Source organism: Eretmochelys imbricata, chromosome 11 (assembly GCF_965152235.1).
Source record: "Eretmochelys imbricata isolate rEreImb1 chromosome 11, rEreImb1.hap1, whole genome shotgun sequence".
Classification (NCBI taxonomy): domain Eukaryota; kingdom Metazoa; phylum Chordata; order Testudines; family Cheloniidae; genus Eretmochelys; species Eretmochelys imbricata.
Window position 1 is genome coordinate 69,417,826 of NC_135582.1, and position 286,916 is coordinate 69,704,741.

General features: G+C 43.0%; 2 protein-coding genes across 2 annotated transcripts; one reads left to right on the plus strand and one right to left on the minus strand.

Moving 5' to 3' along the window:
* Positions 1–9,992: 9,992 nt before the first annotated feature.
* Positions 9,993–197,994, minus strand: LRRFIP1 (LRR binding FLII interacting protein 1). Its single transcript, XM_077829480.1, has 23 exons — positions 197,832–197,994; positions 102,626–102,712; positions 89,546–89,563; positions 85,443–85,490; positions 82,706–82,750; positions 82,145–82,195; positions 71,766–71,822; positions 65,211–65,255; positions 64,055–64,120; positions 58,535–58,612; positions 41,753–41,785; positions 38,121–38,246; positions 36,550–36,621; positions 33,643–33,813; positions 32,475–32,567; positions 31,798–31,890; positions 30,532–30,624; positions 29,644–29,785; positions 19,027–19,073; positions 17,031–17,148; positions 16,394–16,473; positions 14,404–14,508; positions 9,993–11,569 (listed from the first exon to the last, which is right to left on the minus strand). Exons 1-23 carry the CDS (start codon positions 197,919–197,921, stop codon positions 11,459–11,461), a joined length of 1,869 nt encoding a protein of 622 aa, XP_077685606.1. The 5' UTR covers positions 197,922–197,994; the 3' UTR covers positions 9,993–11,458.
* A 29,343-nt stretch (positions 197,995–227,337) lies between these two features.
* Positions 227,338–252,484, plus strand: RAB17 (RAB17, member RAS oncogene family). The gene is made up of 6 exons (XM_077830222.1): positions 227,338–227,376; positions 239,573–239,735; positions 243,801–243,952; positions 245,184–245,309; positions 249,558–249,651; positions 252,321–252,484. Exons 1-6 carry the CDS (start codon positions 227,365–227,367, stop codon positions 252,440–252,442), a joined length of 669 nt encoding a protein of 222 aa, XP_077686348.1. The 5' UTR covers positions 227,338–227,364; the 3' UTR covers positions 252,443–252,484.
* The last annotated feature ends 34,432 nt before the right edge of the window (positions 252,485–286,916 follow it).

A 286,916-nucleotide genomic window follows, 5' to 3' on the forward strand; every position in this document is an offset into this window, starting at 1 on the left:
CTTTCCAACGAGTAAATACTTATTTTTCAGTGTAATAGCCAATGCACATGGGCACCTAGTTTGTATAATTTTTGGTGGTGCCCAGAACGGGTCCAGGCAGAGCCGTCTGTCCATAGGACGGACTGGGGCAACCGCCCCAAGCCCCGCGCTTTGAGGGGTTCCTTGCTTCAGGGGGATACAGGGTCCAGGGTGGCCTGGGGGTTAGCAGCGAGCAAACCTGGCCCCAGCCCTCCCCGCTCCTCTCTGCTCCATCCCGCCAGCGCCCGGTGTTGCTCGGGGGAGGAAGCCAGAAAGAAGCGTGTTGGGGCGGGGCAGAGAAGGGGCAGGAAGAGGTGGGGCAGAGCGGTGTAGGCTGGGGATGGGTCTCTGGCTGCTGCCGGTGCCAGGCCCCCGCTTACCCTCCAGGGCTCCCTGAACCCCAAATCCCCCTGAAGTGCAGGGCTCCCCAAAGCATGGGCCTGCAGCGGTTGCCCCAGTCCATCCTATGGACGGGACGGCTCTGAGAATATAAGCCCAAACACTGGTGGAGCTGGGTCCATGTTCCTGAATATTGGTGGAGCACGGGCACATATAACTTGCTGCCTATGACAGTGCCGTCCCTTAGGTATTTACAATTTACACCATTGTATATTTAGAATGTTAAAATATTTCAGGTTGATTTCATATGGATTGATATTACAATTGTACCTTCTAGGCCTGTCAATAGCATAGTTCCAGTATGCCAGATGCTGTACAAACACACATTCCCGATACCAAATAGCTTACACACACTAGATATTTTAGAATACACCATTTTTATTTGGACTTTTATAAAATAATCTGTCTTTAAAAATGAAATTAGTGCATCCACAACATAAGTGGCATTGACCGGGCTGTGAACTGAAACACACCCTTTCTCCATAGAATAGGCACCAACCACACAAGCTTCCTCACACTGCCATCAATGTATCTCAGTCCCAAACACTGCTGCAGATCAGATGGTCTCCATTAACCCATCAGCCAAGGCCTGAGTGAGGTGTCCTGGTTAGGCCCTTCACCAAAGAAACAGACTGAGATCACCAGCTCATTTCACTTTGGTTTTGATTCATGAAACAGCTTACACATGGTAATATTTGGCATCCAGGGGCTTGGGCCATATTTGAAACTGGTTTTAAAACTTTTGTTCGTAGAGTCGACCACATTAATAGAGATCACTGAATGGAAAATTCTCTGTACAAATGACAGGGATTTCTAATATGTAAAGATAATGTTACAAAAATAATGAATTTATTTTAAGCTTCTTTTAGAAGGAATAGCATCGAGAAATGAGGAAAGCAACACCACATGAGCAGTCTGTGGGCTACTGTTTAGGAACAGTTAGTCTAGAGAAAAAGAAAGACGCTTCCCTACCAAACTTCAGAACAGAGTAGCAGCAGCAGCTTTGTAGTAAAGTTCTGATTGCATGGACTTGTTAAACATCTTTGTGAAATTTCTGCTGAAATATGGGGCCCTGTGCACTAAAACCTCTTTATCTGACTATAGCTGATCAATTAAAAAATAAAAATGTTCCATCCTGTGTGTCTTTCTGAAATAAAATGTGTATTAGGGTAAGCTGGGATATCAGTACTGGGTATTTCCTACCAAATGCAAACGTCTACGAACACATTACACTTAAACACATGATTATTAAGGCAAAGGCTAGTCAATGTCTAAAGGCATAATTTAGAGCTAATTATTAATGCAACACATTAGGACAAACTCACAGACAAGTTTGTATTGGCACCTTAATTACTATCTTGATACATGGCTATTAGATTGTCTGCTTACCAATGAATAGAAAGCACCAGCATTTGCTTTATTTCGGGGGGTCGGGGGTGGGTGTTAGCTTTTCTTATGGCCCAATTCATTTTAGAACTGCTGATATAGTGAGAACTAAGGTATTGCTCGTTGGGAGTCCAAGGGGTCCGTCAAATACACATTGGGAGTGCAGGGCTCAGTTCTGCAGTCTTCATTAATAATTTTATTAGAATGGGAGTTTTTTCTGAATAAGACCCTCAGGATCAGCACAGTAGCCATTACTATTAACGTTTTTCCATATCTGTGTGGGGTGGTCGTGCCTACAGTATATGTTTTCCCCCCTACTATATGTAATACGGAAAGCCACATGTATACAGCAATTGGCACACATACTGTAGGGTCCTTATGGACTGCATTTTTTGCACTGTATGTAAAGCTATTAAAATGGAGATAGAAGTATTTGACCTGAATTACCTTCCTGTACATTATATATAGCAACATTATAGATATGAATTACAAAATATACGTTTCCTCAATTGTATAGGCTTAAGGGGTAAGAACCTACATTGCTCTGACAACATCAAGACTTGTTTCCCCTGTTTAGTAGGAAGAAGAAAGAATCACTGACTTGTCAAAGCAAGATACTGACCTAAGAAGTCAAAAGAATAAGAAAAGTGGAGTAGGAAAGGAGGATTTCAATCAGCTAACACAACTGTGTTATGTCTGGGGAGCTAGACACTAAAAATATGAAGAATTTTACTCAAAGCAATGACTATCAAGACAAGATGTTATGATGGTAATTTGTATACATTCTTATACTATAAATTATCTAAGTGCAAATTTAAAGCCACTCTACTTTTGGCCCTGCCCTTTACATTACTCTTGAAGCAAGTGTGTGTCCAATAAAACTGTGCCTTACACATATATCCCTAATCTCATGTGAAAGACATCAAGCTAAAATAGGAAGAGACTTACTGGCATTAGGACCTCATACTGGTTTAATGCCATTAGTTGGCGATAATGGAGAAAAAAAATATACCAATTGAGAAATATTGTAAGAGGAAGGAAAAAAGGCAAATACTGCATTTTCCAGTTAGTACATTTTAAAACTGTATATAGGTAAATTGGGATACCTGTATGGCCAGAGCGAGATGAAAATATGAAGTTTACAAGATTTTGGTGAATAAAAATTACCTCGATGTCTATACAGGACCCTTTTGGATGAAAAGGAAAAATGAGTGGTGACTTATATATGGAATGTGATAAATAAGTGATTATACCAGACACTGCACCATACTACCATCCGATGAAGTGAGCCGTAGCTCACGAAAGCTTATGCTCAAATAAATTGGTTAGTCTCTAAGGTGCCACAAGTCTTCCTTTTCTTTTTACTACCAGTTTAGTTCATCCAGCAGAATCAATGTTGTTCTAATTCTGGGTATTTCCCAAGCTCAAGATTGCCAAATGTGCCTCACTGTACAGTGGTGAACAAGCATCTACAAAGGACTGGACTGACACCTTCAAACCTATTTATGGCAAGTTTGAACCTTGGTTATCTCCATAGTTCGATCTACTTAAAATAAAAACTACAGTTCTCATTGCAGTGGTCTGTAGGAGAGCTGGCATTTTACCTGTTTTATATTTACATCCAGAGATTGAAACCCTTATAAATGTACATTTTAATTTAAATTGAAATAAACTCTTATGTCCAGTTAAAGAAAAGCCTACACTTTTCAATGCAGACATTTATCATAATAAACCCCTCCATAAAAATGCCCAAGTAACATCAGTTTCTGCTTATGGCTCTCCAGATCAGTTCAGGTCTATATGTGCTTGTTTTTCCTTAATAGAAGAACTGATTTTAAAAACCATTTAAGTTAACACATGCCATAGTTTTTTAATACAATGAAATTAAACATTTCAAAACAAATCAAAGGACAGCAAATTTAAATATAATTATTGGAACATTCATTCTGATTCTGCAATGAACTCCCACGTGGAGTCCCAGGGAAGTCAGCAGGTCTGTGTCCACACTGCAGCTGAGAGCTCATCTGCCAGTCCGGGTAGACAGATTCACACTAGCTCGGCTGGAACTAGCATGCTAAAAATAAGTGTGGATGTTGCAGCTGTGGTAGAGACTCAAGCTAGCCACCCAAGCTCAGACGAAGAGGGTCAGGTTAAGAGCCCGAGCTACGGCCGAAGCCACATGTTCATACGGCTATTTTTAGCATGCTAGCTCAGCAGGTGTTTCTGTCTGGGTTAGGAGGCTCACTTCCCGCTGCAGTGTAGACATACCCTTGAACTCCAACCGGAGGCACTGGCTTGGAGCGGTTGGAGCCAATGTTGTTACCACCATTTAAAGCCCTGTTAGTGTGCATGCTTCATAGGAAAACAAATATTAATGTGCTACAACCAACTGATATTTTCCCCTTACAATTAAACCTAGGTCATACTGAGATTCAAAGGGAACAAAAATTATGGTTTGGGTATAAAGCTACTTTATCACACACTGAAAGATTTCTTAGAGGCATAAGCATCCAGGTTATGAAATTTGGATTTGACTTCTGTCTGTGATAAGAGATTAATGCATATGGATTCAAGATGAAAGTTCCTTTAAAAAAAAAATCGCAGCACTTCCTGATGAACAAAGTATTCGTTTTAATTTTTTGGCCCAACCCTTATTGTTACTGATTTTTCTCCTGATTTTTGCCACAAGACAGTATTTTCACCGCTACCACAAGAAGAGATGCCAAGCAGCAATCAATCACACAACTTAATCCTTTAATAAAATACTATGGTAAGTTTATTTTAATAAAAAACTTCATTGTATTTTGTAGACACTAGAGGCTCTATACACCAGAAATGATAAAAGTCACAGAAAGTTGCAAATCTGGTTTCTACATCTAGTTTGACGTATTCAGCAAGAAACCTGGCTCTGCATCTGAAGAGTCTTGCCTAAAAGTTCAGTTGGAGGTGGAGATTTCATTTAAAGGAGTCCTTTTACCCACTATACAGCTCTATATACAATTGACTAGGGCAAGAAATTATGGTCTAGGTATACTTAAATCCTGCCTCAGTGCAGGGGTATGGCCTCTTGAGGGCCCTTCCAGCCCTACATTTCTCTGCCCTGGTCTACACTAGGACTTTAGGTCGAATTTAGCAGCATTAAATCCATGGAAACCTGCACCCGTCCACACGATGAAGCCCTTTATTTCGACTTAAAGGGCTCTTAAAATTGATTTCCTTACTCCACCCCTGACAAGTGGATTAGCGCTTAAATCGGCCTTGCCGGCTCGAATTTGGGGTACTGTGGACACAATTCGACAGTATTGGCCTCTGGGAGCTATCCCAGAGTGCTCCATTGTGACCGCTCTGGACAGCACTCTCAACTCAGATGCACTGGCCAGGTAGACAGGAAAAGAATCGCGAACTTTTGAATCTCATTTCCTGTTTGGCCAGCGTGGCAAGCTGCAGGTGACCATGCAGGGCTCATCAGCAGAGGTGACCATGATGGAGTCCCAGAATCGCAAAAGAGCTCCAGCATGGACCGAACGGGAGGTATGAGATCTGATCGCTGTATGGGGAGAGGAATCCGTGCTATCAGAACTCCGTTCCAGTTTTCGAAATGCCAAAACCTTTGTCAAAATCTCCCAGGGCATGAAGGGCAGAGGCCATAACAGGGACCCGAAGCAGTGCCGCATGAAACTGAAGGAGCTGAGGCAAGCCTACCAGAAAACCAGAGAGGCGAACGGCCGCTCCGGGTCAGAGCCTCAAACATGCCGCTTCTATGATGAGCTGCATGCCATTTTAGGGGGTTCAGCCACCACTACCCCAGCCGTGTTGTTTGACTCCTTCAATGGAGATGGAGGCAATATGGAAGCAGGTTTTGGGGACGAAGAAGATGATGATGAGGTTGTAGATAGCTCACAGCAAGCAAGCGGAGAAACCGGTTTTCCCGACAGCCAGGAACGGTTTCTCACCCTGGACCTGGAGCCAGTACCCCCCGAACCCACCCAAGGCTGCCTCCTGGACCCAGCAGGCGGAGAAGGGACCTCCGGTGAGTGTACCTTTTAAAATACTATACATGGTTTAAAAGCAAGCATGTGAAAGGATTACTTTGCCCTGGCATTCGCGGCTCTCCTGGATGTACTCCCAAAGCCTTTGCAAAAGGTTTCCGGGGACGGCAGCCTTACCTCATGGTAGGACTTCATGGTAGGACACTTTACCACTCCAGGCCAGTAACACATACTCGGGAATCATTGTACAACAAAGCATTGCAGTGTATGTTTGCTGGCGTTCAAACAACATCCGTTCTTTATCTCTCTGTGTTATCCTCAGGAGAGTGAGATATCATTCATGGTCACCTGGTTGAAATAGAGTGCTTTTCTTCAGGGGACACTCACAGGAGCCCGTTCCTGCTGGGCTGTTTGCCTGTGGCTAAACAGAAATGTTCCCCGCTGTTAGCCACAGGGAGGAGGGAGGGTTGAGGGGGTAGCCACGCGGTGGGGGGAGGCAAAATGCGACCTTGCAACGAAAGCACATGTGCTATGTATGTAATGTTAACAGCAAGGTTTACCCTGAAAGAGTATAGCCACTGTTTTATAAAATGTGTCTTTTTAAATACCGCTGTCCCTTTTTTTTTTCTCCACCAGCTGCATGTGTTTAACTGATCACAGGATCTTCTCCTTCCCAGAGGCTAGTGAAGCTTAGAAAGAAAAAAAAACGCACTCGAGATGAAATGTTCTCCGAGCTCATGCTGTCCTCCCACACTGACAGAGCACAGACGAATGCGCGGAGGCAAATAATGTCAGAGTGCAGGAAAGCACAAAATGACCAGGAGGAGAGGTGGCGGGCTGAAGAGAGTAAGAGGTGGGCTGAAGAGAGGGCTGAAGCTCAAATGTGGCGGCAGCGTGATGAGAGGAGGCAGGATTCAATGCTGAGGCTGCTGGAGGACCAAACCAGTATGCTCCAGTGTATGGTTGAGCTGCAGCAAAGGCAGCTGGAGCACAGACTGCCACTACAGCCCCTGTGTAACCAACCACCCTCCTCCCCAAGTTCCATAGCCTCCACACCCAGACGCCCAAGAACGCGGTGGGGGGGCCTCCGGCCAACCAGCCACTCCACCACAGAGGATTGCCCAAAAAAAAGAAGGCTGGCATTCAATAAATTTTAAAGTTGTAAACTTTTAAAGTGCTGTGTGGCATTTTCCTTCCCTCCTCCACCACCCCTCCTGGGCTACCTTGGTAGTCATCCCCCTATTTGTGTGATGAATGAATAAAGAATGCATGAATGTGAAGCAACAATGACTTTATTGCCTCTGCAAGCGGTGATCGAAGGGAGGAGGGGAGGGTGGTTAGCTTACAGGGAAGTAGAGTGAACCAAGGGGCGGGGGGTTTCATCAAGGAGAAACAAACAGAACTTTCACACCGTAGCCTGGCCAGTCATGAAACTGGTTTTCAAAGCTTCTCTGATGTGTACTGCGCCCTCCTGTGCTCTTCTAACCGCCCTGGTGTCTAGCTGTGCGTAACCAGCAGCCAGGCGATTTGCCTCAACCTCCCACCCCGCCATAAACGTCTCCCCCTTACTCTCACAGATATTGTGGAGCACACAGCAAGCAGTAATAACAGTGGGAATATTGGTTTCGCTGAGGTCTAAGCGAGTCAGTAAACTGCGCCAGCGCGCCTTTAAATGTCCAAATGCACATTCTACCATCATTCTGCACTTGCTCAGCCTGTAGTTGAACAGCTCCTGACTACTGTCCAGGCTGCCTGTGTACGGCTTCATGAGCCATGGCATTAAGGGGTAGGCTGGGTCCCCAAGGATACATATAGGCATTTCAACGTCCCCAACAGTTATTTTCTGGTCTGGGAATAAAGTCCCTTCCTGCAGCTTTTGAAACAGACCAGAGTTCCTGAAGATGCGAGCGTCATGTACCTTTCCCGGCCATCCCATGTTGATGTTGGTGAAACGTCCCTTGTGATCCACCAGAGCTTGCAGCACTATTGAAAAGTACCCCTTGCGGTTTATGTACTCGCTGGCTTGGTGCTCCGGTGCCAAGATAGGGATATGGGTTCCGTCTATGGCCCCACCACAGTTAGGGGAATCCCATTGCAGCAAAGCCATCCACTATGACCTGCACATTTCCCAGGGTCACTACCCTTGATATCAGCAGATCTTTGATTGCGTGGGCTACGTGCATCACAGCAGCCCCCACAGTAGATTTGCCCACTCCAAATTGATTCCCAACTGACCGGTAGCTGTCTGGCGTTGCAAGCTTCCACAGGGCTATCGCCACTCGCTTCTCAACTGTGAGGGCTGCTCTCATCTTGGTATTCATGCGCCTCAGGCCAGGGGAAAGCAAGTCATAAAGTTCCATGAAAGTGCCCTTACGCATGCGAAAGTTTCACAGCCATTGGGAATCGTCCCAGACCTGCAACACTATGCGGTCCCACCAGTCTGTGCTTGTTTCCCGAGCCCAGAATCGACGTTCCACAGCATGAACTGCCCCATTAGCACCATGATGCATGCATTGGTAGGGCCCATGCTTTCAGAGAAATCTGTGTCCATGTCCTGATCACTCACGTCACCGTGCTGACATCGCCTCCTCGCCCGGTATCGCTCTGCCAGGTTCTGGTGCTGCATATACTGCTGGATAATGCATGTGGTGTTTAACGTGCTCCTAATTGCCAAAGTGAGCTGAGCGGCCTCCATGCTTGCCTTGGTATGGCGTCCGCACAGAAAAAAGGCGCGGAACGATTGTCTGCCATTGCTCTGACGGAGGGAGGGGCGACTGACGACACAGCTTACAGGGTTGGCTTCAGGGAGCTAAAATCAACAAAGGGGGTGGCTTTACATCAAGGAGTATTTCAGGCAGGACTTCACGGAGGGTTCCAATAGGAACAATAACTTAGGTGCACCATTTCTTATTGGAACAAGGAGGTTCGCCTGGCCTCTGATTGATACATGGCTAGATTTACCTCGCTGCACCTTCTCTGTGAGTGACTGCAGTGTGACCTAGAGGAATGAGTCCCCTAGACAGGGGAGGGGGGGAAGCAAATGAGTACAAAACAAATCTGGTCTATTTCTTGTTTTGATCCACTCCATCTATCTTTTACATCTTTGGCTGGCAGCAGACAGTGCAGAAGGACTGCATGCCATCCACATCTCATGGCTGCTCGGTAGAAGATGGTACAGTACGACTGCTAGCCATCCTCCTCTCTTGCCTGCCCGGCAGAAGATAGTACAGTACGACTGCTAGCAATCCGTATCGCCTGCCTGCTCACCATAAGACGGTTCAATAGGACTGACTGCAGGACTAAAGAGAATGACCTGGTCAAGTCACTCCAAATTTAATCCCTGCGCCCATGTCTGCCCAGGCGCTCCCAGCCGACGTGGCCAGGAGCACCTCGGACACGACGAGGACGGCTATCAGTCATACTGCACCATCTGCTGCCAGAAGGCAAGGGGTTGCTGCTACTGTGTAGCAAAGCCGTACCGCGTCTGCCAGCACCCAGGAGACATAGGATGACGGTTACCTGAGCGGGCTCCATGCTTGCCGTGGTATGGCGTCTGCACAGGTAACTCAGGAAAAAAGGCGCGAAACGATTGCCTGCCCTTGCTTTCACAGAGGGAGGGAGGGAAGGGGGGCCTGACGATATGTACCCAGAACCACCCGCGACAATGTTTTAGCCCCATCAGGCATTGGGATCTCAACCCAGAATTCCAATTGGCAGCGGAGACTGCGGGAACTGTGGGATAGCTACCCACAGTGCAACGCTCCGGAAGTCGACTCTAGCCTCGGTACTGTGGAAGCACTCCGCTGAATTAATGCACTTAGAGCATTTTCTGTGGGGACACACACACTTGAATATAAAAACCGATTTCTAAAAAACCAACTTCTATAAATTCGACCTTATTCCGTAGTGTAGACATACCCTCTGATTTCTTTAGGACCACAGAAGTCTCCTCATCCCAACTCCCTCTTCCAAAACACTGACCTACTCCTTCCCCACTGATAAGCCAGATGCCTGAATTCATTTAGATGGAATGAGGAGTTTTCCTTCTCTAGCCAGGGAAACACATCCAATTAACATTTTTATCTGACCTTTGGTGGTAATTAAGCATAGAAATAAGCAATACTTCCTTTAGTGGACAACAGCAGCGTCCTGTATTCTAACTTCTAAATATGGAGGGAGAAGCAAGAATAGTATGTGGACCAGAAACCTAAAACTGAGGTTAAGGAGAAATTTGGCCTCTTGACCCTGAATTTGGCTTAGTAGGTGGCAAGCAACAGAAGTGAAGGGAGTCTGCAACAGTCAGCATTCATGCAAAATTATTTCTGTTGAAGAGATATCTAATCTTATATCTGGAACAGAGTCTTTGGGAGTTTTGAACAATAATCATCTGCATTCCTTACGTACTACAAAATTTCTCTGGATGGGGGACAAATTGCTGGACTTTATTTCTCAGGTAACTGCTTTGAATTCAACATTATAAATCTGTTCTAATGAAGCAGAGCTGTAATGCTAACTGTGAGTCACTAGATTTGTGAAAACTGCCTGGGATATTTTAATTGGTTATGTTTTCTTTTTCAAGTTGAAAATTGTTTCATAAAAGACCCACGGAACAGTTTTGCAATTACAGAACTTGTAGAAAAAATGTATGTAGCAATGTATTCTAAAGTGCTTTTTACTTCTCAGCTACTTATCAAAAATTAGACTGGTAGATCTTTTGTAGAAGCACAGAGATTCCTAACAGCTCAGGTACTGGTAGGTGATTCCTGATATAGAAGAACCCTTCACACATTTTTTTTAAATCAATTATATTTGCTTCAACAACGGTAGTGAAATGACTTAAGTGCAATCCACCTTTTTTAAAACATGGCCTTACTCTGGTTTATTTATGCAACATTATTACATCCTTTAAAAGAAGTAGTTTACTTCAATTCCAAATATAGGGATTAAATAATACACATAAAAAGCTGTAATTCAGTGAAGCTATTGCCTATTCACCCTGAAATAAAACAGTCTTACGATTGAACTGGTGCAAAAATCCTTCCAATCACCTTCGTTTTATTGGCAAAGTCATTTAAGGTCACTTTTGCTTCCAAGACCATCGTCTTCCATGGTTTCCACTGAAGGAGTTTTGCTTTGTAATGGCTCGTGGTTCCACAGTGTTTTGTTAATGAACAGGCTACTATGAATATACTACTGTAGTCACTAAATTGCAGATACTGCCATGAGAAGTCCAAAAAATTACAGCTTCCTCCCCCCCCGGCCCTAAATTTCAGCAAGACAAAAGTCAAGTCCCAGTTTACTCTTTATTTTTAACACCATTTTAAATGGCAAAAAATGGCTACTGTGCCTTTCAGGATGAAGAACTAACAGGATGCCCAGTGTGCTTGTTAAATGGTGTCCAGGCTCTGTACTGCAAACATACCGAGCGGAAAGGCATCTACAGGCACAGCCATTTGGATCAGCTACTCCTATTTATATAGTGCAGCAGGATTGAATCTGCGTAGAGAGAACCACAGTTTGGTGGCATATAGCAAATGAGTGCACATGTTTGGGGATATTTTTGTTCTCAGAAGGTAGGATGATAAAGCATCCCAAACAGCCAAAGACAAGCTTCTCCAATGTTGTTCTCATTCCATCAAGTAGTAGTTTTCAGTAAAGGCTGGCTATTATTGCTGAGATAGTAAAGCACTTCGATTGGCCTTCATCTTCTCCAGCCGTTTCACTAGATGGCCATTGCTAACTTCAAGCTCTTCAGTTTTATCCAATGCTGAGCGAAGCTGAAAGGAAGAAGCAAAGGAAAAGCCATCACTAGCTTTTGAAATGTTTTTGCTTTCCTAAAGAATGTGGCTTGGGTGTCTTAACACTAATTCTATTCTGAATTCCATATTGCTGCAACCTCACTACAAGAACAAGCAGAAGGTCCTGACAGATTTTCAACAAGTTCTGACAAATTAAGCAACTGCCTGCACCATTACTTTGAAAGCCACACAGTGTATTTTATTCATAAGACATTTTTCCAAACTAACATACCTCAGATTCTGAATCCAAGTGTGATGGTCTATAATATTATGGTCACCCCTTTTACAAGACTATGATAACTTTTGTACAAAGTATACCTTGTGAGGTATCATTTGAAAAGTCATAATCTGCTGAACATTATTATTCCATTGAAATATGTGTAGCAACACTATGTGTAAAGTTATGAGATTCTACTGTATGATAGTTACTGAAATATATTGTAATTCTGGGTAACACCCACAAACCAGTTTTTCAGAGACAAAGAGACACTGGCCCCAGCCAGGTGTTAAAAACAAGCAGATACTTATGCGACCTTTCTCCCACCGGGGTGGGAGTGGGACGGGGGGGTGGGGGGGGCGGGGAGAGGGAAGGCATGAATAAGCAATTTACATTGCATCACAGGAACATTTCAAACTTCACCTCCACAACAGACTGTGTGTCACCACGACTCAGCAAGGCTATTTCTAGCACAAGAAATTAAGTTATAAAGGGGGAAGAAAATGCTTGACTTCACCTCTCCTTTTCCCATTTCTCTGCTCATAACATAATGAATCTCAAAGAACTGAGCTAAGGAGGGAGTGGTCCTAGGCTGCAAGGAGACCTAGCCTGTGAAATTTACAACAGTGTATGGTAAGACAAAACCTTTGCTTTTAAGTTCAGTTAGCTTTTTAAGTTAGGTATTAGCTTGCTTATTATTCTTTTATTCTCTTTTGTAATTAAATTCCAACTTTTATGCATTATCACTTGTAATCACTTAAATTCTATCTTTCTGTAGTTAAACTTTGCTTATTGTTGTATCTTAACCAGTGTGTTTGGATTGAAGTGCATGGGAAACTCTTTTTGGGATAAGCCCTTATCCTTTTCCTTTGATGCAACGATGGACTTTCTATGAGCTTGAATTGTTCAGAAGTGTGGTGGACAGCACAAGATGCTCATTTTTGGTGGAAAATCTGGGACTAAATTTGCAGGTGTCGCCCTATATGTAATTCCTGAGTGACTGGTCAGCGTGCTCATGTATTTAGCGGGGAGTGAATTTGCATGCTGAGGGCTGTGTGAGCAGGCCAAGAATGGATGTTCTGACAGCACAACAGCGTAAAAGGCACCCCAGGCTAGAGTTAAGGGGACTCTGCTGTTCAACTCTCCACATTCTACCCTGGGGAATGTCACACCAACTAAATAGCGCTAATTTCAGAGATGCTGAGCAAACCTCATTCTCTCTCAAGTCAGTGCAAACTCCAAGAGGAATAGTATGTGTTCAGCACCTCTGAAATTCAGGCCATTTACTTAGGTGCCTGAATATTACTACTTTTGCTTACTATACAGTAAGCTTACGGTAGCACCAACTTCCCAAACACTCATGAAGGACAGTTTCTGGTCCAGTGGTCTCACACTATAAAAACAAAAGTAGAGAGTGCGTTGGGGAAAAGGAACAGGAACATCAATAAGCAAGTAATAAAGTCACTGATTCATTATAGGCAGCATGGAGGAAATGGGTCTTTTAAGAAGGCCTTATGTTGATAGAGTAGGGACACTGTGGATGAGATCAGTGAGGCTGCACCATGCAGAAAGGGCCACAATGAAGGCGACACAGAGGTTATTGTGTAAAACTGACAAATGAGCAGACAAGGGCTGGAGGAGCGGTGGATGGGCTGGAGGGGTGGACAATATGAAGCTTGACAAAAGATAAGTAGAAGGGGCAGAATTATACAGAACTTTGAAGGTGATGACAAGATGTTTAAATCTGAGGTGATCATGTATGGGGAGCCCATTGAGGGACATGTTCAAAAGAACAAGCAAGGAAGACTAGTTCAGTAGCTGCAATGTCAATCCATTTAAGTGCTTGACTTTAAGCACTGAAATTTGAAAATGTTGATATAAAATTTAGACTTCTGCCAAACATGTGAAGTTGCTTGTGTGGCCTATCTTCTATGTCCTTTATTGTTGATTCTGTGTCACTGTGGTTAAATAATGGAACATGACCTCTGATACCCCCTTGCCAGCATTCCCAGCTTCCCACTCATTTCTCATTTACACATCTCAATACGGTCAAAGATCTGAAAGTACAAAAACAGAAGCTGTAACTGAGAACTGATTCTTAATGAAGTTAGTTAAAGGACATGTATGCCAACACTTGTAACTTTTTATAGTACAAACACCAATTACTCAAGTCTCATGTATGCTGACTGAAATGACCATTTGGATTTGACACTTGTAAATGACACTTTGTCACTGAAGTAGAGCTGTACTGAAGGATACGACCCTGGGATATGTAGCACCAAGTAGCACCAAGCCAGAGAGAGATGCTAGGCATTAAAGATGACGTTTCCTGAGAGTCAGTTACAGTGATCAGTTCAGGGGAAATGTGCTATTGTGAGTTGTCACAGTTGTGTTTGCACTAACCAGATCTAAGAGTCTGAAGATTCTGGACACATCCTTCAGCACGATTAACAGGACCAACACAAAAGTAGCCATTTACCTTGCAGTAACCCAAGAACAATGGCAACTATTGGAGAAAATAGCTTTCAGAGATGTGTCTGCTTCTCCTCTGTAGAAACGGAATTTGCTTGTCTATAATGTTGTAACAGTAAATTACCTCTCTTTGGAGTTTGCGTTTCTCAGCTTTCAGTTCATCTTCTATTTTTTCAGCATTTTCAGCAGCACATTTGTATCGAGCTACTTGACCCTCCAACCGTATTACCTAAGGTTAAAAAGCAAGTATACCATTAAGAACTCTGTACAGGTAAAATAACTTCAAATCCTGTCTTTCCTTTGGCAACCCAGTGAAGTTGGGAGTCTACACTGTGTTCTTATTAGAATGAAGGGCATGTTCTGAGAAATAAACTATGACACAGAGATGTCAGTTACTGGTAACGCCAGGTTGCTTGTCCATATTTTTCTCTAATACTCTACTAACGATATGGGGAAATGCTTTAATGTATTACAAAAAATGTAATTTACCTACACTGAAAGTTAAACAGAGCAAACTTCTCTACAACCAGTGACTAAGTAGGGCCGTTCTTTCCTCCTGAAGAATAACTGTGTGGCTGACTTATGCAGGACAAAAGGCATAAGGAGCAGTGATATCCAACTGTGTTATGCAGACTTGTACTCCACACCATTTGCCTCCAGCCAGTCAAGTACTGCAGGTATCTGGATATAACCACGTTCTAAAGAGTTCTTGTATTTTCAAAATGCTGTTAATACAGATCCTTGAAGTTGATCGTTGTTTTGAACTCTACATTTATAGAATAATATTTCTGATACGTAAATGAAAGTATTTCCAGTCTGTGTGAACACAATTAGATCGCTCTGACTCCCTAACAATCATTTCTTCAAAGCTTCTTACAGCAAACAAGACTAAAGGCTTGCCTGCGCTGCCTCAGAGTTTGGACTACAGGGTGTGAATAGCAGTGCACACCAAATTGTTGCACTGTAACTCCCCCATGTAGATGCTGCGGGTACTAACTGAAAGGTTCATAGTTCACGTTAATGTAGTCCTTTTCAAACAAGACTACTTTACTCCTGGGGGAATGCTGCACCACTGTGCAATGCAGAATTTGCACAGAATTTCATTTTTCCCCTTAGAATTTGCACTGCAGAGCTGCTGGCCGCCCATAGAGGCTGCTGTACCCCACAAAGCCTGGCTCCCAAGCTCGCAAATAGAGAACACTGTCAAGAGAAGGGGGAGCTGGAGAGTTCCCAGCAGCTGAAGTTCCCAGCACGCCCCAAAGGAAGGAGGCAGTGTGCAGGAAACTCCATATGTGCCCAGGACTCAGCAACATGCTCTTTCTCCCTCTACATCTTTGGGCTCTGGGAGTGCGGGTGTCTGGCCCCATGACTGGGTTCTGTGGGGAGGGGGTGGGCTGTCTGGGCTGGGAGGCCCCATGCAGCTCTCTCTAACACCCCCCAAATATCCTCTCCTAGTATGGACCTCTCCAGCATCCCCAAATACCACCTCCAGCACTCCCCAACTATACCCCCTCCAACTCCACCTCCCACTCCCCCCCCAGCAGTATCCTCTATTTGGAAACCTCTTTATGGTAATCCTACGGGGACAGGGCGAAAAAATGAGAATCAACTAAAAGACCTCAGGGGCAGAGTTTTCTCCCAAAATGTGCCCAGCTGGCACGTGACACACCCAACAAAAGCACAAACAGAAAAACAGCAACTGGGTTGTTGAAGGGATTTCTTTAACTCTCTACTCCTGGGGGAATCTTTTTTTGTTGTCTGTATTGCAGACACGCTTGCTGACAGGTAGGCATTTTGAAATAAATTACCAAAATAACTGAAACTGGCATGATTATATTGTGTTATTTTGACAAATAAAATATACAGAATTTTAAAATATCATGTGCAGAATTTTTAATTTTCTGGTGCAGAATTCCCCCAGGAGTATACCTCAGTGCGAATGAGAACCTTTTAGTTTGTGCCTGTAGTGTCCAGACAGGGGAGTTACAGCACTTTGGTCCGCACTGTTATTCACACCCCTGTAGTCTGACCTGTCAGGCAGTGTAGACATAACCTTAGTTTATCATGGAACTGTATTTCTTAGCTTATCACTCACTCTCCATGTGCAAACTTACATTCTGCTCCAGAGTTGTTATCTCTTGTTCAGACTTTGCAAGTTTAAATTTGAGGTCACTGATTTGTCTGTTGGCATCTCCTAAAAAAAATTACAAATCTGTTATCAGAAATGTAGGAACCATCTGGACAGGGCTCCAGTACATAAAATGCTGGAGCTTTAAAATGTTGCCTTATTACTATGTGGGGCTGGCTGGTGGGCAGGTGGTTCATGCTCTGTGCTTTGGCATGAAATACTCTGTAAAGTTCCCTTATACATGCAAGTTGGTACGCATAGACACTCCAGTCCCTGTTAGCAGGGAGCGACTCAGATCACATTACTTGACAGTTCTAAGAGCAGAATTGGTAGTGTGAAGGGAGCCCCTGCCCAGCCCTACTTGATAATACAAGGGAGGTTTCTGTGCAGCATAGTCTTGAAAGCGGAAACTAAAACGCTACCGACACCCCCCTCCTGCACCTACTGTAGAATCTTATCTAACTGCCCGTTGCACTGAAAATTCTATCAACGTAACAAGAATGAATTGAACAAGTGGACAGACAAGATAGCCTGTAAGTAACAGAGACTCAGAATTCAAGACTCAAGTGTAAACCAATATACCGCACATAGCAGTTTACTCTTAAAATGGAAATTAAGTTTACTTTGGAGATCAATCATGTGCATATCTGTCCCATTCTCAAGAACTTCATCTTCAGACTGCATATTCTCCATCTTGTCATTCTTCTGCTTCTCTTCCAGTTGTCCTTTTAGTGTTTTAATCTGAAAGTCCCAAAATAATTCATTAATTTCAGTGTCTCTACAGAGTGTGGTCCAAATCATTGTACAGACTGCCCCCCACGAAAGTTCAGTTGGCCAGAAGGAATGGTCATACTTAAATCATCTGTCTCAAAATATCCGTTTGTCATAAAGTAGTCTCCTACAAATTCCTTTGCAGCACTGTTTATCATGAGAAGTTATTTGCGTAACAGGGTGTAGATTCTAGAGTAGAACTAGTACGTAACATTGAGGGGACAGAGTTATTGGTAATGAAGTTTATACTCTACATGCAAATTAAAGAAAGTCAGATTTTTTACAACATGAGTTAATGCAGATGAACAATCATAATAGTCCCAAAGGTCTCAAGAGAATAACTGACAGGAATCTTTATCCTACCTTGGAATTTTATGATTTATAGTTTCACCATCAATAATTTGGCGATCATTTACCCAGCTATTGTATTCCTATTGCATTTTTCCTTCTAAACTGTATGTTGTGAAACAAAGATTGTCAGCAGCTGTCCAAGGACACAGAGGGAATCTGAAGTAGGGCTTCCCACACATTCACGGAAAGCTAAGATTATGTCATGGAGGTCCTGGAAGTCACGGAATCCGTGACCTCCAAAGGCCTCCGTGACATTGGGGGCCCCACAGCTGACCAGCCTCTGCCGGCAGCAGGAGGCCCCCACAGCTGACCAGTCTCTGTGGGCAGTGGGGGACCCTCCCGCAGCTGACCAGGGTGGCAGGACCCCCTGCAACTGACCAGCTGCAACCCGAGCTGCCACCCACCACAAGCAGCTGGGGCCCCACCACAGCTCCCAGTCGCCAGCGGCAGATGGACTCTGAAGCTGGTCAGTGGCCACAGGGGGGGGGCCTCCTGCAGCTCCCAAGTGCCGGTGCTGCTCAGCAGCTGGGGGAGGCCCCCCACAGCTCCCCAGCCTCCATCACTAGCAGGTCCCCTTTCCCCCCATAGCTCCCCTGCTGCCGGGGTAGCAAGGGGGACTCCCCATCAGCTCTCAGCCCTTAAAGGTAGTGTGGGGACAGACCTGCAGGGGGACCACTCCCAGCCACTGGGATCCCTGCAGCTCCCAGCCACGACAGGTCACTGCTTCCATGATTTTTTGTTTTTTGCCCGTGACTTTTACTAAAAAAATCCATGACAAAATGGTAGCCTTAATGATAAGCCTTATGCAAAGACAGGCCAGCATGCAGACTGTTTACTGTTTAAAGGGCTGTTTTCTCTGGGATGTTTTTGTTTTAAGCACTTTGCTTTAAGAAGGCTGTCTGGTCACTGTTTATCACCATCATTGCTTCCCGAGAAAGCAGAACTGCCTGTTGAGATAATCATGGTTAATTTTGGGGACTGTAGTGCAAGGCCGAGTCTGAGTAGGAGTAGGAGAAAAGCATGATTCCATCCCAAGAAAGGTGGCTGTGTGAGGCCAGAGACCTGAATGAGGCACCCTTGAAGAGACCAGGAGGGGTCTACAGTGCAGTTAGCCCTGTAACACATGCAACTAGTCCATTTGGGGTGGAGGAGTGGGGGTGGGGGGAGAGAAGAGAGAATCCCCTGTTCAAAATCCTGATAAAGTTTTTTATGAAGATTGTTTTTGAGTGTGTCCTTTCCCGTCTATGACTGTTTTTTGGCAGAAATCTGCCTTACGCCCATCCCCATAAATATATCTCCAGTGTACAAAGCTGAACCCAGCTCCTGTGGAATAAAAACACTGAACACAGGAAGGGAAGCAAAGCAGCAGCTGCTATGCTTTGTTGGGCATTATCGCCTATGCTCTTTATGTTATAGGAGTATTTTGTTCTCTTGTAAATCTCCGCCTCACCATGTTGCTTTACCAGGCATCCAGCAATACTGAAATATGTTAATTACCTGTTCTAGCAAGGATTCTCGTTCACCAATGAGCTTTTTCAGTCTGTCTGAAAGAGAAGAGAGAGAACTCAGTACTGACTTAGTTAAGTTACATCTTTCAGGGTATATATTTAATCAAAGAAAGAATTGTGAAGGTTAGTGAAACTAATGATGAAGGTAGTTATGCACGTACCACAGGAAATGAGGTCACAGACAGGACTGGGAAGGGGTTTCAGCCAAAGGAAGTTATGTCATTCTCACTGAGCATGCTTGTCACTTCAGTAGCAGCACCCAGCTGCATGCAAACAGGCTAATCTTCTATTTTAGGTTAGCATGCAAGAACTCTAGGGTCAAACACAACTGCAACACAAAAATCTCACAAATCTTTAAAATTTAATATCATTAACAAGAGATTATATACACCTGCAATCATTGCTAATCATATGTTAACATTTTAAAATCTTTACTAAAATCTTTGTAACTAAGTAGCTTGGCTACAACATTTTCTTTCGTTATCTCTAGTAAAACATTTGCCTGTGTGATTTTTTTTTTTTTTTAAAGAAATAAAGTTTGGTGAAGTGGTTCTCTCCATTTTAGTCCTTCAGGTCGAATATAAATAGGAGATTGTTAGCTTAGACAATTTGCTGTGTTAGAACTGAATTTTGAAGCAATAGGGATCAGTATACAAATACGAGCTAGCACACAGAATTAAAAAGATAATTTTGAGAAAAGAAAACTGAAGTAAACAAACACTCATCTCTTTCCTTTGAGGCAAAGGGAAACGTTTCAGCAGGTGCCATATGTTTTATGCAACAAGTGATTTTATGAACTGTGGAGCTACATTACCACCAAGTTGATTTTACCTTTATACTGAACAAAATACATTGAAAAATGTATTCCTTTAGAGCAGCTGAATTTGACCAACAGGATTTTCCTTTCTACAAGCTGCTCAATGTTTTGTTTTATACTGATTCTGTAGAGCATATATATTACTTTGTCCTCCCTACAGATAGAGAGACAGAGTGGACAGAAGTTGGTCCAGTAAAATATATTACCTCTGCCACCTTGTCTCTCTAGTATCCTGCGACCAACACAGCTACACCACCACAGCACTCCTTACAGATAGGCAGTCAGCTACATAGAGCCAAACATAGGTGCGGAACACTCAACATTCTTAGAGTTTGCAATTGACAACTCACAATCTGTTATAGTTTTTACTGAATATATTCCTAAGGATATAATTTGTGTAAAGAGACCTACACTGTATGTTTTGAATTCTTTAAAATATGAAGATAGTAGGCCTTTTTAGATCTTATATATGGAAAAGGTCATCCCTAAATTATTACCCTTTTCTTTGTTGACATACTATTCTTAACACAGGAAATAACTGTGGAATTGGAGATACCAGTATATGGTAAATGAGAAAACGTTGACTTTTTAAATGGAAGCCTCTATATATGGCAAATCTACAACGAACAATGGTGATTCGAGATAATGCAGTGACTCATCACGGTGGTGTGCCTACAGTCAGAGAGGTCATTCTAAGATTATGAAAATGCACCTTTTTATCTGTGGTGTCTGATACAACAAACACACATATCATAAGACAGACAGTTCAGCACCATTGTACATCTACTGTACGAAAGCATTCAGCATTCAGAACTGCCCAAGAAATGGACAGGACACAGGGAATTTCAAGAACACCCATCTTTGTGGTAGCCAGGCATCTATGTGAAACCACATTTTGTATACTTTCTTGGGAAAGCAAAACTTTCCTGATATGAAACTGAAAGTGGGGGTGGAGAAGAAGGGAGGGACGGACGACTACCCATATATGACACGTTGTGGTAAGTCCTGCAAAATAAATAACTTGGTTTGAAACACATGTGCATATACAGTGGCTGAAAAGCAAAGGGAGGTGGAGAGCAGAATACCCTGCTTAAAGAAGGAAAATAGAGGAAAAATGGAAACAAAGCCAAAGAACAGAAGAGCAAGGAAAAATATTTCAAGGCTGGAGACAGGGTTGGAAGTCAAACATCAGAAGAAGACCCAGAAAGCAAACTGCTAAAGAACGAGGTTTAATATAGGACAGAATGTCCCATTTTAAAGTTAGCCCCACCTGCCAAATGGTCCATTTAATTCTGGAAGCTAAATTTAACCATGCACACATATATACACAATTATTACACAACTACCACAGTATTTACAGTATGGTACACATATGCCTTTTGTGTTTGAAATATATCTGCAGTGTCCAGAATGGAAGCACTTAATTGTCATAGTTATTTTTAGAGCTACCCATTGCATTTTTTGGGGGCACTTGCAAAGCAGTTTTTCACATCACTCCTCGCAACATAATGGACTCCTGTCTACTTCAATCACATGAGTCTTGTGCAGGTGTGAGGATTTGTGGAAGGGCAAGCGAAATGGTTCTTCTAGGTACAAACAAAACGTGTGTGTGTCTGTGTGTGTGTAAAAAGTTCTTTATGTTCTCCCCTCTCCACCCCTCCTCACACGCATAGAAGAGGAGCCTGTACTGGGGTTTGTGAAGAAAAATCCACTATATTTTTATTTTGAAATGCTGCAGTTTTCTAACAAGCCAAGTGTCTGAGGGGCAGTAGGAGTATTACTCCATTCTACTGAATTCTATGGTGCCTTTTATATGTGGTAGCTAATTATCTACTTTACGGGGTACAGTGTATCCCCATTTTGCTGATGGTGAAAACCAAAACAGAGTTTGGGACTTGACTAAGGCATCTGTATGGCGTGCCAGAGCTGAGACCTGGAGACAAGATACCTTTGCCCTCCATCCCAGGTTTAACCTATGTGGTGTCTCAAGCTATTCAACTATCTCAGTTGTGGCCAGAAGTTGCTGTGGCTGCCCAGCAATGTAGCTGGTCAGTTGCAAGAAACCAAGGGGGAGAACTTGCAGGAGTCCTACTGCCATCAGCAGCAGCATGGGCAGTATTGCTCCCCCTGACCTGTGAACTCATTTGGGTTTGGGACCATCCCCAAACCATGGGTTATGTGTACCCGAAAGGCCAGCGTGGCAGCTGAAAGGTGGTGGTGGGAGGACTGCAAGTAAACCATGAATCTTTAGGAAAAATTCAGAGTCTAATTTTCAAGGCTAGTTTTAGGAAGAAGAGTACTAGGAACTTGGTTTTTTATATGAAAGCTGAGACTAGCGCTGCCATTGCTAGATACCCAGATAAACTGGAGCCATTGGCCACTGGCTTTGGAGGGCCCCAAAGGCTGGCTCTGATCACTTAATAGCCCCACATACAAAAGAAACTATAGAATTTCGTTGAAGAGTCAATGAGTTTACTCCATGAATTTGTACTTTTGTTGACTGAAGGATGACTGTAGCTCACGAAAGCTTATGCTCAAATAAATTTCTTAGTCTCTAAGATGCCACAAGTACTCCTTTTCTTTTTTCTAATCTTTGGCATTATTACATAAACACATACTGGGAAGTCACGTTTCCTATATAACAGTGCACATTTTGCTGGGTGCCATCTGTGTAATCTTGGAGGACTGGTAAGTAACCATTTTTGCCCTATTATCTGTGGTTCTTTTCAAGATGATTTGCCTGCATGGAACCACACTCATGCAGTGCACATAACCCAAAGCATGCATACAAAATGAGTGGAGATTCACATCGGAAAATGACCTAAGAACTCAGAGGCCTTGTCTACACTGGGTATTTGCCCTGATTTCAGCAATTGGTGGCCAGTCACGGATGTAGCTGCACCAGTAAAAACTCTGCTACATTGATGGCTGGCCACCGAATGCTGAAATCATGGCCAATATCCAGTGTAGAGAGTGCCCAAATTTGGAAAAACAGAAGACAATATGACCAAGTTATTAAATGAGTCATAATTGTATCTGTTTCCCTGGCCCTGTACTAATGTTCTAAAAAGTTCTTACAGATGTGCACACGCTTCAGAGGAAAATAAACTGAAATATTAATGAAAAACTAGCATTAACTTTCCCATAATTATGTCAGAAGTATTTAAATAACATTTCTCCTTATGAACAAGTTGTCTCCAGACATACCAAGTGCTGGTATATGCTTCAGTGGATTAGGCATCATTAACACATAACTATAAATGACTTCCTAATTACTGACAAAGTCTAGTGAGCACATTTATTTATATTCCATTTGAGATTCAAGCAATGAAAAAATCTTCATACTAGTTAACTGTACTATACAGTAAGAGGTGCTTTGAAGACTTGTTGCAGTTCATCAGATTAATAGTGTAATGATTATATTCCAATATTAACATTTATTGTCCTCAATCTTAAGGATTGCACATTTTCATAGAAACTGCACCAAAGCTGCCATCACAGTGTCAGAAAGGAAGCCATGTAAAAGGCACTGTAGGTTTAAAATTACTGACTCCTGTAATGTCATATTAAGTTCCTGGGATGTGGAGGTCAAGGTTTCTTAGCAGAATTAAATAACATCAATTCTACTACCTATAATGAGCATGGAGGAAAATGGTCAATAAGAAGTTAGACGTTTAGAGAAATTACAATACATAAAGCGTTTGAGAGGCCACTCTGCAATGCCTTTTTACAAAAAAAAAGCTTTTAGAATCTCTTATCAGTTTAGACTGAATTTTATGCAGGTTTGCAAGCAGTGCTCTGGACAGGTATTTTAAAGTATAAAATATGTTTATTTCAATTATATACAGCTCAGTACATTTGTGATATACATCTTGAATCTTTTCAATCTATTTGCACTCTACTAATTTTGTAACAGCAATACAAGCAATATCTTGCTATAGACCGCCCAAAACCTTGAGTTTGCATTCCCTTTTGATTTTCATTGCTTAAAACAAGTTTAAAAGAATGTTTCCTTTTGCAAAAAACACATTTCTTCCCAGCTGGTTTAAAATTTGCAAATAAGACAATTCTCTACAGTTTATATTCAGGCTATCACAAGCAATCTAGCTTTTGAGAGGTATTTTCAAAAAGGCAGGTTTGGCTACATGGGCACTAGTACATAAAGAGCAATACCAATTATCTGATTAAGACATTCAAAAAGATTAAGACATTCAAAATTGACTTCATCCTGGCAGGGAGGAAGGAAAAAGTATATTCAGAGATAAGAAAACATTCTTTCATAACCATATTTTTGCAAAAAAGACAATGTAATAAGGAAATGCAATTTAAACAAACTTTCCTCTAAGAAAAATAGATATTTTATAATACTATTAACTTTGCAAGAAAATGTACTTGACAGAAAATCTACACACACATTAGCATGTGTACCAAAACAATCCTAAAATAATGAAAAAGTACATGTGAGACACGATGTAGAAGGCTTATTCTGGTGCAAAGTGCCTAGATTAAGTAAACATGTATACACTTATTCCTTTCAGAAGTCTAACAGGTCAAAACATTTATGTTTTACTTTCTTAAACTCTATACTGTTCTTTCAAAGTGTGCAGACTAAGCAGATTCACAGCGACCTTACTAATATTTTGGCATTTTGTGTGTTTATCCTATATACCATGCTTTGGAATGTGTTCATACTAAAATCATACACAAAGTGGGTTTATATGTTGTTTTTATTTTTAGCTGTTATAGTTGGTTCCTGAACCTGTAGGTATTCACAAAGAAGTTTGGACATTATTACAAGTTCTGCAATGCTTGAGAGTTGCTTTATCATAGTTACCATAAAGTGGTGATGTACCTAACAGACCTCTGGCAGGTATTTAAGTACATTCAAAACATCTAATTTGCTTAAAACTAGTCTAGAAAATAAGAGCAATATTTAAGGTCCCTTGGCAGGAGATATCTGCCTTAAAGGCATTTTAACTCGATGTGAATCTGAACAGTACATTTGTGCTGCTTCTTCTTTTGGTGATAAAATATGAAACCTGAGAGATTAAAAACAAACCTACATGTTTAATCTCTGGTGGACATGTATCGCAGTAAGCAACTTGGATGGATGTCCACATATATAGATTGACACTGTACTATGAGACTTGCATACAGAGGAATTTAAAGAATATTTCTAAAGTCGGATTTATTGTGCAAAATGCATTTTTGTATTGAAACTGATCAAATGGTATGTAACTTATTTGGGTCCTCGATTTTGAACTCATGATATCACACAGTCTTCTTTAGATCTACCCTTGCCCCTTCTACTAGCTTGCATATCCTCTTTGCTTTCATCCCTAGTGTTGCCTAAGTTTCCTAACTCCTGTTCTGATGAATATTCAGCAGCTATTTTTTCCATATTATTGCTGTCTAACACTGCTTCATTCTCAGTTTCGTCCTCCACCAGATCACAGGCTTTTTCTGGAGCCGCAGACCGAGATGTATCAGTTTGCAAATGACCAGCTTCTTCAGCTTCCTTTTCTTTTTCCTGCTGGGTACTAGCATTGTCTTCAGTAACCAAGCCCTCATTCTCTACACTCTGTGTTCTGCTTTGATGAGTTTCCTCCTTTTCACCTTTTCCTGTTTTGGCAGTTTCTGTGACTATTTCCTTTTCCCTAACTTCCTCCAACGTTTGTGTATTAACTTTCTCAGCATCATGCTTTCCGGGAGTTTTTAATATCAGCCCTAATTCATCATCAAAATCAAATTTTTCACCATCATCTTCCACTATTTCCTCCTCTTGACCCCCCACCTCAACTTGTTCATTAGACTTCTCATCCAGCTCTGCTTTCTGTGTCTTGAGGTAATCAGCATCTTCCTCAACATCTGGAACAACTTCCAGTTTCTTAACTTCTTGTAATTCATTCTGCTCGTCTATTCCTTTATTCTCATCTTCCTCATTCCCATTTCCCATTTGTTTTGTATCCCCTTCTTTTCTGCTAAGTTGACATGCATCATCTAACACAGTTTTCTGAATTTCCATTTCCTTTGTGTTGCCTTCAAGGGATTCACTAAGTTGCTGTGATAGTTCTGTGATTTTCTGCAATGAACTATCATCAGAAACAAACCTATCATGCTGCTGGTCTGGAAGATCCAGCTTCTCGCTACTTTCCACTGATGCCTCTTTATCATCAACTTTCTCTTCAATAATTACACTGACATCTTGAGTCAATTCCTGTCTAGATTCATCTTCCACTTCTTTAACTACTTTCTGCATTTCATTTTCTACAGTCTTATCTTTTTCTTGTATTGGATTATTCTTTACTTCTTCACTGCACTTAATTGTTTGGGTTTCTACCTGTGTTCTCTCATCTTCCATCAACTCACTTCTACTTCCTTTTCCTTTCCTAGATTCATCCCACATTTCTGTGTTTGATTCCTCAATTTCATGATCGCTGGGACTAGTAACTAAAACAGTTTCTTGGGATTGAATTTCTTTCACAACATCTTGGTCCTGCTCTGTCTGATGCGATACACCCTCTTTTACCTCTGTAAATTCACCTAGGGATACCACAGTTTCCTCCTCTTCCACCCTTTTGTTTTCAGAATCTGGTTGAACGTCCAACATGCCCGTTAATTCCTCCATCTTTCCTGTGTCTTTTGTTTGTCCCCTCTCAGCAATATCCTTCTCATTCTCTGCCTCATCTTGCATATTTCCTTCCTCTTCTGCAAATATCAGATCATTTTTTGAAAAAGTGGATAGAGTATGTGTTTCATCTGTTTTTTGTTCTTTTACAATTGTATCTGGTGTGACCTCACTTGCACATGCTGCTTCTCCCTCCTCTTCCACAGGATCTACTTCTTTCCTTCCCTGACTCTGAACTGTATTTCCAGTCTTATTTTCTTCTTCAGCTGTATCACTGTCATTTTTACCATCCTCTCCTTTACCAATTGTTCTGTCTATGTACGCTTCGTCTTCATCAAGCTGCTTCTCCAAGCTACTCATAACCTCATTTTCAGTGCTTTCTTCTCCTTGACAGAGACTCTCAGTGCGAGCCTCCACATGTGATTCTTCAATACCTGTACCTGCTCTTGTATCTTCTGGTGATCCTGACTGATCAGAAGCTGATGCATGGCTGCTAACCACAAAATCAAGAGCTTCCTGAAATATTTCACTACTGCCTTCTCGCTGGCAAATTGTAAAATCCTCTTGTGTTATTTTCTGCTCTTGTGCAAGTCTTTCAGATTCCTGCTCTATGTCTAAGTCAGTAGGTCTTCCCTGAGGAGTCTCAATACCCTGACTTTTCAGTGTACCCGTTTCCCAATTCTCATTAGTCAAGTGATTTAAATCACTACTATGTTCAGATTCCTTACTACCAGACTGTTGGGCTTCTAAGCTATCATCTCCTGATTCTGTTTCCTTTCTCAACTCAATTACATCACTATTTTCAGTGGAAGAAACATTTCCTGAAACATGTTCTGTATGGCTTTGAATTTGTTCCTCACGTCCACTACTTAACATCACTGTTGATGTGACATCATTGTCTTCCATGGTTTTCTCTGCCTCTGTATTTTCATCAGCATGCAATGTCTTTATCTCCGTACACTCCTTTACAATTTCCCGCTCCTCAGACTCCTCTTTGTGTTCCTCATGCTCAGTATTCTGCAAGATTTCTCTTTTCCCCATATCCTCCAAAATCTCATCTTTCATCTCCACTTCATTGGCTCTGCCTAAAAGACCATTGAGAAAGTTGAAGGGACTACACCAAGGGGTGGCTACTTAAATTTGTTAAACATGTAACACTTACCTCCCCACTTAAAACCCAAAAGAGAAAATGAATTGAAAGAATCGGTTAATAAAAGATCAGCTTTTGCCAATTACGTGAGGCAAAGCAGCAATTGAATTAGTAAATTCTCTGATCAGTGAACCCCCCGCTTTCCCAAAAGCAAGAATTGTATCTGATTCTGGCATCAGATAAGTTAAAGATTTCTCTAGTTGAAGCTGTATGAAGTACAGCTTTCATAAATGAGATGAACATTTTTCAAGCAGTGCAGTTTATTAATAGTAATGTAACAAAACTCGCAGATTTAAGATTATGAGACAAAGGTAGAGGGTTTTTTGCTGCTAACAAGTACAAGCTATCACCATATTTTTAACCCTCACATTGCTCTATACTGTATTATTATTGCCAAGCTGTGTTTGTTTGATGGCATTACAACCAAATAACTTACCTAATACTCAGCAATATTTTATAGCTACTGACTTAAAAAACAGACACTATTTTATAAATAAGTGTGTATAATGAGTGTTATAGAATATGGGATCTGATTGGCAGGCAAATGTTTTGAATGCATGGATATCAGACATAACCCACAAGGTTGAAGCTCAGTTATTTAGCGCTTCTTTCAGGCACTACATCCATCCAAAAGGGACAATATTTCTTCCCAAGTATTGTTTAAAAATATAACTTTTCTTCCAATTTGCAGCACTTTAGGAGCAAAAAAGCAGGTGTTAACCAGCACTTAATGTCAGGTATTAGCTTTTGTTCCAATGACGTACCTGTTTCCATAGAATCAGAATACGTTAGAACAGACTAAAGTTTTAGATACAACTTTTAAATATTCTCATATCCTGTTTTTGTTGTTTCAAATTGTTTTCACCCAATGGAATGAGAAAAAGCTGCCAACAGCTAAATCTGAGAAAACTCTCACTTCCAGTTAAATGGTTGGCTGCCTGTTGAGATTTGCTAGTATTTCAATTTAGAAGTAAACATCCAGTATTTTCTCCTCTTCCATGAACATAATGAGACAGTGGAAAGTTCAACAGCTAATGAGTTCAGATTCTGACTATACAACATAATTGCACCAAAGTCAGAATCTTTGCCAACCAATTAGACTCCTCCTGGTCTGAGGACACACATACATAATGTATACTTCCTGTACACACTGCTGAGCATATCATTGTTATAAAATTTCCAGCAATATAAATTGCTTTATACTTAACAGTATTAGATATTAAGAATTCAAATGTTAAAATGTCTTGCAACAGCACACTGAACTATTGTTCAGCAGACATTTATGGTTCTCAAATAATACATTAGTTACAGAATTTATACACTAAATTTACATATATGAATTCAAATTCTCTTATTCTGGTTCTCTCTCAGCTTAATTCTCTGTGTTAGAAAAAATAACCAAAGCAACAGTAGGATGGTTGAGGACATTCCTAAATTCAGGTTTTAATATTAAGCTAAATAAGCTGCTACTCATCTTGTATTTATACTTGTGTCATGACCATTTATTTTCTCAGGGTGCAGAATAAAGGGAATGTACAATAAAAGCTCCTTTTGCAGGTACAGAAAAATGTCATGATATGCTTGAAGTGAAGCAACTATAATCAATAAGCAGAAAAAGGCATAGGAGGTGATTCAAGAAGCTGCGTGATTGGTTAATTGTCTAAATAATGAATGCTCAATCTCCAAGCAACAAAAGTGAATGAATTATGATTAGACAGATGGAAAAGTCTAGTGCAGTGATACTCAGACCTCAGGGGTTCAGGAGCCAAATTAGCAATCAACATTACCCACAAGAACCACAGTAGTGTGAATTCATTGTTTAATTTACTATAGTACTATTCATATTTAAACAGTGCGAGCTGATAACTTAATAGATTAATAACATAGTAAAAGCATCCAGCGTTTTAATATCACGTGCTGCAAAGAGCCGCAGGAGACGCATTGAAGGGCCATTTGCGACTCACAAGCCAGAGTCTGAGTATCACTGCTCTAGTGGAGCCTGAGCACTTACCTAGTGTCCCATCCCCAGCTGTCTGTAAGATCTGAGTCGCCCCTGGAGTAATCTTGGTAGAATCTGAATATCCTTCATTATCGAGACCATCTAAAGCTTCTCCATTGGTGGCTACTTCCAAATTTGGGATTATTCCATGTTTCTGTGGATAAGGAAGAAACATTTTAAAGTCTGGTTTCAGAGTAACAGCCGTGTTAGTCTGTATTCGCAAAAAGAAAAGGAGGACTTGTGGCACCTTAGAGACTAACCAATTTATTTGAGCATAAGCTTTCGTGAGCTACAGCTCACTTCATCGGATGCGTACTGTGGAAAGTGTAGAAGATCTTTTTATACACACAAAGAGGTATTTTTTCATGCTTTGTGTGTATAAAAAGATCTTCTACACTTTCCACAGCATGCATCCGATGAAGTGAGCTGTAGCTCACGAAAGCTTATGCTCAAATAAATTGGTTAGTCTCTAAGGTGCCACAAGTCCTCCTTTTCATTTTGAAGTCTGGTGTTCAAACACTACAATTAGCTGAACATTCTTGCCCCTTTATATTTTGAGCAGTGGTTGCTTCATAACAAAAGCAATGAGAATGTGCCTTGTTCAAAGTTTTGACAGAACCGATCTGATCACCTTTTTAAAGTAGCTCTGTTGCTCAATATCTGACATGTTCCTTGGACAACAGCCCCTCGCCTATATTCACTATATTAGGAGTGCCAACAACCACAGAAGAGATAGGTAAGAAGCAAATTCTTGAAATGAATGAGAGCAACATGTACATACGGCTTATCAGTGCTGGATAGCTGGAACCAGCTTTTCTGTCCAGTGCACCAGAAGAGAAACCAGCAACTGATTACTTAATTGCTTTAGCAACAAGAGTTTCTTCTGTTCTTATGGCATACCTTCAGTTGTTCCTTCAGCACAACCACCTCATCTCTGAGGTCATCCCGCTCACTCCTTATGGAATCAAAGAACTCTTTCTGCCTCTCTAACGCCTGAGCGTTCACAGAGCAAACAGACAGAAGGCAGGGAGACAACAAGAAAGGAGAAGAGACTATGTAAGGCAAGTTAGAAAAAAGAATAAGCAGGTTTCAGTTATTCAGAAATTAACGGAAATGACATGCACGAAAAGGAGAAAATTAAAAGATTAAAGGCTAAATTTACAAATTCATAAAAAATTTAAATCCAGTAAATATATAATTTAATCCAAAGATTCAGTTTGGGGAGTTCATAATAAATACTCAATCCCTGATAGCCTGTACTGTGTTGGGATTAGATTTTTCAGTAACTAGATACAATGAGGCAGCTAAGAACAGATTTTTATACTCTTGACTTTGAATTTCCTATAGTACTTTTGTGTGGGTGTGTTTTTTAAAATCAAAATACATTAAAGAAAGTGTATGAAAGCTGGTCTGACAGATCTCAGTGGCGTCCATGGAACTTTTGCAGTCTGTCATGGAAATAGTGTATATACCTCAAGTATGCAGCATGCAATACAAACTTTTATAAAATTCTCAGCTGTAGTGAAATTTTGACCATTCTAAATTGTGGGTTTCAAATTGCCATAAATCATTGGACAACATCATGGACAAACGACTTGCCAGGTTTCTTTTGTCCACCCAAGAAATGAGTCTCTCACATCTCATCTGTCACTGACTACCATATTTCTCTCTAGAAGTGCCACTGAGAGTTAACATTTCATTTACACTGGTGGGGGGAAATATGAAGATTTTCATCCCAAGAGTCCAAGGAGCTATAAACAAGCCCACTTTCTCCTTTCCCACAGTGCAGTTATGGTTTAAAAGAGTAAAGGTAATAAATTTGAATAGAAAACCAATTCCATTCAGCATTGAAACCACATCATGAATAGCCAGTATTTTACTAAAGGGCACTCCTTTCTTAGTTCTACATATCCATGATGGGCGTGCACACATTTCACCATGTTATATGAACTCCAGTGAATTTTCAAATCTGGCCAGAAGATAAGCATTTTCTTGGACCTTATCTTTTAAGTTAAAGCCACAATTCAATGTAAAGAGTATATTTGACAGATTATGGGTCACATTGTATAGGGTAATATTTCATTCATGAAGTTTTGCAGGGGCGGAGTCTGCTAAAGAAGCTCAGTGTGAAACTGAGCAAATTTCAGAAGTTGTGTGCGTTCCTACCCCTATTTTTTTGTCTTTCCACTCTATCGTCTCCTGAAGATCAGAAATTTCCCTGATATAGCTCTCCTGTTTCTGTTGCAGCTGTCGGATTTCCTGAGGGGCAGGGACACACAAGGAGACAGAAAGCAGGTAAAGGGTTAATCAGAAGAAAAAGTCAAGATTGTAGTGATGCAAAGAACAATGAAATCAGGTGTTAAAATACAACAATCTACCTACATGCATCGCTCCCATACCCAACTGTTTTCATTCAAAGAGATGAATGCAACTCCTGAAACCTACCCTGCTAGGGACAGCCAACCTCTCATCTTTAGTATGACGACAAACACCTGTCTACTGGAACTATCTTGCTCTGAATCCTTACTTGAGTTTTATGCCATTGTCCTCTTTCTTCCAGCCTCTCCACAAGAAGGAGCCCAGAGCATAACAACTTATTCTGAGAAATTAAAGACAGCGTAACATACAAATCCAACTACGAACAGTACTTCTGAAATATTTTTGTTTTATCAGCCCTAACCATTTCAGGTCTAACAGAATGAACCTACAGTACTGCATCAGATGAGAAATCTGGGGCAGGGACTAAGATTCCCCATTCCTGTCTGAGCCTTCTATCTTCTAACTGTTAGTTTGGAACACATGGATCAAACAACCACATTAAACACAATGGAGTAATTACATACCTCGAGCATTTCTTCTCTTTGCTTCAGGGTCTCCTTGATTTCTGTGAACTGAAACTGCAATATGCTATGAGCATGCTTTTCCCGCTCAAATTCCTGGAGAGGCAAGGAAATATTTATTTGTCATGCATAATAATAATACCACCTAGAGCTTTTCATACACAGATCTCAAAGTGCTTTACAGATGAGGCAGTATCAGTATCTCAATTTTAAGCTTGTTTGTCTGAGATTGGGACTGGGTTATTTCAAACCAAATGCTCAATTTAGACACTGATCCACAATAAACTGGGTGGTGTGTCTCTTATGAAGGAAATCAGATTGTGACTGGGTTATTTCGAGCCAAATGTTCAATATAGACACTGATCCATAATAAACTGGGTGGTGTGGGTTTTGGGGCAGGGGGAGTGCACATCATTTACAGCACTCAAGCCCTGCTGACTTCAGAGATAATGACTAGGAATGGAACCTACCTTTTTCAAAAGGTAGAGTACTCCAATGTGGCCAGTCCTTATTGTGAAATTTCAAAAGCAAACCATTTACCAAGAGCTATGCATGATGGAGGACACACTAACCAATATCTCATGAGTCAGAGATTTAGCTCCTGAGAAGTTACCACATAATCCCTAAGGAAATACTAGTTTGCACGAAAGTTAACTCAGTGAGGCTCATTCCATCACCTCAGTGAGGTGACAGTGATTCAAGTCAATAGTATATTTTCAATAGTTAAGCCCATGAATGCCTTAATTTGTTTAAGAAGTACTTCTCACACAACCTTCCTATGGCCTTTTGAATTAAGCTTTGTATGTAACCGTGTCCCAGAGGAAACAGGAAAGCCTTCAAACGTTGCTAGGGATAACATTTCCTGGAGTCAGAAAGGCTTTTTGGATATTCTCTAAGTCAAAATGCAAATGAAATACATAAAGCTATACTGATGAGCTTGTATGCGAAAAAGTCACCATATCCTGGATATTGACTTATAAAATGTAAATCTCATATTCATGTGCCGGCAGATAAAGGCAAAAAAGGCAGCCAAGTTGCTAATGAGCGCTATTCAACGGGTAGATTTCTACATACTTGATTCATCCCCCTCTCCTTAAAAAAAAGTATTGTCTCTTCCCTGAAGATATTTTTTGAAACAACTTTCAGCTTCTCAAGAAGTGTTCATACTTACTTTGCTTTTCTCTTCATATTGTCTCCTGGATTCTGCCAGCTGTTCTTCTAACTCTAACAATGCATCCTTCAAGGTATCTACTTGGTACATGAAGTTTGTTTTTTCATTGTCTAGCTGTGCATTGGACACCATAGCCTTTTTATATTTCTCTTCAACTTCTGCTAGGGAGTCCTGAAGGCAAGAAATATGTAAGTACAGTGAGAAGTTACTTCAAAGAAAGCACTTTTATACGTTGCGAAGTATGCAAGCACATGCTTAAGTGTAGACACGCAAGCAGTCCAGCTGAATCAGCTGTTAACCATGGCTTAAGAAACTTTGCGGACTGGGACCCCAAACCTGGGAGAAGAGGTGGCAATATCTGTGCTTTTTGCAGTCTTAAATTAGGACTCTAGTATGTTTAATTAAAAATTGCAGTGACTGTACACTACCTTTTGGCTATGTGCACACTTAAAATGCTACAGAGGCACAGCTGCAGCACTTCAGCTTAGACACTCACTACAGCAGTCAGTCCACCTCCCCAAGAGGCAGCCGCTAGGTCCCCAGAATGTAGTGCTGTCTGCTTTAGGGGTTAGTTAGGTCAGCATAGCCACGTCCCTCAGGGGAGTGGATTTTTCAAACGCCTGAGAGAGACAGCTCTGTAATGTCAGTTTTCAGTGCACACCAGCCCTTTATACTGCATTTTTGGTTAGATTTTTGCTTCAGATGAAGTGTGAAACAAATTTTTTTCCATGCTTACCCCTTATTTTATTAGATCATCTTTCTCAACCTGTTCCTACTGTCTAGGCAATTCAGATTTATTAACTCAGGCTGAGCATGAGAACAGTTCAGATATAATAATAGCTGAAATGTTGGCAAGATACAATGGTACCATTTTCCATGTTACACCGCAGGTCTAAAACCTCTCCAGGTATACAATTTGAATTAAGACCAACCTAACAGCAACTTTCAAACGCATTGCAGTGTAAGTATGCAGGCAAGAAACAAAAGAGGTGCCTAGACAGATGTCTTAATTTAAAGCTAGGCTCAACAATCCACCAGTTCATTAAGTCACATTGCTAGCATTATATGGACATCCATGATAAATTTTGGATATTATAATATTCTACTTCTACTAGATCCATAAACATTAAAGGGGGAAATACGCAGATTTTTAAATATGAAAAGATGACAAAATACGTAAGTTTCAAATTAAGAATCTATTTTGGAATACTATTAAAGTATAAGGCATTCTGACATTTTAAAGGTACAAGAACTTGTGTCTCATCATTAAATATGAATCATGTTACTGGTGCGTGTTGCAGGTGTACTGTATAAGACAAGAAATATCAGTTTCTGAAGGGCAATCAGGAATCAAAGCAGCTACATGATTAATTAAATCCTTAAAATTAGTTGGCACGAACTTACACACTGTTAAGGGTTAAATGCAGAACCATAGAAGAACATGCCCAATTTTGTTTTATTAGTATTATCAAATTCTATCCCAACCCTGGACTATCTGTCATTTAATAATTCTAAATCTGAATACAGAGAATAAAACCACTAAAGACATAGCCTAAAATCAGATGGAGGTTTCAATCTATTCACTATTTAACACTTTTATTCTGTGAGGGGATGAATTTAGCTTGCTTAAAATGTCCCAGTCTCTTCCTGGCAAATTCTGAGGAAAGTTACTATAGCTGGAAATTAATTTTTAATTACGTATATGTTCCACATTCTATGCCAAAAGCAAGATCAGAGGTGACTAAGCAAAACCGAAGTTGTTGGTCTTCAAAGACACAAGCAGACCTGGATAAAAATGCTACAAATGCACTTGAAGGGAACAATATTACAAAAGTCTAGTTCACTTATTCTCCAAAAGAGTAAGGTAGATTGGTTTGCAGAATCTAATATCTATTTTGTGATCTAGAAGAGAAAAAAGTTTAGGCTTCATATATCTAAAAGATGCAAAAAATGCACAAACTATTTTTTCCATTTGCAGGTCACATAAGATGCCAGTAACCGAATATCTTGTACTACTGAACAAATGAGGAAAAAGTATGAGAGAAAGTTTTAATTTTAATTAACAATTATGCTAATATGTACCATATTAGCATATTTGGTATGCCAAGTCCCCAGTACACTCATCTTTACATGCTTTCTGTTTTTCAAAACGTGAGCCAATGCAGCTGAATACGTAGTACAAAGTGTCAAACTGATACATTTATTTAGCTGCTACACCAAAATCCTTTTGTGCATTAATGGAATTTGTAGGCATTCCTCCCCTGCAGCTGCTGTGACAGTTCACCCCACACAATACGGAGGTTTTACCAGGGCTGCTTGTATAGCATGAGATATGATTGCCTCTCCTTCAGGTATGCATAACTTACCAATTGTTTTACTGGGACTCTCTACCAAGTATCTTTTAAAATACATTTACAGTATTTAACTTTGATTTCCCATGTCACTGAACTCCACAGGTTAGTTACATGCTTAATAATCAGCATTTACTTTTATTTTAAATGTACCCTCAAATTTTGAGTGATTTCCTGTTCTTGTATTATGGACATATTTTAAAAGGAGTAACTGATTGGTATTCTATATGCTCTAATCTTTATATTACAGTTGTTGATGGAGAATTAAATACATTCTCAAGACACCAAAATATAAGACATGCAGTAGTAAGAGTTCTCATTAATCACCTTTTCTACAGAGGCTAATAGAATATTTACATGTGCTGATTACCAAGAATTATCCAAAGAAATGATTACTGGTCATCAGCATGTTTTCCTCACTGATTAAATGCTTTTAGTTAATTCAAACCTCAGCATAAAAGCATGCAGGTTAAATTCTAGTTCTGTCTCTTGCTGTGCTTCTCTGAAAGTTTAGCTCATGTTAATATCACATGTTCAGTCTGCAATAAACCAGTACCTTCATTTCTTTCAGTCCCTGCATGTATTTGCCTTCTACATCCTGAATCTGGTTCTTTAACTCATTGATATCCTGAGGGAAATGGCAAGAAAAGTGAATGATATCAAGAAAACTAATGGGCAGTTATGACAGCTGAATGAGAAGCCGGTGTTCAAAATTCCCATTTACAGACACGTTTCTACTCTAGTTTGAGTTTTCTAAACTTCATTGTAAAAAGATTTACAGGCTTTTCAGCCAATCATCCTTCTTGAATAGATGTATATTCCTGTCCTAATAATTTTGATTGGGAAAATAGGATGTTTCTACAACAATAAGGATGGTCTTGTGGTTAACGAACTAGATTGTGACTCAGGGGATCTGAATTCTGTTTTCAGCTCTATCACAGGCTGTATGATATTGGGCAAGTCCCTTTCTATCTCTCGTTCTGCCTCAGCTCCCTATATGTAAAATCGGAATGCATCCGATGAAGTAAGCTGTAGCTCACGAAAGCTTATGCTCAAATAAATGTGGTTAGTCTCTAAGGTGCCACAAGACTTCCTTTTCTTTTATATTTCTCTACTAGCACCCAACAGCGGTGCTGTGAAGATAAATTTATTAGTGCATGTGAGGTGCTCATAGCTACATCACTCTATGATAAGTCTCAGAGAATAGGAACATGAGCACTAACAGGACACCCTAGGAAGTGTGGGAAATACCACTGGGAAATGGAATGAAGACATGCATTTTAATTATGAGCCCAATTAAAGCTTTACACAATCTCTCTCTCTCCTTGGTCACCTCCTGATGCCAGAACTGCAAAAGAAGTAAAATATTATAATTTGGAGGTGACCAAGGAAAGAGAAAGGGACTGGGTTTGTTTCCCACTTCCATAGTTTTTAATACCAGATGGAACTATTACGATCATCTAGTCTGATCTCCTGCATAACACAAGCCATAGTGTTTCGCCCAACCATTCCTACAGCAAGCCCATAACGTCCAGTAGTGCTACAGCATCTCGTTTTAGAACAGCTATGCATCATTTTTCCAAAAAATAAGATTTCTTTTAACCAACCAATAAAATGAAAATACAAAATATACCATAAGGTGGGTGAGGTAATACCTTTTATTGGACCAACTTCTGTTGGTGAGAGAGAGAGAGAGAGAAGCTTTCAAACTTACACGGAGTTCTTCTTCAGATCACCCAAAGAAAACCTCCATGAAGGCTCGTCTCTCTCACCAACAGAAGCTGGTCCAATAAAAGATAGTACCTCACCCCACCTTGTCTCTCTCATATCCTGGGGCCAAAATAGCTACACAACTCTGCATAAAACAGACCACAGTTACTGCCCACTTTTAGACTTCAAGAGGGCTAAATCTTTAGATGAATTAGGTGTTTCTGGTAACTCCTGCCAATATTGATTTGCATGTGTAATTTCCCACACATACTGAGGAGAAATATAAAACTATGCTTTTAAATAATTCCACTGCTTACTAAGTCAAACTTAGTGGGAAACTTCAAGACATGAAGAAATACATTCTGCCTGGCAAGAGACAGCTCCTACCAATACATGTCACTTACAAAGACTTCTTACCTTTATTTCTCTAATGGATGCCTCAGTATCAACGGAGATGGAGGTGTCCCCACTGCCTCTCCGGGAGGAAGTTCCACCCAGAGAGGCTAGCGTAGCTGCTGATAAGCTTGACACAGTACGAGCTCCCTAGAACCAGTTTAAATAAAATGGGTATAAAACAATCCTTTTTAAACACAAAAATGAATGTATGTGAATATTTGGAGAATGTGATCTGCCTCTTTATATGCATACCAAGTCAGAATGATCAAAATGATCTCTTTGGAACAAAGAAAGTTGTTTTCATTTATAGCAGATGGATCATCAGTAGACATGCTGTGCATCAGTGGGTCACAAAAGAACTTCCGTTGAACAAATTTTATGTCCTGAGATTTTTCAGATCATTTATAGTATGACTACTGATGGAGACAGAAGCCTTCATCTTGAGGGCATCAGTTCAAGTTTGGAACAGGATGAAATTGACTGACAGAAGTTACCATCGGATAGCTAATTGGTGAGCTATGAGAAGCAAGTCTGTGCCTTTAATTCAGTCCAATTCACAGTAGAGAAGTGTCCAACACCACCAAAATTATATAATTGGCACTCACGTTGGCAGTCCCAGCAGCGGCCAGTGTTTAAGTACAGAGCCTCAGGTGAGAGTTTTACTTCATTACAATGAGGCAAGGTGAAGCTCACTGAATTTATTCTGTAATATTCAGATATTTTTAAGGCCAGAAAGGACAATCTTGTGTGGCCTCCTGTAATATCACAGAAATTTCACATCAAATTTCACCCAGTTACCTCTGCGTTGAGTCCAATAGCTTGCATTTGACTATAACATTTCTTCCAGAAAGGCACTCAGTTTTGATTTGAAGATCTCAAGAGATGTAGAATACACCACTTCCGTTGGTAGTATATATCAAAGGTTAATCATCCTTAAGGCTGCGAGTCTGTCACAGATTCTGCAACTTTCCATGACCTCCATGACATCTGCAGTGGCTGGCTCAGGGGCTGCCTGAGCTCGGCAGCCCTTGGGCCAGCAGCAGCAGTTTCAGTGTGTGGGAGAGGGCTCAGGGCTAGGGACAGGGGGTTATGGCGTGTGGGGGATGCTTACCTCAGGGTGGCGGGCTCCCTGGCTCCCACTGGCATGGCCCTGCAGTTCCTAGGCAGAGGGAACAGGGGGGTCCTGGGCTGTATGCTGCTACCGCACCCCCACCCTGCCATCACCAGCAGGTTCCCAGGCCACCTCCTTGGCACTCCTGGACTGCCCCCCACAGCCCCATGCCCAAGTTTTAGTTTGGGGTATATAGTAAAAATCATGGACAGGTCACGGGCTGTGAATTTTTGTTTACTGTCGTGACCTGTCCATGACTTTTACTAAAAATACCCGTGACTAAAATGTAGCCTTAATCATACTCCACTGCTAAAAAATTGTGCCTGCAATAGGCTATACCTCTCTGACACCCCCCTGGAGAGAGAGTGGGCTCTGCTCTTGCCTCAGAGTTGGGGGCACTGCTCTCTGGCTGTGCTTTTTAAGATGTTGGCCCCCTTGCAAGAGGAAGTTAAAGCAGTTTAAACAAGAAGTTAGTATTCTTCCACAGCAAGCAGAGTTGTAGTCCTTTGGGAATCTGAAGAAGAAATGAGAAAAGTACCTCTTTTCTGAGAGGGCCTGGGCAGCCATGGTCTCAAGCTGGTTCCCTAGTCAGCACTTTTAGGGGATGGGGACCTCGGAGTTGCAGTCCTGTTCCTTCAGAATATCACTCTGCACTGAGCAGGGATCCGGATCCTCCCTTTTCATGGCCTGCCCCACTCTAGGTTTGACAAGCCTCACTGATGTACTGGGTTGAGGCTGATTGCACCCAGAAGGGCTCTTTAACCCCTCTCCTGACTGGGTGGGGGTCTACTCCACCACAGCACCTTATTTCTAATTTGAATTTGTCTGGCTTTAACTTCCAGCCATTAATTCTCGATCTCTGCTAAATTAAAAAGGCCTTTTAGTGCCGAGTATTTTCTCTGCATCAAGGTACTTACACACCATAATCAAGTTAACTCTGTCACCTTTTTGATAAGCTAAACAGATTGATCTCTTTAAGTCTCATTTTAACACTTTTCCCCCCTGCCCTTGAATCATTTTTATGGCTCTTTTCTGTACCCTCTGATTTTTCAACATATTTTTAAAACGTGACCACCAGAACTGGACACAGTATTGCAGTATTGGTCTCACCAATGCTATATACAGAAGTAAAATCATGGAATCATAGAATATCAGGGTTGGAAGGGACCTCAGGAGGTCATCTAGTCCAACCCCCTGCTCAAAGCAGGACCAATCCTCATTTTTTGCCCCAGATTCCTCATTGAACTGGGTTTAGCAGGCCAATGCTCAAACCACTGAGCTATCCCTCCCCCCCCCAGCCCCATTTTGTTCTGCATCTGTGTGGAACCGAGCACTAGGGAGTCTTTGGCACGACTGGGGTTCCTCGACCCTGCGGTAATCCAGCAGCATCAAGGGCCAGGTTCAGTATCTAGGGGTTTCCTTTCAACAATACAACACAGAACTGGCTCGAGCCCCCACCCAGTGACCTATTGCTTAAATCGACTTCTGTACCAGATGACTGGTAAACGTGTTGATAAATGTGAAGTAACACGCATTGGAAAACATAATCCCAACTATTCCTACAAAATGATGGGATCTAAAGTAGCTGTTACCACTCAAGAAAGATCTTAGGAGTCATCATGGATAGTTTTCTGAAAACATCCACTCAGTGTGCAGTGGCAATCCAAAAAGCTAACAGAATGTTAGGAACCATTAGGAAAAGGATAGATAAGACAGAAAATATCATTATGCCACTATATAAATCCATGGTATGCCCACACAAATACTGGGTGTAGTTCTGGTCACCCCCATCTCAAAAAAGATACATAAGAATTGGAAAAGGTACAGAGAAGGGCAACAAATATGATTAAAGGCATAGAACACCTTCCATATAAAAGATTTAAGAGACTGGGACTTGTCAGCTTGGTAAAGAGACAGCTGAGGAGGGGGATATGATAGAGGACTATAAAATCATGAATGGAGTGGAGAAAGTGAATAAGGAGGAAGTGAATAATTTACTGTTTCACATAATACAAGAACTAATGGTCACCCAATGAAATTAACAGACAACACGTTTAAAACAAACATAAGGAAATACTTCTTCACAAAACATATAGTCAACTTATGGAACTCATTGCCAGAGGATGTTGTGAAGGCCAAAACCATAACAGGGCTCAAAAAGAATTAGATAAGTTCATGGAGGATAGGTCCATCAATGGTGATTAGCCAAGATGGTCAAGGTCACAACCCCATGCTTTGGGTGTTGCTAAGCCTCTGATTGCCAGAAGCTGGGTGTACATAACAGGGCACAGATCACTTGATAATTGGCCCAGTTCTATTAATTCCCTCCGAAGCATCTGGTATTGGCCACTGCCAGAAGACAAGCTCTTGGCTAAACGGACCACTGGTCTGATCCAGTATGACCATTCTTATGTTCTTACTATATGAAGCTATATCCTGTCATGGATTTTATTCAAAATTAGTGCAAATTCAATGCAAGTTTAACATGGAAAAGTGGTAAGATATGTGTTATGATCAATATAATTAATGTCAACTCTCTTACCTTCTCAAAGTCTTTTTCTGGCCTTTCTTCAACCTGCAAACAAGAGAGATTATTTAGAAGCAATAATTGGATAATATTGGACAAAGGGAAGACAAAATAAGCCAGGCTGTTTGCTTTTAAACCTAGCTCTGAGGAAGAAGGTTCACTGGCAAGATATTCTGCTCAAAGAACAACCACAACACGTAGCACTGTAATAGCATTTGTGGGAGGAAGCAGTCTGGATCACACCTCTCAAGCCTTCCTTGGTGTACAGTACATTTTAAGATGGGGTATTCTTCTAACTGATAAAGTGAAGCTTGTGAACTTTTCTGTTAGGACTGCTCATATGTTATATAAATGCTCTTTACCTTAATCAAGAAAGCCATATTTCAAATAATTTCAAATCATTCAGAAATTAGACAGGTGTATAGGCCACATATAAATCACTTGGAATAGAAATCCATATCCAAATCTCAGCCACCCAAGAGCATACTCCAGATTAGAAACTAATCTATAATAAGATGCTGAAAAGGGGGGTAGAAAAAGAAAAGATGAATGAGATTAACCAGAAGGTGGTCTTGGGGTGGGCATAACTTTGTTATAGCTCTGTTCTTTAAATTAAAAATAAAATATGAAGAGTGTGTCTCACACATGGAGGAGACAGGAGAAAATAGACAGGCACAAGGAGGGGCCCTTGGCATCTATATAAATCCTCCCAATGTAGTGCACATGATCAGATGGTAATCTATCCTGAAGAGCAAGGGTTGAGGTCCCATTGGCAGAGAATGTACCTCCTTTGGATTGCAAAGAGAAGTAGTCCAAGTGTTCAAGGGGAGAGTACAGTGGTTTAGGGAACGAGATGGGCAGCAAAAATCCGCAAATTTGAAATTTCAGTTCCAAACACAACAACAAAAAATTCCCATGAAACTACATTCAAGAAGTTTTATTTTGGATAAAAATATTTCAGTCTGATAAAACATCTTGTTCCAATTTCACCTTTTAAAATGTTATATAATATAAAATGGAACTAAAAAATAACTTTAAAAAAATCAAAATGTTCTTTTCCGAATAGGCTGAAATGGAACATTGACCTTATTTGAAAAAATGGAACAGAGCATTCCAAGTAAAATTTTGTCCATCTCTGTTTAGGGCTCAGCAATTCAGTCATTTGAGGACTGATGCAGATGCTATTTTGGTATTTTATTTTTGGATTTAAAGGAAGGCGAACGCAGAGGGAGGGGCTGCAAAGGTAGTGAAAAGAATTAATAAAGGAATTAACTATGGAAGTACACAAGCAGAAATCAAGCCCACTCAAACACACAATTATGAATACAATATAATTAGAAATGAAACATTTGCCATACAATGGTTCATGCCTTCAAATAGCCAAAGAAACATACAACTTTCAAGTTTTGGATAAGCTAACGAGTTATCAGTGTCTTTCCCTTTAAGGTATCATTTTTGAACGTCAAAGGGCAACGTAATGTCATTAAAAGGAAAAAAGGTCTGGTAGAACTAAAAAAATCACTCAGATTATTTCACTTCAAGAAACTCATTTTCAGGAGGACCAGATTGTGGCAGGAAAGAATTGGTTTCAAGATTACTTTTTTATTTCTTTCAAAGGCATATTTGCTAAACACGGGCATTTTCAGATTAATGATCATTTTAAGAACAAAGGATGGTTTATTTTATTAAACAGCACAACTGCTGAGTTATTAACAATAGTGGGCTCAGTCTAGGATCCAAGTCAAAAGCAAAGAACATTTTAAAAACATTTCTTTCAAATACTGCAACACTTTGGGAAGGGTAAATCCTACTTGGAAAAACCTTCAAGTGTAGACCAATTTCTTACTGGGACAAATCTGATAGGTAAGAAAAAATAGATAAAGAAATAGGTGTAGCATTAACCTTTTTTGTACCAACCACTCCAACTCAGGTTACCAGAGATCTGGATGATGGGATGGACTGCACCCTCAGAAAGTTTGCGGATTACACTAAACTGGGGGGAGGAGTAGATACGCTGGAGGGTAACGATAGGGTCCAGAGTGACATAGACAAATTGGAGGACTGGGCCAAAAGAAATCTGAGGAGGTTCAATAAGGACAAGTGCAGAGTCCTGCACTTAAGACAGAAGAATCCTATGCACTACTATAGGCTGGCGATCGACTAGCTAATCAGCAGTTCTGCAGAAAAGGACCTGGGGATTACAATGGACGAGAAACTGGATATCAACAGTGTGTCCTTGTTGCCAAGAAAGCTAACAGCATATTGAGCTGCATTAGTAGGAGCATTACCAGCAGATCAAGGGAAGTGATTATTCCCCTCTATTCGGCTCTGCTAAGGCCACATCTGGAGTATTGCATCCAGTTTGGCGCCCCCGGAAAGGATGTGCACGAATTGGAGAGAGTCCAGCAGATGACAATGAAAATAAGTACAGGGCTGGAGAACATGATTTATGAGGAGAGGCTGAGGGAACTGGGCTTATTTAGTCTGCAGAAGAGAAGAGTGAGGGGGGATTTGCTAGCAGCCTTCAACTACCTGAAGGGGGGTTCCAAAGAGGATTGAGGTAGACTGTTCTCAGTGGTGGCAGGTGACTGAACAAGGAGCAATCGTCTCAAGTTGCAGTGGGGGAGGTGTAGGTTGGATATTAGGAAAAACTATTTCACTAGGAGGTGGTGAAGCACTGGAATGGGTTACCTAGGGAGGTGGTGGAATCTCCATCTTTTAAGGGTCGGCTTGTCAAAGCCATGGCTGGGATTATTTAGTTGGTGTTGGTCCTGCTTTGAGCAGGGGGTTGGACTAGATGACCTCCTAAGGTCTCTTCCAACCCTAATCTTCTATGATTCTATGAAATGCTGGTTTCTAAATCTTTAATGAAGCAGACAAGATCTGTAGAAACTGGCATGGCCAAATAATCCCATTACAAGTTATACTGCATGGTTGAGGTGGGTCTCAAAGATGATGTATGGAAAATGAGTTTGATTCTCCAGGACAAAAACTGGACGACAACAATTAATGAGGACATTGTTCAATATTTTCAAATGATATAAATGTAAAGAGTTATCTTCTATGGGATGCATTTGGAGAAGTTTTTAGGGGTCAGCTGATAAGCAGAACCTCTCAATTGAAAAAGGAGATTAAGAAAAATTAAAATCAGAAGAGATTCATAAAACTCCAGGTTCAAAAAAGTATATAAATAGTTAACTAATATTAGTGGGAAACTAAATATGTTGATGACACATGCCACTGAAAAAGCCCTTAGATATATAAAGCCGATATTTTATGGAACAGGAAATAAATGTGGTAAATTACTTTCTTAAACTTATAGGGATTCAAAAGCAACCACTATGCCACCAATTAACAGCCAGCAACAGATACACACCCTAGTGATGCGTGCTACTTTTGCTGCTTATTATAAACCCACTCTACTTCAGATACACCAAGCTCTGAAGTGATTCAAAAATATCTGGAAGTAGCAAGCTTGCCAAAGATACATGAAATTGATAAAGAAGCTGTAGATAATAGAAGAAGAAATCTTAGAGGCAACACCAAGCATGGAAAGTATGCAAATTCCAATATCTGATGGCTCTTCAGGTGAGTTTTATATGGTAATTTAAGGAGAATAGTAGGTCCCTTGAGAGATCCCTTTAGGGACATTTTAAGCTCCAAGCTAAGGCCTTGTCTACACCATAATGTTAGAGTGACACAGGCCACCTTGTGTCAACCTAATTGTGCATAAGTCTACACTTAAATTTGCCTCCCACCAATGTAAGTGCTCCATTATGCCAACAGAGTAACAGCACCTCCCCAAGTGGCACTGAGCCATGGTCCATGTATTGAAGTCGACACAGCAAGAATGTAGATATTGCATTACCTTTGTCAACCCTAACAGTCCTCCAGTCCACAATGCCCAATACTGACTGCTCTGGTCACAGTTGTCAACTCACTGTCCAGGGTCACAGAGACCAGAAGTCCCCCACCCCCATTAAAACCCCACAAATTTTTGAAATGCCTTTTCCTGATTGTCTATCTTGGCAAGTACACCTAGCAGCTCTCCATTGTTGTGTGCAACTGCCCAACCAGCCATGGTGGCTACACACGCCAGACATGCTCCTGCCTGGAGCAGACAGGAGGTATTTTATCTGCAGGGCCTGTGGAGAGAACAGGCTGTGCAAGCACAGCTATGGACCAGCCACAGAAACACGGACATCTATGAGCATATTGTACAGGAGATGCAGGAGAAGGGTTGTAACAATGATCAGCAGCCGTGCTGTGTGAAAGTAAAGGAACTGCAGCAGGCATATCAGAAGGCCAGAGAGGCCAACAATCAATCTGGTGCTGAGCAGCAGACCTTCTGCTTTTACAAAGAGTTGCATGTCATATTTGGCAAACACCCCACTGCTACCCTACACACCACTGTGGATACTCCAAGGCCCCTAGTGTGAACAGTGAGGAGAGTGGGGGTCCTGTGACTGCGGGGTCCAGCTATTCCACGAGTCAGGAGCTGTTTGAGATTCCACTGCAGTCCAGTCAGTGCCAGCAGTTGAGCACAGGGAATCCTGATGCAGGGGAAGGAACCTCAGGTACATGTGTAATTGTATTTCCCACTACAATGATGTACTGATCCCTCCCCCCAGCTTAGCAGGACACAGGTACTGACTTTTCATTAATTTACTTGTACTAGAAGAGGCAGTGGTACAATAAAGAGGTAGAGTTGCTATCGGTTTTTCATTGCCCTGCAGAATTAGTAGGGGGGCCATATGGAGCAGTTTATGTACACAGGGGTTTCCCTTGAATCCTCTTCAGAGATCTTAGTGAAACTTCCATGGAGGTATATTGTAAATCCTCTCCCAAAAGTTTCTAGGGATGGCAGCCTTATTTCTTCCTCCACAGTAGGACACCTTCCTATGCCAGCTAGCAATAACTTCAGCAGGCACCATTGCAGTCAACAGGCTAGCAGCACAAAGGTCTGGGTGGCTTTGAGACGCCAGCAACAGCTGTGCTCTCTGTGCCTTTGTTACCCTCAGAAGTGAGATTTCAGCTAAATTCACCATCTCTTGCAGAAAATGGAGCCATGATGGGAACCTGACCCTGGAGTCCCAGTCACTCCTGCACGACTCGTTTCTGCCCCATCATGTCTTGCCAAAACTTCCCAAAAGACAGTGAACTGAATGGTGGTGAGGTGCATACTGGGATACCTACCCATGGTGCACCACACTCCTGGTGAGTTCTTGCACTGCGGACACAAGGAGCCAAGTATGCACATGCACAAGCAATATATTAACTGCAGCAGCTTTTATGCTGATGTAACTTGCATTAGCAAAAGTCTGTAGTGTAGAAACGCCCTCAGCTCCAGTCATCCAGAAGAGGGGATTCTTGGTATCCCCTGTTAGTTAAGAACTGACATCAGCATGGTAGAAGGCCCTTAACATTTGAACCAAGTAGAAACTGTAAACAGTGAAAGTTCATGAAAGAAAGTTTGTTTTTCTTTGAGGTTACACAAAGTTGTTGCCAAACAATGCTGAACTTCCAAGTTACTGTGCAACAAAGAATGCTATCACACAAGCAAACCGATGGAGAACAACCTAACTGTCTCTGAACTGCTCACCATACTTTTTACTGTAAAAATAGCTAATAAATACATGCTACAGAAAAAATGAAAGAAGTACCTGCCAAGAAAGTAATATAAATAGGAATACATCTAATAAAAATGTAAAAGCTTTTTATTGTAGGACTCTATTAAGATAAATCAAAATCTATGTGTGTTAATAATGTATAATATTAATCTCTATTAACAGATCCCCATCATTTCATGGGGGGTTATGCAAGAGAAGGAAGGCATACGTAGAGTAGTTTTCAGTAAAATTCCTATGTGCAGCATTGTAACTTGGCAAGGGGTACAAGCTGTTCTTTGTAAAATAAGCACACCACAGAGATCAGAGTTCAGCCTCTTTTGAAGGTTATTTTTCAGAATAAAACCAGAGCCATGTTACAAAAGCGCCAGCACTATCAGAGGGGTAAATGCAGCTGGAAGCCAAGCAGGAGCAGAATAATTCTACAAGTCCATATATGGAAGTATTGCCTATTTTTCAGAAACAGTAATGAACTACTGCAGTTTTAATACATTTGAAACTTATTTTCCTTTTTCTTTCCACTTAACTAGCAAATATTTGATATTAACCCTTCAAATGCCTTGCCTTTACACATACCCAGTGCCAGCATCACCACTGTGCACTAATATAGTGCCTTTCATCTGAAGCTCTTAAAGTGTTTTACAAACATTTACTAAATAGACTTCAATACTCCCATGAAGTAGGTTCATATTATCCCCAGTCTGTGACAAATAAACAGAAACAACAAAGTTAAGTGACTTCAAGGTCAAATTAAATCAGTGGAAGAGTCAGGCCTTTAATCCAGAACTCCCAGACACCAGCCTCTTAAACTAGACCACATATGCTTACAAATTTTGACAAAGCAGCTGCTAGAGGACCTTACGTTGTACAGTATCAGGTACTAAAAAGTCCACAGCCAGTGTGTGAATGTATCACTGAATTGCTCCTCAGCTCCGTTTCAGTGACATGGGATAAGATCATTTTCCCCATGAAAAGAAAGGTCTTTTTTTCCTGTTTGTTGTGACATGAATGAAATCTGAGATCACATTTTCTATTCTAAAACTATTAGAGTATTTCAAAATCATTTAGGCTCTTAGGGGAGTGAGCTCACCGTTGGTACAATTTCACAGTTGTGTTGACCTTTTATGCTCTATAAATCCAGCACCAGAGGGCAGTCTCAAACTCAATCAAGAAAGAATGAAACAGCACCACCTCTGAGATGGACAGGACACACTATCTAATGCTGAATGAGAGATGGACAGTCATTAGATACAAGGAATTATAAACCTACCTTAACACTGAGGAAATAAATTTTTTACTAATTTTAATAATCAGAATGTAGCGTTCCTTCCTGCCTCATTGGGAAAGTGACTGATGTAATCAAACACCACTCATTAAAAGTACAGTCTAAAAGCGGTAAATTCTGTGGGCATACACAGGGCCATCTTAAGGCCTTGTGCATTTAAATAATAGTCTACCCTGCTGTAGGAATCAGCACAGAACTTTTAAAGTTTACTAGTGAGAAAACCTCTGAACTTTGTCAGGTTAGGATTAGGTGTTTCTTCAGGATTCTTTGTAACTAACCTAGATAAGGAATGACTATTAAATCAATCCTTCTTACTTAAACAAACCTATCAGGAATTTCTGGAATGCAAGTCAGCACTGCAATAGATCTCCACTCCAGACAAGCTGAAGCACAAACAGATCCGCCACTCTTCACTGGCTTTAGCTGTCAGCTTTGGTATACCAGTAAAATTTTAAAATTGAAAGGGGAGACTGTATTGGATGAAAGCTGTGAAAAATGAGGGCAAGGTATCAAACAACTAACACATTTGCTTAGAGTTAAATCTACTTCTGTTATCACTTGTGTGCTGTTCGTCATTAAAGGTGTACCCTCCTACAACATAAGAAGCTAGTTGCAGCTCTGCCAAAGGATTAGTATGTTGGTTTGTTACAGCTAGGCCTGCACATTCTCCTAACCACACTTTCATTTTCAAGATCTGGCTTATAATGAAAATATTGTGATGCCAATCAGCTAGTACAGCCCCTCATAGGCTACAAAAAAAACTGACTGTTGGTCCCCACCCTTCTGAGTGTCTCCAAGAAATGGGAAAAGGAACGTAGCACAGATTACCTGTTGTGTCCGGCTAACAAAATATGCCTTTGAATTCCAAACATGTTTTCCTCTTTTTAGCTCTGAGAAATCTTTTAACACAGATTCAGAGAATAATGGAATTGGTTTCATAGGCGTATCTTTCAAACTACTAGCTCCTCTTAGTGATTAAAAAGTCTGAACATTTTTAAATTTCCAGACTTAATAGCATACAGTGACACTTTCCTCTTTTCTCAGCATTTGAAAGACTAATCTACATGATCAGGATTTACCTCCAATTTTTTCTTAATTACTGAGGATTTATGGAAAGTGAAATCTACCAGCATTATCCTGAAGATCTGTATTTATACAGAAAACTATGCAGTTTCCTGTTATATTAGCATGTAGTTATTGTACATATGCACAGACACAGGAGTGGGCAATAAAGAGGCAGTCACATGATGAAAGGGATTAGTGAGCACCAGATCAACTTGCAATCAGCAAACTTGACTAAGTACCATCATCTTATCACTTCAGTTTAACTACACACACATGCAAATATAGGAATTAATTATAATTTTATGTATATCATTTTTAATATTACCAACTATATTCCCAACACATGCATGCATATTAAAACCTTCACACCACTAAGACTTGTGCAGGGCTAAATCTGCATTCTCAATTGCTTGCAGGTGCAGCTACTGCAGTTTTTTGCAAAAAGGAGCTGAAAGCAGTGCTGGGGGGATAAATGGAGTAGTGAGAAAAGGTTATGAGTTTGAGGGACATTTTCCAATATTTAATTTGAGAAATCAGTATCTTTCAATGGCACTCCACTCCTTCAAAACATACTCTGTGAAAACTTAATACCATTTAGTTGTGTTTTGTTTCTCAGCACAATTAGCAAGGGTAGGAAATAGGTACGGTTGTGTGCTGACTTGAGAATACCTGCATCTGTAAGGGTGTTAAGCCAAGCCCATTTCAATGCTGCCAACTCACATGGTTTTTATTAATTATTTTTCTCATATACCCGGACTTCTCCTTAAGTGTTTAAATACCTTAGTGTCCCTGTTCATTCTAATTTTCCCTATTTTTTTGGAGGGTTGAAATCCAGCTTTCAATGGGACTTAAAAATGTTATTGATATATTACATGCATTGTAAAAACTCCACAGTTCCTTCAGAACCATTACATACTATTATGCCATTAAGTAATTGTTTAAAAATGCCAATTTTTACTTACAGGTAATGGCTGCAGTATGTTAGCTGTGCACTGAAAATCCTCACTATATCATTTAAAAAATCAGAAATACCCTGACCTTTTTGATGCAAGGTTTGTTTTTAAAGCATTAGCAAATTACTTCCAAAGATCTTTTTTTCAAAACAGAGATCCATTTCTCAGTAAGTCGTCAAGATTTAAAAAAAAAAAAAAGACCTGAAAGACTGGATTTTTCAATAATACATTTTCAAACTAAAAATGTTTTTATTTTTAATAGTACAACTTTAAAATAGTCATTATTGGGCTGAGATCATACAAACCCACATTTAGTCCTGTTTCATGCTGATACATATATCAGAAAGTCATAATCACCTTGTGTCAAATACATAGCTATTTATGGGAAAATTTTCTGTACAGAGTTTTGTACATACACATTCTTTGTACAACGTTACCAAACTTCATACCAGGACAGCTCTACTCCTGTTCGAACCAATCACGAGAACCAAAAAACAAACTACTGAAGAACACCACTACCTAATGAAAGTCTTTCAAAGCCAGGTTTACACGTTAATAAGTAACCCCTGTGGCAAGCTAACAACAAACAGAGCACCTTTACAGAAAAATACCGTATCATAGTTACATCAACTGAATTCTATGGACTTTAGTGAGTGGAACTTCTTAAGGAAGGGATCTTAAACATCAAAGTCTTGTGTGGAGCCAGGGCAGGCAGGCAGGGAGGCTCCACTGATCCCTTCTGTAAAATAAAGTGGGGTAGGTGTCCATCAAAAGTTTACCTTCTAGGCCAGGGTGGGCAAACTTTTTGGCCTGAAGACCACATTTGGGTGGGGAAACTGCTTGCAGGGCCACGAATGTAGGGCTGGGGCAGGGGGTTAGGAGGCAGGGGGTTGGGGTATGGGAGGGAGTCCAAGGTGTAGGAGGGGGTGCAGAGTGAAGGAAGGGGCTCAGGACAAGGGGTTGGGGCGCAGGAGGGGGTGCATAGTGCAGGAGGGGACTCAGAGCAGAGGGGTTGGGGTGCAGGGGGTGCACAGTGCGGGGGGGTTGGGGTGCAGGCAGGGGGCTTAGGGCAGGGAGTTGAGGTGCAGGGTGCAGGAGGGGTTCGGGTTCTGGCCGGACGCCACTTATCTCGAGCGGCTCCGGTGTGGCAGTGGTGCGCACCGGGGCCAAGGCAGTCTCCCTGCCTGCCTGCCCTGGCCCCAGCCCCGCACCACTCCGGGAAGTGGCTAGCACGACATCCCTGCGGCCCTTGGGGAAGAGGGGGCAGAGCTCCGCACGCTGCCCTTGCCTGTGGGTACCTCCCCCAAAGTTCCCATTGGCCGTGGTTCCCCGTTCCCGGCCAATGGGAGCTTCAGGGGAGGTACCCATAGGCAAGGGCAGTGCACAGAGAGCTCTTCCCCCTCCCAACCCCCACCCCAGGGATGTGGTGCTGGCTGCTTCTGGGAGCCGTGTGGGGCCCGCAGAGCAACAGGGGTGTCAATCCCGCAGGCCGGATCCAAAGCCCTGAGGGGCCAGATCTAGCCCATGGGCCGTAGTTTGCCCACCCCTATTCTAGGCACTTTTGTGTCATGTGCTATACACCTTCACTCAGACACATGCATCCGATGAAGTGAGCAGTAGCTCACGAAAGCTTATGCTCAAATAAAGTTGTTAGTCTCTAAGGTGCCAAAATGACTCCTTTTCTTTTTACGGATACAGACTAACACGGCTGCTACTCTGAAATCAGACTCTGTTGCTTTTCAATAGTGTTCTATGTTTACTGTTGTTTCTAAATTGTTTTGGCATCCTTCTGGGATGGAAGCCATTGTGTGTAAGAAACAGGAATGAACAATATTCCTGAAGTCAAGCTGCTGCTAACTATATTTTGGGGAAACCTTTGCTTAACTTAATCTAGGGTATATGCAGGATGTCAGAAAGCCATGTAAAAGACAATATAGACTGTTCCTCAAACTCCAGCTCACTGACAGGTTTCAGAGTGGTAGCTGTGTTAGTCTGTATCAGCAAAAAAACCCCAAACCAAAAAAAGACCACCACACAAATACAATGAGGAGTACTTGTGGCACCTTAGAGACTAACAAATTTATTTGGGTATAAGCTTTCGTGGGCTAAAACCCACTTCATCGGATGCATGCAGTGGAAAATACAGTAGGAAGATATATATACACAGAGAACATGAAAAAATGGGTGTTACCATACCAGCTGTAATGAGACCAATTAATTAAGGTGGGCTATTATAACCAGGAGAAAAAAAACCTTTTGTAGTGACAATCAGGATGGCCCATTTCAAACAGGTTTCAGAGTAGCAGCCATGTTAGTCTGTATCCGCAAAAAGAAAAGGAGTACTTGTGGCACCTTAGAGACTAACAAAGTTATTTGAGCATAAGCTTTCGTGAGCTACAGCTCACTTCATCGGATGCATTCAGTGGAAAATACAGTGGGGAGAGTTATAATACATAGAGAACATGAAACAATGGGTGTTACCATACACACTGTAACAACAGTGATCAGGTAAGGTGAGCTATTACCGGGGTGAGGGGGGGAGTAGGGGGACACGACCTTTTGTAGTGATAATCAAGGTGGGCCATTTCCAGCAGTTGACAAGAACATCTGAGGAACAGTGGGGGGGGGGGGGGGGGATAAACATGGGAAAATAGTTTTACTTTGTGTAATGACTCATTCACTCCCAGTCTTTATTCAAGCCTAATTTAACGGTGTCCAGTTTGCAAATTAATTCCAATTCTGCAGTTTCTCATTGGAGTCTGTTTTTGAAGTTTTTTTGTTGGAGAATTGCAACTTTTAGGTTTGAAATTTAGTGACCAGGGAGGCTGAAGTGTTCTCCAACTGGTTTTTGGATGTTCTAATTCTTGATGTCTGATTTGTGTCCATTTATTCTCTTGCGTAGAGATTGTCCAGTTTGGCCACTGTACATGGCAGAGGGGCATTGTTGGCACATATCACATTGGTAGATGTGCAGGTGAATGAGCCTCTTATGGTGTGGCTGATATGATTAATGTCCCTTGACTAGATGGTGTCCCTTGAATAGATATGTGGACAGAATTGGCAACAGGCTTTGTTGCAGACAGCCCCCCAACCTGAAGCAAATACTCAACAGCAACCACACCCTACACAACAAAAACACTAACCCAGGAACCTAGCCTTGCAACAAAGCCTGAATAAAGACTGGGAGTGGATGGGTCATTACACAAAGTAAAAACTATTTCCCCATGCTAATTTTTTCTCCCTACTGTTACTCACACCTTCTTGTCAACTGTTTGAAATGGGCCATCCTGCTGATAATAGCCCACCTTAATTAATTGTTCTCATTACAGTTGGTATGGCAACACCCATTTTTTCATGTTCTCTGAGTATATACATCTTCCTACTGTATTTTCCACTGCATGCATCCGATGAAGTGGGTTTTAGCCCAAGAAAGCTTATGCCAAAATAAATGTGTTAGTCTCTAAAGTGCCACAAGTACTCCTCAGGTTTTTTTTAAGCTCACTTTGAAATATCCTTAGATTGCATATTTAAGAACAGCAGATTGAGTGGCACAGTGGTTTATGTACCAGCCGTCTTCACACCGACACCTCAAATTTGGCTCATTTATTGTGCAGTATATTGGCTCACATGACTTGAGTACACTATTGCACCCAAAGTCAGCTGTTTCTGTTGAATTCCAGTTCAATGATGCAGAAAATGAAGTAACTCAAACCGCTCTCAATTTATACATACAAAGGGATCTGTCTCTTCCTCCTGGATAGAGAAAGCCCCTGAAGTTTTGGGTTCAGACATCTATTGGTGCAAAGTGGGACTGCTTCATTACACCCCCCATCCCTGCCTTCTTCCCCTTTTCCCACATAGCTGGGGCTGCATCACCACATCAGTCTTTTCCAGGCTTGCTGGTCCAATGCTTGCTTTGTATCCACTCCATCCTACCACATACAGTCCATCCACCATTTTCTTGGCCATCCTCTTGTTCTTCACACATGTACTCTAATCTCAAGCATCTCCCTAACAAGATTCCCTTCATCCATTCTTTGTACACACCGATACCATTTCAGCCTCTTCTCTTACAGCTTCTTTTTGATATCACAGACCTTGGTTTCACTCCTGATGACATCGTTCTGTTGTCCCTCTTCTTTTTCTAAAAGCAAATTGCTCCTTTCCTAAAATGGGCTCCACTGTTGGACAAACCTTGACTATGATTCTCTCTAACATCTTCATACAATGGGACAGCAATGTAATTCCTCATTACTTTGAATGTATATGTCACCATTTTGTTTGTATATTGGCACCAATATAGACTTTTTTCCTTCTCTTGGGAGTGTCTTCTCTTTCCAAACTGCACACAGGACTCACTTGAGCCAGCATACACGAAACTCTCTCAAGGCTTTGATAATTTCCACCATGACTTCATCTGGACCTGCTGCTTTTCCAGGTGCTATCTTCAGCAGTGCAGTCTTGATGTCTGCCTCTGACAGGTCAGAGACATCTGTGATTATCGGTTCCCACAATGGTAGTGTAGCATATAAAGTAGACCCTCATTAAGTTGACCCTTAAAGTATTCTTATTGGTTATTCATATTCTCACTCACTCTCATATCTATATCTCATCAATACATAAGCTTCCAAACTGGGAACCACATTCACTGGTGACCTTTACAATAATTAATTGGTACCAGATTTTGTTTGTTTTATTTTCAAAAGAAATAATCAAAGTTACCAAGCCCCAAACTTATCCTGTTATCTGGATATTTTCCCAAAAAAACCAAGAGGTGTAAGTATTTTCTAAAATTATCTCCCAAGAGAAGGCCTAAAACGACATTCAAGTTTTAGCTCCTCAGCTAGGAGGTGCATAAACTCATGGTGGAGTTTATGACGACTGGGGATGTCTACTAAAAGTGGGTGTTCATTCATGTCATCCTCCTAAAAGTCCATATCTTTGCTCCCTAAGGGGAAGTGCTGCAGCATGTATCTGGCAGATAATAATGATTGAGTCTAAGGGAATTAGCATAATTTTACTGGTGTTAAACTTTACTAGAAGTGAAGTGATGCTTCATTCAAGCAGACTCATAGCCCTTTGAAATTCACTGGAAAAATTTAAGACTTACTCCACTATAAACTGAATTTTGCTATAATCTAGTTCACTATGCAGCATGTGGGTGTGGGTCACTTGCCAGAATTATCTGAATGTCTCTCACTTACTCGTTTCCCTGCCATTGTGGGGGCCTCAGGCACTGGTCTACTCGTATTCTCTGCCGGTGGATGTTTTTTTTTGTTTGGTTAGGTGCAAGGAAAATGCTAGACTGATGTCTCTGGAAACTGAAGTTCTATCTTTATCCACATAACGTACACAGAGCTGGCAGTAGAGCTTGCTGAAAATGCTCTACCAACATGCCTCACACTTAACCCTGTGGTGGCATTTCTAGAAATTAAATGGTGTTCAGTGCCTAGCCTTTCTGCTGACAACACCACTGGGTGCCAACTGTAGCAACAGCTTTTGCAACATAGTCAGCTGTTCAGCAGCAATTAGACTCAACTCATCTCATTTAAACCACAACACAGCTATCAGATATTAACTCCGGTCACTACAACGTCGGTTAGATTTAAAATGCCTGTGAGGTGAAAATCTCTAATTGTCCATTCTATAAGTCAGTTTCCCTGATCTCGTATGGTATATCAGGTTTAAAAAAGGATTTCTAAAAATGTAATTTTACATCTTAACTAACAGATCAAGAGATGACTTAGTAAGTTATGCACTTATTCTTTAAGAAAGGCTACATACTTCCAATTTGTCTTTTCTTTACTGAGTAGGTTTATGCATATTTAATGTAAGTACTGTAGACTGAAAACACAATTCTCTTCCATCTCAATAATTAAGAACAGAATTTATAAATAGCAGCATGATCAACAATGGGAAAGCACAGGATACCCACAGGAAGCATATACCAAACATTTTCCAAATGGAGATAAAAGACAAACAACAAGCAGGGAGAATGTGAGGCATGACTACAGTACACATCAAGGGAAAGCGAAACCCAAATCAATATAGCCACTCCAAATTCACAGTCCACATAATGCTAACAACTCACAGTAAATATCGGTTTTTAACTATACGGAGACACCCATCTCTTATATTTTATACTAACTTTATGAAGACAAAAAGAAAAGGAGTACTTGTGGCACCTTAGAGACTAACCAATTTATTTGAGCATGAGCTCACGAAAGCTCATGCTCAAATAAATCGGTTAGTCTCTAAGGTGCCACAAGTACTCCTTTTCTTTTCGCGAATACAGACTAACACGGCTGTTACTCTGAAACCTGTCTTTATGAAGACACAGGATTTTGTGGCATGGTTATTTTGTTGATACAGTTTTTTCAGCATTACATGATTATAAAAGAGTCACAAAAGGTACAAGTGAAATTTATTGAAATGGTCCTGTCATTTTCTGAGGAAGCCCAAATAGCTCTCTTTAAATTCCCCATTCTAGGCATGTTAAATAGGTAGCCTGGTCCTAAGGACCATGGAATTCTGCAGTTAGATAAGGAGATAACATTGCTTAAAAGGAGAGGTTTTTTCTGGTATACAAGTTGTCTGAAATAATTACATGTCTCTTCAAGTAAGGTCCAAAGCCTCTATATGATCATTTTGTCTAGTAAAATGACATTTACTGCCCAGACTGCTAATAAGAATTATGGACTCACCAAGCAAGGCTCAAGGACAGCATTTTGGCAGTAATCCCAGCATCCTCTATTCCAAGCAAGAGTGGAGTCGTTACTGTACAAGGATATTGCTATTTTACAGTGCATTCCCTCCCCCTCACCTTAATAGCAGTGTCTGCTAGTAGGGCTAATCTTCCAGCTCTTGGGTGTCTGGGAACATACAAGAGATTAGGTGGGCAGAAAATGGGTGGGGGAGACAGATTGGACAAGTTAAAAAAGTATGGTATTAAAAGATCTTGAGAGAAGAAAGAGCCAAATATTTGGAAAGAGGTAGAGAACAACACAGGGAAAGATAAATATACAAGGAGGTAGGAGAGAAAAGGAGGAAATAGGAAAGATTAAAACCACCACCGGGGAAAAAATGCACCACGAGCAGGTCAGAAAAAAGTCTAAAAGATGCAGGAAAGGGAGAGAAGTTATGTTTCAGGTAGTTAGATTGAAAGATGTTTGCTTAACTTACAAAAATGATTACACTATTTATTTATTCCTTTAAACTGCAGGGCTGTGGCAGCAGCCGGGTATTTATTACCCTGCTAGTGGAGGCAGGGTAAATTTTGAGCCAGCCCCAACATCTTCAGTAACCAACAAGTATCAATACCCTTTTGACATAATTGTTGCAGTCTCCAAGTCTAGTAAACTCTGCTGAACTCAGGCTGTTGCAGTTTTGAGTTCTGTGCTATCTGGAGCTTCACCTGTTAAGAGGCCTGTCAGAGTGTACTGTTCACCTCTGACTCCGAAGAAAACTTCAAAACTGCAAGATGTGAAGATGGAACCTGCTCGGCACAGACCCTCATCATAGAATTTGCAGGATATTGAGAAAGGAATGAATGTGTGCATGTGGGGATGGCTAACTGATGGAAGAGCACATCTTAGATTGGGTATGGTTGTGTCTGGTGATGCTTCTCCAAAACTTAATATTTATTTGGTTAGAGGATTTAGCTACGGTTCACACTGTTTCTTTGTATTTTCTGATCCTGCTCACTGATCCTTAGTCATGATCAATATTGTATTATATGTTAAATTAAACTTGCAATTGACTAGTTGTCTGACACCACACTTTCTGCACAAGTATCAAGCAGCCTTGGGAAACACAGGAATGAAGCAGCTGAAAAGGAGGAAGAGATAAAGAGAAGATATGTGCTCACCACTGGACTTGCCCGAGCAGAGCTGGCTCTAGAAGATGCCCGAGATCCGGAGCCGAGGTAGCAGCTGTACTCCGACGGCTGCCCACAAATACCCCAAGAACACAGTAAGCAGAGATAAGAACAGGATTAGCACTGGAGCAATCAGAGCAATAGAAGAGTCAGAACACTACCATTTCAGGTTAGTTTAAAAAGGGGTGCATGCAGCTGTGAAAGAAAAAAAAGAGGAGGCTGAAGTTGAGAGCAGAAACCTACATTAGACAAAAGGTCTGCATAAGCAATTGGTACACAAATGGACTCAGTAAAAAGGTTTTGGTTTAACTCTTTTACACCATGTGGAGCAGAGAGACGTTTGTCCTTAATATTTTATTTAAAAGTTTAAGGTATCAGCCATTCCTTCAATCTCTGTATGTACGGAGCGATTCCATCCCATTCCTTCATTAGGAGATCTTACCTCCTAGCTCTGTTCAGTCCTGTGATGCTTTGGGAGTTCACCCAGACCAGTAAGGGGGTTCTGTCAGCCCCTGCCCTGTAACCTTGGCTGCCTTTAGGCTGTGCAGCTTTGGCTGAGAGCCCTGACACCAGCAGTATGCCCGCAGCACAATGGTCTCACCCTCAACTCTGACCAGCCCACTTACTCCTTGCAGGATGACTCCAATAATCTTCCAGACATGAGTCTCCCCAAACCCATCTCCCCTGTAGTGTCAAGTTGTTTTTTGTACTGGCTCTTGGGAGGCAGCGAACACAGTGGTACCTCTGGGAGTGTCTAGTAAGAGAATAGTTTGCTGCAAGTTAGAATGTTTTGGGGAGCCTTGGGTCCAGAAGGGTTGCTGGGAATGCCCTGCAAGGAGTAACTGGGCTGATGGAAGCTCAGGGTGAGACCACTGTGCTGTGAGTATGCTGCTGGTGTCAGGGCTCTCAGCCAAAGCTGCATAGCCTAAAAGGTGCCCAAGGGTACAGGGCATGTGGCAAGAGAACACCTTTTTGGTCTGGGTGAAAGTTTCACAAGACCCTCACCTCTTCTGCAATACTGTGAAGTTACAAAATGAACACTTGCTCCATACCCAAAGCAAGAAACCTCCGTGGTTGATAAGTGTTCCTTCTTGACTGGTACAGATACTATGGTAAGAACTGTACCTTCCCACAGAGACTGAGAGCATCACCCCTTCAGCCTCCATCTCCTGCAGACGTAGGGATTCTAGTCTTTCCTAAGAGCAGGTTTCTACAGAGCAAGATATAATTGACAGTGTTGACTTGTGGCTGACAGGTTTAGGCCAAAATAGAGACTTTATCGTGTTAGTCACCACATTGACAGGCTGGAATCTGGTGAAAGTGGAGAATGCAACAGTATAAAATAAAGAATGAGTTTTACCCATTAGAAAATCAGAATCGAAATCCCTTAGATTTGAATTTCTGAATTCTTTCCCCCCCACATTTGACACACACTTCCACAGCACCCATGAGACACCCTATTGCACTGCTCAGTATTTTTACACACATGAATTATCAGGTGTATATAAAGATTTCAGCATATTCATACCACACTTGAGCCAAAAAAACATGTGCTCTTTACGCTCATTTCCTGTGACACTGTTTCTGCCACTGCTGCCTCAAAGACAACTGTGAATGTAATTTTTCAGAAATGCAATTTTGATTGTTAAAAAAGCAGGAACTGAAATACACAGAGCATGTCCTGTTTAGTGTGTCCTTCAATGATCAAAAAAACCTCTGTATTTCGAATGCTGTTGGAGACAAGACTGACGTTTTGTTGACTGCCTTGCCAATGAATTCCTATAATCAAAGATGTCATCAGAGATGCAGATTTCTGAATAGTATTTGTTAGTTATGAGCCAGTGTTGAGTAGTAGTGGAAACTTACACATCCTGGTTTTGGATGGCAATTCACAGCAGTGTGTGTGACACACTACGAATTTGTAGTAATATTGGTGGATTTATTTTGTAAATAAGACTCATTTTGGAACAAAGTGCTAGCAATTGAAGCTTTAAATTTGACCTTCTAAACAACTACTGGAATCTGAAGAGGAATGACCTTGATGCTAAATGTAGTTTCTATCCATGAAAATAATTTCTGAAGACAGACAACACTAAAATATACCAACTTCCGTAACTCAATTGGGCCAGTAGAGAAGCCATCCTCAACTCCTCAGCTACTGAGAGAACTGACAAGATTGCGTATCCTCAAGATGAACAGGTCACTGGAAGCTTGCCTACATTGTTTTACAGGTGGATAGCAATGCAATTTCTAGTGGGTGGTGGTGGTTTTTTTCCCTTGAGTGGATGTTTGGTTTTTGGGGGAGGTTGTGTATGCGGTTTTTGCTTTGTTTTTTTAAACAAGATAAGAATTGAAGCTTATGTAGGGAAAAAACTTTCAAGTTTGGGACAGAAATGGTCCTTTCTGCAATAGAGCCATAAGCTTAACAATTGTGACTTCAAGACAGTATCTTGGCAGCAGATAACAGTCAAAAAGCTATGGAAAAAGGAGATAGGAGCACCCTCAAACCATGCTTTTCTTGATATTCTGCAGATAGTGACAAAGCTTCACGCATGTTGACTATTGAACTTTGTCTCAGAAAAATCAGAGCAAATACTTAAGGATTCCATTCCCTTAAGAAACCTGTTAGACGAGTCTTGCTCCATCATTGCTATTAAAAATATACATTAGTAAAACAAAAACGTAAGAAATTATTCTTGAAACATATTACGGGGAAAATGTAACTGCTCATACCAGCCTAATAGTGAAGTATTGTTTCTCAGCTACCTCATTTCCACTTGTTCCTCTCCTTGTTTTAGCATTTATAACCGGGCATAAAGCTGCTCTTTAAATTTAAGGATCTTGTGGGAAAGCAATTTGTAAATTGTCATTAGCAAAAGAAAAAGATGGATTGCTGAGTTAAGTGCCCTCTGGTCAGTAATTTGCGGGTGAGCAAGGAAAGAAGAACTACATACCACTTTGTCCTACACATTCTCTCAGTGTCTTTGGCAAGCAAGGAAGAGGACTCCAACATCCTTCAGAAAATGCTTCTTGGCAACAATTGCCCAAATGTCTCTTCCAAATATGAGCAAAGCTATAAACTTCACGGCCACGAGCATAACTGTGTCAGTGCAATGCTGTAATCAAGATATTCCTCTGGAGGCAGGGGTGAAAGTAACTTAAAGGACTTACCCGTACGCAGGGCTGGGGTCCTGAGCAGAAGAGGCGGGGGCTTTAAATCCCCAGGCCCTTTAAATAGCTATTTAAATCAGTGGTGCTTTAAAGGGCTCCGGCTGCAGTAGCGGTGGCTGGGAGCCCTGCGCCCCTGGGCCCTTTAAATCGCTGCCAGAGCCCTGGGGCTCCCAGCCACTAACGCTACCCCGGGGCTCCTACAGCAGGGCTCTGGTGGTGATTTAAAGGGCCCGGGGCTCCTGCTGCTGCCAGGGACTCCGGGCCCTTTTAAATTGCCAGCCTGGGGAAGCTGCCCCCTGCCGGTATGGTCGGCTGCGTACCGGCTCTTGCCAGTATGCCATACCAGATCGTACTGGCTTACTTTCACCTCTGTCTGAAGGCAAAGACCTCATATTTCAACTGTCTTGTGATTACAAAGCACCATGCTACACTAGAACTGGAGAGATGGCATTATTCACCAGCATGCAGAATCTGTGGCACAGCAGAGAGGAGAAGAGAATGATATTATGGACATTAGTGTCTTTGGACAACATCCTTAGGATTGGCAAAAAATTTTTTTTATGATTTCCATGGATAATATCGACGTTTATTTTTATCTATTTAAATGTTCACACTTGAAGGAAATTATGGGGGTCCAGACAATTATTTAATGACTGTAGACATTGAGATATAAAAAGTTAAAAAGCTTTATAACCATTAAAACACAAATTGTCAATACCATGGGTCAAAATAAACTCTAGTAAGTGCTCATGCAGCATTTTTCTTATTTTGTCTATCTATAAACTTCAGTCATCAATGGAAATATTTTTGCACCTGTGTGGTCAGTGAAATTGAATTTACTGACATTTACTGATAAAAATCTAATCCTTCCAAGCCTAAACATTATCCATTCAAAACGCTGTGCTCCATGTCTCAGCAAGATGGAGAAATAGCTCTCAGGCTCAGAACCCACAGTAAATGAGTGTTTTGCCCAAATTAGGACTGCAGGTATGATCCTTTGAGATATCTGTCTAAATGACACATACCTCTACCCACAAAACACGACTGCACTGTCCAGATGGCAAATCCACTGGATTACACGCTGCTGGGCAACCCAAACTGATTATCAATGGATGTTGCAACAGAGCAAAATGAAAACAAGATAAGACCCGTGAAGCAAATTAATTTGAGGACAGGATAACATTGATAAAATGTACAATTCTATTAGCAAGTCATATTTTGATTGCAACAGAATGTCATGTATTGGTAGAGGATAAAGTGAAAATATCAGCTGAGTTAGCTTTACAGAGACAATTTCAATTTATTTTTCTAAGTTAAAAACAGGACTACACTTCTAATGCATAAGAGAACATTAGAATATCTATTTTTCATTAATTACTGGCAAAAAATAATGCAAAAGGTTTAAGACTTTCACAAGGGAAGCACTGAACAATGAAGGTCTCTATTTACATTTTCAGAACAGGTACAATGGCAGTACAAGTTTCCTCACACTGCCCCACCAAAATGGCTCCAAACCTGACATGGGGACACAGAGGAGAAGGGGTGTCTTCATCTTTAGCCTGCGTTTTGCAAGTGACATTACGGGTGTTAATAGTAATGGTGATATTTGTAACCTGTCCACTAGTTAAGCCCTATCCATCCTCTAGCTCATTAAATAAGCTAGTGAACAACCATTAAATGCTAATAAATTGTCATTTTTGACCAGAGTCAGATTTAAATGGGTAGAAGGATCTCCCATAAATGATTCCTTGAGCTCTCCAATCTCACCCTAGCAACTATTACAGACTATCCTCCTCCTAAGTCACCTGGTATAAATACCATGTTACAAGAGAATGAACCCCAAACCCTGACTAAGTCACAAGTGAAAACATAGTAGCATGGGGGAACTGAATTTTTAAGCTCTCTGAAGCCAGTTTATTTAAAAATGAAATGGAGCCCTAGGGAAGAAGGGGGGGTCTTACATAAATGTGGTTTTCCAGTTGATGTTTTGAATTTTCTTAACAGCAAATAAATTCAAAGGCAGAGCTAAGATTCCTTTCACCAGAAAGAGGAACCACTTATACTATCATACTGAAACTATAAGGTGATACCCCTGCACAGTGTAGCATGACAATTGCAGGCAGGACACTTAGTATTTGACTCCAGTGAATCTACACGGAGGGAACTTTGTAGAGGTGATGCTCCCAGTCTTGTTTACATAAAATTCTCCATCATCAGCTATCTGGCCAGTAATCTTATACTGCCCATTGATACAGATAAAACTACGCTCTAGTAAAACAGGTTATCGTAGGACATAACACTGAAGACAGGCCCAGCAGAAAAATGCAGAAAACATCTTACAGCACGAGAACTAGAGGCACTATATCGACGATTCCCACTGTAAATGCTCTCATCATACAGAGACGCCTACAATTAAAAAACAGAGTCAGCACAAAACTGGTAGACTTTGGTTTTGTTTCTAATCTGGAGCATTACAAGATAGCAAGGTGCAGCACAAACGAGGAGTGCAAGGGGGAGGAGAAAGAACAAAGGTGCAGAAACAACAGGGGCATTTCCTGTAAAACCCCATATATGGCATGCAAGCGAAGAATGAACCCACCAATTCTTAGCTCCAGTGAGCTGTGAAACACTACAGAACACGTGCAGAATTAAAATGAGATCCAAAAGTCATCAGAAATTTCACACACTCATGCAGTCTTAACAGTTCTTTTTCAAACTATCAACTTTAACACTTAAAATTACCTGCTATAAAGTGACAACATCAATTCTTATAATTTTAGTAGTGCTAAACCAAATATTTTGGGGTTGGGACAGGGTAAGGAAAAGAGAAAAATTGATTCCTGGTAAATTTAATTGAAAAAGAGATATTAGTTACTGAATTAATAGGAAGCTGTTGGTGGGAACGCATGTTATAAACCGTTACCATCTAGTTCGATTTTAGAATACCAATCTCTGGCTTAGTTATGTGGCTCAGAAAATGCAGGGTAGGGTTTCCTATCACCATTGCCAAGACTTGAGAATGAAGTTAGCTACACTCAGTTTAACACAGGAAAACAGTGGGAATGTATTCTGCAAGAACATTACACTGTATATTTTGTTTTTAAACAAGACAAATTTTTGCCAATTTGTATAGGTCAGGATTGATGTTGCCTCTTTCTAGTCCATATTTCAGTGTCCTACATCATACACCAAAATGAAGACAGAAATGTCTTACTCCAATTAGAAAGCTGCAGAAGTGTTACAGATCCATAAGCAACTGTTGCAGAATTCCAATGGGAGTAAAATGTAGGACCAGCAAAACAGAACTGACAGATGCACCATGGGCATATGTGCATTCCATTCAAATGGATCATATACTAAAATGACAATATAGTACAATATAAATAAACTGGACCAACAAGATAGTCTCGACAAACTGCAAGGGCAAAAGACAACATGTGCATGGGTGAGTGCACAGCTTCTGCATTTGTGGTTAAAATGACAAAGCACAACAAACCCTGTAACTTCTGGCAGGCAGAACATCACTGTACAGCAAGGAAGGCTGGGGAAGACAAGCACAAACCTTTTTTATATAAAAATGGATAACAGCAAAAAGCGTTCACATTGGGATTAATCATCCCAGTCAGACGTATTCATGCTATTAAAATTCTTATGCTATAATGCAGGGAAGCCGTGTACAGATATCGTACACAGTATTACAAAACTGTATTAACCATCTGTGCTTAAAAACCTGAAAGCTCAAGTCCAAACAAAGAATAAGTATAAAGCAGATATATATGCATGTTTCCTACAGGAAGGGAGGATATCAGAGAGAGTGCAGAAGGAAAACCGAGTAACTTATTTTAGTCACTAATCCTCTCCTACTGTCTAAGAGAAAGACCTAGATGTAAGGCTATGATTTTGTCATGGAGGCCATGGAAGTCAGAGAATCCATGCTTTCCAAAGACTTCCGTGACTTCAGCCCACAGGTGGCTGGGAGCTGCAGGGTCCCACTGCCGCCAGCGGAGGCCGGGAGCTGTGGGGTACCCCTGCCGCTCCTGGCCATCTCAGGCGGCAAGGGGGACCCCGCTGTACCTGGCCATCATGTGGGACCCCACAGCTCCAAGCCGAGGGGGAAGGGGGACCCTGGAGCTCCGAGCCCCCATGGGTGGTGGGGGCTCCCAGAACTCCCAGCCAGCCCCACAGCTACCGAGCAGCTCCCCATTTTGTCAGATATTTTTAGTAAAAGTCAGGGACAGGTCATAGGCTTCTGTGAATTTTTCTTTATTGCCCGTGACCTGTCCGTGACTTTTACTAAAAATATCTGTGGAAAAAATCTTAGCCTTGCCTATATGTACAGCAGTCAGAAGGAGAGCTTATGACCATTCTGGTTTCAGTCAAAGCCAGCAATTCAAAAACAGAAGTAACTTCGGTACAATACCCACAGAGACAGGAAAATTAAGAGGGTAGATTTTTAAAATACTCCAGACAGTTTTGAACCATCTGTGACCTATTTTATTATTGAACAGAAAGCGACAAAATCAAATTATTCAGAATCAGGATGGACAATTCTGCTTACATTATAAGACAGGATACCATAAAATAAAAGAAACAGGGAGGTGCATTCACAAAAGACATTACTGTTAGTAATACACATTCCCAGGAGGTGAGTGTGAAGTTCAGAGTGCACATTCAGCAAAGGCTACACAAGGCACAATACGGTGCTGTATATACTGTATATACATTAACAGCACCCTCACCCAGCCAGATACAGTGTACTTTGCCTGTATGCAGAGAGGACAATTCAACCACCAAGAGGATTTTAAGGCCTTATGCTTTGTGATTTTCTTGCCCTAGTACAGGAATCATTTGCCTTGTAAATTACACAGAGTGGGAAGGGCAAGGGTTATAGCTTCATCTCACATGTGCCAACAGGAAATAGACTGGCAAGGTGAGCAGAGGAGTGGTCTCAGCTAAGATGAACTACGAATATTTAATGGAGATTTTGCAATCTTTTCCAAGACAAAATTTATGACAACTGTCAAAAGCAAAATAAAACAATTGCAGGAAAAGGAGAGGCACATATCAACATCATGACCTGTCTTAAACAGATCTCTGTTTCCCATTCCAGACATAAATTTGTAACAAAACACAAGACCTAGACACGCCTGGCAACCAGACCGAGAACAGTGTCATTGCTTCGCTCCAATGTCCTATCATTATTTGTGTGAATACAGGAGGTTGTGTTGTCCAGGTGAACTCAAAACAAAAAAGTCAAGGTTAGAGGGAAACAGACAGTGACAGACCCTATTTCCATTTTGGGAAGAAGGTTGGGATTTGGAAGTAAAGCCACTGTTGTGAAGACCAAGGTCACAGTAGTAGGAACCCTGTATCAACAGGAAGAAAAACCTGAGAACTCTGCTTAATGTGAAGGAATTGTCAAATTCTGTATTAATTCATTTAAATTAGGACAGTGGTTCTCAAACTTCATTGCATTGTGACCCCCTTCTGACAACAAAAATTACTACACTACCCCAGGAGGGGGGAACAAAGCCTGAGCCCGCCCAAGCCCTGCTGCCCTGGGCAGGGGGCCAACGCTGAAAGGCTTTAGTCCTGGACCGGGGGTGGGAGGGAAAGGGCTGTAACCTAAGCCCTGCCACCCAGGGCTGAAGCCCTCAGCTTTCAGCTTCAGACTTGGGTGATGGGTTCGGCCTTTAGCTTCAGCCCTGGGAATTAATCTGACTGAATCCCCAGAGTAGACCGCACTAGATGAACAGAAAAATTCTTCAATTGACCTAGCTACCATCTCTCATGGAGGTGGAGTACCTACACCAATAGGTGAACCCCTCCCATTGGCACAGGTAGCGTCTACACTGAAGCACTACAGCAGCGCAGCTGCAGCATTTCAAGTATAGACAATCCCTCAGGCACATTAGCACTTAGACACTTGAAAATCTGACCTCACGTGAAAGAACATATTACTCTCATTCACTACATCCTCCAGTTTAATGCTTAAAAGCTCTGAAGCCTAGTAAAAAAAAAAAATCTATGAATTCCATTTATCACATTGTCTTGTCCTTGTGCAGAGGAATTACCAATGTATACAAAACAGCAGAGACACCTCTCATTTAGCTATCATAAATAGATTGTATTTCAGATTTTTAGAACAAATTTCAGTAACAAACAAGCTGCAGTATTTTGTGCATCATTGATCGAAATCTGCCAGCAACAGCTTTTCCTAGAATTTTTTTTCCATCGCTTCAGACTGGGGGAGTCAGACTGAAGTGAAGCAGAAATGGGGGAGATGAAGGAGAAAAGAGAAAAGATTACATTCTTTGGCTTGGAATTCTTATTAAGATGAAGGTGAGGTTTTATAAAGACAAAATTATTTGCTTTTTCTGGATTTAGGCCGATTATCAGCACCTCTAACCTTCCCTGCTGAATAGGAGAGACTCTGACAGCTGCAGAATGTGGCACAGAGAACCAAGACAGGCTGCAGCAAACCAGGTTTAACGAAAGGTCTGTTCCCACTCAGTTAAACAAGAAACCCAGTAAAACTAGGAAGTAAAAACCTGCCCAACTCTAACCCCAGAGAGTTATTTGGAAGGCTGGGTGCTCTACAATATAGAGCAAAAAATACAGGGTGTCAAAAGACCACCTGATTGGTCTGAGGAGCATCCAGAGTGTGTGAGGCCAAGCCTTTTTCCTGATATGCCATAGCTAACAGAAGCAGGGAACAACCCACGGTCAGAAAAGGTGCGACAATGTGAAGCACACAACAGAAGTGCAGGAGTAGGCCTCTCAAATGAAATATCTTCCATTTGTAACCTCGGTGTCATTCCAGCAACTTCAACTCCAGTAGCGAGCTTTCATCTGTTTAGTTCTGAATCTGGCTGGCCCAACTAGTTAGATGGGGAAATTTTAATGTAATTTCTAGGCAGACATGCGGAAAGATAACAAACAGCCAACTTTAAAGTCGGCTGTGGACGACGGATCTCTGTGTTACTGACAGAAGCTGCAGGAAACTCTAGTAAAGACTTGCAAGAGATGAAGTGAGTCTCACTCCAAACACTCAAATTTTGTTTTATATCTTTTAGGCAGCTGTTGAGGTGGGGTGACCCTCTTCTACAGCACAAGGGTTTATCTGCAGCAGTTTGTGGTGTCTCTATTTGGGGATAGGGCAGGCAAATAAGACATGCCAGGTCCAGGCCTTCAAGTAGTAGAAAGGCAGTTTACAACACTTAATAGGACTATTAGTTTCCCAAAAGCTTTAGGAAAAATGAGGTATTATATACTTATACTGTAGCATACAGTAACATACAATATTATGGTTAAGGCATGTTAAGAATGAAATGGCTTGGTGCTTTGCATGCACAAACAACACATTTGCAAATTAAAACCTGTTCTCTGTTTTAAACATACGGGTAGGATGTAAATCTGTATTGTTCTAAGGGAGTAATACTGGAGGTGGAGTTTATTATGCCCTATGAAGACAGCTCAACTATGTTACCGTTCCCCTAAACCTTACTCTCCCTTCAAACAGTGATCAGAATTACTGTTAGTAATGAAGACACCAAGGAGTGAATAACGTGATTGTAATCATGCGCTACATAAAAAACTCCATGCTACAAACCCTGCAGTGTCCACAGAAATCATGTTAATATTTAAACAGAAACCAACCAACTTCTCCTCCCTGGATGACTTCTTTGTAGATTTTCTGCTCTCTCCGCTGTAGTTGGAGCTCTAGAGTATGTCATTAAAGAACAAGAACATCATTTATCAGAGACGCTGGCACAAATCAAAAGAGCAACAAGTCCTCTGAAAAGACTGTACAGTGTTTCCTTTTGTCAAAAAGTTCAGCAAGATTGGCAATACTTAAACTGTTTAGACAACAAAAAATGTCCCTGTATGTGTTGTCTTTTCATAAGAGTCCTTGTTGCAATTTCAGCTAATTACTGCAAATTTAAGGCAAGCATAATGTACAAAACTACAATTTATTGCAATTATAACTTCTATTCTACGTTTTTTCCACTGAGACTTGCTGTATATCTCCACATAGCTAGCTGTCTGGAGTTTTGATCACTGTACACCTCCTTATGCATGTAAGGGTGTTGCTACATGAAGTTTACTGCACTTAATTCATTCTCTAGGTTCCACATGTAACAGCTAAATACAGAAAAAGTGTAAAGGCTACAGGAAAAAGAGTTTACAACAGGGAATTAAAACAAATGCTGGCTTCTGGAAAATGCTTAAGTATATGCTCAACTTTAAGTATGTAAGTAGCCCCATTGAATGCTACAGGGTTACTCACATGCTTGGAGTTAAGCAACTACTTAAATGCTTTGAATTGACTGTACAGATTCAATTGGATATTTCATGCCCATATTCCAATGGCAATCAAATCTCTATAAAGGATGCATGAAAGAGCTCCAGAGACTCCAGTCCAAGCTATATTTCCACTGCCAAAGTATTTTTCTCCATAACTTGTTTTGGTTTTTTTTACCCAATTAGTTTCGACAGAACTATATTCTGGCCCCAAATCCTACTTGAATTTTCTCAGGCCAAGTCTTTTTCCTTCCCACTCACGGCCTCTTAGAATCATAAAATCATAGAACATTAGGGTTGGAAGAGACCTCAGGAGGTCCAACTCCCTGCTCAAAGCAGGACCAATCCCCAACTAAATCATCCCAGCCAAGGCTTTGTCAAGCCGGGCCTTAAAAACCTCTGAGGATGGAGATTCCCCCACCTCCCTAGATAACACATTCCAGTGCTTCACCATTCTCCTACTGAAATAGTTTTTCCCTAATATGCAACCTAGACCTCCCCCATAGGAACTTGTGACCATTGTTCCTTGTTCTGTCATCTGCCACCATGGAGAACAGCCTAGCTCCATCCTCTTTGGAACCCCCCTTCCACTAGTTAAAGGCTGCTATCAAATCTCCCCTCACTCTTCTCTTCTTCAGACTAAATAAGTCCAGTTCCCTCAGCCTCTCCTCATAAGTCATGTGCCCCAGCCCCCTAATCATTTTTGTTGCCCTCCGCTGGACTCTCTCCAATTTGTCCAAATCCCTTCTGTAGCGGGGGGGCCCAAAACAGGATGCAGTACTCCAGATGTGGCCTCACCAGTGCCGATTAGAGGGGAATAATCACTTCCCTCGATCTGCTAGCAAAGCTCCTACCAATGCAGCCCAATATGCCGTTGGCCTTCTTGGCAACAAGGGCACACTGTTGACTCTTATCCAGAATCTTGTCCACTGTAATCCCCAGGTCCTTTTCTGCAGAACTCCATTTAGCCAGTTGGTCCCCAGCCTGCAGCAGTACATGGGATTCTTCCATCCTAAGTGCAGGACTGTACACTTGTCCCTGTTGAACCTCATCAGATTTCTTTTGGCCCCATCCTCCAATTTGTCTAGGTCACTCTGGACCCTATCCCTATCCTCCAGAGTATCTACCCTTCCCCGCAGCTTAGTGTCATCTGTGATCTTGCTGAGGGTGCAATTCATCTCATCATCCAGATCTTTAATGAAGATGCTGAACAAAACAAGCCCAAGGACTGACCCTTGGGGCACTCTGATATTGGCTGCCAACCAGACAGCGAGCCGTTGATCACTACCTGTTGAGCCCGACGATCTAGCCAGCTTTCTATCCACCTTATAGTCCATTCATCCAATCCATATTTCTTTAACTTGCTGGCAAGAATACTGTGGGAGACGATATCAAAACCTTTGCTAAAGTCCACCGCTTTCCCCATATCCACAGAGCCAGTTATCTCATTATAGAAAGCGATCAGGTTGGTCAGGCAAGACTTGGCCTTGGTGAATCTTGTGGTTTACTTTTTGTTTTGTTTTTTATGGACTTGGTTGTGCCTCTACAGAGGAGCAGATGCCTAGTGATCTGCACAAGTTGTAATATGGAAGTCAGGGGGAAAACGCCTTCCAAAGCAGGGACAAAAAAAGAGCATCTATTTTGCTTTAGAAAAAGCCCTCAGCAAAGGAGACGGTTAATTTCTGGAAAAGCTTCCTGTTAATTCCATGAACTTGAGTGACATGTTTTTTAGAAATTCTTTACTAACCCTGCTAGATTTTCTACTCTGGGATGATCCATACATGTCTTCATCATAACCATTGGTCTGTCATGAGAGAAAAATGAGAGAGAAAAAACTTAAATGAAACCAAAAGAGGTCTCAGGGAAAGTCATCATTTATTCAGAGCTAAGACACAGATGGTGCTTTTTCCACAAGTACAACAGGGACATTGGTTCCCCAGGGATCATTATGACTTCAGACAGCTCATAGAACACTTGAAAGTTTTATCTGCCAGCAATACTTGTAACCTATTGAAAAATGTCCCTGTTTTCACCTCAAATTTTTGTAAAAACAGATCAGCAGAATGTATTTAAAGTATCAGTCTTTTCTGACTCCTTGGGAAGTGAAAAGGGATGGTTTCACTTCAGTCTACTGAAGGGAAAGGGAAAGTTGGTCCAATAAAAGAAATTACCTCACCCATCTTGTTTCTCTCAATCCCTAAAATTGTTATTGATAGGTTTTACTTTTATTACAAATATTCTCTACGTATTTTTAATACATCACTAAAAGGAACATCAGACAAACCAATCTGAATCTGTTTTCAAGCAAAATGCAACTGCATACTCACTGAAGAGTTGTATGCCAAATTACAGACTGAAGCAAATTAAAATGATAAATCCCCTCAAAAACGGAATTGGTAATAAAAGCCTGTAATAAAGCGATGTCAAAATGCACCAGTGCATTAATATTTGCATTCATCTAGCAGGATTACGAATGATTGAATTTCTAATCACAAACTACACATTTCAAACAGTCCCCTGGCAACATATATGTTGCATATTCTCTCCAATAAATGTATGTGAAAAAACTGAAAATGCTTCTTTCAAAGAATGAAATTTAACAAAAATCAATAAGAAACTAATTTTTAATCAGACTATCTTCTATATCAGCACAGAAATAAAAATCCATTAGCTAGCACACTAGTGCAGTTAACAGTTAATTAAATTTATACAGTACAGTGGACTAAGATATTACTGTAGCAATTGGTGAGACACTTATTTCTGGAGTCGTCACAGATTTCCTAGAAAATCTGAGCATTTGCTGTGAACAAAATATTTGACATATTCTAGCTTTCTGTTGGCCTTTCTACTTGCGTATGCACAGAGAAAACCCTGATTAATGTGGATGTGATTAGGGTCTTCATACTACAGAGACTCATGCACATGCTTAACTTTAGACTGCATTATGAGAGACTAACATTTGTGAACAAGCCTTACGGAATTACAATAAACTGTTGAATTAAACTGAACCTTACTGAATTAGGGTTAATACCTTTGGGGTACGCTGTATTAAAAATGCCATTGTGTACATGTGGCACTGTATGTACTCTCTCTAGTAGGGACAGGGATGCTATTAATTTCTTCCTTTATCAGCCTTAGAAGCTATCCCCTTGGGCAGGTGCGCATGTACTAGTTCAAACTGGATTTGCCAGGGATCAACAGAGCAAGAAACAATTTTTGGATAAACAGCCTAGTTTTAAAGTGATCTAGGGCCTTGTTTCTGATGCAGCAAACGGCCAGGACCTCTGGTCCATGGAGGGTCACAAGCCTTTGGGAAGGCCTGGAAGGACTTGGCCTACTGAGGCCTCATAAGACCACGTGCCTGATCTGATCTGAAGCTGTAATTAACTTGTAACCACAATGACGCCCCTAGAAAGGAGGCTTGAAGGACTGCTCCTGCCAGAATCCATGTTAGGGTTGGGACTCTGGTAAGCTTATAAACATTTGTGTAAGGTTCTTTTGTTTTTAAAATATTTTCTCTGTAGTGCTTTTACCTTAAGACTAAAGTAGGCTTGCTTAGAAAGAACTCTGTGGTTATTTATATCTGTATCAGTCACTCTTACCTGTCTCTGAAGAGAAAGCAAACAGGTCTGTTTAGGCAGAGTGTCTTTGTTGGGAAATACACAGTGAAAGCAGGGAACTGAGCAGCCTGTGAATACCCTTATCAGAAAGGAGAGAGACAGCTCTCCACCCAGAAAGGCAAGAGCTCGGGAGCTGAAACATGGGTCGATGCTCTTGCTGAACCACTGTGGGGAAATGCAGGGATAGTTGCTCTGAACTGTCACATTCATCATAAGAGTTACTATGAACAAAGTTGTGGCAGACACACAAAATGAGTAAATATTTGTCACATTTCCACCTCCAGGGTATTTATTGCATTATCTGGCAATATATTTTGGACTAAATGCAATATTCCAATTGACGACAAAAGAAAGCCTACATGTAGGTGCCCTGTGGAAGTCACATAAAGATTGATTTTACAATAACCTTCTCTAGAAAAAAAACAAGTGATTGAAATGTCTTTGGCATGAAATCAATGCTGCAAGAAAATTAGTCCCTAGTTTGGTGGAGGCATTTACATCTGATGACCTCCCCTCCCACCACCCCGGTTCTGCAAAATGAAGTCTGCATTCCTACCTGGAAGCAATCAAACTCTATTTTCCTTTAAAAAAGGTTTCGAAAGTCATTTCTGTGGACGTTTGAGGGGGAGTCTGTTTTTTAAACACGGCTATTCTTTGAGTTTTGAAAATTTTCCAGTGTAAAGCTCCTTAACAAGTAGTCTATAAAAACTGTTTTATTTAATGAAGCACTCCTAGAATCTTAAAGCATTGTTCAGTTATTAGCTACTTACGTGTGCTTGTTAGATTCAATGTTGACCCATTACATTTACTGGTTTGCTACTTTAAATGACATTCTCCCTCCTCCTGCCTCATGGAAAAAATACAACCTTAGTTACCAGTCACACTAGCTGCTACCATCTTTTCCCTACATCTTTCTACTCACTAATGTAATATATGAAGATACAGAGTATCTTGAAAAAAATCCTCTTAGCAGTACTGCTGTATAATCATTTGGGCTGAACTGCATTTTGTAATAAGCAACTGATACTTAGTGCTTTTTATGCACCCAAGACTACAAAGAGCTACAATATATTCTTGGCATTAGGCTGATTTATCAGTATAAACAAAAACTGTTTGGCCCAATCTGGCCATAACCCTATGGCCAACAATTTTTGCAAGTTCTCTCCAGCCCCAGCATAACCCTCTCAGAGGAAAACACTCTCTAAATACATACTGCTTTGGAGTTCTTCTTTTTGGGCCTCTCATTCTCTAATCCAACCTGCAGTGAGAGTAAGAATACCCGGTGAAAAGATCAATGAATTCTTGTATTTCTATTTTCCCCATGTCCTACATGCAGATCTACATGCAAAAACCAGGTCCTGTATTCCTACAAATCAACAGAGCATGATTCAATATACACACTCAGTGAGGATATAGAAAACAGAATCACACCAGATTCAGATTGCTAGTTTATGATTTAAAATTATTAAAGAATAACCATGCAGTTAACATTAATAGCTGCAGTTAAAACTATTCATGCCTGCTGGGTTAAATCAATTGATAGAGCCCTCTGCCATATATACGTACTACATCAATATATCCATGCAAAAACTAAGCACAGTAAGTGTTAGACTCATAGAATATCAGGGTTAGAAAGGACCTCAGGAGGTCATCTAGTCCAACCCCCTGCCCAAAGCAGGACCAATCCCCAATTTTTACCCCAGATCCCTAAATGGCCCCCTCAAGGATTGAACTCACAACCCTGGGTTTAGCAGGCCAGTGTTCAAACCACTGAGTTATCCCTCCCCACAGATAGAACTGTATCTGAATATAGGCCACTGATCAAGGAAATAGAATATACTGGGTGAATAAATTCTTAATTTGAAATAGGGGTAGGGAATGCAGAAAAAGAGAGAAACACACAGCCTTCAATGAAATTGGCTGCAAGAGCTTGTTTTCAAGTTCTGATGTGGAGGCCTGAAGCACTGATTCACAACAGCCAGCTAGTGGGAGGTAGAAATGATGCTTAGTTCAAATAAAGTGGAACTGCTCTTCATTCAGCAGCTTTTAAAAAAAGATCTTCTTGTACTTTGCCTTTTGTGGAGGCACAGCAAGACCCTATGCTCTGTCACAATAGACTTACAAGGGAGCAGTATTAATGTTGTCATGTAATCTAAACCCAGATTTAAGGATCCCAATCTTAAAATCCGTTTTTTCTTTTTTGCAAATAAAAATACTGTAACTATGAATGTTGATTTTATCTTCACAAGCAAAGATAAGGCTATTCAGACATGGTATATACTGTACTGCAGATTTATTCATTTTCTGTTTCCAGGAACAGATCTACTTGAAATACATGGGAAATTAAAGTTGTATATAATATTCAGCTCTAACAGGTAATAGCTTTTCTACCTAGATTTTAATGATCTCCAAGACAGCTCTTTGTACAATGGGGAAAATGTCCAAGAGATACTCCTGTGGGAATTCTGCACCACTGAGCATGTGCAGAATTCATGTCCCCCGCAGGCTGCTTTGCATCCCTGCAGAAAAATGACTGAAAGGTAAGCAAAGGGAAGCTGCAAGAGCAGTCATGCACCACTCCCTAGCTGCGCAGGTACATTGTTTCAGGCATCTGGAGCAGTCGGCAGAGAGGTAAATCACTGCAGGGCTGGGGACACCCCAGGCAGTGGCTCCTACCCTGAGCCAAGATCAGATGCTAGTCCCAGCTGGGCTGGAGGCAGGAGACGATGGGACTTCCTCTTCCCCTATAAGGAGTAGCTAGGGCTGTGTCAGACCCATTCCCAGAAATCTCCCCCAGCTGCAGGAAGCTCAGCATCCTTCCCTGCTTCCTGCCCCCATTGCTCCTCAGCTGTGGGGGAGGGATCACTGTACAGGAAGCTGGTCCCCCATCCGCCCAAACCCCATGAATCCTGAACTCCCATACCCAGACACCCCCGCCAAGCCTCACCTCGTACTCCCAGAACCCTCCTAGCCCTCCATACACCACCTTCTTGAACCCCCTGCATCTGAAGCCCTCTGCACCCAGACCCCTGCATCAGGACCCCCACCCCTGCAACCAGACCACTCCCATTCAGCTCCCTGCACTCAAGCCCCGACATCCAGACCCCTACGCCACTGACCCCCCAACTAGCTGCACCCAGACCCCCAAGCCCCACTCCCCCAGCACCCAGACCTCCCTCCTGAGACCCCCACACCCAGACCCCTCCACTGAGCCCCAACCACTTTCACCTGGAAGCTCCTGCAGAGTCCCATTGTCCCTGTACCTGGAATCCCTCCAACGAGCCTCTGTGAATCCAGATCCACCCCCATACCTAGACCCTCCCACTGAGCTGCCTGCACCCCAGACTGTCCCACGCAGAATCCTCTCACCCCACACCTGGATTCCCCCCCATACTGAGTCCCTCCGCACTTGGATCCTGCCTGGTTGAGCCTGCCCACCCATAGCTGACGCAGAGGGGCAGGGCCCCGGAGTGTTTCTGGGGTAGGCCCAGGCCTTGTGCGGTGTCAGGGTCAGGTGCAGCCTTGCCACTGACTCCATGTCCTGGGGGGTGGGGAGGCTGCAGCGTGATCTCCCACCTTCGTGCAGTCAGTGGCCTGTGATCTGCACTGCCATGCTGGAGCCTCTGCATTTACTTATTGACAAATAAAATGTGCAGAATTTCAACATATTGCACGCAGAATTTTTAGGCGCAGAATGCCCTCAGGAGTAAAGAGGAAAAAAGTTCACTGTTCATGTCTCAATTAAACGCACATTTTGAAAATAGTGAGCTTTGTATTTGTGAAGATTACCACACAGAGCACTGGAGAATGAAGCCATCTCTCCTCTGAGCAGGTACAATGTAAGTAGTGGTAATGCAAGTTTCTCCACGCAGCCCTGAAGGGACGACACCTTTAGGTGGGAGTTAGTTCATTCTCCATGATTGTTGTTTAATCCTTTGCCTTGCTGAGTCTGACAAATGTCATAATGCTAAGTGAAACAGTGGGATGTGTCTCATTCCTTGAGTCAGGTATCCACATCAGAGACCACAACACTGCTATCATGATCATTTGCCTTTTTGGGTCTCCTTCTCTACTATTGACCAGATATAGCAAGAGGCGTTAGAAATTGTGGAAAAAAAGTACTATTACACACTGCAACTTCAGACCATTCTCACCACTGGATAGGCACTGGCATACTCCAAGTCAGACTGTCAAGAGCATGAGAGGAAATAAAAACTATCAGACTACAAAAAACCCAAAGATGGCAATCAGGAAGACATAGGCACTGAGTTGTAAAAGTTTAAAATTCCTTGGTTTTGAGCAACGAGAGCACAAATGCTAGCACCGGTTCAGAAGTCAGGAATTTCAGCAACCATCAACCAGATTAACGAGAGAAATAGAGACAAGTCTTTGTATGCTGCATCACTATTGGGCGATAACTCAACAATATTTCATCTTGTGGGATCTTGGATGTGGGAGTTGGCCCATTATGAAATTAGGGAAAACTGAAGAGAATTGGCAGTGGAAGAAGACTGAAACCAGGGTCATATGTCTTAAAAAAACAGAAAATGATATTCTAAGTTTTTCTGCAACAAAAATCACTTAAGAGTAAAGCAAGCCTATGTGGCTTCCAGAATGATACGGTAGGATACTTGGGCACTTTTCATCGGTCTCAGAACAAATCACAGTAAAACATTCTTAGAGGAGAATAGTCCAGGAGAAAAAACTCTGAGAAAGAAATTGCTGATTTTGGAGAACTGGGAGGTTTCACATGGTAATACCTTTTCTGACATTGCTCCACTGTTTGGAAACTTCCTGTCCAAAAGAGAAAGAACCAACCCTTCAAGAGAAAATTTGTAAATTCTACCCATCTTGTATGGTATTCCATGAGTGACCATACAGATATTTCAAGGAACTTTCACAGGAAGCAAAACAGCTTCTTTTTGTAAGAAATTAAAAAAATCTGTTTAACACCAAATCCAAATATGAAGTTTTCTATAACAAATAAACTTTGAAACAAAAGGTTTTCAAACAAATTCCACCTTTACTTACTGTCAAAGACCACAGTTCAGATTTCTCTGTGAATCTAATCTAGTTTCACACAAACTTAAATAGAGACAAGATATAGTTTCCTTGTTTCTAAAGTATCAGGGGGTAGCCGTGTTAGTCTGGATCTGTAAAAGCAGCAAAAAGTCCTGTGGCACCTTATCGACTAACAGACGTATTGGAGCATGAGCTTTCGTGGGGGAATACTCACTTCATCGGATATATTCACCCATGAAAGCTTATGCTCCAATACGTCTGTTAGTCTATAAGGTGCCACAGGACGCCTTGTTTCTAAAGAGTTCTTTATGTTAACAAGGCTTAGCAAAAGAAGCAGAGAACTCTGAACTCAGATCCTAGGAGGCCAGGTTTTCATTTCACTTTTATACATACATAAAAAAGCAAAACCAAAGATGCCTGAAAGAAGTTAACAGAAGCATAACTAAATGTCTACACAAACCACTTAAAGCATATTCACAATTTTGTCTTGTCAAGCAATTGTGAGCCAGGTATCAATCCTAAGAATATAATTAGTTGTATTTTGTTTCAGTGTGAATAAAATCATGTGCCTTAAACCAAGGCTATTAAGGGACAGACTTTGGCTCAGACTTATGAGCTAATATATCTACCTCCTGCTTTCCTTGGCCTGAAGTCACAATTGCCCCTGGGTCAGGGCAGGAAATCGCAGGGGTTTCTCATTCTTCAAGTGTTAAAATTTAGGGGTCAAACCTCCCTCAGTGTGTGTGCAAAACTCAAATATTTGGATTTAAGATCATTCATTGAGGAATGCCCCCCTTTTAACAGTCATACAGGAAATTGGGTGCAATACGTTAGGGATATTATGGCATAAAGTTTCTTCCACAAGACTCCATTAGACAAAGTTTTCTACCAAACAAGGACATTGCTCACAAACTTAACTAGTAAATATTTATGAGCTAGATCTTCAGCTGCTGCTAGTCACTGACTTCAGTGGCTACACCAGTTTGCACCAGATAAAGATCTGGCTCTTAAAACTGAAAGACTGTATGGTTAGTAGCATGGGAATACTGTTGGATATTAGGGACGCTTATTTGCACTCCAGAGAGATTAGAAATCAGACATTTCTTTTGGGTGAGGAAATGCAGCCCGTTTAGTGAAATGCAAATTTTAATTACCAATGGCCATCAGAATAAAGTATATTAAGGTCTAATAGGGACCCTTATTCATGAGGATTTTGGAAATGATATTTCAGTCATTAATTTCCTTGCAGGCCATGAAAATACACTTATAGTCAGGACTGGATAAGCAGTTTAATTGAAAATTGCCCAGAACAAACTAAACTGAAACCTCAAGTGCTCTAGGAATGAAAGCATTTTTCCCTAATCAATTCCATGCACAATTTTATTAAAGTTTAATTCAACTAAAATCTAAAAAAAACCCATTTTAGTGTTCATATTTCTTAACCTTTTCCTCATCATTGAGGAAAACTCATCCATTATTGCTTTCTTGTTAATGAAATAAAGAATGCAAAGTCATAAAGGTATCAAGCATATTCTAGTTATACTGTTTGGGAAAATTAAATTAATCCCCAATTCCAGGAGGTGGGAATGTTTCAGTAAAACCAATGTCATATCATGACTAGTATATAGATGTCACACAAAAAGGGAATGAGACACTCATAGTACAAGATATACTGTATGTCCATTAAAAGATGGGAATTTAATTAGCAATCACTCATTCAATTTGTTTCCCCAGTGGTAGAATTTTAGGCCTTTTACACATAAATATAAAACTATTTAGAGGAAAATAAGACCATTCCATTCAACAGTTCCTCGGGATACTCCTCCAGAAAGAGAAAAAACATCAACTCTTAGTTGAGTAAATAATTACAGGATCTTCCAAGAGCTGCATGACACCTCTCTGCAAATGGTAAAAGCTAGGATTAAGGATGTGGATCATTCTTTAAAATATATACTCTTAATTTGTCTGAGTTGAATAATCTATATCAGGGATTCTCAACCCTTTTTTCCCCCCGAGGCTCCCTACAACATGCTATAAAAACTCCACAGCCCCCCTGTACCATAACAATTTTTTTTTCTCCAACATCAAGCGGTAGGAAGCAGGGCAATTGCCTGGGGCCCCACATCACAAAGGGCACCATGAAGCTAAGTTGCTCAGGCTTTGGCTTCAGCCCCAGGTGGTGGGGCTCAGCGCACCAGGCTGCAGTCCTGCGTGACAGGGCTTCAGCTTTCTGCCCTGGGCCCAAGCGAGTCTAAAGCCAGTCATGCTCGGCAGACCCCCTGAAACCTGCTGATGGGCCCCCAGGTCCCTGGTTGAGAACCACTGATCAATAGCAATCTTAAAGAGGTAAACTAATGCTATTGTTAACTGCCTTAAGATTCTGTCTGCATTAGAACAACAGAAATGGCTTAGGCACAAACGATTCTATGTGCCCACTCTTAATTCATGTTCCAAACTGTTGCACTATTGCCCTATGTCAGTACTAGTACTGCTCTAGACCATTTCAGTTGCAATGGCCTCTGAGTACCCACCCCATAAGCTACAGAATTGTAAGAGTTTTCAAAAGACAATCAGTGCACCATGGGACAGTAGCAGGAGAGACTCTCTCAACCATGTGCACTATCATGAGAGCTAATTTGGTCCACGCTGGAATTAAAATGGTGCACACTGGAATGGTACAGAGTGAAGCAGTTTGATGTACCTACATGTATACTGGTTGGAGCTATTTTGTATGTGACAAAGTGTTTTTCAGATATACTAGGAAGATATTACCTTTCTTAAATGGTAAATGTATCTCATATAGATTGGACCTAAGTGACTGTGAGCTCCTGTGCCCAGTGATCCTTCCTTAGTGCCCAGTCTCATTTCTGGGAGGAGACAGGCTCCAAACATCTCAATAATGCCAGCTTTGAGGAAGAAGTCACCTGGATCCCCAAGCTATTTAAAAAGACCAGCTAAGAACGGTATTAATACTGGTTCACAGGAACACTGAACTGACGTGCTTTCCATCAGCTGATTTACATTTAGTTTCTAAACTGTGACCCCTAACACCCAAGGGAGTGAATGCTGCATCATTTCTCAGATTGCTCCATATGGTCACTAATGCTGGAACAGCTTAAAAAGATCCATGCAAGAGGAAATTCTGTAGACCCACATCTTGACTAAATACCTCCCCCAGTGATTAGTGAAGAGAGCATTCAGCAGAAAAAAAATCTCTACGCAATTTTATACTTTACTTATATTCATATTTACAATTTAATGTCTATGAAACTGACACACCTATCCAGTTCTCCTTGGATGAAGGAACTGTTGGCTTCAATGTAGGCCTCAATTATAAGGCTATAATATAGAAAACTGGGAGGTTTGGGAGACAAGAAATTATCAGAGCTCTCTCTGGAAAGGGTACAGAGAAACTTTTGTAAGGTGTGGGAGAACAGCAACATCAATAAAAAAAATCATGCACGTAATTGTACAAGTTACTAACCCTCAGGCTTCCACGGCTACCCACTGACATGCGCTCATCTTCATCTGAAGCCTATTGAAGAGAAAGTGTAGGAGACAAGAAACAATTAAAAGAATACAGATAACAAGCAATGAAACAAGTACTGATAGAATCAATTAACAGAAGCCAAAGGGAGGAAAAGATTTTGTGCTAAACTCCTTAAAGGCTTGCCCAGTACACGTTTCATTTATATTAGACAACAAACATAAGAGTAAATATAACAGAGCCACGTCAAACATTGGACCATTTTCAGGCAATACAAAGGAAGTTCTAAAGCATTCCCCTACAGGCTGAACAGGTTAGGAGCTTGTACAACTCCTCTTTGTGCCATGTCTGGCTCATGCAAAACAAACAGGTTCATTGTTCACTTGTGCAAAAGAGTTGGATTTTAATTTGCAAAAACTCACCAGAATTCTTTGCAGAGAGGCATGAAGTGTTGCACAAAATTAACAGTAAATACATTTGTTTTTAAAAGACACTGCCAGCGTGCTGCAAGTGACGTACGTAAATATGTATGAAGAATGCACAAAAGAAAATACTAACCGAGGCATTTCTTCTGGATCTACGAGAATAACGCTCACTGTCTTCCTATCAAAGCAGCAGAGAAAATAAGAGTGAAATGTTGAAAGGACAGAAATAGTAAAACAAAGCCTTCAGTTAGAAAAAATGAAACCTCAGTGTTAAGAAGGAAGCTGGATTTAGCAAGGTTTAATCTGATAATGATAGATGATGCACTATGGCAACTGAGGAAAAAAAATTAGAACTTGCTATTTCCCTATACCTGTCCTCCTTCCTTCATCCCAGCCCATTCTTCACTACTATACATTTCTAAAATACAATGGCAAGTTATATGCATTGTTTTCTTTAGCCATGTCGGTCCCAGGATATGAGAGTGACAAGGTAGGTGAGGTAATATCTTTTAGTTGGACCAACTTCTGTTGGTGAAAGATACAAGCATACATGTCGACTTTCTAACGTGCCCGGGGTTGCTCCCCTCCGGCTCTGCCCCAGGCCCCACCTCTACTCCACCCCTTCCCAAAGGCCCCACCCCTGCCCTGCCTCTTCCTGCCCCCGCTTCCCCTAGCACCCTGCCTGCCTCCCAATGCCTCCTGCCCACCACAGGAGGGGGAGGTGCTGATCAGCGGGGCCACCAGCCAGTGGGAGGCACTGGGGGGAGGGAAAGAGCTGATAGGGTGGTTGCTTGTGGGTGCTCTGCACCCACCTTTTTTTTTTCTCCCCGTGCGTGTTCCAGCCCTGGAGCACCCATGTAGTCAGTGCCTATGGAGACAACCTTTAGAGCTCCCCAGGGTCCCTAAGAAGAGCTTGAAAGCTTGTCTCATTCAAAGAAGTTTCTGCTTGTCTCTCTTATTAATACCTAGACATTCACAGTGCAAACACACTGATTAAGACAGTTAAATGCACTACCCTAGTGGGTCTAAGAGCCTGTAGCTAAAAGAAAGCTTTCTAGTCTATAGTTCCCTCAGAAAGAAGTCTTCAATTTGAATGGCATTCTCTACCCTGTAAAAATGAGAATGCAATCCACCTTTTAATGTGGATTTGACTGAAAGACATGGCCTTTGCTAACAAGCTAAAAGAATCTATATCCTACTTCCAGTAACTGGGCTGTATTATACATTGCTTTGTATGGGAACTTGGAACACTGACAATGTAGTAGGATGCACTAAATTTCAACAAAATGGTTTTAACACTATTTAGCAATGGCTAAAAAGTAGAATGAAAAATAAACGTACGTGTTATACAACTATATTTGCCACAGGTGAGTTGTTTAAATTTGTTGGTTTTCAAGCAAGCTTCAATATTCTGTGGTTAGCGTTCTGCCCATTAAAACTAAGCTCTGGATTTGGGAAGCACTAGAGATAGTGAGCTCTTGCTCTCTCTGTGGAGCATGCAAGGTTTTGAAGTGACAAAAGGCTGACTTGTGAGCTCTCAAGGGAGTATTATCAGGTTTGGCAGGTGGGTCTTGCTCACATGCTCAGACTGATCTCCATTTTCAGGGTGATGAAGGAACTTCCTCCATGTCAGAGAGACAGGGACCTTGGTTTTGTTTTTGCCTCTGCCTCTCTGCAACATGGGGTACGGGTCACCAGCTAGGATCCTCTGGGTATAACTAAGGCTACATCTACATCTAGAAACTTCAAAGCGCTGCTGCAAAGTGTGAGTGTGTGAGCGCTTTGAAGTGTGAGTGTGGTCATGCACGAGCGCTAGGAGAGTCTCCCAGCGCTCCTGGTAATCCACGTCCACGAGGGGAATAGCTCCAAGCACTGGGAGCACAGCTCCCAGAGCTCGGAGCCTGTCCACACTAGTGCTTTAAAGCACTCAAACTTGCTAAGCTCAGGGGATGATTTTTCACACCCCTGAGCCAGCAAGTTAGAGCGTTATAAAATTAAAGTGTAGACAAGCCCACACTAAATCAATTCCCTGCATTTGCCAAGGCCTTGGGCACTGGTGTACCTCAGACCCTTCTATTCTCTGCCTGTGGCACACAATAGTTTAGTCTCCTGAGGGCTGTAATATTTGAATCTAATCCGGGTCAGTAGGTTCAACACAGGGGTAATGGGGTGGGGTTTAGTGGCCTGTAATGAGCAGGAGACCAGACTAAGTGATCTGGGGGTCCCTTTTGTCCTCAAACACAATGAGGAACCTCACCTAGTCTGGATGGCACGTCACCCTGACAATGGTGGGAGTATAATCCAAGAAAGCGTGTGGCTGGGGGGACAGGGGAAATGGATCAGGATTTCAAGAATCAAGCCAACAATTTCCAGACACTAACTCATGTTACCAGGTCGGGATACCCAAAAAGACCAACCTGGGAACAACAGCCCTGCCTCCAGTCCCTAACTAGTGAATGGCTTTATAAACTAAGGATCAAAGAATAATTTCTTTTTAAAAACTGAAATAAATACATTTGAAACCAAATCTGGCCTGTTTTAGCAATTGTTTTAGTTACCAGAAGAAAAAAACAACTTTTTTCCAGGTCTAAAGCGAATTTTTGTGTGTGCTTTTAAATCAAGAAATCCATTTTTAGCAACTATTTCAATCTTATGTTATGACCATCCTATATATTAGACCCTTCAAACTGACTACAAACAAAAATACAAGTAAGCAATACTCTAGATGAAAAGTTCAAAACAGTCTTCATAAGACTGGAAACTGATTCTTCAAATATAGCAATATACCTGTCCCATGGAATCTCAAAAATTGTAAGCTGTACAAGATATCAATGGTAAAATTATTTTTAGCTTTGTTGATCAAGGCCTACCATCCACTGCTCGATGTCACCCCACTTTGTATCCAGACCATAATATTTCTATAGACAGAAAAGGGAAAAACAGAATTCAGATGAGACAGATAAGCACTGAACTTTGAGACGTGCATTGCCATGGTTCTGCCGAGCTCCACAGTCAGTCTCTCACACTGAAACACGCATGCTCAAGGATTAGACAAACACGCCAGTGCAAAGCTGAAAATTGCAGAGTGTGACTCAGCTCCTTGATGCCACTGTGAAAAGCAGCGCATGCCTGAAACAAGTTTCCTTATAAAGAAGAAAAGTGTTTTGCTTTGTTTTTAAATCAGACAATCATAAGCAAAGCTGTGGGCAAAGGAGTGAGAAAGGGTGTAATGAGCCTTGGGTTCCTGACCCAGGTCAGTCAAGACTTGTTACAAGGGGACCGTACATAACACTTCCAGGATGAAAAGTTCCATCAAACCATGGATTTGTACACTTGGAAGGAGGACAAAGTGATTAAAATAGAGTTAATCTCCATGTACTCTTATGAAAATGAACAATTCTTAAAAGATCCTTTTCAAAATGTGAATAGGCTTTTTCACAACTTCCATCATCATGAAAGTGATACAAAATCATGAATGGCAAGAGGTTACACATTATAAGGAACCTGCAGTACAGTTTAGGATGTGCAGAACCACAAAAGGTGGAGGGTAAGGTCTGGAAAGCCCACACCCACTCAGTACCAAATAACACATATACATTCCAGGAAGAAAGCCTTCAGTTTCTTGGTTCATATTTTCTTTGCATAACAACTCTGGAGTAACCCTACTGATTTTGTGATTGGATTAGACAAGAAGTGCTTTAGAGTTCAGTAAACTAACATTTCAGGTTTTTTCTTCCCATATAAACACTGTATTAAAAACTCTATTTTGGGGGGTTACTGAAAGTCTACTTAACACAAAATAGTATGACAAACTTTGTGAAAGTTATGACAATTAAAAAATTACTGCTATAAAGAAGAATCACTGGAAACAAGGAGTAATTAATTCGTATTTCGGAGGAAGATGTACATCAGAACAATTTATTTGACTAATATTCTCCTCAAAAGGATTCATATTATTGTAAATAAGCCCACATCTAATCTTTGCCTGTACCTGCATTGTTGGTAGTGCCTTTGAGAGGGAGACAGGGAATTGTTTTTAAAAGCATGGCTTCCTATTTTGTTTAGATCCCATAACATTTAAGTTAAACATTCAAGAACTGGAAGTCTTTATGGTATAACTCAGTGTTTAGCATCAACTCAATTGCAACAGTTTCATTCACCTTACTTCCTAAAGCAATCTGCATATGAGAAAACTTGGGAAAGAGACATTTGTTGGCTTTCCTTGTCTAATTCTGTCAGATTACAAACATCTCGCCTAATTGGGCCTTCAAACCAAAGGGGGTGATCTGGCGAGCCCCCTGGAAGGAGAAAAGCAGTGCTTTACAAAGGAGATCATAAACATGACTACTCAGTTTGGAGAATCCGGGCAGACAAAAACCACATGATTAACTTGATAGATACCACTGGCTTGGAGGAACAATTGAGAATAGGTGGATGGATGCTTACTGCAGTCTTATACAAGTATGAAAAATATTAGAATATAAGCTTCCAAAAGCAGTCACTGTCATTTAAATAAAACATTTTTAAAATAATTAAAAATAAGAGCATTTATTTAGTGCTTTATATGTTTAAAGCACTATGCAATAGTGTTTCTACAACAAAGAAAAAGACTCTTATTCAGCAAGGTAATTTACTTGCATGTTTAAAATTCAGCAAGTAAGTTATTGCTTCTCTTTTCCACAAAGCATTTAAGCATGGGCTCAGAAACCTCTTGCAATGTTCAGACACTGCTTAGCCATAAAGAAATAAGAATCCAAAGTGTACTTCAAGGTAGGGCTTAATTCATTTCATTTGTACTATTTCTTGTTCTTTCTTCAGCAACTGACCATAGTTCCATGCTTTAAGCATCTCATCACAAGTGCTGAGATAGAACTGGAATATGACAACCTACCCAAAAATTAAATATAATGGAAGGTCCCAATCCTGTAAATAAATGCACTGATTTAGACAACTGCAGAGTCCTGTTTGGTAAAACTTACAAATTTTGCTTTGTAATATTCAGGACAGGTAAACTGATTAAAATACACATTTCCTCCAAAACAATTTGCTTGCAATTTTGTCTGGTAACCAGATTGATTTAAATTATGTAATTCAAACCTAAAAATTCCATGAAAATAAAATACAAGCCATTGCGTTTACATAGGAAGCTTCTATAAATAAAATTAACAATATGCTCAATGTTTTGTGAACCATGCTTTCTGCACACTTCTGAATTCAGTCTTGTGAACAAGGCCAAGGAGATATCCATACAAGATTTCAGTGTTTCTCAAATTTACCTCCTGGCAGTTTACAGTTCTCCTTTGTGCCTTCCCTTCCTCCACCCACCTAAAGCTACAAGGTTTAATACCACTGATGAAAGAAAGGCTATTGAGTGCCTTAGAGGTTCTAGTCTAATTTATAAAATGCTCTGACATAAACAGGATCACCTCATATTGACTGAAAATATTTAGTAGTCTTTTAAATATGTAAAAGTATTAGACATTTGCCAAACCAACTACATCAAGTCTCTTTCTTCAAGTATTCAAAGTTGACTATTATCTAGTTTCCCTGCAGATTTCTCTTACAAATGGTAAGTAATTCTAGGACACTTTCAGGAAGAAAAATTATGTTTACTCATTCATTTGATCTTTTTAGTTAGTATGCTATTGCAAGCTTCAAGTGCTGTTCTAGTCAGAAAAGTGACATTAAATAGCATTGCAAGGTTCCAGTTTTAACATCTGCCAGTGATTCCAGATCAAATTTACTCCGTTTATAAGAGTTCGGAAAAACTAACTGGCACATTTTTAAACACTAAAGATGGGATTTGAAAGTTAAACCAGGTAGTTCCTGGTTCATGTAGTAATGATTCTGAAGGTCAAATTTTATCTTGTCCTAGCTGCACAATCAGAATGCCTCTAATAGGGATGTACATATATAGTGTAACTAAGTGTTAATATTATCCCATAATTGGGACTTACTTAACAAATCTGTTGACATGCAGGCAGAAACCAAATTCAACTTGCTCTCCCAAAACAGAGTTGGTTCGGCAAGGATAACGGAGATTAAAATTTATTTTTTGTCACTGAAGTAATCAAGCTATTACTCTGAACAGATAGCAGAACATTTCAATAAAAAAGTGTCTGTTTTACATACTCACTTTTCAGAGTATAACAGCACTTTCAAAACTCTACACTATATGGTCAGCCAGTGAAACATGCAACAAAGGATAGGTCAAAAGCACACCAGAGAGTGACAGGTCAAAGCAAACCAGAGTTTGATTTTCAGAAGACACTTATGGTTCAATGAAAGGTAAGAGGCTCAGAAGGATCATTTATTAAATAAGGTGGATGACAGCAGGTTTATATAGTCTTGGATTTCCTTCTTCTCCCAGATACTATGATAACAAAGTATTTTTTTAAAACAATTTTTCCGTTAAGGTTCTACATGGTTCATGCACAGCAAGTATTGTACAGCTTGAGATTGACATAACATGAAGACTTGCTGATGATCCGTTACTACCATTATAAACATTAAAAATTGTAATTTTTGCATTCATTCCACAAACTGCTGTACAGTTTATGACACATGAAGCCACCACACAGTTTCACATTATGCCTGATTTGCCAGATTAATCTTTCGCTGACTACACTGATCATTTACATGAAAATCAGTGGGAGGGAATAACCTGAAATTATGAGATGAGCTAGAAAGATACTGCAGTTACAAAGAGCGTGTTTGACAGGGGAGAGGGTTGTTTTAAAATGTTTGACTAAGCACATTTTCTTAACTACCAGCAGAACTCTCAGAGCTGGGGTGAAGGAGGGACAGTTAGGGTATGGAGACCACCTAATAGTTAGGGATAGTTGCACACACAAAAAAACCTGCTGTATACCATGCGTTCTTGAAGGGTTTTATTTCTGAAATGGTATCAAGGCCCCTGATGTGACAAAGAAATGCATGCAAATCATAATGCAAGAGATCAGACAAACCCTACCTTTTGGACCTGATAGATCTACAGGAAAAAGGGGAAGAGGAAAGAAATTGGGAAAGAAAAAATGCTTGTATGAATAAATTAATAAATAGCCATACAATTTTAGAACCTATTGTAAAAGGAAAAGGTTGTTTATACAGTACATACAGTAAAGTGTAAATACAGAAATAAGCCATAATTGAAATCCAGGAAACCTTTGTAAAATTAAACTTCCCTGCTTTCTCTCTCCAACTCCCCCACCCCCATATTGAGCTTAGTCAAATTATGCTATTCCTGATTTTAGACCCACTTGATACTATACTACAGAAACAGATGTAGCTGCATGTTAACATGTAAAAACATTTCTCAAGCTTTACATTGAGTCTGTGGCATCGAGGCAGGTTTGCAGTCTTTCTGAACAGTGATTGTAGAACAAACGTCCAAAAAAGTCTGCTGCAGTTTCCACGGTATGTATCTGATGAAGTGAGCTGTAGCTCACGAAAGCTCATGCTCAAATAAATTGGTTAGTCTCTAAGGTGCCACAAGTACTCCTTTTCTTTTTGCAAATACAGACTAACACGGCTGTTACTCTGAAACCTGTCAAAAAACTAGCATTGTTCCTGGACTGATGGGAAATGGCATAATGAGCAGCAAAAGCGTGTACCCTAATGACCATAATTCTGTTTTGCAAATGTCTCCAATAAGTACTTGTGCTAGGAACGCTGCTGAAGCCACTTGCACTGTGGTCGAATGAGCTGATACTGTAGGGGTAGTGTGACATTAGCAAACTAGCAGCACAAACAAATGCAAGAGAAAATCCAGAAGGAAGTCCAGCGTGGAAACCAGTTTGCTTTTCACGCTGTCCACAACAAATAACTGTGTAAAGCGTCTGGTGCAGTCCAAGTAGAAGGCCAAAGCTCTTCTCACATCCAACGAATGAAACTTCTGCTCATCTGTATGCACATGAGGCTTCTGGAAAAATGTTGGCAAATAAATTGCCTGATGAATGTGGAAATTGAAAACTATCTTTGTCAAGAATTTTGGGCGATGGTGGAGGTAAACCTTATTCTTATGAAAAACCATGTAAAGAGGTTCTGAAATCAAGGCTCCCAATTTACCCACTCTCTTGGCTGAGGTTATTGCACCAAAAACACCATTTTTATAGAGAAGTGGAGTAGGGGGCAAGTCATAAGAAGTTCAAAGGAAAGCCCCATTAATTTTGTTAGCATGAGATTGAGATCCCATGGGGTTCTTGCACTGGAAGAAATAACCTATCCAACCATTTTAGAAATCAGAGCGTAAATCTTTTTTTCAGCTCCGTAACTACTCACTGCAGAGTGGAACGTTACAATCACAAATGTACTTTAATGAGAACTGTCAAGGCATTACTGTTGTAGGTGCCAAAATGTGCTTAATGGAAGCCTGCCCTGGAGAGAGACTTCTCTGCTGAGACCTGATAAAACAGCATTTCCATTTGGCCAGGTAAGTATGCCTTGTTCAAGGTTTTCTGCTGTTCAGAAGCACTTCCTGAACGTTTTTCAAGTACGTCATTTCTAGTGGGGCTAGCCATGAAGCATCCACACTGTCAAGCTGATGGCCTGCAGATCGGAATGGAGCAGACGGTCATGGTCCTGAGAAATCATGTCTGAATCTAATGGGAGCAGTAGAAGAGGCCTCACTAACAATGCTAACAGGGTTCAGAACCAGTGTTGTTGAGGCCACACTGGTGCTATTGGTATGAGGCAAGCATGATCTTGCTTGGCCTTGAATAGGACTCTGGGTAGTAATGTTATCAGAGTAAAGGCATACGCAGGGTTCATGAGAGCAGGACAGTGTCCGTCAAAGACCCAAGGCTGTGACCCCTCTGGGAGTAGAACAGATGGCATTTTCTGTTGACCTTTGTTGTGAACAGGCGCACCTGCAGAGTTTCCCACAGCTAGAAGGTAGACCTGCTCAGTTCTGCGGAAAAGGACCTAGGGGTGACAGTGGACGAGAAGCTGGATATGAGTCAGCAGTGTGCCCTTGTTGCCAAGAAGGCCAATGGCATTTTGGGATGTATAAGTAGGGGCATAGCGAGCAGATCGAGGGACGTGATCGTTCCCCTCTATTCAACATTGGTGAGGCCTCATCTGGAGTACTGTGTCCAGTTTTGGGCCCCACACTACAAGAAGGATGTGGATAAATTGGAGAGAGTCCAGCGAAGGGCAACAAAAATTATTAGGGGTCTAGAACACATGACTTATGAGGAGAGGCTGAGGGAGCTGGGATTGTTTAGCCTGTAGAAGAGAAGAATGAGGGGGGATTTGATAGCTGCTTTCAACTACCTGAAAGGGGGTTCCAAAGAGGATGGCTCTAGACTGTTCTCAATGGTAGCAGATGACAGAACGAGGAGTAATGGTCTCAAGTTGCAGTGGGGGAGGTTTAGATTGGATATTAGGAAAAACTTTTTCACTAAGAGGGTGGTGAAACACTGGAATGCGTTACCTAGGGAGGTGGTAGAATCTCCTTCCTTAGAGGTTTTTAAGGTCAGGCTTGACAAAGCCCTGGCTGGGATGATTTAACTGGGAATTGGTCCTGCTTCGAGCAGGGGGTTGGACTAGATGACCTTCAGGGGTCCCTTCCAACCCTGATATTCTATGATTCTATGTCTAGATGTAGTGATCATTCATAGGGAGGAAAGAAGGACCCGCTCAAGGACCTGCCAATGTGTTCTGCTCTCCTGGGAGGTAAGCAGGTTTGAGGTAAATGGAGTTGGGTATGCAGAGTTCCAAAGCAGAATTGCCTTCTGGCACTGTTGGGAGGAATATGCCCCTCCCTGTCTGTTTATATAAAACATTTTCTATATTGGCTGTTAACACTAACAGATTTTTTCCTGGAATACATGCACAGAAGGCTAAGCAGGCCAGACAAATAGCATGTAGTTCCCTGATGTTTATGAGTACTCAGATCATGCAACGACCACAACCCTTGAGTTTGCAGGATTTCAGTTTGTGGCCTCCAAGCCAGGGATGATGTCTCCATGACCAAAATGAGTGTTGGTTACAGAGAAACGAAGGGAACTCCTGCACAAATGTTCGAGGTCCACCAATCTAGACAGGACAAAATTACCTTTGAAATGCAAATGACTGTCTAGACAATGACGAAAGGAAGCATACACTGACGCTAACCATCCTTGAAACCTTCTGATATGTAGTCTGGCTTGTTGCACCATAGAAGTATATGCTGCCATGTGCCACAGACGTCTGAGGCAAACATGCACTGTGTTCCATTTGCCTCAAACCTGAGGAAGTTGCACTGGTCTATATGGATCGCTATATGGAACATCCTTTAAGTTGAGGACAGAATACCAGTCGCCCTGTTCCAGGGAAGGAATGATGGAAACTAGGGTAACTATGCAGAACATTTTTTTTCAGGTACTTGTTTAACTCTCTTAGATCTCAAATAGTTGTCAGACCACATTTTGCTTTGCGAATAAAGAAATAGCAGGAATAAAAACCTTTCCTCTTGAAGAATACAACAACTTTCTCTATTGCTCCTGCTATAAGGAGATTCTGGACTGCCTGCTGAAGAATGGTCGTGTGAGAATGGCCCCTAAAGAGGGAGGGGAAGAGGACATAGAAGTAAATTGAAAGGAATATCCCAGCTCCATCATGCTTAGGACCCACTGATCCAATGTGATGGGAGTCCAAGCATGGAGGAAGCAGGATAAATGACTGACAAAAGGAACAGGTAGGAATATATTTACCTGTACACTGCTCTCTAAAAAGGCCATCAAAATGCATGTTCTGCTGGTCAAGAGGAATCTGATGTTGCAGATAAAGGGGGCAGTGGTCACCGCCTGTAATTCCTGTCCCCTTTTCTCAGGGAATATTGAGGCAGAGGTATAAAGCTCTGATATCTGTAAGCCTACTGTGGCTGGAATTGCTTCCTCTTCGTTGCCAGTGTTTACATTCCAAGGGACTTCATTGTTGCCCTGGAATCTTGTTAGCTATGCAGTCTATCATCTGTCTTTTCTAAAAAGAGGGATGGACCCTCAAACGGTAAAACCTGGATGGTCTGATGTACTTCAGGAAAGAGACCAGAAGACTGCAGCCACAAACACCACCTCACAGAAATAGCGGATGCCATGGAATGAGCTGCTGAGTCTGCTGCATCCAAACTGCACTGAAGAGCAATCCTTGCCACCACCTTACTCTCTAGCACGAGAGTGAACTCCTGCCTGGAGTACTCTGGTAGCCTGTCTTTAAAATGTATGATCTCTTCCCACAGGGCAAAGTCATAGCAACTCAGGAAAACTCGCTGGTTAGAAAATTGTAGCTGTAGACCTCCTGTCAAATAAAAGTTTACAACCAACCAGGTCCAGCCTCTTTGATTCCTTACTATTCGACACCGACATTTGGTAACCCTGCCTCTCCTGCTCACTAGCTGCTGCCACAACCAAAGAGCCTGGGGGTGGGTGAGAGTAAATATAGTCAAAGCCCTTAAGAGGGACATAGTATCTCAACTCTGCCCATTGTGCCATAGGCAGGACAGAAGGCGGGGTCTGCCAAAGCATTTTAACTGGCTTCAGAATTGCTTCATTAACCGTAAGTGCCACTCTGGAGGTTCCCACAGAAGCTAAAATGTCCACTAGCCTGTGAGATTTCTCACAAACCTCTTCCACTTGCGCATCTAAAACCAAGAGCACCCTTTTAAGCAGTTTTTGGTGAGCTCTGTAATCCTCTGGTGGAAAGTCGCTCACTATCTTTACTGCCTCATCTCATGATGAGACAGAGGACGCACCAGGACACTGAGGCAATAGAGAAAGTTGTTGTATTCTTCAAGAGGAAAGGTTTTTATTCTCTTTCCAATAGAGACTGCTTTGTAAATTAAGATTAATCCTCCCGCGTCCAATTTAGCCTTAAAACAGAGAGTAGGTTTATCACAATTTAGAACCTTTTGGGTGCTCTGCAGTAAGCCCAAACATTAATTTATATAGTAAGAAAATGACTTCTTCCTGGGAAAGATTAAACAAAAGGAATAAATGTCGACCATAATGAGTAGCATAATCAATAACTATCCATTACTTTTACTTTTAAACAAAGAGGGATATCCAATTGCAGCTATATAATCAAAGATTTTTCTTCTTCTATCAATAGATCTGTAAGCAGTCAGGACTCTAGTATTTACAATATTTCAATACAGAAAAAAATCTACTTTATTATTTCCCACAGTGCTAATAGTGGCTTAGTTACTGCAACATCTAAAATAAATGTACCATTTAACATGAACGGTACATGTTTGCTACTACACAAAAATGATCAAATTAATAAATCCTGGGGCAGAAAAAAGGTAAGCACTATTGTCAAGATGGAAGGTCTATGAGTGATGCAGTATTAATGCACATATAACCTTCATGTCTTCCCCTTTCAATCCTTCCGTGAATCACAGTACCTGTTTTTAGCTGCTGTGCAGTCTCAAAACTGGATACAGGCCAATCTTCATACAGGAACAGCAATTTCTCTCCCATAGATAAGTGGAAAACAAATTCCAGCCAAAACTTCCCTGCCCTCCAGGACAAGCCAGCAGGAGTTTTGTTTCCTTGTCGGTCTCTCACTGCCTGTTAGCCATCTAAGGCTGGGAAGGTATCACACAGAATCCTAGTTACCCGGTGTCAGATCTGGGTCAGCAGGTCACATGACCTACAGACATTAAATCCAAGCAAGGAAAGAAAGTGTCCTAATTCTCACTCAGTAGGGGATTAATGGAAATGAATTACAATTGCAAGTCTTTCACCTTTATTAACTTAATTTATTTACAAAAATACATCTTGAAGGAACAGTTACGAAAGGACACTATAGAAACTTTTATATCAGTATTTTGTTGTAGCTAGTAACTATATTTTCCTCCTCCTTTGGCTTTGTCTGTGCAAGTGAGAAAACAAAGTCCTGCAGCCAAAGATAGCAATGACGGTATTTTTTGTAACACTACCCCCTCACTTGGACTGTAATGGGAGCAGTAGAGTTAGTCAAAGGCAAGCGGATTGTTGATGTGTACAGCTCTCTGCTATGTCAGACGACACGCAGGGATTTTCTGCTGAGGATTAGAAAGAGTGGGATGAGATTACCATTTTCTTTTCACTTCAGACAATACTATCAATTTAAACAGTGGTATCTAGGTGTATGCCCTAGAAAAAAAGCAACACATTTACAGTCTTGTCAGCGGAGAAACCAGACTGTACCTCTAAGTAAAACACATCTCAGCATTCTACAGTAACTATTCACAAAACTGCACAGTTTACATTATGTTAATGTCTTGTATCATTGCTGCAGAATACTGTATTTCTTAAATAAGAGATAAGAATTTAATTTATTCTACAGCCCCAGAAAAATTTTAGAAAAAGATTCTGCTCTCAGTTACATCCTGCTAATCGCTCTGATTTAGGCACTTCCCTGTTCAGAAAAACTGAGCTGTATATTCAGGAATTCCTTCTGCTTTACACAAATTGTTATTGTTGTACTGATTAAAAACAGGAGCCTGAACATATGCAGTCATTTCTCCCAGTAAGGAACATAAGAATACAGTGCCTGAGCCTTGGTCTACACTACCAACTTATATGAGTATAACTACCTTGCTCTAGAGGTATAGACAGTGCTATGTCGACTGGAGGGCTTCTCCCATTGACATACCTACCGCCTCTCAGGGAGGTGCAGTATCTACACCGACAGGAGAAGCTTTCCCGTTGGTGTAGGTAGTGTCTTCACTGAGCACTACAGCCACACAGCTGCAGCACTATAAGTGTAGACAAGCCCTTAGGGTCTACCACTGCTTCAGCTCCTGCTGAGTAAAGCAGTTTAGAAAGGGTTTAGGAAGGGTGAAGAACAATGGTTGCCTGTTATGAATACTTAATATAACCAACTATGTTGGCATCTGCCACAGATGAGGGCTCTTTATCTACCTCCCATGGCCCCAAGGATGAAATTATATTGGTCCCTAGACTAAGAACTGGGGATCCTTCACCTCTCCTCTGAACCAAAAAGAAACAACTAAATGTGGGAAATATTACAAAAAGCAAAAGAAATTCATATAAATCTACTACTCCCCACAAGACTGTTACTGCCCAATGCCTAACCCCTCCAACTTCAAAAGCCTTATATAGCCCATGCTGCTGAAGGACAATCATTTTTCTTCTGTTTCTGGGGCAATAATTCTGCCTCGGCTGAGAAGAGTGGCCACAAATAAATTCATTACTTCATCAAGATTAGGTGGCTGGATCAAAATGCAAGTTGGAGTCAAAATGAATCATGAAACACTGATGCAATGAAGTGTTGTAGCGATGACTTCTTTGATAAGAGCAGCTTTACACTCAGTCCTTTCCAAAGGTGTCTCCTTTGAACCATAAACCTACAGCAGAGAACTATGGGCATAGTTTGGGTGGAAGTAGGGTGGGTTCTGCTCCCCCCTCAAATGGCAAGCCTCGGGCAGCCGCGGAATTAGGCCCCCACTATCATGGGCAGCCCCATCAGCCCGACTGGTATTTCCCCCCAAATACAGAAGTCAAACTATGCTTATGCAGAGAACTAGTATGCTGCAATAGAAAGAAACCACTTCCAGGACATGTTTTAATGAACATAATCAAAATTTGTTTTACCCTTAATTAAGAACAGAAAGAAGATTTTACTGTGTAGGAATAGGAATTTGAAAAGTATGTTTACACTGTAGAACATGATAGGTTGGAACTTCACAGGATTATACTGCTCTCCTTTTCTAAGTGACAAAGATTTACAAGAGTGTTATGTTTCTACATTAAACATAATCTTGTGAGTATAACCTCTAGATCCTTATTTTATTTTTGCCCTCTTCATCACTCACAGGTTTGCCACATACCCCTCACAAAGGCTAGCACCTGTGTTACTTGGACCATTCACTCCAGGATAGGTCCATTTTTTCCTAAACCATAACTCAATATCAGAAGGTTGTTTTTTCTTTTAAAAGATATTCTCCAGGGGCTCTCTCAATCACCAAGGACTCAAAATGGTTTATACAAAGATTCTAGCCAAGGGATGGCAAAAGTGTTACCTTAGGAACCTTTAAGCCTAGGCTTCGCCCTCTTGACATCTACTTGAGTTCTTTTAAAAACAAACACAAAAAACAAAGGTATATGCCAGGCCCATTCCCAAATCATGCCATCCCCAAAACATTTTTCAGTTATCTGTACCTCCCTTTTCCACTAGGATGTAAAAGCGTCCATGAGGTTACAAGCAAGACATACCTAAAAGTGTGTGTGCAATGAATTTAGTACCATAAGCATTGTATATTACACACAATGCACAACCAACCTGTAGAGCTCACTGCCATGGGACGCTGTGGTGGCAAAAAGTACAACTGGATTCAAAAAAGAATTGGCTTAAGTTATTTGCGGATAGGTCCATCAATGGCTATTAGCCAAGATGATCAGGGTCACAACAGTATGCTCATAGCAGTCTGACACCTCTGACCACCAGAAGCTGGGAATGGAAGACAGGAGCGGATCATTCCATAACTGCCCGGTTCTGTACACTCTCCCTGAAGCTCTGATACAGAGCACTCCAGGAGACAGAATACTGGGGAAGATGGACCATGGTCTGACCTAGGCAGCTCTTATGTTCTTACATACTGTACGAATGGGTTCAGTTTCTGATTTCCTCACCCCAAATGAGAGGAAGTTTATTTTATACATCAGAGAAGCAGAGTGCTCCAAATGGATTTGATCCTAACCTTTCGGGATTATAGAACTATCATACTTTAAACTCATGATACATGTAATTTCACACACACACACACACTCTTCCCTTGTTAAAATATTGCTGCTCTCTGGTACATCAAAAATCTGCAGTTTGGCTGGATCATGCCCTGCTCCATCACTTTGTCCATTCTCTCTGCCTCTGGTTGGTGGCTTACCCAGTGCTCAGCTAATTAGACATCCTGGCCTCGTATTTTTGGGTTGGTGATGGTCAGAGTTCATGTCTAAGATGCACCATTTATAGAACTGTTTTATTCCCATTAGCCATCCTTTCATGTGTGCATTCCCTTTCAAAAGTTTATCAAGCAAATGTCTAAATTGTCCTTATATTTAAGGAACAATTTGTGGTCTGTGTTCCATATGGCACGGATGTGTGGTTTATCGAGCTGTTCAGACACTGACTATGCAATCTCTACATTTCCAGTTCATATTGGTTCTGTTTTACGTTGTGCTGGCATTTCTCTCAGAGTTCCAGTCAACTTCTTGTTTCTTCAGTCCTTGTGGACACCCCATTCTTAATGTTCTAGACATGTTCTCCTCCAATTGCCTGGCTTTCTTTCTTTATCCCCCTCTTCTCTCCCTAAACCTGGATTACTAGCTGGCACCAGCTGTAATTGGTAAATTCCTTCTAGGGTATCTCCATTCTCTGCTGCTAAGAATCCATACAACTCTTCTGGTGCCACTGTGCTCCCAGCTTCCCGGACAGAGCTTTGTTCAATTGCTCATTATCACAATAGAGATTTCTCTTTGATTAACTTTACTAATTGCTTCTCCAAAGGCTAAAAGCAACTTGTATTTTTCCCCAAAAACAACAGAAAAACTCATTTGCTATTTTTTTTTGGACTCAGTCTTCTTGACATATCAGCATACCACAGACCCTGGTTCTTGTGTCCAGCCTGACCCAGCTTGAAGCCCTGTTACATTTTCCAGGGATTTTTTTTTAAAAAAAGATGCCTGACTTCCTGTCATATGAGACAACCACCTTGCTCCTCCCCCCAAACATGCTGGTCCATTCCCCTTGTCTCATGCCATGCCATGCCATGCCATGCCCACTCACTTTACTCCCAAAATTAGCCAAACCCTGTTCTAGCCTCATCACTCCAAGTGGAGAGATTCTGCCCTTTTTTCTTTTCTGTCTGACACAGTTGTGAATGTTAAATTGCCCCACTGGAGGGGTCAATGGGAGCTGAACTCAGGTCTGCTTTTAAAAGACAGTTTACATAATTCTTAACATTAATTCTACTCTACTGCAAACAATCATTGGCACATTAATCAGTAGGCTGTTGTGCAGTTACAATGGTTTCTAGCAGAATTATTTTGTAATTCTCACTAAAGTAACTTGGTAAATAATTTATCATTACTGCACACAGAAAATTCTGGAATCATCAGGAGAAGCTACAAAATAAAACAGTGTTGTATACGGAGCCAAATGATCTTAACCCACACAAGCAACAATGAGCATGCCCCAAGTAAGGTGCAATATATATATATATTTATTATGGTTCACACATTCCTTTAAAAGGAAAAGAAACTGCGGATGGAATAATGTACTAAAAAAGGATATTTTTAACCTCTAGGTAAAGAGAAGGAATTTGTAACTATACACCAATTTTTGCCCTCAATTGTATCCATGGAATGCAAGTAAATTCTGCCAAAAGAGAGGTTCGAATTTGGCCCTCCACCATTTATTTCTCCCAATCAGCTTTGGCTCCAGGCTCTACATATGGGTAGGCTGAAGAACATGGTTACACAATATGTTTTAATAGTCAGCTCTTGTAATAAAAATGCATAGCTCCTTCTGCATGTAATAAAATTCAAACTAAGGATTAAGACAGATATTTATACTAAGCTTTTATACAGCAAATTTCCTACACTGATATTAAAGTATGTTACACAGAGATCTCAGTTTTATCTCTGTGAAGCAAATATCCCCACTTAACAATGAAGCAAAGGTTGAGAGACTTCACTAATGTTATGCGCTAGTTGGAAGAATTAGGAATAAAAGCTAGGGGGACCAATTTCCAGTCCAATTCAAACCACACTGCCTCCCTGTGACTGAAAGTGATGCAGTCATTTTTGTAAGGCTAAAAAAAGTTACTTAGCTTGCAGTGAGAACATCTGGAAGGTTTTAACTTAAGGACTCAAACAATGTACATATTTTCTTAGCTGATCCATGCTGCTTAAGCAGATCTCTCAGGACATGTGCACTGCTTTAAGCATGAGAAAGTGCATACACATTCACTAATTGATTGGTTCTTAACTGTTATAAATGCCTCTATCAAAACTTTCTACAGTAAATAAAATGAGTGGTTTTGAGTCAGAGTTATTCAGCATGGCAGCGGTGTGAATTTTACTGCTTTACTGCAGGTAGCTCAGGGACAGATTAGGTTTTTTCCTTTCTCTTCATAAAAGAGGTCAAATGCCCTTCTGACTACTGATGTTACGAAGTGTTCTCATCCAAGGTTTAAAGCTAAGAAATCTCCTGGCTGGTGGTTTCTTAATATATGCTACAGCAATGTCTTCTGACCTTCTAACATCTGTAAGACACTCTTGTCAATGAAAAACTGCATCTGTAGCCACTCCCTCCAGCTCTGCCCTCTCATGAGGCTGGGAATGAGATATCTGAAAGGTTTTTCTGAATACTGAGCGTGCAAGATATAAAATAAACATGCAGAACATACATATTACTATGCATTTTATCCCACTGAGAATTACAAAGGATATAGTAGGTGTATGTTTAGTTACACTTGTGGCAATTTTGGAAGATTTTTAGAGGACTTTTATATACCGTACAAAGTTTTTCCAAAAAGTTTCATTTCAGTAGGTTTTCATTTATTAGCTAGAAGGAAATGGAGCAAAGTCTCTTGAGAGATAGCTATCTGAAGTCTGCTAAGTTGCAATTTACCAGATTGCTGTTGGTAGTATCCGTTTTTAGTCTAACAGAGAAAAGAGGTCATCAACTGCCTTGTAATTACTATGAAATTGGAAGGTAATATCATTATCAGCTGCTTTAAATGTCTATGTGCATTTGCTATCTGACCAGTGTCATCATAATTGTTTACCATGGATTCTTCTAATGCTGTTTAGGAAATCCTATTACTCATGACTTAGGCACTGCAGGGGGCTCTACAATATAAATACAGTGCCAGCCACGAAAACCTTTCAGCTTTGGCTGAGGCTGCAAAAGAACATTCCATTCAATCATAAGAAGCAACTGTAGTCGTAAAAGACTCTTCTTCAAGCAACATCCTGCTCAGCTAGTGATCTCTCTCCAGCAGCTGTTTCCCAATCTTCCTTTGTTATATCCCTAACATCCCTATCCTCTTGTATTTGTTAGAAGAATCAATTCTTATAACAGCACCCATAGGAACATCTGCCTAGTTCATTACATGTGTGTGCCTACTGCAAACACAGGGTGCATAAGCTTATCTGGACAGCGCTACCTTGAAAATTCTAGTAACTGATCCAGATGTTTGTTCCGGATAGTGCCCTGTCAGTCCTCTTCTAGCTTTTGTTCCCCCAAGATGAAAATATTGATTTCAATTACTCAATATGGGAGGGAGAGTTTGATATTTAGTACAGCTCTTGACCTGTCAGATTCAACAGGAGCAGAACAAGTCTCTCTAGGCCTGTAAAACTGTTAACATATTGGAGACTAGAGATTTTATTTTAACATACCCCCATGTACAACTTCATTTGGCTGGCAGTAGAGAAAAGGCCAATCTTGTAAGGTGTAGGAGAGACCTGGCTGGTAGTAAAGAGGAACAATTTATCATGGGGGGAGAGTGACATTTTCATGAGCTCAGTTTTCTACAGTCAGCAGTTGTGCCAATGGTGACCTTACTCTGAGATTATCATCATTCTTAAAAAGACAGGTGTAATCCACACAAGGTCAATGTCACAGTCATACAGCTTGGTTTACTTTACTGCAAGGATGATTAACTAATGACCCATCAGTACTAATTTTGCAAGAGCTACAAACTACAGAGACACGAGTCTCCTCTATACTTACAAGATGGTTTTCTAACCAATTGCTAAAAAAAGCAACAAAGTTTATATTATAAACAAAAAATATCCAACACTAGTTACAAATCAGTCACATATTCTCCAGTTATAATTACACTGGCTGATGAGGAACAAATACACTGCTGCTGCACAGTCCCTGCATTTTCAGACCATTTTTATCCACAATCTTAGTACCAGTACCATTTACCCTTCAGAGGCCCAACTAGGGCTATTAGTATTTCAGCTAACAGAAGATTAACTAGTAATTCCAGGACCTTGGAGCCTATTCTGAGGGAGGTAGAGAGGATCAAAACACCCACTGAAAACTTCAAACGTACCTCCTTCTGCTGCCTCTCAAGTTCTTTCATTCGGATCTCCCGTGCCTCAGCTCGTGCGGCTCGCTTTGCTGCAAGCCTTGCTTCAGCCTGTGAAGAGAAGTATAATAAAACAATGTAACAGACGCCAGAGAATTTAACTTGAAGCACTTCTGCTAACTAGCACATGCAACGAAGACTAGATTCAGTAAGACTTTACTTGTAGTGACAAATGAGTTCTTACAGATGTATGTAATGGCCCTACCTTCCATAACAGCTTGTTATGCTTCACAAGTAAATAACATCTTCATGCAGGCATCTATCTATCGTTATCACTTGTATTTAAAAGCTTTTCTGTGCTCTCATTTAAAGAAAAGACTACCATATTTGTATGAATATGTATAGAGGAAACATTTATATTAACAAAAGGTGGTAACTGGGCTCGGTCAAAATGCGTATGTTTAAAAATAAACACTTAAGTAACAGAAGCTCTGAAGAAAGAGAGGCATGATAGTATACACTTACTATTTTAGGCTGGTCATACTTATCTTTATCCCCATAATTAGATAACATGCTCACTGTCAAAAAGCATCAAAAATCTGTTTTCTCTTAATCTGATGTATGCACCTGCATACATGAGCACTGCAGTGAACTATGCATGATCTGCATGTATGCATGCTGCACAATGGAGACTAAAATTATTGAAGGGCATTGGTAAACCTACGAAAATCCACTTCAGCTTGGTTAGATTAAAATATCCAAATGTTCTGCCTCATATTCAAAACCTCCGGTCTGGAAATCTGTCAATAACAGGCCTTGAGAGATTTCTAACACTTCATTTCAGCAGATTTGGAAATGACAAAATACCCTCTAGAGTGACATTTTGTTGTTCTTATAATCCCAGACAAAAGCTGGAAGGAGAAAGTAAAGTGAAGAAAGTCTACAATTAGCTTAATTAGCTTTTCAAACCTCAGAATGGGCAAAAGCTCCACTCAATTTTCCCCTGAAGATTTAAGTGGTTCATTCAGCTTTAGTTAGAATATGGCCCAGAGCAGAGAAAGTAAAAGTGATGCTCTAAATCATGGTCACTACACATTTACACACAACTGCCCTCAATTTTTCACCCCACTGGAATCTCCAGCTAGATGCTGTGAGGACAAGTGAAGTGCACTGATAGTGAGAATTCCAGCTTTCACCAGAATTCCTATACTATAGGGAAGCATCAATCCTCCTTAGGAAGTATACTCACCATTCAAAATAGAAGAGAAAGAGGCCCCCAACAAGATAAGAAGAAGAAAGGTTCACCCAACATTAAGGTATTACCTGAGAATTAAGCAAATCTTACCTCTAACTGAAATTATTTTGGCAAGAGTAGCCACTGAACTGATCCATGCCAGCTAATGAGTTCAAGCAATTGCTTCTAACAGGTTTCAGAGTAACAGCCGTGTTAGTCTGTATTCGCAAAAGGAAAAGGAGTACTTGTGGCACCTTAGAGACTAACCAATTTATTTGAGCATGAGCTTTCGTGAGCTACTCACGAAAGCTCATGCTCAAATAAATTGGTTAGTCTCTAAGGTGCCACAAGTACTCCTTTTCTTTTTGCTTCTAACAGTCAGTCAAATCTAGAATAGACTGCATAGACGGCACAGAAATACACAGAAAAAAGTTCAGTCAAGGGTAAGGACTTTTATTATGTGTCTTATTAGCAAACTCCTTTCCTCCATTTCTGAGGAAGTAAACCATCTCAATTTCACAGCATTACATCCATGATAACCCACACAGTCAGAACTGAAACATGAGTTTAGTACATTTAACTGAATAGAGTTGGTATCTTTATGTCTTCACAACACAGCCACCTCTGAACTGTAAATAATCAATACTGTAAATAAGAACAATTGCTGCTCCTAAGAAAAGTAAATGAAGTCCCTCTTTCCCCCAACCCCTTGCTACACACACACACACACACAGCAGGAAAGGCAAATTAGAGATTCCTCTCAGGGAAGATTGGTGTCTTTTTTTAAATTAAGGTGTTTGAGTTCTAAGATAATGTTGAGCTTTGCCATGGAAGAATAAAGTGCAAATATACCTGTTGAAAAACTGTAGGTACAGTAAGTCACTTAAGCTGTCTGCAAAAGTGTCTGAGACCTTTGTAGTCCCAGAATATTAAGGTTATGTATGGCACACTAAGTGTGCTCAGCACTGGACATACGTAATATGCATGCCTGAAGAACCTGCAGTCTAACAGCATGTGACTGGTACTGTTCAAACAGGAGTCATAGTCCCTGTTCTAAACAGTTCAGATCTATTAACTTCAGTGGTTGAGCAGAGGCCTCTAAGACATCCATTGTATACATTTCAAGGGCATAGATGCTTTGGAACAGGTAATATGCATAATCCATATGCTCTTTGGAGATGCCTTTTTTACCCTTCAGCCCGTGAAGCGGTATTAAAATATATTTGACCACAAATACACTGTACTGCCCCTACATTAGTCAATTTTATTTCACTGACTATAAATTTTCAAATGTTAAAATGCTTAAAGGTGTTGCAGGAACATCTGTTATTTTATGTCCCACACAGGCGGAGATTGTAATGCAAGGTTAAATTTAGAAAATTAGACCATTCTACAATACTCAGCACTAGTGGCTATTAAATGACTCATTGGTATCAAGCACTTTGACAATTACCTTTCTCAATTACCTGCCCAGTCAACATAGCAAGGTTTCATTGTATATACAGAACTCTGGAAAGAGTGGAAAAGCACGTCCCTAAAACTCTGACTTTCAAGGGCACTGTATTTAGAATAAAAAGAAAAGGAGTACTTGTGGCACCTTAGAGACTAACCAATTTATTTGAGCATGAGCTTTCGTGAGCTACAGCTCACTTCATCGGATGCATACCGTGGAAACTGCAGCAGACTTTATATACACACAGAGATCATGAAGAATGTTTGTGTCTCTTGTTAACTTTCTAGCATTGCTTCTGGTTTGATCTATGTAGAGGAGAGGGAGAATTCACACTGAGATGCAAACGGTAAAGGCTTCTTATAGGCAAAACTGAACCACAGGAAAAAAACTGGCAATTCTAGTTTCACAACTCTGCTGCAGTTGCCAAAGTTTATCAAGTACAGCACCCATTTGGTGAATGTCTGATTAGCAGCAATGCAATTCGTTAAGTTACAGTATTATACTGTAGCTACTGGTGCTTTGCTCCATCCAATATGCATGAATTTAATTAAAATGTATTGCCTAAATTGATTAGAGTGACCTTGGGACTCTGAAACAGAGGAAAGAGATAATTCAGTCTCCAGGGGAACTGGTCATAACCTGCATCACTCAGAATAATTGGTTAGGGGACTTTCTTTAAAGGGAATGTCTTCCCCACCCCCTCAGCCATTGGGATAAGTATGGATTCAGTACAGAGTATATGTAGCTGCTTTACCTGGCAGCCAGAGGCTAAAATGTCAAGTGATAAAAATATTGATTTTAAAATCTTTCCAGGAAAGCATTGGCTTCAATCAATAATTTTAACGACTATTTATATAATATTAGAGAGACATGGTTGGTGAGGTAATATCTTTTATTGGACCATCTTGTCTCTCTCACCAACTGATATCGGTGCAATAAAAGATATTACCTCACCCACCTTCTCTCTCCCGCCAGGTCTACACTATAAACTTACATTGGTATAATTATGTCTCTCAGAGGTGTGAAAAGTCCACACCTCTGAGCAATACAGTTATACTGACCTAACCTCTGCTGTACACAGCATTATTTATAACGGTCTATGTCTATCTACAGCACTATGTTATTTGGAGGTTAATATGAGGGGGAAAGGACTCCAGGAGAGCTGTATTTTAAAGAAGCCTTATTGAGGTCGCAGGAACAAACCATCCTGATGTGCAGAAAGAATAGCAAATATGACAGGGGCCAGCTTGGCTTACCAGTAAAATCTTCAGTGAGCTTAAACACAAAAAGGAAACTTACAAGAAGTGGAAACTTGGACAGATGACTAGGGAGGAGTATAAAGATATTGCTCCAGCATGCAGGGGTGTAATCAGGAAGGCCAAAGCACAACTGAAGTTGCAGCTAGCAAGGGATGTGAAGGGTAACAAGAAGGGTTTCTACAGCTATGTTAGCAACAAGAATCATAGAATCTCAGGGTTAGAAGGGACCTCAGGAGGTCATCTAGTCCAAGAATAAGGGTCCCACACTTTCCCTGATCTTCCTGAATGGGGGAGGCAACCTAGTGAGAGATCTGGAAAAAGCTGAAGTACTCAATGCTTTTTTTTTGCCTCGGTCTTCACAGACAAAGTCAGCTCCCAGACTGCTGCACTGGACAGAATGGTATGGGGAGGAGGTGAGTGGTGAAAGAACAGGTTAAGGACTATTAGGAAAAGCTGGATATGCACTAGTCCATGGGGCCAGATGCAATGCATCTAACGGTGATGAGGGAGTTGGGTGATATTGCAGAGCCACTGGCCATTATCCTTAAAAACTCGTGGCAATCAGGGGAGGTCTCAGATGATTGGAAAAATGCAAATATAGTGCCCATCTTTAAAAAAGGGAAGAAGGAGAATCCGGGGAACTACAGCCCCACCTCAGTTCCCGGAAAAATCATGGAGCAGGTCCTCAAGGAATCCATTTTGAAGCACTTGGAGGAGAGGAAGGGGATCAGGAATAGCCGATATGGATTCACCAAGGGCAAATCATGCCTGACCAACCTGATTGCCTTCTGTAAGATAAGATAACTGGATTTCTGGATATGGAAAAAGCAGTGGCCATGATATATCTTGACTTGAGCAAAGCTTTTGATACAGTTTCCCACAGTATTCTTGCCAGCAAGCTGAAGTATGGACTGGATGAGTGGATGAGGTATAAGGTATAAAAATATTTAGAGATTAATACAATCCCTAGGGATCTACCAGTTTATTCTGCTTAAATCAATATATCCTCAGCATATTCAGGCAGCAAATCAATACATTTTCACTCCATCCAATACATGTAAATTCAAATCATACACAGAATTAGATGGAAGAGAACAGATTTTCATGTAGAAGCTTCAATTAACTAATGGCTGGTTTCCCAAGATGGTGTATTTTAATGCAGAAGTATATTCTTGCTCATGATCACATAGCTCTTTAGAATTAAACACTTGTTAATGAAACCAGCACTTAGAATCAAAGACAAACATGTTAGTGTTCCTGCTGACTGACTGTTGAATATTATAAAATAAAAATTGCTAACTACAACCAATACTGCACATTGTGAAGTTGCAAGCAGCAACACTGGAAAAATCAATGCAGCATAATTCCAAACAAGGCACTAGTACTTCATAGAATCATAGAATATCAGGGTTGGAAGGGACCTCAGGAGGTCATCTAGCCAGCTTTCTATCCACCTTATAGTCCATTCATCCAGCCCATACTACTTTAACTTGCTGGCAAGAATACTGTGGGAGACCATATCAAAAACTATGCTCAAGTCAAAGAACAACATGTCCACTGTTTTCCCCTCATCCACAGAGCCGGTTATCTCCTCATAGAAGGCAATTAGATTAGTCAGGCATGACTTGCTCTTGGTGAATCCATGCTGACTGTTCCTGATCAATTTCCTCCCCTCTAAGTGCTTCAGAATTGATTCCTTGAGGACCTGCTCCATGATTTTTCCAGGGACTGAGGTGAGGCTGACTGGCCTGTAGTTCCCCAGATCCTCCTCCTTCCCTTTTTTAAAGGTGGGCACTACATTAGCCTTTTCCCAGTCATCCAGGACCTCCCCCGATCGCCATGAGTTTTCAAAGATAATAGCCAATGGCTCTGCAATCACATCCGCCAACTCCTTTAGCACTCTCGGATGCAGCGCATCCAGCCCCATGGACTTGTGCTCGTCCAGCTTTTCTAAATAGTCCCGAACCACTTTTTTCCACAGAGGGCTAGTCACCTCCTCCCCATGCTGTGCTGCCCAGTGCAGTAGTCTGGGAGCTGACCTTGTTCGTGAAGACAGAGGCAAAGAAAGCACTGAGTAGATTAGCTTTTTCCACATCCTCTGTCACTAGGTTGCCTCCCTCATTCAGTAAGGGGCCCACACTTTCCTTGACTTTCTTCTTGTTGCTAACATACTTGAAGAAACCCTTCCTGTTACTCTTAACATCTCTTGCTAGCTGCAACTCCAGGTGTTATGTGGCCTTCCTGATTTCACTCCTGCATGCCCGAGCAATATTTTTATACTCTTCCCTGGTCATTTGTCCAATCTTCCACTTCTTGTAAGCTTCTTTTTTGTGTTTAAAACCAGAAAGGATTTCACTGTTAAGCCAACCTGGTCGCCTGCCATATTTACTATTCTTTCTACACATCGGGATGGTTTGTCCCTGTAACCTCAATAAGGATTCTTTAAAATACAGCCAGCTCTCCTGGACTCCTTTCCCCCTCATGTTATTCTCCCAGGGGATCCTACCCATCAATTCCCTGAGGGAGTCAAAGTCTGCTTTTCTGAAGTCCAGGGTCCGTATTCTGCTGCTTTCCTTTCTTTCTTGTGTCAGGATCCTGAACTCAACCATCTCATGGTCACTGCCTCTCAGGTTCCCATCCACTTTTGCTTCCCCTACTAATTCTTCCCGGTTTGTGAGCAGCAGGTCAAGAAGAGCTCTGTCCCTAGTTGGTTCCTCCAGCACTTACACCAGGAAATTGTCCCCTACACTTTCCAAAAACTTCCTGGATTGTTTGTGTACTGCTATATTGCTCTCCCAACAGATATCCGGGTGATTGAAGTCTCCTATGAGAACCAGGGCCTGCGCTCTAGTAACTTCCATTAGTTGCCGGAAGAAAGCCTCGTCCACCTCATCCCCTGGTCTGGTGGTCTATAGCAGACTCCCACCACGACTTCTCCCGTGTTGCTCACGCTTCTAAACTTAATCGAGAGACTCTCAGGTTTTTTGCAGTTTCATACAGGAGCTCTGAGCAGTCATACTGCTCTCTTCCATACAATGCAACTCTCACACCTTCTGCCCTGCCTGTCCTTCCTGAACAGTTTATATCCATCCATGACAGTCCTCCAGTCATGTGAGTTATCCCACCAAGTCTCTGTTATTCCAATCACATCATAATTCCTTGACTGTGCCAGGACTTCCAGTTCTCCCTGCTTGTTTCCCAAGCTTCTTGCATTTGTGTATAGGCACTTAAGATAACTCGCTGATCGTCCCGCTTTCTCAGTATGAGAAAGTACTTACTTTAAAACAATCCACTTTGATGAGATCAATATGTATGTTACAACCAATTTGTTTTTGCATTTAGAACTGTTTTAGCATTATATTTTTAATTAAGTGCTCACCCAGTACACACTGGGTACTTTTATGCTGCCCCTCTCCAGCATTTTATCAGACTGCCTATTTATATTGTGGTAGCACAGAGGCCCCAACCCTATTGTGCTAAACACCGTACAATCATGCAAAAAATGAAGTGGACCCCGCCCATAAAAACTGACAATCTAAGTAAGATGGGAGACAACAGGTGAATACAACAAATACGTTAGGAGCACAGGGTAACAAGAGGATACTGGTCAGCATGATAAGCAGCAATGACTATTTATACATTGTTAATACCTGTTGTTTCCATGTTGTTTAAGCTGCAACCCAGTATTTCAAAACAAGATTTTAAATTTTCATTTTTTTAGAGTAGATTGATTTGTAAAGGAAAAACCTCAACTGGCAGTCCTATATCATCCACACTGTTGTTTTGACTGCTTATTTGTTCTCTGTCATCCTAGCTCCCTTCCTCATGAAGCAAGTACACCTATGCATGTAGTTCAAAGCACTGTCCAAGGTTCAGGTGGGACGCTGATCAACTGCCCCAGAAAATTCAGTGGTGTTCAGGAAAGCAGCTACCTGGGAAAGTAACAGCAATACAGACCACACCCTTTTAGAGAGACTAATCATGATGCTCTCCAGTCTCTACTTGTCCAAGGTCACTCAAAAATCAGGTGAGGTTTCCAGTGTTGTATGTAGGGATTCCTGTGCACTGCACGGAAAAAGTTACTCCTAAATGTCAGATGATTAGCCTACAATAGAGACTTTACACACAATGAAATGTCATGAAAATCTGAGCATTAAGATCTATAAGTGGTTCAATCATACACTGAACTCTGCAGGAAAGGTTTGTGTTGTTAACTTGTGAGATTATCAGCAGAGACTCATTTTAAATCTAAAAATTTTAGTCAAGCTGGTAAAGTTGTGACAAATGAGAACTATTGTGCACGATTATATTACTGCACACAGAGCACTTAAAATCTGTTAACATATGAACAGGCATCACATGTGACTATTCATTCAAGCTGAACTTTACAGAAACATTAAAAACCAGATTACAATGAAGGGTGCAGTATAAGAACTGAAGTAGAGCAGAATGCTGTAGTGTGAGAACTCATGAAAATTAAACACTTCCTCCACAAAGAGGTGTTTTTTGCATTCAAGATGGACTAGATCTCTGTTCGGAAGTGTCTGGCTTAGCTTGCTCGTGTTCAGTTTTCTGCTATAAATATCCTGATTTCCTGTGCATCATGCAAGTAGCAATTTTAATTGCATATTTCTCTCCTGCTGTTTCCTAACTAAGCCAGAACAGGCTTTGCCTGGGTGAATTTGGCACTCCTCCAGTCTAAGCAGATAAGCATGTAAAAGACTAACTTGGGTCTAACTTGAGGGGGCGATGATGGGGGAAAGTCCCCCAAGTGTGAGGAGGCTGCTGAACTTCACATTAGTGAAATCACTAAAGTGTTCCCAACCTTCATGACTCTGTCATGAGCCTCATCATAATTGTTTTTCCTAAAGCCCCAGCTCCTGGAGTCAAGTGGATATGTGATGATTTCAGCCTTCATTATTAAAGACAACAGCAAGCAGCAAGCAAGTAACAAGAACATCAAAGTTATTATTTTTATATAATCTCATGATTTTTGGTGAGCCTGACTCCTGATTTTTGAATATTTAGAGTTGGCAATACTTACCATGACTTTAAAAATATATTTTTTGAAAAGCTACAAAATGTTACAGTAATAAAAAGTGTGAGTGAAGATTAACATGAGAATCTCAAAGTTTGATGGGAAGAACTTCTTTTGGTATTCAAGGTTAAAAGTAACCATTTGCCTCAGGTTAGTCAGCTATTTTGTAGATTACTTCATCCTTCAAACACTGCCAACACGGGGGGGGGGGGGGGGAGAAATACAGGCCTCTAATACAAGAAATTTATCCAAAACAGATAGGGACACATACAAATGTAACTACCAGAGAAAGAAGCAGAACATTAATTAAAATTTGAAGTCCAGGTACACTTTAAAAAGTTTTTGTATGCTCCTTGTCTGACAGGTGAAAAAGATGAAGTTACCATTTCTGTCAGGCAAATCGTGCAAAAGAATAGAGAAGAGTTCCAAAGACTGCCTTGGGTAGGGCAGAGGAAACAGGAGACAATTACTGTGGCAAGGAGGGCACAGAAGCCAGCATTATTACAAAAACTACAGCTTTCTACTGAAGTTGTCCAAAATACTGCAGTAAATGCATACTGTGACATTTTAAAGCCACTACAGGCCCTAAAATAGACACACTGCTACAATAGAAAAGTTTGATCTTCTTCTCTACCTTACTCTACTCAAAATAAAAAACTCAAGTGACATTTTTTTCCGATGGAAAATCCATCCCATTTAATAGCAGATATTTATCCTACCTATTGCGTTCAACCTCTCCAGCATCACCCAGGTAAAAAAAGAATACTGCAGCCTGTAAATCTAGTCAGTTTCTCTAGCTCCAATACAGTATCTTGAACATGCCAATTACTTTTGATTTTACCTGCAGACAAAGGTCACCAGGGAACCGAAATTAGGGTTAGTTATCCAGAATTATGGAGTCTCATCTTCTAAATACCAATACCAACCTAAACCAGAAGCCCAGTTGGAATGATCACCTACAATATTGTATTTACACCCATTTCTAACACTGCCCCAGCACAGCCAGTATGTAATAGAACAATGACTAAGGAAGTTCTCACTTCCTGCCTAAAGGGCACATTGTCCCCTGCAAGCACAGGGAAGTACATTCAGAAATGTATTTACATCAAGATAAAATTGATGGATTTGATTATGAACATGTTTCTGTGACGCAAGCATACCCTGAAGATGTACATGCATAAAGAAATAGCTCTCTGAAACATGCGGACTTCACTGTTAAATTGGAACTCCTGACAAACAGCCAACAGAGATAGGAAACTCTGGATAGCAACAAGAAAAGGAGTACTTGTGGCACCTTAGAGACTAACAAATTTATTTGAGCATAAGCTTTTGTGAGCTACAGCTCAATCTGATGAAGTGAGCTGTAGCTCACAAAAGCTTATGCTCAAATAAATTGGTTAGTCTCTAAGGTGCCACAAGTCCTCCTTTTCTTTTTGTGAATACAGACTAACACGGCTGCTACTCTGAAACCTGTGGATAGCAAGAAATCCAGCCACAGTGACCTTTGTAATCCCCATGAACGATTCCAGATATAGAAATCTTCAAACAACTCTCGAGATAAATCATTAAAGCAGTACAATTATTCAAAGAGACTTGATTTTACCAAGGGTCTAATATTCAAAGCCAACAGCATGTGCTTTCTGTGAAGGGAAAGGGTTAAAGAAACAGCTTGTGAGCAGAAACAAGTTGCCTGTAGGAGTTCATTCTCATGCAGATCACGTTATTAAAGCACTAATTAAACGAAAAGAATCTCACTGAAAGTTCAGTAACTTACCAAAGTGGCAATCTGTATGCAACAGCCACAATATTTTTTCCATCTCGAGAATCAATTTATTCTCACTTTCTGCTTTAAAGTTATTACCATTATGCTAAAAAATACATCCAACAGTTTATGTTTTGAATGTTTTTCCTGATTAACAGGAAAAATTAATCCGTTCTGCCCCACTGTTTCACAGTTAAAGGCTTGTTTTCTCCATACTTTATACTGGCCTTCATTCCACTTGTCTATGATATACATTCAATCAGTAAACTGGAAAAATAAAGCAATGTAACCAAGGCTTTGCTGTAGATTAGCCATTTAAAATTTCTCTATCCAAGTGGTACATTGCTTGTGATAACCCGTTTGGTTAAACACTGCTATCCTCAGCCACAAGTACTAGCAACAAGACCAGATATTTTTGTACATTTATTCCCCTTCACCATTGTTTAATAAGGTGCAAATGTAATGAATGGGTTACTCAGTTACCGAAATGAAATTGTCATCACTCCTTCCTTCTCACTAGTGAAGCAATCATGACCTAAATTAAAGAGACAGAACCAAACTCCAGCTAGTACCAGACAATGTTGTTTTACATCTGAGTGTCACTGAATGAACAAGATTGATGAGACCAGACGGCTCAGGAAGCAGACCAGCAGTGCCAACTCAACCACACAAATGGTATTTAAAAAATAAAAACAAAAGACTGTTCATGTATTTAAAGCAAAGTTTTACAATTTTCCAATAAAATAATTAAAATCTACATCAAAGCTGTCCCACTGTTTATTAATATTGCCAAATTCTGCAGTGGTTTTCTTTAGCGTTTTTTAGAAATACTGAAATTGTTCACCCACAAGAACAGTTTGATTTGTGGAATAATTCCTTAATTCTTTACTTTCAACAACAAAAATCTAGGGAAGTACCCAGGTGACCAGACTAATAGGCCTCACTCCTCCAATTCCTTAGGGAATGGCTACACTGGAAACTTCAAAGCGCTGTCGCGGGAACGCTCCCATGGCAGCGCTTTGAAGAGCTCCCCCAGCACTCCTGGTAATCCACCTCCACCGCTCGGAGCCTGTCTACACTAGTACTTCAAAGTGTTCAGACTTGCTGCGCTCAGGGGGGTGATTTTTCACACCCCTGAGCCAGCAAGTTAGAGCACTATAAAATGTAAGTGTGCACAAGCCCTTAGTAAATGTTTATCTCAGCTCATAATGCTTCACAAACATCAGCCCCATTTCTAAGGAATGAGCTTCAAGGTTCTTGGCATAGCTTATTCACACTATCTGACCCGTGGACCACTGTAGAGTCTGTTTAGCTCTTCACCTTTCACCTGTATAGACTGCACCAGGACAAAAATTAAACCAAGTTCCTCCTTTAGCAACCTAATCATTTATAAATGCATTAATTACACTCACTTAACCATGTGCCAAAAATCCACACCTTAGATATAAGCCCATGAATGCCTGTTTCCATTGTAAATCTTTTGTGTATTGCATGTACATACACGGAACTGTTTTGGAACTTCGAACATTAAGCTAAAACTCTGTTGGCATGTCTGCTCACAGGCTAAATCAAGCTCTAAATGGTTTAGATATTTTTCTCTTCCCCCTCCCCCCATTCAATAGGCCAAACAAGGAATAGATAGTAACTGGCTCTAGGTACTTTCAACCTTTTTTAAACTAGGCCTGAGAAAAACAACTTATTAAAAATACGTAATATTTGAAGTGTTGATATAAAATTTAATTATTGCATTTGGTCAGTAGCAATCTTCTAAAGGTAACACTTAGAAGTAACAATAGGGACTGACAGCTAGCCCTAAGGCCCCTCACGTTCCTGCTTTATTTTATGTTGTATGATGCCCAGCACAGAAGTATTTAGCCATTCTGATGCTGTGAATTAGTGACTAAGCTACAGTTTAAGCAGGTGGGAGCTCAATCCCCATCTGTTTTAAAATACATTAATTTTTTTCTAAAAAAGCCCCACACGGCCAGCTCAAGGAGTGTGAGCTGCCTCAGTGGGGGAGAGGCCCACCTTCATGTATTGCAAGTGGAAGTCAACTTGAGGATAGACGTTTGGGCTCGGCTGGCACCTGGGCTCTAGGACCCTGCAAGGTGGAAGGGTCCCAGAGCTTGGGCTGCAGTCCAAGCCTGAATGTCTACACTGCAATTAAGTCCAAACCCCCCGGCATAGTGGGGAATAATGCTAGTAATTCAGAGACAAATTAAGGGTTTTACTTTGCAGAGAGATGTTAACTTTTTAAGCAGTAACTTAAGTTTAGAGTTACCTCTTACAATCCCCCCTCCCCCCCCCCCTCGCTCTTGCAAGATTGAATGCAATACACAGGAACACCCATTCTGCTGGCAGCAAGCCGAATATATGCCAGACGTTTCTGTGTATGAGGAGAATCTCTATTTCTTTTCCTTAAACAAGCTACCTGAACACTTTCCTTGTCTGTCTCATTGAAAGAACTCTCCCAAATGACGCATTTCACATTCAGAAGCACGTCCTTATTGTTTCTCCAAATGTTTGTATTTATACATGTAAAATGTTAAGAAGTAGGAGGCTGACACCAACTACAGTGACAAAAAAAATTTATGGAGTAGATCAATGGCACCAACGGGCTCAAAAAGATTCAAGTTCAAATGGAAAAAAAATTAAAGAAAAAAAAGTCAAAGAAAAACAATAATGAACATCAACTCTCCTCCCCATTTTACACTCCCTTTGAGGCTGAAAATCTGAGATGACACACCAACCATCTTTCTATTATACCAGCAAAATGCAAGACATACAGTTCTATTATCTGAAATGCATTTGATCCGTACAGAGTTTTTTGTTGACGTTTCCAGGGTAATGTTACACTGGCACTTTGCAGAGCTTGGGGAAAAGAATTTGAATTCCCATAGTTCATGGGAAGATCTTTTACCTTATGATGATTATCACACTTCTCACAAATTTCTGCAATTAATTTATTTATTGTACATTTTGTACATAGAAACATTCTTTAAAAGTTTCTTTGCTGTATAAAACAGTAACAAGTAATATTCAAGAACATTTATGTAGTTAATAGAAACATCACAACACAAGCAGATAAACTGAATTTAAACTGAATTGTTCTTTGTACAAGTATAGCTGCAGACTCATGGAATGTATATTCTGGTGCATAAAGCATAACATTTATAATGTATTTATGCACATTCACTTCCTACTTTACACTACAGTAAACCACAGCTTCTTAAATGTAATCGGAGACTAACATGTCAAAGGCACACCACACAGTGGAGCTTTCCACAAATACCAATACACCCATTAACTAGTACCTCATTTTTAAACTTTTAAAGACAGCACAAACAACAGGAGATTTGGACTAGCAAATTATTTCCCCCCACCTTCCTTACCAGTTTCTGAGCTTCTGGACTGAAGCAGTCTGCTTCCGTTTGCATGGCTGCTAAGTTTGTTATTCACCGTCAGAGTCTTTGAAGTTGGTACACGAAAAGGGAAACAAAATATCCACTTTACTACTTGCTAGGCTTCTGCTTTATTTACTTAACATCCCAGGAAAGTATTTCTGATCCAGTTTGTCCAGTGTTTATCCAAACAAACAGAATGACTCTGTCCACCTCTCCAAAATCCTCACATTTCTGTCAGCCTGCTCTGCTGACACAGAATTCACCTAGGGGAGTAGTCAAGACACAGGGCGAGTCACACAGGTGCTCTAGGGACCACACAAAGAGTCAGTGTGCTTCATAAAGGAATCCTTCCTTCGCCGCTTCAGAAAACACAAGCACAAGCAGAGATTTCCTCCCACAAAACTTTCAGTTCTTTCAGTTCACATTTGTATTGAAGTTTCCACCTACTCTCCCCACCCTACTTCAAGGGAATGGCAGGACAGTAATAGCTTACGGCTCCACGCCTGTCAGTAACTACAGTTCTTGAGTCAGCAAGTGAGCAGCTGGCTCCAAAGGTGCAGGAAGGCAGACAAGCTGATTTTTCCTCTTCCCTCGGCACAGGATCTTTGACTAAGCAACTGTCGTAATCTGCAAGTCTGCAGCAAAATCATTCAATGTTCCTTAGTCTTACCCCAACCAGCACCACGACACCAAGAACAGGATGTGTTTATTACTGTAGTGTTTTCTACAACCATCACTTTACAGGCTGTCAAATACAAATAGTTTGTGCTGCTTTATGAACCCCCTTGTGCTACTACATGACATTTTTATGGTAGTGCATAAACTTATTTTTAAAATCAGAAAAAAATTCTGAGATCCACTTGTAAACAGAATTCCTTTTTGCCTCTTGCCCAACTTTTCACCCTGCGTGCTGATGTGGTCGTCCCATCTCAAAAAAGAATATATTGGAATTGGAAAAGGTTCAGAAAAGGGCAACAAAAATGATTAGGGGTATGGAACGGCTTCCACATGAGGAGCGATTAATAAGACTGGGACTTTTCAACTTCGAAAAGACAACTGAGGGGGGATACAATAGAGGTCTATAAAATCATGACAGGTGTGGAGAAAGTGTTATTTATTCCTTCTCATAACACAAGAGCTAGGGGTCACTAAATGAAATTAATAGGCAGCAGATTTAAAACAAACAAAAGGAAGTATTTTTTCACACAACGCACAGTCAAACTGTGGAACTCTTTGCCAGAGGATGTTGTGAAGGCCAAAACTATACCAGGGTTCAAAAAAGAACTAGATAAGTTCATGGAGAATAGGTCCATCAATGGCCATTAGCCAGGATGGGCAGGCATGGAGTCCCTAGCCCAGAGATGGGCAAACTAAGGTCCGCAGGACCGTTCTGCCTGGCCCCTGAGCTCCTGGCCCGGGAGGCTGTCCCCCGGCCCCTCCCCTGATGTCCCTCCTCCCCTGCAGGATCAGCTCACTGCGCCGCCGGCGCAATGCTCTGGGCAGCGGGGCTGCAAGCTCCTGGGGCAGCACAGCTGCAGAGCCCAGCCTGACCTGGTGCTCTGTGCTGCGCAGCACAGCTGCCTGTCCTGGTGTAGCCGCACAACCAGCCACCGGTGCTCCAAGCAGCGCGGTAAGGGGGCAGGGAGCGAGGGAGTTCGGGGTGGTGGTCAGGGGGTGTGGATAGGGGTCAGAGCAATCAGAGGGTGGGGAACAAGGGGGTTGAATGGGGGCAGGAGTTCCAGGGACGGTCAGGGAGAAGGGGTGGTTGGATGGGGCAGGGGTCCCCAGGGGAGGGGGCAGTCAGGAAGGAGAGGAGGGGTTGGATGGGGCGGGGGTTCCGGGGGCGGTGGATGGGGCAGAGGTCGGGGGGGGCCAGTCAGGAAGGAGAGGGGGCGGTCAGGGGACAGAGAGGGAGGGAGGATGGGGCAGGGGTCCCGGGGCAGGGCAGGGCGGGGGAGGCTGTCAAGGGGTGAGAAGCAGGGGGAGTCGGATAGGGGGCAGGGGCCAGACCACAGCTGGCTGTTCGGGGAGGCACAGCCTCTCCTAACCGGCCCTCCACACAATTTCTGAAAACCAATGTGGCCCTCAGGCCAAAAAGTTTCCCCACCCCTGCCCTACCCTATCTTTGCTAGAAACTGGGAATGGATCACTTGATGATTACCTATTCTGTTCATTCCCTCAGTGGCACCTGGCATTGACCACTGTCAGAAGTCAGGATCCTGGGCTAGATGGCCCTTTGATCTGACCCAGTATGGTCATGCTTATGTTGATAATGTGAAGCAAAAACCCCATCATCAGCAATAACTACACTAAAATAGTGGCCTGTGTTTACATCTCTGCCATCTAGGATATGGACATTACCCAAGCTGCTACTCTGGGTGCATTGAAAGTTTACATTTAATAATGCTTGAGTGGATTCTCACACGTGACCAATGTTCACACCTTGGAAAAATCCAACTGAAGTGCCTGCCACTTTGGCACAATCACATCAGTATGCTGGCTTCATTTACATAGATTTTATTTAAAAAAAACAGGGTCATCAATGTTGAGTGTGACACAAGGAAAACTTCTCTTCTGTAATCAATGGGAACTTAATTCTGACTGACCAAAAAAGGGAACAAAAAGCAAGGAACAAGGGTGGAGAGGTTGACAGCGATTAGTTTAGAGTTCACCGAAATCTGTACACTACCGGTTAAGGATGAGAGACAATAGCAGAACAATTAAGAGAATCCTAAACTGTCACTACCTGTACTCTACCCATTTCGGATAGATCATTTTGGATGGATCACTTGATGATGAACTGTTCTGTTCATTCCCTCTGAAGCACTAGGCATCGGCCACTGTCAGAAGACAGGATACTGGGCTAGATGGACCTCGATCTGATCCACTATGGACGTTCTTATGTTGTCAATCAGGAGATGGAGTTGGACACCAGTACATTTCATAGTGTTCTAAAATTCCTTAAACACTAAACCAAAACGGATTGTAACGTTTCGTTTCCCTAAACTCAAACCAAATACTAACACAGATTATCACACACTTTTAAGTCACTTCCTTTCATATACTCACTGCATTTCTCCAGGCTATCAGGCTGGAATTAAACTGCACATTTCTCTTCTCTCTATCCCATCTGAAATGCCACCCTGGGCTTATTTTGGTTTGGCATATTTTTAATTTCTTTATTTTCCTCATCACTCAGAAATGATCAGGTGAAAGCATATAAATAAGTATTAAAATGATTATGGGCACATTCCCCAGAAGATTTCACCTTTAGCGTAATACTACGTGATATTTATAGGTACAGAAGGACAGACCTATGCACAATAAGCAAAATCCTGGCCATGGTCAAGTCAATAGCAAAACTCCCATTAACTTTAATGGGGTGAGGATTTCACCTAATGTATGCATGCACACCATCTCCCACAAAGAAAACAGGCAGGAATAGACACAACCCTGAGAAGATAATCTAAATTTCAATGGTTATTTTTCAGCTGTTGACATTTTGGAAGACTAGAGGAGGTTTGTTGTCAATAGAGTCCTCTCTTCTTGGCTCCATCCCTTACATTGCATGGACAAGCAAAATAGGTTGTTACCCAGCAACGAAGCCATTATGTTCCTTCCTGGTCAGCCAGCTAAGGACGGAGAAGCCTGTAGAGGCTCCACCTAGCAACAGAGTTCAATTTTTCCATAAACTCCCAACCTACTGCCAGTCCCAGCCAAAGAACTCAGTAGTTCATGCTGTTCCCATAGTATCATCCATATAACAGGCAGATTGTTTTCTTAATTCATTTTTAAGTGCATAGAATAATTTTTTATTCACAGGCTAGTATTTCACAGTAATTTTATTCAGTGAGTTCCTGAATACCAACCATGTCCCATTGTTCCAGAAAGGCCAAGCATATTCCACAAGGCTTCCTCTGCAGAAGTGCTCCACGTATGCATAATTTACAAGCTGTCCTTCAAAACTGTCATTTGAAAAGACAACTTATTTTAAAAAAAAAAAATAGCAACTTTGCTTTTTCATAATAGGCCTGCACTGTTCTATGGGGAAATATCCACCACTTTCTTCAGCCTGTGAAACTGTGAGGTTAGGGATAGGAGTAGCAGAATGCTAGAGTATACAGAATCGTACTCCTGCTCCCCTGGGTCTACCAGAACGCTCATTCATCCAGTGACATTTGGATCAGCAGATTTGCTGACTCTTCCTTTCACTTTACATTAACTGGCAAGTCTCCTCAAGAGGGTTACTAAATTACAGAAGGGGGAATATAAACATTATAGAGTCACAAATCAGAGAATTTTCGAAGTACTACTTAGATGTCAAATTCAGGGAAAAAACATAGGGTATGACCGAAGGATAGATTGGAGACCAAAACAACCACATGTGGTGAGCCACCAATGCTGTTTGTACTTCAAATGTTTCTTCCAGTTTAAGATATTTCTTGCCTATTTTTCAGGAAATGCAAGAATATTCCACTAAAATTTTCAAACCAAGAGAAACTCTTGAAATGTACCCTTCAAGGGAGAGAATTTTTGGAAATCACTTCCAGTTGCTCTTATAACTGTAAATATTAAATCAGAAATTGTTTAATTCTGCTAATGAGAATGCTGTTACTAGTAATAACTTTCTCTTCAACAGGCATCGTCCTCAATACGGATGAAGAAAGGAATTTCAGGTGCCAGGTAGCTCAGTATATTAGTATACTTTTTTCCATATTCAAGTCCTCTTTTGGCCATACATTTAATTTGATGGTCTCCATATTGCAAGATGGCAATTTCTACTCTCAGCAGGCCCAAGGTCAGATCAGCAGAGGTATTACACATCAGAAACAAATGCAGTGGAGTTTTCATAGTACCTACCTGAATTATGCCTGGCTCTAGCCAGTTCTTTTCTTAAATACTAATTTTAAGTTATGGGGAAACAAAAATTCTTAACGGAGAAATTCTGTTGACAAGACAACTAACTCCAAATCAGACCTGCTTCTCCAAGACAGCTACCCTTTTGAATTGTTCTATGCCTCTGTCATCTACAAGTTGGATTACAGTAATATACTTTATTTAGGATTGCTCTGGGAGACCACCAAGCAGCTTCAGCTGCAGAAACATTCCAGTCTGTCACCCAGCTGTGGTGGGCAGCGGACTGTATGCAGTACCTTTGCCTAAGATTCAAAGCTCATGCTCAAATAAATTGGTTAGTCTCTAAGGTGCCACAAGGACTCCTTTTCTTTTTACACTGGATATGTTTGCTTCCATATGTAAATCACTGTGCTACCTGGTTACTTAAGAAAATCCCTCTTTCCCTATGATCAGTCATGAATGTTAAGGCCCGCTGTGGACTCATGGGATATAATTCAAGTTCCAATAGCAGTGTGTTTTCAACAGAGACCCATTCCCAATGGCACTTGCAGTTTAACAGCCCTGGCAGCTTTCAGAACACACAACTTTTTTTAAAACAGGGTTGGGTTGAGATTTTACACACAGGTTGCAAGACTCATACTGTTTAAAGTTGCAAATGGGTCAACATATTGGATTTGTCTAGCCTATGTTGATCATACAATTTAATTATTAAAATGTGAAGCACTCAGATGTTGTGACAAAAGGTGTTGCATATCAATGTCCATGTAAGTAATCAAATAGAAGGACTAGATGCTAGGAATATAAAGGTACCTTTAAACCCCAGAGCTTTTTAAATCTACGAAAACTAATCCCCACCTCTCAACCACACCTAAAAAAACTGAAGTGTTGTGAAAAGAAAGAAATGGCTTATAAGATTCTGTAAGTAAACAAGCTAAAACATAATTTGGAATGCTTGAGTGGCTTGTCCCCAGGGTTTGCAAATTCCAAGCGGGTTCATGTTGCTTGGCTGAGAGTCAAACTGCTCAACTGCCTCAGGTTGATGGTGGTTGTAGTGTTAGTAAACTGGAGACAAATTGTTTGCTAGAGACTTGGAAAAAATCCACTGACCAGTGGCTCGGTCACATTCACTGGAAAGTGGGGGTTGGCTAAACTATTAATTTTTCCAGAAATTTCATTTGTTTTAAAAAATGTTTGTAGCCCTTATGATTGCAAAAACAGCCATCTAAAGTAACTGATGCAGTGTGGTCTTCTTTCTGAAGCAGTCTCCAGACTCCAGATGAGGCAGTAGCATATTCCTTCTAATTAACAAATTATGCAAAAAAGACTCTCCAAGAAATGATCTGGCTAAGACACCTGGGTAGGAATCCAATAAACTGTTATTTCCCAGCAACTGGAGATGGTACGGGGAGAAGTTACTGAACTATTACACTGGGGAATTTCTTCAGGACTCCCATTTTCAAATTTTTAACCGGCTAGTCAGGGTCCATTTTCTCAACACATTCATTTGCTACACCTGTAAGAACCCAGCTTGCAAAAGGGACAAATTAAATAAATGAGAGTGAAATGTATTAAATATAGGAAGACAGTTACGGAAAAAGCCTAATGCTCACACCAGAAGTGTGCTTGCCTAAAATCCCAATCCAATGGAGCCCAAAGAGAAAGCTAACAGTGCAGACCCTTCAGTACAAATGAAACATTATATGTAGACAAACAAAAACAGAAACAAAAAGGTAGCTGTCACTTTTCTTCATAAGCCTACAAGAGCAGCAGCATTAGTAATAATTAACCAGAAAAGCAGCAGTAAAGTTATAAGGATCAGGAAGCTAGTACAGGTATTAATCAAAGGATACTGAATACATCTTTTCCCCCTCCCCTGAGGAATATATCAGGGTATTGCACATGCATATGATTTGCAGTTACACAGAAACATACCGCATGCTTTATATGCACATGTTAATATGGAGCCTAAACCCTAAACATCAAACTCCATGGGAATGAAACCGGAAGGGACTTGAAACTCCCAAGCGATAATCATGAAAGAGCTCCTGTGTAAACTGGAAACGGGAGTATGGTAGAAGGCCCATAATGTTTGCTACAAAGAATGTCAGAATAATTGCTAGCACAAACAAATGCCAATAAAGTTTGGCCTTTAAGTTAGGGCACACCCAGGCATTTTGTCTCCATGGTACATTGTGTCTCACCAGACCAGGGAATCAGTTTTTCAAATCAGCAGGAAAGTTGGGCTTCGAGCAGGAGCAGATAAAGGCAAATCCTGCATAAAAAAACCCCTGAGAATATCAAAAACTTTGGGTGCTCTATTATACAATAAACTCCGCCCAGCCCAGCCAAAACAATACGATTAAGAACTTCTTTGCTGTGGTAATCAGTGAAGTAACATTACCACAAACCACCTTGCAGCATTTCATTTCAATTCAGTAGAACTTATCATTCTGGATGGGAATGTTTGCAATCTTATACATTCCTTTGACAAAGCATACTACTTGGAGACAAGGATATAGTCCCATCTATTACCTATTAGAGCCTTACCACAAAGCCAACAGAAACCGGTTATACCCGAGTCACAGCGTAACTCCTTCTCAGAAAGACAAAACACTCTAGCTCAAGGTACATTATTGCAGCATCAGTACAGCATACAACCTGGGGTCTTAATGGGACATGTGAATTTGTATTCTTTTTTGCAGAATACTATCTGAGACACCTGGCTCATCACTTAAAAAGAAAATGAAGTTATTTCAAAGTAAGTTATTTTAAAAGACACACACACACACACTTACACTTATTTTCAAAGTTTGAGGAAAAGACATCTAATTAAAAACTCACCTTTTTGCTTTGACCCTTTTAACACAAATAAATATTTTTTTTTTAACACTGGGCCAAACAGCATACACGTTTTTTTACACAGATTTTCCTGCCATATTTACCTGTGAAATTTGTACAGAATGTTAGAACAGAGGTGACATTCTAATTTCATTATTTAAGGAGCAATACAAGTTCTCATAACGTCAGTAAAATTCCAATATGATGTTACATTTCTACTGCGGTTCCAAAGCATAACTGTGATTTGTAGTTCTGATGTTCTTTAAAATACAAGTCTCATTTTCTGATGGACAGAATAGATAGAAAATACTTCATACTGAAAGAGTTGGACAGAGTTTAACTGAAACGATACTATCTGTGGCTCAAGCAGTGCCTTTATTTAACATTTTTTATCCTGTTCTCATGGCATTTAAGAGTGTGTCTATATTAGTGCTTTGAGAAATATCCTTTTTTGAGGCACAGTTATGCAGAAAGATCTTTTTTTTTCTATGCCATGACCCCACTTCATCATTACTCTTCAATGGGCACAACCTGGCATCTTTACAGTTTAGCTGGCAAGGATTACAAGAGCTCCTTGTAAATGGTAACCAAGGAAATGAACTCAAGTATATACAGCTAAATGCTTCTTTGGAAAACAATGTTAAATTTTCATCATCAAAATGTACCACCACAATCAACAGATTATTTTCTATGGAGGCTAACATGAGACATAGCAAGAAAGAGGAAGGAAACCATGAAAGGCACTAAGTACTTCTCAATTGCACTGAAATTAGACTAGTTGACATCATGCTAACTCGGGAAATTTAAGGGTACGCCTACATTAACCAAAAAAACCCAAACCAAACCAACCCACAGCAGAAAGTCTCAGAGCCTGGGTCAACTGACTCAGGCTCACGCTACAGGACTAAAAATAGTAGTCTAGACATTCCTGCTCAGGCCGGAGCTTGGGCTCGGAGACCTGGTGAGAGGGGTGGGCCTCAGAGCCTGCGCAGGAACACTGCTATTCTTAGCCACGTACAGTGAGTCCTATGAGCCCAAGTCAGTTGACCTGGACTCAGACTTGCTGCCATGGGTTCTTTGTTTTAGGATTTTAATATTTGTGTCTATGGAAAGTTATGCTTTTTATTTTTAAAAAGGAGCAGTTTACTGAATGCATCAGATGAAGTGAGCTGTAGCTCACGAAAGCTTATGCTCAAATAAATTTGCTAGTCTCTAAGGTGCCACAAGTACTCCTTTTCAGTTTAAGAAGGGCTTGTCTAGCCAAATGACTAGATGTACTCACTCCTACAGTTCTTGGCTCCTTTGCTTGATAAAAATATACAAGCTGCGAAAGGTAAAATCTCTTGAAAACAATAAATGAAAAGAGGTGGTTTTCATACATGGCTTCAATTGCAGATAACCTTCATTAATATGCATTATTCACTGTAAGATGTCATCCCACAAATGACCAAACTACACAAGAATCAAAGTTTATATAGAAGTGGGATTCCAATTCAAACAAAAAGATGGAAGCTACCTTTGCTTGTAGTGGATTGCTCTTCTTTGCAGGATAGCCCAGTTCAGCATCTGAGTTCTCCTTGGCCTTACTTCAAACCCTGCTTGTTTTGCACTACAAACTATATTGATAACCTCCCCAATGGCAGTTTGAAAATTAGAATGTAGAGAGGTTTCAGAGTAACAGCCGTGTTAGTCTGTATTCGCAAAAAGAAAAGGAGTACTTGTGGCACCTTAGCGACTAACCAATTTATTTGAGCATGAGCTTTCGTGAGCTACAGCTCACTTCATCGGATGCATACTGTGGAAACTGCAGCAGACATTATATACACACAGAGATCATGAAACAATACCTCCTCCCACCCCACTGTCCTGCTGGTAATAGCTTACCTAAAGTGATTATCAAGTTGGGCCATTTCCAGCACAAATCCAGGTTTTCTCACCCTCCACCCCCCCCACACACAAACTCACTCTCCTGCTGGCAATAGCTCATCCAAACTGACCACTCTCCAAGTTTAAATCCAAGTTTAACCAGAACGTCTGGGGGGGAGGAGGGGAAGGAAAAAACAAGGGGAAAATAGCCACTCCCAGTCTCTATTTAAGCCTAAATTAATAGTATCCAATTTGCAAATGAATTCCAATTCACCAGTTTGTCGCTGGAGTCTGGATTTGAAGTTTTTTTGTTTTAAGATAGCGACCTTCATGTCTGTGATTGAGTGACCAGAGAGCTCTGGTCACACAATCACAGACATGAAGGTCGCTATCCAGCGACAAACTGGTGAATTGGAATTCATTTGCAAATTGGATACTATTAATTTAGGCTTAAATAGAGACTGGGAGTGGCTAAGTCATTATGCAAGGTAGCTTATTTCCCCTTGTTTTTTCCTACCCCTCCTCCCCCCCCAGACGTTCTGGTTAAACTTGGATTTAAACTTGGAGAGTGGTCAGTTTGGATGAGCTATTGCCAGCAGGAGAGTGAGTTTGTGTGTGGGGGGGGGTTGGGGGTGAGAAAACTTGGATTTGTGCTGGAAATGGCCCACCTTGATTATCATGCACATTGTAGGGAGAGTGGTCACTTTGGATGAGCTATTACCAGCAGGAGAGTGAGTTTGTGTGTGTGGTTTTTGGAGGGGGGTGAGAGAACCTGGATTTGTGCAGGAAATGGCCCACCTTGATTATCATGCACTTTGTGAAGAGAGTTGTCACTTTGGATGGGCTATTACCAGCAGGAGAGTGAGTTTGTGTGTGGGGGGGTGGAGGGTGAGAAAACCTGGATTTGTGCTGGAAATGGCCCAACTTGATAATCACTTTAGATAAGCTATTACCAGCAGGACAGTGGGGTGGGAGGAGGTATTGTTTCATGATCTCTGTGTGTATATAATGTCTGCTGCAGTTTCCACGGTATGCATCTGATGAAGTGAGCTGTAGCTCACAAAAGCTCATGCTCAAATAAATTGGTTAGTCTTTAAGGTGCCACAAGTACTCCTTTTCTTTTTAGAATGTACAGTGTCTGCTCAGAAGAGACCCATAAGTGGAACAGCAGAGATGTTCACTTCAGTCCTAACAATTATTTGCAAAGATACGTGAGAAAGTATGACAAAAGTCCACTAGGAATATCCCTGGCTCTAGAAAGTACAGTACTACTACTAATCCTTCACTTTCATAAGCACTTCACTGATTCTCATATTCAATAAAACAAAAGGCCAACCAAAGCAGCAAGAACAACAAGAATCAATTTTGAGTAGCTCACGATCTTGTCTCACGTCCCTATATAATGGTAGTTTCAGCAGAAATAATTTTGGCCTTGTTTATCACACAATCATTTTATAATTTCAGTGAAGAAATTGACAAAACTCTACAGAAAGCTCATTTGCCAAACTGACAAATCTTGAAACGTGTCACAATGAATTGAAGTCAAGAAAAACTATTTGATTCTTACCAGGTTTGGGAAAATTAAAAAAATCAAGTAACTCAATTCTCAAGACTCAAACCTCTAGAATAGATATTAAGATGAATGCGTGCCTCTTAGCAAAAAGGTTTTGCTGAACACTGCAGTGGGAAAAATACACCTTTCACAAAACGTTTCCTTATTATTACTCAATCACACAGCGTGAAAGTGTGGTGAGGGTCTGGATGGTGTGCTTCTTTGTACATGAAAGAATTATCCTCACATTCTCTTCATGCAAGAGTTCAGAAATTAATCCCCTCCCCTTGCCTTTTTTTTTAAACCTCTTAAGATGCCAAAAGTTTATTTTTTTAAACCTGGGCAGCCAAGGGTACAGAACTAGCTGTTCTGGGATGTCTATGGAGCAGCTATAAGTCATCTACATTTAAAGCCTGAATGTTTTTGGTCTTATAGCTCAACATTTTGAATATTCAAGGCCATGGATTGTGGGCAGGAGGAAACATACTAATGATACACAATTCTCACCTGAACATCGTTTGCTTCAGAGGAAAAAAAATTCCCTAGGCTATTGCCAGAAGATACAAGTTTTAAAGAAAGAGAATTTAAGAACAGGACTGGGAGCCAGAAACTCCTGATTCTGACAGACTCTCTCAGTCTTCAGCAAGTCACTTAACCATAGGTGAAAAGTACTATTGATGTAAACTGATCAATTATTTTTTGAGCAATTTGACAATTCCCCCCCACCCCCCCACTATTCTCTTCAAACGTCCCAACTGCATGGGCTCAAGCAGTTGCAATGTGGTCTAGGTGGCCTGCCTCAGAACCTCTTCCCTCCCCTATATGTCAGAGAAATGAGGCATTTGTAACTTTCTTCAGTGGCTTGTCTCAGCTTCCTGGACCTCCACTGCTGTGTTAGTCTCCAGGCAGCCCAGACTGACAGTTTATGCACCTGGCCTGCGCGCCACACCCCAGCCATGGACGGGGCTTCTTCTCTAACTCCCCACTCCCACTCTACCGTGGCTCCATGGAATAGCACAGAGAGTACGCACTGCAATACAAATAACTATCTGCTGTAGAGGAAGTTGGAGAGAGAAGTAAGGTCCAGCAGGTCAAGGAGACAAACGGTTAAAGCACCCAGTGCACCAAAATGACCATGGCAAAAATGCTCAATTTTGTGGAATCTTGGGAAAAGGCCAAATCTCACAGGCACCGAATCACAGAGTCACAAGTATAAATAGGGGCACACTGCCTGCCTCCAACTGGAAGGACATCAACTGGTTGGGATTGCCTCCACTTGGTCAAATATGATAAGTTGGGGAAAACCCATGCACACTGAGTTTTCCCTTCACCTACATATGACTGATATTTAAATCTATAACAATTATTCAGGGCTTATAGTCTGAAACAGGTATTTTCTCCTCATTAAGTGCTGCACAACTCCATCATAGGGAATTTCCAACCAGCAATGCAGAAACAGACTTCAGCTTTAAGTGCTGTCTGCATTTCATCTGGCAGAGGGCCAACGCTGTATCAACTAACCACATTTAGGTCACTTCTTCCAATGACTTTTTCTCAAAATAGCTCTAGGTCAGTAACATGCTACTCCTGCTAGAGAAGAATTTGAATGCTATTTAGAGAAGCACAGAAATCTGTGTACATCTCTCCCAGTAAGGGTTCATATAAATTAAATCTCAAATTTTCTTTCAGAGCATGATTAATACAAATAAAATTCATACATTTAAATTTTTCCCAAATCTTGACACAGCTGAATCATTTTAGTTGAAAAATTCAGGCTTCAGAAGACACCCAGGAGGGAAAATTTCATCCCAAACAGTTAAACTTAGACAAAGTTTTAAGTAACTCACATCACGTTCTTATAACGAACAGTATTGGGCAACATTAATCTTAACTTTTACTCTTAACATTGCTAACTGCGCTGCCTATAGTACAAAGCATACTGGTTTGTAGTAGACTGTACACATAATGGTTTCCTAGATGTTCTCTTTTCAACCCACTTTTTAAAAAGATACAAATATTTTCTTTATAAAATATTGGAGAAGCTGATCACAAAAACTCCTATCGGCATTCTTCTGGGTTCTCCCTCAACGTAAGCTGCTACAAAATGTAGCTAGGTTAACTTATTTTAGCTAAAGAGTTAGACATCATTTTAGAAAGAAAAAAACCAAAAATATTCCAAAAGCAAACAACAAGGTAAGGTGTATGTTGTGGGGTGTATTTTTTTGTTTAAATTATGGCTATAACTACTGCATTTGTACTCCATGACAGTGTTCATACAATGCAATATGGAATTTGTCCCAAACTTTGCACTGCTCAACAGACAACCTTCTAGCTGATAAACAGTCAGTTCTGCTGAGTTCCAAAGATAATCACAGCTAGCTCGGTCCTCCTTAGCTGAAAACATGGTGGTTGTGATGGAAAATTGAAAAATTTTGGGGACTTTGGGGAGGACAGAGGGTGAGGATTAAGTGGAGAGAAGAAGTGGTGTCAAGGCTCAAGACCAAGGACAGGGGTTAGTATAAAGATGGAAAGAAGAGTATCTAGTAAGTGACATGTTATCTATTTTCTGATAGGTGGAAAGTATGCATACACAATAGAAAGGACATGAATGTTCTAAAGTTAAATCTATAAAGTTTGCATTTAAGGAGAAACTATTTCTTTTTGCAAATTATTATTTTGGGGATTTTGAATATTAGTGTTTTCTCCAGAGAACAAAATACACAGCATTCACAATAGGTCTGAAAGCTAATCACAGCTGCATGATCCACAATCAGTGCAAACCAACAGTTAATATACAGGACCTACATTATGTTCAATTTTTGCTCCAAGAAAAATATTAGGATAATATGTAACATATAATGCAAGTTAATACATTAAGGAGTCTGCAGTCTCATTAATTTTTTAGCACTTCATTAAATCATATTGAACAAAGAAAAAGCTGGACTGTATTTGGATTCCTTGCTCTTGTGTTGTGTGCTGAATCTCCAGCTATTTGTTTGTGGATTTACTTGTGTTAAAGGCTCTATTGCATGTGCTCTTGTCAATTTACTCTTGAACAGCTTCAACTGAGACTTGCAACAAAAACTCTGTTTAAGAGAAGAAATGTTATTGGCTACCTATGAACCCAGATGTTGCTATTATTGTTGCTACCAAACAAACTGGTTATTTTCTACCACACATTCACCCACAGGCATGCAACTTATACAGCACAAGCATCAGCAAAACTCCCTCAACTGTGCAGCATATATACAAAAATAAAGCCAGTTATTGGTACATATTACTAGAAACCAAAGACAATTTATCTTGACTGTGCTCCGGGTGAAGTAATCACAATGACCAAATTTGGGCCTTATTATAAACAGTGGTATTTCATCTGTCCTCTGTACAATATAAACACAAGTTGGGACAGGCTTGTGTGTGTTCCAGAACTGGGCTAACACAAGCATTTCTCTACATGGACAAAGAATTCTACATTTGTCTCCCCCTTCCTGACCTGCATAAACAGATTAAACATTTTCAGAGGAACGATACAAGCAGGGTCTGGCCCTTCACTCAGGTCATTACAAGACAATTTATCAGTAGAGTCCAGAGACAGTGAGGGTCTAAATATTAGTTACAATTCCAACATCACGTCAACCCTTCCAGGAGAACTTGTCTTTTTAAAATAAATCCCTACTGCTGTGATTTTACACTCATGAGGTGAATTTGGGTCTTTACTGCATGCAAGTAGTTATTTCTTCACATAATAGCTGCTACTATTTTCTCCCTTGAGAAACGTCCTGCAATCTCATGATTCAAGCTAAGCTTATAGATTATTAAATACCTGTTAAAATACCGCTAGGCAATTTTTTTATGGTAAATATTGAGTACCCTCCCTTAAAGTCATATCAGAGGCCAAATATTTATTTCAATATTTATCTGTGGTCATAGTGATTGTTATGTCAAGAGAAATCAGGGTATATTTACACCATAAATAGAAGACAGCTAAAGGGGGCATATGGAAAATTTTAATTCCTACAGCACTTTTTCCAATATTTTTGTACCAATCATTCCCCAATGTCCACTATACCAACCACCAGTCCCAGGAATAAGATGATTATTCTAATTTACTATAGGAAGCTGCCCAGAAAGGAGTGCAAAAAGCATGTAACCATCTCAAACTTCCGCAAGGATCCAAGCTGTGAAGCAGATCAGGAGGACGCACTGCTCTGAGCAGAGCCTCTAAAAGCAGACCCATTCTTTCTCTCCATCTCTATGCACTTACCACTTCATTCAATTTTAAATCTAATTGTTTAGTCTTTATATCCCAAATTATTAAATTAAGTAATTTTTAGAAAAAAGAATCCAACATGTAGCATCCCAACTTCTGAGAGTTCTTCAGTTAGAGACAAAAGCTTATAGGAGCTGAACAGCTTACTGTTATCATATTGTAGTGCTGACATAGCAAGAATCAGTTTCACAAATCCACAGTTGTAGAAATACATACAAACTATGAACTACACCAATTCTAGAGGGGACCCTCACGGACAGATGTAGGAGTCTATTAGTTTAGTAGAGCTGTAGCACTTAATATTTTGACTCATTGCTCACACACTGATGGTAGAAATTATACTAGTATCACTCCTTTGCATGCTAACCCTATTAAATCTTCATTGGTTATAACGCCATGAGTACACACACAAAACAGTGAATCTTCAAAGATAACTGCTGGTGTCAACATTTAACACTCTTAGAAAAGTTTCATTCTATTTCTACATAATAGGAAGAAAGTACTTTCTAGACCACTCCCGACCCCTAGCAACCTCCAACAGCTTGGTTCTCCAAATATTTAATTCTGCAAGGGGGCCACCATTGGTGGTCTACAAACCAATATTATAATTATAATTATAATAAAAGTATTATAATAAATGTAAGTTTGGATGGGGCTAAAACAGGTACTATGCCAAAGTGTAAAATTACTGATCTTAAGGACTTCCAGGTACCAATACCTAAAGTGAGAGAACCGAGACAGACAAGAGAAAGATGACAACTGTGAGGTGGCTCCTACTTGGAGGTTAAAAACTCATAGCAGGAAGGACATGCTCCTGATAAACCGTAACACTACAAAACCACCGAATCAGCTTGGGAAGAGCTTGGTTCCTTGTTTGGCAAGCCCTGTTTTTTTTCTTTAGAGATAAAAAGTGAAGTGCATGTGCAACACAAGACCATACAGCCATGTCAACAAGGGAACAAATACCAGTAACAAAATTAAAGAGAGGCACAGATAACAAAACAGAGTCCTTTAAAACACATTTTGCACTACACTTACACTTAATGATCTGCAGCGTCTATCGTGAATGGTATGAAAGCCTTCAGAAAGGAGTGAGCAGTTAGCAACAGCTATGTTACATTCCTATTTAGCAATACACCTTTTCCATGCCAGAGTGCTCTAGGTTGTTCTGGACACAGGAAAAAAGAAGATGTACAGTATGTAATCAAACACTTCTTCCCAATTCTTGTAAGAGCTTGGGCATATTTTCAATATTTTCCACAAAGGACACAAACGTCAATACAGTCTACAGAATCACTTTTCTATCTATGAAACTATGTGTGTTCCTGATGACATCACAATCAGAATGTGTGAAAATGCAAACCTGGTGCACCAGAAATACTGGTTCTGGAAAGTGCTGTACGCATTTGGACTAAGTTGGAAGTATTCTTTGGAAACTGCTGAAGATTAATTCTTTTAGTATACTGTGTGTCTGTTTTCATCTTCACTTTTATCAGAGCCAGTGATAAGAGTCAGGTTATCCTTTTGAATACAATCTCACCTAAGTTTTACACTTCATTCATTTCTGAGCAACTGCCAACCCACATTTATATATTTTCTTTTTACAAAGCTACCAATTAAGGTAGTTTCCTCCCTTCTAATTTGACGGGTTTGAGTTTTTGAAAAAACCTGCCCCTCTCCTCCCCTCGGTAGTTAAGAACAGACGATACTTTAAATATCTGGATTCTACATGGACCACGTTTGAGAGTTCCAGTGTAATGTTTATCTTCTCTTTCTAGCATATTCACGGGAGTGACAGGGAGCATAACTCTCTTTAGGACATATCCAATATGATCCTGAACACCTAATACAATACTTTGCACAGAAAATATAAAGGCAAGTGTTAACTGAGCTTGATCCTTTCCCCATCCGAAAGATGGGGTTAAAATTGTGGTACCAGTAGTTAATTTTGTCTCAAGATTCTGTCCAGTCTACAACACTGACCAGAACAAAAAAGTTGATTATGCAGGGAGGAAGAAGCAGCCAAGAACAGGAACCAAAATGTTTTGTAGTTACTCACTGTAGTTACTAGTTTCAGTCCAACACTGCTTTGTTTTTCTTTTCTGTGTAGTTACTCCCTGTTAACTTTTTGATAAGGAAGGTCAAAAATCTAAAAGCCTGTAGAATGTGTTGCAATGCATATTCTAAAGATCATCAACACAGAATACTTATGACTCAGAGAAGTTGCCAAATAAACTACAGTCTTCAAACACATACTCCCTTTTCCAGAGTTTGTCTTTGCAATTACAGAATAGCATTATATTGAAATGAATGTTAACTGCATTTTTTGCTGTTTGTCACAAAATAAAAATGTATGTATATTTGGTTGCCTTCAGTACATGCTTATAAACATGGAGAAAATTAGCTCCCTGAATTATACAAAAAGGTGTTGAGTATAATTTGCAGGACAAGTGTCACCAACTTCTATAGATCAGGTTTTCATTTAAAAAAAAATAAGTGTCCTGTCATTTTGGTTGTAAACATCACATTCCAAATATGAATTGAGCATAAAATGATGCAGTGCTATTTTCTAAATCCACTGACAAACTGTGCCAGCATCTACACTGCTGCTTGTAGTTTTGCTAAACAGAAGCATCATGAAATCACAACAAGTTGGTTTCACATCTTCTATTCAGAGCCTTGTTGACAAACTAGGAAACTGATCCAAAACATGCTTTCTGGAATTATATGCTAGTTCTAGGCAAAGTAATGAGCACTGGAAGAGAAAGGTACATTTGTGATCATGGTGTCTTCAAAAGTTATTTTATATCCCTAACTGCTGGAAGTTACAAAAGCTGAAGCTCCTAAACAGGGCCCTGGCATAGTACCTTGATCAGAATCAAGCTTGCTCCCATTTCCCTTCTCTATTTTTTACATAAATATCTATCTGAATTGGAGCAGGGTATGTGGGCTGATATAAAAGACAGATAAGATAGTCAAATGATGCAGAGTACAAAGGAAGATGGGTTTGGAGAGTGGGACTAGACAAAAAATATTGGAGAGAATATACTGTAAGGAAAGAATAAAAAAGATAAGAAGGACTCAAGGAGCAGAGAGTGAGTGGGGAAGGTAAGATACTGACATCAATGAATGAAATTGTAGGTCAGAAAGGGAAGGAAAAGTGAAGACAGGCCAAAAAGGGAAAGAAGGCTTAATTAAAGCATGGGAGACAAGTTACTTTTTAAAAAACTACATTCAATACAAATGTTGATTGGTATGTTACACTTACTGTATACAATTGGTTATGCCTTTAAATTGCAGGGGGTGAGGGTTGGTGGCACAAGTATTTCCCCCAAGCCCTAGACTGTTTATTAAGTGTTAGGTAAATTTCTCAACTACTTATAATTCTGCATATAAAAATACTTCTGAAAAGACGACACCCAATTGTGTGATGACTGTTTAGACTTGTAGCTATACAATATAAGCAAGTACATCAAGACCCAAGTAAGCTGTTATAGAAATATAACAATTTTATAAGAAATCCAAATAAAAAATTGCAGTTTTTAATTATCTGAAGTGTGGCTATCCAAAAAGGTATTTGGCATCTATATTTATATCTGGACATTAGCTGAGTTGTGCAGTCCCAACTGAGGTTAAAGGAATATTAGTGTCATATACTATTTGCATGAGATACTGGATTGGCTCAGAAAGGAATACACTTAGGTAATTAGGAAATTTTTTTAAATCATGTCAAATATTCAGTTGTCCCTCAGAGCCATTCCAGACAAGTAAGTTATATATTACTTATATTTAAAGCCCACATTAACAACCATAAGTGACTGAAAATAATAAAGTTAAGGACCATTTTTAATTTGTCTATTTTACAGTTTTTAAAAGAAATATCTGACCACAATCTAGAATAATCACCTCCCGACTACACTTTTCAGTTACCAACAGCCTCAAATCAGTAAACTGTTAGAAATAAATTGCAATCACTTTCACACTTGATACAAAATGCTTATTATCTGGATTCAGAGTAGCAGCTTGTTAGTCTGTATCCGCAAAAAGAAAAGGAGTACTTGTGGCACCTTAGAAGCTAACAAATTTATTTGAGCATAAGCTTTGGTGAGCTACTGCTCACTTTATCTGGAAACATTCAAGAAATCCTGTAAAAACTATTAATCGAGGTGGCTTGTGTATACACTCTAGGAATTTTACTGAGCTTTTAACTATGCTATATCATCTCACCTCATCTAAACAGATTTTACTACATGAAAATGATTTTGGGATGATCAGTATAACCCACTCTAAATTCTGGGTAGAAGCAGGAGGAAAACTAAAAGACAGCATTTAGAAACTAACTTTAATTAAATAATACAGCCTTTCTAGAAAGAAAAAAAGAAACCAGCCTCAAACCATCTTGTTATTTAAACAAGATCTATGATTTTAGCTATTTGGTTCATGCACTATTTTCTGGCTATAAATATAAGAGAACCTGCTCTTTGTCAGATGACCAGCAGCCTTCTCCTCCTGATTTGATTACAATCAGAACAGGTTCCCTGACATAAAAAAAGAACAGGTCACTGGGCAGAAATGGGAGGGAGTCTTTCACAGAATGACTATAGTACTTATTCATCTTGTAATGAAAGCCTGCTGTCTACCCCGTGAGGAGAATGAACAGACTACACATTCATGCTGAATACTCAGCGGAAGATCAGGAAACTCCCATTTCCTTGTGGAATTCAATAGGTTGTATTATATTTGAATGGCTTGGTCTGACACCAAGTGGATGAACCATTTCATTTTTTTTCCTTTAGTTGTTAATATCTGACCAAAAAACACTTTCACAAGCTTCAGCATCCTCTAGAGGGAAGCTGCCATTTTTTTGCTGCTCTGTATTTTGTTGGATAGAGAGAGGTAGCAGAAGAAAGAAGGGAAGGTTTAGCTCTGTAATGACCTTGGAATACCTTCCCTTCAATGTTGTACCTGGCCATCCAGTCTCCCAGGATGCCTTCAAAAATGGAGTTGAGAGATGGAGATTTTGGTGCAAACTAAAAAGGGTTTGTTTCTCCCATGAGCAAAACTGATTTTCCACCAGGAGGCTGCAGTCCTTTATAAAGAAAGTATAAATGTACATTTTTACGCTCACAGAAAGGAGGCATTTATAAAGTGGAAACAAATTAGCAGTGGGTTGCAGAGAGCCTCCCTCTTGCTCCTGTTAGCCTTACTGCTTCCGATGGGTTTACCCAATAACATCCCCCTTCAAGTCCTCCCTAGTCTATGAAAAGGGAGCCATTTTGATACTAGTCTCCATTCCCTTTTCCCACCATACCTTGCTATATGAAAGCATCCATTGTTGAAATTCATTATATTTTCCAGTAACTGACAGACGCAGATCAACACGAACAAGGAGAATATGCAGCTAACCAACACACCCCAACTGTAAAGGTTGGGTTGGGTTTGGGGTTTTTTTTGGTCATATTCAAGAGTAGTTCATGAAGAGAGTACAAAAGTACCAGAGAATATTTTATACCAAGTACTATGACTCAGCCAGCCTGAAGTGAGAACAGGCTTATTCTTCTGCAAGGACAATACTCAAAGTGATCTTTGATGCTGTTTCAGTCAACTGGAAAGAACAGCATGAGATCTCTTTTCCCACACAGGAATTGCCTTCAGGCACAGCCAGAATGCTGTATTCAGTACTCAGGCTAAAAGGTAAAAAAGGTTAGATTTGATTCAGAGGTATACATTCCTATAAAGAACAAACAGTCCTCTAACCAGCACAACTGGCTCACTGTTAGCTCCAGCAGGACAATTAAGAGGCACCTTATTAACCTGAGGCAAATGATAAGAAGCTAAATTGTACCATTATTTCAACATAATGTGATGAAATAGACATTTCACCACACGTACCAGTTATTTGCAAGTCATGTTGACAAGTGACCATTTGAAATGTTGTAATAAGTCAGAACTGAATTGGTCTCTGAATATTAGCTCACAGTTTAGGAGGAAGCTGAGAACTGGTGGTCAGAAAAATCTAGGTTCCACCACGGGGTCTGCCACTGACACACTGCATGACCATGAGCAATTCACAACCTCACTGTGCTTCAGTTTATCAGTCTACAGAACAGACATAACACTTCTCTACCTCAAAGGGAAATATAAATTATAATTTAGTTTGAGATTCTCATATACAAAGAATTGTATAAATTCAAAGTATTGTTATTTTGACTAAAGCAAGGATTATGAAACTTTCCCAGTGCAGACTACGGTTTCAGGCTTGTTTTCATCGCAACCCTAGGCAGAGGGTGGCTATGGCAAGAGGTGGCTCAGTTCCCCCCTAACTGTATTTTGTGAGCCACCCGTGTGCCTGCCCCCTGCAGCAGGTGAAGCTCCATGTCTGGCGGCACAAGGAAGGGCACAGAGGGTCATGGATGAGGTGCTGGATTCCTGCCAGGTGGAGCTAGAGTCCTGATCTCAGCAGGGTATATTGGCTCCTTAGTGGCACTTCCTGAGAAGGTTTGTTGGGATGGGAACGCTCCTGAGGAGATTGTGGTGAGGAGAAGGGGAGTCCCAAGGGAAGGAGAGAGATCCTGAGGCCACATGTCTAGCAGCACCAGATCCAGGAAGGGGGCGAGGTGGGTTGTCATGAGTGGAGGGCCCCAACTGCATATGGATGTACGCATCAAGCAACACTGTGGCAGGCTCCTCCAAGTCAGCTTGTAGTGAGAACCAATAGGCTGGAACCCAGCCCTGTGGGACAGGAGTCATTGCTGCAGGGTGAGTGCTAGTTTTAATCCAGCCACCACAGCGGAAAATATCAGTGAAGATCCAGCAGCAGAGATTTCAGAGTAGGCCTGCAACACACAAGTATGAAGCCTGTGTCCCCAGGCAGGCTTGTACAGCTTGCGCTGAAGAATGTGTCACCATGTCTACACTGCTATTTTTGGCCATGACAGTTAGATTAAAGCTAGCACATGTATTCCTACCTGAGCTGAAATCACACCTTTGATTGTAGTTCGACTGCAATGGAGACATTCTCAAACACAGCTGCAGGAACTATAGTAATTGCTTACATGGAACAATGACATTAAGGAAGCAACTATTTTTAGCTGTTTTAATGGGACTTTTAGCTTCTGGAAGTAAACATTAGAAGTACTGACAGGCAAGCTCTGGAGACTATCAGCAAGTTCTCTAAGACCACCACTGGTCCATGGACCACAGCTTGAGTGTTTGCAGACTAAAGATGGGAAAAGACATGAGAAGTAATTTAACCAAATCAGTGTAGGTTGTACTTGCCACGTGTAACAGGAATGCAGTGACATACATAAATCATACTTTTTTTGACTAGGACAGAAATGAAGCAACATCCCTTGAAAGGGCTGATTTTCTAATTTCCTATTAGTACTACAACAACAGGAATTTGGATGAGAAAGCAGGAAGATACCTCTGCTTTAATAGCTTTACTCCTCCTGAAATAATGGAGCACTCTCGTCTTATTTCCAAGGACTGGAGTGTCTAGGAAGGTCTTCCTTTGGGTAACCCACATGTACTTACGATCACTCAGATATTGAATGCATCTCTTGGGGGAATCACAATGACATCCAGAACACACTTGGCATACCACAGATGTTATAAAGCCAGCCCTGCATTGCACCTTTATATGAGAAAACATACACAAAAATAGAAGAAATTAAATCTGAGAAAACAGATGATTCAGCTAATTGTTATAGTTTTAATTAAGGAACTTTAAGAGGACACATTCTTCATCATAACCCTTCACCAGTGATTTATATTCTGTATCCTGTTGTCCAATTTATTCCGAAAAGTTGAACTGACAAAAATTACAGCCATTCTAGTCCTGGGTGTTTGATCATTCAAGAGAATCAATTTCAGCATCCAGAACACAAATTAGAGCTGAGACAGGAAAATTCATGATGTGACTTGACAAGGTGTATAACTGTCCCTGACAGGTGGTGTATATACTGGCACCCAGAAGCAAACTATGACCTTCTCTTTAACTGCAAGAAGTTAGTCTGGGAGCATGTGTAATTCCATAGGCAAGTTAATGACAAAAAGGTAAGAGATGTCTTTTGATTTCTAAAAATCCACAGAATCAATTTCAAAGGTGTGACCCTCTGTGGTCTGACAGGGGAGCTCAACTCCTCACCCCAACTCCCTGGCTGCCAGCTCCTGGTCCTGTGGAAATTTTAATAATACAGTGTCATTGGAAATGGGTCAGTTTGGTTATTGTTCAAAAGTCCTTTCTTCCACAAACACAATGGTACCAAACATGACAAACCTAGAACAATTATGTAGTTATATAGTCAAGAAAATGTTTAAACATCTTTTTTTAAAATTATACTTCAACAGAAGGCATGTCAAAAATGCAGCCCTCACAAAGTTAAGTTGTGGCCCTCGACTGAAAGTACTATGTTATTAGTTAATGCTCAGAACATACCTGATTATATTTTTTAAATGTTAGATTACTTTAAATGACTGGAGTGCTTCAAGTTGATTTGCCATCATCAGTAAAAAAAATGTTCAGTGATACTGATTATAAGCTTGGTTTATTATGCCAAAGGAGTTGTCATGAGGCACTGATGAAGATGGCAGTTCCCAGCTGGAAATTACTGGAATCCATCCGCAAACGGTATGCACATGATTACATAACATATCACATAACAACTATTTACAATCCCAAAGTAATTTTATTACAAAATCTTTATTTTTTACTTTGGGCTTGATCATTTTTAGGCTTCAATGGGGAGGAAAAGAGTACTGACTAATAACTGAATCTTTGGAGAATACCACCGTGGAGCATTTAATTAAAAACACAACACTATAAGCAGTACACCGATAAACCAAATGTGGCAAGGAGAGGGAGTACATCCAGCTTCAGGAAAGAGTTGAAGATGCCACGACAAGTGCCAGCAATGGGCAAGATTTCCCTTATACTTGGTCCCATTACATGCATTTCAAGAAGAACATCAGCTTGTTCTGTAGTAAGCTGGAAAAGTGAACGCCTTCATTAAGCCCAGTTTCAACACGAGACAGGCGAGAAATGGAAGTAATCACTTATAGCAAGAACATGGCATGGAAAGTACAATTCAGTAGGTTCACTGACCCAAAACATGCCCACACACACAATGCTGCAAACCAAGTGCTACACCAAGAATGTAGGTAATATGTTGTGTCAAAAGGTAAAAGCAACAGAAACAAATATTTATTTTACTATTGTGAACTGTGCGACAGCTGGAGTTCATACACTGGCTTGCAGAGATTAATGGATCAGAAAGTGGTGGTGATGGCAGATGCAGAGGCTAAGCACAACAAAATATGTGCTTTGAATGGGATTTAAGAGGGAGAGATGCTTAGCAGAAAGGCTGTTAAAGCCCTTATTGAAGCTAAACTGTTATATGGATGTAATTTTTAGCAATCCTCTCTGCAGAAATGAATTACAGTGCATATCCTTAAAAGCCACAAAAAAGACACGGTGCTAGCAAAAGCAGAGAAAAAAAGCTGATGTCAACAGTAATACAAAGACTGTTTGCAGCTGCTAAATTTTTATGGAAACTCATGTAGTGCTGCAGTATGTGGGAGTTTAAGGGATACATAGCTGATGCCAAACCTGGGGGAAAAAAGTGTAGATCACGTGGATTTTTAAGTGGTATATCAGTGGTCACAGTAACTTCAGCACCAGCAAGCATGACAGTAAGCAAGTAGAGCACAAATCTGCCATTTTATTGAAAAGCCTCATCTGAGTGCTTGGATGAAAGGCAGGTTTCCAACACTACGCATATGCCTCACAGTTGACGAGTATATCTACCACTACAAGTGACTGTCGATTTAACAATTCATTCTGAACCCATAGCAAATGCCTCATGCAGCTTATGCACGGCATTGGTTCCTCCACTGAGTACAACAAAGTACTCTGCCTGGCAAATGCAATTGCAAACAAGGTTCTTCCCCACACAGAACTGAATAAAGGATTGTACATTCTCCCAGATCTTGTCAAGCATAGGTTTATATTTTGTGCTGCTGCTAACTTACCTTTCCTTGAAGATACAGCAAATGGCAATGGTACCCTTCATACTATCATTATCATCTGCTATCCAGAGTGTATTAATGAGAACCGGTCTCAGCCTCAAGTGCTTTCTGGTCCAGCAAAGAACTGTTCCTTGAAGGAGCATCCTGAATTCACAACTCACTTTCCTATAAAGGTCCAAAAATTCTGAAGCCAAGAAGTCCAGTTTTCCATGAAGCAGAAGTTGTGTGCGTTCACTAACCTTGACCTCACTTGGTTATTGTGCAAAAGTAGGACGAACTCCAGAAGTGAAAAATCTTGAGTACAGCTTCAGCTGAAGAGATAGAAGACATAACCTCCTATGACCCAGACACCCAGGATGTACCACATTACACCATTTCAAGAAAAAGGTACATTCCAACACAGTCAGCCTTTAACTGACCTTTTCATCAGCTGCTAATGTCCCTTGATAATGAGCTGCAATATCACAAAACAAATCAAGCATTTCAATGAGGCTGAATTGGTGATAAAGACAACTTTCAGGATGGTGCAGCAATATGAAGACAGTTGAGTCTTTGCTTCTTTTTATTTGATCTCTCAGAACTGCTAATTGGAATTTGCACCTTACAGCAGTGGTTCTCAAAGCCAGTCCACTGCTTGTTCAGGGAAAGCCCCTGGCGGGCCGGACCAGTTGGTTTACCTGCCGTGTCCGCAGGTTCGGCCTATCACGGCTACCACTGGCTGCGGTTCACCACTCCAGGCAAATGGGGGCTGCGGGAAGCGGCGCGGGCCAAGGGACGTATTCCTTTTGTTTTTGCGAATACAGACTAACACGGCTGTTACTCTGAAACAGTTCACTTTGTGAACTTGGTTCAGATGAGGACCTAGAAAACAGAGCAATCGAAGTCGTTGTGGGCTTGTTGGGCATAACATCCAAATGCTCCCTCCTGGTTTTTCCTGGCAACCCAAGAACGCCATCAAATTTCAAACAAAACATCAAACATGATTGGGATAACTTCTCCAGAAGTAACCAAGCACCATCTAGACTCCTTAGGTGCTGTCAAAAGCCAAGAAGGAGCAATTCCAAAGCTACAGGATGAACTTTCATTGGCAACCCATTTGCATATGATGGCCCAGAGTCATTAACATCTTGATGAAAGTAGTCTTCAGTGATGAGATAGCTGAAGATGTCAACCCAAAGTAGCCATTTGATTATGACTTGTATGAAGCCTTCAAAACCTTTGTCAATCTATGGGCTCCCAATCAAAAATAGACTACAGCTATGCTTGAATGCAAAGAAGAAAATCAGAGTAAAGATGGTAGGGACTATTACAGAGCTAACTGCAGACAGGCCACTGCACTACCAGTTTTCCATGCTCTTTCAGGATGCGGCACTACCAGAAGGCTGGCTGGAAAGACCAAATTATCTTACTGGAAGGCATTTGATTCAGCCTCCGAAGACTCTCTCCTCACTCTGAAGGAGCTCGGAACGGCTGAAAGAGTCACTGGTGAGGTCATAATTGGAGGTATTAACATGCCAAGTTCACCATCTGATGACAAACATTATGATCCTGGCAGGGTTACGCTTGTGGACACTTTCCAAGAAGACAACAAATGGAGAAAAATTACCACCACCAAGGGATGCATTTATACCTGCTATCAACAGAGCAAGTTATCAAGCAATGCAATGATGCTGGGATGATCAAGTGCATCCAAAACTACTCTATAGCGCATGGATGGGTCTTGGAGGATGGACTGATCACACCAGTTGTGTGTGAAATATCATGCACTCCTTCAGCTAATCAAAAGCTCGAGTGCAAAGACCAGATGCTTACCACCCTGCAAATGTTTGGCCAGCAGCCTGCCTTGTACTGAGATATGCAAGTGTAGCACGGACAAGGATCAATGTGACAATGTGTCTATCGGTGGTGCCATAGACTGAGATGATGCTTATGACAACTTTGATAAATGAATGTTTTCAGTCCTACATGTCAAGGACAACTTCCCTAGGATTACCAAAGATCAATGTCTTTTTTATGCATCCCTGTGTTAAAGTATAATTTAAAAAACATTGATTTTTAAACATTTGCTCCAATATATAGCTACATAGCTGTTCTAGATTTGTCATTTTGGTACCATTGTGTTCACGCGAGAAAGGGCTTTTGAATGATACGTCATTGGAAATGGGTCAAGGTAGGTATTACCAACATTTCCATGAACTGAAGGACCTGGAGCTGGGGGTCGGGGGTGAGTCCCTCCCTCACCCCTGCCATGCTACAGAGCGTGATGGGTGATGCCACTGAAGTTAATACATTTTTACAAATAAAATGAAACCTCCCTTACCTTTCTATTAGGAACTTGCCCACAAAATGAGATTTTACTACATAATGCTTCCAGACTATTAACAGAAGTACTGAGTCTTTAAAATCCTCTCTACTTCACTGACTACATGGGCACCTTTCAGGTGTGACACCAACCCTTGCACATAAAATCAACTGCATAGGAGAATACACAGGATCAACTGGACTCTTACCTGGAGCTAGGACCACCTGTACCAGACTGGCTTTTACTGCCTTCTACCCCACCCCAGAAACTGAATTTCAGATGCTTGTTAAGCTATAATAGCTGTTAACAGCAAACACTGCAAGACTGAAAATTCTGCATGCAGCACATGAGATTTTAAAAGCTTAACAGCTCCCCACATTTTATTTTCTTTCATTACAATTTAGGTATTTTCTTTATAATTCCCTAAGGTCTGTCAGAGGCGGTGCTACGCAGAGAAGAAAGGAGGTTTATTATTTTTCAAATGACAGAGAGAGAATTAAAGTGGCAGGAAACTATGCATAGGAGAAGGCTTCAGATTACTAAACCTTGGAGATGGTAGATGCCAGCTACAACCACACCCCCTGCTGGATAATTCCAGGAACTCACTGATGTATGCTTCAGATGCAGATCAAAGAAACATGGAGGCTTTACACTGTGGCATTCAGCCAAGAAGTGAGAGTGTAGAAGCCTTAAGTCTATGTTTAAGCCCTCAGACCACCTGATCATTAATCTCTTAGCAGTTCTTTTAAAATGGATGTCTGGGCTCGCACCTCTCTCTCTCTCTCTCACACACACACACACACACACACACACACACACACACAGTCACTATCCTTCCCTAATCTATTATTTCCCTCACTTCCTAAAGCTTCTTTATGTGATACCCTAACACTAAGCTTAAACTTTTTCTTTGTGGGCACAAAACAAGTTTAAAAATCAAGAAGCAACTAGTGAGTTTGGTTCATCCAAGCCGGTCTCCATTAAACTAGTCAGATTTAACATTCAGATATCTCTAAACTCTATTTCTGATCTCTTGAAAGCCAGAGAGACTGATGCATAGAAGTATTTTATATGCAGTAATACTTCTATGCACTTGAACATATTTCTTCCAATTCCCCTGAGAACAAATGTCCCCTCCCCACATACACATACTAGTTGATTTTAACATTTGCATTAAAGAATAAAATTCCCTCATTGTACTGCATACTGCAGAACTAAATTTTTTAAGTGGTTTTGCTATAGATGAAGCACTACTGGAAGCCAAGCCAGTAAAAAGGAACCAGCAGCTTTTAAAAGGTAAACAGTTTGAGGCTACATTTTTCATGAGCCTACAGATGCTCCACCTTCTAAAAACAATAAAGACAATTAAACAATACCTTCCCCTCACATCAGTAGTTACCAAAGTCACAAGGAAAGCTGTGGCTGAACCCAGAGCAGAGCTTCCAGGGCATAAATAAAGAGATCCGTGAGACACAACTGTTATATTAATTTATTATTTTACATTTAAGTATAGTTAGTAATGTCTCTTAATGATCATAAAATATTTCAAGATTACTTTTTTTGAAGCTCTAGTTATGCTTACAGCCATATCCCCCTCTGCAGTCAGGTCTCATAAATGAAGCAGAGTTGAGTTAACTGAGAATTTGAATGAGACACTCTCAAAGGACATTATGTGTTGTCAGAAGCAATGACCATGTAGTGGATGGCATGCCTCCCTCTGATAAAGAAAAAGAACCAGTGAGCTGGCATGGTATTTGAATATACCATGCTACCAAAGGTGCTGTGTCTCAGATGAGAAAAAGATTGTTTGAGGTCACTGAAGATTTCCAAGCACTTTCTGCAAGGGTTCTATTCGTGTACAGTATCTTCACCAAACTCCAGATGAGAGAATTACATTCTGCCTAATCTTCCCCTGCAGTTTCATTAGACTATCCTGTTTTGAACTGCTGTGAAGTGTTGCTGTGTGCTGTCAAATGGCAGCTTATCACACCATACACAGGACAGAGGTCTGATAAAACCTACATTTGCCAAACCAATGTCAAATTTGATTCCAAAATAAAATGGATCTAGAGGGTATGAATGATAACCCTACTCAGCAAATTATGGCACTACATTCACAGGAGAAACAGTGTTCTTCTACCCTTTAATGAAGTCACTATCCTTCCCTAATCTTTTCAAAATGTAAGAACTACTGCTAAACATATTTTGTAAAAAAAACCTATCCAAATACACATTTACTTGTGACATAAGAGTTGACATGAGTAAGATTTTAAAAGCTTGAATGAAAGTCTGTATCATAATACACACACACACACGATGAAATAGTTGCCAAATGGTAAGCAAAGCCTTCGGCTTCCAAGTCTCAATCTTATATCCAGGAAATGTAGTGTCCTGCATGGCAATAATGTCATTTCTCCCTCCTCCCTCCACCCCCCAACCGAGCTGAGGGCTCATCGAGACAGCTGCTGGACAGGATCAGGCAGACAATAAATCAGGTGAACCAGAAAAGTGAAACCATCTAGGACCCTGATGCTGTGAAGAGTTTATTAACAGTAGTTAAGTTACATAGGTAAAGAGAAACTAAAGTAGTGCTGAATGTTTGGTCAATATATTAAATGCACTCAGCTTGGTATATGCTCTATATTGCATTATAGGGGATGTATGGTTATAAAAGAAAAAAATAAAAAGTTTTAAAGTAGTTATTTATATTGTGTCTAAATCAAATAGCACATGCAAATCCACTTCAGAGTTTACACTGCTGCAGCAAAAGCAAGTGCTAATGAAAAAGATATAAACTTGTCACTTCGCTAAGGTGTGTGGAGATATTGCAAATAAACTGTTTATACCTCACACTACTCTTTTTATAATAGCTGAAAATAATTCTGCATAATCGTAGTCATAAACGCATTGTCACTGATTATATTAACTGTCTTTTGGAAAGCCAACTTAAGACCACAACCTGTAGCCAACCCTAAAGTTCTCTGGGTAGTTTGCAAAAAAGAACCTTGAAAGTCTTGTCCAAGTTAACCATACACATTAAGGAAAAATACAGAATTTTCCCAATTACGAGATTTTAATCAATCACTCTACAATATTCATAAAGCAAACAAGAACTGTAAGGTCACCTGCACTAGAAACTTATGTTGGCTGAAAACTAGAAAGCTGATGAGCATAAAACAATTTAAGAAAAGCCATGGTTTAATCACAGTTGCAGGCCTGTGGAGGACAGTGCTAACTTTTCCCCTTTAAAAAAGGCAAACAGTTACAAATCAAGCCCCAGAGGGTTTCCAGAAGCAATAATGTAATTTGTGCTGAACAGTTTAAGCTGACAAAAATTACTGCATCCATTTCTCCAAACATAATCAGCATGTTCATAGAGGCAGTCTATTAGAACCTCAAGTCAATACACGAACTGGGACGGACATGCATGTTGTTGCTGAAGTATGTTATGTTCACACTGAGCCATGACAACATTTAAAAAATACTATACACTATATCTGAAAAATAACTATGCAGGAAACTAGCTAATCAGGTAAAAGCAATGCTATGCATGGGAATACAGGAGTCATTTAACACGTCATTACCATTAGATGTAACCCAAGAAGCCACAGTTTGGGGGGCTACAACTACCACTTGACTCTTCTGTGTGAATGACAAACATCAGTGTTTCTAAAACCTGCTAAATTCTTGTCTTGTTACCCGTTCTCCATGCAGTTCACAAAAAAATTCTTAGTGGGTTATTTTTAAAAAAAAATACAGTTAACATTCCAGGGAAACACTTTACAAACATCTACACCAATGAAAATAGCTGTTCTGTACCTATGTGAACAACAGGCAAGTCTCTCTCCATTCATAAACCTCACCTGAACATGCTGGTACAATAATCAGGAGTCTCACTGTGAAAGATAGCCGGCCACTCCTGAACTATACTGATCACATACAGAGAACAAGAACATAGACCAGAAAAGGAGGAGGAAAAATGTTTTCTGCAGCATGAGACTTGTAGATGCCAGCAGACAATCTGACAATGTTAGCCCATTCACAATAGTATCCTCATGCAAACAAGAAAAATATTCCAATGACTGTCAAGTACCTATTTAGTTGTCAGAGAAAAAGATCCCTCTTTTCAAAGCCAGTCAGTATTAAAAACCCTCAAAGCCTAGTGAATTATGTTGAACGTATGTTGTTCGATATACCTGCTTCAGTGACAAGCTGATTTGACCTACACTTAACAATCCTATGTACACTGACAGACGTGATCCAAAACTAAGGGAAAGCTGGCCTCAGTTTCCTTGAGCAACCCCAAGATTTTTCCAGTGTACAACAGGTGGCCCAATTTGCTGAGTGGAGCTATGATATTTACTTAAAAACTAGGGCAAGAGGCCAATTTTTATTTTCAACCTCTTCAACAGGATAGCCATTATTATTTAACAAGCAATGCCACTGTATAACAAGACAAAATTCTACTTTATAGCACTTTTCACCGTAGATGGAAAGAAATCTTGGGTTACAGATCTCCAAGTACTTCATAAAGGAGGTCAGTATCATTATCCATATTTTACAGATGGGGAAACAGAGGCACAAGGAGGAGCAATAACCGGCCAGTGGCAGAGCGAGGAACAGAATCCATGTCTCCCAAATCCCAGTCCAGTGCTCTATGCACTAGGCCAAACTGCCTCTCTAAATAAAGAACCAGTTTTTCTACTGGTGTTCAATAAGAAGTCCTGTTAGCACTGAATATTAGGGCATTTTGATGGATTTTGAAGTGCAAAACAACAGCTTGTCACGTGATAAGTAAATGCTGCTTGCCCTGACCCGAGTTTGGCTGTCCCAGCTGAACAACAGAATTCTCCCTCCTAGTTGTCCATGAACTAGCTAGTAGGTTTCCTCACTGCCTCTGAAAGCTCTGAATTTTTCAGGATGTTACTTGGAAACCTCACAGGCCCCAAAACAGCTGACAATACTTGCTGTTTCCAACAGTGTTCACAACACATTGGTCACTGAGAAATTGACTTCAGCCTCCACTACTTTCCATTCACCATACAACAGCTTCTTTACAATAGAGCATTTGGCACCCAGTCTAGCAACAAACCATTGTATTGTCCTACATCTATTCATAGATTAAAACCATGCACACTGTGTGTGTATATATGTATTATATATACGGAGCGAGGAGACAGAGAAATATGCCAGGTAGAGTAACGCTTGCCTATAATGATTAACAAACCCAACAAAGTCTGTATCTTCCAGGACATAATGTTTCCACCACTTTATTACTTCCGTTGTGAATGCAGGGAATGTGTTGATAAACCCTTGGTGGTTCCTACTACAGTTTACCATGGATGGTAGCATGTAAAAACCCCCACAACAAAATACAGGAGAACCTCAAAGATAAGAACACCAGAGTTATGGACTGACCAGTCAACTGGACACCACGTGGAACCGGAAGTAAGCTATCAGGCAGCAGCAAAGACCGGGGGGGGAGGGGGGGAAAGCAAATACTATACTGTGCCTGTATTGCAACTTAAAGACAGGCACATCTGGGTTGCCTGTCCCCACCACCACGCTCATGCGTGGGGCAGCCACTTACAGCTAGGAGGTGAAGACGCTGATGTTCGCAGGCACAATTGTAAGCCCCAACTGCCAGCCTAAGCAGGCAGAGCAGGAGCAGCGCTGGGGTCTGTGCCACTTTCCTGTAAGCCGTGGGCACTGTTTTCACCCCCTGCCCTCCCTCACTCATCTTTGCAGCCAGGGAACCAGAACTAGCTGCCTGCCCCTATGCGTAGGACAGCTACTTACAGGTAGGAGGTGAAGATACTGTTCAGAGTTACGAACAACCTCCATTCCCAAGGTGTCCGTAACTCTGAGGTTCTACTGTATGCCAGCAGGAACAAATCCAGGAAGCGTTGTCATGGTGTGCAACAGGGCAAAGAAAGATGCCTCTGAACTAAGAAATAATCTGCAGAAAATTCACCAAACCTTTCACCAGTTATCTTTAGCAAGAGAGGAAAATAAATCCAATTTAGGTTCCTTGGAAAATGGAGAGTTGGGCTCTGACTGAAGGCCAATGGGATTCAGGAACTTAATTTCTCTGAAAAGTCCCGGCTTTAGACACTTATTGCCAAAGTAGTGTACTAAAGTATTAAAGTTATATTTCTCAAACAAGAACCTTCATACTTTCTCCCAGGATGCCTCGTAAGCTTGGGATGTGCTCCCCGTAAACATGCACAAAACTAACTAAGGGCTTGTCTACACTGGCAATTTACAGCACTGCAACTTTCTCGCTCAGGGGTGTAAAAAAACACACCCCTGAGCGCAGCAAATTTCAGCCCTGTAAAGCACCATTGTAGACAGGGCACCAGCGCTGGGAGCTATGCCTCTCGTGGAGGTGGGTTTTTTAGAGTGCTGGGAGAGCTCTCCCCTAGCGCTGCACTGCGACCACACAAGGCACGTTAAAGTGCTTCTGCAGCCTAACTCTACACCGTCACAAAGCCAACAAAAAACCTGACACCGGTTAAGCTGCTGGTGTGCTGACATCCCAACTTACCACACTGACCAATACTGTCTCATTGTTTTCTTGTACTCCCCCTTCAGTCAATCTGTAACCATCTGTTGTGACTTGTCTTGTACTTAGACAGTACACTCTTTGGGGGCAGGGACTGTTTTTGTTCTGTTTGTACAGCACCTAACACGATAGGGTCTTGATCCACGACTGTTGCGCCTAGATGTGACAACACTACAAATTAAATTTTGTTATAGTTTGGATAATTACTCAGGAGTAAGGCAACGTATAGGAGCCCTGAACTTACAGACTGAATACCTACTGAAGGTGGGTTAGACAGCTTTGAAATTAAACAACATATGGTACCGGATTTGTGTTCCATGTGTCTTTCCATTAAGGCAATTTTAACAAGGAAATTGCTAAACACCACATTCTAGCTCTTACTTTTGTGCTTCAGCAAACAAGTTCATTTGTTTTTAAATAAGAAACATTTCCCTGATCCTTTTGTCTCTTTCTGTACATCATTCACCACAATCAAGCATAAGATAATTTACTCTGTTCATCACAATGACACTTTCAGGTCATTCCCTTCACTGACAGGTGTCTCATAGTTGAGAAGTAATCTGCACTATTAAGGAGGACAAATTGTTTTTTTTGTTTCCCAGTGAGGACCTACACCCTTAGAGAAAAATGGAAGTTACTATTAATTCAAACAGTCTAGCCCCTATTAAAAACATATTTCACAAGTTGATGCAATACATGTCCTCTTTATAAAGAATACTGAGTAGGAATACCCACTTCTGTTTAACACGCTGCATTTACCTGGCTTTTCCATAAATTATGTATTGTTTATATTACAGTGGCATCCAGAGACCAACTGAGATCTGGACCCATCATGAGTGCGTGTCCCTGGCCTGAAGACTTTACAATCTAAACAGACAAGATAAACAAAGGGAAGGAGGGGAAACAAAGGCACTGAACTGAAACACTTTGCCCAACGCCATAGCAGGTCAGAGGCAGAGCCAGGAATAAGACCCATGTCTCCTGACTCCCAGTCCATTGCCTTATCAGCCAGAACACACTGCCTCCCTAGTGTCAGATGATTTCCAACAGGAGAGTGGGGTTTTTTGGGGGGGGGGGGGGGGGGAGAAAACCTGGATTTGTGCTGGAAATGGCCCACCTTGATTATCATACACATTGTAAGGAGAGTGATCACTTTAGATAAGCTATTACCAGCAGGAGAGTGGGGTGGGGGGAGAGGAAACCTTTTGTAGTGATAAACACCCATTTTTTCATGGTCTGTGTGTATAAAAACATCTTCTGTATTTTCCACGGTATGCATCCGATGAAGTGAGCTGTAGCTCACGAAAACTTATGCTCAAATAAACTGGTTAGTCTCTAAGGTGCCACAAGTCCTCCTTTTCTTTTTGTGAGAGTACAATATACAGTTCCCAACTAACATCTGGCACTTTATCCTTGAATTGGAGAGCCCTAGCAGATGTCTGTCTCTTTTTCCACAACAGCTGAGGAATCGAGTCATGTGGAAACATACCCAGACATGGCTGAAGCCAATTATCCTGTGCTAAGCAAAAAAGACTGCAACAGGGGAAGAGGTTTTGGAGAATATTCTTGTTGAGCTTTGACACAACAGAACAAGAGTTCAAATGTGTCCTGACAGAGAAAGTAAACAGTATTGATAAATTGTATTTTGGTGTTTGTGTGTACGAAACCAAATTATTAACACAGAATTTGCTGAGAACTAGATATTATATGATGTTTGTTTGAAGGATTGCATTCTCTGCTCCTGTCTTATCTTAAGCTCATTGTATACATGCAGTTTGTCTAGTTTAATTTTAAAATGGAGTATGCAGATTTTCACATAAGTAACACCAGGCCATCATTGTTTTTATGAGACTAAACCACCTTTGCCTCAGTCTGCTACTGTCCACATCCTTCCAAAATGTTATGCCAACACACTGCCTACCTGGCCTCTTATGCCCACACACTGGCTACATTGCTTCTGATGCTGAAAGACAGGTACCTGATGTTAGACAACACCAAGCCTCCTGCTGCATATTAATCCTGAGGTATCAAAAGAGCCAAGAGGTGCTGCTTCAACATAAAGCAATGAGAATAGAAAAACTACATAATGCCCCACTGTGCAGCTAATGCTCTTACAGCAAGCTTCGTGAATACACTGTAGACAAATCCCAGCATTCGGATGCATGGTTCATTTGTGCTACAATATTGTGTCATAGTCTACATAAAAATTCATGTTCTTATCTTTCACATTCTCCTAACAAACTCATCAACTCCAAATTGTCATCCTTCACTACTAGCAGGTAGCCAACAAAAGATTTTCCTTTCCTTTGATTTTGTCGGGAGTGAGTCTGCCATATCCCTCAATTTTCATTGAAAAAGGAGAGCTCAAACAAAAAGCAAAAAAAAAACCACCCCAAGCAATGGCCTCAATTTTGCAACTGGATCTATGCAAGGGATTAATGGGGCTTTGCATGGGCGCACAGGTCAGTACGCAGAGATCCAGTTCCACAATTGAGGCTTAAGTCTTTCAAGTGTAGAAGGAGCACATTCTGCAAAGGATTCTACTACAGCTGTGCAATCTGCACCATAACTAAATTTTCACATTCTGTGCCCTCAGTGTACGTTCAGATCTTAACTGATCACAGATTGCATTATTAAGACATATTAATGTAAAAGGTTGGAAAGCAGACTGCCATTTGCCCCTTTTAGCCCTCTGGGGAACAATGAACAGTTCCATTCTTAACTAGAGGGATATGAGTGACAGGAGACAGATGGCAAGGACATGCTTACAAAGTGCCTCTCTTCCCACAAGAGATCCAGAATGGATAGAAAAGTCTTTTGCATTAAAGAGATGTGAACTAGACTCTGTACTGTCTCCATGTTATATACCATATAAAAGGAGACTGGGATTTGCTTATTCTCAGATAAAATTCCGTAACTTCTCCCCCACTGGAGATAAGATTGCCTAGTCATTTCTCCTTGTCCTTTATGCAGTCTGGCCCCATGGATTTGTGAACAACAGAGCTAAGGTTGTATTCACCCCACTAGTCCCTCAAGTGACGGGGGGGAAAAAAAGCTAAATTTGCTTTGTCTCATAACATTAATGCTGTGACAGTCCCTCGGGACAATGTGGATAATGTCATGTTTAACAGTAGCACCCCAACATGAGGGTGAGGGAGCACAGAGAGAAGGAAAAAAGTAAGAGGGAAAAGAGAGTACTGGCAATTGACTTCTACTTGACAGAAATCAACACAGTAGGAGTTGTGGCAATGTTGATATGAGAAAATAATACATTTTAAGCTCAGTGCTGACCTACAAGAACCACCACCAGTACCACTCCCTTTCTATATCAGGCAGGTTTTATATTATTAAAGTTTCACTGTCTCATAGAAGTTAAAGTGTTTAATTACTGCAAAGTGTACACAGAAATACTTCAGGGCTTGAAATAACCAATTCCTCACAACACTGGCTCCAGTGAATCTATTTATTAAACAGGGCTAGACACATGAAGAAAATGCACTCTTTTACACTACGTGGGCCCATTACCTGCAAAGCATTTGCTGAAGGTTACCAAATCCATCAGATCCCATTTAGAGCACCTAAAAATTGTATATGTAATACAGAAACAATGTGGGTGAGGGAATATATTTTACTGAACCAATTTCTGCAGGTGAGAGACAAGCTTTCCAGCTTACACAGAGCTTTTCTTTAGGTCTGGGAAATTTTCTCCGAGCGTCACAGCTAAACACAAGGTGGAATAGATAGTTTAGCATAGGTAATTACATATTTCACGGTGAAGTGGCCCATTAACATCCCTCCAGTCATAGGGAGAAAGGGAAGGCGGGTGGAAGGAAGTGGGGGCAGTGGGTGTTAGTAAGGTATAGATTGTTGTAATAAGCCACAGATCCTCTTCTGGCCTCCCACCCAGCCCCTCTAAACTCATCAGAAGCAAGCTCCACACTGACCAGAACCCACCAATTCTAAGTGGCAACAGACCCTGTCAGAACAACATCATCATCATCATTATTATGCTTAACAATCTGTTCCACCTTGCGTTTAGCTGGGATACTAAGGCTACGGTTACACTTGCAGTCTCAGATGTAGAGCGCTGTGAGTTAAACCAGCCCCCGGAGACAGCAGGAGGGAAAGCGCTGCCGTGTGTTCACCCTGTTAGCTGCAAGCGCTCACCCTGTTAGCAACTCTTGCAACACCACAGAGAGCAGCGCATTGTGATAGCTATCCCAGTGTGCAAGTGGCTGCAGCATGCTTTTCAAATGGGGGTGTGTGTGGAGCGTGACAGTGTGTTGTGTGTTTGTGGGGGGAGAGACTGTTTTGGGGGCAGAGTGTCAGCATACTGTCTTACAAGTTCAGACAGTGGCAGGGGGAAGGGAGAAACCCTGACATCAGCCCCCACCTCTCTCTCTCTCTCACACACACACACCCCCACACACACCCCTCTGCAGCAGGACATTCCACAGTAATGGTTTGCTTTGTGTCTCGGAGGAGATAAGCATGCTGGCTGTCAAAAACGGAGCTTTGAAAGGGGATATCCGCATGCCTGCGGCCGAGTTCAAAACAATGACAAGAGTGGCCACTTGGCTTCAAGGGATTATGGGACTTTTCCGGAGGCCAATCACAGCGCAGTAATGCAACACGTTGTCCACACTGACACCCCAGTGTCTCAGCCAGGGCGCAGCAAGCTCTATGCTTCTCGTAGAGGTGGATTACCAGGGGCACCCCAGCCGCAGAGTCCAGGCACCCCAAGTGCTTTGCCAGTGTGGACGCCTCAGGATTTAGGGCACCCAGGGCTAATTTAACGCGCTCTAACTTACAAGTGTAGCCAAGACCTAAGTAAGTTTCCCAAATCTAAAAAAGAGCTCTGAGTAAGCTTGAAAGCTTGTCTCTCACCAAGGGCATGGCTACGCTTGCAGATGTAGAGCGCTCTGAGTTAAACCCGCCTTCAGAGAGCACAGTAGGGAAAGCGCTGCTGTCTGTCCACACTGACAGGAACAAGCGCACTGGTGTGGCCACATTTGCAGCACTTGCAGCGGCATTCGGAGCGGTGCATTATGGACAGCTATCGCACAGAGCACCTCTTCCCATTCTGGCGCTGTGGCTTGTGGGAAGGGGGTGGGGGGGTGCAGGGCATTCTGGGTCCTGTCCCAATGCCCCATGATGCATCGGTTCGCATCCCAGCGATCCCTGTGCTTCCGTCCACATTTGGCGCCATCTTTCAACGTTTTTTCAACGTTTTTTGTACTGCGCACTGTCTTCCCTTTCGGTCTGCGGGAATGGAGCCTGAACTGCTGAGGAGTCTGCTGACGAGTCTCGCCAGCACGACATGTTTGGCAGTCGAGTTATTCCTAATGATCCAAAGTGACAGTGAGGGCTCCGACAACGACATCAACTCGAGTAACACAAATGACACGAGTTTGCTTGTGGCATTCACGGACATGTTCACCACCATGGAACACAGCTTTTGGGCTCAGAAAACAAGCACTGAGTGGTAGGATATCATCATGCAAGTCTGGGATGACTAGCAGTGGCTGCAGAACTTTCAGATGAGAAAAGCCACTTTCATGGGACTGTGTGAGGAGCTCGCCCCCACCCTGCGGCGCAAGGACACGAGATTGAGAGCTGCCCTGACAGTGGAGAAGTGGATGCTATTGCAATCTGGAAGCTGGCAACTCCAGACAGCTACCGATCGGTCGCTAACCAGTTTGGAGTGGGGAAGTCGCCCGTTGGAATTGTATTGATGCAAGTTTGCAGGGCCATTAATCGCATCCTGCTCAGAAGAACCGTGACTCCGGGTAACGTGCATGACACTGTGGATGGTGTCACAAATGGGTTTCCCTAACTGCAGAGGGGCGATAGATGGCACACATAGTCCAATTCTGGCATCAGCCCACCTAGCCTCCAAGTACGTTAATCGGAAGGGGTATTTCTCTATGGTTCTCCAGGCGCTTGTGGAACACTGTGGACATTTCATTGACATTAAACATGACGCACGCATCTTTCGGAACACTGGCCTGTTCAGGATGCTGCAAGCCGGGACTTTTTTCCCAGACCAGAAGATCACAGTAGGGTTTCATGAGCCACGGCATTAAAAGGTAAGCAGGGTCTCCAAGGATCACAATGGGCATTTCGACTTCCCCTGAGGTTATATCCGCGTGCTGTACCCTCCATAACATTTGTGAAGCGAAGGGTCAACAATTCACTCGGGCATGGAACTCCGAGGTTCAACACCTGGAGGCTGAATTTGAACAGAGAGAGAGCAGGGCTATTAGAGGGTCCAGCACGGGCTTGCAAGGATTAGGGATGCCTTGAGGGAGATGAAGCCACCAGCAATATCTGTTGCCCTGCACGGGAGTGAAGCACAGTGGTTCCAATGCTAGTAGGAATCTGTGTTTGCTACGCTGACTTGCAGTCCCTGTTTCCTGGGCTAAGGTATCTTTCACTTTATGCAATAATAAAGAATGTCCTCAAAGCCAAAAAATCCATTTCTTGAAAAGAAACACAACTGCTTGGGAATCAGAAAGGGCAAGGGGGTATAGTGGGGTGGGGAACGGTACAATTGCAGATTTGTGTTTGTCCTGTTATCATTCTCGGCCTTCCTGTCTGGAGTGCTGTGCAATGAGTGCTGCACTTCAGGATGGCTATACTGCATGGTGATGCAGGTTGAGCGCAAGAGGGTAAGGGTCATAGTTTTCAGGGCTGGGTGGTGAAGCTACAGGTGTTGGAGGCAGCTGGTGGTGGTAAGAACCCGGATGTAGGGGAAAGTGGATTGGAGGTGACAGGGAAAGAGTTTTGGGACAAGGGCTGCAGGGGGGGTCGGGCACAGTAGTGTTCCGCCTGCATGGCTACGAGTGCCTGGATCGAGTCCGCTTGGCGCTCCATTATGCTTATCAGCCAATCAGTGCTTTGCTGCCAGAGCACCGTGCTTTTGTGCCGGCGCTCCTCATTCTGCTGCCGGATCCTCCTTTCCCTGTCCCGCCACTCCTGCACTTTTCCATTTTCATTACTTGAATGCTGCATTACTTTATGCAACATGTCTTCCTTGCTTCTACATGGCCTCTTTCTGATTCTTTGGAGTCTTTCAGACGGTGATAACATGGACAGCTGAGATCTCAAGGTTGCATCTGTAAAGGCAAAATGCAACACTTAATGGAGGCAGCACTGTTCACACCAGACAGAGCTGTGATTCCCCCGAACTTAAGGGCAAGCACCGTCTATACAATAGCATAATTTGCCCGTCCCAAAGCGAGCGCACATAATCCACAGAAGCCCCAAAATGGTGGGTAAGCACAGGGTCAAGCGTGACTGATTGTTTCATGGCTGTACTGTCCTTTGGGTTTCTGTGCCTTGGGGAGAGCCAAGAGTGGCAGGAGGCCCCTATACTGAACACTGTCCCCACATTTTCCACAGGAGTTCATCCTGGAAGGTATCTCGCTGCTGAGGGTGACCTGGGAAGCAAGGGAGGGTCTTTTACTGCAATGCGGCTTCTTCCCTGGCGCATATGCAGCTTGCATGTGGGCAGCAATGGTTCCCCGCCCCTCACGGCACAGTGGTGTGGACAAGTTAGCCTTACTGGGACAAGGAACACAGTGGCTCTCCCGAGAAACCTGCACAAGTGCATTGCCCAAGTTCTGGATGAGACCTCTGAAGAGATCACTGAGGCCGATTACCACAATGTGAGAGAACACATCAAAGCCCTATTCCGCATCTAGACATGCATGTAGCCCTAACCCTCCTCACCCCAAGAGCCCACACTGAATAACTTCCTTCCCAAAATAAAAGCCGCTTACCGGGAACCTCCTCTGGTGTTTGTCCTTCCCCAAGCACCGGCTGCCGTGACTGGCTACCTTCCTCCTGGCTTAAGAACAGCTCCTGGCCACATGCATCTAGGGATTCCGGAGTGTCTTCCTCTGCCTCAGCACCCTTGCTCCCGCTTTGCTCCTCCTCCTTCTCTTCCCCCGGCCTTGTTGAACTGGGCTCTGAAGTGTCCATGATGGTATTCGGAGTGGAGGTGGGGTCGGCCCCAAGTAGCATGTCCAGCTCTTTGTAGAAACGGCAGGTCACGGGGGCAGCACCAGAGTGGCTGTTTGTCTCACGGGCTTTGCGGTAGGCATTCCGCAGCTCCTTCACTTTAATCCTGCACTGCAGTGCATCCCAGTCATGGCCCCTTTCCATCATGTCCATTGATATCTGCCCAAAGGTACTGTAATTCCTATGGCTGGAGCGCAGCTGAGACTTGGTGGGATAACTCATACGACTGGAGTACTGTCATGGATGGATATAAACTGTTCAGGAAGGACAGGCAGGGCAGAAAAGGTGGGGGAGTTGCACTGTAGTTAGGAGAGCAGTATGACTGCTCAGAGCTCAAGTATGAAACTGCAGAAAAACCTGAGTGTCTCTGGATTAAGTTTAGAAGTGTAAGCAACAAGGGTGATGTCGTGGTGGGAGTCTGCTATAGACCACCGGACCAGGGGGATGAGGTAGACGAGGCTTTCTTCCAGCAACTCACGGAAGTTACTAGATCGCAGGGCCTGGTTCTCATGAGAGACTTCAGTCACCCTGATATCTGCTGGGACAGCAATACAGCGGTGCACAGACAATCCAGGAAGTTTTTGGAAAATGTAGGGGACAATTTCCTGGTGCAAGTGCTGGAGGAACCAACTAGGGACAGAGCTCTTCTTGACCTGCTGCTCACAAACTGGGAAGAAGTAGTAGGGGAAGCTAAAGTGGATGGGAACCTGCGAGGCAGTGACCATGAGATGGTCGAGTTCCAGATCCTGACACAGGGAAGAAAGGAGAGCAGCAGAATACGGACCCTGGACTTCAGAAAAGCAGACTGACTCCCTCAGGAAACTAATGGGCAGGATCCCCTGGGAGAATAACATGAGGAGGAAAGTAGTCCAGGAGAGCTGGCTGTATTTTAAAGAATCCTTATTGAGGTTACAGGGACAAACCATCCCGATGTGTAGAAAGAATAGTAAATATGGCAGGCGACCAGCTTGGCTTAACAGTGAAATCCTTGCTGATCTCAAATACAAAAAAGAAGCTTACAAGAAGTGGAAGATTGGACAAATGACCATGGAAGAGTATAAAAATATTCCTCGGGGATGCAGGAGTGAAATCAGGAAGGCCAAATCACACCTGGAGTTGCAGCTAGCAAGAGATGTTAAGAGTAACAGGAAGGGTTTCTTCAGATATGTTAGCAACAAGAAGAAAGTCAAGGAAAGTGTGGGCCCCTTACTGAATGAGGGAGTGACAGAGGATGTGGAAAAAGCTAATATACTCAATGCTTTCTTTGCCTCTGTCTTCACGAACAAGGTCAGCTCCCAGACTGCTGCACTGGGCAGCACAGCATGGGGAGGAGGTGACCAGCCCTCTGTGGAGAAAGAAGTGGTTCGGGACTATTTACAAAAGTTGGAAGAGCACAAGTCCATGGGGCCAGATGCGCTGCATCCGAGAGTGCTAAAGGAGTTGGCGGATGTGATTGAAGAGCCATTGGCCATTATCTTTGAAAACTCATGGTGATAAGGGGAAGTCCCGGACAACTGGAAAAAGGCTAATGTAGTGCCCATCTTTAAAAAAGGGAAGGAGGAGGATCCTGGGAACTACAGGCCAGTCAGCCTCACCCCAGTCCCTGGAAAAATCATGGAGCACGTCCTCAAGGAATCAATTCTGAAGCACTTAGAGGAGAGGAAAGTGATCAGGAACAGTCAGCATGGATTCACCAAGGGCAAGTCATGCCTGACTAATCTAATTGTCTTCTATGATGAGATAACTGGTTCTGTGGATGAGGGGAAAGCGATGGAGGTGTTGTTCCTTGACTTTAGCAAAGCTTTTGAGACTGTCTCCCACAGTATTCTTGCCAGCAAGTTAAGGAAGTATGGGCTGGATGAATGGATAGAAAGTTGGCTAGATTGTCGGGCTCAACGGGTAGTGATCAATGGCTCCATGTCTAGTTGGCAGCCGGTATCAAGTGGACTGCCCCAAGGGTCGGTCCTGGGGCCGGTTTTGTTCAATATCTTCATTAATGATCTGGAGGATGCTGTGGATTGCACCCTCAGCAAGTTTGCAGATGACACTAAACTGGGAGGAGAGGTAGATACGCTGGAGGGTAAAGATAGGATACAGAGGGACCTACACAAATTGGAGGATTGGGCCAAAAGAAATCTGATAAGGTTCAACAAGGACAAGTGCAGAGTCCTGCACTTAGGACGGAAGAATCCCATGCACCGCTACAGACTAGGGACTGAATGGCTCGGCAGCAGTGCTGCAGAAAAGGACCTAGGGGTTACAGTGCACGAGAAGCTGGATATGAGTCAACAGTGTGCCCTTGTTGCCAAGAAGGACAATGGCATTTTGGGCTGTATAAGTAGGGGCATTGCCAGCAGATCAAAGGACGTGATCGTTCCCCTCTATTCGACATTGGTGAGGCCTCATCTGGAGTACTGTGTCCAGTTTTGGGTCCCACACTACAAGAAGGATGTGGAAAAATTGGAAAGAGTCCAGCGGAGGGCAACAAAAATGATTAGGGGACTGGAACACATGACTTATGAGGAGAGGCTGAGGGAACTGGGATTGTTTCGTCTGTGGAAGAGAAGAATGAGGGGGGATTTGATAACTGCTTTCAACTACCTGAAAGGGGGTTCCAAAAAGGATGGATCTAGACTGTTCTCAGTGGTAGCTGATGACAGAACAAGGAGTAATGGTCTCAAGTTGCAGTGGGGGAGGTTTAGGTTGGATATTAGGAAAAACTTTTTCACTAGGAGGGTGGTGAAGCGCTGGAATGCGTTACCTAGGGAGGTGATGGAATCTCCTTCCTTAGAAGTTTTTAAGGTCAGGTTTGACAAAGCCCTGGCTGGGATGATTTAGTTGGGGATTGGTCCTGCTCTGAGCAGGGGGTTGGACTAGATGACCTCCTGAGGTCCCTTCCAACCCTGATATTCTATGGTTCTATGACTGGACAGTTTCCTCCCCGCAAACACTGATGAGGTCCAGGACCTCACCATTGGTCCATCCTGGGGATCACCTGGCGCATGGTGGCATGGTCACCTGGAAAGATTCGCTGAGAGCACTCCATCCCTGGCTGAGCAAACAGGAAGGGGATTTTCAAAATTCCCAGAGAATTTAAAGGGTGGGTCTGACAGTTGGTCACCCGAGGGCAGGGCAGTAGAGTTCAAAGTGATGACCAGAGTGGCTAGTACAGGCATTGTGGGACACTTCTGCAGGCTGATCAGTGCGCACTCTAGGACCAGGGCGTCCACACTGGCGCAGCAAACGTTATTCCACTTGCCGAGGTGGAGTACCAGCAGCGCTGTAGCCAAGGAGTCAGAGCGCTCTACATGCCTTGCCAGCGTGGCTGGGTAGTGAGCTAGTGTGCCTGGGGCTCCTTTATTGCGCTGTAACTCTCATGTGTAGCCAAGCCCCCACAGAAGTTGGTCTAATAAAACATAGTATCTCACCCACCTTCTCTCTCTAATATCCTGTGACCAACAGCACTGCATAGGTGTAACAAAGTGATTTAGATGAACAACTAGGTAATCACTTTGCAAATGTTTTCAAAGAACGATTGAGATTTTTCCTCTAAAACATGGAGACCACTCTGGCCTGTTGGGCTGACATTGAAGAGGTTTGACACTTTAGCTCCTCCTTACTCCCCCCCTCCTCCCCCCCCACCAGCAGAATTTTAACCATCTAACAACAAAGAATTTTGAAGCTTTATTCAAAATGACTGCTGAATTATGTGGATGGATGTTGTATGTTTTCAGAGACCTTGTCCTTTCTAGTCTATGTTCAATAATATTGAATTGTACTACTGTAGTTTAGTTATGATTGGGTATTACATTTTGTTGTATTTAAGCTGTCAAGGGTGCCCAGAGCACATGGACAGGTGCTTTTTAAAAAAAACAGTATATAAAAAATTAACAAAACAAGTGTCCTCCTTACATCAGGTTAGGATGGTAATAGTGTAGAGCAAAAAGGAAAAAAGTCTCACTTCTTAGGAAGTTAAGATACTGTTTATTTTAGAAAATAAAACTTGATCTAGCCATAGGACTTATGAGTGGAAAGTACAAGAGTAAATCTCTATATACGACAAGGAGTCCGGTGGCACCTTAAAGACTAACAGAATTATTTGAGCATGAAACTCTGGCATGCTAACTAGTTATGCAACCCATGAGCATGCTCAAATAAATCTGTTAGGCTTTAAGGTGCCACTGGACTCCTTGTTGTTTTTGTGGATTCAGACTAATACGGCTACCCCCGATACTTGTCTCTATATATGAGCTCCTATAGTTCTAAAATTAGTCTTTTTGATCTCCTATCATTATTAGGAACCACCACGTTGATGAGATAAGAGACATAGCATGGGGTCCAAAATGTTGGCTTTGTTAGCACATCCAAATCAAAGTAAAGCTTCCAGAGTGCTATCAAGTAGACTTCTGAAAGATTAGGCACTGCTGCTTGTAATTTTTAATACGGAAGTGTGAGGACGTCTGCCTTGGCTTATTTTACTTCCAACATCCTAGAGATGGTCAAGGGATATTTTTTTTTAAAAGGTGTGCACCTTTAGGTTTAATGAAAGCCACCAGGGAAAAATTTAAGATTTGAGAAATGTTGGCAGATGTTTCCTCATTTACAACAAATATTGTCAGGTTTCAGAGCAGCAGCCGTGTTAGTCTGTATTCGCAAAAAGAAAAGGAGTACTTGTGGTACCTTAGAGACTAAAATTTATTTGAGCATAAGCTGTTGTGAGCTACAGCTCACTTCATCGGATATAGGTTCATCTGGAGAAAAATTAGGTAGGTATTTAAGTCTATTGGCTCACCTAAGAATACAACCATTGTACAACATCGGGGGGGGGGGAGGGGCGGAAGGAGACACTTCTGAGATTGACAAGATTGTTCAATTAGGTTGTAAACTGTTTGATACACAAACTTCTCTTCCCACATTTGTATAGCGCAATGCAGCCTTAATCCTGACTAAAGCCTCTAGGCACCACTAATAAATTCAAATAAATTACACCCAAAAAGCTATGTTAAAAGAATGTTAAGGTTGCAAAGTCAAGCATTCAAAAGTTAGGAAATACTTGCTGAATGGTTTGTTTTATGCTCATCATTCAATGAGTGGCCCCAGGCATTATTTACTGCACATTATCCAAACTTTGTACTGAATACAGAATGATTAACTTCCTTCTGGGCTTTTCTATGGTGCTGTCATCAAAGTATTTCAGTTTTTTATAAACATTAATGAATTTACCTTCAAAGCATCCCAGTGATATGAATCATATGAGCAGACTCATTGAAGTCGGACTGCTCATTTGCTAAAGCGTATGCAGCATGGAGCCAAACTCCTGCTAGATATGACCACACTCTTAAACTTCCTGCATATTTGTTTCAATGAACAAATGTTAAAAATAATTATACAAGATCTTCACAGCTCTTAGGATTGATAGTAATCCATCTGTACATAAGAAAACCTGTTTCTCTTTCAGTCAGTCTGTCACATTCATGAAGTGTTCATTAAGCCCATTACCTGACTTATTTCCATATTTGATTAGTATAACTCCAGAGTTCCATGTTTCCATGTGTTCACGGAGGAAAAAAAAATTGTGGTACAGTGCACTAGATTTCTGCCTCAATAGAATTTTGCTCTTAACACCTCATAAGGGTAATTAATTTAATTATTTTAACTCCCCTAACGGCATTTGTGGTGTAGGTGCTAATAGTCGGATTCCTCTGGAGGCCTGCAGTAGCAGCCAAGGAGATAGGCTACCAGCTGATTTTGCAGGAAATCAGTTAAGGGTTGCAGGGTGCTCTATTTTTTTAACGGCAGAAGTGGGAGGAGTATATGGTAAAGTCAGATTAAGAAAGTCATGTGGTTTTAAATGTCAATGCAATTTGGCAACCGGAAATAAGAGTCAGCATCATATGACTATCCAGCTCTGTGAAGAACAGGACATGTTCTGCGGACCAGTCTAAGAACCAATGGATCAGATGACCTAATAGGTCTGTTCCATCTGCCTTTTTACAACTCTGCAATAACAGCCGAAGAAACAAGTCTATGAATGCAAAGCACTGTTCTAGCTTCCTGGTCATATACAGAGATTTGCCCTGAATGGGAATACTTCCATAAAACTGAATTGTGCTTGATAGATATTAAGGTAAATGACACAGTGCTACTGATGAATACCTGAACTTTAGATAAGCACATACAAGGCATGTTGGTACCAGTAAACAAAGGACTAGTGCTCTAATTGAGCATATTTTAAAGTTATATATTTTCATTATTGTCTTTATTCAAGCCTAAATTAATTGTATCCAGTTTGCATTGTCTACAGCCAAGCTCTACGATACAACCACATTTGCTCCAATCCCTCAGACAGAGACAAACACCTACAAGATCTCTATCAAGCGTTCTTACAACTACAAGACCCACCTGCTGAAGTGAAGAAGATTGACAGAGCCAGAAGAGTACTCAGAAGTTGTCTACTACCGGACAGGCCCAACAAAGAAAAAAAACAGAACGCCACTAGCCATCACCTTCAGCTCCCAACTAAAATCTCTCCAATGCATCATCAAGGATCTACAACCTATCCTGAAGGACGACCCATCACTCTCACAGATCTTGGGAGACAGGTCAGTCCTTGCTTACAGACAGCCCCCCAACCTGAAGCAAATACTCACCAGCAACCACACACCACACAACAGAACCACTAACCCAGGAACCTATCCTTGCAACAAAGCCCGTTGCCAACTCTGTCCACATATCTATTCAGGCGACACCATCATAGGGCCTAATCACATCAGCCACACTCTCAGAGACTCTTTCACCTGCACATCTACCAATGTGAAATATGCCATCATGTGCCAGCAATGCCCCTCTGCCATGTACATTGGCCAAACCGAACAGTCTCTATGTAAAAGAATAAATGGACACAAATCAGACGTCAAGAATTATAACATTCAAAAACCAGTTGGAGAACACTTCAATCTCTTTGGTCACTTGATTACAGACCTAAAAGTGGCAATTCTTCAACAAGAAAAAAACTTCAAAAACAGACTCCAAGGAGAGACTGCTGAATTGGAATTAATTTGCAAACTGGATACAATTAACTTAGGCTTGAATAAAGACTGGGAGTGGATGGGTCATTATTTCCCCATGTTTATCTCTCCCCCGCCCCTGTTCCTCAGACGTTCTTGTCAACTGCTGGAAATGGCCCACCTTGATTATCACTACAGAAGGTTTTTTCCTCCCTCTCTCCCGGTAATAGCTCACCTCACCTGATCACTCTCCTTACAGTCTGTATGGTAACACCCATTGTTTCATGTTCTCTGTGTATATAAATCTCCCCACTGTATTTTCCACTGAATGCATCCGATGAAGCGAGCTGTAGCTCACAAAAGCTTAAGCTCAAATAAATTTGTTAGTCTCTAAGGTGCCACAAGTCCTCCTTTTCTTTTTTGCGGACACAGACTAACACGGCTGCTACTCTGAAACCTGTCATAATTTTCAATGAGAGTTAGGCTCCTAACTGCTTAAGTCACTTTTGAAAAATGGGATTTAGGCACTTTTGAAAGGGTTACCCATAAACAATATTCCTGTAGTAAAAAGTTACTAAACTTCATTAAAACACAGGTTTAAAGAAGATGTCATTACATTTAAATGGGCAGCTTTTCAATTTATTCTAAAATCCTATTTCAAAACAGATGAAGCCACTAGCATTAAACTAAGGAAAAAGAGTCCCTATCAAGGGCATTTTTATACGTTTAAAGAAAACTGACCCACTGGCTTCCTCCACATTCTTGCTTTTAAATACACATCAAGAAAATGTGAACTGCAGCGCTTCTTGTTTCTACCATTTATAAGTTATAGAGGCGTTTTAAAAAGCCAGGTTTTTCTTAAAGCATGGAAAAAATCTTTATCCATTTTTTCAGAAGTAGTGTTTCCAAAACCTCAGTGACATTCTCTTATTCATATACTGTGCTTCTTTTGATTTGGGGGGGGATGACCCTTTTTATGCTTGTTAATGTTAAAGAACTGACACAGACTAAAGACTAACCACCTCTGGTAACCCACAAGCCAGAAATGCTGTCACATTATACAGTCAACTCCACAATCCCCTTTTTCCAGTCTGACTTCCACAGACAGCATTTTGTTTAACCCAATATTAACAGCCCCTCCGCACATATTAATATTACATTTTTAACAGCCTGACACTTGCTGGTTTGCTCACAGACTACAGTAGAATATTTAATGCTTTTCAAAATTATTGCCGCTTTTAGCCAGGAAAAAAAACTGGCTCACATGTTTCATGTTTTATCAGAGCTCATGTACTAAACGAAGGCAATCAGCAGCACCTACTTAAGGACCAGATAAAGATCAGTAACTGACATGGGGCAGCGGAAGCAGCTCAGTCCTGCACAGCATAATCCATGCAAACTAAGCTCTTCATTCATACTTGACTTCATTTGAAAGACAATCCCACAGCTTCCATTCCCAGCTGCACAGCCAGGGAACATGTCTTAAAGCTTTCCATTGGTGTAACACTTAGTATAAGAATAATAGCAACTCTCGAAGTCAGACCACCGTTGCAAAAAAGGGGTGCGGGGTTTCCAGGCTATTTTACAAAAAGTGGACTGAATTCAGTACTAACACACACACAGGTCTGAATGGATTTTCAGACTATTCTGTTTTGATTCTTTGCTATATACTCCTTCTCACCTCTACAAGGAAATCAACAGTGGATTCTCCCAACAGTATGGCCCCAATCATGTTTACTGTAGTTTAATTTAACAATTTTACACATCCTGTATTTTGAGGAATCAGTCATCTACTAAAATAGAAATAACTCACTTATTTTAATATAACAAAGAATAAAGAAATACTTGATCAAGGCACATACATATTTTTATCTATACTTTTTTCTCTACCACCAATAATTGAGAATTAACTTTTCTTTAGGAATTTAAACATAGAATAAATTTAAAATTGGCCCAAATTCCTAAGATCAACTCTGTGGATAGTGGCTGGATGGCAGACACTAATGTGACATGTAGGTACGGGACATGGCAAAAAATTGGTTCACAGGTCTGCCCAAAAAGGTTAAGCCCAGTCCCAGATGTAGTGCCCAGGAATCACTGGTTACATCCACATGGTGATAAGAGACCTGCAGCATGGCCTTGAGTGGCCCAGTTCAGCTGACTCAGACTTGCAGAGCTATTAAATTGCTTTGTAGATGTTCGGGCACATCCTGGGGCCCAGTTCAGAGGCACTGTGAAAGGGGTGGGTCTTGTCCATGTGATTTTGAGTCTGGCTAAAGAAGACTGTGCATATGCAGTGGGAGAGAAATAGGGGTTAAATGGAAGGTTGGTTTAATTTTAGAAAAAGCCATTCACATGTCTCCTTGTGGCCTAGGCTCCAGCCCAAACATCTATTTTTAGCCTCACAGCCCAAGCCCTGCAAGGCTGAGTCAGCTGACCGAGGCTTGAGACTCGGTGCCATGGGATTTTTGTAGACATACCCACTGACAACCCTGATACCCACAGAACACACAGAGCATGGGGAGTGGAAATGTAAGATCTATCCACTGCTCCACAAATAAACTTCAGCTGTAACCTGAAGGAACCAAAAGGGTCCATCCCCAAATTTAAAGGGTTAGTTCATTCATTAACTGGGAATTGGTCCTGCTTCGAGCAGGGGGTTGGACTAGATGACCTTCAGGGGTCCCTTCCAACCCTGATATTCTATGATTCTATGATTCTCCATATCTTCGCAGTTCTTGACCTCCCTGCAACTGTCAAAGGGTGCCAACTAATAGCATTTCATTCCTGATGTACACACTGATCTAACAGCAACCAATTCGTTTCCTATAGGCAATTGAATAACCATGTGGTGGTGACTAAGTCACTGCTAGTCAGACTTGATTCATACTAGTGAGGTAGAGATGAAAGCTTGCATATCCCATTACCAATCCCTGAGCCATCCAGTCTCTTGCACAGTATCATTTTAAGTTTATTAAAACTATTCAGGTAACTATTACCTATGCATTTAGGTTTAAACAACAATGTTAGATTAAGCTACGCATCCTTCGTTTCAAAACAGCAGGTGTCAAAGCTGCAGTCTAAGAAGGGGTGAGAGGAATACAAACAAAAAAATACTTACAAATATACCATCTAAAATACCCACTTTGCATGCACCTTGTTGCTGAATAGGATTTCTGAAGAAATATTTCTTTAGCAGTTTGGCTGAAAAACAGTAGCTGATAAAAGTACAAACATACTGGACCAGTTTCCATCTTTTTAGCTCTACCAAAAATTCTGATATTTTGGATACCCAGAACCGTTACTAATTTAAGACGTCCTGACTCAGTGTCTAAACTTGAACCAATGTTTGTTTTAATCTAATTTGGTAGAAGGAAGTTATTTTTCCATTTGCTGTGATATTTATAAGTCTGATTTTTGGTACAGTATGCCATGTATCTAGATTTATTCTCATCCAAACACAGGAATAAGTGGATAAGCAAGCCACACTCTCAACAGCACAGTCCATCTCCAGGCCACTTACGACTGCTTTAGGTCCTATATGTCATACCTGGTTCTTGGCTAGGCTCCAACACGATCAGATAAAATTGAACGAAGGAAGTTAACACTTCATTTGCATTAGGGGACCAATTAAATTTAGGTTTGGCTTAGCTAACATGATCTAGGTAAGTCTAGCCTAAACACGACAAATTTTTTAAGTCACGACAAAGCCAATGAAGCAGGAAAAATGCTTAGGGCTCCTTCTGCAAACTGCTATTGTAATCAGTCCAATTAGTGTTCACTTCCTGAACACTGTGTCTGTCCCCTTTTCACATTAGCCTTCTCTGGTCAAGACACAAATGGTGCAAGAACCAGCCTCGGAAGTCGTCCTCCCGTACGCTTTGAGACAGACAGGAATTGAAACTGGAGACCGAGAACAGCAAACTCTGGACTGCAGAGAAATCCTGGATGGTGATTAGTTATCATCCTCTCTGTCAGAACAAGTGAGAAGGAGGAGCCCAACACCTGACAGGCTAAACTACAAAAACATAAGTTTCACAAACAATGAGATCCACCTTTATGTGGGTGCCAATCCCCTTGCAAGAGACTGGTGCATTATAAGAGGGAGACTGACACCCATCTTTTTCATTCACATTCTTCCTCTACAAATATAGGTTTCAGAGTAACAGCCGTGTTAGTCTGTATTCGCAAAAAGAAAAGGAGTACTTGTGGCACCTTAGAGACTAACCAATTTATTTGAGCATAAGCTTTCATGAGCTACAGCTCACTTCATCGGATGCATACTGTGGAAAGTACAGAAGATCTTTTTATATACACAAACCATGAAAAAAATGGGTGTTTACCACACAAAAGGTTTTCTCCCCCACACCCCACTCTCCTGTTGGTAATAGCTTATCTAAAGTGATCACTCTCCTTACAATGTGTATGATAATCAAGTTGGGCCATTTCCAGGAAGAAGAGTGCTCATTTTAGATAAGCTATTACCAGCAGGAGAGTGGGGTGTGGGGGAGAAAACCTTTTGTAGTGGTAAACACCCATTTTTTTCATGGTTTGTGTGTATAAAAAGATCTTCTGTACTTTCTACAGTATGCATCCGATGAAGTGAGCTGTAGCTCACGAAAACTTATGCTCAAATAAATTGGTTAGTCTCTAAGGTGCCACAAGTACTCCTTTTCTTTCTACAAATATAGTTTCTGAAGTATTTCCAATGGTAATATCAAGAAAGAAATATGGACCATTTTGATACTGGACTTTTGTCTGGTCATACAGCATGTGTAGTCTGAACTATGCTGCAGATGCTTTTGGAACAGGGGCCTAGCATCTGTTGTGTACTGCATCACATTGTACAAATTAACTGTTCATTAAAATAAGTCATAGGCGAAAACACAAACAGTTCTCAGGATAGCCAAGGACTGCAGCTGTCGAACAGCTCATTCATCTCTGAATAACTCTCATAGCTACAGCATGTAACGGAAGCCTTCCATATTTGTCCACCTCACAGCCACAGAACGACTACAGGGAAATATCTTTCATGCTTTCCAAGTTATGTGGAATACAGTAGAGAATGTCAGGTTCAGAAGATACGTAAAATTTCCCTCTAATTCTGTCATGACTATCTCAAGAACCAAAATTCGCTTTGAGGAAAATGTTAGAATTAGACAGTCCAGCTATGATAAAATCCTTTAGGAGAGGGAAGAGGAGGATTTTCTGCTTGTCCATGTGATTTTGAGTCTGGCTAAAGAAGACTGTACATATACAAGGGGAGGAGAAAGAGGGGCTAAATGGAAGGTTGGTTTAATTTTAGAAAAAAACATTCACATGTCTCCCTGTGGATCACTAGAAATTCTTGCAGAGAACGTAACTGTGATCTGTATTGCCCCATCCTGCTATCAAATGTGTAAAGGTAGTCCCATAGGCAGGGTCTTACTGTTTATTAAATGGAAAGGCCTCACCCAAATCAATGAAAGTAACTACCAAACCTTTCCAGAAACCAATGTAACAAAACAAAGCTTGGTAATTTTTAAATAGCTTGAGGCTTCCCAATCCTGCTGAGGCTTTGACAAGAAGACTAGTTATGCAAAAGGACACTGTGGAACTAAGGTCAGGATTTAGACAATTAATATAAAAGGTATGAACTTAGTCAATAAATACACCAATTACTTTTGCTACTCTTTTTTGCATTCCATAAATTTGATAAACTTTCCTAAAATTCCCACCACCTACTGTATGAAAAAAGTTTTCATAATATTAAACCTTTCAATGATTACATTTTTGAATGGGGTAGATAAGTGAGCAATTTAAAATCAACTCTCATGGGCAGGAAATATCAATAAAGGTAAGTTCAGTCTTTGGCAAGAAGCTGCCAGTTCCTCTTTCACATCTTGTTAAAATATCACAACGTTACTGCAGGACAGTAATGAATACAGTTTCTTACTGTTTGCCATTACCAAAATTTAAACTTTACCTTTCTGTAATTCAATAGTTTGTGGCTTGTAAAAGGTGAATAAATAAAGGATCAGTTAGTGTTTGTAAGAGTGGTAGGATTTCATACCTGCAGAGGGCACTCATGAGCAGATCATATCCCTTTAAGCATCAGCTCATTGTTAGGACCCTAACAAATTCATGATTCACTTTGGCCAATTTCACAGCCCCAGGGTCTTAAAATTGGTCAATTTCAAAATTTCAGATGTTTACATCTGCGGCAGGAGCTGCAGGCATCAGCAGCAGCCCCCAGCCCAGGTGCCTCAACCCTAGCGCCCCGAACACAAGCAGGAGCTGCAGGGGGCAGAAGCCTGGAGCCCAGTTCTGGGGCTACTGCAGCGCAGAAGTGAGGGTGATACATCCTCACTTCTGCACTGCCTGTGGAGGTGGGTCTGATCTCCTTCCAATGTGGAAGGACAAGTCCTGTCTCTCCCCAACCCGGATGATTTTAGGGAGATCAGATTTCATTGGGAAGGGCTTATTTCACGGTCCGCAACATGTTTTTCATGGCGGTGAAATTGGAAGGGCCCTACTAATTCTGTAAATTTATGCTCTCAGAGCACAACTCCAAAGTCCATTCTTTTTAACCATTATTCATACTAAATTGTTGAAAATGGCTAACCCACTTCATTCAGTTTCTGCTCTCAAAGAGTAGCAGTTCTACTCACAGCTCTAAAAACACAACTCTGAAAGATCAGGTTTAGCTCTGACCTGCAAGCCACTGGTGCCAGAAAATCCTGCAGCTTGCTCAGAAATAAGCCAATGGAATTTTAGAGGATAAAGTACAGTGTGTCAAAAGGACTAATCTACTTCTAAACCTTTTTGGTAAATTCCCCTTTATTTCCATAGACATTTGAACCTCATTTGGCAGCTTTTCTTCAGCTGTTAAAAACTCTAGTTTTGATCAAAGCATAATTCTCCTCCCTTGACAATGCGTGCAACAGCAACTCCAAAAGGGGGGGTGGGGGCGGGGGGAACTGAATCAAGTGTCTGAAACATCCAAGAATGAATACAATGTAGTCTAACATTTTGGGGGTTTTTTGTTGGTTGGGATTTTTACATTTGTGGTAGGTAAAATGTTCTAGTTCTGACTCTGTCCTTAAGAGGTTATTTGTATCATTTCCATAGTCATTTATAATCATTGCAAACAAATTTTAGATCAGTTTAATAGTTCATTATATGAAGGATAACAGCAATTCATTTTACCACTGTGACCTTCTACCTCATATGACTGGTTGGTCATTTATTTTCTAGTTAACTTAGGAAGCCTCAGATGAAGGAGAGGAAATGAAAACCCCAGAGAAATTATATGGATCAGTGCACTAGCCTATCACCTGTGAAGATGCACATCCAAATTGTGCCATAGGTAACAATGAGAAAATAGTTTGGTGGTCTCCTCCTAGAACTTATTAGTCCATGCCACAAATTTACCATATAGTTTAGCAAAAGTGAGCTATAATACCAGAAGACATTATTAGGGCAGAGCTGGCGGCAAGGCATAGATGGCAGAGAAGCTTGCACAAATCTTGACTGAACTATGTCTGAATAATGGCCAGTACTATTAGTCCTCACTTTTAGGAACATTAGTGTTTAACATTCTATTTTTTCCTTAAAGCCCCAGCTCCTGAAGACAAGTGATCAGGTAAGATTTTCAGCTTTCATTTAAAAAAAAAAATGTTTCCAGCCCTAATGTTTGTGGAGAAAAAACTTAAAACTGTGACTGGAGCGCACAATCTCAATCCTAGTTTTTCACCATATTTCTCAGCCTTTTGCCAGAACAAGACTGTCTAATTCATTATCTTTGGCTTAATCTTCCACCAATTTATTCCATATTATGTTAACATCAAGCTAAGATATTGTTACACACTGTTTGAGTTTCCCCTTTTTTAGATTACAATCCATTTGCTAGCATGAACCATCTATCATGAAATAAGAAAATCTACTGAATTTTTTTTTTTAATTGTGAAGAGTTAACTTCTAAGTCATATGACCTCAAGTGTGAATCAACTAGAGGGGCAGAAAGAGAACCGTTATAGCAGGAAGTTCAATCCTATATGGCACACAGTTTAGCTAAACCACAGGAATCACTAGTACAGAGCTGCAAACTTCTTAAAGCAGGCAGTTGTTTCATCTTTCACTCTCCAGTTGCAGAGGAAAATGAGAAGGGTGAAGGAGGATGGTTGTGCGGTTAAACCAGTGACTAAAGATTCAAAAGACGCAGGCTACCCTCCCAGCTCTGCTACAAATGCTCTGTGTGACCCTGAGCAAAAACACTTTTGTGCACTAGTTCCCCCATCTGCAACATTTGGATAATTGCTTCCCTATTTCATCTAACAAAGGTGCTGAAGATATTTATTAGTAAATGATGAAAGAGACAGCAATGCTTAAACAAAACATTCACTGTCCTGTACCACATAGTGTTTAAGCCTTAACTGCATACAAAGTAGAGTACCAGCTGTTAACTGGACACCATAGTATGGTATACTGATGGTCCTTCACTTATTTTGCTTCTTGATGGCATCAGACCCAAAAAGCTGTTAGAAATCCACACAGATGATTCATTACTCTTAAAGGTTATTTAAATATTTTGAACAAGTTTACCATTACAAGGGAAAAGACTGCATCACCTACTGGTCTTTTTTAAGAAAAAGGCTACATTATCATCAAGTTATTTTTCATTTTTAAATTTTTGAATGAATGCTTTGAATGAAAGATGGTAGTTTCACAGCCCAGGAAGTGCAGAATTCCAAATGGCACTCTGCCAATGTAATTCTTCAAACCTAAATCACCTCCAAGAGAAGAAAGTTCACTCCATTTCCATTCCATCTTTGGCCTCTCTACTGAAATTGCCAACAAGAGTGCAAATTATGGTAGAGAAAATTATCAGACCAATAGCATAAAACAGGGTCTGGCAAGTTTTTTTGTATTTCTCTAAGTACTAGGAAACAAAAAGACTTCTCAGAAACTGATGATCTGCTGAACTTAAAAACATTCTGTAATGAAGGTACTCAAAATAAGTACGAGTTACATGAAAGTAAGGAAAGAAAGGCTCCATGAAAAGAGAATTGGTACTGTCAAATATGGAGGCATTCAGGCAAAGCAAGTGGGTAGTCTGACATCCAACAACTACAGGAACAGCTGAGAGCACTGTCATGACTTTCATTCAGACCCTAAACTAGAACCTCTAGTAATGATTTTTGAACTGACAGAATGAAATATTTTTATTAAAATCCATTTTTATGCAAATCCATTTTTAAATCTAAATTAAATACAGGTACTTCAAATTAAATTTGAAATTAATTTACGTTAAGACCTTCTTATAAACTTCTTATAATCTATTAACATAATTTTAATGAAATGCAAAAAATAATATTAAGCAGCACAAGTTTTCTGCCAAGTTTTAAAGAAAGTCAAACCATCGAATGGTAGAAGTCACTAGCTAAGCATCTGAAGCTAGGGTTTGCTGAAGCGCTAAACCATCATTTGACAGCAGTCACTTCTTCTGCAAGTGCAGAGAGAATATTTTCTTCATTTTCATTTATTCAACAAGGGCAGTTCAATGACCAGTTGATTCAAAGTTAAGAAACCAATATGAATTGGCAAATCAGGAAAGTTTCTTTTCCTCTTCTCATCTATTAATAAAAACCAAGGTCTCAGAGGATGGGATCTATTTGTTCTAAAAATCCTGAAGGACCTAAAGACCGCAATCAGTTCTATCTGCTAACTAAAGAACATATCATACTTACTTTGTTTAATAAATCAGTTTGAAAAGCAAAACTTTTCACAATTTTTCTGACGTCTCCAGCACATTTAAGGTAGGTCTACTGAATAAAAAATTAAAATACTCTTTTTGTGCTTTGGGTGGAAATTAAAATTCAATTAAATAGAGCAGAATACAAATCAAACGTAAAATAAAGAAATCCATCATTCACCATATTCTAACATGATACAAAAATTAAAAATTAAGAATATCAATAAACGTAAATTAAGCTATATAACTGCTTGAATAATTAAAAATAAAATAAAAAATAAAAGGAGATACATAGTGAAATGAAGGACTAGCAGAGATAAAAATCTTAATTCCGTAACACTGATATCTATTAAACCACACTGTGGACTTAAATGTGTATATGTTATCTATTGTAGCTCATGACCTATTGGTAATATTTCTGCTCTTAAGGAATTTTTTTCCTACTCTATACAGGAGATCATAATTTTGTGTATTGTATATAACTTTGGATTCTTTAATATTAAATGATAGGAAGTGGCAGTAGGCTTTTAGCACCACAAGAACACCCTCCATGCAGCTGTTAGGAGAATATAAAGCAAACACAAATGTTTACGTATCACATTTGAGAGAACATTTTGTCAAGACAACTTTAAATACTTGTTTACACTACACTTACAATTTATATGGATGGCTGAAAGCATTTTGTCATTTTACATCCAGAAGAGTTTCATTCACTGTAAGAAAAGTTCTACACCTTTCCAGCAACAAGACTAGATCTTTTCAGATAAAAAGAGCACAAAACTGAAAATAAAATGCTTTCCTGAGCTTAGCACAAGTGTAAACAGAAACAATAAGTTTCCAAGTTTAACAATTCTGATGAGTCAAAATTAAAGAGATGCTACATTAAATATCCTTCCACAAGTACGATGGGCACAGTATGTTTTTCTAGACATGCGGCGTTGAACAGAGTACCAGCTGGCTATTTTTCAGACTGAGGTATGATTTTTGAAAGCATTTGAGTAATGGACTGTTGACTTTGCTGAATATAAAACACGGTAAGTGGTTTATAGTTGCAAAACATAGTTTTATACTATCTTTCCTTCCAAAACACCAAATACAAAAAAGCTGTAAACAATGAATTATTCAGGTACACTCATCACACTTGCATTGTGGAGTTCAGAGGTACAGTACCTAAATTAAAGGGTATTTGGAACAAAAGTAGTCTGGAAAAAAAAAACTTACACAGTATGCAGAAAGGAATTATCCCATATATTGTCCTTTTCATCCCCTCCTCCCATTTTTATACTTCTAATGGGCAAGGGTGCCATTAAGAGTAAATTAGCATATAAACACATTTTTAAAAGATCACTGTTCACACTTTGTCTATGCTTTGAAAAGTACAAGTCTCTTTGTGACTGGACAGGGCTGCCCTTTTTATTCCCCCTAAAGATCTTCCATTATTCCCAATGGACTTGAGCCTGTTATATAAAATCTAACGTCTACCAGCAAAGGGCCAGGAATTTAGAAAACTCCATAACATTTGAATTACATACTGAAATCTGTTCATTAAATTATGATCTTTCCAAAAGGTTATTGAAAATAAGTAAAAAACCAACTGAGACTGGAAAGGTGTCAATATTCAGAGGCAAACTGGCATTTCAAGCAAATACTGGCTAAATTGAGCTGTGGTGTTAGTATAACTATGACAAATAATAAATATAGCTCTACAACAAATACAGCATGTTGAACACCTAATATTTATAGACCTGCATTACACTGTATATTAAAACAAGTTCATTGGCATTTAGCACAAACTCATCTTAAAATGTTTATTTAGGAACCTTAATTTAAACACTCACATATCCAAAACATCTCTCTCTTTTTTTTAAAATAAAAATAAGTTCCTTGGTATTTGTGTCACATTAAATCTATTCATCAACTTCTGACCTACAGGGTAGAAGCCTACCTGGTTAGTAGATAAGGACTACATTTGATGAGTAGTGCTCCACAACCCATTCTCAATCTGGCATTTTTCTTAATATTGGAGAAGTTCTATTCATTACAAGACAAGACATCAGAAAGATATATACCGTAATTAGCAGTCTATGTCAAGGGGTCATTTTGCAGTGACTCAAACAGCACTGAATAACGCAACAGCTCAGACTGTTAAGGCCAAAACCCAGAGTTGCTTAAGAAATGATTGGACAGCTTTTGTGTGGGGGTGGGATAGGATTACAGTATCCAAACTGGGACTGAGCTTGAATGGATTAACTGATCTATCTTCTTTCCAAAAGAGTTCCTTAGGTTTTAACCCTAGCTGAGAAATGAGCCTCAGTTTAAAAAAAAATCTGTTGTGTCTCAGATATACAAAGACTAGAACTATTTATTTTAATTTTTCGGAAAAAGATGACAGTGTCCATTTACTGTAGATTGTACAGTGTCCCTAGGGCCTTTGCCATATTCTTCCAATTTATAAAATTCATTATGCTCCGAGCACATACAAATGAGCCCTTTTTAATTGGCCTCTTCATCTTGCTCAGTTCATCAATTGATCCTACAGTCCAGGGTTTGTGAAATCACAACTGTATCCACCCTAATTGATTGTGGGGTTGCTCACTCAGGTTTGGCAACAGTGATTATTAATCTGATACAAGGAGCAGGTCATTAAGAAAGAAGAGCAGATCCCTCATTTTGTTTATGGACATTAGAAGATTATTGGGGCATACCATGAGTACATTTCAGCCTCATGCCTTTGTCAAGCCTAAAAAGGGCAACCTGGGATTGATTTGGACTAGCAATCTAGAAATAAAAAGCATTACATATCCCAATAAGTGCACCGAATCAGAAAATCTTGACTGCTGCCATTGTTTTTTCACATAGAGTAACAGCATTCCTAACGTTATCTTCTTCCCCCACACATCTTACGATTGTCCTTCTTAATAGGTTTATGCTAGTTTTTACCATTTTAAGAGGCATTTCTGTACACATGAATATACACAAATACAGGCATTTTCATAAGTGCTTAGCAATGGCCTCTCTGTTCCCAATGACATCAAATGGCAAGACTTCTTGAGCACCTTTGAAAGTCTCACCATATAATGGGGAACTACCTCCAAAAATAAAAATAAATATTTCAGGTTATAATTAACATACTTAAAAAATGCAGCTATGTGAAAAGTGTTATAAAGGGTTCAGAAGATTATAACTCCTGTAGACTTAAGGTACAAAGGGATTGGTGCATGACCACTGTTTTTACACAAGGATTGGTCTGGGGCGGAAAACACATCTTTAGATACAATGGCCTTCTCGGTCAGCATGATATTTTCCAGGGTGTGACCTAGCAAGCAGTCATAGAATCATAGAATATCAGGGTTGGAAGGGACCTCAGGAGGTCATCTAGTCCAACCCCCTGCTCAAAGCAGGACCGATCCCCAACTAAATCATCCCAGCCAGGGCTTTGTCAAGCCTGACCTTAAAAACCTCAAGGAAGTTGATTCCACCACCTCCGTAGGTAACGCATTCCAGCGCTTCACCACCCTCCTAGTGAAAAAGTTTTTCCTTATATCCAACCTAAACCTTCCCCACTGCAACTTGAGACCATTACTCCTTGTTCTGTCATCTGCTACAGCTGAGAACAGTCTAGATCCATCCTCTTTGGAACTCCCTTTCAGGTAGTTGAAAGCAGCTATTAAATCCCCCCTCATTCTTCTCTTCTGTAGACTAAACAATCCCAGTGCCCTCAGCCTCTCCTCATAAGTCATGTGTTCCAGTCCCCTAATCATTTTTGTTGACCTCCGCTGGATGTTTTCCAATTTTTTCACATCCTTCTTGTAGTGTGGGGCCCAAAACTGGACACAGTACTCCAGATGAGGCCTCACCAATGTCGAATAGAGGGGAACGATCACGTCCCTCGATCTGCTGGCAATGCCCCTACTTATACGGCCCAAAATGCCAATGGCCTTCTTGGCAACAAGGGCACACTGTCGACTCATATCCAGCTTCTCGTGCACTGTAACCCCTAGGTCCTTTTCTGCAGAACTGCTGCCTAGCAATTCGGTCCCCAGTCAGCCAATGGACCAGCTCTGCTTTGAGGGGAGCTCTCACTGCATAATCCAGGTGCCTGCAACAGGCTCCTGCATTAGCAGGCAGGGGCACAATGCAGTTAATAAAAGGATCAGGCAAGGTAGAAAAGGCCTTCTCTTTACCTTATACTACAAAATCCCATGCTCCATCCCGACGCTGTCTGTGGTTACTGGGACAGGGTAATAATTTGTGATTTGGAGATTATGTTTTGTGTTTGACAGAACATGAATGCAGATAAGTTATATGGTCTGCATCATCTGGACTAACACCATTGTGTGGGTTAGTGCAGCGCTCAGACACGTGAACTTTGACACTAGTGTGGACCTCATCAGGCTCAAACCAATTGCACAGGCTCTTGTGGACTTTAAAGAGTGGTGAATTTAATTTGCAAAGACTCCTTGGGACTTTGCTTGTTTCAGCAGTTGGTTGGCAAGGATACTGGAAAGATTTATGGGTCAGCTGGTACAAGGTACTCTGAGGACTCAGGATGTCAGTTTGTGTGGTACTATTTGCTTGCTGAATTGGCACAGGTTTATGTTTGTTTCACAGGATCATAACTTTGGACAGAAGGTCCTGTAAGCAGAGGTGTCAGGCGTGGGTTTTAAACAGCCAGTTTTGAGCCCTGGGAAAGTGTTGCTCCCGAATTGATCATTAAGAAGGGGAAGTAAGGTGAGGCTATTGCATTCCTACTTTTCCATTACTGCCACACGTGGTCTCGAAAACAGAATTAGTATTTATGGCCACATTTTCAGGTGTCTGTGTCCATTCTCAGTAGTCCTTGTCATTTGCAAGGAACCGCTGAAGTACACATGGGTAAGATGACAGATGTCCGTTCAACAGCATTCAGCACCCCCTCAAACTATTTAAAGAGAAACTGTACTTCCAGTATTATCCCACTTGATCTTTTGTATGCTAAGTTGGTAGACTGATTAGGCAATAAGAGGCTCTATGCAGCCAGCTATCCTCCCCCTGGAGGATGAACACATTCTCAAACTTAAATCTACAACTGTAGTTCATTTGTTCTGAAAGCAACATACAGATGCAAAAAGAAAAGGAGTACTTGTGGCACCTTAGAGACTAACAAATTTATTTGAGCATAAGCTTTCGTGAGCTACAGCTCACTTCATCGGATGCATAAAGTGGAAAGTACAGTGAGCAGATTTTATATAGACACACAGCCCATGAAAAAAAAATATATATATATATACACACATTGTAAGGAGAGTGATCTCTCCTTGGAGTCTGTTTTCGAAGTTTTTTTGTTGAAGGATACTCACTCTGAGATCAGAAATCGAGTGACCAGAGAGACTGAAGTGTTCTCCGACTGGTTTATGAGTGTTATAATTCTTGACATCTGATTTGTGTCCATTTATTCTTTTACGAAGAGATTGTCCAGTTTGCCCAATGCATTATCAAGGATCTACAACCTATCCTGAAGGACGACCCATCACTCCCACAAATCTTGGGAGACAGGCCGCTCCTTGCTTACAGACAGCCCCCCAACCTGAAGCAAATACTCATCAGCAACCACACACCACACAACAGAACCACTAACCCAGGAACCTATCCTTGCAACAAAGCCCGTTGCCAACTGTGTCCACATATCTATTCAGGGGACAACATCATAGGACCTAATCACATCGGCCACACTATCAGAGGCTCGTTCACCTGCACATCTACCAATGTGATATGTCATCATGTGCCGGCGATGCCCCTCTACCATGTACATTGGCCAAACTGGACAGTCTCTACGTAAAAGAATAAATGGACACAAATCAGATGTCAAGAATTATAACATTCATAAACCAGATGGAAAACACTTCAATCTCTCTGGTCACTCGATTTCTGATCTCAGAGTGAGTATCCTTCAACAAAAAAAACTTCAAAAACAGACTCCAAGGAGAGACTGCTGAATTGGAATTAATTTGCAAATTGGATACAATTCACTTAGGCTTGAATAGAGACTGGGAGTGGTTGAGTCATTATACTAAGTGAAACTATTTCCTCTTGTTTACTCCCCCCTCCCCCCAGCTCCACTGCTCCTCAGAAGTTCTTCTTAACTCCTGGAAATGGCCCACCTTGATTATCACTTCAAAAGGTTTTCTCTTCCCCCACTCCACTCTCCTGCTGGTAATAGCTCATCTTAAGTGATCACTCTCCTTACAATGTATTTTTTTTTCATGGTCTGTGTGTATATATAAAATATGCTCACTGTACTTTCCACTTTATGCATCCGATGAAGAGAGCTGTAGCTCATGAAAGCTTATGCTCAAATAAATTGGTTAGTCTCTAAGGTGCCACAAGTACTCCTTTTCCTTTTGCGAATACAGACTAACATGGCTGCTACTCTGAAACATATAGATGTACCCTCAACAAACAAACAACCATTTTCCCTTTTTTCGGACACACTGACTGGTATTTTTTAGCAGAATCATTACATTTGTGAATATGCCAAAACAAACATTGCTGCAAAAACCATGAGACCAGTTACAATACTGTCATTTCCTATAGATACCAAGATTACCCATTAGCATCCATACATTGCCATGGTATTTCCTAGAGTCCTTCACAGTTCACATAAAGGTTAGGTCACTTCATTGATTCAATGTATTCATTCTACTTCAGGATGGAATTAATTTCATATTTAATGCACAATGGGCTAACGTGACCTGTGTGTGTCAAAAAAAGTCCCAGAAGCCCTTTCCAATTTTCAACAGATGTTGGCTCAGCACATTTAGCAGTATTTAACCTCTTCAGTGCTGAACAGTGTACTCAACAAAGCAAAGAAATTAAGGCCTGATTACGTCCATGGGTTTCATACATGACAACTGGTATTCTATTGAAAATAAACGATGGGATAGAGCACAGTAGATTTAAAGGGACCATTCAAATTTGGGCCAGAACTTACATTTTCTGAAAGCATATATGAAACCTAACACCAAAAGAAAGAATTCAGTTATTCTTAACCAAAACAATTTGAGTCAACTTTTCCCTGCAGCATTTGCAACCCAAACACTGAAGCTCTGAGACCTCAAAGCGACAGTGACTGAAGACCAATGTGAAAGTGACTTCATTATTCTCACTGTTCAGAGCCATGCAAAGTGACAAGTCAATTAGACTTCAAATTTTCTGCTGAAGGCTCCAAGGTATTTGTAATGTACTTAAGGTAGGTTTGTTTACAATGCATTATTTTAAAGGGGCAGCTGACATAAAGAAGTGCTTCATGATGGTGTAAATAGTAAAAAGTTATCCTTAAGATTGACACCAGAAAAAAGCATTGGAATTCTGTTGTGTGAAACATAATATTCTCTCTGTTCCTCTGCTGTCTTGGTACATTAACTGATAAATGTTCCATAATTAGAAGACTCAAGTGGGAATGCCTGAAATCTATCTGACCCAAGTTCAAAAACTTCAGTCAACTTTTAGCCCACGTAATATGCCAGTACTTTGATACTGCCTAGATGGATGGCAAAGACTGGCAAAGATGGATGGAAGAGGGAGACTCTCCTCGATATAAATACACTAATTTAGGTAGGGATTGGGATCCTAAGAAAATTTTGGGTTGTGAAGAGGACAAAGTGGAAACAGAGGAGGGAAGCAAAAATCAAATACAAAATGCTTAACTGAAGTCAAATATTGGAGATAGGAAAGGTCACCGAAAATGTAATAATGGCCAGAGTATTTGTGGGAGGAAAGGAATCATAGCCCTTAGAGGTCAGGGCTTACACAGACAGAATCTAACAGTTTAAGGCAGCCAAGTGACAGCAAGAATTCTCTGCATAGCATCTGCGGAAAAACTTCCCGTTTTACAGATAATACCACCACATGTTTTAATTTCAACTAGAACAAAAACACAATTTAGCTACAAACTAGCTAACTCAATAAAATACATTAACAAGAAGCCTTTACATAAAGCTCGATGTCAATAAAATAGGGACATCTACTTGCACTTCCTTGCAGAATCTACATTTACCTAAAACATGTTTATGTGCAAATACATTTCAGAACGTAAGCTTTGATTCAATGAGAAAACAGATTTTTGAAGAAACCAAAAGTAATTTGTGTTTATATCCACTAGCTCATTCATTTGGCAATGAATTACATTTAGGCAAGGTAATTTACTCTACTTAACATGCAACACAAACATTATGACAGCACAAAAGAAACATAATTGTTGGCTCTAACATTTAACCACTGTTTTTGTATTTCCAATGACAATGAGCACTGCCCTATCTAATTGCTAAGTATCAAGAAACAGAAACACAAGTGGCAATGCGCTTGGTAATTTTGGTTAACCAAGAGGCTCTGATTTCTTGTGCAGAAACATACAATACAAAAATAAAATGCTAAATATTTACTCAGAGAAACTGCACAGCAGCCAGGAAACCACCTTAGAGCACTGGAAGTATGTTAACATTTTACCTAAGGTATTGTTACAAGACAATAAAAACAGCAACACTGAAGAAAGTTTAGGTTTCAGTTCTAGACATATAGTGGTATTCACTGGAGGAACAAGGGATTAGTGGTGGGGGAAGGGAACAAGAAGATAAAAGTGGTAGAAAATGAGTGGGCAACATAGCACAGATTCTGGATGACGACCTGTTGGCCAAAGGGCAATCATTTATTTTATTGGATCTCACCACAGTATTTAATGCCATAGAGCATGAAATGTTGTTGACTCCCCTCAGATGCATAGCAGCAGAAAACAGAAGTGATTAAATGGGTCAATCCTCTCTTAAATTGCACCCCAAAAAATCATAATGGCAGACCACACTTCAGCCTCAAGAGGTCAGACCAATGATCCACTTAGCCCAGTACCCTGATTTCTGACAGTGGCCAATGGCAGGCACTTCAGAAGGAATGAAGAGAACAGGGCATCTTTCCCCTCTCATCTAATCCCAGCTTCTAGCAGTCACAGCCATAAACCCAGAGACTGGGTTGCATCCTTGACCATACTGTCTAATAGCCATGGATGGACCTATCCTCCATGAACTTACCCAACTTTTGAACCCAGTTATTCTTTTAGCCCTCACAACATCCCTTGGCAATGAGTTCCACAGGCTGACTCTGCATTGTGTGCAGAAACACCTGGAAGTTCTACTGCAATAACTTTTTATGCAGCAATTAGCTAAGATACTAAATAGTATTGTTAACTCCCCAAATTAGCACAATTTACTACCACCTATACTAATAGCTGAATTTTAGAGGCGATTTTTGGTAACAAAAGGTCGGTCAGTCAGACTAGCTATTCTAAATATTTCAGACCATAAAGCTCAGCCATTTGAGTTGTAAGCAAAGAACTGTCTTTAAAACAAAACAGTTTTCATCTTTCCATAAATCAGAAACAAAACTTCCAATTTTGCTCAAGTTTTCCATAATTACTTCTGGGTTAAGAAAAAATTACAATTTCCAAAAGTTATGAGAACCTGAAAACAGAACTACAAGTTCCAACATAACCCTGACTTGCACCTTCTGATATAGAATGTCCACTATAGGACAGTACAGCTAAATTGTGCACATGACAATTTTGGGTTGAAAGCAGCAGTGCAAAGGAGAGTGACAGTCCAAATGCTTACCGTTGGTCAAATGTGTTAATGGCTAGACATTTATCTCTGAGAACCACATTTAAGCCAACAAGAGATAAAACACTGACAACTAGCAGGAAAGTATTGGTTGTTGAGGGGCCATCACCTTTCAAGACAATTAAATCCTGGTATTCCCAGAAATTTTATTAACTATCATTCTAGCTCTTCCTTTCCTCTATAGTAGTTAGTTATCCTCCTGCTGCATGTAACAGGAGGAAAACACCAACTAACCTTTGAGGTCAAATTTTTGTTGCATTAACTCCTACTCACCATTTGTTCCATCAAGCCAAGTAGCAGGACTCTCCAAGTTGTGCCTAATTTCCGGTCACCTGTGTGTTAATCATTTGCATTTCCAACACACCGCTAGCCTAAGTGCATTTATTTAATAACTTTTCAAAGACAATTATCTTAAAATGCATCCAATCACATTTGTGAAATGGCTTTGGAACTGAACTCTGGAAACCGAGTTCTCTGACTGGCTGACAATAATGTCAGACATAATCTCAGTGGTTAGGTCACCTCGTCCATTCTCCTGCCAATGCAGGATTGTTTCCTATACTATGTACTTCTGCTCTTTGACCAAGCAGTCTAGTTTTGACTAATAGAGCTTTCACAACATGTTTGGAAGACAGTCAGACAAACGTTTTTTCCTGACATCTCATGCTTTCCTCTGCATAATTTCATCCACTTGCTTCTTAGCACTCTCTTGCCCACTAATTCATCTTCTCCTAGAAATTTACATCTTTCAAATGCCCATAGTTAATTTCATTTTGCCATACAAAACATGTTAAGTTTTCTTAAGGTCATCCTACCATTTAGTGGTTTTTTTTGTTTGAATTCCCTGCAATACTATCAATATTGGCCACTATATTAACACTGATGTTCCCTATTCCCACATTTCAATAAGTCTGGATTATTATAATGCACTGAAGAAGTGGCTGATATTACTCAGGCTTCAGTCTTGCAAATCAACTGTGACAATTATTTTCAACTGTTCCATTTCTCCTGATTTAGTACTTACATTTTAGAATATGTGTGCATTATTTTTAGTCAGAAAAATCCTGCCTCTCCTTTGTCCTACACTTTTTAAGTGTAAGGAAAGAGCAAAAGCAAACCAACCTCCTGAGAGGAAAAACTTGTGAATTACTTTTATAGAGCACCCTCCCCTTATCACTATGACAATGTGACCAACATCCAAGCTTAAACATGATTCTTTTGTATCTGTCAAGACTAAAATGAGCCATTCATGCCTATGGACTTGAGTCAGATATTTAAATGCATCAGATAAAGTCAAAAATATGTAGCGCTACAAGCTGGAATGCCAGTGCAACTATCCCTTTCTTTGACCTCCTAAGCTAGACTTGTAAATGCAAGTGCTGACAGCATTAAAGTTACCTCATGACTGTTGAAGGTAATATTTTCCTCTCTTATCAGAGGTGAGCAGTAAGGTTCATCTTCCCCTCAAAGGTAGTTTAAGTGTAGAAGTGAGGGAACAGCTGGCATTTCAGAGAAGCTATTTTAAGCTTTGGTTACTGAGTCCATCTAGATTGACGTATTGCGAGCCTGGCAGCCTGCTGCTGTGGGCATGGTGACCTGACTGTACCCCAGTAAGGACAAATGTTTCTTTTCTTGTTGCAGGCCTGCTGTGGAAGGCATTTGATCTTTGTTCTGGTGGTTAGATCATCTAAATACCACTTTGAAAGCATTCCTCTGACTCCCAGTTTTATCAAACAATCAATTCAGAACATTGCTTTTCTAGGCTAGGATAGACAGAAGTTTCAGAGTATACACTGAGTCCTGCAGATAAACACAACCTGGGATCAGGCATGGATTTCTACGTTCTTTCAATTAATTCTTACACAAGTCTCATCCTTGAGTGCAATAGGATCCAGGGTTCCAAAAGAGCTGTTTCCTCAGCCAGTCATGGAACAGCTGAGCAGGATTCAGGCCAGAAGTATACCCAAAACAGATAACCAATTATTTGAAGAAGCAATATGCATGTTGTTAGGTGGATTATAGTTTAGAAGACCATCCATTTCATTTTGATTATATGGATTTTAGGGTTTTGTCTCAATTCTAAAACTACACAATGCTTTGCCTGAGCATTTCCTCTGAAAGAGGATGGGAAGTGACCTCTAAAATCAGTGCTGCTCATTGGCTATATAGGGACAATACCTTACCTTAGAAGAGATGGGAAGATCATAAAAGAATTAGCGCACATTTACTCCATAAACTACTAACCTTTTAGTAATGGGAACACTTCCCACTATCCTACTGGCAACTACAGCTTCCTCTTTATGGGCCTAATCCTTGCATCAAAGTCACTGATGACTGGATTGAATGGGTTCAGGATCAGGCCTACATGGGCTCTAGTAGCTTCCCTAATGTTCTTCTTTACTCTAGCAAGGAGATATAAAGCCAGTTCTGCTTTCTCTCTGATAAATGTTGTGCTACGATGCCCAAAATGCACTCTGGTTTACAAAGCATTGATTGGGCGCACTCAGTCTTGGGAATAAACACTGGTTACTGATGTCCACCTTCCATTGGCAGGTCACCCAATTTTTTGTATAATAATTTTACAGGAAATCATTTATCATCTGCCCTCTGATCAGACATAACCCATGAGAACTCTAAGAAAGCAGAGGGAACATTAGAAAAACCAATGAAATTTCCAACTGGAACAAATGAACTTCAAATGTTTGGATCTTCAGAGTTCTTGAAAGGAATCTATCAGATTAAAACTAAAAATAAATGTATTTGCTTCGTTAAGAAGTTGACTTCAGTTGGAGTGGTGCTCCATGGTTTCCAATATCAGGAGCTAAGTGGGTAACATCAACCTGTGATGAAAACAGTAAAACTAACAAAATAAAATGTAACAAAACCCCCTGCTGGTTAACCTCGGCAGGCCTCCCCAATGTCTTATTAAAGATCATTCAAAACCCAGGTCATAGTTTAAAAAAAAAGTCTCCATCTACATACATATACCACGGCTTATCATAATGAGAAGCTATGTCTTTTCACGATTTAGGATTATTTTAATATTTTGTATGTATCTCTCTCAGCTTGAACAAGGAAGACTGTCTAGTCAGTTTCACTTTAATTTGTAGTTACTTCTAGTGAGCCACACATTCTGCTTCCCATGCACTAGCACAGAACCACAATTTTTGGACTGCAGATGATGCAAACCAACATTTAAACCCAATTTCACTGAAACTGATAATGAAAACTTTTTTCCTTTTTTAAAGCAACACAAAAACAAGTTGACAGTGTTCTTGACAACTAGTCAAGTAACTAAATATAATAAATACTGTAAATTTGAGATCTGAAAACACTCTCATAACATTATACCAACTTTAATAGAAAGAAAGAGACTTAAAAAAAGTTTTCCAGAACTAATTACTGCCCTCTTCAATTTTATAGACAAAAGGTCCTTTTTAATGGTCACACAGACAAAAAAAAAAAAAAAAAAAGCAGAAATGAGGACAAGTTTTCCAGCACATAGATAACGAAACCCAGTATTGATTTTTGGGAGTATCAAAGTTTGCATTCAAAATGCCAGCATTGTGATGTATAACTGACTTTTCTAGGTCACCTCATAAAAATAGTAGCTTACTGTCTTTTGTGCCTAACTTAAGCAAATAATAAATATAGATAGATACCTGTAGCAGAACTACTTCATTTATGCAGCTGACATGAATTTCCTTGCTACATTTTACTAGACTCCTCTATATCCATTTAACATTATTAACAACTAATGAAAAATGCACAGAGTGGAAGTCAGCAAGAGAAAAGTATACCTGAAGAAAGAGTGCTTCCTCAAGTTCGCTTCACCAAATTGTCAGTCCCATCTGCACTGTACAGGGAAATATCAGACAACCAGGCCCCACAAAAATGTAGATACCACGTCATAATGTAGGGTATGCCTTGACAAGTGACTGTATTAGGGATAAAGCTCTGACACAGGATTCCATTCTGCATGCACTAGTACTTCTGGCCAGATTGGCACAGTACTCATGGATTACTGAACTGACAGACCGTATTATTCCCCTCCAGAAATACTTGCCAGCAGTGTTAGCAAAATCAAACAGTCTTCATTGACCTGAACACAGAATAATCTGCTAGCATCATCACTGGTCTGTGACAGAATATGAAAGAGAAGCCTTTCATTGATCACCTTTCTTCTCACCCTTAATCATTGACACAATCAAAGAGAAACAGTTTTGGTGATGGAGAGATTAGTATATACAAAATAAAATCCTCAGTGGAAGACATCTTTCTGTGTATTAGAAATTCAGAGTAGCATATAATTTTTTTTTTTTTTTACCTTGGGAGTTCATCTGTAAATATATTTACAAGTCTGCAATTCATTTAATCCCCAAATTAATTAAATCAGTAGCAAAAAAGTTACATCTGATTAATGTTATCAGTTTAGCCAGAGCTACAGTGCAGAAGAAAGAGTTGAAGGAGAAATGTGAAATATCATTAAACTATTTTCACACTATTGGAAATGTTACTGTAGACAGTCTGCAAACATTCTTACCACTATAAACAACCTGGCGGTAAAAATGTCTGCAGTGGGTCTATGCTAGTGCATCCATCAGAGCTAAGTCAATGGCAAGAAAACAGCTAACGAGTCCCAGCGTAGAGACCGCTCCAGAGAACGAAGTGTCAATCCTGAGTACAAAAAATGCTGTCATTACAATTTGATTCACTTATACAGTTTCCTTTCATTGGTTCATAGTTGCTTCCTCCTAAAACTGCTCTCTCATATCCTGTAGAGGTGATAAATGCCATGCTTTGTTTCCACCTGCATTTTAGATAAGTTTATACTAGGGGAGGCAGTTATGGTCTTCAAATTCAAGGACTGATACGGCCACTAGACTACCTATACACAATTTGAACATGACAAAATAAGTTACTAGAATATACTCTATAATTTACAAGCTTCCATGGCTGCAAGCTAACAACGGGAAGGGATGATGGTTGAAGGAAGTAGAAAAGCTTGTGGACTTCATACACAGACTGAAAAATAGAAAACCAACATCAGAAACCATAAATGTCTCAGAACTCTGCCAAAACATGAGGGAGTGACTGCAGAGAGGCTGGAAGAGCTGGCATGAACACTGTCACCCATCTTAACACCAGGTTTTTTCTAGCTATCGTCACTATGATGGAAACAATAGGATGCTACAAATTTTTTGGACAAATTGATCCCAAAAGTTTTAGACAGATGTTATTCACACTCCAAAATGCATTCAGATACTAATGTGACAAACGTGGTAAAAACCTCTATAGAATAGAAATAGAACACTAAAAAACCAAATACTGCATAACAAATGTATTCACTCTAGCCCTGAGTGGGAGACAAGGCAATAATAATAAAGAATTATGACAGTTACACTATCCAACTCACATGATTGAAACTGTATGGTACAGGCAGTTAAAAATAATATGAGAAAACTCAACTTTCCAGACCTCAATCCTATAGCCCAGTGGAAAAGATGGGAGATAAAAGTGATTAAAGAATTTCAGTTGAATGGATCGGTCCTTTATCCAGTTAAATTCCAGATAACATAGGGATCACACTTACTGTTTCCCTTTGGAAATACTTTGGGATAGGGAAGCAGTACACAACTTTCTGGGTAAAGCTGAAACTAGGACAGGAACACGTAATAGAAAGCAAAGACATGGAAGACTGTCCTATTATAAATGAAGTCCGCTCCCTACAAAACTATATAGGCTAAGTCAAGCACAACTGGGAATAAGTATCAACTTTTTTGTAATGGCATTTTAACACAAGAACCCGATTCAGCAAATTCCTTAAACATGATGATGCACTTAAATTTAATCACAAATAATCCACTGAATTCAATCAGACGACTCAGATGCTTAAAGCCAGACACATGCTTGATATCATGCAGAACCAGGGCCTACGACCTTGATCCTGCATCATTACAGTCAATGCAAGCTTTTGCCATCAGCTTCAGTAAGCACAAGATCAAGGCCTTTATTACCATTTTCTTCTCCAAAGAGGTCGTAATATTGATTTGCACTGTAAGTTGTTTACACTGCTTAAAAAGTTGATATTAGCTTAGCTGCTTGTTAACTCAAATACATGCACAGAGGTTATGTCAGATACCTGTTTCAAACTGTAGAATCCATGAACATTAAACGTTCATACTAGAGCCACTGTTATGAATACACTGCTGTAGAATAAGCAAGGGCCTGAATTTTCTTGTTCTCAGTTATTAATGGTGACCTCACAATCAGTAGGCATACCAGCAGTTTTGCTATCTATCCAACTATACTCTTAGCCCAGCAGAAGAATCTGTCCCATCTCGGGGCCTCTCCTTCTGCCCCTCCACCCCCACGAACACGACACAGTTCTGTGGTGACCTAGAATCCTATTTTCGACGTCTCCGACTCAAGGAATATTTCCAACACACCTCTGAACAACATACTAACCCACAGAGACCTTCCTACCAAGACTACAAAAAGAAGGATTCTGGGTGGACTCCTCCTGAAGGTCAAAACAACAGACTGGACTTCTACATAGAGTGCTTCCGCCGACGTGCACAGGATGAAATTGTGGAAAAGCAGCATCACTTGCCCCATAACCTCAGCCGTGCAGAACACAATGCCATCCACAGCCTCAGAAACAACTCTGACATCATAATCGAAAAGGCTGACAAAGGAGGTGCTGTCGTCATCATGAATAGGTCAGAATATGAACAAGAAGCTGCTAGGCAGCTCTCCAACACCACTTTCTAGAAGCCATTACCCTCTGATCCCACTGAGGGTTACCAAAAGAAACTCCACCATTTGCTCAAGAAACTCCCTGAAAAAGCACAAGAACAAATCCGCACAGACACACCCCTGGAACCCTGACCTGGGGTATTCTATCTACTACCCAAGATCCATAAACATGGAAATCCTGGAAGCCCCATCATCTCAGGCATTGGCACCATGACAGCAGAATTGTCTGGCTATGTAGATTCCCCCATCAGGCCCTATGCTACCAGCACTCCCAGCTATCTTCGAGACACCACTGAGTTCCTGAGGAAACTACAATCCATCGGTGATCTTCCTGAAAACACCATCCTGGCCACTATGGATGTAGAAGCCCTCTACACCAACATTCCACACAAAGATGGACTACAAGCCATCAGGAACAGTATCCCCGATAATGTCATAGCAAACCTGGTGGCTGAACTTTGTGACTTTGTCCTCACCCATAACTATTTCACATTTGGGGACAATGTATACCTTCAAATCAGCGGCACTGCTATGGGTACCCGCATGGCCCCAGAGTATGCCAACATTTTTATGGCTGACTTAGAACAACGCTTCCACAGCTCTCGTCCCCTAATGCCCCTACTCTACTTGCGCTATATTGATGACATCTTCATCATCTGGACCCATGGAAAAGAGGCCCTTGAGGAATTCCACTATGATTTCAACAATTTCCATCCCACCATCAACTTCAGCTTGGTCCAGTCCACACAAGAGATCCACTTTCTGGACACTACGGTGCTAACAAGCGATGGTCACATAAACACTATCCTATACCGGAAACCTACTGACAGCTATTCCTACCTACATGCCTCCAGATTTCACCCAGATCACAGCACACGATCCACTGTCTACAGCCAAGGTCTATGATACAACCGCATTTGCTCCAACCCCTCAGACAGAGACAAATACCTACAACATCTTGATCAAGCATTCTTACAACTACAATACCCACCTGCTGAAGTGAAGAAACAGATTGACAGAGCCAGAAGAGTACTCAGAAGTCATCTACTACAGGACAGGCCCAACAAAGAAAAAAAAAACAGAACGCCACTAGCCATCACCTTCAGCCCCCAACTAAAACCTCTCCAGAGCATCATCAGGGATCTACAACCTATCCTGAAGGACGACCCACCACTCTCACAGATCTTGGGAAACAGGTCAGTCGTAGCTTACAGACAGCCCCCCAACCTGAAGCAAATACTCACCAGCATCCACACACCACACAACAGAACCACTAACCCAGGAACCTATCCTTGCAACAAAGCCCATTGCCAACTGTGCCCACATATCTATTCAGGGGACACCATCATAGGGCCTAATCACATCAGCCACACTATCAGAGGCTCTTTCACCTGCACATCTACCAATGTGATATATGCCATCATGTGCCAGCAAATGTACATGCCCATGTACATTGGGCAAACTGGACAGTCTCTATGTAAAAGAATAAATGGGCAAAAGTCAGACGTCAAGAATTATAACATTCAAAAACCAGTTGGAGAACAATTCAATCTCTTTGATCGCTTGATTACAGACCTAAAAGTGGCAATTCTTAAACAAAAAAACTTCAAAAACAGACTCCAGCAAGAGACTGCTGAATTGGAATTAATTTGCAAACTGGATACAATTAACCTAGGCTTGAATAGAGACTGGGAGTGGATGGGTCATTACACAAAGTAAAACTATTTCCCCATGTTTATTTACCCTCCACCCCCTACTGTTCCTCAGGTTTCAGAGTAGCAGCCGTATTAGTCTGTATTCGCAAAAAGAAAAGGAGTACTTGTGGCACCTTAGAGACTAAAATTTATTTGAGCACAAGCTTTCGTGAGCTACAGCTCACTTCATCGGATGCATCCTTTTCTTTTTACTGTTCCTCAGACGTTCTTGTCAACTGCTGGAAATGGCCCACCTTGATTATCACTACAAAAGGTTTTTTCCACCCCGCTCTCCTGCTGGTAATAGCTCACCTTAAGTGATCACTCTCGTTACAGTGTGTATGGTAACACCCATTGTTTCATGTTCTCTATGTATATACATCTCCCCACTGTATTTTCCACTGAATGCATCAGATGAAGTGAGCTGCAGCTCACAAAAGCTTATGCTCAAATAAATTTGTTAGTCTCTAAGGTGCCACAAGTACTCCTTTTCTGTTGGCACTAAGTAACGTTTCTCCTATACATAAACACTTTAAAATACTGTAGGCTTAAGTGGTGCTCCAAGATCATAAATGGATCAACACCCTGGATGTTAATGTAACTGCTCTGTTTTACATTTTATAAATTTGCACTTTGATATCAGGTCTCTTCCTAAAGCAGACAACTGTGCTAGAATTATGATGTCTCTAATCCCTCAGGATACAATTTTGCAAAGCTAGGGAATTAATAATTAACGACTGTGCATGTAAAAAATATTAATATGTTGTTCTATGAAAGTGTACTTAACTTACACCTCGGAATGCTATCAAGAAGTCACCAGTGAAATGCACTATATACAGAAAAGAAATTCAGATTCTAAAGAGTCAGGATATCTCCGGCCAATACAAATAAATAACTGATGTGAGCAAAATACATAACTTGTATGTATGGGGTGCCTGTAGCCCTTCAAAATCTTATTCCTGCTTGCTGCTCTCACTCTGTACACCCCTATTTCTAATCAAGAAAAGGGTGGACAATATACTTGTACTCCATCCTAGCATCCAATCAGAATCTTATCTTACTTCTTCATGTAAAATTTGTTCATTGGATGTTTAGGGCTTCATCCTCTAAAAGGCACTGGTTTTCAACCAGGGGTATGCGTACCCCTGAGGGTATGCAGAGGTCTGCCAGGGTGTACATCAACTCATGGAGATAGTTGCCTAGTTTTACAACAGGCTACATGAAAAGTGCTAGCAAAGTCAGTACAAACTAAAATTTCATACAGACAATGACTTGTTGATACTGCTATATACAGACGCTCCCCGGGTTACGCAAGACCCAACTTATGCAAATCTGCACTTACGGAAAAAGTTCCGTAAGCTAAAAATATTAGGTTTTGTTTGTTTGTTTTTTGCGTAATGCTCAGGAATATGTTTCCGATTTATGCAAAATTCGAGTTACGCAAAGAGTTCCGGAACAGAACAATTGCCTAAGTCAGGGAGCGTCTGTACACTATATCAGTGTTTCTCAACCCAGGGGTCATGATTTTATAATTATATAGTAAAAATTAGAAAGTAAGCATTTTTTCAGTAATAGTGCACTGTGACACTTCTGTATTTTTATGTCTGATTTTGTAAGCAAGTAGTTTTTACGTGACGTGAAACTTGGGGTATGCAAGATAAAACAGACTCCGAAAGGGGTACAGTAGTCTGGAAAGGTCTCTGAGAATCACTGCTCTAAAGTGCTGAGAACTCTAAGCTTCCATTTAAGTCAGGGGCAACTGTGGGCACTCAGGACCTTGCAGCATCTAGCCCTTAATGTTTATGTCAAGCCAACCTACAAGCCTCAGACTTCTTGACTCTTAAATCCCACATGAAGCTGTCTATAGTGCAAATTAATATCACACACAATGTTATGTCTTTAAGACATTTTTCATCACAGAAGTGTGAAACAAAGCCTGAAAAAGAAAATCACCTCCTTTCAACTGGCAGGGTTCACTCACCCAAAATTTTGCTCTTTGTTGCAATTGAATTAGTGCCTATAATAGAGACTGCCCTAAAAATGTTTACTTATATACACAGCATATCATTAAGAGATAAAAAAAATACCAGCTAAATAATGTTTCTGACTCTTTACCATAGAATCTCTGGCATAGTCTTTGCTTTTTATCTGAAGCCTTGTAATTACATGTGGCTGTCTCCTAGCTGAGAAAAAAAGAAATAACGCAAGTTTATACAAGCTTTTAAGACAAATGCCATGGCATAGGGTAGCAATGCAGGGATTTCAGCATACAGGCTGTACTCCACCTTTATTATAAAGCTGCCTCTTATAACACTAACTGATAAGGGGCCACTCTACATTGGTTCCCAACTGCATTCAGCCAGATAAATGCTCTCAATTCAGATTCCTCTGTAACGCTTAAAATAGAAAAGGAGTATTTGTGGCACCTTAGAGACTAACAAATTTATCTGCGCATACACTTTCGTGAGCTACAGCTCACTTCATCGGATGCATTCAGTGGCTGTAGCTCACGAAAGCTTATGCTCAAACATATTTGTTAGTCTCTAAGGTGCCACAAGTACTCCTTTTCTTTTTGCGAATACAGACTAACACGGCTGCTACTCTGAAACCTGGCATAAAATAGAATTTATCAGGGCAGAAGGCAAGTCCGGAGATTTAAACTACTACTAACACCTGGTTTTATGTATGTTCCAACATACTGAGTTTTAAAATTTTGATCATGGGGAAAATCTTAATTACAAAAATAACAATTAAAGCCACTGACAAAAGGGAAAACTATGCAGAATAGCCCAGCATCCCATTCTAGCTTAAACTTCCAAGGGTATGGGATAAGTAACGAAGTATGACTAAATGGGTCAATTTAAATACATACTTATTTAATATAAAAGTTAGCCAAATATTATGGCCACAAAACCTGAACACACAATTCACATGATAAAAAGAATTTTAAAATATGGTTGAGTCTCACAGATACTCAAGACCTATTTCTTGCAAAATCTAGAAGTGTATATTACCCATCTTCATCGCTCATTTCACTGACAAAATCCACAGCAATTGGAAAGCTTCCTGCACTTTCCTCTGAATCATATGGTCAAGGCATTTCCTTTATGCTAGTAAAAACTTGTAATTTCACAGTGCAAGCAAAATAGAGAGCATCATTCCACTGGACAGGCGTGCCAGGGTTCCAAGCCACAGTGTAGGCCTGAAACCAGATCACCCCCCTATTAAACCAGCCTTGGGTGAAACTCAATAGATTGAAGGGGCATGAAAACCCCAGGCAAAAAGCCGATCACATGGGAGCGGGTTACATTCCTGCCTTTACATTGTAACAATTCTCCTCATACTGCAGGACAAAATAATTCATACTGAGCAGCAAGTCAACGAAAGTCTGGAAACAGCGTGCTGGGGAAAGCTGGGGACTTTAGGAGTGGGGGAAGACAGGCTCTGCACCCTGGCCACGTTCACGGCGGGCAGCGTGTAGACACACCAGCCGCGCAGAGGCAGCCCGCAGCCGGGGAGGCAAAGGCACCTGACAGCAGGAGCAGACGGCACCTGCGGTCACTTTCAGGAAAGCCCCGAGGCAGCAGCGAGTGACAAGCAGCAGCAGCAGCGGCGGCTCCTCCCCCCGCCCAGCCACAACCCGTCCCCGAGGGACCGCTATTTATTACACACCCCCGGCCCTCCCGGGGCCACCTCAAGGGCCTGGAACCCCCAGGGCGAGGCACAGCTCCGCCCGTCACCGCCCGTCCGGCCTGCCCCCGCATGTCACCTCCAGCCCGCAGCCCCCAGGCTCCCCGGCCACCCCCGTGTGTCCCCCAGCCCTAGTCCCGTCCCCTGCGACCGCCGAGCAGGGCCGCCCCCCCGCATTTCCGTTCCGCGTCAGGGCGGCCGGAGGGACGGGCAGCCCCCGAGCCCAGCCCGGCCCGCTCCGCGCCTCACCTCCCGGGCGATCTGGTTGAGCGCATCGTCCTCCGCCGTCAGCCGCTCCCGGTTGGGGAGCCGCTTCCGCCCGGCCCCCTGCGTCCCCATCGCCGCGCGCGACGAACCGCCACTGCTCGCCCCGCTCCGGCACGAGCTGCCGCTGCCGCCCCGCGCCCGCCGGCGGCTACGCACAGCGCGTCACGGCGGGGCGGGGCGGGGCTCGGCTCAACCGCCCAGCACGAGGGAGGGGAGATGGGAGGGGCGGAGAGAAGAGGGGAGATGGGCGGGGCTGAGGAGGCATGGGCGGGGCTTTGCTGCAATGGGCGGGGCGCTAGGGAGGGGTTGTGGAGTGGGGTGGGGCTGTGATGAGCTGGATGGGGGGAGTGGGGAGGGGCTGTGGGGAGATGGGTGGGATTGGGAGGGGCTGTGGAGTGGGGAGGGGTGGTTGGGAGGGTGTAGGGTGACCAGAAAGTGTGAAAAATTGGGAAGGGGGGGGTAATAGGTGCCTATATAAGAAAAAGCCCTAAATATCAGGACTGTCCCTATAAAATGGGGACATCTGATCATCCTAGCAGGGTGGGATGGGGCAGAGAGGGGCTCTGGGGAGATGGGTGGGGAGGGGCTATGAGGTAGGGAGGCTCTTTGGGGAGATGGGCAGGGAGGTAAGGAGGGGGTATGGAGTGGGTGGGGGCTTTAGGGAAGGCTCTTCCTGTTCACTGAATGAAGCAGGGGTCTTGTAGACAAAATAGTATGTGATCACATAATTAAAGACTGTATTATAAGGCAAGGGGGACAAATTAATTTTGGCTTTTCTAACTCCTGAGAGTTTGATTTTCCAACCTTAATAATTTTGTTTTAACTGAATTTGTTGCGTATAATTTCCTGGGTTTAAAAAAAACTCAACCCCTCCCAAAAATGTCATCAGGTGGAATCATATTGACTCCCCCATGAGTCATCATCATGGTTGGAGCTTTTAGATCCACCACAGAGATCTCTGCCACTTAACAGAGTAACGGATACCAACATTAGGTTGTTATCTTCTGTGTGGACTAGCATCAGAGGGGGATGGGAGACTGTCCCAGTGGGTTTCATAGATATTTGTTGATAGCAGAGGAATGGTGAGATTTAGAAATCTTGGGTTCCATTCCAGGCTGTGGAAGGGAGTGTGTCTACTGGGCACAGATTCTTCTGCACATTCCCTTCAACTGTTTGACCACTTCTGTCCTGTCCCCTCCAACTATCTCTGCATCCTAGTGCCATTATCCTTGCCTACCCAGATCCAGTCTCCACTCCTCAAACTCCTCAGCCCAATCCCCATCTCCTTGTCCAGCAAGTCTCACCTCTTTGGACTCCCCATCTCAGTCTCCTTGCTCAGCCATTCCCAGTTTCCCTCCACCCAGCTTCTCATCCAATCTCTCACTCCAGTCTCCAGAGCTCCAGTCATGCCCCTCCCACCCCTCACCCATATTCCCCATCCCCACTGGCTCCCACGACCACTCTCTCTCATCATGCTTCTTGGGTAATGTCAGTTAGCCCCTGCCTCAGTTCCTAGTCTGAGTCTCTACCAAACCAGTCCCAGTCAGTTCTCTCCCCCACCTCATTCATTCTTCCAGATCTCTCTCTTCCCCACACACCTTTTCCCTACCCTGCTGGTTCCCAGTTCTCCTTTCCCATACAGAGCAGTTCCCCCGCCCAAGTTCCTCATCCAATCTTAGTCTTCCCCCACTCCTGCCACTGGCTCCCAGTCCTCTCCTCTCCCACATTTCCCCATAGCTCTTATCCCAGAGTCACCCACCCGCCAACTCCCACTCCTAGTGTCTAGCCCCTCCACTGCCAGTGTCCAGACCTGATCTCCCCACCAGGCTCCTTGTTCCAGTCTACAACTCCTGCCCACAGGCCCAGCTCTAGTCTTTTTTGCATTCAAATCAATTGGCTTCCTCTTCCATACTGCCTAGGTATTAGCTGAGGAATCATTGGAAGCCGAGGTGAGACAGGCTCCGGGCTCTAAGTTCTGATGTTTGGTCTGGTCCCGGCCTGGCCCGCAGCAGTGCAGATCTGCAATTGCAGGGAAAGTCCTGCCCAGCCCCAAGCCACTGCCAATGGAATCTTCAGGGAGTTTAGTTGCAAAGTCTCTACTGAACATGTGCAAGCTGCACTTTTTCAAAGTCTTACAAGTTGGCCTTGTGGACAGCAAAAGGCATATCCCTGACACGAAGGCCACCACCTCTCTACCAAATGTTAAGTCTCTGTTCCAAGCATGGAGGCACTGAAGCTCCTCAAAGTAAAGGTCACCAGGATTTTGTAACATGGGCAAAACGACATGTTTTCCTCTAGCCTCATTCTTGGAAATGGCTGCACCATTTTGACTGTAATTTTCCAGAAAACATCTGTTTGAGGTAGACATTCAGCAAAGAAAATTTCAGCCCAATTGAGTAAAGTTATAAGCAACTGAAAATGGTCTCATAACGGGAAGTTTTGAGCAATCTTAGTAACAGACAGTGCTACCAACCCAACCTATAATTTTGTGTGTTAAATCTGAATAAATTTTGCACAACTTCAACTGGATTGGCATGTACACATCATTGGTGCCCTGCCACCTGATCCAGGCTCTGACACTGACTCCCTCTCTGGCTTTGGTCAACTCACTTAATTCTTCTACCTTCCCAGTGCCCCCTCTTATTCCAACCAACTTCCAGCTCACCGCTCTCTTCATCCCTCCTTTCCTATTCAGCCTCCAAAACAAATACCCCATTAGGGGTGGTAGAAAAAAGATTGTTCCTTCAGGCTCTGAAGGCAACTTTTCTCCACCTGCAATGATACATTTCCTTGTAAGAGAAACTTTCCTATGAATTTTTAAATAAGAATATATTTTATTTATTTAATTTACTTATACAAGAATATACCCTGCCTTGAAATGTCAGTTCTAACAGCCAGCCAGCAAGGAACATTCTTATTGTTGTTGTTGCTAATCCAGCAATATTCCATCTGTTAGGATCTTCTATTAGGATAAAATGAAAAGGAGTACTTGTGGCACCTTAGAGACTAACCAATTTATTTGAGCCTGAGCTTTCGTGAGCTACAGCTCACTTCATCGGATGCATACTGTGGAAACTGCAGAAGACATTATATATACACAGAGACCGTGTATATATAATGTCTTCTGCAGTTTCCACAGTATGCATCCGATGAAGTGAGCTGTAGCTCACGAAAGCTCAGGCTCAAATAAATTGGTTAGTCTCTAAGGTGCCACAAGTACTCCTTTTCTTTTTGCGAATACAGACTAACACGGCTGTTACTCTGAAACCTGTTATTAGGATAAAATACAGATGAAAAAGAGAGAAATTTTGAGTTGAACAATACAGAGAGAATGTTAACATTGCCAGGCCCTATCTTATAGGACACAGTCTGTCTGAAACTCCTATTGATTTCAGTGGGAGTTGCTCATCACCTCTCTATGAGTCAGATCACCCCTTCCTGCTCGGGAAACACACAGAAGTGGCAAGACAGGCAGGAAAATGCCAGGGGGTTAGTCTTGTGAAGATTCCTAGAAATCATCCCCTCAAGGAAAAGGGGTTGGAGAAGCCTCCCAACCCCATAGAATCTATGGGGAAAGGGACACCCACTCTAGTGTATGCTGGAGTGGTCTGCAGGAACTGCCCTTCCTCCACATTTGTTGCTCCACTGCCCCTCCATCCCTCTTTGCAGCAGGTGCTGCCATTGGGCTCTTAAAGGGTTAATATAGCTCAAACCCGTGTTAATTCCCTCCTAGATAGAAATTCTGTTGGTTTTCAAGGCACAGTGCTATAGTCAGCATCCCTGCACTGCCTCTGTTCCTGTCTTCTTAGTCCCTTTCTCCTCTCTCCCTCTGCCTTACCCCACTTTGCAAACCCCATGGAATCCTTTCTTCATGGATACCAAGTGAATTTTCAGATGAAGTGAAACCATCCATTATCAATTCTAGTAGATTCCCTGGACTACGCTTGAAGAGTTGAATACAAAATTCATTTTTGAAACATTTGTGCCAGTTGTCTTCTCATGAAGGTGAAGGATTAATTAGCATTGACAAGGAGCAAGTGTTCTCTGGAATTCCCAATACAGCTCTACCAGGATACCTTAAGTCTGACCTTCTCTTTGAGTTCTGAGCCTCTCATGAGTACGGACCACAAATGTGTGAAATTGTGCAGTGGTTTTGTAATGTGTACATATATCTCCATGGGATTCAGATAAAAGCGGCAAATTTAATTTCTTTTATGACCCACTTTATGCTATAATTTGAAACTAGTTTTCCAGAGGTACAAAGCTAGTATGACCTCACTCCTAATAAACAAATACGTTTCAAACACAGCTATATCAGTTAACTTCAGTCATCAGTTGCTATGACTCTAGTATTCCAATCCTGCAGACCTCCGTGCCAGTTGTGCCAGATTATTTAGTGGTTTTCTGATACAAACAAACGTTGCTTTTTAACAAGGTTGGGACAAACATCTTATTTGTGAACTAAGAAGTTTTTCTTTTTCAAGGTCTGAACTTTCCGATAGAGACAAATACAACCCTAAGAAAGGAGACGCAGAACGTTTAAAACACAAGGGAAGTTGAAAATTATAGCTCAGGCATGTGCTAAAATCAGAAAGTGCCACGACACACTACCCACAGTGTTATTCCGATTGTCTGTGTTGAGCCAGACCCTGCATTCCTTGTACACGTATAACTTCAAGAGATTGATCTGGGAGCTTTGAATGTACAATGATTATGGGATCTGGATCATTTGTGCATTCCTCTGCTGTCCAATGATGTGCCAGTTTAATTAATATTTCAGCACCTGTTTCTTTTTATATACATGAAATCAAGGTGGTTATTTTTAGTTTGTGCCTGGCTGTCTCTATTGTCTGGACAGAGATTCCATTTAGTGTTTGGTGGAGTTATCCAAAATAAACCCTCTCATTGCCAAATAACAAGACTGAGAATTTATTACCAAATACTTCTAGGTGTAAAATGTCTCCTCTAAGGTGCTGATGTACATTTCTGCATGTATGCCGTGTGGCTGAATTACAATTACTGTGGCAACCATAGCTTTTCCATTTCTGTTTGCTTCTCAACCGTAGCATTGGATCAATGTTGTGTCTTAATTACATTTGCTTGTTTGTTTTTAAAGAAACCTAATTGATCATTTTGCTAGGGGAGACTGAAATGCAGGCAGCTCTGATGTACCCATAGTCATTTTATTGACATGACTGCACATTGAAATAAACATGCTACTTTCTGAGAATGGCACTTAGGGTGAAATCTACTCTGATGCCTCACAAAACCCAGAATAAACAGGCTTTTTGGGTTGGGAACAAAGTAAGGGTGTGTGACCTCCCTCTAGAGAGAAGAGGTGTTACTTTGGCCCAGTTTTTTAGTAACAGAACTGCAGCCTCCACCCTCCATCAGCTAGTCTGCATCTCCAGCTAATGCACATCTTCCCCCACTGGCTCTCATCTGATTTGCCAGCAATTCAGGCTCTCTAATCCACCCTCCTGAAGTCTTTGCTGAATGCCATGATTGCCCCTATAAATTTGTCCAGTAGGCCCTTATCCTCAATTCTGCACTGATCGTCCGATGGATTTTGGCCAAGGACCGTGGACAATGCCTTATTTGCACAGGGATTTCAACTACCAGTGTAGCTACGCTCATAGGCACCAACTCCAGGGAAAAGCTAGGGGGTGCTCAGTACTGGCAGGGCCAGATTAATCTTTTGTGGCCCCCGGACCATGGCCCCATCCTTTGCTCCACCTGCACTCCGCCCCGAGGTCCTGCTCCCACTCAGCCTCTTCCCCCCACCCCCAAGGCCCCACCTGTGCTCCGCTCGCCGCTCGCATGGGGTAGGGGGCAGAGAGGAGCACCCACCGACAAAAACAAAAGTCATATTGGCATGCAAACCCCTGGTGTAGATATGATTTACATGGACAGTGTAATTTGCACAGGTGGAGTTTGCCCTGGTGGCTGATATCCCTAGATAAGGATTTAAGCCCACATTCAGGCTAGGGATAGTCATAGGTATGTACCAGAAAAGCTGCTATTCAGAGCAGAATTGCAAGGCACTTTTATTTTTTAAAAATCACCTTTGCAGTCGTAGCCATTGGGTGAGTGCAGCCAGAATTTAAGTTACCCACTGCATGTGCCGAGCAGCGTAACAAACTGGGGTTGCCATCTATCTAGGTTTCCCCAGGATTGTCCCTTTTCAGAAATCTGTGAGGATGCTTAGTACACATGGCCAGTGGGCCAGTGTTATGGGCTCAGGATCATCCTGGATGGCCATGTTTTGTACCTCGGCGATACAACATAACCCTGTAATTTAATACGCACCTGTTTCACTTGCATTCCAGGCTGTTAAAGAAATTTTATTTCAGTAGAAAGGGGGCTGGCCAAAATGTAAACCGTCTCATTAAAAACACTGCATACAGAACCTGCCCAACTAAATATCAAATAATGAGTCAGATGTACATTATTCAGTTTTGGCTACACTATAAAAGAGACTGGGCCCTTAATGAAAATTAAATACAGAAATAGCGGCATTCCTTATGATACTTGACACTTTTTTAAAACAAGCAAAATGAAACCAAGATTCCTTTTGTATTAAAATAGTAATAATGGTGAACAATGACACCCAGCCAAGACTAAGTGTCCCATGCCAGTTTCAAAGAGTATAAAGGGGCTAACATTTTGCAGCTTGTTTTTCAATATCCTGTGTGCAAGTAGACTGTTACACCCAAGCAACAACATAATGTTTCCTCTGTGCTACTCTTGAAGCATATCTTGTAAAATCTCACTCTGGCTTAATCAGAACAAGCAATCAGCTGTTTAAATTGCTGCAGCTAAGATAAGGAGGACTAGTGGCACCTTAGAGACTAACCAATTTATTTGAGCATAAGCTTTCGTGAGCTACAGCCCCTTCATTCGGAATGCATCCGATGAAGTGAGCTGTAGCTCACGAAAGCTCATGCTCAAATAAATTGGTTAGTCTCTAAGGTGCCACAAGTCCTCCTTTTCTTTTTGCGAATACAGACTAACATGGCTGCTACTCTGAAACCTGCAACTAAGATGTTACGTGGAGTTTATTTTGGATACTAAAGCTGATGTTTGTCTCTGTGTTCCTTGCAGAGTGCAGAGCACCTACACCGGGGCGGGAAAACTTTTTGGCCTGAGGGCCTCATCAGGTTTCGGAAATTGTACGGAGCCTGAGGCCAGTTAAGGGAGGCTGTGCCTCTCCAAACACCCAGGCGTGGCCCTGCCCCTGCCTCCTATAGCTCCCTCCCCGCTTCTTGCCCCCTAATGCCCCCCCGGGACTCCTGCCCCATCCAACCCCCCCTCTCCTTCCTGACTGCCCCCATGGGACCCCTGCCACATCCAACCAGCCCTTGTCCCTGTCCCTTGACTGTCCCTGGAAACCCCACCCCGACTGCCCCCTGCCACCGCATCCAACCACCCCTTCTCCCTGTCCCCTGACTGCCCCCGGAACCCCTGCCCCTGACTGCCCCCCGCCACCCCATCCAACTCCCCGCTCCTTCCTGACTGCCCCCCTGGAACTCCTGTTCCCATTCAACCCCCCCGTTCCCTGCCCTCTGACCGCTCCGACCCCTATCCACACCCTGCCCCCTGACCACCACCCCCGAACTTCCCTGCCCTCTATCCAACCCCCCCCACTCCCTGCCCCCTTCCCGCGCTGCCTGGAGCACGGGTGGTTAGCGACCTCGCAGTACAGAGACCGGGTCAGGCCGGGCTCTGCAGCTGCGCTGCCCCAGGAGCTCGCCACCCCCTGCCCAGAGCATGGCGCCGGGAGCGCAGTGAGCTGAGGCTGTGGGGGGAGAGGGAACAGCAGGGAAGGGGCTGGGGGCGAGCCTCCCGGGCCAGGAGCTCAGGGGCCGGGCAGGAGGGTCCCGTGGGCCGGATGTGGCCCGCTGGCCGTAGTTTGCCCACCTCTGATCAACACTGTTACATTTCTTTCAGTTTCCAGGTCACGAGGAAGGGTGATCTGCTGGTTTGGGTCTTTGCCAGGAGTGGGGTTTCCAGGGGCAGTCAAGGGAAGATAGGGGTTCAAACTGCTGCTCTCCCAGAAACTTCCTGCTGGCCCTATGCAAGTTGCTTAGGGTATACCTGCAGTGCACATTAAGGTGCAATTGTATCATGGGTGGGAGCAGCAGCGAAGATGTGGTAGCATGGATCTCAGTGCAGGCTAGTGACGTGAACATAACCCAGGGTCTCCGCTGGGGTCTGCGCCACCATGTCTTCACTATTATTGTCACCCATGCTAGCTAGATTAAAGCTAGTGGGAGTAGGCATTCCCATGCTACAAGTACACCATCGTTTGCAGGGTAGACATACTTATACCTCCCTGCATCTCATATAACAGTAGATCTCTGCCTTTGAGGGGTGTTGTGAGGTTAAATCCAGTACAGATTGTGAAGTGCTCAATTTATCAAGGTAATGGGTTCGTATAAGGATCATGGATATTTGTGGTCTGCTTCCTTTTCACTATTAATGGTGATGGGAAGACCTGATTTTTCCACTAGAGGGCAAAAATACTTAGCTACCTCTCCTCCTAGGATCAGGATAGCCTCTCCGGCAATTAATCTGGAGGGAGAAAAAGCCCATTCAGATGCTCTTGCTGTGTTTGGAGCAAAGATGTCACGACAGGGCTCAGGGCACTGCAGTACCAAGGCCTCGGGGATTTGTCCAGATAACAGCTGTTGGAGGCTAGGCACCAGGGTAGCTGCACCAATTGCAAACCCCTCGCAAAACCAAAAGCCGCTATTTTCATCAGTGTGGCCGGTTCCTGTTGGAAACTTCAGGTGGCGCTACTGATAGAAATGGTTGCTTTGCCCGTCTACACTAATGCTTTGCAGCTACACCAGTGGCTAGTCACCAAAGGCTGTAATTGGCAAAGCCTCCAGTGAGCAAGGGATTAACGACTCTAGCTTCCCTCCCATTGTATAGTTGCTCGGAGGAGGGGCTACAAGAATGGCTTGGGAGCGGGGGGGGGAGGGGGAGACAGGAGCTTCCTAAAAGTGGGTGGGGCAGCTGCACCCAAACCGTGACCCCACCCCCTGTGCCACCCCTTCTCCCCCAAGCCTCTGCTCTCGCACCGCCCCTCCCCCTGAAGGCCCTGCTCCTGCACTGCCTCTTCCCACCGAGGGCCCGATCCCACTTGTTCTTCTCCGCCCCCTCCTCCCCTCGCTTGCCCTGGGGGCAGAGCCTAAATTCTACAGAAATTGAAATCGTCAATCCTAAATTCTCAGAAAAGATCCCTTTCAGTGCTGCTACTGAGACCAGGGACAGGCTCCTTCCAATAAGCTTTAGGTCTTCTGGACTCTGGCTCCACACCCTTCCACTCCAGCATGCTCCTTATGCCCACGGGGGCAGCAACAGCAAGCTGCATAAAACCAGCTGTCGCAGCAGCCAGGGGTTCCCCAGCTGTCCTCTTAGGGCAGCTCTGCACACACCGGATTGGTGGAGCAGCTCTCCAAATAGCAGAGACGCTCCAAGCCCTGAGCCTAGTGACTGGATGTGGTGTCTGCCGTGGCTCTCTCTGTGCTTGCTGCGGCTGGTGGTATGATGGGCTTATAGCTGTCCCTGCGGCTCTCCAGTGAACAGCTACCAACCTACGGCCCTGTCTCTCTGCCCCTCTCTGTCCCCAAGCTGAAGATGGAGTCTACCTGCTGTTTGTTAATGGTCACTCTGCTTGCTGCTGCGGTGTGACTCAAGGACTAAAGTGTGACTGATTCAGTAATACAGTCTCTCTCTGGACCTAACCTAATAACTAACAGTTGCAAAGCCCAGAGTGTTTGCAATAGTCGAAATTAAGCCAACTCAAAAGCAGCTGTAGTAGCAGGCAACTAAGCTTGTACTGGCCTGCCAAGTAGCAGCCAGCAGCCCCTGACTGCAGTGCTGAGTGCTCAGGACAGGCCTGTAATGCTCTGCTGTGTAATGAGTATTCCTGCCTCATGACAGGTTTCAGAGTAACAGCCGTGTTAGTCTGTATTCGCAAAAAGAAAAGGAGTACTTGTGGCACCTTAGAGACTAACCAATTTATCTGAGCATGAGCTTTCTTATTCCTGCCTTTTCTTATTCCTGCCCAGTTATTCTACTCAGTTTGCCACAGCTCTGCAGACAGCTGCAGAAACCAGGCTCTCTACTCGTGTCCCCTTCTCCCCTTGCAAATAAACAGGATTTCAATAGGGAAAGTTCCAGTTTGTTGTTTTAAAAAGTCCCTGCCTACAATGCAGCTCTTCCAACTGGCCTATGAACCCGAGCCAGGTGTGACTCAAGGACATCCCTTGTGGGAAGAGAGCCCGTCTCTCTAAGGCTATGTCTATGCTACCGCCGTAAGTCGACCTATGCTACGCAACTCCAGCTATGTGAATAACGTAGCTGGAGTCGACGTACCTAAGGTTGAGTTACGCGGGGTCTACACTGCAGGGGGTCAGATATCTCCTCAGTCAGCGACTTGAGTATTCTAGGATGTATTTCACCAGGCCTTGGTGACCTGAAGACATCTAACTGGTTTAAACAGTTTTTAGCTTGTTCTTTCCCTATTTGAGCCTCTGATCCTACCTCATTTTCACTGGCATTCACTATGTTAGACCTCCAGTCACTACTAACCTTTTTGGTGCAAACTGAAACAAAAGTTATTTAGCACTTCTGCTATTTCCACATTTTCTGTTATTGTTGCTCTCCTCCCCCAACTGCCCCCATTGAGTAATGGGCCTACCCTGTCCTTGGTCTTCCTCTTGCTTCTAACGTATTTGTTACTTGTTACCCTTTATGTCTCTAGCTAGTTTAATCTTGTTTTGTGCCTTGGCCTTTCTAATTTTGTGCCTACCTACTTGTGTTATTTGTTTTTATATTCATCCCGTGTAATTTGACCTAGTTTCCACTTTTTGTGGGACTCTTTTTTTGATTTTTAGATTATTGAAGATCTCCTGGTTACGCCAGGGTGGTCTCTTGCTATACTTGCTATCTTTCCTACGCAGTGGGATAGTTTCCTTTTGTGCCCTTAATAATGTCTCTTTGAACAACTGCCAACTCTCTTGAACTGTTTTCCCCCTTAGAATTGATTCCCATGAGATCTTACTTAACCCCTCCCTGAGTTTGCTAAAGTCTTCCCTCTTGAAATCCATTATCTTTATTGTGCTGCTTTCCCTCCTACCATTCCTTCGAATCATGAACTCTATCATTTCATGATCACTTTCACCCAAGCTGCCTTCCACTTTCAAATTCTCAACCAGTTCCTCCCTATTTGTCAAAATCAAATCTAGAACAGCCTCTCCCCTAGAAGCTTTCTCTACTTTCTGAAATAAACAAAATGTCTACAACACATTCCAAGAATTTATTGGAGCACCTGTGCCCTGTAGTGTTATTTTCCCAACAGATGTCTGGGTAGTTGAAGTCCCCCATCACCACCAAGTCCTGGGCTTTGGATGATTTTGTTTGTTATTTAAAAAAGGCCTCACCCACCTCTTCTTCCTGGTCAGGTGGTCTGTAGTAGACCCCCTGCCATGACATCACCCTTGTTTTCGCCCCCTTTTATCCTTACCCAGGGATTGTCTGTCTCCTATTTCCATCTCAACCTGAGTCCAAGTGTATACATTTTTAATATATAAGGCAACACCTCCCTGTTTTCCCTGCCTGTCCTTCCTGAGCAAGCTGTACCCTTCTAGACCAATATTCCAGTCATGTGGATGGGGAATTGAGACATTAAGGTGAAAAATTACTGAAATGCTTACTAATTTGGGGTGCTTCAGTTAATGGGTGCCCAACCTGAGACACCTAGGGTTGGTTTTCAGAGGTGCTGAATGGACACAACTCCCATTGACTTCAGTTGCACTGGTGAGTGCTCAGCACTCCTGAAGACCAGGCCCTAACACATCTCAAATTGGGCAGAAAATGAGGAACACAGCATAGCGGCCATCTGTGAACATTTTAAGTGACTTGCTCTGCACCTCACAGGAAACCTGTGAAAGATTCAGAGGTAGAACTTCCTTATCCACAAGCCCGTCCTTTCTCTTCATGCAGTTCCGTGTCTCACTCACTACAAACCTCAGTGTTGTGAGGAAGCTTTTCCTGGGGGCAGCTTAACCCCCCGCTGCTTACAGCAGGGTTTCTTGAACCTTTCCCTAAAGAAGCAGGTGGTACTGGCTACTGCTGGCTACAGGATTTTGACGGGGCAGAGTGGCCCTGCACTGGTATTGCAGGGATTAACCCTTCCTTCCTGGCAGAGGAAGTCCTGCCCCGGAAGCCCTGCAGGGCATGCTCCAACTGGAGACTATGTATAAAAGCCTGCAAAGGGGCTCAGTCCGGGCTGACCACAGAGGAGGAGGCACACCACCAGCTCCTGAGGAGGGACAGCCAATGATCCAGGGGCCAGCCAAGCCGGGATGCACCAGGCCTCCCAGACGGAGGTCTCGACAGAAGGGGACGGACTGGAGAACTCCCCCAGAGTGGAGAACATGACGTTGAAGGTAGGAAGTGACCCAGGGGAACCAGCAGCGATAATGCTGCACTTACACTCGGCGTGTTGCAGGAGGATCCCTGCCGAGTTAAGTGCAGTGGGGAAACTCTGCCAATAGGCGAGCCCTGAGTCGGGACCCCGTGGAGAGGGTGGGTCCGAGTCCCCCTACCACTCCGACCAATGGGATACACTTCCCCACTTGAGAGGGGGAAGGCTATGGACTCTGGCCGTTGGGCCACACTGCCCTGATACGCGGGGCGAGCTGTATGGACTCTGGCCGTTGGGCCACGCTGCCCTGATACACGGGGCGAGCTATATGGACTCTGGCCGTTGGGCCACGCTGCCCTGATACGCGGGGCGAGCTGTATGGACTCTGGCCGTTGGGCCACGCTGCCCTGATACGCGGGGCGAGCTGTATGGACTCTGGCCGTTGGGCCACGCTGCCCTGATACGCGGGGCGAGCTGTATGGACTCTGGCCGTTGGGCCACGCTGCCCTGATATGCGGGGCGAGCTGTATGGATTGTGGCTGTTGGGCCACGCTGCCCCGACCAAGGGGTGAGCACGGGGAGACCGGTCATTGGGCCACACTGGAACACCCTTAAAGGGATGGAAGTGGGAACTTAACAGTGGCGAGGCCCCGACACCCCATCCATCCCTGCCACAAAGGGGTGCTGCGGTGCCGGACCCGTCACAAGGAAGCTGGACTAGGTGGATCATTGATCTGTTACAGACTAGCGGTTGCTTTGTTCCCTTCAGCAAATGCAGCGAGAATCCTACAGCCATCAGCCCATTCGCTGCACAGCCCCGATTCATTGCTATGGCAGCTTTTATATAGAACAGGAATGGTGGCAGTGAATAAGGACAATTGGAGGGGACAGAAGGACAGCTTTATCCATGATGGCCTCTTTTTGTGCAGCCACTAGCTCCAATGCTGAATCACCCCAAAGGATGAGACACATTAATGACTAATTGAAACTAATTAAAAACTCCCCAAAATAATTAATATTTTTTTTCAATTATAAAGTTGCTGTAGGTAATAGAGCAGTTGATGGTTTCTCCCTATGGTATCTTCATTCCTACCTACTTTACTGGCACTGGATGACTCATTCCACCTTCTGTGTTATAAAACGAATAGGTTAGCACTCCAATAGCCTTGGGTTGGATTAAACAAGATTACCCCAACTCCTGCAGCTAACGAGACTGCTTCTATGCCTATGGTCTCTTACAGAGCGCCTCTCATACCTTCTGTCTGAAGGGATGAAGCGAAGTGACTCAAACAACAGAGCCTGGCTTCCAGTGTACCCCTGGAAGAAGCATGCGAGTAAAGGAGGCTGTTCGCCCAGTGAAAAGCATGACGGAGAGATACAGAACCCATCACAAAATGTTCTTACTGTTAGCCCCTGCAAAGTATCATGCCTCACCACTAGCTTTAGGACAGGACTTTTGAAAACTTGCTTTAGCACATGGGATAGCTTTCCAAATCCAAGTCAGATGCTGCTTGGCTGTCATTTCAGACTCTCTTGCTATCATTTAAAAAAAAAAATGCAAATCTGTTTGCACACTATGTTGTTTTGCACATTTTGATGGTAATTGACAACACATCTGGAGACTATTGCTTCCAAATCCTTGACAATTTCAGCTGGAAATAGAGCTTGGATACACCTGATCCACACCAGAGAAGGCAATTTATTACTTTGTTTCCAAATTCTGCCATGGAGCCAATTCTCTCCCTGTGATGTAGTCAGATATAGACCACAAGGCTCTACGACAAAGCCCCACCTCCCCTAATTCCTCAGAAAAGGAAGGGGTGGTTCATGAAGATCTCTACAGGTAAAGTTGCATCTCATTCCAAGCAAAAGACTGGAGAGGATGGAGCAGTGCATGCTGGGATATGTAGCTAGCATCATAAAGATGGGAGCGGCTACAGCCTGGGGCATTTTATGGAAACTAGATGCAGTCTCTGAGCTCCTGGCAAGCTGCCAACATAGCCCTCTTAGCAGCGTGAAACCAGGGCACCTTGGCTGTAAAGGGAACCAGCCATTAGCATGGTGGTGACATGCTCACTAGATTAGATTATGATGATGACATGTTGCGATACAAGTTCTATGCATCTGTTTTAGTAGGGAAACCAAAAACCGCACAGTTCCTGTCTCTCTCTTCATTAGCCTGATAGGAAGAGACAACCCAAGCTTTATTTCTTTTTTTAAATTTTGTGGGGTTTTTTTAAAGCAGCTCTCACAATTTGGGGGCAGGGAGGGCCTGAATCGTGATTTATTTTTTGAAGCCTGAGGTTTGATGGTACTGCACCTGGGAACATAAGAATTGCCATATCTGAGCTGAGCAGTGATCTGCTTACTCTGCTATACTATGCTGGATAGCAGCCAGTACCAGATACTTTAGAGCACTTTCAGACTGTGGGATGCGTCCCCCTGGGGTGGTGTGATAAGGTTATCAGGGGGCATGAGGTAGGGCGCTAGGCTGCAGCTAGCTGGATTTCCAGGCCAGCAGGGGTAGAGCAGGCAGGGATTTAGCATTGAATAGGGGAATCACAGCCCTGCTCAGTCCCACCTTGGCATCAGCCTACTGCTCTCCTGGCCCCTGATCATTGGGGACTGATTCTCTATGTGCTCTCCCTGATGCTGGCTCGGCCTGACCACTTAGTTGGTCGCAATCCCATGAATTTTGAACCCTCCAGAGGGGAAGCAGAGCAAGGATTCCTGGCTCGCTTGGTGAGCCTGAGGGATCTGGCCCCTGCTTCTGAAACTCCTACCTTCTTGGTGGCAGGGGTTACAGCAACCACATGCAAAGACTCTGGAAAGCTGGCTCAGTCCACCTCTACCTCACCTGTGCCACCATGCCAGCAGCATGACCAACGAAGCTCCTGGATGGCCTTTGGGGTGTCTGAGGAAAGCACTCTTCCTCTTCAGCCCATGGAAACTTCCAGCATTAGATGCAATAGGGTGAAAGTGATCCACTGTGAATCTGGGCAGCTAAGATGCAGCTAGTACATTAGGGTATTGTTCTGAGTTGGGAGAGTCCAAACCCAGCAGTGCGGTCAACATAACCTGTTCCTGTTTGAACTAGTACACTGAGTTTGTGCCTCAATACAGAAGCTCGTACTTGGCCAAGTAAGTAGCATAAACAGTGCTCAGCCGGGTGTGGTTATTGAAGCTAAAATCTATATCATAAACAAAAAGCTAGTTAAGAGAGGCTACGGCTGACAGTGTGTTTCCATGGAATCCAGCTAACACTCCAAAAACAATGTCACGCTCTCAGCTTTTAAAAGCCTAAATGTTAGAAAGTCTGGCTACAAACAGACCATTCTCATTACTATGTATTACAGTAAATACTGCGCCGGGCACCATACATACAGATAGGAAGGGGCAGTCCCTGCTTCAAAGAGCTTACTAAGTAGATAGACAAAGGGAGGGAGGGGAAATAGAGGTGCAAACAGGTGAAGTGACTCTCCCAAAGTAACACAGACCTGAAAGCCAAATTGGGGAGGAACCCAGAATGAAAGCTGGGTCTCCTAAGTCCCAGTCCAGTGTCCTATTGCCAAACAGACTGAACACCAGCGTAATAAATATCTAACACTTTTTTTCACTAATAGATTTCAAAGCACTTAACAACAGAAGGTCAATATCATTAGAACCATTTTACAGATGGGGAAACTGAGGCACAGGACAGCAAAGTGACTTGCCCAATGTCACCCAGCAAACCAGCAGAAGTACCAGGGATACTAGGAGATTATTGGAAATAGGTTTCTACAGTAGAAGAAAGGCTTCTATAATCTAGTCATTTATTTTGGCCTTTCAGTAGGTTTTCAGATGCCCATATACATTAGAAATAAACATTTTTTCCATCCAATTGCCATCCTATGATGGGGGAAGAATTTTTAAAAAGGTGAAGGTAAACAAAAAACACAGGGAAGAACTACAGATGGACTCTAAGCACTCGGCTCAGACCTCTGCACCAGAAAGTCTCACCTCTAAGGATATGTCTACACTATGAAATTAGGTTGAATTTATAGAAGTTGAAGTTTTAGAAAGCGATTTTATACAGTTGATTGTGTGTGTCCCGACTTAAAACCATTAAGTCAGCGGAGTGCGTCCACAGTACCGAGGCTAGCGTCGACTTCCGGAGCTTTACACTGTGGGTAGCTATCCCACAGTTCCTGCAGTCTCCACCGCCCATTGGAATTCTGGGTTGAGATCCCAGTGCCTGATGGGGCAAAAAACATTGTCGTGGGTGGTTCTGGGTATATGTTGTCAGGCCCCCCCCTTCCCTCCCTCCCTCCGTGAAAGCAACGGCAGACCATCGTTTCGTGCCTTTTTCCATGGGTTACCGTGCAGACGCCATACCACAGCAAACATGGAGCCCGCTCAGCTCAGCGTCACTGTATGTCTCCTGGGTGCTGGCAGACGTGGGACTGCATTGCTACACAGCAGCAGCTCATTGCCTTGTGGCAGCAGATAGTGCAGTACGACTAGTAGCTGTCCTCGTCGTTTCCTGGGTGCTCCTGGCAGATCTCAGTGAGGTCTGTTGGGCTCGCCTGGTCGGACATGGGTGCTCCTGGCAGACCTTGGTAAAGTCTGTCGGGACGCCTGCACATAAATGCGAGTGACTCAGGTCATGCTCTTCTTAAGTTTTGTCTAATGGAGATTCTAGTCCTGCCTGGAATATTGGCACAGGGATAGCTCAGTGGTTTGAGCATTGGCCTGCTAAACCCAGAGTTGTGAGTTCAATCCTTGAGGGGGGCCATTCGGCCTCAGGCTGCTCTTCCAGCCAGTCGCACCATCTGCTGCCAGCCTACCCTTCCCTCCGTGAAAGCAATGGCCAACAATCGTTTTGCGCCTTTTTCTGTGCAGGCGCCATATTGCTGTCAGCATCGTCATCCATCTGCTGCTTCCACTGCCACTCTGCTCTCCTGCTCACGCCATACCACGGCAAGCATGGAGCCCACTCAGATCACCGTGGCAGTTGTGGCTGCTCTAAACACCACACGCATTATCATGCAGTATATGCGGAACGAGAACCTGCAAAAGCAGGTGAGTAGGCGATGGCAGCGTGGTGAGGAGAGTGATGAGGACCTGGACACAGACTTCTCTCAAAGCCCAGGCCCCGGCAATTTGGCCATCCTGGTGGCAATGGGGCACGCTCATGCCATGGAATGCCGATTCTGGGCCCGGGAGACAAGCACAGACTGGTGGGACCGCATAGTGTTGCAGGTCTGGGATGATTCCCAATGCCTGCGAAACTTTCGTATGCGTAGGGGCACTTTCCTGGAACTTTTACTTGTTTCCCCTGCCCTGAAGCGCAAGAATACCAAGATGAGAGCAGCCCTCACAGTTCACAAGTGAGTGGCGATAGCCCTCTGGAAGCTTGCAACACCAGACAACTACTGATCAATCGGGAATCAATTTGGAGTGGGCAAATCTACTGTGGCGGCTGCTGTGATGCAAGTAGCCAATGTGATCACTGAGCCGCTGCTATCAAGGGTAGTGACCCTAGGAGATGTGTAGGTCATAGTGGATGGCTTTGCTGCAATGGGATTCCCTAACTGTGGTGGGGCCATAGACGGAACACATATCCCTATCTTGGGACCGGACCAGCAAGGCAGCCAGTACATGAATCATAGAATATCAGGGTTGGAAGTGACCTCAGGAGGTCATCTAGTCCAACCCCCTGCTCAAAGCAGGACCGATCCCCAATTAAATCATCCCAGCTAGGTCTTTGTCAAGTCTGACCTTAAAAACTTCTAAGGAAGGAGATTCTACCACCTCCCTAAGTAACGCATTCCAGTGTTTCACCACTCTCCTAGTGAAAAAGTTTTTCCTAATATCCAACCTAAACCTCCCCCACTGCAACTTGAGACCATTACTCCTTGTTCTGTCATCTGCTACCACTGAGAACAGTCTAGATCCATCCTCTTTGGAACCCCCTTTCAGGTAGTTGAAAGCAGCTATTAAATCCCCCCTCATTCTTCTCTTCCGTAGACTAAACATCCCCAGTTCCCTCAGCCTCTCCTCATAAGTCATCTGTTCCAGTCCCCTAATCATTTTTGTTGCCCTCCGCTGGACTCTTTCCAATTTTTCCACATCCTTCTTGTAGTGTGGGGCCCAAAACTGGACACAGTACTCCAGATGAGGCCTCACCAATGTCGAATAGAGGGGAACGATCACATCCCTCGATCTGTTGGCAATGCCCCTACTTATACATCCCAAAATGCCATTGTCCTTCTTGGCAACAAGGGCACACTGTTGACTCATATCCAGCTTCTCGTGCACTGTAACCCCTAGGTCCTTTTCTACAGAACTGCTGCCAAGCCATTCGGTCCCTAGTCTGTAGCAGTGCATGGGATTCTTCTGTCCTAAGTGCAGGACTCTGCACTTGTCCTGGTTGAACCTCATCAGAGTTCTTTTGGCTCAATCCTCCAATTTGTGTAGGTCCCTCTGTATCCTATCCCTACCCTCCAGCATATCTACCTCTCCTCCCAGTTTAGTGTCATCTGCAAACTTGCTGAGGATGCAATCCACACCATCCTCCAGATCATTTATGAAGATATTGAACAAAACCGGCCCCAGGACCGACCCTTGGGGCACTCCACTTGATACCGGCTGCCAACTAGACATGGAGCCATGGATCACTACCCGTTGAGCCCGACAATCTAGCCAGCTTTCTATCCACCTTATAGTCCATTCATCCAGCCCATACTTCTTTAACTTGCTGGCAAGAATACTGTGGGAGACAGTGTCAAAAGCTTTGCTAAAGTCAAGGAACAACACGTCCACTGCTTTCCCTTCATCCACAGAGCCAGTTATCTCATCATAGAAGGCAATTAGATTAGTCAGGCATGATTTGCCCTTGGTGAATCCATGTTGACTGTTCCTGATCACCTTCTTTTCCTCCAAGTGCTTCAAAATGGATTCCTTGAGGACGTGCTCCATGATTTTTTCCAGGGACTGAGGTGAGGTTGACCAGTCTGTAGTTCCCAGGATCCTCCTTCTTCCCTTTTTTAAAGATGGGCACTACATTAGCCTTTTTCCAGTCGTCCGGGACTTCCCCTGATTGCCATGAGTTTTCAAAGATAACTGGCCAATGGCTCTGCAATCACATCCACCAACTCCTTTAGCACTCTCGGATGCAACGCATCTGGCCCCATGGACTTGTGCACGTCCAGGTTTTGTAAATAGTCCCGAACCACTTCTTTCTCCACAGAGGGCTGGTCACCTCCTCCCCATGCTCTGCTGCCCAGTGCAGCAGTCTGGGAGCTGACCTTGTTCGTGAAGACAGAGGCAAAAAAAGCATTGAGTACATTAGCTTTTTCCACATCCTCTGTCACTAGGTTGCCTCCCTCATTCAATAAGGGGCCCATACTTTCCTAGACTTTCTTCTTGTTGCTAACATACCTGAAGAAACCCTTCTTGTTACTCTTAACATCTCTTGCTAGCTGCAACTCCAGGTGTGATTTGGCCTTCCTGATTTCACTCCTGCATGCCCGAGCAATATTTTTATACTCTTCCCTGGTCATTTGTCCAATCTTCCACTTCTTGTAAGCTTCTTTTTTGTATTTGAGATCAGCAAGGATTTCACTGTTAAGCCAAGCTGGTCACCTGCCATATTTACTATTCTTTCTACACATCGGGATGGTTTGTCCCTGTAACCTCAATAGGGATTCTTTAAAATACAGCCAGCTCTCCTGGACTCCTTTCCCTCCATGTTATTCTCCCAGGGGATCTTGCCCATCAGTTCCCAGAGGGAGTCAAAGTCTGCTTTTCTGAAGTCCAGGGTCCATATTCTGCTGCTTTCCTTTCTTCCCTGTGTCAGGATCCTGAACTCTACCATCTCATGGTCACCGCCTCCCAGGTTCCCATCCACTTTAGCTTCCCCTACTAATTCTTCCCGGTTTGTGAGCAGCAGGTCAAGAAGAGCTCTGCCCCCAGTTGGTTCCTCCAGCACTTGCACCAGGATTTGTCCCCTACATTTTCCAAAAACTTCCTGGATTGTCTGTGCACCGCTGTATTGCTCTCCCAGCAGATATCAGGGTGATTGAAGTCTCCCATGAGAACCAGGGCCTGTGATCTAGTAACTTCTGCAAGTTGCCGGAAGAAAGCCTCGTCCACCTCATCCCCCTGGTCCGGTGGTCTATAGTAGACTCCCATCACGACATCACCCTTGTTGCTCACACTTCTAAACTTAATCCATAGACTCTCAGGATTAAGATAAACCGTAAGGGGTACTTTTCAATGGTGCTGCAAGCACTAGTGGATCACAAGGGACATTTCACCAACATCAACGTGGGATGGCCAGGAAAGGTGCATGACGCTCACATCTTTAGGAACTCTGGTCTATGGGAGCGGCTGCAGCAAGGTACTTACTTTCCAGGCCAGAAAATAACTGTTGGGGATGTTGAAATGCCTATAGTTATCCTTGGGAACCCAGCCTACCCCTTAATGCCATGGCTCATGCAGCCATACACAGGCATCCTGGATAATAGTCAGGAGCTGTTCAACGATAGGCCGAGCAAGTGCAGAATGGTGGTAGAATGTGCATTTGGATGTTTAAAAGTGCACTAGCGCAGTTTACTGACTTGGTTAGACCTCAGTGAAATCAATATTCCCATTGTTATTACTGCTTGCTGTGTACTCCACAATATCTGTGAGAGTAAGGGGGAGACGTTGAGGCAAATCGCCTGGCCGCGGATTACGTGCAGCCAGACACCAGGATGGTTAGAAGAGCACAGCAGGGTGCGCTGTGCATCAGAGAAGCTTTGAAAACCAGTTTCATGACTGGCCAGGCTACGGTGTGACAGTTCTGTTTGTTTCTTGATGAAAACCCACCCCCTTGGTTCACTCTACTTCCCTGTAAGCCAACCGCCCTCCCCTCCCACCTTTGATCGCCTCTTGCAGAGGTAATAAAGTCATTGTTTCAAATTCATGCATTCTTTATTAATTTGTCACACTAAATGGGGGGATAACTGCCAAGGTAGCCCGGGAGGGGTGGGGAAGGAGGGAAGCACTGGGTGGGGTGGTGGAGGAGGGAAGGACAAGGCGACATAGCACTTCAAAAACTTATTGAATGCCAGCTTTCTGTTGCTTGGGCAGTCCTCTGGGGTAGAGTGGTTGGGTGCCCTGAGGCTCCCCTCCCGCTGTGTTCTTGGGCGTCTGGATGAGAAGGCTATGGAACTTGGGGAGGAGGGCTGGTTACACAGGGGCTGCAGTGGCGGTCTGTGCTCCTGCTGCCTTTCCTGCAGCTCAACCATACTCCAGAGCATATCCGTTTGCTCCTCCAGTAACCTCAGCATTGCATCCTGCCTCCTCTCATCACGCTGCCGCCACCGCTCCTCTTGCTTGTCCCTCCTGTCCTTGCTTTCATTTTATGCTTTCCTGGACTCTGACATTGTCTTCCTCAACACACTGTGCTGGGCTCTTTCAGCTTTGGAGGCCTGCATGAGCTCAGAGAACCTTTCATCGCGAATGCATTTTTTTTGGCTTCTAATCTTTGATAGCCTCTGGGACGGAGATGATAGGGGGAGTGTTGAAACATTTTCAGCTGAGGGAGGGAGAAAAGGGAGATTAGTCTTTAAAAAGAGACATTTTCGAGAACAATGGGTAGACTCTTTCACGGTGAACCAAGCTGTTAACATTACATAACACGTGTGGTTGGTTTACAAGGTGGCATTTTGCCTCTTATATCAAGGACCTGCCAATTTGGTGTGAGAGATCACACATGCAGGGCCGGTGGGCAACAGAATTCGGCTTGCAGGCAGACATGGTAAGCCACAGTCTCTTGGCTTCTTTAACCTTCCTAACATGTGAGAATGGTTTTAAACAGCAGTGCCCTCATTTCACATACCAAGCGCCCATTGGGTTGGACATTTAAAAGGAGGGGCTGTGGTTTTCAGGTGAACGTGCAGCACAAACCCAACTAACCCCACCCCCCCACACACCCCCAATTCTCTGGGATGATCGTTTCACCCCTCCTCCCACCGCGTGGGTTACAGCAGGGATGATTTCTGTTCAGCCACAGGCAAACAGCTCAGCAGGAATGGCCGCCTCTGCATGTCCCCTTAATAAAATTCCCCTATTTCAACCAGGTGACCATGAATGATATCACTCTCCTGAGGATAACACAGAGAGATAAAGAACGGATGTTGTTTGAACGCCAGCAAACATACACTGCAATGCTTTGTTCTGCAATGATTCCAGACTACATGCTGTTGGCCTGCCATGGTAAAGTATCCTACCATGGAGGACGGAATAAGGCTGCTCTCCCCAGAAACCTTTTGCAAAGGCTTTGAGAGTACCTCCAGGAGAGCTTAACTGAGATGTCCCTGGAGGATTTCCGCTCCATCCCCATACATGTTAACAGACTTTTCCAGTAGCTGTATCGGCCGCGAATGCATCCCAAGTCTTAAGGGCAAATTAATCATTAAACACGCTTGCTTTTAAACCGTGTACTATATTTACAAAGGTACACTCATCAGAGGTGCCTTCTCCGCCTTCAAGGTCCGGGAGCCCAGGTTGGGAGGGTATTGGCTCCAAGGTGATAAACAGTTCCTGGCTGTCGGGGAGAACGGTTTCTCAGCTTACCTGGTGTGCGCTATTTTCCTCGTCCCCAAAATCCTCATCCCTATTGCGTGAGACTCCCCCCTTGCAGGAGTCCACGTACAGGGTGGGGCAGTGGTAGGGACACCCCCTAGAATTGCTTGCAGCTCATCATAGAAGCAGCATGTCTGGGGCTCTGACCCCGAGCAGGCATTTGCCTCTTGGGTTTTTTGGTAGGCTTGCCTGAGCTCCTTAGCGGCTATATTTGTCCGGCTGTCTGTTGTGGAGACACAAAATTCAATGTAAGACTTTCTGTGGTCTGATATACTTGTTAAATAGTGCCCTCTAGTGGCACTTGGATGACTGTGACCTCTAAAGCTCAGATCCTCAAAGATGCTTAGCCTCCTGACTTCACAGAATCATAGATTCCAAGGCCAGAAGGGACCACTGTGATGATCTAGTCCAGGGGTTCTCAAACTGGGGGTTGGGGCCCCTAGGGGATCATGAGGTTATTACCTGGGGGGGGGGGTCACGAGCTGTTAACCTCCACCCCAAACCCTGCTTTGCCTCCAACATTTATAAGTGTTAAATATATCAAAAAGTGTTTTTAATTTATTAGGGGGATCGCACTGAGGGGCTTGCTGTGTGAAAGGGGTCACCAGTACAAAAATTTGAGAACCACTGATCTAGTCTGACATCTTGTATTACACAGGCCAGAGAACTGCCCCAAAATAATTCCTAGAGCAGATCTTTTAGAAACACAATCCAATTTTGATTTAAAATTGGTCAGTGATGGAAAATCCACCCTAACTCCTGGTAAATTGTTCCAATGGTTAATTACTCTCATTTTTACACCTTATTTCCAGTCTGAATTTGTCTAACTTCAACTTCCAGCCCTTGGATCATGTTATACCATTCTGTTAGATTGAAGAGCCATGGATGGGTAGGGACGCCGTCTCTCGGAGCACGGGCGGGCAAACATTTTGGCCCAAAGGCCACATCGGGGAATAGAAATTGTATGGCGGGCCATGAATACTCACAAAATTGGGGTTGGGGTGCAGGAGGGGTGCAGGCTTTGTGGTGGGGATGGGGAATTTGGGGTATAGGAGGGAGCTCTGGGCGGGGACTGAGGGGTTTGGAGGGCAGGAGGGGGATCAGGGCTGGGGTAGAGGTGCGGGAAGGGGTGCAGTTTCCAGCTGGGGGTGTAGGCTCTGGGGTGGGGCTGGGAATGAGAGGTTTGGGGTGCAGGAGGGTGCTCTGGGCTGGGATCAAGGGGTTTGGAGAGTGGGAGGGGGGTTGGGGCATGGGGAGAGGCTCAGGGGATGCAGGCTCCAAGCAGTGCTTACCTCAAGTGGTTCCCGGAAGCACCGGCATGTCCCTTCTCCGGCTCCTATGCAGCGGTGCGGCCAGGTGGCCCTGCACACTGCCCCATCCGCAGGCACCATCTCTGCAGCTCCACGTAGGAGCTGGAGCGAGGCCATGTCGCGGCTTCTGGGAGTCATGTGGTGCGGCCCCAACCCAGCACCCCAGCTGGAGCACTGGAGTAGGGCCAAGCCGCGTGGTGCAGCTCACGGGCTGGTTTAAAACAGCTCACGGGCCATAGTTTGCCCACCCCTGTCTTAGAGGTAGTGGATATATATGCTTTGCACCTGGTTCTAAAACAGCTGCCCTATCTTTTAAATTAAGGAGATATTTCCCCCCAGGCTTTCTTTCCAATTAACTATCCCATGTGCCTTTTAAGCAACCTGGATTGTGGAGATGCATTTCATATCTACTTCTGTAAAGTTTGGTAGCAGTCTACGCAGTGTTTTTTTTTTTTTAAACACAGGTGGAAATTCTTCTCAAAGGATGATTCTTATTATAACCTGAGACTTTCAAGCCCCTGCTCTGAAACATGTCAAATTGATGCACATAATGAAGACTCCATGTCTTGTTCAGCTTGGATTCCTATTTACACTGGGCTGATTTTTATTTTGTTTTTGGAGCCCTTTTTATGTTCGAAAGTCCTTCCCTCCCCCGCACTTTTTCAGTCCCCTCCTACTTTTGGGTTCCAGATAAGACTAGAAGAAAAATGTCAATAAACTAGCAAGAGAAGCTGTAGAATATCTGGCCCAATCTGTTCTAGGAACATAGGGATTGCCAGAATGGATCATTCAGTCCAATAACATGTCTCTGACAGTGGCTAGCTCCAGACATCTCAGAGGAAGTGCAAGAACCCCAAAATAGGAAGCTGTGTTATAAACTGATCCCAGGAAGGTCTTATTCTATACCATAGGTTACAGAATGATTTAAAATCTGAAGCATCTCATCCAAAGCTTTATTTGCATTAACTGTTATAACTCTGGAAATTCTTATTATATTCTATCCCTCTTTTAATCTTACTAAATTCTTGGCCACAGCAGCAGCATCATGGGGCAATGAGTTCCAGTGTCCAATGACACACTGAATAGAAAAAATGTTTCCTTTTATTGGTTTTGAATTTGCTACCTTCGGTTTTCACTGAATATTCCCTTGTTATTGCATTATGGGAGAACAAGGCTCCCACTCTGTCTTCTCTCTCACATTCATTCTTGTACGATTTGGCAAAAGTCACAAAATATGGCTGGCATAAATGTTGGGCAAGCATCCATACTTTATGGTGCTAAATCAGCCTCCTCACAGTGATGAGTACAAGTTTCAGAAAGCAGTATGTTCCCACACCATCACTGCCAAAATTTGGTTTTGGATCCAAATCTGGATTTCAGGTCCTCCTGCCCCTGAAGTATGAGAGCTGTCAGATTTGGCTCAGCCCATAAAGGAAAAAAACACCAGCTGTGAAATTCAAATACGAAACTCCACTATAGTTTGGTTCAGGCCTATCACTAGACAATATTAACCTGGAAAGCAATAGGGGAGTTTGGGGGTTCCAGTGCTTCTACCATATAACCCATAACTAGTGCCAGGGTTACAGGGCTCCTTCCTACCCCACATGATGGGTTATACAGGCTCTCCTCAGCCTACCCGCCAGAACTCAGCTCTCTCCATGTCCTAGCACCACCTCCCACCATGAGGGGGACAGAGGGTGCAGCAGGGTGGGGACCTTGGCTTGCAAGGGCCACAAGGTCTGACCTTGGCCTACAAAGGTCACAAGGTCTCACCCTAACACTTGAACTCAAGGCCTCCTCACGAAAATCCCAGGCCCTTTACCTCTGGGAACTGTTCATTGGTTTCTCCTAACCACACTGGAAATCAGCCACAAGTTGCAAAGAAGAAACTCCTCCATCCCAGTACCTCAGTTAGATACTAGGCACATTCCTACTTACCTCACTGTGGCTTGAAGGGGCTGTGAGGAAGGGAAGAAACTCCCTAGTCCTTTGCCAGTGGGTCCATGGGAGAAAAAATTCCTTCCTGACCCCCTACAGAAGCAATCAGCTAGACCTGCAGCATCTGTCAGGCCAGGTTCCCAGTCCTCATTTGTGTGGGTAGGATGGCTGCTGGAACGGAGCTGAAAGAGGCTCCATATGGCCCCTGCTCAGAGTTAAATCCTGGGAGCTGGGGAATGCTGGCCAATCAGTACCCTGGCCGCAGCTGGCCAATGAATGCCAGAGACTCCCAGTGGGAGGTGCTACCTATTATGACTTGGCAAGTGTCTGCTTTCTTTTGCCACAGGGATTTCTAGAAGGGTGGAATAATGTTGCTGCTGCATGGTGTCAAGGCTGCTAAGCTGTTACAGCCCCTCAGCGCTCCTCTCCTGGGTGCTCAGTGTTATCAGCACGAGCAGAGAACACAGCCTGCAAATTCAGCAGACCTTGATGTTACTCCTAGAGAAAGACCACAGGCATGGTTCAGTGACAAAGGCACTCAACCAGGTTTATTGCCCTCAAGACACAATCCTAATGACTTGCACAAGTACATTAACATGAGTGTCTTGTGGCAAGGAGCAGCTCAGTTAGCAGCGGGAATCTCTGCTGTCCCTTCGGCCACACAAAGGGTTAGAGTGGGGTACCCCAACATTTAGACTGAGAAACAACCAGGCTAAACAACTTTCATACCGTCTTGCGTGTTTCATGACATCTGTTTGTTACCTCTCCTTGTTCCTGATATTTCAGACAAAACATGTCCTTTCATTGTTCTCTCAAATCATCTTATCTTGCGCTAGATTGGGGTGTATCTGTACTAGCCTTCTGGAATGTATTTATGTAAATATCTAGGGCCTCGTACTTCTTTGGACTGCCTGTGTTTTAGCAACACTGGCAGCAACTTTGCCAAGTTCACGTACAAAACATTGAACTTGTGAGTATCCACTTTAATACACGGCCTGACTTTGGTTCACAGCCTCTTGTTCAGGCCTCAGGTCCTGCACCAGGCCCAGTGCTCCAGGCTCTCTCTCTCTCCTAACGCACTTTCCTCCTTTCACTGCTGGCCCCATCAAATTCCCCCACCTGTTGATGCAGGGGGGTGGCATCTTTAAGTTCTGAAACTGATGGTCCGAACTGAAAGCCCGAGGGCTGTGAAAGTGCCACAGTGCGCCCACAATTTGGGCTCCCATTTCCACTTGGAGGTGCAGCGCTTTCATTGCCTCAAGCCACAAGGCTGCAGTGGTGTCTCTTCTATGCAGAATCAGAGTCGGCTCTCAGGGCCCATCTACGCACAGACTCACATCAAAACAATATTAATTTGAGCCAGTTCAGTTATTTTTGGGAAACTGGGTGTAGACACACTTGTTGTTAGAAAAAAATAAAAAGAGCTAAATCACTTTAGCTAAGTTGGTAAAAATTTGACATTAGTCACTTTGCCTGGCCACTCTTATTTCTGAATCAATGATTTGTGTCAAAATAACCCATTCTGTTATGGGAAACACATTTAGTTATATTGGTGCAAGTTGGTATACAGACCATCTCTGAATTACATTGGTGTAATCCTTCAGCACCCACAATGGCATTTCTCTGCATTTCTTTCGCTATATCAGAGATCCAACGAATCAGGCCCCCCCAAAATCACGAGATTGGCTTTAAAATGTTGAGATTTTAATTTGTTTTTCCTCCAGGTCTTAGGGCTCATGTTTTCAAATTTTTATCCATAACCACAAGGGTGAGAAACTTACTTAGAAACAAAATCAATCAGATGATCACGTTGTTACATGATTCCGAGAGGTGAGGGTTTAAGGCAAGACACCAAACGTCATCATGAGACTTGTGCTAAAATTGCAAGAGTTGTCCAAACTGGCAGATGCTTGTTTACACCCGCTGCAATCCTTGCTGTCTCTTCTCATTCTCGATGCAGGATGTACCATTACATTAATGGGCAGTGGTTTCCTCAATATTGCTATATTACGGTTCCTGAGAGAGACAAGAGCCTTCTTTCTCTATGAACAAGCAGGCTCCAGTTGCCTGGAGTAACTAGTTATTCCTTTAATTAAAAAGGAAGCAAGAAAGTCCAAGTTTTAGAGTCTGTCTCCACCTCCCTTCCACCCTCTCTGGTTCTTTGCGAGAGTGGATTTGCTATTCACAACTACGTAGCAAGCAGAAAATACATCCCTGCAAATTGGAAGTGCTCTGCAAATCGGCCCAAACAAAGTAATCTGAGCTCATCTCCTGGCATAAGGCCACGAACAGAGCATCCTGGCCCTCCCAGGCGCGGAGGTGCTGGAATAATTTATATAGTGGGGGTGCTGAGAGTCTTTGAACCAAATTGTAAGCCCTGTATATGATGGAAACCACTTCAAGCCAGGGGGTGCTCCAGCACCCCCTGTATCCCTAGTTCCAGCACCTATGCCTGGGGTGGCGAGAATACAGGTGTTATAGTGATCTCGGGCTCTGGAGTGGACCAAGGGGACCTGTTCCAGCATTTCTGAAGCTGAGAATGTAACACTTCCCTCTCCCCCACCTTGCACTGAGCACAGCTCAGCAGGTCCAAGGATCAGGCCCAGAGATTTTTAGGAATATTAACAACTTCCTGAATTCCCAGTGCTGCTGCCCTCAACTAGTGAGTCATTCTTTAGTATAAACAGGATGTGACATGCTACATGATCATGAATCACAATGGAAACAAGAAATCTAGGGGCGGACACAACTTTTGCAGGACCTAGCAGAAAGACAGAAAGGAACAGGATTATGAAACTGTAGAAAGGAAGGGAACCAGGGACAGAAGAATCACTCTCCTTAGCATTTCACTGGAGTGCGCAGGGCCCCGCCCTTCGAAACAAGAGGCCAGCTCCGCTCAAATCACCTTGATTACAGGTTTTATGGCTCTGCATTCCTAAAGGCAAATCAACTAGCTGCAGAATCAGTGGACCTTAAACTTTACCAAGCACTGTTGTGTTCCTGTGTTGATCTTTAGGAGCAACCAGTGTGCTGGTGAAAGTACCTGGCTCTCTGTGGGGAGGTTCAAGAGGGGCACCTTTTACTTTCTAGTTTGCCTGGATTTAACTTGTTTGAGCACCTGCACAACCCAGCTGCGACAGCTGCTTCCCAGCCAGCATTGTTTCAAACTTTCAATGGATTGAAGACTCCCCCCCGCCCACCTAGAAGAAAAGCAATGTTTAAAAAGGTGAGCTCTTCTTCTCTCAATACCCTGTAAGAGCAGAGGGTGGGGGGATGGGAAAACCAAACCTGCAACAGCTGAGAAAGTGGTGTGGCTTGCACACATTTAATGTTTAAAGCCATTTCAAAGCACTTTTGGGTATGTTATCAATGTGGGCACTGTAGGTCAAGGTGTGTGTAACCGGCCGCCACTGCGCCTGACTGAGATGGCAGTGCATCTTTGGTTAATTTCAGGGGGAAGCTCTTTTGGATTATTCATTGCCTACGGTCAGTTGAATGCTGAGCACTGCACAGAGGAGACCCAGGGCCTGTCTCAAGGACCCTAGGGTTGAAAGAGGCAAAAAACTCCATTGAGCCCCAAAGCACTGCTTGACCAGGAGCTGGGCTTACCCTGGAGAAAGGCAGCTTCCTTCTTTCAGCTTCCCAGAGTTGAGGCCAGAGTTTGGGTGTTGGGGGAGGGGGGGCTTGCCCCTCCCAGCAGGGCTTGAAAGAATGACTAGGAAGGGTTTATCAGAATGCAGGGATCCAGCACAGAGGAGACTAAAACCTCAGGAGTCCCAAGATAATCCTGCAATAAAGAGAGACTATAGCTATAACTCATTTGGGTTAGGCATTTTCTTTCAAAAATAAGGGCCCAGTCCTACTTCCAGTGGCTTTGGTGAGAATGGATCAGGCCCTACATTGGCACAATATCATCCAAGAATGTCTTTAAGCCTTGAAATGTCCCCTTCCCATTTAGACCCTCAGATCCCAAGCTGATCTTTAGTTAAAGTAAGCTTTAGCAATGACCATTTGTGGACACTCAGCATCAGCTTCAGCACTTCCTATGAGACTTCTGTCCCTGTAGTTTAAGGAGGAAGATTTCCAAAGGCACCAATTGCAGACAGGTGCCTGACTCCCAGCGAAAGTCCATGAGAGTTAGGCACCTCCCTGCCATCATTTTAAACTCTCGCTGAACCTAAAGATGACCTAAACCACCTCAGCTAAAATGTTCAAAAATAGGCACCTAAAATTAGCCTCCCATGCCTGTCCTGAGGCATCTCAATCCAGGGGCCAGGATTTCTACAGTGCGGAGCCACCATGGGAGCGGCTGGGTGCTCAGCGCTTTCAAACATCGGGCAGGTGCCTAAAGATGGATTTCAGGAGTTTAGGCTCCTATTTTCAAAGGCTTGGCCCTACGTACAAATGGGCTTTTACATGAAATGGCATCTTAAAGAAACCGTTCAGAGCCAGCGTCATCCCAAGAGCCCATTTTTACTGGTGCTCTTTAAAGACAAAAGAGCCAACTCTCCGAGTAGGTAAAATCCAATTCTCTTTTATCGTTACCAGGTCAGCAGTAAGAAAACCTCCCCCTCCCCACAACCCCCTCACGTCACAACAGTGAAGTGGTTGAAACCTCCACTCACCACATTGCATTCCAGTATAGCCAACCACTCCATTTCTCACAGGCTTTCATCAAAAGCCGTAAAACACTTGTTCAGACCCTTCAAGCTGCAGCATCCCTGCTCAGGGGCTTGAATGCAGTCTGTTCCTTCAGCAGCTGAATGATCGGATCAATGGTGATTGAATTTAAGACAAACAAACATCCTGCATGCAGAAAGAGTGGTGCAGGGTTGGTCCAGCCCAAATTACTGGGCTCTGTACAGTGGTAAGTGGGTGAGGTTTAATGGCCTGTGATAGGATCTAAGGGTCTCTTCTAGCCTTAAACCCCTGCAAACCTATGAATTAATCCTCTTAACTTCAGTGTGTAGGCAGGCGCATTTCTCTAACAGGAATCAAATGACAGCAGCCTCAGGGCTAAGGGTTTAGCTGAGTCAGAGCTGCAGCTGAGCCTGTCTGTCAGGGTCTGTTGACAGGCCTGTGTCAGAAAACACTCCAAGTCATTATTGTTAACACACAGGATTGTGCAGTGGAGGAAGGGGTCATCAGCTGGCCTTCTTTTCTCCCTAGTCTCTGAGGCTGCTCAGCCTGGCTTCAGTCCGGCCATGGTCTCTGCTTGCTCTCTTATGGAATCTGTCCACGCGTCTCATCTCAGGAATCAACCTGCAGCCCCTTTCCTTCTGTTTGGGGTGCTTGTCCGTTCAGGGACAGTTCCCCCAACACTGCCACTCTTCCCTAACCCGCTCCCTAAATTAGTGAGCTAAGCCAGTTGCAGAGACTTTCTGTAAAGCCTGAGGCAGCTCTGTAGTTTCTCCCGGCATCTAACCCCTCTTTCTTTTTAGGCTTTTGTCTGTATTAGAAAACTTGCTGCATTAGTGCGGCTGGTATAGCTAAAATCATTCTGCATGGGGCTAAATGAGTTCACGTGCATCTGCATTTGGGTTTCTTGTGAGGTAACCAGATTGATTTTAGTCAGACCGGTGCAAGCTTTCTAATGTGGACATGGCCTAAGTGTAGCTTAAGTAATGAGAGTTAGCAGGGGTAGCTTTGCTGTTTCCTCCCAGATGCCCTGTCACACTGGACCAAGATTTTGTCAGAGTTTCCCTGCTCTGCTGTCAGGTGGGCTGGTGTTTGGCTTTCTGGGTTCTTTAGAAGTGCTCCTGTCAGAGTGCGAGGGAGGGGAGGGGAATACTTCTGCAATTCATGTAAAATACAGAATGAGAAATACATACAGAAAACCGGGAGGCAGGAGCTGTCTCTCATGCCTTGGAACGTGAACAGTAATATTTACATCCACCATCTCTCTCTTAGAAGGGGGCCTTTAAAATATTCAGCATATCACTTGGTGCTAGTAAGCTTAACCCCTACTGTTATTTCCATAAGAAAATGGCCAGATTATTTGGGGGTTGCACCATTCTCTGATCTTTAGTCAACTCTTAATTGGCCTAGTGGACAGAACCCAGTGCTGGCACTCAGGACGCCTGGGCCAGCTTGGCTGCTGGGTTCTATTCCGCTGGCCTGCTGGGTGACCCTGGGCAAATCACGTCCCCCCATGCCTCAGTTTCCCCATCTGTAAAGTGGGGATAATGATACTCCTTTGTAAAGTGCTTGGAGATCTACTGATGAAAAGCTCTGTGTAAGAGCCAGGTGTTGTTATTAATTCTGCTCCATCAGAGTTTAAACCTCAGTCATTTAGCACAGAAAGAAACAGACTAGCAGGGTGGTGAGAACAAGGGGGGGAGGGATAGCTCAGTCATTTGAGCATTGGCCTGCTACACCCAGGGTTGTGAGTTCAATCCTTGAGGGGGCCAGTTAGGGATCTGGGGCAAAAATTGGGGATTGGTCCTGCTTTGAGCAGGGGGTTGGACTAGATGACCTCCTGAGGTCCCTTCCAACCCTGATATCCTATGAAGGGATGATAGTATGAGCCTGGTTCTGGCTAGACAAAGCTGTGTGCACAATCCATAGGTTTAATAAGCTGTTCCGTGACAGTTAGCAAGGAGCCACTTGCCTAGCCTGTGTCCACAGAGGGACGGGCACAGCTCGCGCTAGGTTCAGTCTGTCCCCTGCCCCACACTGACCACTAATGGGGAAGTGAGGGCCCAGAGACCGTGTCCATATTGGATCCTCCTCCTAAAGATGGGAACAGTGAGGGAATTCAGGAAGTGCAACATGCTAGCACTAGCAAAGGACCCAGCTCTGCCCAAATTGAGTGACCAAGAGTGGAAGAGGCAGAGTGCATGGGGCACCAGATGCATCCCTTCAGTGCTTGTTCCACAGAGAAAGACCAGGCCACCAGACTCTGGGTAAATTCATGACTGTCTGTCTGCCTGTATTTCCATTTTGCATCCCCCCTTATCTCCTGGCTACATACCCCCTGCTGGCCACCTTGAATAGTGGCTCTAACTTAAATGTTCTCATCCAACACCACACTCCAAGAGATGGTGTGCACCTCTATAGAAGGACAACCCTATAAACTCCTCCTGGGAGGCACTTGCATCCTCCCCACCCCATATGGTACCCAAACCCAAGTGTGTAATGTTAATCAGCAAGGTTGGAGGGGAGGGAAGGTAAATTTTCAGTGAAAAATTCCAGGAGAAACCCCCCCAGAATTTTCTCAGAAATACGATTTTTCATTGAATCGGGGGTGGGGGGGGATCCTTTCTCCCCACCATTCCCTTTTTCTTTTCCACAGAGAGGGGAGGGAATGGAAAGGGGAAAGAAAGAAAGGAAAAAGCCTGGAAGTCAGAAGTTTTTCCATTTAAAATAAATACCCTTTCCCTTTGTTTTGGCAAAACATTTCAAACAATATGAACATTTTCCACAGATGTAGTGTATTGTTTGAAAAACCACTTTTCTTCATGAAAGATTTTTCCTTCCAGCTCTATTGACAAGTTAGTCCTGCCTGTGAGGTTTCGTGTAATGTCTCACTAACAAAGGTTTTGCATTTATTATTTTGTAATAAATAGGACAATGAGAAAAATAACAATGGAACCAGACTAAAAACCAGACCCAGTTAAGCTGCTTTCGGGGCAGATACTTTTCATGCAGACTCTTGACCTGGTGCTTTAGCTGCAGTGGCACATTTTGCCTAACTGGAAGAAGAAGGGGGAGGGCTAGCTCGGGGGTTTGCGCATTGACCTGCTAAACCCAAGGTTGTAAGTTCAATTCTGGAGGGGGCCATTTAGGGATCTGGGGCAAAAATTGGGGATTGGTCCTGCTTCAAGCAGGGGGTTGGACGAGGTGACCTCCTGAGGTCCCTTCCAACCCTAACCTTCTATGATTCTAAGAGATTTTTGTGGTCAAAAATGGGCCCATAACAATGGCCATACAGGGTCCATCTAGCCCAATATCCTGTCTCTGACAGTGGCCGCTGCCAGACGCATCAGATGGAATGAACTGAACAGGGCAATTTTGGGTGATCTGTCCCCGTCATCCAGTCCCACAGCTTCTGGATGCCCAGATCATGGGGCTGCATCCCTGACCATCTTGGAGGATACCACTGATGGATCTATCCTCCGTGAATTCTCTAATTCATAAACCAGTTATGCTTTTGGCCTTCACAACATCCCATGGCAACAAGTTCCATAGGTTGACTGTTTGTTGTGTGAGAGTTATGCAAGGCACATCACTGCATAGTTAAACCATCTATGCTGCTGGACATGTTGCTGCTTGAGGTAGGTGTGAGTGGTTTTGATTTCAGTTATACATGCTGGGGCGAGATCCCCAGCTGCCAAAATTAATTGTAGATCCACTGAGGTGACTAGGGCTATGCCAGTTTACACCAGCTGAGGATCTAAGCCTGGTGTTCTTAATCAGGTAGGCTGGGAGAAATGGTTTTGATTCGAAGGCATTTAGACAGAAGCCCAGGTGCTGACACAAGTATAACGAACCTGTAACTGCAGTTATAATCATGGGCCCTGATCCTGCAAATACTTCAGAATGTGGTTATATGAGAGATGCTGTGCCTGGTCTTGCATGATTGTGCACTTGGACTATGCAGGCAGGAGTGATTCTGCATGAAAATAATTCCGTATGCAATTACATTTTTCCCTCCCGCCCCAATTGGATTTTATGTATTTTTAAACACACCTCTGGAATAGTCAGCGCTTTGAAAACAAACCACTAATTAAGTGTTATTGTCATCAAAAATATATTCAAGCATCTCCTCAGTTATTCCAGCTTGCATGCTGTACTCCCCCAGTACCTGATGTTGATTTATCTATCTTCAGGGCTTCTGGTTTTCAGGGCTTATTTTTAGAAATTTGAGGTCTATGTACATGTCCTCAATTTTTCAGGGCGTTCTTTGATACTGTCATGGGAAGATTTTTTTCAGGTACTTCCCAAAATTCTTGTCTTAATAGGATCTACAGTAGAACCTCAGAGTTACAAATACCAGAGTTATGAACTGACCAGTCAACCACACACCTCATTTGCAACCAGAAATATGTAATCAGGCAGCAGCAGAGAAGAAAAAAGCAAAAAGCAAATACAGTACAGGACTGTGTTAACCGTAAACTACTAAAAAAATAAAGGGAAAGCAGCATTTTTCTTCTGCATAGTAAAGTTTCAAAGCTGTATTAAATCAATGTTCAGTTGTACATTTGTGAAAGAACAATGTTTTGTTCAGAGTTACAAACAACCATTTCCGAGGTGTTTGTAACTATGAGGTTCTACTGTACTTTAATTTTTATCATGTGTATAAAAGATGACGCGCATGTTTGGTTAACCTTTGTATCCTTGTTATTAAATTCCTGGGTTAGCATTTAGTGCGTTTGTTCCCGAGTGTGCTTTAATGAAGTACTGTTTCAAACAGCACTAAGTTAAAGCACACTAGGGAACTTTTAGTGTGCACCAGCAGGGTCTACATAGATCAATTAACGCACGCTTTAGAAATCACACCTCCAGAGCCTGCATTACTGCTCCATGTAGATAAGCCCTTAGATACCAGCCCAGAAGCAGGGCCATTTTGCCTACGTAAACAAACCACACTGGGAAAGGGATGAAGTCAACACAAACGGAGTGTTTTTGTGGTTTGTTGGATAAACACTGATTTCATTTTTTTCTTGTTATTGGGGGTGTTTGTTGGTTAACACCTAAAATCAGAAGCCTTGACTTGTTGGGGAGCATGTCTTTTTATCCAACTGAAGTGCCTTGCACACTCTAAGTGCTAGGAGAATAAATACTTAATTTTTCTGGAGTTACCAAAATACTTAGAGAATTGAAAGCCACTTCCCTCCTCCTAGCATAATGACAGGTTTCAGAGTAGCAGCTGTGTTAGTCTGTATCCGCAAAAAGAACAGGAGTACTTGTGTCACCTTAGAGACTAACAAATTTATTTGAGCATAAGCTTTCGTGAGCTACAGCTCACTTCATCGGATGCATTCAGTGGAAAATACAGTGGGGTGATTTATATACACAGAGAACATGAACCAATGGGTATTACCATACAGACTGTAACGAGAGTGATCAGGGAAGGTGAGCTATTACCAGCAGGAGAGCTGGGGGGGAAAAAACCTTCTGTAGTGATAATCAAGGTGGGCCATTTCCAGCAGTTGACAAGAACGGCTGAGGTAGTGGCAGGGGGTAATAAACATGGGGAAACAGTTTTACTTTGTGTAATGACCCATCCACTCCCAGTCTTTATTCAAGCCTAAGTTAGTTATATCCAGTTTGCAAATTCATTCCAATTCAGCAGTCTCTCGCTGGCGTCTGTTTTTGAAGTTTTTTTGTTGAAGAATTGCCACTTTTAGGTCTGTAATCGAGTGACCAAAGAGATTGAAGTGTTCTCCACCCTATCAGAGGCTCGTTCACCTGCACATCTACCAATGTGATATATGCCATCATATGCCAGCAATGCCCCTCTGCCACGTACATTGGCCAAACTGGACAGTCTCTATGTAAACAAGAGATCCACTTCCTGGACACTACGGTGCTAATAAACAATGGTCATATAAACACCACCCTATACCGGAAACCTACTGACCGCTATGCCTACCTACATGCCTCCAGCTTTCATCCAGACCACACCGCACGATCCACTGTCTACAGCCAAGCTCTACGATACAACTGCATTTGCTCCAACCCCTCAGACAGAGACAAACACCTACAAGATCTCTATCAAGCATTCTTACAACTGCAATACCCACCTGCTGAAGTGAAGAAACAGATTGACAGAGCCAGAAGAGTACCCAGAAGTCACCTACTACAGGACAGGCCCAACAAAGAAAAAAACGGAACGCCACTAGCCATCACCTTCAGCCCCCAACTAAAACCTCTCCAGCGCATCATCAAGGATCTACAACCTATCCTGAAGGACGACCCATCACTCTCACAGATCTTGGGAGACAGGCCAGTCCTTGCTTACAGACAGCCCCCCAACCTGAAGCAAATACTCATCAGCAACCACATACCACACAACAGAACCACTAACCCAGGAACCTATCCTTGCAACAGAGCCCGTTGCCAACTGTGTCCACATATCTATTCAGGGGACACCATCACAGGCCTAATCACATCAGCCACACTATCAGAGGCTCTTTCACCTGCACATCTACCAATGTGATATATGCCATCATGTGCCAGCAATGCCCCTCTGCCATGTACATTAACCAAACTGGACAGTCTCTACCTAAAAGAATAAATGGACACAAATCAGATGTCAAGAATTATAACATTTAAAAACCAGTTGGAGAACACTTCAATCTCTTTGGTCACTCGATTACAGACCTAAAAGTGGCAATTCTTCAACAAGAAAAACTTCAAAAACAGACACCAACGAGAGACTGCTGAATTGGAATGAATTTGCAAACTGGATACAATTAACTTAGGCTTGAATAAAGACTGGGAGTGGATGGGTCATTACACAAAGTAAAACTATTTCCCCATATTTATCCCCCCCCACCAACTGTTCCTCAGACGTTCTTGTCAACTACTGGAAATGGCCCACCTTGATTATAACTACAAAAGGTCCCCCCCGCCCCCAGCTCTCCTGCTGGTAATAGCTCACCTTCCCTGATCACTCTCATTACAGTGTGTATGATAACACCCATTGTTTGTTTCATGTTCTCTGTGTATATAAATCTCCCCACTGTATTTTTCACCAAATGTATCCTATGAAGTGAGCTGTAGCTCATGAAAGCTTATGCTCAAATAAATTTGTTAGCCTCTAAGGTGCCACAAGTCCTCCTTTTCTTTTTCCCTCCTCCTAGTCTCACTCATCTAGTTAAAACATGGCTGTGTGGTTTTGGTCAAACTTTCCAAAGGGGCAGGGTGAAAACACAAGATACCCACATGCATCTTACACAAATCTTTAGGACAATACCAAGCATAGGAAGTGTCAAGACCAGAGGGAATTTGAGAGAGCTCTCAGTGAGGGACGATGTCCTTTGAAAGGACACATGTGCCTTTTCAGCCTACTAAAGCAATCACTACACGCAAAGTATTTGGTGCCAAGGGTTAGAACTAGGGGGAACAGCAGGGATAGCAGGACCATTTCCTTTGCAAAAAGCAGGAAACCTCCTTGTCCTTTCCCTCCTGCCTTGGGGGAGCCCAGCTTCCTTTCCTTGTGTCCCTACCACTGGCTGAGGAAGTGAAGACTTGCCAGGCATGGGGAATAAGAGATTCTTATACCAAGATGGAAAGTTTCTGGGGCTCCTAGCCAGAAGGTTGAGCAGCAGTGCCCCAGCCTGGAGTGTCCTACGGTCTCTCCTCCCCAGGGAAATTCCCCACCCATGGCTTTGGTATTCTCAGCTGCTGCACCATCAAGAGTCCTATAATTCCTGAGGGCCTAAGAAATCCCCCTAAGCCTGAGTCTAGGGCCTAAGGTTTAGTAGATCTGGGCTGGCTCCAGGTGAACAACCGGGGGAGCTCAAGATGAGCTTGGACAGAGGGGGAATGGAAGAGAAAGCTAACGGCGTAGACTGTGTGGTCCAATGGATCAGGCATTGGCCTGGGAGTCAGGAGACCTGGGTTCTATTGCTGGCTGGCTCTGGGCTGCTGTGTGACATGGAACCAGTCACTTCCCACTACCCCAGCTGGGTAATAACTCCTTTGTAAAGGGATTTGCGGTCTGTGGAGTGAGTGCTGTGTAAGAGCTAAGCATGGCTTTGTGCAAGGTGCTCAGATACCATGGTGATGGGCACCCTCACAAAAACCTAAATTGATAGGGAGAGGAGGTGGCTTAGAAGGTGGCTTAGGAAGGGAGAAATAAATAAGTCAGAGGGATAAACACGGAAAGAGCGAGGAAGTGACCTAGGCGGATGAAGGAGAAAGAAGAGCATAGCCAATTAAGGGAAAAGGATGAAAACAGAAACTGCTCTGTGGAAAGTCTGGTGCCAGGGAGACACGAGGAGGTGAGTCTTTAGAGATGTGATTGGGTTAAAATAATTTAGATGGAGAGAAACTCACGGTTCAGGCCACAAACTAACCGCTAACTTAGATTTGGAAGAAACCCGCCCTGTGGGAAAGTTTGGTCATGGTCACCCCCCTTGGAGCAACTAGCAATGCCGACTGTTGGAGACAGGCTACTGTTCTAGATGGACCAGTGGTCCCATGCCGTGCAGTTATGTTCCTATGGAGATATGCACTGGTGTCCTGTATCAGGTGTAGGGGAGGGGATAATGGAGTCTGGTTCTACATGGCATTTTACATTGTTAATGCAGTGCCGCCCTCTGAGGTGGTTTTGTTTTACATTCATGGCTGATTGAAAGGGGAGCAAATTCATTGGATTTGATGCATGTTTATGGATTTCTTAAGATAACTTACCACTGGCAAGTTCTATTAAACAGCTGCAATTGACAACGACATTTTGGCAGAAAGTTTCTCTTCAGTGTTGTCTTGCAATTTCCTGCGTTATAGGAGAATTCATTGGGCATTTCAGAAATGTTCAGAGGAAGAAGCTAACAGTGTTCCAATGTCCGTTCTCTCTTTATGTCAAAGACTCGCCCGTCTGGTGTAGTCTGAATAATGATCGAGGGAGAGAGAAGGGGAAACCCCAAGAAATGCCCCTACAAAGTGGGGTGTCATGTTGGAGAGTTGTATGTGGTCAGAAGATTCTACGTGGTGAGACTTCTGGGGATGGTGTTTTGTTTCTTGCATTTTCTCAGGATGGAGATGTCTCTGTGAAGTTTTGCTTCTTTTTTCTTCATGGTGCAGAGTTTGGCTGGCTTGAGATTTGCTTTCAGATTCACTTTCCCTCATTTTCCTTCTCTGCATCCATTCTCCATCTCCACAGGATGATGCAAGGAATACTGCCTCACTGCCTGACAGATGTCTGTCAGCCCAGCACTTTGGTGAACTCCTTTTCTTTTGTTCTGCTTTAATCACTCTCTGTCTAGGAAGATTAAATCTTTCATTTGGGGAGCCACACAGGCTGCTTCTAAATGTGTCTAAAACTTGATAATGGCTTATACAACCCTGGGCTTTGTCACTGAGCCCCACAGTAGCCCATGGGAGGAGGTGTAAATGGATGGAGGATCAGGGCACACAATTCTGATGTTTGTGTGGGCAGGTTGTCAGCTATAGGTGGAACCTAGCTCTGAGTCTAGGATCAGCCATCTTCAAAGTGAGGTAACAGTTACTCAGCAGAGTCTCTTATCCAAGGGTCTCAAAGCACTCTACAAAGGCAGACATATATGGAGGAGCAAAGATACAGAGATTTGACAATCAAAGTTTACAAAAGGAGCCATTTAAAAAAAAATCACTGTCTCTGATAGGCATTTGTTTTCATGGGTTGCTTGTCTTTAGGGGTTCATGGATCTGTCTCTGTCATTATCACAGCTGGAGTTGGGAGCCTGTGAAACCATGGACATAGGTCTCCTTATTTTTTTAAACTATTGCTAAGGCTGAATATAGCCTTGAAAATGTGGCCCATCTTCATAACACCAAGCACTAGAAACAGACTTCAAGACAAGCTATTTTCTAGGATTAAAAGTTCAGCCACTGATTGTTTTTTTTTCCCCCTAGTCTCCCGCCATAGCCAGCCTCACCTGGCCTTGGAGACTCCTGAGAACCACAGGTATAGGGCCAGAGAGGTTTTTTGGTGAGGAAAAAGTCCAACTGATTCATATCATGGCTGTGCATCTTGTGAGCCTAGCGATGGAAGCTTTGGGACCATCTGTATCAAGTTTGTTCCAAGAGCCCGAGGCAGTGTATTGACAGAAGAGATGTCTCAGGAGGTCAGGTATCGGTGGGGGGGGAACAGGTTGGAGCGCTATGAACAGTATTTGGGATGGGGACGATGGAGTTCACAGTGCTGCTACGAGAGTCCACCTGACAGTGTGGCTGTGGCCACGGCAGCTCAGGCTGGTTATGATTCGATGGATTAGACTTGGTCTACACGTAAGTGAGGTCAGCACCTTGCCCTGTGGTTGGCCACACTCCTGCGTGACATTGCCATGCCAACCGAACCCTCACGGCGGATGCAGCTGCGTTGACAGAAGAATGCTGCCATCGCTGAAGCGCCTGTCATTCGGGGAAGCAGTGTCCTGCACCAAAGGAAAACCCCGCTTCTGTTGGCGTTGGCTGCGTCCACACCACTGCATTATACTGGCCTATACAGGGATATAGCTATGCTGGTACAGCCCCTGTACTGTACACGGACCCTTAGGGTTAGACTCCCATTATGTTTCGTTTAAGCATGTTAAGCTTGATTGACTGGAACAGGGGGTGCAGGAAGAATTAAACTGGAACCATGTCTCCCACTGTGCTGAGTGGGAAATCAAGGCACAGGGCCTAACCTTTAGAGTTTACGCAGCTAATCAGCCCAGGGCCCTGAGCTCATTGCCAATGCCTTTTGAATAGGGTTTTTTTCTTCTTTGCAGAATATGGCCCCGAGAAGAACGCAGCAGGTGCGGGCGGGGCCTTCCACGGAGCAATCCTACGTCTACAAGGTGGTTCTGCTGGGGAGCACGGCCGTGGGAAAGTCAAGCATAGCCTTCCGCTATGTGAAAAATGACTTCAGGGAATCCATGCCCACTGTGGGATGTGAGTGAGTGGCAGCAATGAAGTAACCCTTTGGTGCAATATAAAGGGCCTGACCTGCGTCTCCCTTATAGCAGGCGTACCTCTGCTGAAGTCAGTGGAGCTATGCTCGTGTGAAGTTTGGTTTTGCTGATGCTAGCAGGCCCAGCAGAGCACCTACAGGCCATCACTCAGGAGGCAGGCTCCCGTTGGAACTTCCCGGGCAGCTGTGACGGCTCGCTAACGGGATGTGATCCAACAGAACCCCAGGTTACAGCCAGGGAGTGCGTGGTTCGTTTGGTTTCTCAGCTCAGGCACAGGATGGACGACCGAGAGATAAGGAAAAGTCTGGTTAAGGTAGCACAAGCAGGCGACGGTGCCCGTTTGAAAAGCTGGGCCTTTTCTGATGCTGCTCTTTACAGCTGGGTCTTTAGGCACCTACTTAAGAAGCACTTCTGAAAAAAGCCAGGCCTGAGCATCGACTACTCCCCTGACGCCAGCGGCCAAGTGCCTTTTGAGTTCAATGGCAGGGAGGATGAGGCCACATGCAAGACACATTTCTCCACTGGGGTAGATTGGAGACGCAGGGACCAAGAACAGGTTTCAGAGTAGCAGCCGCGTTAGTCCGCAAAAAGAACAGACTTTATTGAATTGAATCGAATCTATTCCCTTAAGTTAAGCATCCTCACACCTTCTTGTCAACGGTCTAAATGGGCCATCTTGATTATCCCTACAAAACTTTTTTTTTTTCCCTCCTGTTGATAATAGCTCATCTTAACTAATTAGCCTCTCACAGTTTGTATGGTAACGTCCAACTTATCTGTATATCTATCTATCGATCTTACTATATGTTCCATTCTATGCATCCGATGAAGTGAGCTGTAGCCCACGAAAGCTTATGCTCTAATAAATTTGTTAGTCTCTAAGGTGCCACACGTCCTTCTGTTCTTTTTAGGGACCAAGAAATCATGAATAGGGAAACAGCAACGCAGCTGTATTCATTGTGCAGTTAGAGTGACATCTAGTGTTTCATTGCAGGTAATGTAGCATTTAAATAGGTCTCAGCAAGGGTCATATTATTACAAAGCTCATGTCAGCAGTGGGTTTTGGTGGCATTTGAACTGAGCCTGCAGTTCTGACTAACCCAAGAGAGCGTTTATAGCATTTAATGGTAAATGGTAGACTTTCCCCTTTGCAATCCCTCCCCCCACACCCCGGCTTTCCCAGCTGCCCCCACAGAAATACTACCAATTGCTCTGTGTTATCTATGGATGTGTGCCAGTCCCATTCTCAGTGCTCACTGCAAAATTGCACCAAGTTCTTACTCTCACTGCAGAAACTGACACAGGTGTGCCCTTGAATCCTAGGAACTGCACTTCAGAGTCTGATCTTCTGGCGTTAGGTCGGAACCACCCCCAGTATAATTCCTGGGTGTCAGAAAAACAGACGTAACGCTCTGTTCCACGCTGTTTGTGTCAGAGGACTTAACAAGTCTGCTTCTTGGATTCCCTCTGATGGCTGACAGCAAGGCCTCCAACAGATGACATTTAAAGTCTGTCTTCCCAGACTCCCAGTAGCTCTGCCCATTAGATAGCTCTGGTCAGCAATCTAGTCCAAGCACCCCACCTAGCCTCCCCCCGATGTCATCGGCATACCTGCCTTTGACATCATTTTCATGGTGTTTAAACAGAAACCCACTCACATGAGAACTAGGTGAAATTTCAGCCAAAGATTTTTTTTCTGAAAAAGCTGCCGATCCAGTGACACCACTACATGTTATGAGTTCATGGTCGCAGTAAGAAAAGGAGGACGTGTGGCACCTTGGAGACTAACCCATTTATTTCAGCATAAGCTTTCATGAGCTACAGCTCACTTCATCGGTGTTAGTGTAGCCATGTTGGGCCCAGAATATTAGAGAAACAAGTAGGTGTTTTACTGGACCAATTTCTGTTGGTGGAGGGGACTAGGGTGACCAGATATCCCAATTTTATAGGGACAGTCCCGATATTTGGGGTTTTATCTTATACAGGCACCCGTTACCCTCCACCCCGTCCTGATTTTTTACAATTGCCGTCTGATCACCCGAGAGGGGACAAGCTTTTGAGCTTTACAAAGCTCTTCAAGGTCTGGGTAGGATGCTGAGTATTTAGCTGAAACACTCTGGTTCCTTCCTCGGACCTGAAGAAGAGCTCTGTGTAGCACGGAAGCATGTCCCTTCCCCCCAACAGAGGTTGGTCCAAGATAAGATCTTATCTCACCCACCTTGTGAGTTCATGGTAGTTTCACTAAATTGTTTGTTTAAAAAAAAAACACCTGAACAAAATATCACGTTTCAATTTTCTGGTTTGAAATTACTTTCAAAAATTCCTTTAGTCTTATTTTAAAAAATTATTTAGAACGGTCAAAGTCGAAATAAATGTTTAATTTGACCCACAATGAAATTTCTCTTGACCTTAGAGTCAAAATCTTTGAAACATTTCATGTGGTGTTGGACTTGCAATTAATTTTTTTTGACTTTTCAAATTGCCACCAACAAAACAAAACCACCATTATTCACACAGTTCTGCTACACGCTCCCATCATCAGATGCAAAAAGGTTCACCTCAGTAGGCAACATTGATGGAAAACATGGCTTCAGTTTTTATTGGAGATGTCAACACAAGGTCAGTTAAGTCTCTTTAGGAAGTTTTACAAGCTTACAGACCCTGGTATGAGCTAGAGAGGCCATTGATATTCATGGGACTGATCCCCATCTGTTCTATGTTGACTTCAATGGAGGTAAGGCCAGTTTACATAAGCAAGGATCTGGCTCTGTGTCTTTATGTCAGAAATAGGCAGAAAGACACTTTTCTTCCTGTTTTACAGAAGGATCCTGACCTTTGTCAGGAGAGTGGGGATGGAGGGCCCAGGGGGTCTCCCACTCTTCCACACAATCCAGGCAGTCACAGAGCCCATACCAAGGAGCGTGGTGTCATTTGCCTACATTAATTGGCACTCAGAGAAGTCTTCTATCCCTCCCAGAGCTCTCTGGAGAGCTTTGGCTCTGTACTGCCCCCTCTACCTCAAGCCCATGTCTGTGTTAGACAATCTGGCCCTTAACAGATGGCTTCTGCCTATCTACTGTGCAGCCGCACATTTGAGCTGCTATAGCATTTTCAGTCCAAGGATCTTCGAACATTTTGCAGACATTTGCTCGCTTTCACAGCACTACAGGGAGGTGGATTTTAATTAGACCCATTTTCCATCTGGGCAAGCTGAGACAGAAAGGTTAAGGGCTAGCTTGGGACTTTGTCCACACATTTGCCTGGGGGACTATGGGAAAGCAAAGGCCTCTCCTCCCACCTTTACACCCCTGGGCCAGGTGTGCAGGAGTAAACATGCATCTGTCACTTCCCTAGAGCAGGGAGAGAGGGTGAGCAGGCATGGCCTGGGTGCCACCCCCGCCCACTGGCCAGCCTAGCCCTGCCAGTTTGGGGGTGGGGCAGGTTTGCTGACATGGGCTAAGAGCAAGAAAAAGCAGTGATAGAATTGTAGCTCAGAAGCATCTGAGCACCTCCCCGGGGCTACTCTTATGTATAATCTTATAAAAAGCTTATGTATAATCAGGGCCCACTCGAGACTTAAGTGACTTGCCCAAGGTCATACAAATCAGTGTCAGGGAGATTGCAGTATTTCTGTTATAGCAGCACCCAACAGGGGCCAGGCACCATACAGCTGGATTAGAACTCAAGACTCCTAATTCCCACCCTGCCATCACATTTCCTCCAACTAGACAGCTGCAAAACCAAAGCTTGCTAATGCCACTAATATTGACGGTCTGTCAGCCCTGCTGAAGCGCATTGGTGTAGTACAGTGCTGTTATTGGGCAGTACCAGTTCACCAGCATGTTGGTTACATTGCTTTAGGTGGGGGAGGAGGTGTTTTTATCTCTCTCTCTCTCTCGCACACCTCCCCCCCCCCCGCATAAACCCTTTCCAACTGAATCTTGACACCCATCTTTCACACAGGTTACCAAGATAAAGGTTAACATCTAATAAAGGGGCATGCTATGACTTTCTCAGTGAGCTGTCCCATCTCTGTTGCTTCCAGGTTCTTTCTTCACCCAGCTGGTATGTTTAGAGACTGCCACGATTAAGCTTGAGATCTGGGACACTGCAGGACAAGAGAAGTACCATAGCGTTTGCCGTCTTTATTACAGGGGAGCTAATGCTGCCCTTCTTGTATATGACATTGCCAGAAAGGTAAGACAAGTGATGGCTTGTTCCTCCGCCTCTCTCCTCCGGAAGCCTTTCCAAAATATCCAGGCCGAATCTTGATAATGCAGCCACACCGCTGGTACATTGCAATAGTTCTAGCGTAGGGTAGCTTCCCAATACATCTCCAAACATTTCAACCAAGACGACTTTTCCCTGCACATGTCATGTAAGGGCTACTTTGTGGGCAGGCTTATCCTTCGTCTTCTGGTAAAGATGGTTGAAGACATGCAAGGAACTGGTACAGACATTTCGCTTACAGTGGACAATAAAGGCTCATGCTTTCCCCCTAAAACCCAAGATTTCTCTATCTACCCCTACCTCCCAACCCAATCCACCCCAACAGCCAAGTAGGTAATGGAGGAGCATCACTAAGTGCTCTTTGTCCCCCTACCCTCATGTAACCCACACACCTTCTGGGTGTGGTGTTCTATCTCATCTAGTGGCACCAAGACCACTTAGCGAGATAAAATGAGCCTGGCTCTACAGCCTTGGCTAAGAGTCAGTTGGCTTTTAGCTCATGAGGTAGAGGCTCATGCAGTAAGCAGCAGGTTCAATCCCACCCGCCAACGGCCGGGGTCTGTAGTCGTTACAATCACTCCCTGGACTTTAAGGATGATATAGTGACAAAGATTAAACGCATCTGTTAGTTGGCTTACACTAAGGTCCATTTTTGATGGACCGTTCCAGGGGGAAATGTTGCCTGATCTCCCACTACATTATGCATGTCTTTTCCCTTTTACTGGTAGCACGCAACACACAGGAACCGCAACACCAAGGGGCCACATGCCTGTACTACTGCCATGGTAGTTACAGAAGGAGAAGACCATAGGCTGCTGTAGAGTAATGTCTCACAGTAACAGAACTTTATGGAAGAGATAAGCCAAGTTTTTAAGAATCCTTGCCCCATCGCGAAAGAGCCAAATCACCTCAGCCCATCACCTGTAAGCTGGGTCTATGACCCACTGCAGATCCATGGTGGTTTGATCATGTCTGATGGAGTAGGAGAAGTCATCCTCCTTGGCTTTGAGGAAGGAAGTACATTTAGAGCCGGTTCCATGCTGAGTAGCCCTCCTAGCATCACTACCTGTGACAAGCACATAACCCATTTGTTTCTACAATTTTTAGCCCTCACTTGCCAATCTCCTTTGGGCCACGTGACAGCTCATGGGTATCTGTCGGTTTATTGTCTGTGTGTCTGTCTCTCTCACCTTTCCAGGCAACTTTTGCGAGAGCAAAGCTGTGGTTGAGGGAATTAGAGAAGGAATTTCTTCACGATGAGATTGTGATTGTTTTAGTCGGCAATAAGACAGATCTTGGCGCTCAGCGGGAAGTCACCTTTGAGGTAAGTGGCGTCACTGCAGGAAGATCTCAGCACTTGGTAGATTACCTCTTTCAAAAACATCTTTCAAAAAACAACCGAGTGCTGCACTTTAGGCTTTCAGACTGAACAATTCTTAAGTAAATGTTTAGGTGAATGCGATTCTCCTAGCAGCGAGCAATATAGCGAGACCCCACTGGGTGCCAGGGATGTTAAGAGGCCATTAATCCCATTTTGCCCTCTGTTTCAGCTGCTAACTTTTTTGGATCTTAGAGACTTTCCTGAGCTATGGTGGGTTTGTTCAGAGGGTTCAGAGTGTGCCATAGGTAGATGTCTATTGTCCCTTTTCGTAGCTTCACATTAAGATGTACAGTGGATGCATCCAGAAAGATTCTACTGTCCTCAGCAATATCCCCTCTTGGCGTAATGGGCAAAGTCTATCAGAAATGGTAGAATCTTTTCAAGCACATTGAGACAGCCCTTTCTAGCACTATAGATCAGCTCATTTATCTCTAGATATATCTCTGATGAAGTGGGTTCTAGCCCACGAAAGCTTATGCCCAAATAAATTTGTTAGTCTCTAAGGTGCCACAAGGACTCCTCGTTTTTTTAAGATATACATAAATCACAGTGGAACTGCACTAAGAACCACCTCAACACAAGAAACCCTCTGTTTTAAGAGCCAACTTTAAAGTGTTTTCATGATTCCTGTGCAACTGTATGACCTGTCATTAAGTGCCATCTCAACTAGGCAGCCAACTTTCGCTAGTCCCCTTGTGACTTAAAGGTAAATCAAAACCAGCACTGGGCTGCTTTAGAGTAAAGGGTAAAACAGGTTTATTAACAAAAGGAGAAAGGATTTGAAGTGAGTTTACGTATAAAGGCTAGAGTTAGAAATAGTTATAAACAAAAGTGAAAAATGCTTTCTAGGGACTAAGACTTAACAAAGCTACAGTCTTGGTTCAGGGTAAGATTGGCACATGACCTTCCAATAAGATGGCTGACCAACCCCTCTGGTCAGGATCTCCCACAAAGACCAAAGTGCCTGGTGCCTTTGTCGTTTTAGGTAAAAGATCTTTGCCTAAGCAGGTTTCTCACCTCTATTCAATTCCCAGAGACTTCAGTCCCCCTTTGGCTGAAGGACCCATCCTTCTCAGCTTGCAAGAGCTCCGGCCCCTTGTGTCTGTCTAGTGATGGATAACGTAGGGGTTCTCTGCCCCTCTGTTTATAGTCCAGTAAGCCATTGAAAAGCATCTCCCCCAAAGTTCATTGTGCTTGCTTGCAGTGGCAGGAAGGCTTTCTAGGGGTGTATCTCTATTCCCCCTTTGAGACTGGTAAGTGGTTATCTTTCCCCACTTGCTGTCCTGATGGCTTGGTTTACCTTGCCCATAAATATGCCTTTGTTGCCTCTTCCTGAAGGTTGGTCAGACCAGCAAAGACACAGTTCTGTGTGATCCGGACATGCTGACTCCCCAGCTAGCTTGTGAGCTTTGATAGTTCTGTTTACTGCCTAGGTAAACTGCAATCCCCCTATCACGGGCCAACCCTGCTTCACTGGTACTAGAGGCCTTGGCAGACCCATTTTCTACTTTGCTGAAAGACAGATTTTAAAATATAAGATCAGAACATCCAGGACTCCATGTATCGTGTCAATACACACATCTCACAAAGCTCTGAACCGCCCGTGTCATTGCTTTTCCAGGGAGATATCACATGATGCCTGTTAGATACAGATCATGACCCCAAGGAATTGGGCTACATTGGTCAAGCCAGCTGAAATGCATTGCTTGATACCATGGAGCCCTTGGCCTTTGGGATGCTGTTAGGGTCACACCTTCCCCCTTACAAAGCAGGAGGGTTAGCCACTGGCTGGCCCGGAGGCAGCAGGTCAGAACCCTCTCTCCTGGATGGGGTGTCTGCCCCCATGTTTTCTTTCCCCTTCACATAAAGGAGACAAAACAGGTTCCTTCTGTCTGTTTACAGTCTCTGGGGATGTGGTATTGGGGAATAGCTGTGATTTCACCTACAGAGTTGTCACAAACATTTCACAGTGACATTACTGACCAGTGTGGTGTTAGATTTCAAACAACATAGTATACCTCACCTTTTAAATAAGTATCACGACACCAGCGAGTGAGGTGTGGTGAGAATGTCACTCCTGACAAGAGTCACTGACCCAGAGTAACAAACCACCAGTGGGCCTCTGTGTCACACAACTAAACATGGGTAGGTCTTCAGTGCAGTTAACCCCCCACCCATCCACACAAAACACCACCCACTTTGTAGTGAGGGTGCAGAACAAACTATTCCAGTGCCAATAGGCCTCCAGTGCCTTCCCACAATTCCCCTTGTGCGCCCAGAAGGAGAGTGGCGTTCTCCCACAATCCCCTGGGAAAGAATCAGAGGGGTTCAGCGTACTGCAGCAGACAACCATGGGCTATGCCTCCAGAAGCCAGAGCGACACACTTGGGAGAGCACAGCACCAGTGGAGACATAATAATTTGGGGAGGGAGTTGCCATGTGGCTGCTCACCGCCAGGCTAGGCCAACTTGGGTGCCAGTCACCTGAGTTAGCTGCTGTGAAGACATACCAAGTGAAATACAGCTATAACTGCAGGCTGTGTGTCATCTGGACACTCGCTCCATCGCATGTGCCCTTGCCTAGTGTCATTTGATCATGCAGGCTGTTGTGATGCCTTTCCTCCAGGGCTCTGATCGAAATGGTGGGGATTAGGGCTGGCTAGAAAACAAGACTTCCATTGTGTGAGAAATGGAGGCACCAGGCAGAGCAGGGATTCAAACCTGGGCTTCCCAAGTGATCGCCCTACCCACAGGGCTGTTGGCTAGTCTGGGTCGGGGGCTCTCTCACCAGAACACCAGCCTGGACTTGAAAAACCTTCTTGAAGAAAGTTTAAGCTAAACCCACATTTCTACAAAACACATTTTTGTTATCCACACCGGCATTTTCCAATAGAAATACGTTGGCAAAGAATTCCTGACCAGCTGTAGCAGAGATAAGGGTAGGGTGAGAAGGGGACAGGGAGGCTGAGCGTAGTAGCCTTATCTGCCAACTTCCTGGCTTGTTGGCTTTAAATCTTAGCACAGGATAGCCTGTTAGTACATGTATGGTTGCAGTTATGCTCCTGCTTTGACCCCGTAGTATTTATGAGTTGACTCCTTTCTCCTCACACCCCCCCCCCCCCGCCCCACTTTGGACAAGATCTTGCTCTGAATATGTCCTGTAGAAACCAGGCCATCTGCAAGGCTAGTGCATCAAAACCCGGTGAGCCAGCGAGTTTTAACACGGTTATATCAATGAGTGGTTCCCACCACACCACACTCTGATTCCAGTCAGAGAGCTGTTGCAATGCCTTGAGCGGTGCAAGAGAGAAAACAAGCGGGGCCTAAACAGTTAGGCTGCAACCGTGTGAATGGAACGGAAGGCGCGTGAGCTGGGGCAATAGGAAGCTTTAGGCTTTGCAGCAGAATCTGCAGGAATGCAAGGGTGGCTGTATCACCGGACACCCCGCTCTTCAGAAAGATGGGGAACTAAAGTCAGCGTCTGCATGAGTGGGGTACAAGATCTACTGTGCACTTGTGTGCTGTGGACTAACTGGCCCATAAGGACCTGCTGGCACCACGGAGAGTTCCCTAGTGTGCGTCACCGTAGCCCGCACACGCCTGTTAGTGCTCAACACACTGGAATGTAGCCCTCCGCCCCCAGTGCAGACTAATGCACCATGCAGATGAGGTCTAAGCAGGAAGGCTCCTTTGTACGTCATTACTTTGACTGTGCAAGTGTTGGAGCTAACGATGGGGGTGCGAGGCCCTAAGGCAGTTTGCAGCATCCAGCATAGAGACTTGTTCCAGAGCCACCTTTGCGAATAGCTGGAGATTGCGACATGCTCCTCTTCCTACTTCTTAGCCACTAGTCAGCCAGGGCAAGTTGCGGTACTCCTGCTACACCAGTGTGTGTGTCCGTTCTGAGCTCAGTAATCTCTTCCCCGGGTTGGTTCCATGTAGCTCTGTCCACACTGGGCAGGGCTTGGTCATGCCTGCGGTGACTAATCATACAGGGAGGAGCTGTGTCTCCCTGTCAGGCCTAAGGACAAGATCCAATACCTCTTAAATGGAGCCCTTATTTCCACCACCTTCCAGGATGGTTACAGGGGGACATTTACCAGGCTGGATGTGATTACAGTGCAGAACACACCGAAGTCTACTTTGAAATAACCCTGTTTTTGTACCTTCCACCCCTCCCCCCCACAACTAGGAGGCAGAGGAGTTTGCAAAGAGCAGAAGCTTAATCTACATGGAAACGTCGGCAAAATCCAACCACCACGTGACCGAAGTCTTTATGGCCGTAGGTAGGTTCCAAGTGAGAAGCTGCTGTACAGGTAACAGCATGAGAGAGATGCTGAGGTCTGTGCCAGCTCTTTGCCTTCTGAGCCATAGCACAGCAGTGCTTATCTTCTCCCAGTTGCTCCGGGGCAATTAGGGTTGAGTCACTTGACCTGAGGAGGTCCAGGAACTGGAAAGTCTTTACCGTGAATGCAGCAGTGCATTGCCTCTAGGCATAGACAAGAGGGGACTGGGTACACTCTGGCCTGTCGAGCCTGACAGCTGCCAACAGCGAGTGAGACAGACCCAGAGCAGCTGCTTCCCCATTCCAAACACAGACAGGCCGCCCCCCTGTTGCGCCCAACTTCTGAGACAAGCAAACTTCTGGAGTGGTTCTGCTTTTGCTGGCGGGGTGAGGGTGGAACCTGCTGAACGTGGGGGAGGTTCCCCCACCCAACCACTCTTGGGAACACCGGTCATTGGCCCTAGCAGTGGGAAGGTGGGAATTTCTCCCCACCCGCCAGATTCCTCACTGCTACTCCAAGAGGATCTCTTCTCTCCGAGACCCATTCCCCTTGGCTCCAGTTATGATCCCCAAACAAAACAAGCCCATGTTTCTTTCATCCCTCAGGACAGAGATCAGAGGCCTCACCCAGGCAGGAAAACAAGATCCCTGGATCCTTCTTCCTTAGGATCCTTCTTCCTTAGCCCTCCAACTGTCTAGGACCGTGGCTCTCAACCTTTCCAGACCACTGTACCCCTTTTCAGGAGACTGATTTGTCTTGTGTACCCCCAAGTTTCTCCTCACTTAAAAACTACTTGCTTACAAAATCAGACACACATACAGAAGTGTTGCAGCTCCCTATTACTGAAAAATTGCTTACTTTCTCATTTTTACCATAATCAATTAGAATATAAATATTGTACTAACACTTCAGTGTGTAGTACACAGAGCAGCATAAACAAGTCATTGTTTGTGTGACATTTTAGTTTGTACTGACTTAGCTACTGCTTTTTAATGTAGCTTGTTGTAAAACTAAGTAAATATCTAGATGAGGTGATGTATCCCCTGGAAGACCTCTGCGTACCCCTGGTTGAGAACCACTGGGCTAGGAAACGGAGCCAGAGGCTCAGCTAGACCCTGGCGCAGAGAGTCTTTGAGGTTTCTTCTTAGGACAAGCACATCCAGCCCCGTCCCAAGAACCAGTTATGCCCAGAGATAATCCCAAGTTGTCAGTCCTCCCTTCACACGAATGTCTGACCACTGCCAAGCCACCAACGACGCTGGTTTCATGGGAGGCTAACCAGAGCCAGCGGTTTGTAGACTCTTCTGGTGAGCCGTTTCTTCCCCACATGCAGGCCTGGAACCCTGGAGCTCTGTCCCACCTATCCTACTTAGCCTCCTGGGCCTCCGATGCATTGCTTACCCCAGAGATGTTAGCCAGATGACCCTGTTTTACCATATGGGGATTCAGACATGGGATATGCCTCCAGCTTGACCCTGCACTAGTGCACATATGGCAAACGGCTTTACCTTGGCAGCCAGTGAGATGGCACTAGGGTCTGCTCATGTTTGTTCCTGTTAATGAGACCGTTCGGAGAAAGCTCTAGAATAATAGGGTACAACAGCGACAACAGATTCCACCTTCAACGTATCATGAACCAATAACAAGCATTTACTACCCAATAGATATTCTTGCTCCTTAAGAATGCCAGCAGTTTGATAGTGGCAATTCATGAGACTCCTAGCACCCATCTTATGCCAATTTCAAGTGAGGGGCTCCTACTTCTAGTTCCTTTTTAAAAGAATTTCACTAAAGCTTATAGAGATGTGATTTGCACATCATCACCATTCTATTTTATCATGGGATTTCCTACAGACAACTTGGTGCAATACAACATTTGCTGTACCGTGATGTTTTTAGGGGTATGTCCATGATGCAGGTGCAAGGGAATCTGTAGATGTTCTAGGGCGGGGAATGAAGAGGAGTATGGGAGAGTCCTGAGGGAGGGACCATTTTCCAGAAAGAACGAAGGAGCATGAGGAAAATTGTGAATGGGAGTTTGTTAAATAGTAAGTGCAGGAGCCAAGAACCATGTGGGTTTCAAGGTAAAAAAAATAGGAAGTTAAAATGTTAAACTTAACTTAAATCCATCAGTGTTATAAATAAGAACATAAGGACGGCCAGACTGGGTCAGATCAAAGGTCCATCTAGCTCAGTATCCTGTCTGCCGACAGTGGCCACTGCCAGGTGTCCCAGAAGGAATGAACAGAACAGATCATCATCAAGTGATCTATCCCCTGTTGCTCATATTTAGATATTTTAAATCTTAATAAATTTAAAGGGACAGATCCCCAGGCCTAGCCAAATAGCACATGAGGGAAGGAGAAAGTGGCTTTAAGCCTCCTTTTCCTCTCTCTATTGCTTATCGTGGGTCAGTCCTTGGCATAAATTGAAACAGCCCTGGGGCTGCTCTAAGTTTCACCACCAGGAACCATTCTGCTGGTTGGGGTTTGGGGTGCTCTGGCCACACCCCAGTCCACTGCTGATGGGGGGGGACACAGCAGAGGAATCCCTAGCTGCTCCCTTAGCAGCTGGAAAGTTGTCCTAACAAAGTCAGAGCAGGGTCTGAGGATGTTACAATAGCTCAGCAGAGAAGGACCGAGAATTTCTTATTCTGAGTTTCTTCACAGCTCACAAGCTATTGAAACAGGAACAACAGAAGGAATCAGCCCTTCAGCATCAGCCCTGGAAGAAGTCACGCGTGGATCTGCGAGAGCCAAGCAATCAGACTAAGAAGTGTTGCATGAACTAAAGGAAATGGCAGACTGACCTAGGTTTACCATCAAATGCGTTTTTATTGTGGGGGAGGGAAGGAATGCTGGCCCTATGTATTGTGTGAAGTGCTGTTTTTGCCAAGGCAGCATGGTTCTCGGGGCAGCTTGTGTGTCACTGTGATTATTGCTTTTTAAAAAAGTTATTATTGTCAGTGTTCGATTGAAGAATTGTACGAGAGGAGATATTGCCGAGTGCAAGGGACCTGAAAAGCCCTGCAAATCTCCTCTCGCTTGTGTTTGTTCAGTGTTATCATTATACAAGAATACATTGTAAAGTATCTTCACAAATAAAAACAGCAAAAAGGAGGAGTAGTTTCTCTCCCCCCCCACCTTTGCAAATTCTATAAAACTTTTACAGAAGCTGTTACCATTAACGTCACCCAGTCATTAAATGCAAGACATGGAATAGCCAGAATATGCAGATCAAGTTTAATATTGCTGTAAGAACTCATGATTTTCATAGAATCATAGAAGATCAGGGGTGGAAGGGACCTCCAGAGGTCATCTAGTCCAACCCCCTGCTCAATTCAGGACCAATCCCCAACTAAATCATCCCAGCCAGGGCTTTGTCAAGCCGGGCCTTAAAAACCTCAAAGGAAGGAGATTCCACCACCTCCCTAGTAACCCATTCCAGTGTTTCACCACCCTCCTAGTGAAAAAGTTTTTCCTAATATCCAATCTAAACCTCCCCCACTGCAACTTGAGACCATTACTCCTTGTTCTGTCATCTGCTACCACTGAGAACAGTCTAGAGCCATCCTCTTTGGAACCCCCTTTCAGGTAGTTGAAAGCAGCTATCAAATCCCCCCTCACTCTTCTCTTCTGTAGACTAAACAATCCCAGTTCCCTCAGCCTCTCCTCATAAGTCATGTGTTCCAGCCCCCTAATCATTTTTGTTGCCCTCTGTTGGACGCTTTCCAGTTTTTCCACATCCTTCTTGTAGTGTGGGGCCCAAAACTGGACACAGTACTCCAGATGAGGCCTCACCAATGTTGAATAGAGGGGAACAATCACGTCCCTCGATCTGCTGCAATATCCCTACTTATACTGTCCAAAATGCTGTCATGAGTCTTGTGATTTTGGGGGCGTTTCTTAAAGTCCCAGCTGCTGGAGTCAAACGATCACTTGAGAAACTTTTAAAAAAAAACAACTCCAAAGCTAACACTTTCTGGCCCTCATGGTTGTGGAGAAAACTGAGAACATGAAACAAGCACACCCTGAAGGTCCAGAAACCAGACTGTAAATAAGGAGACCCTAAACATTATTTAAAATCTCATGAATTTTTTGGGGAGAGGTGAGGGCTGGTTTGTCATTTGGGTACCCGGGATTGGCAATACTGCAGTAGTATAGATTTAATCAAGAAATAAATCGGGGCCCGATTCTCCCCAAACTTACACAATTGCAACACGAAAGCGAGTGGCGTTACACTGGAGTAAGTGAGAGAATCAGACCGTCTGACTTAGGCCAGGTCCACACTAGAAACTGCAGCTGTCACAGTAATGCTGCATCTACACAAGAAGCGCTTGCCAGGATGCTACCCCAGCAAACTGTTTCTGTTGTAGACTAGGCGATAATCAAGATTTGTCTTCCACTTGTCCGCTAAGCAGTTTACTAACCTATCTAACCTTGTGAATTTCAACACCCTTATTTGTGAACTGATCACAGATGCCTCAATGCTAAGAGCGTGTCAAGAGTCAAAGATCATCTACTTGTGAATTGGCCCTCTGAAGAGAGGCAGTAGTTTTAATGTGGGGGGCAGGGATGCCAAGTGGATTCTCTTATGTCTGAGGAGCACAAAACAGCTGAAGGGACTTTGCTCAGGTTTACTGAATTTTTTTCCTCAGTTCCAGTGGAGACCAAGCATGGAAACTTTGATCTGAAAAGGCATGGAATCAGGAGCTTGTGAAAACGGACTTTAACTGAAGCTATTTTACCCCCTGAACTACAGAATTGACACTGAAGCCAACGCTGCAAGATAAAGCCAGTATGAGACGCACTGTTGGTAGGAGTACTGCACCTGCATTGAGAAAACACCCCTGGAAGGGATCATAGCTGAGGGTCGACAGGGCATTTGCTATAACCCTTGCTCAAGACTCAGTGCACTGGTTCAATAAAAAGTAACAACACATTTGGAAAGTGCAGTGGCTCATTTCACTGCAGCTGCAGCAGACACCAGCCAGTCTCTGCTATTTTAGGAGGGTGAAGCCATCCTCTTGTGCACATATGCTTACAACACGTCATATGATCTCACCTCTAGACTCATCCTGTTGCTTATATACATAGTCCCACACCAGACAGACTCATCCTGGGGGAACCTTCACAGAGTTCCATGGCTGACGTGTGCTGCATTTACTAGGTTCAGCCCCAGCTGAGTCACTTTGCTTCCAGGGTGGTGGGAGTCCTACAATTAGTTGCTGACAAAAGGTGCTGCATCTTGCAGCTGGGTTTAAGCTTCATTACTTTGCAAAGATGTCAATTGTATACGAGCTTCTCTTCTACACGGAGAGCAGGGAAAACTTTCCAGCTTGCTTCCCTATGTCAGGGTGTAATGAATTCAGAGGCCACCACTGGCATCTGTTGAGATACAGCAAGGTGGGCCACCTTGCTATTAGCATCAGACATAAACTCGAGTACTACAGAAAGTGCTCTTTGCTCTTTGCACCACATGGAGAAAGGAGAACCTCCCATGTCACCTGTGTTGAGGCCAGGGCAGCTACGAGCAGTGTGCAGGTTTGGTCCTGGATGTGTCTGTTCATTTTATTTGAGCAGCACAACCAGGCATGTCTGGAGCCCCCATCCCACTGGTGACAGGTTTCAGAGTGGCAGCCGTGTTAGTCTGTATCGGCACAAAGAATGAGGAGGACTTGTGGCACCTTAGAGACTAACAAATTTATTAGAGCATAAGCTTTTGTGGGCTAAAACCCACTTCATTGGATCATGCAGTGGAAAATACAGTAGGAAGATATATACACAGAGAACACGAAAAATGCGTGTTGCCATACCCACTATAACGAGAGTGATCAGTTAAGGTGAGCTATTATCAGGAGGAGAAAAAAAAACCTTTTGTAGTGATAATCAGGATGGCCCATTTCCAGCAGATGACGAGAAGGTGTGAGACACAGTAGGGGAAAAATAAACATGGGGAAATAGTTTTACTTTGTGTAATGACCCATCCACTCCCAGTCTTTATTCAAGCCTAAGTTAATGGTGTCCAGTTTTCAAATTAATTCCAATTCTGCAGTTTCTCATTGGAGTCTGTTTTTGAAGTTTTTTTGTTGAAGAATTGCCACTTCTAGGTCTGTAATCGAGTGACCAAAGAGATTGAAGTGTTCTCCGACGGGTTTTTGAATGTTATAATTCTTGACGTCTGATTTGTGTCCATTTATTCTTTTACATAGAAACTGTCCAGTTTGGCCAATGTACATGGCAGAGGGGCATTGCTGGCACATGATGGCATATATCACATTGGTAGATGTGCAGGTGAACAAGCTTCTGATAGTGTGGCTGATGTGATTAGGCCCTATGATGGTGTCCCCTGAATAGATATGTGGACACAGTTGGCAACGGGCTTTGTTGCAAGGATAAGTTCCTGGGTTAGTGGTTCTGTTGTGCGGTGTGTGGTTGCTGATGAGTATTTGCTTCAGGTTGGGGGGCTGTCTGTAAGCGAGGACTGGCCTGTCTCCCAAGATCTGTGAGAGTGATGGGTCGTCCTTCAGGATAGGTTGTAGATCCTTGATGATGCTCTGGAGAGGTTTTAGTTGGGGGCTGAAGGTGATGGCTAGTGGCGTTCTGTTACTTTCTTTGTTGGGCCTGTCCTTTCTTGGTACTTCTGGGTACTCTTCTGGCTCTGTCAGTCTGTTTCTCCACTTCAGCAGGTGGGTCTTGTAGTTGTAAGAATGATTGACAGAGATCTTGTAGGTGTTTGTCTGTGTCTGAGGGGTTGGAGCAAATACGGTTCTATCTTAGAACCTGGCTGTAGATAATGGATTGTGTGGTGTGCCCTGGATGGAAGCTGGAGGCAAGTAGGTAGGCATAGCGGTCAGTAGGTTTCCGGTATAGGTGGTGTTTATGTGACCATTGCTTGTTAGCGCTGTAGTGTCCAGGAAGTGGATCTCTTGTGTGGACTGGTCCAGGCTGAGGTTGATGGTGGGACGGAAATTGTTGAAATCATGGTGGAATTCCTCAAGGGTTTCTTTTCCATGGGTCCAGATGAGGAAGATGTCACCAATGTAGTGCAAGTAGAGTAGGGGCACTAGAGGAAGCGTTGTTCTAAGTCATCCATAAAAATGTTGGCATATTGTGGGGCCATGTGGGTACCACAAGAAGCAAGGGGATATCTGTTTCGATGATGGGCTAAGCATGCTGCTCTCTTCCCCTCCTGCTTGGATGGCATATTAGCGCTGCCCCCGCCCTGCAGTGGGTTTTGTTGTGAATACACATTTAGAGGCATGGGGCAGTTGACACCTCTCAGGGTGGTTGTTTCTGGCCATCTGCTGGCTCGAGCCAGGTCTATACTATGGTCTTCTACCAGCATGGCTGGATCAGGGGAGTGACCCCTGTGTAACACACCTGTGCGTGCACCAAGCCTGGAGTGCCAATACACCGCAGAACTGCACTTTTACTGGGACGGCTTGTTTCCCCTGTAGTGGTGGGGAGAGTCTGGAATAATCCATGTGGACAAAGCCTTCCAAGGGCGGGCCAGACCCCAGGCAGACATCGTCACATTGGTTAGTCTCAGTTCACATTTTCCACCCACTCCCCTGCAGCCAAGAGGGTCAGAAGTGGGGACCCCAGGAGCTGAAACCTTGGGTCTATAGTTTGCCTGTGCACTGATCTGGCTCTGGAAAGTGAATCAGCCCTCCCTCCAGCATAGATCTGTCAGGCAGAATCCATCATCAATATCCCAGGCAGCTCAAAAACAAATGAGAATGTAGTGGGTTATCTGAGAGGCTCCTCAGGAGATAGGCCACCCTCTAGCAGGAACAGATCACTGGCTGGGCTCCAGAACAGTCAGAGAATCCAGGTGGTTGTCTAAGAGGCTTTCCTCTTAGGAACTCCTAGGCTACTTCCTCTTCCTGCTTAAATACCTGCCCCGTTAAGCCCAGGTGGAAGCTGGCTGCCTGTTATTGGCAGGCTGAACGGGGCCTGGCTCCCTTTGCAGAAAATTAACCCTTTTCCTATCTGATTGAATGTGGGGCACATTCACCCCACCACCGGCACACCACTGCAGAGTGCAGCGCCCCATAAGCCTTCTCAGACCCTGTGCTGTCGTTCCATTTGCTTCATGCCCAACAGCGTCACCGTGTGCAAGGCTGTCTGTCGCTTTTGGAGGCGGAGAATTCCTCACCCCACCCCCCCGCTTCAGTGGAGAGACTCTGAATTACACCGGGTGGAGACAGGAGAATCGGGCCCCTAATCTGCCCTTATGCCCCAGGTAATCCCAGTAAACTCAGTGCAATTGCATGGGGGTGCAACAGGGCAGAACTGGGCCCGGAGTCCTTGCCTTTCCTTTCCACGCCCTGGCCCGGCACTGTTCATTAGGTCGTAGTTGCTGCTTTCCCCAGCCGTGGCCGTTCCTGCTGCAGGAGCTCAGGGCTGTTGGGCTTTCTCCCCGGGCTGCGTGGTGGGGCTTTCCATGGTCATTAGAAGCAGAGGCCTGTGGGACAGCTATCAGCACCCAAGTTGCTCCCCCCTCCTACCTGCTTCACCCAGAGGATGGAGCAGCCTGATTTCTTTACACTTTTGTTAGCCCGCGGGAGGTTTGAAAGAGGTGTCACACGGCGTGTGCTCTTGCTGGGGGGAGGAGCCCTCACGGATGGAAACTCTTCCAGGCCAGTCCCACCAGCCCCTGGGCCAACGGGAGCTAGTACTGAGCCCTGCCCGTCGAGCAGTGCCTCCAGACCCAGCTCCAGGAGTGGCTCCCAAGGTCTTTGGCAGCCCTATAGTTCTGATAGAGTGGCCAAATTGCTAATGTCTGAAAACTGGACCACCTGCCCTGCCTCTTTCCTGAGGCCCCGCCCCTGCCCGGCCTCTTCCTCAAGGCCCCGCCCCCTGCTCCCTCCTCTGCCCCCCATTCCCTGTCGCTCACTGTTCTCCCCTTTCAACTTCAGCATGAGCAGCCCTAGGGGACTTGAAAGCCCCGCTCCAGCAGGCGGGCTGGGAGTGCAGGTCAGAAGAGCGCTGCGGCCACACGGGAGCAGCCAGGCAGCCCCGCTGGGGAGCTAGGACGCGGCCCTCCTGCACGCCAGCCTCCTGCCTCCCTCTGCGCTGCCTGCCCAGCAGCCCCCTTCCTCGCCCGCTCGCACCCTCCCCGCCCTGGAGCCGCCTGAGAGCTCGGCCAGGGGAAGCGCCGGCTGCCAGGGCAGCTCGAGCTCCTTCCCTCCTGGGGAACGTTCTATGCCTGCTGAGAGCCCTTACCCCACTCGCCGTGGGTCCCCCACTCTGTCTTCTGCCCCAGCCCCGCAAGCCAGGCTCTGCAAAGGGGCCGTCTGCGGCCCGAGCTGGTGCGCGCGTGCTGCCGAGGGAGCCGCCACTTCAGGGCTGGGCAACAGGCTGCCACTCCCCCCCTGCCTGCCGTGACCAGCCTTTTAGTGTCCGGTCAGTACTGACCGGACTCTGCCAGGTTCCCTTTTCGACTGGGCTTTCCGGTCAAAAACCGGGCACCTGGCCACCCTAATTTCTGATTCTGTGCTAACGGCTGCTTATTGTTCCCACTGCCAAAGGTGGCGTGCGGCTTGAATCCCCCTTTTCCAGAGGCACTTGTAGCCCCACTGAAGCCAATGGTGCGATGCTGGCCTACTTCACAGTGTTTCTCAAGTAATGTAATGCAGTGCAAGACTCCGTGCTGACTGCCGGTGGGCCGCAGACGGCGGGATAGCAGCGGGGCGCTCAGCCCAGCCAGCTCAGTGTGTGCAGCAGCCGAGCGTTGTTTAAAAGGCGAGCAGGAACATTGTACGTGGCACTTTGGTGTAAGTGGGAACTAAGGCCTACATGGATTCAGCATCTTCTAGATTTTAAAGCCAGAAGGGCCCATTAGATCATCTAGTCTGATCTGACTAAGAGAGGCAAATCTGATGCAGAGCAGCATGGCTGGCCCGCAGTGAGTGACTAACAGAGGTGGGAATTAGAGCCGCCACCTCAGGCCTTGGCAGAGCGGTAAGTGTTTGTTGTCCTAGGCTGTGGGTGGAACTGCACAGATGCACAATGGCAAAATGTTGGCCATCTGGACTGCTGCACAGCCAGCTGTGTGGGGCCTGCTGAAATGGTCATCTTCATTCGCCAGTGTATTACTCCTGCTGGCACGACACATTGGTCAGGGGAGTAGGACTAGTTATGATGCCACCTGTTTTCAGATGGAGTCAGAATTCCAACTAAAAAGCTGGCTCCTTTGCCCGGTGATCACATCAAAAAACTTTATTGTGTGGAAGAGAAATTGTTCAGGAAAAGACTGAATGCATCCGATGAAGTGAGCTGTAGCTTACAAAAGCTTATGCTCAAATAAATTTGTTAGTCTCTAAGGTGCCACAAATACTCCTTTTCTTTTTCAGGAAAAGAGACACAATCTCGGCGGAAAGTGATGCCACTCGGTTCTAAAGACCCTACTGCCCGAGAGAGTTGCGACAAGTCTGGTTCATTTAAAGTCACATCAGACGTGCAGGGCTCGGTTTCTTGATTTTTTTTTTTTATTATTTTGGTTTGTATAAAAGAGCCCATGTTCTAGGAAGAGAATTAACATGGGAATTTGTATTTCTTTCCCCCAGCAATTTTCTGGTGTAAATCATCTTAGACTGAGAGCAAAAGCCAGAAATGGGGGACAAATGGGGAACAGGGGAGAGAAAAAGAAAAAACAGACAAGAGGGAAATTGTCTGCAAAAATACTGGAGTTATCAACTGCTCTTTGGTTTCTATACTTTATAGCCACAAAGATACATTGAAATGAGACCAAACATTTTCATTTGCCTAGAAGAGAGGCTGGGATGTGGAAGGAAGAGAGGAGAAGGGTCTTTTCTTATCATCACTCAAATTCATTCTTTGTCTTAGCCATTTCATTCATCTTGAATGGATTCACTGCTTTCTTCTAGAGGGAAGCAAGCTTGCCTGTGTCCATAGCCCGACTTCCGGGAGCTCTCCATGACTGCTCTCCTCCGGCCAAACCGTCCCACGGGTCTGATCCCACGCCCCGTGTACCAGGAAGGGTCGATATCAGGGTCTAGAAGGCAAAGGCCAGGAAGTATTTAGAACATGAGGCCGAGGAATATTTCTCCTGAGCATGTGTCACAGCCACCTTCTTGGGATTGTGAAGCAGGGACTTCCAGAGCTAAAAGCATGGGCTGGTCTAGCTGGAGTTAAAGCTCCATAGCTATGGGCTGTGATAGAATCATAGAATATCAGGGTTGGAAGGGACCTCAGGAGGTCATCTAGTTCAACCCCCCTGCTCAAAGCAGGACCAATCCCCAATTTTTTGCCCCAGATCCCTAAATGGACCCCTCAAGGATTGAACTCACAACCCTGGGTTTAGCAGGCCAATGAACTGTCCCTCATATCTTCTGTGGCTCAGGCCCAGACCTGTAACATACACTTGCCAGTGGGTTGTACCTACCTTGTCATTGCCTGTAGTGAGCAGGTGGTGTGGCCTTTGCTTATTTTAAAATGACAATGTCTTTTGCACAATAATGAAGGAGGGAAGGGGGTAGCTTTGCAGAGGAGGGACTGGGTGACTCAGGGCACTGGGAATGGGCCATGTAGCCTTTCAGCTTGGTGTCTCCAGTTCAAACTCTGCCCAGGTCAGTGTGTGGTGGTGAACCTGGCTCAACTTTTGAACCACCAATCCCCCAGGTTTACAGGTAGACCTGCATGTTTGGGAGATGGCCAGTGCTGAGGAAACAGTGTGAGCTCGTGCCCACCGCTCAGGTGTGGCCAGTGCCCCACGCTCATGGGCTTGGCCTCACTGCAGAGTTAACTGGCGTTATAACACACGTGTTGCCTCAGCCCAGCTCCTCCCCAGACACACACAAGCCCGTCCCTTGAGCACCGCGGCGCTTTTCATTCATGTTGGCTGGTTGGCTGGTCTGGCAGGGGGTCCGGGCTACAGCTCGAGTTAGCACAACCCAGCGGCTGCTAACACACCCCCGTGCAGTGTGGCCACGGTGTCACCCGAGTCCCGGGTGCCCAGAAAGGCCTGACACGTTACCCTGCAATTCACTGTGAAAGACTCCTAGAGAGGCTCGAGCGATGCACCCCTGAGGTCTGGGTGCCCCCCGTGCACGAATGCAGCACCAGCGTGGACACAGCAGCTAGCCTGTTATTTGGCAGAGGGGCCGCACTCACCCGAGCTCGGCTCTCTCGCTCGCGGAGTCAGCTGAGCGTGAGTAGCGCGAGTTAACGCTGCGGTGAAGACGGCCCCAGTGGTGCGCGGTGGCGTTTCTGCAGATGTGGCATTTCTGGCCACCCCTGAGTCTTGGGCCGAGTCCTGTCACCGGGACCGTGACGCCGTCTGGTGGCATGGAGGAAATGAGTGTGATGTCACAGGTCAGGCCCACGGGCCTGATCCTGCGGGTGTTGAGCACCTATGGACGGTGATGGGAGTTGATGCAGCGTCAGCTCCCTAGCGGATAGCAGCGGTCACATCTCCAAAGCACCACAGTTAATGCCTTCCTTGGGACAGGCCCAGGAGTGCAACCAGTCAAGGGCAGTGGGGCTGAATTGCCTCCTCCCCACGCAGCAACCCTCTTCCCCTGTCTGGTTCCCATTGTGCCTGGCCTGTGGAGAAGCACAGGACTCGATTCTCCAGGGGCTGCCATCCAGCCCCTTTCACGGCCACTGCTAAAAACCAACAGCAGGCACCCTGAGCCACGCAGCACAAACAGGGCCTTGCTGGGGTGACAGGAACCAAGGGTCACCTTCTCGGCTTGGAGCAGATCCTTTGAAATCAATGAGGCACCGCTGATTCATAGCCGCTGAGAACCTGGCCCATGTGCTTTGTTCTCTTGCTCTGCAATGACTCACTTGAGCACGTGGGCCCCAGTCATCCTGAGAGTGCCGACAGCATGGTGTGTCCCACCACAAAAGCACCAGGCAATTCCATTGGATCAAACTAATTCAGGTGGGCTGGGGAGTCAGGAGAGCTGGGTTCTAATCCTGCCTGTGACCTTGAGAAAGTCACCGCCCCTGTGTCTTGTCTGTTTATATTGCAAACTCATTAGGGAAGGGCTGTCTGTTATTGCCAGGGGTGGGCCTGGTGCTTAGTTGGGTGCCTCAGCAGTGCTGCCGTAACGCACGTGATAGGAAGAGATTTTCTGGACAGGCTGATTAAAAGCTGCAAGTTTTTAAGTTCAGCTATCTGGAAAGTTCCTTTAGCACTTTCCTGGCTCATTGAACCTGCAACGCGGCTGGGCCAGGAAACGCCGGCTGTTTCATTTTGTAGGCCTTGCTGGGGAGAACAGCCCGGGAGAAAGGGGGTTAAAAGCTGTAAAGATTTGTTTTAGAGTGTCTAAAGTCCACTGCTAATAAATCTAAAAGGACCGTTTTGAAGTCCAGCTCCTGGACTGAGCCAGAGCGGAGTGGCTGGGTGGGGGGGAATGGATTGGGTTGCAGAAGATGAGAGGGAAAATGCAGAGAGGCAGCAGGGGGAAGCTATGGGGATTTTGGAGGGACAAGAACAAAGCCTGGATAATAAAAGGACAGAAAGCTCGGCCATCTCGTGCTGCAGCCTTGTAGCCTGGTCATAACCTGTAATGTTGCACGTTCACAGGCAGAGGGCGCGACTACACAGAACTGAGCACACAGTGGCTAGCAATTATTACAGCCGTAACCTTTTCAAAAACTTTTGTTGCATTTGAACAACTTCATCTGTTTGGGGTCTGGTTGGGACAGGTCCTTACATGGGCGGGTGCATGTGTGCAAGGGGACCCTGCTTCTTCCATGCAAGGACCACACCCAGCTGTGGTCAGTGTGCCCGGGGAGGTACAGGGATCCAATTATCGGGGGGAGGGCAATGATAATGGGCAGCATGGCCATTTGGGGCGGCTCTGCGCCAGTCTGCACCAGCTGCGGAGCTGGCCTGGCTGCTGCAGTTCCAGAGACTTACTCCTGATTTCCATGGATCGCTCATGGAGTCGGCATTCGACTTTGGGCAGGGTCAGACAGGTGAGCAGCAGGTACATGAAGCAGGCAGCCAGCAGTTTCATTCCCTTCAGCTCCCCCAAGGATTGTGGCTGGTGCCGGAATTTAGCAAGGTGTGAGCCCAGCCTGCAGAAACAGAGACCCGGAGAGTTAATCAGACGGTCCTCTTGGGTGGGGCTGGGGGTGGTGTGAGCGAATGAATCCACTCGCCTGAGAGACACCCACTGATGTCAGGACTATAACAGGAATTACAGCTGTTCCTGGAAAGAAAAGGAGTACTTGTGGCACCTTAGAGACTAACCAATTTATTTGAGCATAAGCTTTCATGAGCTACAGCTCACTTCATCGGATGCATACTGTGGAAAGTACACAAGATCTTTTTATACACACAAAGCATGAAAAAATGTGTGTTTACCACTATAAAAGGTTTTCTCTCCCCCCACCCCACTCTCCTGCTGGTAATAGCTTATCTAAAGTGATCACTCTCCTTACAATGTGTATGATAATCAAGTTGGGCCATTTCCAGCACAAATCCAGGTTCCCCCCCACCCACACACACACAGTGTGTCCGCGGAGGTACACTGGAGGGTCTGTTCCATGGAAATGCCAACGTTTTGAAATGGGTTTTTGTTCCAAATCGAACTGAAAAGCTGAAATTTCCCGCAAAATAAAAAATTCCAAGATTTTTTAAAATTTGGAACCATCAAAATGTTTTGTTTAGTTAATGTCAAAACAATATACACTATTAAATCATGAATATTAAATACATTAAAATTAATGGTTTAATGTAAAAGCCAAAACTAAATGAATCAAAATGATGAGATAAAAAACGAAACACTTCAACATTATCGAAACGAAACAAGAAAGTCAAAATGGTTCATTTTGATTTTTTATGCATCGAAAATGTTGTCAGAATTGAGACATTCCCACAAAACAGCTGGACTTTGACAAAACAGCATTTTCCAACGGGAAAAAGGTTCCCCTGAAAGTGTTTTGACCAGCACCAGTGGGAATAGCTGCATGATCAGCATTGCCAGCCACACCTTAGTCATTCAAAAGTCATGAATCAGGTCCCCCTAAACCATGAGATCATGATCATAAGATATATATAATTTATATTTATGTTTCTTTTTATTTGCCGGTCTGGTTTCTGAGCTGTTACCGTGAACTTGGGTTATATTTTCAAGCTTTTCCCCTTCAGCCAGTAGGGCGAATAACTATTTTTGATGAAAGCCAAGACTCTCCTACGATCTCTGGATTCAAACACTGGGGCTTTAAGAAAAACGTGAAATCTTGCAAGTCCCACAATAAAAAATCTCGAGAGTTGGCAACACTGTAAGCAGTGAGTGAATAGTTGCCTTTTTGGAGCTGTAACTAAACACGAGACCTGTGAAACTACACACCGGTGTACACACGAGCACCTCCTCTGCGGGCATGTAACAGGCCTGGGTTCTAGAGTCTGGGGCTGAGCCAGCCCTGAGTACAAGAGGAGCCTCACCTGAGTGGATGCAGGTGATTTAATATAAGAGGCAGCAGGACGCGGCAGGTGTGTGGCTGGTTGAGAGGGAGGAAGGAGAAGGAGCAGAAGGGCAAGCAAGGGAGCCAGAGGGCTGAGAACTGACAGCTTTGGGTACAAGACTCTCTGGAGGGTGTAAGGGGCCCATAAGAGGGGGGCTGCTAGAGGTAAGACACTGCAGCGGCATGCCTGGCCAGAAGGGGGCGCTTGCACGGTAGCAACACTATAGGGCAGATAAGGACAGTGAAAGGGCGGCAGGCTGTACCACCAGAGAGCCACATGCACTGATGTCTTGAGCTGGTACCTGCATCTGTGACATGGGTCCAAGGAGCTGGCTGGGGTAGAGGCAGGCAGTGCGGGGTAAAGGGGAGCAGTGGGCAGGCCAGCATCGTCCCATCCATTTGCATTGCTCACGGCAGAGATGTAACACAGCCAGGGCTAATAAGTTTCTGCTGCCCATCCGTCCGTAAAGCCGCGGAGTAGCTGCTGGTTTTGGAAGGGCTGGCAGTGCAGCCATTGGGGAGAGCCATGGCATTTGCTCCCTCCATCAGAGGCATTTGTGGGAGAGAATGCCCTAGCCCTCAGAACCGCCACCCCAGGCCTCCTTCTCCTCAAGGCCTACTTGTGTGTCACGAAGCCCCCAGGGAAGTGACAACTGCTAATAGCTCAGTCATGGACAGTGGGGATCGCACCGAGTATTATGTGCATTTGTTTGCATCTCATAATTTATTTGAACTTATAAGAAGACTCAGACTCATCCACGGTGCATATTCATCAGTTATGCACCCTTCGGTCACCTTATCTGTTGTTCCATTCCCTCATTCCCTCACATTATTTTCTAGGCTTGCTCAATTGTTTTTGACTTTGTCTGGGTGTGTCTTGTCGTAAGTTGGGCCCTTACCCTACGAGCGGCTGTGTGTGACCAGAACCCTGCATCCCTGTGGAGCTGCGGCGAGTTCACCACGGCATTGCGTGGCCAGGGTCAGGACCTCAGACCGAGCTCCTCTGGGCATGGTCTGTCTTTTACTGGGTGTTTGCCACAAAGGGGCTGTGATTTGATTGAGTGCCATGGGCACATAAAGAATCCAAGACACCTCCCCTGAGCACAGCTAGAGTCATCTCAAGATCTTAAGGATCAAGGCACAACTCTCCCTCTCTGTCCATCTCCTGCTGTGCTACCTGGAAAAGCTTGAAGTCAGGGAACAACCGCAGCCAGTATACAGTCCTAAGCTCACTGTCAATTCCCAATGTGTGTAGACTCAGACTTTAAGGCCAGAAGGGGCCATCACGATCATCTAGTCTGACCTCGTGCACATTGCAGGCCCCACAGGCTCATCCACCCAATTCCTGTAATATTTATGAAGCACCAACAAAGTGCTTTGCCTATAAATAAAATACTCCTGCCATCTTCCCCACCCCCTCCTCTGTTTATGTGTCTGCCCTCCTCTCTAGGAGCAAAGGACGAACTCCTGCCCCTCTGGTCGTGGTTATTGGAAGTGGGAACAAAATGGTTTCCCCATTCCATAAAAGTATTTCAAGATTTTTTTAAATTTTCCCATCCTGACTCAGGATGAGAAGTCCAAAATCTCAAAAATTTCCTGAACTGAAAATTTGAAAAAAACAAAAAAACCCCAAAACCAGTTTGGGCCAATCAGAATGTTTCACTTTGATCATTTCAGAATGTTTTAGTTCAGTTTTGACCCTTAATTTTTGTAACGATCACTAGCTGAAATTTTGAAATGAAAAGTTGTTTAGGAATCAGAACTTTTCATTTTAAAAAATGTTAAAATGAAACATTTTGAACATTTTCAAATAAATGTCAAGTCAAGAAATTAATCAAAACTGACTCTTTCGCACGATAAATTTTGGTTTTTCACAAATCAGCATGTTCTGATGAAAACCACTGAGTAAAAAACAATTCCGACTAGCTCTGATTGCTATTTCTTTTTGTACAGTCCTTGGTGAATGACAATAAGACAATGTAAGAAAAGAATTGCTTTGAAACGCTTCCTGGTCTATTACTTCTGTTCACTGTTATTTTCTATCCAAGTTACTGACCTGCTTAAAACACTGAAGTGGTTCAGAAATAGACATATGTCTTCATCCTAGGAAATAAATGACCAAGTAATCTGGCTGCGTGAGGAGTCAATGCAAGTTTAAGTGTTCATTGTAACCTACAGTCTCAGTGGAAAGTCCTAATACCTTGTTAATTCTTTCCCTATCACGTTAGAGAGGGCATTTTGGAAGCCACTTCTTATTGATGTTAATAAAAAGGAAACTCGGGCTCTGGGGGCGGGAAGGCAGGTTGTCATTTAATGAAGCAATGGTTAGAAAAATATAGGGAAAAAAGTAGCGGATCCAAGGTATGGCCCAAAGAGCGCACTGGCATGAATAAGGCAAGCAGAACTTGAAGCTGGGTGGCGTAGTGGTGAGACCATTGGGCTAGGGCACAGAACGGGTCAATTTCTGTTTTTGGTTCTATCACTGACCCTTGCCAGTCCCTTACTCTCTTTAGTCCTTACTTTCCTGTCTGTAAAATAGGCATAACAATACTTCATGATGTCATGTTCTGAGTCTTAATGAATGTTTGTTAAGCACGTTGAGATCCTTGGACGGTAGGAGGTGCTGTATACCGGCAAACTATGGGCTTGGCTACACTTGCGAGTTAGAGCGCATTAAAGGAGCCCCGGATGCCCTAGCTCACTACCCGTCCACACTGGCAAGGCACGTAGAGCGCTCTGACTCCGCAGCTAGGGCGCTTCTGGTACTCCACCTCTGTGAGAAGATTAACGCTTTTTGCGCCTTGGCTGAAACGCCCGGGCGTCAGTGTGAACGAGGTGTTGCATTACTGCGCTCTGATCAGCCTCCGGAAACGTCCCATAATCCCCTTAAGTCAAGTGGCCACTCTTGTCATTTTTTTGAACTCGCTGTAGGAATGCGGATACGCCCTTTCAAAGCTCCGTTTCTGACAGCCGGCTGCTTATCTGCTCCGAGACAAAGCAACCATTAGTGTGGAATGCTGTGTGTGTGAGAGAGAGGCAGGGGGGTCTGCTGCTGTCTGAACTTACAAGACAGCATGCTGACATGTTCTCAGCCCCCCCAAACCCACTCTCTCTCCCCCCACATTCACACAACACACTCCCTGTCACTCCCCCCCACCCCTCCATTTGAAAAGCCCGGTGCAGTCACTTGCATGCTGGGATAGCGACCACAATGCACTGCTCTCTGTGGCCATTGCAAGAGCTGCTAATGTGGCCACGCCAGTGCGCTTGTTCCTGTCAGTGTGGACAGACTGCAGCGCTTTCCCTACTGCGTTAAACCAGCCTTCGGAGAGCACAAAGCTCTCTACAACTGCAAGTGTAGCCATGCCCTTTTGTTCTGAACTATGCTATTAAATCCATGTAAATGGATACCATTAAGGTGTTCTGTGAGGACGGCTACCTGTTGAAAGCTGTGCATGGGGAAGGAGCCATGCAGTTCCCAGCAACACCAAAGACAACTGTCAGACTGACTCTTCCTGCACCCCTACATCTGACACAGGGCCTAGCCCAAAGCCCAGTGGGAGTCTTTCCACTGATGTCAGCAGGCTTTGGTTCAGGCCCTTAGTGGGCACCCTAAGAATGGTTTCAGGTGCCTTAGTAAAGGGCTAGAAGTATTAACCCTTTCAGTACCTTTTGGTATGGGAGGCCAGAATCGCCAGTACATTCCTGTTGTTTTGTGCTGCAAAGCAGCCGAAAGCCTGTTTAAATGGCCAGCGAAACAGACTTACAGATGCTTCAGTGATACAAAGCAGATGGAGCTTACAGGGGAAACTGGCCACAGTGTCTGTCTGCAGAGAAGGTACATGTGTTGTCCTATGGATTTACAGGGCGTGGCTACATTGCACATCAAGCCCGGGCACTGACTCTGGTTTGAGCCCAAACCCCCTTCCATCTGCATACAAATCAGTCTGACTTGGGTCAGCAAGCACTGGGTCTTAGGGTCCTGCTAGAGGGAGGTCAGAGCCTGTGACCTGCTGAGACCCAGGTCCAAGCCCGGTCACTCTGCAGTGTGAATGCAGCTCAAGCCACAAACCTGAATCAGAAACAAGGTCTGTGTAATGCACTCTGGACATGTTAGCATGGTTGTAAGACCCAGGACCAGCAACTCTAAGCTTAGATTTACAACGCAGTGTAGACACTCAAGTGCGGGCTTGGTCACACCAAGTCCACAAGCCCAGGTCTATGACTGTCTATGATCGTGTTGTTAGGGGTGCTTATTCCTTCACCCGCTTACTTCCCTGGTCCTTCTCGCATGAACAGAGAGCAACAATACCCAAAGTCCAAAGGTGCAAACAATTCGATGTTTATTGGGGAGAACTTCCAGCAAGCATGATTCCAGTTTCCTTCCTTAGTGTTCCCCTTCACAGCTCTGACACCACAGAGCCTTACCTGTGTCCCTGTTCCCATTCCCCCCCTTAGCAAAACATGATTCCAATTTCTCCACCCCCATTCCCTGTTCCCATTCCCCACCCCCTTACTTCCTGATTGACTGCAGACTATATAGTAAAACTCGAGTTCTGCTTAGCTATACCTTAACCAATTATTTTACTGAAATTTAACTAACCAATCCTAACATATTGTAACGTGATTATTTAACCAATTATATCCCACCACCTTAATTAGTTTACACGCAGCAAAACTAATTATACAGCAGACAGGAACAATCACAGAACCAGACAGAGATTATACAGACAAACAATAGGGAAATGGGGACTACAATGATAGAACAAATACAGAAATGAGGATTTCACATCCCAGCTATTGATAAGTGAGTTCTTGCCAGACAGGATGCTATCAAACTAAGTTTCCTTTTACATTTTCTAGGCACTTCCCTTTCTCTGGAGGCGATGGGCATTATCAGGACAGGATTGTAATCCTAACAGCCCAACAGCACCTTATTTCCATGTGACTAGTTTGGAATGTGAGGATGTGACCGGTCGCTTCCCAGCTTATGGCTGCCTCTGCTGCTTCGCCAAAGGCCTTGGCCTAAGAACAGGGCCTCAGACTGTCACAGTGAGAAAAGGCCTTATACAGTCAGACAGTGATATTGATTCTCTCTTTTGTACCTCTAGAACTAGCTAAGTGATAAGAATACCCCTAAATTCTTAGGGTCTAGGCCTTTACCGACAGGTCTGAATGTCTAGATCCTAACACATGTATCCCCTGTAGTACCAGTCTGGTGCCTTAGGACTTGTCTCTGCTTGAAATGCTACAGCAGCACAGTTGTTGCACTGCTGTAGTGCTTTGGTGTAGACGGTACCTGTGCTGACAGGGCGGTTCTCCCATTGGTGTAGTTAATCCACCTCCCTGAGAGGTGGTAGCTAGGTTGATGGTTCCAGCAACCTAGCACTGTCTCCACGGGACCTTAGGTCAGCTTAACTACACCATGGAAGGGTTTGAATTTTTCACACCCCTGAGCAACATGAGCTGGGTTGGTCTAATTTTCTAGTTTAGACTAGCCCGTAACTGCCACCTCCTTATTTTTCTGAATCACGAACCATTAATTCCTGTGAGCTGCAGGAACGTCTCTTTGGGAGAGCAGGATCAGTCCCGTGACAGAGCCCCGACTCTCACACCTGTAACTGGCAGAGCCATCAGTGGATGCCGAGGCCTAGACTGGATTTGCGTTTACTCCTATGCCTCCCGCCACGGAGCTGATGTGTGGTTTCAATTTCTTAGTGTGATTTACTCTGATCAAGACACACAGCCCTTCCCCTTGCCAGGAATCACCCTGAGATTCCCGGTAGAAACGAAGTGAATCTGTTTGGGAATCTCTTAACAGAAAGGCCAGCTGATTGCAGTTATAGTGCTTCTAGCAGGCTGCTTAGTTTGAACCTTTTAGCAGCAAATATCCAATGGAAGGAAATGTGCTAATCTCTGTAGACCCTTCTGTCCATCCACACCTGTTCTTTCCCGCTGGGCTGTATTACCATTTATCGCCTCCTTTTTAGCTCTCATGGTTTCTCTCCTGCATGCGGTGATAATTGTGCATGAAGTTATGTACCCGCAGCTGTGTGCATTCAATTTTAAAATGTGGAATTCTGTGCTACATAGAACAGATGCATTCTGGCACTTTGGGAAAGATGGACTCTGAGCACTGAGGCTTCTTCACATCCCTTATGGCACAATTTATACCGTGCTTCTTACGTTCTCATTTAAAGCGATGGCATCCAGGCAGCCGAACATACCAGGCATGGGAGTCAAAACTCCTCACCAGTGCTTCTCCGGGCAACTGGCATGGTCTCACTGCATCGCCCTCACCAGTCACGTGGGGTCTGGCCATTTAAAAGACTGCTGCTGGAGCTGATGCAATATGAATGAGAGTTGGACCTGGCTGCAGGTTCTGCTGCATTTGTCCATTGCCCCATTTTGTACAAAGACAGACTTTTGCACCCCACGACTGCAGGACGTGGCCCAGGGACACCAGTTAACGTGCCGCTGTTTAGGTGGTAACTGAGTATCAGTGGAAGAACAGCATTCCAGCCCAGCCCATTTCTAGTTTCTGCCTCTCCTGGGATGCTCAAGAGTCATATATTTGACCTCTCAGTAACAGTGATGCCACCTGTGGCTGTTATAGCTTGAGCAGAGTGCTCAGTTAAGTCAAACAGCAATCTCCCCCTGCAAAGTGCTAGACCTGAAAATCCAAGCCAGGCTCTGAAAATCAAAGGGCTTCTTACATCAGCAATAAATATTCTGCCATCAGGGCGTCCAGAGTTTGGCAATTCTGCCACTGATGCAACAGACAGAAGAGAATCCACCTTGCTCTTCCAGAGCTGGCTCAATCTGCAGTGGGAACTTCATGCAAAAACTGGGTCAGTGAAGGAAGCAGGTGTGAGTTAAGACACACAGGGCACAGTTTTTAAAACTGAGTGCACGCAGCTGCGGGTGTGTAACATCGTGTGCAATCATCAACCTTGCGGGTGATCACAAGATCCGAACCGAACACATTTTACTCTTTTCTAGCTTCCCCCTTTTCCCCCCCCATTGGGTTTTACGGGTTTTACAAGATGTTTCACGGGTCTTAAACAATGAGGTTAATATTGGAGTATAAATGCACAGGCTAGACGCTGAACACGTCCAGTGTGTTTTTCTTCTGCCACCTGGAATTCAGGAGCCAACTGAGCATATACAACCTACAAGGGACAAGAGGTATTGTTTAAGAAGTTCTTAGCGTCAGCTGCAGACTCATACAAAGTCAGTTTTACTTTGCAGGCCTTTTGAAAAGTCTAAAGCGCTAAACTGAATCGACATAAAATACCTGTTTTGCCATGCAAAGCAACATTGTAGTAGTGGTCACAGGTCAGTAATGGGAAAACAGAATTAGGAGCCATTTGGATAGAAGCTCAAAGGCTCGGACTGTGTATGGACACTTGCCTTTCATTGCACGCTTTATGTACTTTCAGCAAAGAGTACTTTATGCGAAATACTGTTTGCTGAAAGTTTAAGCACTGCTCACATGGATGCATAGTACACAAACATTCATGTGCAGAAACACACACACTAAAAACGTCAAACATGCTAACAAGCACATTTCCACAGCACACAAGGGTCACTGCATGAAAACACCTAGCAGCATCCCTAAGACAACACATCACACAAGCAAACAATAAATGGATGGAAAAACCAGTGGATTCAATAAAGGTGCAGTTCAAACCCCTTCCAGTTTACCTCTGGCTTATTTTGCTCTCTCTCTGCTTTCACCAGGATGCCTTTGCCTCAGCCGTGTGTGTGTGGATGGCACACAGACCTGCTAAAGTACTTACTGTGTGTCAAGTCGGAGTTCTGGAGTGTGATGCTGCTTCCTTCCTCCAGTGATTGGACTCTGTGAGCCAAAGAGCCCCTGTTTGCCTGTTTTATGCCTTGCCTTAGTGCTGATGTCACAGAGGAATCCAGCCCTGGACAAAGCCAGGGCATTTTCACGTCAGCTCCCCTCCCCATAACCCATTATGTTAATTTTTATCAAATCAAGAAAGGGATTTTCATGACTTATGAGGGTGCTTATTTTATCTTGGGGTTTGAATATTTTCTTCATTTGGACAAATCAGATAGCCTGGAAATACGCTAATCTTTCCTCCATATATTCCATTATTTCCTGTGTAAGGAGTTGGACTGTTGGATCATATTAAAGAAGTTCTGTATTAAAATCACAAATGAGTTTGATTCCCCATAGTTTAAATTCCAAGGTATTACTAATTAAGAGGTCTCTTGGTTTTTGGTACTGTTTCTGTCCCTCTCTGTGTGAAACTTGCAAGCTGCTAATTGTGTTAGTATATTCTAAGACAGAGTCTGTTCTCAAAGCAATTCTTTGTAACAACTACTCCTCACACAGAGAGAGACTCAAAGCAATACTCTGTAACAACAGAAACAGCACCCAGAGACTCCCCGCCCTTTTGTTGTATTCATCTTGCTTTGTTAACTATTGTGATTAAAATAGAGATAGAGGATGTATGTGGATGGATGCTTGGTGTGGATAACAACTGAATGATCAGGGAGGTGCCAGCCTAAGAATCCAGTGTCCATCGGCTGAAGAAGGCGTCAAGTGGAAATAACCAGAGGACCCCTGGAGGGCAGACTGGAATCCACCCAACAGCCTCAAGGATGGGAGAACCAAAGAACAAGACAACATCTGGCAGCTCGGAGCCGTCAGGAATGTGCCATCTGCTGATTGATTCAGCAACAGCATGATGAAGCAATTCCCATAGACTGGCATAGGAAGAAATTCCTATAAAAATGGACTCTAGAAAGTGAAAACTTTGGGGGTCTGATTCTGCAAACCAACTTCCAGGAGCATCAGATGAGCATCTGACAAGGCCCTGCTCCCTCCTCATGTCCAGGCCACCTGGCCAGTGGCTTGGAATGAACAACTCTAAGGCTGGTAACTATGATAACAACCTTGCAGAACCTGTGTGTGTGTGTTTGTATGAATGAATGTGTGAATAAATATGAAATTGAATGGAATGTTATAGCTATAACTAACTGCTTACTATGATTCTTTCTGTATTCACAATAAATGTGGCATTTTGCCTTTTCTCCTTTAATAAGATCCTGCTGGTTTTTATTTTATTGGTATACCATTTTGGTGGAGAATTGCAAAAGGGGGAATATTGGTAAAAACCCTCAGTTATTGTAAATATTGGTGTGCACACCGCCAGCTCTATTGAGCTAGGCATTTCTATTAGGTTAACCAGACCTGCTGGCCTCCAAGAAGGCAGCAGGGAAAAACAGGTTAACCAGACCTGCTGGCCTCCGGGAAGGTAGCAGGGGAAAGTGTATAAATTAAGCTATGATTACAGAATCCAAGTCCTATTGTTCACTGAAGTATCAGGGGAACAAGAAGGCCTAAGGGCCAGGCAGTGCTGCTCGCTGGAACAAGAAGCAGCAGGATCAGAGAATCTAGGCTGTGTCACTCGCTGACCTGGGCCAGGTGTGACGAGGAAATTTGATAAGCTACAATTTCAGAATCTAGGCTGTGTCACTCACTGAGTAATATCAGGAGTGACAAAGAGATTGAAATACCCGTGTTAAGATGTTTAAAAGAAAACAGGGTAAGCCAGTACCAGAGGGAGGAATGGAGTCAGAAGGAACTCCAACCTCACATTTGTTTAAAGAAATTACACCTTTTAAACAAATCCTTCAAAAATGTGGGCACAGTCCTTGGACTAAACAAGCCCTAGCTGCTGTCTGCACTATTTCGGACCTAGAGGATAGTTTGGGTCAGTATGTCCTCATATCCAAACCTTCTAGTGCTGCCAAAAGAGATGCAGCCGCAATTTGGTTGTTGTGGGAGGCATGTAAGGATTCTTACCTCCGCTTGTCCTCATGTAAAGAGGAAAAGGCACAAACGGAAAAGGGAGCAGACAATTGGAAGGTGCTGGCTACAAATACCCAAAGCCAGTGGAAGATAGTGAAAGAGGCACTCCAGGAATGCAAAAAGAGAGAAAGGTTCCTGGCAGACCAAGCCAAAGCCTCTGAGAAAATTGAAAGAGAGAATCATGTGCTCCAAGGTATGGTAAAGAAATTAACCTTGAGGCAGGGCAGAGCACCTGCAAATCATAGTCGTTGTGTGTCACTAATTAAGAGTCTGAGACAAAATTGGGCTTTGCCTCTAAACAGGTAGCAGCCCTTTCAGCAGGTGAAGGGGGAGAAGGTCCTATGTACGGCACCCCTAGGCAAAATTACAAATACAGACTAACACGGCTGTTACTCTGAAACCTGTCATTATGCAAGGCACTGCATTTAGCCGTATGGAGTGGAAATCTATCAACTGCATGAAAAAACTTGCACAGATACAGACAGACATCATCTTCCTTTCCAAATGCAAACAGATGGACATCGTACCAAAAGGACTGAAGGTAAAAAATCCATTACAATCTACATACCACACAGACTATGCTGACAGCTTGTGCCACACGCTCTCAAAGAAACTGCGGAATCACCTGATCAACATCCTCTACAGCAAACAGGGAAAGATTAAGAATGAGCTCTCAAAAATGGATACTCTCATAAAAAACCAACCTTCCACACAAACTTCCTCGTGGCTGGATTTTACTAAAACTAGACAAGCCATTTACAATGCACACTTTGCTTCTCTACAAAAGAAAAAGGACACTAAACTTTCTAAACTACTACATGCTACAAGGGGCCACAGCAATGGTTCCCTCAACCCACCTAGCAATATTGTTAACCTATCCAACTATACTCTCAGCCCAGCAGAAGCAGCTGTTCTATCTCGGGGCCTCTCCTTCTGCCCCTCCACTCCCACGAACATGATACAGTTCTGTGGTGACCTAGAATCCTATTTTCGACGTCTCCGACTCAAGGAATATTTCCAAAATACCTCTGAACAACATACTAATCCACAGAGGTCTCCCTACCAACACTACAGAAAGAAGGATTCTAGGTGGACTCCTCCTGAAGGTCGAAACAGCAGACTGGACTTCTACATAGAGTGCTTCCGCCGACGTGCACGGGCTGAAATTGTGGAAAAGCAGCATCACTTGCCCCATAACCTCAGCCATGCGGAACGCAATGCCATCCACAGCCTCAGAAACAACTCTGACATCATAATCAAAAAGGCTGACAAAGGAGGTGCTGTTGTCATCATGAATAGGTCGGAATATGAACAAGAGGCTCCTCGGCAGCTCTCCAACACGAGTTTCTACAAGCCATTACCCTATGATCCCACTGAGAGTTACCAAAAGCAGCTACAGCATTTGCTCAAGAAACTTCCTGAAAAAGCACAAGATCAAATCCGCACAGACACACCCCTGGAACCCCGACCTGGGATATTCTATCTACTACCCAAGATCCATAAACCTGGAAATCCTGGGCGCCCCATCATCTCAGGCATTGGCACCCTGACAGCAGGATTGTCTGGCTATGTAGACTCCCTCCTCAGGCCCTATGCTACCAGCACTCCCAGCTACCTTCGAGACACCACTGACTTCCTGAGGAAACTTCAATCCATCGGTGATCTTCCTGATAACACCATCCTGGCCACTATGGATGTAGAAGCCCTCTACACCAACATTCCACACAAAGATGGACTACAAGCCATCAAGAACACTATCCCCGATAATGTCACGGCTAACCTGGTGGCTGAACTTTGTGACTTTGTCCTTACCCATAACTATTTCACATTTGGGGACAATGTATACCTTCAGATCAGCGGCACTGCTATGGGTACCCGCATGGCCCCACAGTATGCCAACATTTTTATGGCTGATTTAGAACAACGCTTCCTCAGCTCTCATCCCCTAAAGCCCCTACTCTACTTGCGCTACATTGATGACATCTTCATCATCTGGACCCATGGAAAAGAAGCCCTTGAAGAATTCCACCATGATTTCAACAATTTCCATCCCACCACCAACCTCAGCCTGGTCCAGTCCACACAAGAGATCCACTTCCTGGACACTACAGTGCTAATAAACAATGGTCACATAAACACCACCCTATACCGGAAACCTACTGACCGCTATTCCTACCTGCATGCCTCCAGCTTTCACCCTGACCACACCACACGATCCATCGTCTACAGCCAAGCTCTGCGATACAACCGCATTTGCTCCAACCCCTCAGACAGAGACAAACACCTACAAGATCTCTGTCAAGCTTTCTTACAACTACAATACCCACCTGCAGAAGTAAAGAAACAGATTGATAGAGCCAGAAGAGTTCCCAGAAGTTACCTACTACAGGACAGGCCTAACAAAGAAAATAACAGAACTCCACTAGCCGTCACCTTCAGCCCCCAACTAAAACCCCTCCAACGCATTATTAAGGATCTACAACCTATCCTAAAGGATGACCCAACACTCTCAGAAATCTTGGGAGACAGGCCAGTCCTTGCCTACAGACAGCCCCGCAACCTGAAGCAAATACTCACCAACAACCACATACCACACAACAGAACCACTAACCCAGGAACTTATCCTTGCAACAAAGCCCGTTGCCAATTGTGCCCACATATCTATTCAGGGGACACCATCACAGGGCCTAATAACATCAGCCACACTATCAGAGGCTCGTTCACCTGCACATCCACCAATGTGATTTATGCCATCATGTGCCAGCAATGCCCCTCTGCCATGTACATTGGTCAGACTGGACAGTCTCTACGTAAAAGAATAAATGGACACAAATCAGATGTCAAGAATTATAACATTCATAAACCAGTCGGAGAACACTTCAATCTCTCTGGTCACGCAATCACAGACATGAAGGTCGCTATCTTAAAACAAAGAAACTTCAAATCCAGACTCCAGCGAGAAACTGCTGAATTGGAATTCATTTGCAAATTGGATACTATTAATTTAGGCTTAAATAGAGACTGGGAGTGGCTAAGTCATTATGCAAGGTAGCCTATTTCCTCTTGTTTTTTCCTACCCCCCCCCCCCCCAGATGTTCTGGTTTAACTTGGTTTTAAACTTGGAGAGTGGTCAGTTTGGATGAGCTATTACCAGCAGGAGAGTGAGTCTGTGTGTGTATGGGGGTGGGTTTTTGGAGTGGGGTGAGGGAGTGAGAGAACCTGGATTTGTGCAGGAAATGGCCTAACTTCATTATCATGCACATTGTGTAAAGAGTTGTCACTTTGGATGGGCTATCACCAGCAGGAGAGTGAATTTGTGTGGGGGGTGGAGGGTGAGAAAACCTGGATTTGTGCTGGAAATGGCCTAACCTGTTGCTCATTTTAGATAAGCTATTACCAGCAGGACAGTGGGGTGGGAGGAGGTATTGTTTCATATTCTCTGTGTATATATAAAGTCTGCTGCAGTTTCCACGGTATGCATCTGATGAAGTGAGCTGTAGCTCACGAAAGCTCATGCTCAAATAAATTGGTTAGTCTCTAAGGTGCCACAAGGACTCCTTTTCTTAAAGAGAAAAGAGAGTGAAAAAGTTAACTCTGCAGAGGCTGAAGGGAATTAAGCAGCTAAACTTTGTGAAAATGTTAAAAAGAAAAAGTGTTAGAGGCAAATAATTCTTGGTTTCTTTGCAGCCATTCTGAAGGGAAAATGGGCCCTTTTGCAAAGGAATGTCTGTAAATTAGCCAGGCAAAAATAAACTATCTGATTAAAATCATTTGACTGGACAATTTAGTCAAATTAGCTAAAAGAACATAAGGGGGTTCTACTGGAACTTAACTGCCTCAAATGTATAAAGAGAATGTAAGATGTAAAAACAGAGCAGTGTGGAAGGGATGTTAAGGAAAAGAAAATGTGTATGTATCTATCTGTGTGTAAATATGTAAAGTTCTAAGGACCAATTGGTTTTGTTTTTGTTTTAAATAATGACACTAAAAATCCATTTGACTCTTTAATTAAGTTGCAAAACTGACAGACCTTTTTGCTAGACACAGGTAATTAGTGTTGTTTGGGTTTGGGATTTGGCATTTAACCCTTAAAAGGTAACTCAATGCTTTACAAAATTTAAAATGTTTTTAAGTTGTGGCTGCAGCAGGGCAGTCAAAATCAGGAGAATAGAAAAAAAAATTCTGGATTCTGTTTGTTTGTTTGTTTTTGTAACAAAATAGCAGATGAGAGCTGTAGGAAAAAAAATAGGAAATTTAAAAAGACAGTGCCCCTCTGAAGCAACAGCAGGGGTGAGGTGCACAAAAGAAAAAGAAGCAATGTTAGAAACACTGAGTCTTAAAATGGCTCTGAGTAATCAGACTGTCACTTTGATAAAGGTACATGAAAACTCTGTAAGCAAAAAAAGACACCTTATGTAAAACTGGATATGGATAATGTTATAGAAGTTAAACTATGGAAGGAATGTGCATTTGCCCCAGAACATGTGCAGGGCATATTGTAGAAGGGGCAAAAGAAATGCAAACATGCCATGCTACTTAATTAAAATGCTATTAGGACTCCAAAGGGAGCCACAATAGGTTGGGTTTTCTTTTTCAGATTGCTGTGTGTTTTGGAAGCAGAAGTTAAAAAAGTGATCAAAACTCTGGTGAAAGTTGATTGTGTCCCTTTTAAGATAGAGTCTCTGAGCTGCTGATGGCTTTAAATCCAAAAGCAGGAAGCGTCTGTGAAAATGCAAATGACCTAAATGATAAAGGAAGGAAAGAACTAGTGGCACAAAGGAGCTGCAGATAAAGGACACACCTGGTCAGCAAACAAATTTGTCTAAATAAAAGGCATGGGATAACAAGATAATTTTAATAAATGTAATGATAATAAGTACCCCTGTAACAATGTATAGTGGGTATGATTTTTGGAAAAATCGTTTAAGGTCATATGGTAATGATGCTTCTCAGCTATTACCTGCAAATAAACTTTAAAGCTTAACACAGCAGGAAAAACGTTATAAACTTGGTCTGCTGTATAAGAAGGAAAACTGAAGTACCCCACCTAATGGATTTAATGACTAAACAGTGGGATAATTTCCCCATAACCCTTAAAAGATAGAAGCCATTGAAACCTGGCCTGCCTATAGAACAAAAACAGCAAAATGTGGGGGAAATTCCTCTGTTTTGCCTGCAATCAGCAAGGGTATTTGTAAAAGAAATATTTTAAGCAATAATCTGCCACCCCAAAAAGGCATAAAGACATGTTCTTTTGTCTTTCAGAAAATCAGGAAAAGCTGATGCCATCTGAAGAGCAACCCAATACCATGAATCTACGGTCACAATAGAAATTGTAAAAAGAAAAGGAGTACTTGTGGCACCTTAGAGACTAACAAATTTATTTGAGCAGAAGCTTTCATGAGCTACAGCTTGTCTTGTCTTGTTGCTAGCACTGTTGTGTGTTTAAAAAAAATAAAATAAAAAGAATACTGCAGACCTGCAGGTAATTAAAAATAAATGAAGCTCTCTGTCCCAGCTACAGGACAGCCTGATACAAAAACAAGTACATGCCAATGTAGACTTGGTCCAAATTGGTCTGGGTAACCTAAAAGCCCGATGGAATCTTTGGCAATGGCTTAATACTACCACATGGCTTATGCATAAGAAAAAACTGCCCCCCCCCCAGTAGTTAGAGGGGTAATTCCCTACTCTCACCCAGTCTCTTACAAGTGTAAATATTATAGACAACAGAATAAGTATGTGAAAAAGTTGGTTGGCCGACCCTCTGTGCTAACAATCAATTATTCTACAAATGTTAAACCTGGGTGTGTTCGTATTCCTTAGTGCTATATAATGTCGTTGTAACGCAGAGTTCCCAGCACTCTGATTAAGGCTGTCTCAGGGCTTCCAAGGGACTTGAAATTGAACACCTGATTTAGATCGATTAGAACTCAAGAGAAACAGCTGCAAAACTCAGTATTTGAGTCCTCAGCCCATCTGGGAGATTTTCCAACAGTATCAGACAGATAGAATAAACTTCTCCTCTTCCACCCAGAGCTATAGCCACATTGGAGTCCATCGGTACTGGAAACGTCTCAAAAAAGTATGGCTTTCGAATGTGTTTGGATTTGCAGCAACCAGAGCTCTCAGAGGTACAGAAACTCAGGTGGTGTTTGGGGTTCGGTTCTGAGATCTGCCAAGGCCCAGCTCCACAAAGGTATTGACTTCAAAGGGAGTTAGCCACTTTGTGACCCTTGAGGGTATGGGCCCAAGTGCCTGTGTCTAACAGGCTCGGGCCCTGAATGCTTAAAGCCTTTTCAAAAGAAGAAACGTGACCAAGAAACAAACTCTGACAAAATGCCGAGCGGGGTTCTGACGCTAGGGGCCACAGACTGAGCTGGGGTGCTGAACGTTTCCTGGGCGCAGCGTCGGCTCAGCCTCTCTGTCTGGTTTGGTGCGCACTTAGACGAGGGGTTCACAAGCTCACTTCAGCTCATCTAGGTTTCTGACATAGTGCCATGGTCACTGGGTCAGCTTGCGTCAAATCCTCACCGTGGCTGGATGTGGCCAGCTTGGATGTCACCAGGTGCTGTGGCAAAGCGAGCGTCCCTGGGAATTAGGGAAGAGCCTTGTGGAAGAAGAGACAGTGCTTTTTAACAGCCTGGACTTATTTCCCCTGTTTGGGCGTGGAGGCTAAAGCCCTGAAAGATGGGTGGGTCAGGGGCTCCCCTCTGTCTCCAGTGTTACCATGCTGGGGCAGTCTGGTTGCAGGGAAAAAGCTGAGGAAATTAGCCCAGGAGGATGGACTCGGGACTCTGGTACCGACTAGCAGCCTTGCTTCTTTGAAACAGTGATGGAAAAGAGGTCTGCCTGTGAATCTTCTTTTAGCAAAGCATGCTGGGAAGGGGAGGATTCTGCGGTCCTATCAAATGCAAACTCTTCTACCTCGCAGCTAGTACTGGCTGCTATTATGTAATTTCTAATTAAAAAGATTAAACTGGACAAAGAAGAAATTTGGGAGCAATCTCACACCTGACTCTCCATTTTCACTGTGACTGGATTGCAGTTAGCTCTGAAGTAGCTACTCATACTATAATACAAACTTTCAAGGCTTAAAAAATGCCAGCAGAGATTAAAAAACCCAAACCAACCATAGGACGCTTGCAAGAAATGCTGTGTTATGGGGCTGGTGAGCTGGGCAATGTGTGAGGAATTTGAGGTCAGGACTGAACCTTCATTCTGTCTTAGTGCTGGCCAGTAGAAGCGGGGAATGGATGCTGAATTGGTGGAGAAAATGCAGCCCAATAGCCTGTCATGTAGCACTGCCTTCCAGGGGATTGACGGAGACGGCTCAAAGCCGGGAGTAGTAACAAATGAGGTGTTTGGAAAGAACAGCAGAAATGAGCTTGGCATTTAAAATAAGGTGGCAGCTCCAAGGCACTGATGCATTCAGATGCACTTGCTGCTCCTGGGATGACTTGGTTCCTTACAATTGCCGGCTTGAAGCGGCTCTGTCTGCTTCTCCCAGAAAGCATGGCTTTGACCCCTTGTGCAATTATGCCTCACCGTCAGCTCGTGGCCTTATGGTTTCTGTTGGTCTAGTCATCGCAGAGGGGGCCCCGGCTACAGACTCATCACCCCATCCTGCTCCAGTTGCTCCCCCAGAGCTTGGCACAACAAAAGACTGTGTGTGTGTGTGTGTGTCAGGAGGGAAAAATGGGGAGCCCTAGGCCCACGCACTCCATTGGATCTCAGCCCAGCGCCCTGAGGGCCTCTTAAAGTGTCCAGTTACTGACCAGCCCCAAATTATGTCACTTCCTACCCATCTGGAGCTCCTCAGTTTGGGGCACCCTCGCTGGCTTAGCAGACTTCCCTCTGTCTCTGTGTCCAGTTCAGTCAGTCCATCTCTCTAAGGCTTTCATCTCCCAAAGGGGCAGGGGTGGGGAGGAATCTAAGTCCCTGCTGCTGGAGAAACCCTCACAAAGCTGTTGCCACTCCTGGCAAAGCTCTCAGCACCAGCCTTGTTGCCTGGTGCTACACACAGCTCATTCCCCCTTCCCCTGGGCTATCAGTGTTCTTTTAAATTCTTCCTCTACTGGGAGCAGGCTCTGCACCTGTTGCGGGGCAGGTCACCCCTCTCCCAATACTGGATCAGTGAGGGGCTTGTAGACCCCATCACAGTGAACACCATATTCCCCCTGCCCCCAAAGCAGCATGGGTTAACAAAAGCCAAAAGAGTAAAATGAAATAAGAACAGCTGCTGCAAATATAAATATAGATTTGGGAGGGGAGGGGTGTTGGGAGCGAAAGCTCATTTAGCCCTGATACAGAGCCTGCTGGGACTTTTAAGAATCTGTTCTGATAATATTTAACAGCTTAAGCTTAAGTAGAACAATGCATGTGTAAGGAATTGCAGGGTAGTCATGCTTAGTGCTACAGAGCAATCATGTTTGTGAAGCCAATAAAAGATAAAGTAATTACAAAGCTAGAAGACACTGATTTGAACTAACCCCAAACCTGGGAGGGGAGTTAACATGAGAAATGAGAAATGTATAAGAAAAGATAACAAAAAGGTATCAATAAATTTGTGAAACAAATAGAAGCTGAAGCGGTATTGTCCGGTACTGGAGGCATGTGTGATGAAATCATCTTGATGAGCTGCCCACTTGTGAGTAATTGATCGCTGCTTACTGCATGGTTTGCCTTAATCAAGGTCTGTTAGACCTACTGGCTGAGTAAGTGAAATTCTCTATCCAACAAGAGGGAAAAATGCTAGAGAAGGAGGCCTGTTAGTATATGAAGCGGAGGGACAAAATTAAATGGTTGGGATATTGACCTCCTTTGGAAATCTGTCCTCAGCAAGAGAGACAATAAGACATTTGGGCAATTAATAAGAAACGGAGACGTGTTATAAATGTAAACAGCAGGTTCTACTTAGTGTCAAAGTACTTCCAAGTAGTTAAAATTGCTCCTTCTAACGAGGCCAGTCCTGCCTTCTGCAATAATGATCTCAGGTCCAGCGTTGCCAACTCTCATGATTTTGTCATTAGAATCGCAATATTTGGCTTTGCTCTTAAAGCCTCAGCTGCTGGAATCCAGTGACTGCATGAGAATCTCAGTTTTTACTTATTGTTTGTCACCCTTGTGGTTGTGGGGAAAACCTTGGAAATGTAAGTGTAGTCCTAAAGGGTCAGAAAGGGGAAGGCAACCCACCCCCGTCCCAAACCCCAAGTTGATTTTTAAAGAATCTTGTGGTTTTTGGAGGATCTGACTCAGGATTTTTGAATGTTTCAGGTTGGCAATGCTGCAGGCCTTATTCCTCAATTTCTTGTGGTGGGGTTATGACCCGGCAAATAGACTGTGTTTGTGATGAAGAGCACTATCGGGCAAGTAGAATTGGGTGACATTCTTCATCTGAACATTTTCTTTTTCAGCAAAAACGGCAGCTGCGGGTTAAACAAAACAGTTTGTGAAGTTGCATTGATTTAGCCAAGGGAAAAAATAAAATTCCGCAACAATCAAAACCATTTCATATCACCTTTTTCAAAATGAGATGTTTCGATCAATTGCAATATTGAAACAAAACCCTTTATTTTGGGATGCACAGAACTTTCCACTTGACCCCAAATTATTTATTTATTTATTTATACTTTTTGGTTTGATTTTTTTTTTTGCAAAACTGCTAGTGAACCAAAAAGTCAGTTATTTGCACAACGCTAAGTGCAACTGAATAAGCTCCAGTGGTGAGAGTATCAATTTCCAAGGAACAGTTCCTTCTATTTCAAAATAACCATGGATATTCTGGTATGGTACCTGTCAATACAGGCATGGCTGACATCCATGCATAAGAGCTATTAAAGTCGCTAGGCATCTGGATCCTGAATCCCCAGTGCAGCTTGATTGCATTCTCTCTATGGCTCCCTTTACACCAGTGGTTTTCAACCTATTTATCCTTGTGAGCTGCATATGCAGGTCTCTGTACTGTGTGGGCCAAATTCACCCTGTATACCACCTGTCTGAGGATGTCACATGGGCCGCAGCTGTGTGCTGACTGGGTCGTGGGTTGAGAACCACGGCTCCACACTGAAAGATCTGTCTTATTTCCAGGCACCATTGCAAAACCCCAGAGTAAACAAGGTAATGCTGCTAATTGTCACCAGTGTAGCTTATCCTGCTTTCATGCAGAGATACGCTACACCAGTTCAAGACACCATTTACCTTGTCTGCAACGGGACTGTATTAGACCAGCTACACTGAAGACTAGAATCAGGGCAAACCCTCAGTATATGCTTTGCTTGGCTCAAAAAGCTGGTTTCTAAAGGTTTTGGCTACAGTGGCATAGAGGGTGGGATATTTCAGCCAACACAGCCTTGAAGTGGAAATGTTACTTTATGAAAGTGCTTGTCCTGTTCCAGAATTGAAAGCGCACTGTAGTGTTGAGAGGCGAGGATATTTCTCATGGAAATTACTGTATAACTGTAGTTAAGCTATATAAATCAACTGTTGTATCCTGCAATTTGTAAGGCAATTGTTAAAGAAAAAATAAACCACAGCCCTTCTGGTTTGTGTATCCAGGAATCCTTTAATGTTTTTCAACTTTACAGCTTGCCGTTTTGAACAGTTCACCAGTTCAGCTGATGGGATTCATGATGAAACCTGCCTGCTTTCAAACTGCATAAGCCCTAATTAGATCACAGCATCTGAATGTGATTTGTTTGGTCTTTGCAGAGGTGTAGCCATTCAAATAAGTAAAGAACTTAATGCGCCAATAGATAAAACCCTTTTTTGTTGTGGCAGGGGAAGGATTGTCATAAAGAATTTCTCCTGTTCCTATTTCCTTTTATGCATCGATCCCATTTGTTTATCCGTCGATGTTATGGTAATTCCTGTGCTTAAAACACCACAGCATAGGACCCAGGTAACAAAACGCAGTCAACAGGGAATGTACAGCATTATTGTTTGACAAGTCTCCTCTATAGCTCCTGAATGAGCGTGAAAACACAGGCTTGTGATCAATGCCAGGTTAATGAAAGTATTCTCTCCCCCCACCGCCCCAATCCTCTCTTTCAATGCCACAGCTTCATTTCCTGTAATTTAACAATTGCATTTTGCAAATATGATGCAGTTGCACTGACTGGTTAAGTGGGGAAAGTCAACGGCGAGACAGACAATTCTGCCAAGATCAAGAGGGAGGAAAGCAGACACAAAATGGGGTGCTAGGATCTCCTAACACAAAATCGGCTTTATTGTAAGATTTAGCATATGTACAGATTATAGAGACAGAGGAGGATGAAAGCAGATAAATAAAAATGGCCTGAAAGCTATGGTCTGAATAATGCCTTATTTTACATTGCCGAAGTTTGTCATGAGATTCCGATAGACTGGTACTGAACTAAAGGCAGAGGATGTGTTTATAGTCAAGGTGGTACTGGACTGTAGCTTTAAAAAACACCAGGCCAGGTGCTCAGCTGGTATAAATCTGCATCATTCTATTGACTTCAATTGAGTTGCCTTACACCAATGAGGATCTGGGTCACTGGGTTATGCTTGATGTCAGCTCAGTGGTGAGATATATACAACTGGTCATTTAATTTTTTTGCAGGGTGCTCTGATGACATGGTCGTGGCTGGATTTTGGTTTCTAACATAGCGGTAATTATTTACAGTGGGATATACTTATTTCTTGGAACGGCCTAGCCTTATGCCAACTGAAAGAGAACTCAAGATCTCAACTTGGACTATACTAGTGAGAATGGAAATGATTTCTAAAGGGAATCTGAGACTGTAAGTAGCTTCCACATGAATTATACTAAAAGTGATAAGCAGCTGCGGAGAAGTCACATTGGTTCATTTCAGCTGTCATGCCCCAGGGTATAAGAACTGTAAGTTGAGGATACAAATACCATTAGTGAGTCACAACTACAGCTAGTTGGGAATTTTTCATCAAAATGTGTTTTTTTTTTACCCCCAAAATGCAATTTT

What these genes read in the sequence shown, in the direction of transcription:
- LRRFIP1 (XM_077829480.1), bottom strand. Translation starts at nt 197,921, where the DNA reads ATGGGGACGCAGGGGGCCGGGCGGAAGCGGCTCCCCAACCGGGAGCGG. An exon ending in TCAACCAGATCGCCCGGGAG is followed by an intron (nt 102,713 to 197,831) that starts GTGAGGCGCGGA and finishes TTCTCTTCACAG; the next exon opens with GCTGAAGCAAGGCTTGCAGC. An exon ending in AATATGAAGAGAAAAGCAAA is followed by an intron (nt 32,568 to 33,642) that starts GTAAGTATGAAC and finishes TTGCCTCTCCAG; the next exon opens with GAATTTGAGCGGGAAAAGCA.
- RAB17 (XM_077830222.1), top strand. An exon ending in ATCCATGCCCACTGTGGGAT is followed by an intron (nt 239,736 to 243,800) that starts GTGAGTGAGTGG and finishes TGTTGCTTCCAG; the next exon opens with GTTCTTTCTTCACCCAGCTG. An exon ending in AGCGGGAAGTCACCTTTGAG is followed by an intron (nt 245,310 to 249,557) that starts GTAAGTGGCGTC and finishes CCCCACAACTAG; the next exon opens with GAGGCAGAGGAGTTTGCAAA.